Below are 288358 nucleotides of genomic sequence, written 5' to 3'. Positions count from 1 at the left end.
TGGGGTCAACTCACTATTCAACTCCAGTTGACATTTGGAGTCTAGACACCATATTTGCAGAATTAGTAACTAAGTAGCCACTTTGCCATGGGGATTCAGAAGTTGATCGACTCTTCAGGATTTTCAGAGCTTTGGACACCCTCAACAATGAAGCATGGCCGGAAGTGGGATCTTTATAAAATTATAAGAATATGTTTCCCAAGTGGAAAACAGGAAGTCCAGCATCTCATGTCAAAAACTTGGTTAAAATGGCTCGGATTTGCTTTCAAAAGTGTTAGTTTATGATCCTGCCAAACAAGTTGCTGGCAAAATAGCCCTGAACCATCCATGTTTTAATGATTCAGACAATCAGATTAAGAAGATGTAGCTTTCCGACAAAAAGTTTCCACGTGTTGTATCAAGAACAGATAGCTATACTTTTACTGTTAACTCTATTTCTGTCTCATATGTTTTTCTTTTCTTTGTTGTAAAGCTTCAGCTGTACATCATCTTCTAATTTCAAGCGTAACTTAAAATGTAAATATTGTTCTATAGGAATTTAAATGTAATTCTGTGTACATGTGTAGATCTCACTGTAACAACTATTTGTTACTCTAATAAAACTATAAATCTAGTATTGATGACAGGAATTGGTAAAAATTAAAAAAACCTCTCAGTAAATTAATAACAGAAGAAAACTTCCTCAATCTGATAAAGGGCATCTCTTGAAAACTACATCTAACATCATACTTATGGTGAACGACTGAATAACTTCCCTTAAGATCAAGAACAAAGCAAGACTATCTGTTTTCACCATTTTATTCTACATTATCCCAAAAGTCCTAGCCAGTTTAATAAAGCAGAATATATAAAAGGCATCCAGATTTGAAAAGAAATAAAACTATCTTTGTCACAGATGACATGATTGCCTATGTTGAAAATCCTAAGATATCTGCAAAAGGGCTGATTCTAGCAAGGACACAAGATACAAGGTCTATTAAAAAATAGAATTTCTCTATTCTAGAAACAAAGAATTGGAAATCAAAATAAAATAGATACCATTAATTATTTTTAAAAATATTGTATTAGTTTTCAATTGCTGTGTAACAAATCACTACATTAGCAGCTTAAAACAACATTTATTATCTCCCACAGTTTCTTAGAGTCAGGAATCTGGGAGTAGTTCCATTAGGTGGTTCAGCCCAGGGTCTCTCAGGAAGCTGCAGTCAAGATGTTAGCCAGGGCTGCTGTCATCTGAAGGCATGACTGGGGCCGGAGGATCCACTCATTCACATCCTGTTAGTGGAGGCCTCACGTCGTCACTTATGAAGGTCTCCATTTTTCACCACATTGGATCTCCCAACAGAGCTGTTCCCATGTCTTCCAGAGTAAGCAGTGCAGGAGAGAGCAAAGGAGAAGTCGGGATGCCTTTTATTACCAAGTCTCAGAAGTGGCATTCCATCACTTCTACCATATTCTATTGGTCACTAAGACCAACTCTGATACAATGTGTGTGTGTGTTGGGGGAGGGAGGGTGTACAAAGGCATTAATACCAGAAGGGAAGGATGACTGGGAGCCAGTCTGGAGGCTGGCTACCACAAAAATCATTTACCATAGCATCAAAAGACATAAAACATTGCAGATAAATTTAACAAAATATATGCTAAACCTCTACACCGAAAATGACAAAACAATCACTGAGAAAATTAAAGAAGACCTAACTAAATGAAGATAAAAACAATGTTTATGAATTGGAAGACTGAATATTGTTAAGATGTCAATACTTCACAGTGTATTGGTATTCAATGTACTCTCAATCACAATGCCACCAGGTTTTTCCTTAATAGAAATTGACAAACTGGTGATAAAATCTATATGTGAATGTTAAGGACGTTGAATAGCCAGCACAACTTCAAAAAAGAAGAACAAAGTTGGAGGACTTAGACTACCTCCTACGCTACATCCTAAAATAGTGTACGAACTATACTATATTAAGATTTACCATAAAGCTACAATAATAAAGACAGTGTGCTATTAACATAGGAGAGCCATACAGACCAATGGAACAGAATAGAGTCCAGAAATAGACCAACTCATATATGGTCAATTAATTTTTGACAAAAATGCCAAAGTAATCCAATGCGAAAGGATTTTCAACAAATGTTGCTAGGACAATTGAATACCCCAGGAAGACAACAAAAGCTTGATTATTGCCTTACACCATAAACAAAAATTAACTTAAAATTGATCATTGGCCTAAATGTAAATGCTAAACTAAAAATTTCCAGAAGAAAATACAGCAGAAAAATGTTATGACCTTAGTATAGGCAAAGATTCTTAGATAGTACACAAAATGCATGTACCCTAGAAGAAAAAAATTGATGAATTGGACCATATCAAAAGTAAAGCTTCCTACACTTTGAAAAAACAGCATTAAAAAAACGAAAGAAAAGGCAAGCCACAAAAAAAATATATGCAATACATATATCTGACAACAGGCTCATATCTAGAATATGCAAAGAAATCTTATAGCTAAATAATAAGATATTAACCTTATTAAAACTAGGCAAAATTTTGAACAGACTTCCCAAAAGAAGAAATATAAATGGCAAATATTCAAATGAAAATACGCTCAACATCATTGTCATTGGGGAAATGCAAACTGAAATTATGAAATACTACTACCACCCACTAGAATGGCTCAAATTAAAAAGAGGAACAACACCAGGTGTTGGCAAGGATGTGGAACAACTGGAAATCTCATACTTTACTGGTAGAAATGCAAAATAATACAGCAACTTGGAAAAATTTGGCAATTTATTATAAAGTGAAATATTCACCTACTATATGCCCCAGAAATCCCATGGGTATTTACACAAGAAAAATGAAAACATATGTCTGCACAAAGACATGTTGCAAATGTTCATGACTTTTTCATGATAACTTTTATTCACAATAACTCAAAACTAGACATAATCTACAAGTCCATCACAAAGTGAATGGGAAATAAATTGTATCATATCTCTATAACAGAATACTACCCATCAGTAAAAAGGAACAGACTATTGATATAAAAAATATAATGGATAGTTCTCAAAAACGTTATGCTGAGCAAAATAAGCCAGACACAAAAGTATACAGTGTATAATTCCCTTTACAGAAAATCTAGAAAAAACAAACAATCTAAGATGATATAAAGCAGAGCAGTGGTTGCCTCGAGAGGAGGGAGTTAACTGCAAAAGGGCAACAGAGAACTCGACGGAAATGTTCTACATCTTGACCGTGATGGTGGTTACATCAATGTATACACTCACTGAAACTCATTAAACTGTGCACTTAAAATAGGTGCATTTCATTATATGTCAGTTATACTTCAATAAAATTAATTAAAACATTACTAAGGAAATACATTCATATGGTTGAAAAAAACAGCAACTAGTACAAAAAGTTAGACATTGAAAAATTAGTCCTCTCCCACACCAAATGTCCAGACCTCCAAAAACCCCATCTTTCCTCTCAAAGGTAACCACTGTTCCTGGTGATTTTATGTATTATTTAAAAATTGCCTGTGTGTATACGTGTATACACCTCTCTATTGGTATTTGGATATGGATATGTATGTAGATATACATACACAAACACCAACATATACTTTCTTTACGTGCAAATCAACATCTTTTATCTTATAGTAGATGCTTTTGGTGCCTAGCATCCTCAGACCACCTCTGCTTTCTGCTACAACTCCCATGGACAGTCCCTTCCTTGCACACTGTCAGTCCCACCTTGAACACTAGGGCCTTCTCCAAAGGCACAGGAGCCTGCTCAGCCCACAGGGAAATGCAGACAGAAGTAGAAGGCAGGTAAGCCCCTGGAACAACCTGCACCAATGCAGGATGGGTTTTGTTAATAAATGCCCCAGCCTTCCTTCTTACCAACAGACAGACAACTCTGGGAGACCTGTGTTTTTCAAAGGTCTGGACTTATTTGGGCTTCCCTTACCTACAGCAACAACTCAATAATACACCTTTTATTTGCATTTTCTGTCTCACTCTCTTCACTTCCTCATTTATTTTTTCTGGGATCACTTCCCCAAAAAACTACCTGTAAACAAGTCCTTGCCTGAGGCTCTGCTTTCAAGGGAACCCAAACCAAGACAGGCACATACCTTATTTTTTCATTTAATCCATCTTCTAGGTTTCACCGATCATCCCATACGATCCGCCATGTTGCATCTCATGGCTCTACATACTTCACTGCGTGGAGGTACCATAGTTTTTATAACCATCCCCCCCATCGGTGGATATTAGCTTGTTTATAGTCTCTTGCTATTGCATACAATGTTTTAAAAAACATCCTTATGCACATATCTTTGTAAGATAAATTGCTAGAGATGGAATGGATAAGGCAACGGTTGGCCACGGTGGTCTTTAAATAGGAAGCACCCCTGATATGATTCAATATGATAAAATCTTACCTATATACATGCCTTTTCCACCACAAATCTAATGTGTAATGACACACGACTATCCCCATCAGAGCTGATGCAAGGCTATAACCCTATATCCCAAGGCTCCTTCTGCTTAACTCTCTAGTCCTTGTCCCCTTGTCCATGTGATCAACCTGCCATCTTGCTGTGAACTCAAATACAATCAGGAGGGGGTGCCTGAGACAGAGAGAGTAAAAACACAGCTAAAACACAGAGAAATGGAAACAGAGGGAGAATATATATAAAACCACCCATTGATTGCCAGGGAATGTGGAAAATAGTTCTCTTATTCGCAGAAGGAGGAAAGATGGCTGGACTAGGAATCAGGAGACGTAGGTGCTGGGTTCCAGCCCTCTCTCAGCCAAGCCAAGTGCTGGCCTTGGACAAGGTAATCTCCCTTTACCTCAGTTTCCTCATGTGTAAAATGAAGAGATAGGCCTAAATTACTGTTTCTGAAGCCCTCCTCACTCAATATTCCAAATTTCTATGACCCAGGCGTTTGTAGAAAGGGCTACTTCATACTCAGGTCAAGTAATAGATCAGCTCCCATGGAATGATTCCAAGGTGTCAACCCAGCTCCCATCTAAAAAAACTCCTCCCTCAACCCTAGGCAGTTGCTAGAGACTGTCTCCCACTTTAAATCACAACAGAAATGCAAATACCTTGAGACCCAAGGCAAATATCCCTGAGAACAGGGAGCCCTTTTCCCTGTAGCATTCCTAGGAGGAGAGTTCTGCGGAGCACACTTTGGGAACAATGCTTTAACCCCATGGGCAACTGGATCTCAGGCTTTAGGGTCAGAAGGACCTGAACCCAAATCTTAGTTCCTCTATACATCAGCTTTATGGCCTCGATTAGTTCTTCTGTAGAAATGAGGCAAATAAAGTCACTTTGTGGGGCTGCCACGAGAACTAGAAAAGATATTAAATAGTGAATTGATATCTCATGCTGGGTTAGCTTCCAAAGTTGTGATTAGGGAAAAAGTCAGCTAAAGACCAGACCAAGAGGTTGACTTGCATCTGGAGGTCATGTTAACCGATATCACACACACAAACACACACGTTTTTAAGAGCTATATACTTACTATAGACTGAATGTCCCCCCAAAATTCATAAACTAAATCCTAATGCCCAATGAGGTGGTATTAGGAGGTGAGAGCCTTTGAGAGGTGATTAGGTCATGAAAATGGAGCTCTCATGAAAGGGATTAGTGCCCTTAGGAAAGAGACCCCAGAGAGCTCCCTAGCCCAGCTGCCACATGAGAACACCATAAGAAGATGGCCATCTGTAAACCACGAAGGGGTTCTCACCAGACACCGAATCTGCCGGAGCCTTGATCTTGGACTTCCCAGACTCTAGAACTACAAGAAATAAATTTTTGTTTATAAGCCACCAATCTGTGGTATTTTCATTATAGCAGCCTGAACAGACTAAGACTATATACTAATTAACGCAACCAGACTAATACTAACCCTATATGCCAATCTTTCACCGTTTATTTAACTATTCTGTTGCTATGAACATTTAAGATATTTCCAATGCTTTACTTTGATAAATTATGAGTCAGTGAATATCCCTATATACTCATCTTTGACAGCATCACTTAATAGGTCCTAACTAGATGTTACATAACCAGGACTTTTAGAGTGGGAAAGGAGGCTAGTTAATAACTGCACAAGACACAAGTGAACCCCAAGTTCATCCAAAAAGTATTTTATGAGCTTCTAGATGCCAGGCTCTATCCAGGCACACTTCCATATCACCTTACGGTGCCTCCCCGATTGGATACCGGGGCCTCTTTTTATACAGTGGATGTGATTTTGTTGTGTAAATTGAATCCTTATGAAACAGGAGAGAAGAGACAAGAGCTGAGGTTTAAACATTACTACGTCTCAGCCTACCCAAGTCCAGGAGGCAAGAAGAATCTCTACAGAGAAGTGAAAGGAGAGGACAGAAGAGGTTGGAATACAAAAGACCCCAAACTGAATATGGAGCATCCTGTTTCCTCCAGTCATCAGAACATGAGAGTCCAGCCACCTGGGTGCAGTTTCACCATAATTTATTCAACTCGTCAACTATTTACCGAGCATCAATTATAGCTGATAATAACAGCTGTCATTCACTGAGGCAGAACAGAGGAGGGGTTAGGAGTGCAGGCTCTGCCTTTAAAAGAGTGAGGTCCATCTATATAGAACAATCTGGAGGATCATAAGTGACAAATGTAAGGAACAAAACTGTGCGGCAAAGGGCGTATCACAGGCATAAAGAAGAGGAGATATATGTGCTTGTTCATGCATAGCATGTCTCTGGAAGCATCCATAAAAAACTGGTGAAAGTGGCACCACTTCTGGCCGTGATGGAGTAATAGGTACCAGATTTACCCTCCTTCCTTAAACAGCATAAAAAAACCAAAAACACGCAGAGAAAATGAAACAACGGTTTAACACGCTGAGCAGCAGACGGTGCAGGAAGGGTGAGAGAAGGGAAAGGAAGGAGGTGAGCCCTACAACTGCCCCAGCTTACTGCCAAGAGGTCCCTTCCACACCGCCACCCATCAGGGAGGGGGACCCGAGGCAAAGCCCCATGGTCTCCCTGAGGGAAGGAGACAGATCGCATGCAGAGCCGCCAAAGGAGCTAGACTGGGGGGGCAGAGCATCCGAGGAGAGGTCCTCGCTAGCCTTGGCCTGAGTACCGATCGGCGCATGCGTGTGAAGCTCCCAGAGGCTGGGAACGAACCAGCGCAAAGCAGTTTAAGCCCCAAAATTTCCCGCCTTCACGCAGGACTAGAAATAGTTCGTATCCCCACCAACTCGAGTGGAAAGACCTCATATACACCAGGCATGGGGTAAAATCCGCAGAAGTGGGGACAAATTAGCCCTAAAGACCACTCTCGACCAGCATAATAAAGCTTAAAAGTGGGGTCTCTGGGCTGGACGACTGGGGACAGGAAGGGGGAGGTTGGGGCTCAGGGTCGGGGCGTGAAGTATAACTACCTGTTCACTGCACACCTTTGTGCACTGTTTGGAATTTTTACTGTCTATATATTCTTTTTAAAAAATATTTTTAAGGGGGAAGCCTCTGGAGGCAGGCTGTCAGAGCAAGAACTGGGCTCCTCCTCTTGTGAGCTGTGTAAACTCGGGCGGGTCACTCAACTACTCCAAGCCTCAGCTTCCCCATCCGTGGGACGGACTTCTTTGGATCGTTGTACAGATGAGTGGAAATGTTTATACGACAACTAGCAGTACCTGGCATCCCTGTGCGAATGTTGTTTGTTTCGCTCTAACCCATAAGCACCCCATTTTTCTTTTGAGGAAACATCCCTGCTGGACTGGATCCATGTATTTCAGGTGATCATGACTCCATCCTCCAGCCCCAAGGATGGACATTTTACTCAGGTCTGACCAGTCACCACGTTTCATGCCCCTGGCACAGTAAGTAAATTGATCTAATGAGCGTGGTGTGGAGACTTTCCCTGAAAATGTTGGAAAAGAGATGTCCTTTTCTCACTGAGGTTGCTAAGTGAGTAGATTGAAGCTGCTGATGGTCATTTTCAGGGAGCCAGCTTGAGGATGAAATCCAGACAGAGGAAAGCAAAGTCTAGAGATGGAGAGAGCAATGGTCCTGATGATGTCAATCGAGTACCAGGATCCAGCCATGCCTGAAGCCAGTTTCTGTCACTTATAACCCAAAAAGGACTGACAAATTCAGTGGGGATCATCATTATTCAATTCATTAGGGATTATCATTATTCAATTCATTCAGCAAGCACTGAGCTCAGATAAGGTGCCAGAAACTATGCCAAGATCTAGGCATTCAAATATGAGGTCCCTGCAAAACGACAACTGCTAGGATAGAGACATTCCCAGGGTGCTCTGGGTGAGGCATCTACAGCATCCTGGGAGGAGAGGGCTAGACATCCAAGAAGCCTTGTGAGGAGGTGATGCCTAAATTGAGGTTCCCTGGATGCAGAAAAAGTGGCCGCAAGAAAAGAGGAAATAAGAACATTCTAGACAAAGAGGTGAGAGAAAGCAGATGTGTTCAGGGAAGGATGGCAGACATGAGGGGGTGGCAGAAAGGGATGAGACCAAAGAAGCAGAGAAGGAAAAAACCATGAAGTTCTTCGTATGTCACACCTTAGAGTTTGAAGTTTGTCTATCCTGATCATTCTGGGGTGCCGCTCAAAGGCTTAAATCAGGGGAGACATATGACCAGATTTTTGTGTGGAGAATAGATTAGAAGGCAAGACAGGTAAGGAAGAGTAACTAGGAGGATGTGGGAGGAATCCATGCTTGAAATTATGCGGGACTGAATTAAGAAATTAGGAGTAGAAATGGAGAGAAATGAAAGCATGAATTTGAGAAGTTTTAAGGCAAAGGAATTGACTGGACCTGATGCTGAAGGATAACGTATCTCAGTTTGGAACATTAAAATAGGAATAATAGTTCCCATTTTTATAGCACGTACTCCCCCACCGAGTCCTGTTCTAAGTGCTTTATACAAATTAACTCATTCCATTCAGCCCCATGAGGCAGATACTATTGCGATTTCTCATTTTACAGATGAGGAACTGGGCTGCTGAGGGGTTAAATAACTTGCCCAAGGTTACACTCTCGCTAGTGGTATAATTGCAACCCAAATGGTGGCCACCTGGGACCGGGCCTATGCTGTTGACCACTATACTCTGCTGCCTTGCACATGCGCGTTGTTTAAAAGGTAGACAAAAAACATAAGAGGAACTAGCCAAGGAAAACAAAAACAAATGACTAAGGAGGCAGAGAGCAGCCTGGAGAGCGCAGTGTCACAGAAATAAGGAAGGCAAACGCTTGTTTCTCACCTCGGTTGTAATTAAAATACCCAATCGTGTAATTCAAGGACGACAGGCCAGGCTCAGCTGAGAAGAGAGTGGGAGGTACTTCCACACATAGTATCTCCTTTATCTTTCACGGTTCTGTAAAACAGGTGTTTTCATATCCCCTACTTCTACATGTGGAAACTGAGGCTCAGAATGGTCAGGGGAGTCCCTAAGGTCATACGGCTGTTAAGTGACCCATCCAGTTCTCAGACCTGGATATGATCTGTGTTCTGTGCTTGGCTCACTGTCCGGGTGCCCAGGGCTGTGTCAGGGTGGGAGGAGGACACACAAGGATGGTCACACTCTTGCTCTCAGTGGCTCTGTAATCTTGTTGCTCAAATGAGGCTCTAACAAATAAAAACATAAAAATCAGGATAAGGCAGCATAGAGGTGTGTGCCTGGGTAAGTGGCACAGACTCTGGGCACCTAGAGCAGGTGAGGAAGTGTCACAGAGCAGGTGGAAGTGGGTTGGATATTGAAGGACAGGTCGAGTATAAAACCGGAGGATATGCCGCATTTCCAGGGACTGGGCCCTCACCTGGGTGCTCTGAGCCAATGACTGCCTTCTGCTGTTTCCACCTTGTAGCATCTCTGCTGTGTTCTTCTATTTTTCTTCGAAGAACCACCCGTCCCCATTGGGAATCCATGTGGTTTGGATAGGCTGGCCCCACTCCTCCCTCAGATTCCAGGGGTGGGCACTTGATGCCAAGCTGATCAATCACTTTTTCATTTCCCCCAATGCAGTGATTGGCTCCAGAACCATCTGTCAAGCCCAGTGATCTCGCACACAATTTCAGGGGTGTGCTGAAACTTTGGGAAGGAGGAACTCTCTCCCTAGGATAGCTGGCTCTAGGAATGATGTTAGCTTGGAGATTCTGGGGGCCCCAGTGGAGAGGCCTGCCTGGGAGTGAAACCCACACTGAGGAAAGGAAACAGAGGAAGAGAGATCTGATGATAATGTTTGAGGCCCTGGATCCAGCCATGCCTGACTGCAAACATCTCTGGATTTTTCAGTTATTCCACCTACTAAATTCCCTTTCTTGTTTATGCCAGTTTGAGTACGGGGTTTCTCTCATTGTCAAGTGACAGGAGTCTGATTGGCACAGAGCCCCAAAGGTGGTAGTTAAGCTCCGGGAATCCAAAGTTGGGGTCTGTCTGCCTTCTCCAAAGGATAGGATTTGAGGAGGAGGTATAGTGGGTAACGTCCATAAAAGAGACAAGGGCTATGGGTTTCTGTGGAGGGTGAGATCAGTATAGACTTTGTGGGAGTGGCTTTAGTTTCAAACGTATCTCAAAAGGTAGATAACATTTCACCAACTGGCATGTGGGAAAGTGCAGCCCAGGAGGAAAGGGACCACCCACAGGTGAAGGCAGAGAAATAGAAGAATGTAGGGCATGGTCGGGGTGCAGCACACTGTCAGATTTGGCCAGAGGACGAGGCAACGAGGGGCAGTTGTGAAAGGTAAGGTTGCGGAGGTGCCCTGGAAGGCCTCAAGCGCCAGGTGGTGTATATATAATTGGGGATGCTTGAGGACACAGATATGACAGTTTCTTGGGATCAGACACATGTTCCTCTTCCAAGACCTCTAGAAATGTTTAGATCCAGGGGAAACCAGAGCAGATTCTCAGGAGGCCATAAAGCAGGTAAAGAGCTAAGTGGCCAGGTAAGAGATGAAAGAGAGGACTTTGTACTCTGGCTGCACTCTGCCAGGCAGGAGCCCATGTCGTGTCCTCTGAGCCTGGATCCCCTCCTACCTGCTCCCACAGAGCCCCAGACTGATGAGATGGATCCTCACACAGGCACCTGCTCCAGGAGGAGCTTCCCAGCCATGGCCCCGTGAGGACGCCCCAGCGCTGGGGCGGTGTGGGGGGAGCCGTCTGAGTTTCCTGGCGGCACCGGCTCCCCCTCGGCCTCCCCTGCAGCGCCTCGCAGCAGCCGCCGAGAGGGGATGTGTCCCTGCTGCTTGAGTTAATTACAGTAATTATACCTGCTCTCTCTTCGGCTCTGCTTCCCTTTGTTCCCAGTTTCCTGCACGCTCATTTGCAAATCTAATCGCTCTGTGGATTGATTTTTTTAAAAAAGAGAGAACGGGACAGAGAGACAAAGATAGGGAGCAGAAAATGTGGGAGAGAAGAAGTGGGGGTGAGAGTGGGCTTGAAAGAGGGGGTGGGGGGGAGACAGGCGGAGGAGAGTGATGGGAGAAGCGAGTGAGCGCATCAGCGGAGGGAAAGGACTGAGAGCAGACCAGGGCGCCTCTCCTCTGCCGGGGGACCCCCAGAGTCGCCAGCCACGCCTCTAAGGCAGAACTGTGGGGACCACCGTCTCCACAGCCCTCAGGCCTTTCGACAGAGTCCACAACTTCTCCCAGACCAGGCTGGTCTGGTACAAATGACAGGAAGCTGGAAGGGCTCCAAATTCAAACAATACCAGAAAATATCCCTGCTCCTTAAATACTGCTCTCCCCAGGGATCTATGGGACCTGGGCTCATCCAGAACAGCTGCCCCACACTTCAGCATCCGATGGAGAAATGGAGTAGGGGCTCACGTAGGAGCAAGAAGGAAGCAGAAAGTACTCTGAGGAGGGAAATTTGAGAGCTGGGTGGTGGGTCTCTCCTCTCTCACCCCAGTCCCATCCTGGAGACCCTCAGGGAACATCCTGGTCCAAGGATTTTCGCAACGTGCTCTGAGGAATGCTGAGGTTCCATGGAGAATCACCAGGGAGCGAGAAAGGACAAGTGGGTGTGTGTATCCCCCAAAACCCCTATCAGTGACCTTCATCCAGTTCATGTGTTGGGTTCCACCTAAACTTTTGTTTGAAAATAATACAAATTAAAAAGGAGAAGAATCCTCTGCTCTAAAGGATTAGAAAATAACTGATCTAGTGCACACTTCTCATCTGTCAGTCAGGGGAAACAAGCTCAGGTGCATCAAGTAGCCCGTCCTGTATCGCAGGACAATCAGATCATAGGCCTCTTGACTCCCAGTCGAGGGAGATTTCCACGACTCCATGCCACTTGTCAGGGTGCCAGGGGGATGCCAGGGATGTTGCCAAAGCTCCTCGTTCTTTTTGGGCCCCTCTGCAGTGAGGGGAATGTGGCTGATGGCATCATCCTGCCAGAAGTCCTCCGTGAATCTAGGCATCCTCGCTCCTCAGTCGTCTAGATGAGCCTGATGCGTGGAGTGTGTTTTCCAAAAGGGCTGCAACTGTATTTCCAATCCCGTGTGCACTTCCCAGGACCTTGCCGCCACCACCACCGCCACTCCATCAGGAGGTACAATTTATTTCTACTCCTCTCAATACTGTAAGGGCCTTTGTGATTTCCACAAAGAGCAAACTATGGTGGAAGTGATGCTGCGTGACTTCAAAAGTTAAGTTAGAACTAAGGCAATACAGCTTCCACCTGGTTCTCTCTTTGGGGAAGCTCACCATTGGAACCCAGCCACCATGCTGTGAGGAAGCCCAAGCTACAAGGAGAGACCACATGTAGCTGTTCAGCAATAGCCCCAGCGAGGTCCTAGCCGACAGCCAGCATCAATCATCAGACACGAGGGCGAGGAAACCTTCGGATAATTCCACCCCCTAGATGTTGAGTCACCCCCAGCCTCTGAGTCTTCTAGCTGAGGCCCTGACATTGTGGAACAGAAACACCATCCCCAATGTGCCCTGTACAAATTACTGACGCACCCAGTGTGTGAGCATAACAAACGGTTATTTCATGCTACTAAGTTTTGGGTAGTTTGACACATGGCAGTGGATAGCCAGAACAGGTGGTGCCCAGAAGCTGGAGTAGATATTCCCCATAACCCACAGCCAGGGATCTCAAGAATAAAGTTGATGCCGTGAATCCAAGTCCTCAGCTAGTATTTGGATTCACCCCAGTACTTCCAATTAATTCACAAGAGAAGGTCAGAGTCCAGGTCATTTTGGAGGCAGAAGTGGGAATGGGAGTGGACGTCAACTCCCCACACTGGATTCAGCCAAGTTTACTAAGTACTTACCATGGGTCAGACACAGAACAGAGTCCCTGCCCTAGAACAGGACAGTAGAAGGAGGCAGACACAGCCACATGCCAAAGTAATTATAATGCAATAGGTTAAGTTGCTATTAAAAATAAAAGTACTTTGGGAGTACTTTGGGAAAAGTCAGGAGTGTCAGTCTCAAATGTTTCATCTGCTGGGATGGTTCCTGTCCACTCGGAGGAATAAATGTTACTCACCTCGCGGCTCTCAGCTCTCGGAATGCAGATCCCTTAGTCCAGTCCTTGGAATAAAAGGCCTGTGGTGCACGCTTGCTCAGAGAAGGTCAAGGGCTTAATAAACATCTTTTCACATTTTGCATAACTGTGGAAACAGATGTTAGTTGTCCCCAAAACCTCACTCTCCCGTTCCCCAGGATAACAGGACCCTTTATTTTTGGCTGGGTTTCATGGCCACCTGGAATAAGGATTATGTTTCTCAGCCTCCCCCTCCCTGAAGTGCTGTGTGGCTGTGTGACCGATGAGATGTATTGAGGTGATGTATGAAACTTCTGCGTTGTGTCCTTAAAGGGAGGCAGTGTGCCCTGCTGGCACCATTTCTGCCTCCTCCTTAGGTGGAATGAGGACGTGGCATTGAGCTATTTGGGATGATGCAGACGAGAGAAACACCTTAGAAATGGCAGAAACTGGGTCCCTGGCACCTTAGAACCTCATTCCAGCTCTGGTCTGCCTAGCAGAACCTAGCGAGTAAGCCCTAGTCTTGTTTAAGGCACTATTATTTGAAGGGTGTCTATTACTAGATTAAATCCTACCCAAAAAAATGCATTAACTTAAACTCTTAGCTCTTTATTCCCGTGTGCATACCCACCCCCTTCCCCCACACACACACACACAACATACACACATGCACATGTACACACGCACCATGGCCTACCCCCAGTACATACTCAAGAACTAGTTGAGGAGTTTGTTGTTGGATGAGCTCAAGTGCACCTTCCTGGCATCGCTGCTCCCTGCTCCTGGGGTACCAGCTCCCAAGAGGGCAAGATCAAGCTTCCCCACAGGGTTCCGATGCCCCTGACATACCTCGTTCCTCGTGGTGAGTCAAGTGATATGCAAAGCAGCACTTTCCTAGAGACCATTTTGCCCAAAGATTTGGTAAAAAGCGTTTTGAATTGTTTATCTCTTAAAAGGTTTTGTCATATGCACAAGACAGAAGCGGCAATATTCCACTTTCCTGTGTCAGCCAATCTTGCACTTTTTGTAAACACCGGCAAAGCAGTAAATGTCTATGAGAAGCAAGTCATTGAAAAAGTTGTTCTTTTTGTGTTATCTGGGAAACCTCAGTGGTATCCAGGTGAACTGGGCAATTACTTTAGGGAGAGGGGATTCAGCCAGCCTGTCCCTGAGCATGCTCTGGTGATTGATGTCATATGGGGGAAAGAAAAAAAAGTTGCCTGATCAAATGAGTTTGGGAAAAGCTGGATTTTAAAAAAGATAAGCAAGTTTCTTTGCTGTGGAATTTCTAAGGGTTTTCAATATAGCGATGCGCATTATGAATCTCCAACAGAGAAGTATGGCATGCCGAGTTGCCCACAGAATGCCTTCGCAAGGGTGGTTTCATGGTGGAGCGTTCCCAACGAACTCATTTGCTGAGTTATGTCCACGTGACTGTTCTCACTGCTGGTCATGTCAGCCAGAGCGGAGGAGCGGGAACATGTTTCTAACCCACCAAATTCTGGAGGGAGGGAGCTATGTGCCAAATCGACCCCTCTGATATTTTGCCCTTTCTCTTTTGCACTCCGCCCTCCTCATTGGTGATGCTTAGTTTTACTAGGCTGTGGTACCCAGTCATCCAATTCAACGCTCATCTAGGCGTGCCGAAGGTGTTTTGTAGATGTGGCTAACATCTTCAATCAGGCGACTTTTAGTGAAGGAGAGGATCCTCAAAAATGTGAGGGAGGCTCATCCAATCAGTTGAAAAGCCTTGAAAGCAAAACTGAAGCTTCCCTGAGGAAGAAGAAATTCGTTTCGTAGATGGCAGTGGCAGCTCCTGCCCCAGAGTTTTCCAGTCTGTCAGCCTGCTCGGCGTGCTGGACTTGCCTGCAATCACAGAAGCCAGCTCCTTGGATGTGTGTGCGCATGCGTGAGTGCAGGGTGGCAGGCAGCAGGGAACAGTGATGGCCGGAGAGATAGCTCTATACATATATATATCCTATGGTTCTGATTCTCTGGTAGATCCCTGACTGATACGCCATTCAAACCGGCAGGAAGCAGCACACAGACGTGCCTGGCTAGTCTGTTCCCAAAGTGTGAGCCTCTGGCGCATGTAGCATTGTGGAGGAGGGAATTGGAAGGAAATCTTCATACAGAGACAAAGGGTATTGGCCAACACAAGGAGGGGGGATTTTTCATAAACCATAAAGAGATGCTCTGGGGCTGGGAGAAGGAAAACAAATTACCATGATTAGAGATGTCTGTGGGGCTTCAGAGAAAAGGGCACTAGTACCTGGCTTCCGAGGGCCCAGGGGAGATGGCAAGCCCACAGGGTGGGTGTGGCTACATGATTCTTCTAGGCCAACAGGACCAAGCAAGGATTCACACACGCCATCCCCAGCCCAGAAGCATGAGACCTGAAGGGGCCATGTGGATGGGATTCTTGAAGACCTTGACATAGCACTGGGAAATAGGAGAATGCTAAAAGGATTGGGGTTAGGGATAGGGGCTGAAAATGGAAATTAAATTTCTTCAAAGGAAAATAAAGATGTGCTTCAGATTCACAATAAGGGCCAGCCCAGTGGTGTCGTGGTTCAGTTCATGCACTCTGATTCTGCAGCCAGGCCCAGGATTCACAGGTTCGGATTCCAGGTGCGAACCTAGCACCACTCATCAAGCCACACTGTGGTGGTGTCCCACATAAAATAGAGGAAGATTGGCACAGGTGTTAGCTCAGCAAATATCTTCCTCAAGCATAAAGAGGAAGATTGGCAACAGATCTTAGCTCAGGGCCATTCTTCTTCACCAAATTAAAAAAGCATGCCTTTAAAAAAAAAAAGATTCACAATAAGGTGTTCATCACTTATGATCCAGTTGTGTATTGTTGTTGTTGTTTACTTCTGATCACTCAGAAAAAGTTCAGCTCTTCCAAATCATTTCAACTTCCCCTCTCAATGAGCCACCCCGACTATTTTTGTTTACCAAAGTAAGCCAAAGTTAGCCCCCACATTCTGTTGGAGTAAATTCCTCAATAATTTGAAGTTCCAAAATTTCTGGAATTTTGTATGTGTCTTTTCAAAGTTTAATATTATGAAATTTTATTTGAAACTCAGAACTTGGATAGACAAAATCCAAAAGTTTGAAACATTAACTTGAAAAGTAGATATTCAAAACATTCTAAAACTCGTCCAATGTGGTGACAGACTTGGTATTATCCTTTAGGCTGCCATTGATGACTTTGGCAGTGAGTTATAACCAGCAGGCAGTCTCAAAAGTGTAAAGATGTACTTAGGTTTATCATATGGATTCATTAAATAGGTCCATCATATGGGTCTTACTATTGAGGAAACACAAATGGGCCTAAACATCGATGTTACCTGTGTGAGAAAACCCTGAGCAATGATTGCCTGTAGGCTTCTATCTCACAGCAACATTCAGAAACAAAAAGCAAACTGACAGAAAATCTCCAAAGTTTCTGCACCAAAAGAAGAGAAATGTTAGCTGGGACCAATATGATGAAAAGCAAAATCAAATTAGCAAATCTACACATTGCTCGAAGCCCTTTGTGAAGCCAGTTTCAGAGCTGTCTGGGAAGAGGAAGCTCATGGAAGGAGAGAAAATGTGGTCCGACCTTGCCCGCTACATAATTGTCCCAATCTGTTTTCAAATAAGCAGCCATGCTACAAAGGGTGGTCTTATTAAACTCATTCATACAGGCCGATTTTAATGTACTCAGAAAGCATTCTTGAACAGTTGGTTGAGAAACCAGAGGTAACCAAGATCTTTTTGCCTTATTTTAGTAGCCTTCTAGCATTTTTTCTGAATATGAAAATAAAGCAGGGGCCGGCCCCGTGGCCGAGTGGTTAAGTTCGCGCGCTCCGCTGCAGGCGGCCCAGTGTTTCGTCAGTTCGAATCCTGGGCGCGGACATGGCACTGCTCATCAGACCACGCTGAGGCAGCGTCCCACATGCCACAACTAGAAGAACCCACAACGAAGAATACACAACTATGTACCGGGGGCTTTGGGGAGAAAAAGGAAAAAATAAAAAAAATCTAAAAAAAAATAAATAAATAAAAAAAATAAAGCAGACTTCTGGGTGGAATCACTGAGTAGAGTAAGAACACAGAATCCCTCTCTTCAAGTTCTCAATGAAATAAAGCAGAAAGAGTGAGACAAACCAGCGAAAAGTCATGAGCAGCAACCAAAGAAGGAAACGGATAGAACCTTATACCACAGAATTCCGAAATGGTAGCCAAGAAAAGAAATGGAATATTCTGTTGTGATCAGAATACCTCCATACACCCCTCTTAACAAAAGTAGAATGTAGGAAAGTAACTGAGTGCAAAGACTGCGGAGCATTCTCACAAATACCCTGCAATTGAGGAGGCATGGCCTGAGAGAGTAAGTAAGCAGATCTGTGAAAATCCACACGAAAACTCCGATGAGTGGAAGCCCGTCCATCCCACCATGGGGCCTCAGCAGAGGCAGGAAGGGCCACCAGGGTTTCCTATCTTTCCAGGGAGAGGGAGAACAGGAAAAAGAAAGATTACAAACCCAATCTGACAGTTGGGGAGAGGGGGAATAACCCAAGGAACAGAACTAGTTTCCCCATGAGAGTTTAATTCTATAGATGAACTTAATAAAAATATTAGCTCAATAAATAGGAGATGATAGAATAATAAAATGAAATTATAAGGAATTTCACGGAGCTAAGGAAACAAACTGTGAACCAAAATAAACTTATTACAAATCTACTAAATAAATTAGAAACTGCTGAATGAAATGGAACAGACCCAGCTGAAAAAATAGAATTAATAGGATTGGAGGAAAACCTGACATAATCACAGTGAATGAGGAGAAAATAAGAGAAAGAGATTAGAGCAATAAGACAGGGAATGATAGATGTAGAGGACAAAGATTGTCAAACGTAAGGATAATTGGTGCCACTAAGGTTTTAAAAAATAGAATCAAGGTCCAGCCCCAGTGGCCTAGTGGTTAAATTCAGTGCACTCCATTTTGGCAGCCTGGGTTCAGTTCCCAGGCATGGCCCTATACCACTTGGCAGCCGTGCTGTGGTGGCAGCTCACATACAAAAAGAAGAAGATTGGCAATAGATGTCAGCTCAGGGCAAATCTTCCTCAGCAAAAAAGAAAAAAAAAAAAGAATCAAGAAATATTCTGAAATATAATATAGGAAACTTCTACTGAAATTAAGGAAGAATCAGCAATTCAAAATGGTACATCATATATACCAAGAATAATTATTCCAGAATAATAGACATCAAGATATAGCCTAGTTATTGAACATCAAAGAAAAAGAATAATCAAAATAAATAAGTCATGACAGACATCAAGAAGACACATCCTAGTTAAAGTACTGGACTTCAGAGATAAAGAAAGAGTAAACAGAATAAGCCAGTGGGAAAACGTCAGGCTGGCTTCAGACTTCTCACAGCAACATTCAATGCCTGAAGACAGTAAGAAGATGTCTACAGGGGAGTGAGGGAAAGCAAGTTTGACATAACTACAAATTGGAACCGATTGCTGTTCAAATGTAAAGTCACAGTCAGATGTTCCCAAACATGACAGAACACAGGGAATAGAGCACTGTAGCACCTTCTTTTTAAAACTACTCAACGAAACAAGGAGAGAAGACCAGGGCAGTGAGTGTGTTAGAAGAAACCCTCAGGAATATCCCCTAAATGGGGTCGTAGATCTCCAGCCCAGGAGCCCACGTGGAGATTTCCCTTCTCTGGGGGAGAAATTCAACCAATGGACCTGAGCCTTGTTTTCAGGCCGTGGGAGCCAAGTGCATCTGTGTGGAAGCAAACTGAGGCCACCTGCACAGTCCTTCCTTGATGCCTCTTTGTCTAGGATCTTGCTCACCTGGTCACTTTCTGATATGAAACAAAACAAAGTGAAGTTGCCATTGGATTTCACTCTGGGTGCACAATTTCTGCCTTAAGGAAAATTACTGAAATCATGGTGTCCCCTTCGTTTTGTGAGAACAATTGTCCTGTAAACCCTACTGTCTGCTCCCTGCTGCTGCATATCCCAGCCCAGCACTGGAGTCCAGGGTCTTTCAGACAACTCCAGAAGCAAGGCTGGAAGCAGGGTGGCTGGCAGTGTCTAGACACTGTCTGGGTGCTGCGTTTGATCGGGAACAAAGGGCATGTGAAGGCCTTTCCCCATCTGTCTCTTGAAGTGCTGAAATTGCCACCTCACTGCAAGAAAAATTACAGCATGTCTGGCCCCAATAGAGAGGCAGTGGAGGCTGGGGCACACCCCCACACCCCAAGTCCAGGCACAGGCCCCCAGAGTTGCCCCTAGATGAGATGCAATGCCAGGTAAATTCCCCTCTGAGGCCATCTCCTGCTTCCTGCCAGATGAGAGAGTGAGGGACACGGACCTTACTGCAGAGACAGTGTAGCAGAGTGGTTAGGACGAGGACCCAGGCACCAGATGGCCTGGGTTTTCATCTCCTCTGCCACTTCCTGTGTGACTTCAAACAGTTTCCTTTACTCTCTCTGTGCTGCAGTTTCCACGCCTGTAGAATGAAGCTAAGAGTAGTGCCTACTTCAGAAGACGGTCATGAGGATAAAGTGTTCATCCATGTACTGCGCTTAGAGAAGCCCCTGGCACCTCGTAAACCCAATAACGTGTTGGTGATGAGTATTACTTCTGGGAGGGAGTAATCTAGAAGTGCCTCCACACACCCCAGTGCCACCCCGGGCAGCAGGGCTTCTCTGCCCAGGAGCTGGAAGCAAGCACACTTCCCCTCTTAGGAGATCCTCTGAGAAAATGGGATTGGGGTGCAGGGGACTCAGTTTCCTCCCTGGGCTGCTGAGAGCACGATGCCCCACCCCTAGGGTGCAGCATGGCCACCACATCCTCTCTCCTAGGCCTCACTGACATCAGGTAACATCCATTTTAACCAGAGCTTTTCCACCGACAAATGGACTCCTCCCTGCCTTTCCTTTGGCACCTCACTTGGTGTAGATGAAGTGTAATTATTCCCATTTTCAGACAGGAAGACTGAGGCCCAAAGCAGTCAGATGACTTTCCCAACTTCGCAGAGCTCCAAGTAGATGCGTTGGGGTGCAAATCCATTCTTCTGCCTCCAAATCAATGCCCGCCCTCCCCCGCCTTGTGTACGTGTCACTGTCTCTCAGTGTACCTTTCTGTCTTTCTCTGTGTGTGTTTCTCTCTGTGTCTTTCTCTCTGATGTCTGTTTGGCTGCCTCTTTTCCCCTGTTTTCTCTGATTTTCATTTCTCCTATCCTTTTCTTCTTTCTTCCCAGTTCAGACCTTAGATTCCCCACCATCCATTTAAACAAAAGAAAGGGCTCAGGGCAAATGCCAGCCCAGGTGACAAGCCTGCCTGGGGTTGAGTTCTATGTGCGGGAAGACAGGGCACCTTTGTTACTCCAGGAATAAGAGCACAAGAGAGAGAAGCAGCCACTGCAAAGGCGGCCCCTCCGCCATCCTGTCCTCTTTTCCACTTCCATTCCATCCTCATTCCAATCCTCTGTTCTGAACGTGCTCCCAGAACCAGCTGCTCATTCTAAGGGGAGAGAACCCCAAAGAAACAGAGGCGGTGGGGTCACCTCTAGAGGGACTAAGGAAGCAGGCCAATCCCCGGGCAGAGAAGTGGCTCTGGCAGCTGCAGAAGTGAAGCCCCACGCGGTTTCCTTCATCAGGGAATTGCATGTCTTTTTAGAAGAGGGAAGCACAGCCGCTGAGTCTCGGAGGCCCTGAAGTGGCAGTCCAAGCTACGCAAGCTCAGCCTTTTCCCTCCCCACAGTAATGACCAACCACCACCAACTGGGCAGAGAAAGGGCGCCACCTCCTGGCTAGACATGAATTTAGGATCAATACAGGTAGTTGATGACCCAAGTCACACCTTCCAAACTGCAGCCCAATCTTCAGTGCTTTACACTACAGCCACCCTTCTAGGCTTTGGAAATTAGCAGACTCTGTTGGGCCATGGTAAAATGACCCTGACACCACTCAACATTTAGTGTCAGCAAGATCACCACCCTTGTCTGTATGGCCACAGGTAGCTGGACAACTGTCTAAATGTTGTGTTGAATTTGCCTTTTTTTAATGACAGGGAAAGTGTTGATACTAGTGAGAAGGTAGAATTCTCATAAACTTAGGACAATGGAGGCAAAGTTGAATCATTAGCCTTGACTGGCCACCCAGCGTCCTCCAGCCAGCCAATTTTGTCTTCAACTGTGGAGGAAAAAAGTGAAATGAAAGACATTCTGAGGTGCTAGAAATAGAGTAACAAAGGTTATGTCTAAAAGACAAGATGTAATTAGGGGTTATATAATTTGATCAGAATACCGTTGATAACATGTAAGTCTATCGTTCAGCTTTTAGACATTCTGCTTCTATGTGTTTTCAAAAGTGTATTATGACAAAAGCAAAGGTGGCAGCAACCTCTTGGCCCAGTACAGGCCACGTGGTAAATGTTTAGCCTCTGTTCCTCCAGTGTTGGCACCAGGTGACACCATCAATACAGCATGATCAGAAAGGAGCTAGAAGCAGCAAGGAGTGAGGAGACAACATGGGGACCAAAGGCCTGAATTCAAATCCCAGCTCTCCCATTTGAAAGCCCTATAGCTTTAGGAAAGTTGGGATAAATCTCTCTGGTCTCAATTTTTCATCTGCAAAATGGGGTGATAACAATACCTGCCAAACCTACCTCCCGGAGTTGGTATAAGGCTCAGAGGAGATAAAGTTACAGAAATAGGACAGAAAACTAAGACTTATTCAATGTGTATGTGCTGGCAGCGGGCTAAGCTCATCACATGCCTTGTCTTATTCAATCCCGTGAGGAATATATTACTCCCTGCAGTTTAAAGAGGAGGACGTTTAGAGAGGTTAAGCAGATTTTCCAAAGGTCCCACAGGTCGTCAGTGGAATTCAAATTTAGGAGCACCTGACTTTTCAATGCAATATTTTATAAACTATGAAGTGCTATACAAATGTAAAGGCAGTTTTTACCCGGGAAATTGGTGGACAACAAGTTATAAGTAAGAAGTTAAGACAATTCAGTATGTGAAATTTCTGGGCCCATCTTCCTACTTTCCTTGCTTTTTGCCCCAGATCTCAGATTCTCTCTCCAACCAACCTCCAAAATCTAGCTTCTGGAAAGTTCCAGTATGAGTCATCTCTATGTCTCTGTAACTTGCAGTGTACCTGTCCTTCTTATGGGAGTGCTTGCCTTTCTGGCTTCTCTCTAGCGACCAAGTGAACAATTTTCCCATCTAAGGGAATTTCCAACATTAGGTAGCTGTCAGGGAAGCCTGTGGTTCTGGGGCAGACATATCCTCATGGTTCCTGAAGCCACATCACTTAAGGCTCTGTTTAGGATGGACCTAACTGTTGACATTACAGCCATCATGACCATTCATCCCTCAACACCCTCTTTGTCCCCATCAGAGATAGACTCCCAGGTTGGACAGACTGGTAGTCAGTTGCAGAGTAGAATTCTGTATGTTCTATGAAGCATTCCTGGCAATCGCTCAGAGGCCTTGAATTCCATACTAGGGCTACAACTGCATTTCTCCATCTACATCTCCTGTTAGTCCCAAGGTGTCGCAAACCCAACCCATCTAAACAACCTAACTGTCCCCAGGCCTCCCTCTCTCAGCACTTTGGATCAGTCAATAATCTTCTACATAGATGCCAAAAGCAAACCCACAGTGTCTGGCACATAGTAGGGACTCAATAAACATTTGCCTTGAGCAAATGTTCAATGCATTGAGCAAACATCGATTGAGCGTCATCAACGTGTCAGGCACTCTTCTTGGAGCTGGGAATGCTGTGGTAAACAAGTAGACAAAACACAGAGATATTCAAGGAATAAGAACGTAATGTAACCTTATGCAGTAATGAGCACTAATAAGAGAGCTAACAAGGAGGTAGCGAGTGAGGAGCGATGAAGTGGAGGGAGGGGTCTGTTTTAGACAGTAGGCTAGGCCTCTGAGGAACTGACGTTTGAGTCCAGATCATACTGAAGTGAGGACATGAGACTTGCAGATATCTGTAAGGAAAGTATCCCAGGCAGAGGGAATGGCAAATACAGAGGCAGTGAGGTGGTACCAAACTTGGGAATTTGAGTCCAAGCAAGAAGACCAACATCACCAGGGCGAAATGAGCTAGGAGAAAGGGAGTAAAAGACGAGCGTGGAAAGATAGACCAAGGAGGGTCCTGTGGAGCCTGAGGCCGTGGGAAGAGGGCTCATATGGGAAGTTTTTGAAGCCTTTTTGATCGGGGAGTGAAATTATATGACATTTATATTTTAAAATATAGTGCGTATTCTTATATAACTTACATATATAATCATCCATTATAAATATTCATGTGTTGTATGTGTAATGCATATATTTTACTGTACATGTCAAATATTAAATAATTTTAAAATTTTACTCTAAGTTTGATTGTGTTTAAAATATACAAAATGGGATAACTAATTAGGCATGAAGCACATTGTGTTGTCAGAAAATAATTTAGATGTAAGATGGGAGCTAGAGAGCTGTAGTGTATCCAGAATATAGAATATAGTCTGGATATAGAATAAGAGAGTCTGAAAAAAGGTATACTTCCTTATAGTAAGCCCTAAAAATGCCAATAATTTATTTCACTACACCTACATTTGTTTTCTTTTTTTTCCTTTTTTTTTTGTTTTGCTTTGTTTTTGGTATATTGTCAATTTGGTCAAAGGAAGATAATATTAAAATATATTTTAAATGTCTTAGAAATGTTTTTTCCATGCCATTTTTAAGAATCAGGGCTGAATATACATAATAGAGAATACGCCATCTTAACTATTTTTCAGTGTGTAATTCAGTGGCATTAAGTATATTTACATTGTTGTGCAACCATCACAACCATCCATCACCAGAGCTTTTTTATCTTCCGAAACTGAAACTCTGTACTCATTAAACAACAACTCCCCATTCTCCTCTCTCCCGGCCCCTGGCAACCAACATTCTACTTTCTTTCTCTATGAATTTAATGGCTCTAGGTACCTCACATAAGTGGGATCATATGGTATTTGATCTTTTGTGACTATCTTATTTCATTTGGCTTAATGTCTTCAAGGTTCATCCATGTTGGAGCATGTGTCAGAATTTCCCTCCTTTTCAAGGGTGAATAATATTCCATTGTGTGGATATACCACATTTTGTTTATCCATTTATCCATCGATAGACACTTGGGTTGCTTCCACCTTTTGGCTATTGTGAAAAATGCTGCTATGAATATGGGCGTACAAATACCTGTTCAAATTCCTTTCAATTATTTTGGGTATATACCCAGAAGTGGAATTGCTGGATCATATGGTAATTCTATTTTTAATTTTTCGAGAAACTACCATACTGTTTTCTATAGCAGCTGCACCATTTTACATTCCTACCAACAGGGCACAGGGGTTCTAATTTCTCTACATCCTTGCCACTGCTTGTTATTTTCTGGGTTTTTGATAGTAGCCATCCTAACGGGTATGAGATGATATCTCCTTGTGGATTTGATTTGCATTACCATAGTGATTAGCGATGTTGAACATCTTTTCATGTGCTCATTGGCCATTTGTATATCTTCTTTGGAGAAATATCTATGCAAGTTTCTTCACCCACTTTTTAATTGGGCTGTTTGGGCTTATTATTGTTGAGTTTTAGGAGTTCTTTATATATTCTGGATATCAACCCCGTATCAGATACATGATTTGTTAATATTTTCTTCTATTCTATAAGTTGCCTTTTCACTCTGTTGATAGTGCCCTTTGATGCACAAAAGTTTTCCATTTCAATATAGTTCAATTTATCTATTTTTCTTTTATTGTCTGTACTTCTGGTGTTATAGCTGAGGAATATTTTTAAAAAATCATTCTGACTGCCATCTGAGACTTGACTATAATAAGTCAAAGATTAAAACAGAGATACCAGGTAGGAGGTGCCTATAATGATACAGAACAGAGTTTATGGGGGCGTGGACTAAAGTGGTTGGTAGTGGGAATGGAGAAGAAAGGACGGATTTAGATATATTTTGAAGATAAAATAGAAACAACCTGATAACTTGGATGAGACATACCAAGAAAATTAAGGAATAAAGAATGATTCCTACTTTTTTGACCTGAGCTACTAGATGAATGATAGTGTCATCAAGAGATGGGAAAAATTATGGATGGAGCTGCCTTGTCAAAGGCTTTGTTCATGTTTTGTTGGAACTGTCAGTTATATATCCGATAGAGTTGTCTGACGGATAGTGTGATATACAATCTGAAGTTAAGAGGAAACATCCATGAGCAATTCACCAGTTATCTGTTACCACAATGCTGCATAACAAAAAAAACAACCACGAGGGGCTGGCCCGGTGGCCAAGTGGTTAAATTTGCGCACTCCGCTGCAGATGGCCCAGTGTTAAGTCAGTTCGAATCCTGGGCGCGGACATGGCACTGCTCATCAAACCACGCTGAGGCAGCGTCCCACATGTCACAACTAGAAGGACCCACAACTAAAATATACAACTATGTACCAGGGGGCTTTGGGGAGAAAAAAGGAAAAAAATAAAATCTTTATTAAAAAAACACACACACAACCACGAAATCCCAATTGCTCTTGCATCTGTGGTGGCTGGCTAAGTGGCTTTCTGACTTGACTCACTCATATGTCTGGGAGTCAGCTGGCTGTCCTTTTATCCAAGCCAGCCTTAGCTCTCTGCTTCACATATCTCCCATCCTCCGTCAGACTAACCCAAAGATATGCTCATAGTAGCAGGAGCGGTGCAAGAAAGGAAGACCAAGCCCACGTGCCCAAGCATTTTTCAAGCCTCTGCTTGCATCGTACTTTGCTGACATTCCATTAGTCAAGGCGAGTCACATGGCTAAGCCCAGAGTCAGTGGGAAGGCAATGCAAAGTCACATGGCAAAAGTCATAGATCCAGGGAGGGGTGAAGACTTGGGGCCATTTTGTTATCTACCACATCACAATTGTGTAGAGATTGTGTTTCATGCCTTGAGACTAGAGGGAAAGTATAGATAAAGCAAAGAAGAATGAGCACTGTTTGTCTTTGCCAAGAATTGAAGAGGAATAATAAAAGGCACCATCCTCTGAGCCTTAAATCTCCAGGTCTGCACCTCTTACCTGCACTACGGCAAGAGTGGAAACGGTGACATCTTAGGATGAGCTGAAAGATGACTTTCACCAAAGTCGCTGAGAATTGTTCAGGTTCAGATATGTTTTGAAAGTAGAGCTGACAGAACATGGTGGAAGTATGAGGGAAAGCTAAGAAACAAGGAGACTCTTAGCTTTTTGTTTGAACAAGTAGGAGTGCCATTATTAGGATGGGGAAGACTAGGGGAGAAGCAGGTTAGTGGGGACAAGGGTACAATTTTGGACATGGACATATAAGATCCAAGTGGTGATGTTCAGCAGCAATTGGATATGAGTGTGAGTTTCAGCATGAAAGTTTAAGGCCAGGGACACAACCTTGGAGTTATCAGCATATAAAAGTATTTAAAACCATAGGAATGGATGAGATGACCTAAGGTATGATGTATCTAAAGAAAGGAAGACAAATAGGCTAAGTGATTACTTGTGTTCTCCTCCTTTACTCCTGCATTCGTAGACACCCACTTCCTACTTAGTATCTCTCAAATGTGGGCCCTCCCGTCCTCCCTACTACCGTTATCTTAGTAAAGAATCTTCATCTTTCACCTAGACCACTGCGATTGCTTTCAACTGGTCTCACTCCCTCCAAGATCACTTCCTTCGCTCATGCTCCATTTGGTCACCAGGTAGATCTTTGTAAAACAAACCTGTTTTTGCCACTCCTGCTTAAAAACTGTAATATAAACTCTAGAATGAATGGATTAGTCTGACATCACCTGAACCCAGTGACTAAAGTTAGCCGCACTTACCACGGAACAACTAACGATTCAACAGGAAGCACACACCACCACATATGAAGTCTTCCCGCCAAAAGAAAGAGCACTTGAATCTGACCCAGCCTCCAGCTCTAACTGCCCGTTGATAGGAAATGTGGGGGTTGCAGGAGCTCATTAAAGAGCACTAAGAGAGCACAATCAGCCAAACCAAAACTTTGGGAGTTCTACAGGACAAACAGCCCAGCTTTCGAACAAACATTTTTAATTAAAAAAAAATGTTTTAAGTCAAGGGGCAGGTGGGTAGAGAACTAATAGAGATTAAAAGAGGCTTAAGAGATGAATCATCCATGTGCTGTATGTGGACTATGTTTGGATTCCGACTTAAAAAACAACTGTAAAAATACATTTTTCAGACAATCGGGGAAAATTGAAGATGGACTGGATTTGAGATGATATTAATGAGTTTTTGTTTATTTTGTTGAGTGCGCAAATGATGTAGTTATAGTTTTAAAAAGATATTATCTGGTATATATTTGTGGTTATATTTTTCTAAAAAAGAAATTATCCTGGAGAATCTATGGGTGCTGAATTTGCTTCAAGATACCGCAGCGATTAAAAAAGAAAGTAGAGGGAATCAGTGAAACAAAAATGGAAGAAAGTTGATGGTCATTAAAGCTGGGTGTGTAAGGCTTTATTATACTAGTCTCTCTACTTTTATATGTGTTTGAGATTTTTCTATTATAAAAAGTCAAAGAAAAAAAAAAGTAAAGAAAAAACCTTAACACATGTGGCAAGTCAAGCATCAAGTTGGCTCCATGCATCTTCATTTCATTCTTTTCTCTCTCGCCCTCTGACATGTGATCTTCCAGATACACCAAAACCCATGCTTAACTAATAAAATACATTCATGATTTATTAACACATATTTTGTCTTAACTAATACCGATTTTGGTTTCCTTGAAGTCACAGTCAAATGCCCAAAACCAAGACTAGTATATTACTGACAATGGTCTACAACAGAGCAGGATTTAGTTTGTGTTGCCAGTGCATACATTTTAGTGGAACACTGCATACCCCATTTCCTGAACACCTATCCAATTCTCTTTCTATCTCCAAATTTTTCCTTACATTGTTTCCTTTTTCTGGGAAACACTTCACCACCTGGCAAAATTCTCCAGTTTTCATCTCAAATGCCAGCTCCTTTATGAACCCCTCCCTGACCCTCCTGTATCCTCTCATCCTTGGCCCCCACCTCCCATTCTAAGCTTCCTCCTCTACTCCTCTGGCTCCTTGCACAGACCTTATCTTCACTCTGCGTTGTAACTGTCTGCTGCCTCCCCTGCTAAGTGGAGAACTCCTTGGTGTGTTTTCTCCACAAGTATATCACCCAACTCCAGCACATGGTAAGTGCTCAATAAATTCTTGAAGAAAAAATAAAGAAGGAAGGGAGGGAGAGAAGAAAGAAGGTAAAAGCAGCACCTCCCTTCCTCCCTTCTTCTAATTGCAGAGAGATTCGCAAGATATCGCCTCTGTCCTCAGAGGGCCCAGAGCCTTCTATCCCTCACTGCTCACACCACGCATCTCAAGGAACCACTGCTCACCCAGCTCATACCTCCCCAGGGTGGACAGTCTCTAAGCAGATATAAACTCCCTTCGTGGATCTCCCATTTCTCTGCCTCCTCCAATCCCCAAATCAACAGTGGCAAATAGACAGTATTCAACCTCCAAGTTTCTAAAGAACTTTACCTCCTCAGCCCAGACCCTGCAGACCACAAAGGAGGATGGACAAAGCCCCCATAGCTGTGTTTCTGGGCCTTTCCTGAGAGCTCCCACTTGAGAAGGCCTCCAGCATGATGCTTTGGTGTCTTGCAGAATCCAAGGGCCTGATAGAAGCAGGAAGCGTGATGATGCCCACTCTTTCCAGCCGATTACTGGCTCGGGCACTCCAAGAGCTCTTAGCAAAAATTACTTCTTCATCCTGATGAAGGCAGAAACAGCTGCCACAAATGAATGCCAACTCCTGCAGCACATGGCCTGCAGCGTTAACTCTTGGGAGCCCTCAGACGCTGACCCAGACCTCTAATAGCTGGAAAGCCCCACAGTCCCTAAAGGTGCCCATGTCTGCATCCCAGAGGATGTTCCTACAACCCTCACAGGAGACCTGTGCACCCTCCAGTTAGGTGACTGCCGCTGGTGTCTTGTCTAAAGCTACCCCTCCTCGGGCCAATGTGATTAGATCCCAGGGGTACATTTGAATCTACTTGGCATGCCCTACCACATTCCCCAGAACCAAAGCATGGCCCCTCTGCCCAGTGAAATTTTGTCCCAACAAAGAGACTCCCTTGCATTTTGGCTTATGGGACAAACATGAAATTAATCTGATACACACAGAGAGCGGGTCATGGATCAGGGAGGGTCACACTCAAACTGGAGGATTTTAGTTTGAGTAGTAAAGGAAGAGGATAAATCCCCAAATGTCCCAAACACGTGTTGAAATGCCCAGTGACCTCAGAAGTCATCCTGCCCCTCCAACACACAACCCAATCCCGAGGCATGTGTACCACTGGCGTTCTAGAAGCCCCACCTAAGAGAGGCAGTATGGAGGAGTGGTTAAGAGCAGGCCTCTGGAACCAGGCAAACCCAGGTCCAAATGCTGACTCCATCCCTTATTGACTGTGGGTCTTGGGAGAGGATCTCTCCAAGCTTGATTACTCACCTGTTAAGTCCCTCTTTTTAACATCCCTCACCAGGTTGTCAGGAGGGGTAAATAAGACGACGTATAGATCACACAGTACCTGGCACATAGTAGCCATCGTGGCTCTCATCCCTGAGGAACAATAAAAGCTGAGACTTACTGAGTTATTAGGTTAATGACGGCACTGGTCCATGCCACACACTGTTCAAGTGCTTTACATCCACGGTGTTAACTCGTGCAATCCTCATCAAATCTTAAGGAGCAGGTACTATTATGATTCCCATCTTATAGATGACAAAACCAAGCCACTGTGACATTAAATATTTCGCTCAATGTCACACAGCAAATAAGTGACAGGATCAGAGTTCAAGCTCAGGCCATCTGGCTCCAGAGTCCAGCTCTTAATCCCCACACTCCACTACCTCTGATAGAATATACAAACAGCTTGTGTTTTCAGAGTCATGTTGCTATACATCCCATGTGCCTATCCCATGGACCTGTTTGGTGGGAACAAGCTCACCAGCCAATGAATGGGCCTCCCTATGTTGTCTTGCTGCAAAGAAGTCAGGGCTAGTTGGCATTTTTCTTGGTTTTTTTTTTTTTTTTTTGAGGAAGATTAGCCCTGAGCTAACATCTGCCGCCAATCCTCCTCTTTTTGCTGAGGAAGACTGGCCCTGAGCTAACATCCGTGCCCATCTTCCCCTACTTCATATGTGGGACACCTGCCACAGCATGGCTTGACAAGCAGTGAGTAGGTCCATACCCAGGATCCGAACAGGCGAACCCTGGACCGCCGAAGTGGAACATAGAAACTTAACAGTTGCACCACTGGGCCAACCCCTTTTCTTGTTTTTTATTGTACGTTTCATTACGTGTGTTCATGGGTCTATAGGGCTCACCATGATGACAGAACCTTACCATAAGCTGTTCCCTTCCTGGCCGGCTCCTTCTGGACAATCATTTCTTGGCTCCAGGATTTAGCTCGAACATCAGTCCCTCCTGGAAGCCTTACCAATTACAACACCCTGGCTGTGTGCTTCCACAGCACCCTGAGCAGACACCCAACAGAACCATTTATTGCAATGCACTGTCATGGTAGGCTGACGTCCCTGTCATTCCTCTGAAAGGCAAGCTCTGTGAGGACGGGCTATTGTCTTATTTCACTCTGTGATCCAACCAACACGGTCTCCTACCTCTAGCAGCACATAGTGAGAGCTCAGTAAATGTCACTGCATGATCAATGAGGACCTTTGCCCTCCACAGTCACTAGTGAAGGGACTTCAAAAACACTGTTGACCATAATCTTGCTATATGATCTTGATTAAAAACAAATCTTGATCAAGGCCAACCATAAAATCTTTCTTGTTCCTCTCTAAGTTAAAAGGATCTCCCCATAGCCTCCTCAAGAAGAAGGAAAGGTTAAAGAAAGAAGAGGAGAAATGTGAGAGAGGTATATTACAATGTGTCAAACACAAGTACAGATACCTCATTTTAAAAGAAATCAGCCATGAAAAGGATGAAGTACCATTACATGCTACAAGGGGATGGAGCTCAAAAACTTGCTAAGTGAAAGAAGCCAGACACAAAAGGGCACATAGTGTATGATTCCTTTTATATGAAATGTCCAGAATAGGCAAATCTACAGAGGCAGAAAGCAGATTAGTGGTTTCCAGAGGCTGGAGGTGGGGGTGGGGAATAGAGACTGCTTACTTAAAGGGTACAGGATGTTCTTCTGGGGTGATGAAGAAGTTTTGAAACTAGAGAGATGGGCGTTGCACACCATTGTGAATGTGTACATGCCACTATACTGCACACTTTAAAATGGTTAATTGTATGTTATATGAATTTCACCTCAATTTTTAAAAAATAAAAGAAAGAGGGGCTGGCCCCGTGGCCAAGTGGTTAAGTTCGCGTGCTCCGCTACAGGCGGCCCAGTGTTTTGTTGGTTCGAATCCTGGGCGCGGACACGGCACTGCTCATCAAACCACGCTGAGGCGGCGTCCCACATGCCACAACTAGAAGGACCCACAACGAAGAATAGACAACTATGTACAGGGGGGCTTTGGGGAGAAAAAGGAAAAAAATAAAAATCTTTAAAAATAAATAAATAAATAAATAAAAGAAAGGATCCCCACATCTACCCTGAGGAGCCTGTCCACTCTGTGGTGAGCTGTCGAGTACAGGGAGCCCACCCTCAGCCCCATCGCAGCCTCTAAGCACCCAACACAGTGTCTGGGGCGAGAGACAACACGACTCAGCACTGGGGCAGGAGAGACAGGGCAAAGCCTGAAGTTTGCTAGCCCACAGTCTGACTATGCCCAAGAGAGAGGTCCAGGGACCCCCAGAAGGGCATTTTCTTTTTTTTTTAAAGATTGGCACCTGAGCTAACAACTGTTGCCAATCTTTCTTTTATTTTCTCTGCTTTTTCTCCCTGAATCCCCTAGTACATAGTTGTATATTTTACTTGTGGGTCCTTCTAGTTGTAGCATGTGGGACACCGCCTCAACGTGGCCTGACAAGAGGTGCCGTGTCCGCGCCCAGGACCCGAACCAGGGAAACCCTGGGCCACCGAAGCAGAGCGCACGAACTTAACCATTCGGCCACAGGGCCGGGCACCAGAAGGGCATTTTCAAAGACTGCTTTCTGGGATATGATCACCATGGCTGAGTGGAAACATTAGGCGCAAGAAGAACAGGGCCAGAGACAAAGCACTCTAACTGCCCCAGCTTAGTACAGACTCTGCTCAACGGTCTTCCAATCAAGGCAGCTGTCACTTAGCTTGTGAAAAATCATGCTCCTGGGACAAGACACCTGCCTAGGGGCCTGGCACACCAGAAGGGAGAAGAGACTCCACCCAAGACGTTTCAGAAGGATGCACTTCTCTGAATCTGCCTCTGCTTTCCTTTCTTCTCTACTCTGACCTAAGAGACTCCAGCCCAGTGGGGACATGCTAACTTCTCCAAAACCGGGAGCTTATACTGCAACTTAAAGGCAACAGTCTTGACTTCTCTTTCTGGGAAGCTTCCAGAATTATCTATGTCCCTGGGAGTCCAATATAAGTCAATGTCTTTTCCTCTTTAGATGCTGTTTAAGCTAGGGAGTCGGGAAAAGCAAGAAGAGTGATTATAGACCCTATAATAGGGCCAGGACATCTACAGTGGGTACCTGCTGGTTGTCCACAGCTGACAAACCACCAAACTCTTTTCTCCTCCACAATCAGTCCACATGACAGCATTGGACTCTAGTCGCCATTTTTGTTCAACTTAGCTACATTTGCCGCACTTGATTGGACCAAGAGTGAGCACATGATTTAAGCTAGCCAATCAGAGACCTCTCTCCCTGAGAAATCTAGAATTGCGACCTTGAGAAAGAACTGAATCTCCATGAAGCCGCACATGTAGTATAAATGCGAGAGCTGAGGAACAGCCACGTTTTCTGGCCTATGCTCTGCTCTGTGGTCAGCTGCTCCTAAAATGGTTCTTAGTGATCTACACCTCCTGGTATTCACGCCCATGTATAATCCCCTACCCCTGAGTGTAAGCTGGACCTAGTGACTTGCTTCTAACAAATACAATATAGAAAAAGTGATGTCACTTTTTTTATTTCTATCTTCCTCCCTCTCTCTCTCCGGCTCTTCGCACTTGCCTGCTCTGATGAAGCAAGCTGCCATATTGTGAGCTGCCCTATGGCACAGCACACACATGGGCAGGAACTGAGGATGGCTTCCAGCCAATAGGAATTTCAGGTCTCAATCCAACAAATGTCCAGGAACTGAATTTTGCCAACAATCACGTGCTGAGCTTGGAAACAGATCCTTCCCATGTTGAGTCGGGATGAGTACAGTTCCAGCTAATGCCTTTGATTGCAGCCTATGAGAAGCAGAAGGCCCAGCTAAGCTGTACCTGGATGCCTGAACTACAGAAACTGTAATATAATAAATGATGTTTTAAGTCGTTAAGTTTTGGAGTAATTTGTTACACGGCAACAGATAACTCATAAATTGTCTGCAGGGAAGGAGAAAGGAAAGCCAGGTTGAAAAGAGAAGAGAATGAAGCAGATACACATAGAGAAGGAAAAATGAAAGACAGAGGGAAACTTGGTTGTCAGAGTTCCCCATCGATTGGATCAGATGTGGGGAGACCAGTTAGAGGCAGTTGCTGTCATTCAGGCAAGAAATGATGGTAGATTAAAGTGGGGTGGATACGATGCCCTTTTCTGTGATGGAGAAGACTAAAGGAGGAAAATGTTCAGGGAGAAAATCAAGAGACTAGTTTTATTTTAACATATCGCCAATTAACATATGAGATCATGACATAATTCAACTCAGTAAATGCATGCTGAACTGTGTCAGTGCTCCTCCAATGCTACAAAGATGAAGAACAGGAGCTTCTTGTCCCTAAGGTGCTCACAGTTTGGGGGAGGAAAGACCAACATGATACAATGTATAAAGAGCCACATTTGGCCTGTGAGCAGAGTGCTATATGCTGAAGAGAAAAGGGAGTGATAAATTGTGTCTGGGAAGACAGAGAAGCTTCTCAGAGGGGATATGAATGTGTGCACTGATCACACCTATGGAAAGATGCATTTCTGTGCAGTGACAAGGATATAAAGGGAAATCAGGGTAATAAAATGAATACAGTTCTCTGTTCCTCATATTCTTTCTTGTCTTGAGGGCATAGTAAAACAGATCTTTCTTTAATTTAGGGGAATATAAAGAACTTAGACCAAGGAGTGAAGGGAGACTGTGTAAGGAAGTTTGGGGAGTTCCATGTAGCCTCTGCCAACTTTGAAGAAAGATCAAGGCATGAGCTTTTATGAAGAAAACAGAAGCCTTGACTGAGTCACAGTTATGAGTGGAGGCTCTGGAGACAGACAGGCTTGGCTGTTCTCTGTGTACCCCAATCCTGCCATTTATCAGCCATGAGAACTGGGCCAACTTACTTACCTCTCTAAGCCTCAGTTTCCTCATTGTAAAGTGGAGATAATTTTTGTTGAAAGGATTAAATTAAATAACATTGCAATGTTTCTCAAATGGGGATCCACAAATATATTTTCTGAGTCTTAAGAATTTTCTAAAACTGCATTTTTTAATGTAAGAGTCTTCAATTGGATAGCAGGCTTCAAATTCTAATAGTAACATATTCCAGACCATCTGGTTGACTACCTCATAACTAAGCCCTGCTGGGAAATTTCAGTATCAAAGTTCTTGATGCCACTGCACAAGTGTGGGCACCAATGACTGCTATTTTAATGACCTTAGGCTGGTAAAGAAAAAGAGAGAGAGAGAGAGACCTAATATGTAAATGCTGCTTTGAGTTAAAGATAGGCCCAATGATGTCACATCACACTGTACAAATGGAAACGTCAGGGTGGTGCAGTGGTTAAATAGAGAAATTAGGGGAAGAATTGAGTCATCACTCAGCACGAGGGAGCAGCGATGAGACAAAAGAACACCCACCACAGCCATCCACTACAGTTCACAGTATGAACAGCTATTTCGTTTCAGCAGACATCATCATCTGTCACATTAAGTAAACGATGCTGATTTGAATTGTTTTGTGTTGTACTTTTGTTTGCATTTAATTTACAAATTTCATTTTGTTTTATAGTTGTTTAAACACTGTAAGCACAAGAAGCTGAGACCTAGCTGTGTGTCAATACATATTTAAGAAACAAAATGATAAAAATAACTTAAATCAACTCTAGGGGTCCATGAAAGAGCACTTTTCCTTTAAAAGGAGGCCCTATATTAGTCAGTCTCGTGAAAACACAGGATAAGTCATGTAAAGTGTTTAGCGTGGTATGCAGAAATGGTAGTTATTATTAAATCTGAAAGAGAATACAAGGGTTCCAGTTACAGGTAAGATGGAGTAAGCACAATTTACCCTTTTTCTCCCAGTGAATGCAACTCTAAATTTTGGACAGAAGGCAGGGAGCAGCTATTTGAGTACTCTCAAACGTAAATTGTGTGCATACCACTTTTTTCCATCTGGTGTCCCTGAGTCTGAACTCAATGCAACCCAAAACCCAGAGAGGGCACTGAGGCACCGAGACTGAGCTCCAGGACAAACCTCTAGCTCTGACTTGGGGATCAAGAAAGGAAACTTCTAATGCTCAGAGAGAGCACAGAAATCCCCCAGATTTTTTCTTTTTTTCCCCGTTCTCTCACACTCCAGCTCCCAAACAATTGTCTGGTAGCAACAGAATCCCACAGGAACCAAAACTCAGACAGAGGGGACCTTCCTCTATGATTGGTGGAGTTATGGTCCCAAAAGAATGAAGTGAACCTCCATTGCTTTTTTTCTCCCTGTCTTTCCAGTCCTTGGCCCCAGACATGGGCACACTTGTAAAAGCAGGTGGCAAAATAGGGTAAATAAAGCCCTAGATTTCTGACAGAAAGGTCCCAGAGACCCAGAAAATAACAAGAAGATCATGGAGAGGGAGAAGCTTAGGAAAGTGACCTCATAAAACTTATTAGGAACTCCTGGGCTTGCCTCCAAGCTGTGCATGCACGGATCTGATCTCAACCAGCATAGCAAAGACTTTGAGTGCTGAACTAACATATAGACAACCACCCAGGTCCCAGACTAGCCACCGAGTGGCACACACTTGGCAGAGATTCAAGTAGCACACAAAGGATTTAGAAATCAAATTGGCATGGAACAACACCTCACAGAAATCAAGTTAGAACTTGCAGCCTGAACCTGACCAGATCAATTGCCGGCGAAAACAAAAATACCAACATTCTCCATAAAACTTAAAGAAGACCCAGAGTCTCATAACAAAATATTAAAAACAGTCAGGATATAATCCAAAATTACTTGACGTGTGAAGAACCAGAAAATTTTCAACTCATTAGAGAAAAGACGATCAACAGATGTCGACACCTAGATGACACAAATGTTGGAGTTATCTGATAAAAATTTTAAAGCAGCTGTTATAAAAATGCCCCAACGAATAATCACTAACGCTCTGAAAATTAATGTAAAAATAGAAAATCCGAGCAGAGAAATGAAACATTAAGAAGAACCAAATGGAAACTTTAGAACTAAAAAAATATAGTATAGGGTGTGGGCTCAATAGCAGAATAGAGACGACAGAGGAAAGAGTTAACCAGCTGGAAGACTGGTTATCCAAATTATCCAAAATGAACAACAAAGATAAATAAAATGAAAAAAAATGTGAACAGAGCCTTAGGAACCTGTGGGACACTACCTGAAGTCCTAATATTTGTGTTATTAGAGGCCCAAACAGAGAGGAGAAATAATATGCTGCTGAAAATTTTTTGAATAAATAATGGCTGAAAATTTTGCAAGCCTGGAAAAAGAAATAAACCTACAAATTCAAGAAGCTCAGCACACCCGAAACAGGATAAACCCAAAGAAACACATGCCCAAATGCATCATAGTCAAACTGCTGAAAACTAAATACAAACAGAAGTTTTGAAAGCAACCAGAGAAAAGCAACACATTATCTATAGGAGGATGATGGTTCAAGTGACGGCGGATTTGTCGTAAGAAACCATGGAGATCAGGAGAAAGTGCAACACCATTTTTAAGGTGCTGAAAATAAAGAACCGTCAATTAGAATTCCATACTCGTCAAAAATATCCTTCAGAAATTAAGGTGAAATAAAGACCTTCTTAAAAAGGCCTATATAAATGAATATCTCTATAAATAAAGATGAAAGAAAACTAAGATTGCCAGCAGACCTACTCTAAAAGAACTGCTAAACAAAGTTCTTCAGACAGAAGGGAAATAATACCAGAAGAAAATTTGGAACATCAGAATAAAGGAAGACAAAGGCAAAAGTCTGGTTAAGTATAATGAACTTTTCTTCATCTAATAAGTTCTTTAAAATATGTTTGATGATCAAAAACAGAATTATAAGATCATCTGGTGAAGTTTTCAATGTACATAGATGTACTGTGTAAGACAACTATAGCCTAAAACAGGGAGAACAGAAAGACTGATGTGGCAAGATTTCTACATTCCACTTGAAGTGGTAGAATATTGACTGTCAGTAGTTTGTGAAAAGTTAAGATGTATATTGTAATCCCCAGAGCAGCCACTAAAAAAAATGTACAAAGAGTTAAATACTCAAAAAATAAATGATAATAAAACCCTAAAAATTGTTTATATAGTCTAAATAAAGGCAAAATGAGGAATCAGAGGAAGAAAAAAGAGGGTACAAACAGAAAATAAATAATAAAATGATAGACCTAAATCAAAACTCATCAATAATAACATTAAGTGAAAATGGTCTAAACACGCCAATTAAAAGACAAACATTGTCAGAATAGAATTTTTAAAACCCATGACCCAACTATATGCTGTGTATAAGAAATTTGCTTCAAATATAATGATATAGATAGCTTAAAAAATAAAAAGAGGGGAAAAGGTAAACCATGAAAACACTAAACAATAGGAGGTCAGAGTGGCTATATTAAAATCAGACAAAACAGATTTCAGAAATGAGAAAATTACCAGAGGTCAATTCACCAAGAAGAAACAGCAATTCTAACTGTGTATCTAACAACAGAGCTTCAAAAACATGAAGCAAAAACTGATAAGAACTGAAAATCTATAATTATAGCTGGAGACTTCAACACTCTTAATGATAAATAGAACTAGTAAATGGAAAATCAGCAAGAACATAAAACTAAACAGCATCATCCACCAACTGGATTTAATTGACATTTATAGAGCACTTCACCCAACGACAGAAGAACACACACTCTTCTCAATGAAGCATTCCACTCAAGAACAGAAGAATACACATTCTTGGAACATTCACGAAGATAGACTATGTTGCGGGTCATAAAATAAACTTTAAGAAGTTTAAAAGAATTGAATCCATACACAGAAGTTTTTCTAACACTAATGGAATTAAACCAGATCAGTAAGAGGAAAATCTCCAAATACTTGAAATTAAACAACACACTTCCAAATAATCCATGGGCCAAAGAGGAGACTCAAGGGAAACTAGGAAATATTTTTAACTAAACAAAAATGAAACTACAACATATCAAAAGTTGTAAGAGTAGCTAAGGCCATACTTCTAGAAAAATTTATAGCATTAAATGATTATATTAGAATACAAGCAAAGTCTCAAGTCAATAATCTAAGTTGTCACAGTAAGAAAGAAAAACAAAATAAACAGAGAACAGGCAAAAGGAAGGAAATAATGATAGCAGAAATCAATGAAATTGAAAACAGAAAAAAAAAGGAAATCAATAAAACCAAAAGCTGGCTATATGAAAAGATCTATAAAATTGAAAAACTTCTAGAAAGACAAAGAAAAAAAAGAAGAGATACAAATTATTAATATCAGGATTGAACTAGGGGCCATCAGTATAAACCCCACAGACATTAAAAGGATAGTAAAGGAACAGTATGAACAATTCTGCACACATAAATTCAACAACTTAGGCAAAATGGACCAATTCTTCAAAAACCACAAACTACCCAAACTCTCCCAAGATGAAATAGATAACCCAAATAGTGCTATAACTATTAAAGAAGTTGAATTTATAGTTTAAAATCTTCCCCCAAAAAGTAATCCACAGGACTAGATGATTTTATTGGCAAATTCTAGCAAACATTTAAAGAAGAAATAATATAATTATAGACAATCTCTTCCAGAAAATAGAAGAGGGAGCATTTTGTCTCAATTTATGAAGCTAGCATTAGCTTGATACCAAAAACCAAAGCTGGTACTCGCCTCATAAAAAAATGAAGGAAAGGAGAAAAGAAAACTAGAGACCAATATCTCTCGTGAACATAGATACAAAATCTTCAAAACACATTAGCAAATTAAATCCAGGCAAATAAAAAGAAATAATATATCACATACAAGTGAAGTTTTTTCTGGAAATGCAAGGATGATTCAATATTCGAAAATCAATCCATGCAATCCACGATATCAACAATCTAAACAAGAAAAATTTGATGATCAGATCAATCGATGCAGAAAAGCATTTGACAAAATTCAACATCTAATCACATATTTTTTTAACCCCAGCAAACTGGAAATACAAGGGGACTCCCTCAGCCTGATAAAGGACATCGACAAAAACCCTACAGCTCACATCATACTTAATGGTGAGAGATTGAATTCTTCTCCCCTAAGATTAGGAAGAAGACCTACTCTCACCAGTCCAATTCAACATTATACTGGAAACCACAGTGAACGTGACAAGGCAAGAAAAAGAAATAAAATACATACAGATTAGAAAAGAAGAAATAAATCTTTATTCACAAGCAGTATAAAAAATCCTGAGGCAGGGCTGTCCCCACGGCCGAGTGGTTAAGTTCGCGAGCTCCGCCTCGGCGGCCCAGGGTTCCCCCAGTTCGGATCCTGGATCAGACATGGCACCACTCATTAGGCCATGCTGAGATGGCATCCCACATACCACAACTAGAAGGACCCACAACTAGAATATGCAACTATGTACTTGGAGGATTTGGGGACAAAAAGCAGGAAAAAAAAAAAAGAAAGAAAAAGAAAAAAGATTGGCAACAGTTGTTAGCTCAGGTGCCAATCTTAAAAAAAAAAATTCTGAGGAATCAACAACAACAACAACAAAACTCCTAGAAACAATGAGCGAGTTTAGCAAGGTCACAAGCTACCAGGTCAACACACAAAAATCAATCATAGTTTTAGATACTGGCAAAATTACATGCTATTTACAAGAGCTCAAAAAAAATGAAATACTTAGGTATAAACCTAATAAAATATGCATAGGATCTGTATGCAAAAAATAACCAAACGCTAATGATTTGGCCTAAAGAAATGGTGGGACATACCATGATCATGGACTGGAAAATTAAATAGAGTAAAGATACCTGTTTTTCCCAGATTCATCTATAGATTCAATATAATTTCAATCTAAGTCTGAGCAGCATTTTTTTAAATAGATTTGGGCAAGCTAACTGTAACATTAATATGGAAAAGCAAAGAAACTAGAACAGTGCTATGGACCGAATGTTTGTGTTCCCCTAAATTCATATGTTGAAACCCTAATCCTCAATGTGACGATATTTGGGAATGAGGCCTCCGGGAGGTAATTAGATCATGAGAGTGGAGCCCTCACGATGGGATGACTGCCCTTGTGAGAAGAAACAGGAGAGAGTTTGCTTCCTGTCTCTTTCTTCCGTGGGAAGATACAGCAAGAAGGCAGCCAACTATGAACCAAGATGGGGGCCCTCGTCGGAACCCAGCTGTGCTGACCCCCTGATCTCTAACTTCTGGCCTCCAGAACTGAGAAATAAATGTTTGTTGTTTAAGCCCACAGTCTATGGTGTTCTGTTACAGCAGCCCAAACTGTTGAAGACAAATAGCTAAACCAATTTTGGAAAATGAAGCATAAGATTGGAGAAATCACACTACCTGATTTTAGCACTCACCACAAAGCTGGAGCAGTCAAGACACGGAAAGAGCAAAGAAATAGACAGGATAGAGTCCAGAAACGGATCCACACAATTTGACCAATTGACTTTTTACAAAGGTGCAAAAGCTATTCAATGGAGAAAGGATAGTCTTTCAGCAAAAGATGTGGAAATAACTGAACCTAAAAAAAATAATAAAATGAACTTCAACTTAAATTTGATACCATATACAAAAAATACCTGGATCATAAATCTATATATAAAATATAAAACTACAAAACTTGTAGAAGACATAAGCAACATCTTTGAGATCTGAAGTTAGGCAAGACTTCTTAGCTGTGATGCCAAAAGTATAAGCCGTAAAAGAAAAACTTGAAAATTGGACTTCTTCAAAACTTTGGGTCTGCAAAATTTGCTGTTAAGAGAATGAAAAGACTCACTACAAAGTGGAAGAAGATATCTTCAAATCACATCTCCGAGAAAGGACTTGTATCCAGAATATATAAAGAATTCTCAGAACTCAACAATAAGAAAACAAACACCACAATTTAAAATTGGGCAAAGGACTAAAATAAACAATTCACCAGAGAGGATACATGGATGTCAAAAAAAACTACATTAGGAAAATGCAAATTAAAATCACAGTGAAATGCCACTATGAACCTATGAAATGGCTAAAACAAAATTTAAAAACATCAAAAATACCAAGTGTTGATGAAAATGTGGAGTAAATAGAACTCTCCCACCCTGCTGGGAGAGTATTTTTATGTTCTTTATGTTTTTTTACTTTGCATAATGACTTTGAGATTCATTCAAGTAGCTGTGTGTATTAAAATCTGTGTATTATCATCACTGAGTGATCGGTATTCCACCATGTGGCTGTACCACGGTTTGTTTACCCATTCACTTGTTGAAAGACATTTACGTTATTTCCAGTTTTTGGCAATTATGAATAAAGCCACCATAAATGTTTGTGTTCATGTTTTTGTGTGAGGTCACATACTATATGATTCCATTCATATGAAACTCTTGAAAACACAAAACTATAGTGATGGAAAACAAATAAGTTTACAGGTGGGGGAAGAATGTGACTAGAAGATGCTGGCCCGAGGGAGCACTGCTCTGATCGTGGTGGTGGTTACATAAATCCATATAAGCGTAAAATTAATAGAACTGTACACATGCAAAACATCAATTTCACTATATAATAATTTTAAAAATAAAATTTACAAAAGGAATATTAACCTATGAGACAGACAAGCTATATCAACTCAAAGCCATGAATGCATCACCTCGCAGCCCCTGCCTTTGTCCTCGAAAACAGCCTGCAAGTTTCCCTCAGGTTGTGAGCAGCCTGACACGTTGAGTCTCGGAGTTCAGAAGCCATTGTGGGGCAGAAATCTCCCTATCTGAGAACTCAACTATTGGGTTCCCAAAAATCTTAGCAAATAAGTCAATTGAAAGATGATTCTCAGCATTAGAAAATGATTCTTCGCTTAACTAAAGGTTCCTTTGCAAAGGGAAGTATCTAGTCCCCTTGAGTCTGTACACATTGCAGACCTAACGGCAAAGAAATAAAAAACCCAAACAATGGAACCACTGCTTCCTGAACTCAAACTAAAATGATTCACAGAGTTCTAAACTTAGTAGGTAAAGCAATGAGAAAATCGGTTGAAATTTACCAATATTTGAGATATACATAAATTTTAAAATCTAGCCATTGGCTGCAAGATGTATTTGATGGGTGCCTGACCCAGCAGAAAGCACATGCCCAGCGGATGGAGAATCACCCCGCTAAGACCTGAATTGCCTTCTCAAAACAGAAAGAGAAAGTGGAGTGACCACCACCCCACCCCTCACTCCTTTTCCCAGCCTCTCTCTTTCATCACTATTCCTAAGGAGTAAATCTCACAAATCTACTGTCAAGACTTTGCAGAGACTGGAAAAACTTTCACGTCTCTATCTAGAAGACCCTCTGAGTATCTCATTTAATTCTCTCATCAAATCATGAAATAGGTACTAGTATCATTTAGGAATGATTTTGGCTGCAAGGAACAGAATAACTATTCACAGCGGCACTAACAAACAAGGGTCCATTTTTCTCACATGCCACATGGGCAGTTAATGGCTTTGTTTCTCTGCCACATGATGGCAGGACCCTGGATACGTGTCTCCACATTCTCTTGGTCTCTCGGCAATAAAATGGGTGCCAAAGCTATATCATTACTGAACAAATTTCCATCATAGGAAGCAGGGGGCAGTATAGGCAGGAAGGTTCTTCCCACCCACCAACTTCATATCAAGAAGGAAGCGGGTGTCAAACAAAGCAGAGAGATACTCTTTGTCTGACTTCTCTTACTGGGGAGGAAAATCTTTCCCAGAACCACCCTAGAAAATTTCCCTTTTCATCTCATTGACCAGACTGAGCACATGTTCACGCCTGTTTCAAAAACTGGGCCCACCTCCCCAAAGACCATGGGAAGTGATACCAGAGAAAAATTGACGTTCTGTTGGCAAGGAAGAAAGGGAGGCAATAAACAGTGTCTGCCATGGCACTGTTATTATTTCCTCCTTTTCACAGATGAGAAAACTGTGACTTAGAAAAAATAAAAGACTGGCCCAAGCTCACCCAGCTGGAAAGGGCTGAAGCCAAGTTTCAAACCCAAAGCTGTGTGACTGCCAAGCCTGGGCTCTGAATCTCTGTGTTAGCACCTCTTTGGGATGTGTTTGTTGTTGTGATCAATTCCTTCCCTCCCTGGAGTGACAGGCCAGGAGGGCTAGCAAGGATGGCACTGCTAATGACAACCCAAGTCTTAGAAGAAAGAACAGAGCAAGAGTGCCACTGTGGATCAGCCTCTGGGTCACCTGCACCTGCTTACCTAAAGGCAGGGGAGAGAGCACGTCTGTGAAAGCTCCATCTTCCTGTTGTTCTGTCTTCCATGGCCTTTCCCCACTGGCCTCAGTTTTCCACATTGAACAGACCGTTAGAGACTATCAAGTGGAACAGAGCTGAGTAAGAAATCTGGGCTGGAAATTCTGCCCCTCTGGCTCACTCCATGACCCAGCCACTCCAGGCCACTTCCTTGGCCCTGTTCTGCCTGCTCATCTTCTCCTTGCTGGTTTTCTCAGGGACCCTGACACCAAAAATAACTCAAAAGTCATCATACACACTCTACTGCAAACACATCCTCCCCTAAAATGAGGGCTATAGACTGTATTTCAATGAGAAAATAAATTAGCAGGTAATAAATTTTCCCTTCTTTCTCTGTGTTCCTAGTGGGCCTTGAAATTAACAAGAACCAAATGTCACATTAATTTCACTGTCAAGGGCCAGCTCTAACGGGTGACATCATAGTGTCCCCTGGGACTGGGATTCATTAGCCTGTGTTGGAGGTAGCCAAGGCTGAGGACAGAGGGGAAAGGGAAGTAGACACTGTTCACGAGCAGGTGCCATGCTCGTGTGTTTTTTCTGGGCTTTTCCAAGAGGAGAGAGCTGGATCTCTAAAAAGTTAAAGGTCTTAGAGTGTCAGGTTTGGGCATGAGTAGATTTTACAACACTTTGGTCGTGTTCTCAACACACTGCTTGTACCTCCATTCCCATTTCAGGAGGCTTGTGGAGAAAGAGCATCTTATTGTGTCTAAGTGATGGTCTCTCCGCTCTAAAAGAATTTCTGCAACATTATTGAGTGGGACAAGGAAGGAATAGCAAGTCCTCGGATTACTTGAGCAATAAAGATATACTGCCATGGGCCTTTTCATTTAGAACTCAGTCTTGGTCAATATCAACATCTTCCGGCACGTCGATAAATCCCAGTATCAACTGCAGTGGAAGAAGTGTCAATGCCTGCTACCTGCAACTTGGTTTATGGTGAATCGAGACCTCAAACGAGGCTTTAAATTTGCTGATGCTTTTTTCTGTGGGGTTTGTCATGGTTCACCCAGCCAGATCGATTCGATGCGTCATGTTGGGGAAGAGGAAAAGGTTTGTGGCTCTTGGAGTATTAGCAAGTTCATTTCACGCTGATGCTGCGACAGAGGCCAGAGGAAGGTTTACAGAAGCGGCATTCATCAAGTCGGCTGGTCGCCCACGACATCCCTCAGGCTCAGAGCAGAGAGAAAGAGGAGGGAGGAGCTGGCGGCTGGTAACTCATATGGAGAATTACGGCTTTCTTATGGGGAGTGAGGGGGCAGGTAGTAAAGAGGAGAAAGGATCTGGAGGCTCTGATGGCTCCCACAGACGGAGAAGACCCAGTTGTGGGCAGTGGCCTTGATCGTTTCAGCCTTCAGGGGCTATTTGGGATCAAGGGCATTTTTCCCTTCTCAGAAAGTTTGTGGCAGATTGACGGCAAAAATGGCCCTAATTCTGCACCCTGCACATATCATTTGCAATGTGACTTGATAGTTCTTCTCATCAAGGGGTTGAGTCTATTTGTCTATTTCCCTGTTCTTTGACTCTAGGCTGCCTTGTAACTTACTTCAACCAATAGACTGTAGCAGCAGGAGTGACAGCATATGGGTTCCAAGCCTAGGCCTCAAGAGGCCGTGCCCACCTCCTCCTCTCTCTCTCTCTCTCCACCTCCATCACGAGAACAAGATCAGCTAGCCTTCTGGAAGATGAGAGAGCAGGTGGAGAAGGGCCAAGTCTTCCCAGCTGAGGTCATCCTAGACCAATCAGCCTCCAGCCAACCAGCCAACTAACCACAGATGCATAAGCAAGCCCTGCTGAGCCTGGCTGAGCCCAGCCTGGATCAGCAGAGCTGGCCAGCCGATCCATAAACCTGTGAGCAATGATAAATAGTTATTGTTTTAAGTCAGTGAGGTTTAGAGGGTGGTTTTTTATGTAGCATTACTATGTCAATAGATAATTGATACAGGGTTCATCCAATTGTTTTAGTAAGCAAAGCAATGCCCAGGGGAAATCACCCCAGGCCCTGAACTTTGGGCTTCCTAATTCTCTGAGGACCAGAGTTCTACCAGCTGGTGCTAAAACCCTGGAGTTTATACAAAAGCAACAGAAAAAAACACAAGGCCAGTCCATCCCTTCCCCAAACAGACTGCCAGCAAAAGGACATTCACATTTGCCCAATTTAACTTGTTCTTAGGGGCAAAGGTCATGATTTCCAAGACAACCAGCCCAGCTTTACCTCCAGGACTCTGGACAACACTGCTTTTTTTTCTGGAATGGATGGGCAAATGCCCATCTGGCCTCCACATCCCCACTCTGCTCTCTGAGTCACTGAACCATTTGGTGGCAGTGGCAGGGGTCAGCCATTCCAGGATTTTAAAAAAAGGAGGGTATGTGTACTAGTTCTCTACTGCTGCTTTAACAAATTAGCACAGACTTAGTGTCTGAAACAACACAAATTTATTATCTGACTGCTCTAGAGAAGAAGTCTGAGAAGAAGTCTGACATAGGTCTCGCTGAGTTAAAAATGAAGTGCTGTCAGGGCTGCCTTCCTTTCTGGAAGCTAGAGGGGAGAATCTGCTCCTTGCCCTTCCAGCTGCTGGAGGCTTCCCTTACTCCTTGGCTCATGGCCCCACCCTCCATCTTCAAAGCCAGCAACAAGGGATTGAGTCCTTCTCGTGTCACATCTCTCTGACCTACTCTCCTGCCTCCCTATTCTACTTTTAAGGACTCAGGTGATTAAATTGGATCCAATCAGATCCAAAATAATCTCCCCATCTCAAAGTCCTTAACCTTAATCATATCTTCAAACTCCCATTTGCATTTTAAAGCAATGTAGTCACAGTTTTCGGGAATTAGGACATTGACATCTTTGGGAGCCATTATTCTGCCTACCACAATTTCATTGTGATTTTGTATAACAAGGATTGAAAGACAAGAAGCTTTTCTTTTCCTTGGATATCTCCATAGAATTGACGGGCCTCATCCAGAATTCTATAAAATGGGCTCCTGTTAAAGAAGAAGGGAGGGATGGAAATGAACCAGGATCAATAGCATCCCATAACTCATCCACAAAATTGCAGGGCTTCCCTCCCTCCATGAAATGGTGGTCTCGCTGCTAAGGAAGGAGGATCTGTCTCCCAATTCAAGGGCAGGATCAGAAAGCCTTAGTCCAGGGAACACAGCTCTTCGTGATGTCATACCCCTGCACAGAACATCCAGAAGATGGTAACGTCCCTCATGGCAATTCCAGGGAGCCATTTAGGAGCCATGGCAGACTTTGCAACCAACAAGGTTCTTTCCCCACTTACTCAACCCTTGTGCTAAGAGCTGAAGGGACGCAGAGATGGATCTGAAGAGATTCTGCCCTCAAAGGGGTTACAGACTAGAGGACTGCACAAAATAGGCACTTAAATAAGTGACTATGGAAAATTTTAGAAAGAGAAAAGCATCACAAGAAACAAACAGGTAAAACGTGATGGAAGTTCAAAGCAGGAAAAGATGGGAAGGGTGCAGAGCAGATAGGGAGAGGAGGAAAAAAGAAGAATCTGAGAAAGCTTTTTAGGAAGAATTTAAAGAGGCATAATATAAATTTGTTATAAATTTTATAGCTTAAGCTGAGGTAGGCAAACTTTTTCTGCAGAGGGGCAGATAGTAAATATTTTAGGCTGTGAGGGTCATATGGTCTTTGTTGCAACTACTCAACTCTTCAGTTGCAGTGTAAAAGCAGCCGCAGAAAATAAATAGACATTGAGCATGGCTGTGTTCGCATGAAGCTTTATTTATAAACATAGGTGGTGGGCCAGATTTGGTCCACAAGCTGCAGTTGGCTGGTCCGTGTTTTAAGCCATGCTGTAGGCATCCAGGGAAAGTTAGCATAATCATGAAAGGATTTACAGAAGAAACATAGTGCTTTGGTTAAGATTTGATGAATGGATACAACTTGAATATCAAGGAAGAACAATCAAGAAGGTAGAATTAACAATTTTTATGAGATACCAAAGAGACCAGGCCCTCAAGAGTCTCAAATAGAGCATTTGGAGGGAGGAAATATTTGAAATACAGCTAGTTTAAGTAGAATTTGCGGAGAGCCTTGATAGAAAAGTAAAGAAGTTTAGATGTAAGACAAGGGGATTAAGGCAACCATTGATACGTTTCGAGCTCGAAAATTATGGCATGCAAATATTTTTTAGGTTGCTGAGTAAGTTCAAGCACTGGCCTCTGGGGCCATGAAAACATGCAAAGCAGAGGTCCTGAGGACTATACCCACAGGATTAAAAACGTGCCCTTGTCCCCAGCCAGCAAGTGGTCATGATGGCACCTGTTCCCATACAGAACTGGAGCTGGTCTGCATCTCACACACACAGCTGGGCCCAGATTCCCAGAAGGTTCTAGGTCCATGCGTATTAGGGTGTGGGCTTGACTTCCCCAAAGCATGGGGCATTTTTACCTTCCTGTCCTCTGCAAAGGGGACTCCCCCTCCATCTCATGCCGGGCTCTCTCCTCCGCCTCCTCCACCCCGGAGCCCTCCTGCTGCTGTGCATCTCGGGTTGTAACAAATGAGTTACCAAAGGCTCCAACAAGCTGCTCGTCGTTATCCCCGGCAGGAGAAAAGCAGCCACGACCTGGAGCTGGGACCTTGTTAGAGTTTGTAATGAGCTGAAGGGAAAATATTTCTGCCTGATTAGAATCCCTAATGAGCTGCTGACTATGGTGAGCAGGGGAAGGCCAGCTTCCAGCTCTCTCCCCAGCCCTTCTCACACCTCTTCCTGCTCCCAAGCAGAGCTCCAAGCAGGAGAGCATTCTTTGCCAGCAGTTAAAACCATAAAGAACAACACGAAGCAGCCCCTGCCTGTCTCTCTTCTCCCTCTCCCTAGAAGGATGCCTCGGTCTTATTCATTTCTCCATGCACATCAACCGCTGCCACCTGCTAACATCCTAATGATGCCACCTGGACCTATCCATAATTGGTCACAGGTGCCCCATGGGTCCTGGCAACGTCCTCAGGCAGAGAGAGATAGAAAGGTGGGAGAACACAGCATCTGACCAGCCACTGGAAACATGAGACCACAGGCCAGATTCCCACCGCAACGAGTCGGAGCAAAGTCTCCAATGCAAAGAATTTTGCTCAGGTTCAATTCAGAGAATATTTCGATATCCTCATTTTCTTCCAGTTGACTGGTTTTAGAAAGCATCTGGATTAGTTCCAGAGTGAATTGATTCACCACAACAATGATTTTTAGAAGGAAAATGAAAACCCATGACATATTTTGGGGGTAGTTCATGGTTCAATAAAAAAAATAATATTTGAGTTCAGTTTGGGATTCAGGTTGTGCTTATGTTCAAGTTCCTGTGTCAGATGGACTTGAATTTTTAAAAGCTTAAGAGATTTTCACATAGCCCTGGGTTATGAATTCAGGGGAAAAGAAGATATTTTGCTGTGGTAGGAAAATAAATTATTCCAGGAATTGGTAAAACACCTCTTGGGGGGCCTGTGGGATACAGCCCAGTCTGGCTCCTCTGCCCAGCAGGGGCAGCTCCCATTGCATTCCTAAGGGATCCCCACCATGACCAAGGATTTCTTTTGCTCTGCCCTCCACATAGCAGGCTTCTACTCTGAGCTAAATCAAAGCATTAGACTTTTCAGCTCCCACCAAGAAAATCACATGAGAGCAGTTGTTCTCAGCCTCGACTATACATTGTTATCACCTGAGGATCTTTGAAAACTGTAAATGCCAGGGCCCACCTCCAGAGATTCTGATTTAACTGCTCTGGAGCATGGCTTGGGTATTGGGACCTTAAGTGTGTAGCTAGAGCTGAGAATCACTGGTCTCGAGTAATACTTCTCAAACTTCAGTGTGTACGTGAACACGCTGGGATCTCATTAAAATGCAGGTTCTGATTCCACAGGTCTGGGAGGGGCCTGAGATTCTGCATTTCTAACAAGCTCCCAGGGGATGCCCATGCTGATCCTTGGACCAATTTGAGTAGAAGGGATCTAACATACCATCCTGAAGTGCTTCTACATTTATTGGACACTACATTTGCCAAGACTCTGTCAACTGCAATCAATAGAAATCCAACTCAAATTGGAAAAATCAAAAGAAGGAATTTGTGGGTACAAATAAATGGGAAATCCAAGGATGGGGCTAGCTTTAGGTATGGCTGCATCTAAGAGCTCACATTCTGTCACTATGACCTTCTGTTTCTATTTGCTTCCCCTCCAGTTTGCTCCATTTTCAGGCAGGCTCTCTCCACGTGGCAACAAAGATGATGTAAGCAGTTCCAGGCTTACCTCCCTCACACAGCCAGCGAAGCCAGAGAAAGGAGCCTGCCCCTCTCTCCCTCACCACCCATCCTGGTCCCTGAAAATGACTTATAATCCCCAGCTTGGGTCATATCCCCACTGCTGGGCAGGGACAGGCAGAGCTCCATGGATAACAGCCTCACCTGAAACACAGGTGTTGGAGGACAGTTTCCCAAAGGAAAGGACGCAGAGCAAACCCCAAGGAGCTGATGTCCCTCATGAGCACCTCAGCTATGTGCCCGAAGTTCATCACACTTCCTCTCCCACCTCCCCTTCTCTTGCCATGAGCTCTCACCTACCATTCCTCTTCTCTGCTCCTCACAAATGGGCGAAGGCTCTCCCTATCGCTCAGCAACATGTCCCTGATAGATTCGATCTCATCAGCTGCTAACATCCTAGGTGGGCAGAAACCAAAAAGGAGATCTGTACAACTCCAGCTTCCTCTATCTCTTCTGACCTCCAGGACCAGGAGAGGAAGAGGGCCAAAGAACAGACAGTACTTTAGAGATGGAAGAAGCATTCTGAGATCATATTGAATTCCTCCATTTTACGGATGAGAACACTGAGGCTCAGAGTGGCTGAGTAACTTGTCTAAGAGCGCTCAGGCAAAGACCCCAAATTCAGATTTTCTGACCCCAGTCCAGCCATTTGTCATGATATTTATGTTGCCTCCTCTGAGATCAGAACCAGTCCAGCAGAGGCCCCAGGCTTCCAGCACACCACCTCACAGCTAGCAAGAGCATGAAGAGGCTGGGCCTTCAACCCACGACTCTCTCACTCCTGCGCTTGTGATTTTAGCCGCTGTGCTGCCCTCAGTATCGCTCAGTATAACCAGTGCCAGACAAGCTCAGAAAGGAACAGTCTTCAAAGATGACAAACTGACCGCCTTCAGGCCAAATATGGCATCTGTTCTTGGCCTCTCTGTGCCCCCATTCCTTCCTCTGTAAGACGGGATTCATAACAACATCTACCTCACGAAGCTCTTAGAATAACACCTGCCACGTGGTAAGCACCGTGTGACTGTTAGCTTCCTTTATTTGTTCATTAGGGCTACACAGTGTTTAAAATGTTGTTTAAAGAAAAAGATGAATTAGTTGGCAATATATTTTAATCATATGTTTGCGTGAAAACCCAGATATCTAGATTGTTTTGGAAAATTGAAAGATTTGACCTCACTTTACCATGTGGCAATAATCAGCTGGAACCAGATCACAGCTGACCCCTACCTCCCTCCACAGATTATGCCCTTTGGTGGACTGCTCTCATTCCCCCCCGCCCCCACCCTCCACCAGCATCCATAGGCATCTGAGTTTGAGAATCCCACTCTCTGCTTTCTAAAATGCACAGACTGAACGTACTAGGATGGATGATGTGCCAGCCATACGTTCGCCTGGCGGGTTTTCCACCTGCTCTCACGCCCATTTCAAGATGAGGAAACTGATCTCAGAGAGGCTAACTGTGCCTAACTCCGTGTCAGAAGGGCAGGGACTCAGAGCTCAGGTCTTCCGGTTCCTAATTCGACACCCACCACCACCTCTGAGCAAGAGCCTGAACTCAGAAGCGGCTCAAGGAGCACTTAGGATGTTGGGAGTGGGGTGGGTTAGGATACAAAAGGCCTGAGGGCTCTGTCCTCCCTTGCTGGCTCCCTGGACATGATGGACCCCAGGAGAGGTAACTGTCAGGTAGGGCTGCCAGATAAAATCCAGGATGCCAGTTAAATAGGACTTTCAGGTAAATTTCAGATAAATGACCGACTTTTTAATATAAGTATGCCCCATATATTATTTGAGACATACTTATACTTAAAAATTTCATTGAATTTCAGATAATGAATTTTCAAATAATGCATGAGACATATTTATACTGAAAAATCGGTCACTTATCTGAAATTCAAATTTAACTGGGTGTCCTATACTTTTATTTGGAAAATGCAACAACACTAAAAAGTTCAGGGGCCCCTGCCAGCCCAGCCCCAAGGAAGCCAGAGAGGGATAGAGAGGAGGAGGGACCCACCCACCCCAGGGCTGTTTGGGAATCTGACTTGGGCAGCCACAAAGCAGCCACACCACCACTACCACCACCACCACCACCACCACCACCACCAGTTAGAACTTTCTTTGTCTTTTTTTCACTTATTGTCCAAGTGCCGGGGCCTCCAGAGGTCTACATCCACCCTGCTGCCGCTTCATTTCTGCAGTCATCAGGAAGCCGGCCCGACATGTCACAAACAGAGAGACTGGTGTCAATTGATTCACTGTTGTTGTTTTCGATGATAAATCCGAGCCTCAAGCCGAGGATCCGGAACGCCTCCCCCCCCACCCCCCCACCGCCCCACCGCCCCACCGCCCCACCGCCCCACCGCCCCACCGCCGGACGGTGCCCCCAGCTGCCGGGAGCAGGGAGACCGCGTGGGGGCGCTGCGCCGAACACTGCGGGCGCTCTGGGCTGCACCCCTCGCCCCCGACCCCCGGCCCTCGGCCCTCGGCCCTGGCCAGGCCCCGGCTGCGGCCGCCCTGCCGGCTGTGATGATCCGTGATCGCGCACACACCGGCGGTGGCCCGACTCCCCCCGCGGCTGGGATACTCGACCCTCCTTTGTTAACACAAGGGCTTGGGTTGGGGGAGGGCAGATGGAGCCTGGTCCTGGCTGAGGAGGCCTCCCCGATCCCTGGCCCCCTACAGGGGACGGCGCGATCGGGCCCCTGCAGGCACCTGCCCAGGGTGAGACCGACGGAGGAATGGGGTGGCAGGAGCGCGTGAGTGCGGACACACACACACACACACACACACACACACATACAGTGTCGGCGCTGGCTTGGGCCCAGCAGCCCATTCTTCCAATCCAGGCCCCTCCCTGGGTTAATGATCAGGCCCGAGGCTGTGCCAGCTGTTGCGGATGGAAGGTGGCAGCGCCAGCGGGAAGACGTGCCAACCTCCAGCTTCCTCCCCTCGCGCCATTCCCCAACTCCTAAAACCCCAGGCTGCCGCCAACAAGAAAGCAGAGAGTTCCAAGGCAGATTTCTCACGGGAGGGGGGCTGCTCTTACCCCCTGCAAAGAGGCCAGGAATCGTGGCCAAGAAAAGCGGTAGTTCGAAGCTCCCCGGGGCGGGCGAGGAGGGGAGGATGGCGCGGTACCAGCGCAGGGAGAGGCTGCCTCGCCGCCCATAAACTGTCCGGGTCAGGCTCCTTTCGTCTTTCAAGTTTCCCTCCCCTGCATCCCCACCTTCGTCCTCGCGGTCCAGACATCACTCAGCTAACCCCGTTGGCTTGTCTGCTCTGCGCTCCTCACTTGATGTTATAGATTTGTTCGATGTTGTCTCTCCCTCACCTCGTCCCATTCACTGCTGTAGTCCCCGCCCCTACAACAGTACCTGACGTCCAGAAGACTCGTTAGGGTTAGGAGGTTAGGGTTAGGGTTCCCCCCCCACCCCACCCCCCAGTAACTGACCCCACAGAGCTGGTTGCTTTCTCGTTACACCTGTCACGAGATTGGTCTCCTCCACCATCATGCTCACTCCACAAGGACAAGACTATGTGTGTTTCACTCTCACTGTATCCTCTGCCCTTATCCCTGCGCCTGGCACCAAGTGAACGAATGAATACAGGAATGAATGAATGACCTAAGGACACTATCGTCATGAGTGAAAATTAAAAGGAGAAATGAGAAGCTCATCCTTGTGGATGGACAGAGAGAGGCAGATAAGGAAAAAAAAATTCACAGTACTAGTGGCCGAGACAACCACACATTTTGGAGTCCTAGACTATCCGGTAGCAGCAAGGATGTCCCTGGGGCCCGGAGAGAGTGGAAAGGGGGAGAAACAGTGAGATGCAGAAAGGGCAGGCCACCAAAAGCAAACTATTTCTTCCTCCACCATCTCCCAGCCACAGAATGTCAGTGATGGAAGGTATCTAAGAGACCATCTATTCTCCCATTTCACAGGTGAGAAAAGCAAGACCCAGAGAGGCACCTTGGTCTAGTGAAGGTCCTAGGAATAGTGACAAGCTTCCAAACACTGAGCTCTTTGCTCATTGCTTGTTACAACCCAAGCCTCAGGCTGGCCCGTTCCAGGCTGCAGGCACAGCTTCCCACACCACTGCCCTCAACCGCTCACAGCTTATTGTTCTAGAAGAGATGGCTTCCAGGCTCTGTATCAGCAATCAGTGATTTGTAGGATGGTTATACCCCTCTCCTTGTAGCCTGACCTTCCCATGTTAATTCCACCCCCGCCCAGAAGGACTGCCCTGGGGAGACCACCCAGACTCCCACTTTCTAGAATTCAGGCTTTGGATTCCAACAACCCTTCTCAGAGTTCAACTCTTGCCTTATTCCTGCATGTTCAGTATTCCTCAAAGAGGCTTAGTGCCCCCAGGATGCTCTGTGCATCCAGATGTGACTCAGACAATAAAGGCAAGCTCCCCCAGTTGACACTGTGCTGGGCTACACTCACTCATTTTGGGTTTGGTCCCAGCAATAAACTTCATTCCAAACTGAATGGCAGACTATCAATGATGACTGGGTGGTGTCCCAAGCAATGTATTTTTATACCTGGTCTTCAGTGTTTCAGAAGAATGAGCAAACATATAGAAAAAATAATAGTTCATATTTATTGAAGGCTTATTATGTGCCAAGACCTATGCGAAACACTATATTGGTTTTAACACCACAATCCTATGAGATAGAAACTTTTATTGTCAACCCCATTTACTTATGAAGAAACTGAGGCTTAGTGAGGTCAAGTGACTTGCCCAAGGCCATGCAGCTAGTAAGTGTTAGAACTAGAAGTCAAGCCCAGGTGCCCAAGCTCTCAACTGCCTCCCACCACCAAACCAGTCACTCTTTCTTAGAGATCAACCAGGACCTGGACACCAAAAAGGAGGCCAAGTGTACATCAGGCATCAATGTTTCTTCAGAAGATGGTGCCCCAGTGCCAATCAGTCATCAAAGGACAATATGGCCTGATGATACACAGGTAAGGAGAAATGGTGACCACTGCCACATACAACACAGAATCACCCCATCACAGATGACCCCATGCCTGCTCCGAGTCTTGTCCTGGGGCCCAAAGCAAAATTGTAAAGCTATAGAGCACTGAGCCCCACTTCTATGCCCCATCCCTTTTCTAGAAGCCCTACCCCACATCCCTCTCTCTCTCTCTCTCACACACACACACACACACACACACACACAAGGAACTCTACATCACAACTGGCGCCACTCCATCGTTATGTAAAGAAGTGGCTAGGGAGTTTGTGATATGTTATTCTTTAAGAGTATCTACAGTTTTAAAGTGGATGTTGAAGGAGGCAACACCAAAACAAAGGAGTAGTTGGTTCTCTACCTTAGAGTGTCTCAATGAGTTATAAGATCACTGGTTACTATCAACACTAAAATTTGTGAATTAGCTGCTTTTTGGAAAACTAGGGTAAATTCAAGATCTTCCCTAAAACAACACCAGTCACTTGAATTTGATATGCATTCTTGAGTGGAAGAGAGAGGATGGCATGACAGCTAGTTCACTAGTAACTACGTAACTCACAACCTATTGTGAACACGGCACAATCCAAGAGCATAATTAGGACTGGTGTAGGATTAGTAATTGTGGCATTTAGGAATTATTATAGCACTTTACTTTCTCCCAGTTTTTTCAGACTTTATCAAAACCTGAGTATCCCCAGGGGAGTGTGTTCCCTGGTGTGGGAACGTGATCCATCAAAAATGCAACAGCTGGGATGAGATGCTCTAAAGAAACTGCAGGCACAGAAAAGCGCGTTACCAAGACACACAGGGAGCTCTGACAGCTTCATTCAAGAAGGTCTTCATTCAAGGTCTCCAAACCCCCCTCCTCCCTGAACCAGTGTGAGATAACTCTCCCGTCCTATGCTAGGGCCAGGTAGACCACCTGTCTTAGTCAGCTTGGCTGCCATACAAAATAGCATAGACTGCATGGCTTAAACAACAGAAATTTATTTCTCACAGTTCTAGAGGCTGAGAAGTCCAAGATCAAGGTGTCAGCAGATTGGGTCCCTAGTGAGGACTCTCTACCTGGCTTGCAGATGGCCACCTTCTTGCTATGCCCTCACATGGCCTTCCCTTGGTGTGAGCAAGTGGAGAGAGAGTGAGAGAATCTCTCTTCCTCTTCTTATAAGGCCACCAATCCCATCATGAGGGCCCTACCCTCATGACCTAATCTAACCCTAATTACCTCCTAAAGGCTCCATCTCCAAGGACCATCACACTGGGGACTAGGGCTACAACATATGAATTTGGGAGGGACACAGACGTTCAGTACATAACACCAGTGGTGGGAACGATCAGTATAAGAGATTGGTCCTCAGGTGGTTGAGACAAAAACTGAATCATTCATTCATTCATTCCTATATTCATCAAACTGATATTTGTTAGTACTCACTATATTCCAGGCATATACTGATAAACTTACTAACGCTAACTACATCCCAATGTGCTGTGTTGGAGTTCCAGTGTTGATTCAATTAAGTCTTGTTCCTACCTTCATAAAGATTACACTCTTCAAGATATGATAACCAGAATCCGTGGAGAAGAGAGTAGCAGATGTCAGCGTAGGTCTCCACAGAGTTCATTCATTCATGCAATAAACATTTAGTGAGTTTGACTGTGTGCCAAGACACCGGGAAAAATCAGACATAGTCCCTGCCTTCAAAGAGCTCACAGCTCAGGACGTAGAGGCAGATTGCAAATACAACGTGGTAAGTTCTACAGAGTTGAGTCATGACATATGTCATCCAAACCAAGACACTGTTGAGAGTGAAGTGACACGATATTGATAATTACACCAGAACACAAGGCATAAACTGAGGCGGTCCTGGGCGAGCCAGGCCTAGAGCATGTCTACTTACGGGTGACTTAAGAGGTTTTATTTTAATCTGAAAGGAGTTTAAAAAAAAAAAAACAAATAATACGTTTTGTTATACAAGTATTAAATGTAAGAATGTTTTCTAATTTTCACTTTAATTTTATATATTTTAAAACAGATTAAAAGTTCACATGATTATTCGAAAGGGACACAGTGAAAGGTTTCCCTCCCACTCCTGTCCTCGGCCACTTAGTTGCCCCCAGAGGCAACCAATGGCATGTAGACAGATAGATAGATAGATAGATAGATAGATAATAGATAGATAGATCATTTACACAAATAATAACACAGTATTCACACTGTTCTGCACTTATTTTTTTCTCTTAACAATATACCTTAGAGATAACTCCATATCAATATGGCAAGCTTCCTCCTAACGTACAATGCTTACTAGTCCCCTGTGTGGATGTACGTAATTTACTTAACCAGTCTCCACTGATAATCATATAGATTGTTTCCCATCTTTTGCTGCAATGAGTGACCCTAACCATACATCATTTTGTGTATGTGCTGGTATATCTCTAGGACAAATTCCTGGAAGTGGAACTGCTGAGTCAAAGGGCATATGAGTTAAGATTCTGTTTGGCTGCTCATAACAGAAAAGCCAAAATAACAGTCACTTAAACAAGATAGAGATTTATTTCTCCCTCAAATAAAAGGAGTCTGGAGGTGGGCCATCCAGAGCTGCCCTGGGCTTCCAAGTGTCATGAGGGATCAAGATTCTTTCTGCTCTGCCATCCTCTGTCGAAAGCTTATACAATTGTGAAGACCTTCTTTCAGTAAAAGAATACAAAATTACAAATACCTATTTAGAATAAGAAAAAAATCATAATATAATGTAAATTTTTAAAGGCTGAAATAGTATAAACATCACAACATCCGGGAAAATAATATTAGAACTATTCAACAGCCAACACATCTTTATAATAGGTTGTTTTCCCTACCTTTTTTTGGCTGTATGATCTCTGATCACTTTTCCATAGGACAAAATTTTGTGATATCTTTTGGAGAACAAATAAAAAGATAATTGAATTTTTCCTTCAGCATGGCTTGTAAAAATTTATTTTTATTGTTGATAGTTGATATGCATAAAACATATGAGACATGCTATTTGTAGTACTACTACAGGTTTGCCCTACAAATATGAGAATTCTGATAAAACTCTATGATTCATAATGCCCATCAAAAAAATATTTGCTGTGTTTATAAGTGTATAAGCTACATTATTGAGCATGTTCCTGATAGGAGAGAGCTTCCATTTTACTAGGCATCAGTGAGTACCAAATCCTCTACTTACAATTTTATACATCTCAAAAATAAATGGAAGAATATTACACAGACTAGCTTCTGGGTCTGTGCATTTTAACCTTTCTTCTATTCCACTACCAACGTACGTCTGACACTGGGCACAGGACACGTTCACATCATGATATGTTCACATCGTGATATGACCTCTGTCCCTGCCCCTTGGTCTCATAAAGCGGGGGGAGTTGGCCCAGTGAGCAGGAGGGGTATTCACGGAAGCCATTCCTACAACAGGACAACTAGCAAAGGACTGCAAGCCACATGAAGCATATCCCTCTAGACACCAACTAAATGCATCCCCAGCTCAACTTCTAAGCTGGATCCCAAAAATTCCCATGGCCATTACAATACCATCTAATACAAGGGAAAGTGTGACACAAGGAAAATCAGAGTAGAAATAGACGGGTAGTTTTAACTATCTGTAGTTGAAATGTCTTACTTTGACCACGTGGACACATTGCTGGGGCCCTCCCAGGGCCTTGGAAGATGGGTGTGCACGTGAGGGGCTCTGAAGCTTAAGCTCCATTACCTGCATGATCAAATGCCCTGGCCAGCAGGGTTCGGGATTCGGCTGGTCAATCACACACACGTGATTTAGAAGGTGGAAGGGAGGGAGAAGCCCTTCTTCCTCTGCCAGTGACAGTTGCTGAGGCGGCATTTCCAGCAGACATGAGTTTCTGCAGTGGCCATTAGGCTCCATATTCTTCAGCCCATCACCCACTTTGGGTCTCCAGCCTGTATAGGGCAGCTATGTGGGTCCACTAACAGCTTTCTCCTCGTGTTTGTTTGTTTGTTTCAATATAATTTCAATTCCAATCTCAAACCTGCAGGAAACAAAAGAATACAATGAACACCCATGTATCATCCATCTAGTTTCAACCATCATTAATATTTTGCCATTTTTTGCCTCATCACTGAATCATTTCATATTAAATTAAATACAGCATGACACTTCACCCCCAAATATTTCAGCATGTATCTCCAAAGAGGAGGGACATTTTTCCAATTAACAATAATACCAATATTATACCTACCAAAAAATAGCAAAAATTCCTTAATATCACCTAAAACTCACTTCATATTCAAATTTCTAAATTGTCCTAAAAACATATTTTATAGCTGTTTCTCTGAAAGCAGAATCCAATAAGTTTCATGCAATGCATTTGTTTATTATGCCTCTTAAATCTTTTCTTATCTAGGACAATCTCCCTTCATGACATTGACTCTGAAGAGATCAGGCCAGCTGTCATGTAGAATGTCCCATATTTTAAATATATCGATTTCCTTATGCTGTCATTCAATTATTCCTAGTATTTCCCGGAAAAGGAGATATATCCAAAGGCTTATTTTTTTTAAGCCAGGTTTACTGAGGTATAATTTGTATATAGAGAACATCAACCTTTTTACTTGACAGTTCTATGCGTTTTGACAAATGCAAGCAGTCATGTAATCTAAAAGATGGTTTGATTCCAATTTAACACGATTGGTCAAACTAGTTTAGAGTGACACTGTGAACTTCCTGTTGCAATTCTATCACAGCCACAGGCACACGACGTCTAGTTGTCCCACTATTAATAATACCAATTTTGAACATTGGGTTCATATAGCTTTCTGATCTCTGAATGTGCATTAGTTTTCTTTTGCTGTGCAACAAATTACTACAAACTTGGGGGCTTTAAGCAACATCTACTAATTAGCTCACCGTTCTGTAGGCCTGAAGTCTGGCATGGCGTTGCTAGGTTCTCTGGTCAGGATATCACGAGGCGAATGTCAAGGTGTCGGCAGCCTACATTCTCATCTGGAGCCCGAGATCCTCTTCAACCTCGTTAAAGTTCTTGGCAGAATTCAGTTCTGACTGTTCTTGATTGTCAAGGGAGAATAAGACAGATGCTAGTCCGTGGTGACCTGAGAGGAATATGTCTGGAACCCAGAGGGTTCATTCAGATGCCTACTAGTGCCTCTATGTCCATTAGTAAGTGTTAATGGAAGACAACAGTAACCCAACACAGGCAGGACCACCAAGAGCACATCCTTCAGGAAGGAAGGATTGGGTCATTCCACCAGAGAGAGAACCCTGAACAGCTGAATGCCGGTGGAGGGCAAGGAATGAGGGATAATGCAGAATAAGGAAGTTTAATAGCCAACAAAGGCTGGTTGCAAAAATGTAGTATATATGCATATATTCTTCCTTGCTTTGTTAGGTATTTTATTCCTCTATCTTTCTTGTATTATTTTATACAAAGAGTGTTAGTGGCAGCTAATCTTATAATTTAGTCTTCAGAATATTAAATGGAATTATGACTGAACCAGAAGGGAAAAGAACATCAGCCAGAGATGGACGCAATGACCAATGAGACTTTGGGTCCCTCCCTTTCAGGGAGAGAGTGGCTACCTTCTCATCTGCTTTATTTTATGTAACCATGCTTTTTTAGATGGAAGCATGTTGTTGTTCTTATTGTAGCTGCTGGAAATTTAAATATGGACAAGGGGTATGTATGGATGCTGAGAAGCCCAAGGGCTGGACAGAATTAGGTGCTATATACTGGCACTCAGCACTGCCATTAGTCCCCTTCTATACTCTCCCATAGGGAGATGATATGGATCATGGGGGCTAGAAGCTTGGGAGCTACATTTCCCAGGCTTCCTTCCCAACTGGGATATGAATACAGTTAGTTTCTGCCAATATGGGATGCAAAAGACTGAAGTGGGTAGAAGCCATTCTTAGTCTGATTCTGATGGCAGCTGACACCCAGACTTTGGCCACTGTGAGTTTTTGCAGTAGCCAGCTAATCACTGACTTCCCAGCTGCAAGGCAGCTGTGACTTCAGCTGTGATTTCCTAGTCTCTGGGCAGCAGCAACAGCTTTCCAGACCTCTTGATCAAAGCTTGGGGCAGTGTGATCAAAAAAGAAAAAAAAATAGCCATATAACCCTATAATCCTAACTTTAACTCTTCCCGTCCTGCCAGTGGTTTTTACCATCACCTAAGTCCCCATATTAAATCCCTTTCTGCTTGAAATACCTAAGATGGTTTCTGATTCCCTGAATTTAACTCTGATACACTCTTCCACAGAGTTTGTACCAATTTGCATTCCCATCGGCAAAGTTGGAAAGTGCCTGTTTCCCTCATGCCCCAAGCAACACAGTGTAGTATTAAATTTTTTGTCTTTTGACTAATCTGATAGGTGTAAAAGTATCTTAGTGTCATTTTAGTTTGCATTTCATCCTTTATCAGTGAGGGCAAACATCTTTTCATATGTTTAGAAGTCATGTGGATTTCTTTTTCTGTGCCTTGTGCCACTAGTTTGCTATGTCACACAGCTGCAACCACAAGGCTTCAACCCCAGGCCCCTAATCAGGCTAGGTCACCAAAGACCTCTACATTGCCGAATCCAATGATCAATCTTTCTTTTATTTATACTATTAGCAATGTTTAACAAAGATGGTCATGCCTCTTCTTTGAGATTCTTGCTGTACTTGGCTTCCAGGGTCTAGTTTTCTTCCTAGCTCACCGTTCCTTACGTATGTTCCATCTCATCTCCCCAACTCTACAGCATTGGGCCTCAGGCATCAGTCCTCAGACCTTCTCTATTGGCACTCATTCACACAAGATCTTGTCCAGTCTCATGGCTTTCAAGCATTTCTACACTGAGCGTCCCAAAATGATATCTCCAGGTTCAACCTCTCCCCTACTCAAAATCCCCACTTGGATGTTTAAAAGTCATCTCAAACTAACCATGTCCAAATCAAACTCGACTCCTCCCTTCCAAAAAAATGAAACCTTCTCCTCCCTCATCTTCTCTACCTCGGTTAATAACACAACACCGTCTTTCCAGTTGCCCAGGCCACAACCCGGCAGTCGTCCTTGACTCCTCTCTCTATCTCAACACCCCCTCATCCTATCCTCAGCAACCTATCAGCTCTACTTTAAAACTTCATCCAGGGGCTGGCCCCATGGCTGAGTGGTTAAGTTCACGAGCTCTGCTTCAGCAGCCCAGGGTTTCACCGGTTCAGATCCTGGGCAAGGACATGGCACCGCTCATCAGGCTATGTTGAGGCAGCATCCCACATGCCACAACTAGAATGACCCACAACTAAAAAATATATATATAAACAACTGTATACTGGGGGGATATGGGGAAAAAAAGCAGAAAAAAAAAATTCATCCAGAACATGATGTCCCCAGTCCCATCATGGTCCTGGCTTATTGTAGTGGCCTCCAAATGGTCTCCCTGTGTCCACTCTTGCTCCCTACAATCTCCTCGTAGCATGCCTGCCAGAAAGATTCCATTAAAACATAAGTCATATCAAGTCACTCTAATCAAAACGCTCCATTGGGTTCCCATATTACTCTAAGTAATACCCAGCCCTTACAATAGTCTACAAAGCCCTTCTTGATCTGCCCTCCTGGCCAACACTTCTCCGACCTCAACTCTACTATTTTCCCTTTCACACACTCTACTCCAGCCAGAGAGGCCTCCTTGGGCCTCAAACATACGAAGCACATCCCAGCCTTAGGCTTTTCATTGCTGTTGTCTCTGCCTGGAATGATTTCCTAGATAGCCAAGCTGCTGGCTCCCTACTCTCCTTGGTGTTCAAATGCCATCCTATCGAGGAGGCATTTCTTACTTAAAATAGTAACTTCTACCTTCCCTCCAGAACTCCCTATGCCCTTTTCCTGCTTTCTTGTCACAGCACTGATCACAATTTGAGATTCTGTCCACCCCCAACCCCACTAGGATTGTAAGCTCTGTGAGGACAAGGATTTGAGGCAGTTGTAGTCATTGCTAAATCCCAGCACCTAGAACAGAGCTTGGCACATAATAGACACTCATATTGAGTGCACTCGTAATAGGCACTCATATAATGCCATGATAGGCACTATATGAATAAATGACTGAATGTAAATTCACGTAAATGGGGTAAGGAGCTGTAAATTTGGGGAGCCATGGGAGTGAATGAAATTACCTTGAAGGGAGGAGGTAAAGCTATAGATGGGAAATAATAAGTCACAAGCCATATTAAGAGTTCAGTGTCTAGCGGCTGGCCCGGTGGCATAGTGATTAAATTTGCGTGCTCTGCTTTGTCGGCCCAGGGTTCGTGGGTTCGGATCCTGGGCACCAACCTGTACACCACTTGTCAAGCCATGCTGTGGTGACATCCCACATAGAAAATGGAGGAAGATGGGTACAGATGCTAGCTCAGGGCCAATCTTCCTTGGCAAAAAAAAAAAGAGTTCAATGTCTAAAATGGAGATGAAGAGTTTAGTGGGGACAAGATGAAAATGCTGTAGGGCAGATGAGGGTTAACGGTAATAGTCAACACATCAAATACATCAGGCACCTTATATGTATTAATTTACTGCAACCCTATAAGCTCAACACTATTACTATTCCTAATTTACAGACAACTACATGAGTACAGAGGGCTTAAGAACTTGTCCAGGGCTATTTGGCAAAGCTGGGGTCAGAAGCTGGGCTTTCATCTTCATGTTTTCACCCCTGCCCTATAACTGCTTTGACAAGAGCTGGTCAGGCCTGGAGCAAGGTTATAGAGAATCTCGTCCCCAATCCCCATCTCTGTGCTCACCAAGATATACAGGCAGAGCATACTTGGAGTGAGGCGAAGTGGCCTTCTGTGGAGGCTGAACCACGTTACCAGAAAGAGCTCTGGGTGGAGGACCAGGAGGCACAGGTTCGCGTCCTGGCTTTGCCACTAACACTCAGGAGCCTCGGACTAGTTACTGCCCACTCTGACCATCCCCTTCCCCATTGTGCAAAGAGGGAGCCAGCTCACAGAATCTCACGACTTTCTCCCGGCTTGGAAATTCCAGTCTACAGTTAAGGCACCAACTCCATTAACGAGGGAGATTAGCACATACCATAGACGCACCTTTCCTGTAACACAGGTCCAAGGCGTTAGGGAAAAATTGGCGAATAATTGGTGCCTGCCAGATAGACTTCTTCAGATGAAATCAAAGGTCTGAGAAAGTTATTAGGAACTAGGGACTTGGAAAAGGGGAGCTACAGAGAGGACTGGGCCACTGAGACGCCCTCCTTGTACGCTGGCTCCGCACGCCATGGAGGTGTAGTACGAGCAGTGTTCTTCCCTTGAGTATTACAATGGCGAGCAACAAGGGAGACTCCTCTCCATGTCGAGGGAGAGGGCAGGAGTCAAATTTAATTCCTGAAAACCTGGATTGTAGAAGCCACAATCCTTTAAAAAAGGAGTTTTTATTCCTGCGCATAGAGCTATAAATATGTTAAAGCTTGTGTTGATTTCTACAAGCACCTACCCACACCCTGTGCTTATGTGTACACGCCTGTATATCCGTTCACACGTGCACATCTAAGAGTACATGTGTGAGTCTAGATACCCACAGGAGTGGCCAGATATATATTTATACATTGGAGCCTGGCTCTTTACAATGGGGGATAATGACACTGAAAATTATTCTAAGTTTTTCAAAGACACAAATGACCACACTGCCTCCTGACTCCTGAATTACATTACCCAGAAAGAACTTAATAACGTGTTATTATCGCTTCTGCTCACTGACAGGATTTCGGGGCTGAAAAGACGAACAAGAAGCGTGTTCATAATCACCAGCACCGTGCCCTCCGCCGAGCTGCGACCACTGCTAATTCCAGGTAAGTGTTGTAGGTGGGGAGAAAGCCTGGGGCTGGTAATGGGACTTGGTGCTTGGTAATTGTCACCAGTTCAGCTGGGCTGTCATCATCTGAGAAGGGGCTACAGGGAGCTCATGGAGCCAACAGAGAACCCCACAGGGTGAAGAGCAGAAGAGAGAGACTGCATTATGAGAAGCAAAATAGAATTTCTCAGTTGAACTGATGTAACGTAGGTGAAATTCCCTGTAAATGGTAAAGTGCTCCACAGACGTGACTGTGAATGGAAAGGGGTATCATTAATGGGTCCTGTTTGGGTTATAAGGGTGCCACGTACAGCTGTACAGATTGCACACTGCTCAACTTCTGAGAATGTCATTAGTCTGTGTGAATGATGCCTCCTGGAGTTATGCACTGTGGCAGCCCTGTTGGTTGAAGTGGGGCCAGTTTGGCTGAGGAAGCGAAGTATGGGCTGATGTCCACCTCCTGGACAATACTTGAGCTGCAATGATGAACCATCCAGAAAGGTGCTCAACAACTCTAACAGCAACTTGCCCATGCTTTGGGAAATTTGCTTCAGGGTGATTAAAAGGCAATTACAAATAAGATCCTTGAGGACAGGAGCCAAGTCTTGTTCACTTAGTATCCTGAGGCTTACAGTATGTTCGGTATATGATAAATGTTCAGAGAGTGTTTGTTGACTATAAGAATGGATGGATAGTGAATGGATGGATGATGCATGGGGTCAGCTCCCGGGGAGAACTGGTTGTCGTAATCGCAAAGAGCATGTTCAGCTCAGCAGGTGCAACTGTGCCCTCTGCCCCACGTCTCTCTTCCATGACTCGGGTTATGACGAGCCTGTTGTGAAGGGCCATGGGCACGTCATGAGTTCGGCAAGGGTCTGTTCAGGATTTATGATGTGCCTCACCCGATGCGAGGTGCTGGGGGCCTGTGTGGTGGTCACGATCGCTGCCATGGAGGACCTTACAGTTTAGATGGTTAGTCAGATACAAGTTCATGGAGAAATGAAATAATGCTATCAGCTGGGTATGGTATGTGTTATAGGAGTTCAGGGCAGAAAGTGCAGGATTTCTGCTCTGCCACTTGCTGTGTGCTCCTGAGAAATTTACTAACTGCTCTGAGTCTCTTTCCCAGTTGGTAAGACTGAAGGAATCATGCCTACCATGCAAGGTCCTTAAACAAAAGACTAAAACAGATCATGAATTTAAAGTGCATAGCACAGTGGCTGATACATGGTAGAACTTTCCAGAATGTTGGTTCTTGGATAAGGACTTTTAAGTCACAAGTGACAGAATCCCAGCTGATCCCCACTTAAGCAAAAAAACGGGGGAGGGGATTTATTGGTATATACAACCCCAAAGTGCAGCAGTAGTAGGTTTCAGGCCTGGTGGGATCCAGGAGCTCAACTGATATCGGTAGGGCTCTGCCTGTATTTCTATTTCTCACACAAACTTTCGCAAGCATGAGAAGAGCTGCCAGCAGCCAGACCCCAGCTTAGCCCACACAAGGAAGAGCTCCTCTTTCCCAAAATTGGGAGGAAAGTCTCAGGGAGCACTCTGATTGGTACAGCACAGCTCACACAACCATCCCTTAGCTAATGGCTGTGGCCAGAGGAATGAGTGATCTGACTGGTGAGGCCTGAGTCGTGCTCAGAGGCACCGGGAGGAAATAAGGGTTAGCTCTATCCAAACCACGTGGAATGAGTTTCTGAGTGGAAAAGGACTGCCTGTTTTTTAAGTATACTCAGAGAAATAAAAGACAGAGCGGCATGTTTCTAGAAAAAAAAAAAACAGCAGAGCTCGTATTTCTTTGCGGAAGCAAAAAAAAATACATTTCTACTGGCTTTATATGCAAGCACTATGTGTATGCGTGTAAATTCTCCCCGTGGCTGGACTCAGAAATGGTGCCCCCCTGCCCCGGAGGCGCGCGGGGACTTCGCGACCCCTGGTGAGCAGGCACAGCGCTACAAAGGGGAAAGTCTCCACAAAGGGGAAAGCGGGAAAGCCCGTTCCGGTGGGGTCTCGAGAGGCTGCGGGGAGGAGAAGCTGAGCTTTGGTTTGAGGGCAGACAGCGGCATGAAAGAGGAGGGAGGCAGTGACGAGCCCTGTCTGGCTGACCTCCCGGTCCTTTGTGCCCCAGAGTCCGTTTCTGCGGGGACCAGGGAGAGACCCCAGGATTGGCGTTGTTCGGACGCCTATTCCGGACACGCACTGGGGCGGGGACATCCTGACGCCCAGGGAGGAGTTTGGGGCGGACTCTGAGCCGCTGGCCGTCAGAGCAGCCGGCAGCGTCCCCTGGGCGAGAGCAGCCTGGGCGGCCGGAGGTGACGGCGTGGGGTGGCGGGGAGGCCACCCCAGCATCCGCGCAGCCACCGCCTCTGCCGGCCAGCTGCTCCGAGACGCCGCGAAGTCCTTCCCTGCTGTTCTGTTCCATTTTCTCATCTTGAAATCAAAGGGGGAAAGGGGACTGTTGACTTAACATCCTGTAACTATGGCCTTGAGTAACCAAGCGTTTAATATCAGAGAGCAGGAGACAGAGAGAAATCAAGTGTGGGCATAAAATTTACCATCGGATCGTCATTTTCAATCGTTTATCATGCATTTGTTTGTCTGGTGCATAATATTGTCCTCAATTCTATTCAGGACACAGGAGCTAAGAGAGCAGACCTCAGAGTCTGTCTGCACAGGTCATATCCCAGCTTTGTCAACTCAGCCAGCAAAGCGCTCATCCTCTCTGTGCCTCAGTTTCCTCCTCTGTAAAAGGCCGTGGCTGTGAGAATTAGGTAACCTAATGGATGTTAAAGGACTGAGCAGCGCCTGGCAGGTCGAAACTATGATTGTCACTGACTTGACGGTGCTGTAATCGGGGACTGCCCTCACCTGGTCTCCACCTTCTTGGAGTTTATACCAACTCAGATATAGAAACACATTGTGGAGTTTCTATTTGTAAAAATATCTTCTGGGTTGACATAGACACGTGGAAAACACATTCTGTGATAGACTGAATTCTAAGATGGCCCCCAAGATTCTCACCCCCTCACCCCCCACATACAACTCAACATACCTTATATAATCTCCTCCCTTTAAATGTGGCTGAGACTGAGAATATGATGGGATGTCACTCCATGCTTTGGTTACGTTACTCAGCAAAGGTGGAAGGATTTTCCAGCACCATTGGAGTTACCCAAAATGGAGATTTTCCTGGGTGGGCCTGGCTTAATCAGGTGAAAGCCCTTAAAAGAGGGACTGGGTCCTTTCTGGGGTCAGAGAGACACTCTCTTGCTGGCCTAGAAGAAGCAGACAGCCATATCATGAACTGCCTGTGGAGACAGACAGCCTTGGGAGCTGAGGGCCTCAGTCCTACAACCGCAAGGAACTGAATTCTGCCAAGAACCTGAATGAACTTGGGAGAGGATTCTGAGCCTCAGAAAAGAACACAGCCAGGCTGACACCATGTTCAGCCTTGATTGCAGCCTTGTGAGACCCAAGCCGAGGACCCAGCTAAGCTGTGGGACTCCTGACCACAGAAAGTGTGAGGTGAATGTGTGTCGTTTTGAGTCACTAAGTTTGCAGCCATTTGTTACACAGCAATAGAAAACCAAAATACATCCTATGTCTGCTTAAAGCCTTGTTGAATTCTGTTTAACAATGGAGCGTGCCTGCGTGTGTGTTTGTGTGCGTGTGTGTGTGTGTGAGAGAGAGAGAGAATGATTTAAAACATGGCCCCATTATTTTTGGATTGTAATTGAAAATATGGACTATCATTCATCCAACAAGTATTTACTGAGCGCCTACTTACTGTATGCAAGGCAACAGACTAGGAATTTAATCAGGATCAGAAGCCAAAACTGGAAACTTGTTACAGCTACTACCTAAGAGCCTTAAAGGGGAAACGTTTAATGTAAAAATCTAAGGTCTCCTTAAACCGTTCTTATCAGAGCTTATGCTTGTCAAGGGTAGGAGTTTCTCTGAGATAGTGAATGGCTAACAATAATAGTAGTAATGATAACAATAATAACAGCTAATGTTATTAAGGGCTTAGTTTGTGCCAGGCAATGTGCTAAGCTCTCCCTGTGCCTCTTCCATTCAACTCTCACAACAACACTAAGAGGTAGGCAGTCGATATCTTTATTACTTTTATGTTATAGAGGAAGAGACAGAGGAATAAAAAGGTAAACAACGCGCCCAAGGACTCACAGGTGGTAGAAGGCACAGCCAGAATTTTAATCCAGCTCTGTCTGGCAAAGTCCATGCAGATAAATTTCTGGTGAACACCTGCTACCTCGTGGGATAGTAAATGGTCCCTTTTGCTTCTTAGCCCCTTCATCCCCCACCTCCAGAGGACGCCTCTCCCTTCTGTTTTACTGAGCCAGTGGTGGCTGCCCAGGCCTGCGTCTCCCCAGATTTCCTCCAGAAACAATAGAGAACAAGAAAAATTAAAGCCACGTAAAAACCACACCCTCAGCATAACTGGAAGACAGAGAATGCCTAAACTTCAAAATCCCTGTAAGTACAAAAAGAAAACAAAATTCCCAGCGAGCAACCGTGCACATTCCTGCCTGACCACCACAAGGCTCCGCTGTGAGCGAGGCCAGCCTGCGGGCATGTCTTCTGGGGGAGAAAAAGGGCCAAAAGGAAGGGAGAGTTCCCCTTTGGCAGCTGGGTGGTCCTGCCAGCCAAAAGAAAACTAAAAAATCAGAAGTAACCCATTATTGATTCGTTAGCAAATGGAAGATTCGGTGTATTTGCAGCAGATGAAGATTTTTGTGCTCTTCAGGGATGAGATGCCCACTCCCCCATCCCCTGCTCAACTCCCTCTCCACCACCCCACCATCCAGCAGCAAGCAGGCTTCTCTCTGCTCCTTGCCTGGGAAGAGATGAGACTGCAGAAGGGGCCATGGGGGAGTCCCTCATTGGCTTTTGATTTCAAAAAGCTAGCTCTTTGGATCTTCTTTCAGGAAATGGAATAGACTCAAAACTTAAGCAAAGGATTTGGGAAGAAACATTAGGAGTAAGAGCAAGATTGCCTCCGTCCCCTGTGCCCTCCGCCACTTCCCCCAACCCAGCCGCAACTAAAAAAAAAAAAATTTCCAGGCTGGTAGAAGAGGGGACAGTCAGGGGGAAACTACAAAAGCTTAGCCATCACTAGGTCCTAGCGAAGGAACCCTACACCCTCCTCCTGGCTCCTATTTTAAGTCTCAGGAGTCCAGAGGGGTGTGAGGTCAGAGTACGCCTGTGACCATTTCCCAGGGAGCATTGCCTCTGGACTGGAGGCAAGACTCCAGAAAAGAAATGGTCACATGACATCTCTAGGTTTACAATCTCAGAGCTTCCTCATGCCCCAGTGTGATTTAGGAACAGCACTTCTGTGACTGCTGCGCACAGCAGTCATGACAGAGCTGCCCTCACTGACGGGGTGAAGCAGGGAGGAAGGAGGGTCATCACCCAGGGAAACACAATGTTAGAGGTTTGCAAGTTCCGGGAAGTACGCAGTGGCTCAGACTGATCAGGACCAGCCCAGCCCAGTGGATGCCTGCGTGGCTGGACAACATCAAGGGCAAGATGGCCCCTCTGAATACCTTGGCCCCACGGAAACCCTGAGAAGCCTCTCAGGGGAGAAGGGACTATGATGCAACCACTCCCTCATGGCTGAATGGGCTCGAGTCTGAAGTGGGGAGAGCCAATGGCCCCGCTGACCGCAGCCTCCATGTGAGAGTCAGAACATGGCTCTGGATAACAGTTTAGGGAGCCCAGGCAGGGAGGGGACCAGGCCGGGAGGGGCAGGCGGAGGCTGAGATGCACTTCTAGGGCAAAGCACTTCCGGTTGTGCTGCAGAGTCTGAGCAGGAAGGGAGCTGCAGGGAGGAGAAGGGGTCCCCCAGCTCCGGGATGCCCAGCCTGATGAGCCGCATCAGACCTCCTGAGATGACAGTAGACAGGTCTTCCTCTTTCCTCTTTGAGAAACAGCCCAATTGCCTACACCCCTTTCCTTTTCGATTGCCCAGCAGCTATAGTCCTTGGTGTTGCTGGAAGCTGAGGGGGGCAGTGGACAAGAAGGAAAACAGAGGGTGGTTCCAGAGCGCCCTCCGACTCACACTCCCAAGTGGAGCAGCCTGCCTGCATCGCTGGTAGAGTGGACGTACAACCACCACGGCGCCAGGGCCCTGCTGGTCGCTCCACACAGGGTGCTGACCACGTGGTAGTACCATAACTTTGCATGCCTGCCTTTCCCACTCCAGGCATATCTTTGTTTTCCTTTGTCTCGCCTTCTTTGGTGGGACCCAGTGCTTCTAGGTGGAGAGGAAGTCTTCCATGCATAAATCACTTAACAAACGCCGTGGAACCAACCTCTGGGCCATGTCACCTTTGTTACCACCTCTGAACTCACGTGGTGGGCTACTTCATACAATCACTTCCAGCAGACGTAAAAAAAATGGGCCCTGTTCCACAAAAAGAACACAGAGGATAGAGAGGAAGTAACCTCCCCCACTGCAATTCGGCAGTAATTGTCCCACTCTAGGAGAACCGTGACTGCCCACTCTCCTGAAGCAGCTGTTTAATCACTTTGCTTTGGCTTCTCCCTCAATGAATGACAGCACCTGAACGAAGAGTAATCTAATGGCCTTCCTGCCTTGCTACTCAAAGTATGGTCCCTGGACCAGCAGCATCAGCGTCACCTGGGGTCTTGTTGGAGATGCAGAATCTCAGACCCCACCCAGCCCTGCTGAATCAGAGTCAGCATTCAACAAGAATGCATATTCAGGTTTTGGTAGGAAGGCCTTCGATTACAGAGAGAAAGGGAAGGACGCCAAGAGAGGGTTAGGAGGGAAGACGGGTGAGGTGATTAAGAGTATCTTGGGTGGCAGCTGTTCATTGTACCTATTAATTTCTTAACTAATTATTATTTGACAGTCAAAGGAAGAGAAAACCAGAGAGACCTAGAGTACAACGTGTGACATCTGGTGCCAAAACCAGCCTGCCTGATCCCAGAGTGTGGCCCACATGAGATTTTTAGCGGACATATGTTCCTGGGTGAACTAGAAGGCCAGCGGGACTTACCTGCCTGCTGCTTCCCCACCAAAGCCTGACTACTACCCCTTGTCCCCAAGACGCCTTTCCTAACCACCCTCACCCTCCTCTCTCCTCCCTCCTCAGGAGAAATTGACATTTCCTACTTTATTCCCAGTACAAAGTAGGCGCTCAATAATTGTGTGCCAAATAATGAAAGTGTTGTGTTAGCAAGCTTGGATCAATTAGGGATGGTAATTGAAGCTGAATGTAATTAATTATATAATTTTGGGCTGTTCAAGTTTAATTCTCCTAAAATTACATCTTGAAAACAGGGCATGAGGAAGGATTACAGATAGAAGGAAAAGAGTTGTGAGTAAAGCTTCCATAGCTAGTAGGCTCACACTGAGTTGGATCCCTTGCCAACGATAAAAGATTCACTCAGCTACATAACTTAGGAGGTTCTGATCCTGAATCTCATTTGGACATAGACCCCAAAATCAAGGACTTCCCTATGGTACAGGGGCTCTGCAGCAGTGGCACTCTCAGCAGTGAAGTCTACTCAATTTGTTGACTTTCATTTGCTTTCCTTTGCTTCCATTGCTGTATGTTTTCCATTCTTCATGCCATATGAGTGTCGTCTAGACTCTCATAGACTCAGAGGATGTTAGGGCTAAAAAAAGGATCTTTGGGGATATTTAGACCCCTGGGTTTTAGCCCTTTGAGACCTAACACACATTTTTTACAACAAATGTTTTGTGTTGCCCCCTTACTGTCCTGAAATGAAATCCATATAAACTATAAACTACCTGCATAATTTTATATATATAAATTTATATAATTTTATATTATATATATCATTTTATGTCATATATATATAATCTACCTACATCATTTTTAAAAGTCACATTGATACAGGTGGTTTGCACAGACTCTGCAATGCCAGTGTTTATGTGCTTTTCCACAATGGAACGATAATTTCTAAAGAAACAAACCAACCCTCAACTTTCACGGTAATTGCATTCCTGGAAAATTCAACAGGTATTAAAACCATACAGAAAAACGCTTTGCCTTGACCTGTAAAACAGTTAGGTTGTAGATTTGGTTCATAATAAACAGGATTTTCACCAGACAAATATCCTGTGGGACACCTGGAAATCACACAGGCCACAGGAAAATTCTTTGAGTGAAGCTGTCCTGCCCATAGGAAGGCAGCTGGCGTCACTGACCCCTTACCCACTCAATGCCCGTAGCCATCCCCCAGTCACTTTAACCAAAATGTCCCCATACATTTCTAGAAAGCACCTGGACATAGTAGCACTACTGACTTAGAGAACCACTGATGGAACCCAATCTCCTTAATTTTCAAGAAATCATAGAGTAGGGGAGGAGGAGATTTGTCCTAGGTGACCAGCTTATCAGCACACGCAGGTCTCTGGACTCCCATCAAGGACCCCTCCCAGCTCCATGCTGCAGCTTCCCCCGCTGAACACGGGGGAGGAGAGTGGCTCTTACTCAGAACTCCTTTGGGTTCCAATGCACAGACTCAGGATGGCTCCCCACGCCCCAGAAGATCAAGCTCCCTGCAAAAGGAAACACGGTCCTACAGTATCCATGAAGTCCTCTAAGCTAGGGAATGACATCTCAAGGCCTTTAATCTGCCCAAATGAGCCTTGCCAAGATGTCTCCTCCCCATCAGCAGAAAGCTAGGAATGCTCTGTCATTGTGGAGAAGTTAGCTTACTCATCCTCCTCCCTTCATTTATGAGTCCAGAAACTATTCCAGGTAAAGAAAGGATCCTATTTTGAGAGCAAAAACAGCAACTGGGCATCACATGCCAACACTGCTCCATCAATAGCAGTTGACTGGTGTGCTATGTTAGGGAGGATTCTGGAGTCATATCCCAGCTCAACCCAAAAAGATGCAGTGATGGGTTTGTAGAGTTGCTTTCGTCCACAGTAGAACGTGGCAGCACCATGTCAGGTATTTGCCATATCTGTTTTGGAACCCCAGACAAATCCAATCCACTTTCCTAGGTTAAAAGCCCATTAGTTTTGCCAATGACAGCCTATTTCATTCCAATGGATTCTTTGTTTAAAATTTGAGGCAAATGTCTCCTTCCTGTTGGTTGACACAGTTCAATAGTGAGATAAATTGCTTTGCTACAAGTGTTAGTCCTAGGACCTCATTTCAGAATCTCACCCATTCGCTGAGTACACATGAGCCGAGCACGTGCTATATACCAGTCACTGGCAGCGGGGAGATTTAGCAACCCTGTCGCATCACATATAATAATCATCCTTTTTCAAGGTCCCTAATTTATAAAATAATATGCATCACACAAAACTCAACATTAAAACCCACGACTTTCCATCTGAAATTGATGTACCCTTAGTTAAGGGATCAAGATGACACAGTGCATAAGAATTGATTGTAATTAATGCCTTGAATATTTCTTCCTAGGACAATATTTTATCTTCAGACAAAATGGCTAAATATTGGTTATCTTTAAAGTTAATGAAAGTAGGTAATCTAGAAAAAGACATTTATAAGAATATAAAATAATCATTCAAAAAAGCTGCCTGTTTAATAAGTACTTATTAGAAATACAAAATTAAGTCAAATGCTCTTGCATGCATTGGTTGTAAAAATCTTTAAGATGAAAAAAAGGCAAGAAATAATAGGAAGGTCAAATGGATCTGAAAACATTCCAGAATACTTAATTTGAGGTCAACTGGTCTTTGGGAGAATTGATCCTCAGGCAAACAGGTTTTTGGCAATGTGACTGCGGGCAAGTGGGCTTTAGGTGAACCCAACAAGAGGCAGTATGGTGAGACACGGTGGGCGGCAGGGAGACCAGTGAGGGACCAGATGTGACCCAGGATGGCGGTGGTAGAAGGGTAGAGGAGAATTGGTGGATATAAGACACACAAGGAGGTAGTGTCCATGGGGGGCTGCTATGAAGGTCAAGGATGGGTAAAGACTGACTCCCAGCTTTTGGACCTGGGTGACTGCTGGTGGTGCCATTCACTGAGACAATGAATGCAAGTCCCTTGGTCAAAATGAAATTTAGGGAGACACTGGCCCAAAAGAGACACATAGAGATGGTCTCATGAAATGTCGCTTCCAGGTGGAGCTGCTGACTGGCATCACTGGTCCCCAAGAGTTGTTTAAATCTGTTTTCCTCCTCCCACACCACAGACTCTCAGATCACCGCTGCTCTCACCAGCGGCAGTCTCCCTCCTTACCCAAAGCCAGCTCCTTTTGTCAGAGAGACTACAGGTCCTTAAAGGTAGGTATCATGTCTGATTCATCTTGTCTCTCCACTCCCCTCCCCAATAAATGGGCATTGAAGGAATGCACGCTACATGTATGAATCGATGCATGTGTAAGTGGCCACACAATGACCGCTGAAAGGCCTACTATGACCTCCACTGTCCTGGTGTCAAGAGCATGCAAGAGACAAATAAGTGTTCCTTGCCTTCCAAGGACTGCGCAGGGCAGGTAGACAATTGAGTGTGGACGGCGGGAGTGGAGAGAAGGGTCAGGAGAACTGAAGGAGGAGGAGGCAGATCAACGAGGGCAGTGGTCTTGGAAGGCTCCGTACAGAAGACAGGACTTAGAGCTGTCACGCGTGTACAGAGCAGAGGGCTTGGATGCAAGGAAAAGCAGAGAGAGGCACAGCGAAGCGGGAGAGACGGCCATGGAGACGGGTGAGCCTGGTGTCTGTAAAACGTCAAGATCAGCCCGTCTAGGAGTCTCACAACCCAGACAGGGAGAGAGGTGACAACCCTCAGAGGAGCTCTCATCTCACTCAACCAGACGTGTGAAATCGAGGAGAGCAGAGGCGAGAGAGAAGCTTCCGCACGCACAGTCCGGTCCCCAAACTTGTCCTTGGTCAAACATGGGTTCTGTGAACTGCCAGCCCAGCTCTCAGGCTCTTGGGGAACTCCTGTGTGAGACTGTCTCTACCTTAGATGCTCCCAGGGATGTCTCTATCAAACTAACATGGTGATTAAAGAGCGAGCTCCTGCCAGCTCTCTGGGGGTGACCTGTGTGGACAGCAACTGGCAGAATCGATAAGAGAAATTAAGCCTATTTCAGGCAAACAGCCAGTTTCTAAGAACCCCATGGGTCATTAGAAAACAGGCTTGACTGTTACAAAAAGCACATCCAGGGGCTGGCCCAGAGGCATAGTGATTAAGTTGGCACACTCCACTTCAGTGTCCCAGGGTTCGCCAGTTCGGATCCCAGGCGCGGACTTACACACTGCTTATCAAGCCATGCTGTGGCAGGCGTCCCACATGTAAAACAGAGGAAGATGGGCACAGATGTTAGATCAGGGCCAATCTTCCTCAGCTAAAAAAGGAGAATTGGTGGCAGATGTTAGCTCAGGACTAATCTTCCTCAAAAAAATAAAAGCATATCCATACAACTGGCATCCGGCCAGATGGCACTTGCCTTTGTGTTGATTTTGACCAGAAAATGGCATATAATGTAGCCAACCCAATAGCCTTTACTCTCCTTGTCTCAACAATAGCAATAACAGTAAGAACTTATTATAATTTAGCCCTGCTTGCTCTCGTTCAGCTCTCTGGAGAGTGTCCAGTCTATACTTGTCTCTTTATTTTCCATCCCTGTAGACATCTCTATCATTCTCCTCTAGATTTCCTCTAGGCCCTGCACATCCTCCAAACATGGGTCCAGGGGTCTTAAAGTTAATAGCTGCAATGATAATGACTCTCCTGATTAAAAATCAGATACTCGATTTAAAGTAACTTACACAGAAAACGGGGAGGCAGATTAACTGGCTCATGCTGAAAAATGAAAGATGGATCTGGCCTGCAGGAATGACTGCAGAGTGACTTTGAATCCAGGGGTTCAAAGGATGAGGCAGGCAAGATAGCCACTGGAGCTTAGCAACTAGTGGAAAGGCCGTCATTCTCCATAGCTCTAGCTGAAAGTCACAGGAAGGTCCTTGGGTCATGAGCCCATACCAGAACAAGGCTCTGTGACCAGAGAGACGGCCTTCTGTCTACTCCCAAAGCCTGTAGGAGATGCTGAATCTGCACACTTCCAAGAACGGGCATCCCTGCAGGAAAAGGCAATTCTGTTAAAGCTGCAAGGGATGCTGGGTAGATAAACTGTCCACTCGCACACTGTGTATCTGTCAGTTCTTAGCGCTGCCTTTCCCTGTCACTTTCCCTGGCACTGTCTACTCACATTCACCACAGCCCTCTGAGTAGAGCAACCCATGGACAACCACCCCGTTTCACAGCAGGGGAAGCCGAGGCTCAGAGGCTAAAGCAACTTGCCCAGGGACAGCAGAACTAGAGCAACGGGCCTGACCTCCAGCTGCCTGGCCCAGTGTGAGTGGCACTGGCCCCTGGTCGGAGAACCCGGTCCAGGCCAAAGGTAGGAAAAAGCTCAGAGCCTACTCCGGACACATCCTGCCATCAGATTACTATGGACATAAACTGCTACAAGTCAGAACTCACTTCTCGTCAGCTCCTTAAAATGTCCTGAGTGTTTACGGTTTCTCTGCTCAATCTCCTCACAGTCTTGTCATTTCTCCCTGCAGCCTTGGGAAAGAGAGAAGGAAAAACGGCAGAACCTCTTGTATAGTCCTATTTACTAAGGGGCAAAATGGAGTCTCTGCCAATGTTAACTCCACTACAAGGATTTCCCTAGAAGGGGATGTACCCCAGCATCCTCAATGCCCCAAGGGGCTGGATGTCCGAGGCCCCACTGGCCGGGTGAGCTCTGGCCATACAGGCCCACTCTCTGCAGAGAAATGACTGTTCATGGGTGCTCCTGCCCAGCTGCACGCACTGTAGGAGGCACAGAAGCCACCACTGCAGAAGCCCCCCAGCTCCAGGCTGAGGAGGCCACAGGGAGGCAGGGAGGGTGCAACCTCCAGAGGGCAGGGTGGCAGCAGTCCATTCTCAGAGGGAAATAAGAAGTCAGGGGTTGAGAGCCCAAGCTCTAGCTGCAGACCACTTTGGTGCAAAGCCTGGCTCCACCATTTACTCCCTCTCTGCCTCCAGCAAGCAACCTAAGCCCTCTGTGCCTCAGTTTACTCACCCATACAAAGGGGATCATAGTGGCCCCTAGACCTCATCAGGTTGTCACATGAATTAAGTGAAATTGAGTCCATGCAAAGAAGTTAGCACTTGGTCAGTGCTCAGTAAGTATTAGCTGTTCTTCTTTTTGCTATTGTTTTATCATTTATTGACAGCTAATTCTTCTCCCTAGAACAAAGCCTAGCTCAGCATTTCCAAGGCTACCACAGGATTCAGCGGTGTGGTAGATAGACTAGTGCCGCCCCCCCCCGCAAAGATGGCCTCTTCCTACTCCCTGGGACCCGCACAGGTTCCCTTACATGGTGGTCAGAAGATTTGTAGGAGGGATAAGTTCAGGCTCTTGAGATGAGGAGAGCTTCCTGGATTATCCAGGCAGGCCCAAAGTAATCGCAGGCGCTCAGGAGAGGTGGGCAGGAGGGTCAGAGTCGGAGAAGGAGCTGCGACGAAGGAAGCGGAGGTAGAAGTGACAGAGCCACGAGCCGAGGAAGGTAGGCAGGCTCTAGAACCTGGACAATGATCCTCCTCTAGGGCTTCCAGAAAGAACGCAGCCTGTCTGATACCTTGACATTTGGACTTCTGACCTAAAATAGCAAATTTGTGTTGTAACCCGACATGGGGCTCCTGACCAGCCCCTTCGGGCCATGGGCACAGGGAGCATTTGATTAAAGAGCACTCAGAGACAGCCTCGGCATGCTCTAAAGGCACCCCGTCCGCAGTCATTTCTTCAACACATGTTTATCATACGTCTAGTTTTGCAAATAGCCCATGGCTATACTCACCACTCAGCAGGGGGCTCGGCTGAGACACAGGCTCCTTCCATCTTTCTGGTGAGCTATCCCCAGCCTCTTAGATTTTCATGGGTGATAGAGAGTCTGACTGCATTTTTTACGTTGACCGCAGACAGCTTTAAAGCCCCGCCCCTCCCCTTTCCCTTTTGCCCCTAGTCTGGGCAAGCTTACAAGAAAGCCCAAGGGCTCCCTCCCTTGGTGCTGGCAGAGAAGTTCAAACCATGCAAACCCTGGCCCCCACAGGGGAGCCCTCATCTTTGTCCCTACCCCCTAACAGCAATAAAAACCAGAGCCACCCCACAATGCCTTGTTCGTGTTTCACTTCAGACCAAACCTGAGCCCTTCTCCTCGGGGAATCCTTTTGCTAGTTACTATGTAGGCAATAAACTTTATTTCACAGTCATTGCTGCCAGTGTGTCATTCATTCCAACACCCATAAATGCCTAGGAGGGGGGCTACCCAGGATCCAGAAGGGGATGCTACATGCCCAAATAAAACATCATGTTGTACTTATTGCCTCAAAGTCACAAACAGACTGCTATAGTTCCAGACATCCAAAACCACATGCCAGCACCCCCTGCAAGAAGGAAGAAGGAAAGGCAACGCTAACAACCTATACTCTTATCAATTTCCAAAGAAAAACTTGCTAGGGGCCGGCCCGGTGACGCAGCGGTTTAGTGCACACGTTCCACTTTGGCGGCCCGGGGTTCACCAGTTCGGATCCTGGGTGCGGACATAGCACCGCTCAGCAAGCGATGCTGTGGCAGGCGTCCCACATATAAAAAGTAGAGGAAGATGGGCACGGATGTTAGCTTAGGGCCAGTCTTCTTCAGCAAAAAGAGAAGGATTGGCAGCAGATGTTAGCTCAGGGCTGATCTTCCTCAAAAAAAAAAGAAAAGAAAAGAAAAGAAGAAAAACTTGCCAGAATCCCTCCATAAGCTTCCCCTTCCCCTTTAATGTCATGTGCCACTTCTAGCTGCAAGGAAGGCAGGGAAAGCAAGACCTCACTTTTTCAGCCTTTCAAGTAGAGGGCAGGCAAGAGCTAAGGGGGTTGGGAAGAGTCTGCCATGGGGGCTAATAATAAAAATAAACACCATTTATTGAACACTTACTGTGGTTTCTCTTCTCCAAGCACTTCTATAAGTACACTGCGTATATTATCTAATTTGATCCTCTCAATGACCCTATGAGCTAGGTACTATTATCCCCACTTGTCAAACTGAGGAATTGAGGCCCAGAGAGATTGCATTACTTGTCCAAGATCACACAGAACCCTGAGGGCAACAGGATTTGAACTCAGGCCAACTCTCGAGGCCAGGCCCTTAAATACTCCCCTGCATGGCCTGCCTCAGCAATGGGGGCAGCCACTGTCCACGGACATTTGTGGACACTCTGATGCACACATGCTTACACTGGGCCCAAAAAAGGGCCAGGGAAGGAGACCCCCCCCCCCCAACACCAACTACACACAGCCCTGGCAGCTCCAAGAGGACAGGGAACAGCCAGAGCCCTTGACCTTTGTCCCTAATTCACCAGCCTGGAAGGACTTTATGTCCCCACCAGCATCAGCCTCGGAAAGAGGATAGTCCATGCTGCTGACACTCCATCCTTCAATCCGCCCTCTCCGTTATTACCCACCTAGAGAAAGGGCCACCCCCTCTTCCATCACTCAGGGCTAGGGGTCACGTTTGAAACGGTCAACCACCAGCCTAAGCGAGACTCTGACTTCACCCCTCCGGGCCCTGAGAAGTGGCTGCCCGGTCAGGCTGGTGCAGAGGGCACCAGGTCCACCACTCAGGGGTGACTGACCAGAGGGGTCCCTGCCAACCCTCCAAGGATGATGTCTGTTTCTAGAGTTTCAGATACACCTGGAAAACACAATCCGTAGTGCCAGGCCCATCTTGGAGGATGGAGCTTGATGTCCATGCTTCTGAAGTTACATCCATTTGTCATGACATTTGTGTGTACACTTAAAACGTTAATTTGTGTTAAATGTAAACATTAAAACTACACTACACTACCACCTTTATTACCTTGTGTGGGAATATCTGCATTTTTCAGTTTCCTGGGAGCCTTTTAATTTAGAAACAGCCAGGCCTCCTTAATCTCAAAGAGGCTGTGCCTCATGCCCACATGCGGAACAGTCCCTCAGCTGCACTTCTTCCGTCTCCACAAGACACTGGGAAGCTGTGTGAGCCTAAAGCAGGGATCCCAACCCTGCCTGGGGAACTTGAAAGGACAAAAACAAGTCAGTCATGTTGACATCAGGTTTCCCCGGATACGATGCGATGAGAGGGGCACTTCACCTCTGTGGTAGACTTCCCCAAACCCATAACCCCGGTCGAATCACAAGAAAACCAAACTGAGAGTTGTTCTTGTTAGTGCCATCAAAGTGGTTCTGACCCCTAGCGACCCTGCGGACAGCAGAGCGGAACCCTGCCCGGTCTTTCTGCGCCATCCGCTCACCCTCCAGTCTCCAGCAGACAGTGCTCTGCTGCTGTTTATAGGGTTTTCATGGCCAGTTTTTTCAGAAGTGGGTGGTCAGGTCCTTCTTCCTAGTCTGTCTCAGTCTAGAAGCTCCACTGAAACCTGTCCACTGTGGGTGACCCTGCTGGTATTTGTAATACCGACGGCACAGCTTTCAGCATCAAAGCAACACGCAGCCACCACAGTACGACAACTGACAGACAGATAGTGTGGTTCCCTGACAGGGAAATGAACCTGGACCGCAAGGGTGAGAGCACTGAGTCTGAACCACTAGACCACCAAAAACTGAGAGACATTCTACAAAACACCTGACCAGTACTCTTCCAAAGTGTCAAGGTCATAAAAAACAAGGGAAGTCTGAGGACCTGTCACAGAGCAGAGGAGACAAGAAGACAGGACAACTGGGTGCAATGTGGTGTCCTGGATTGGATGCTGGAACACAGAGAGGACAGTGGTGGGGAAACTGGTGAAATCTAAATAGTATTGTACTAACGTTAACTCCTTAGTATTAATAAAGGTACCACGGTTATATAAGATGTTAACCCAAGGGAAAGCTAGGTGACAGGTATATGCAATTGCAATCTTTGCAATTCTACTGTAAATCTAAGGTTGCTTCAAAATAAAAAGTTCAAAATAAAACAAGAAAAGTTTTTTAAATGCCTGGCCCACACTCAAACCAATTAAATCAGAATCATGCCTTTCAAAGTTCTCCTGGTGATCACAATGTGCACGTAGGGCCCAGAACCACCCAGCAGAGATTTCAACTGTGAGCATATACATCAGAATTTCCCGGAGGGCTTATTAAAACAGATTGCTAGGCCGCACCCAGAGTTTCTGATTCAGCAGGTGTGGAGCTGGGTCCGAGACTTTGCTTTTCTAACAAGCTCCCAGCTTATGCTGAGGCTGCTGGTCCCAGGACCACACCCTCAGAACCACCGATCTAGATCCTTGCAGCTCAAAGTGTGGTCCACGGACCAGCAGCAGCAGCATCCCCTGGGAACTTGTCAGAAATGCAGAGACTCCGGTCCCACCCAGACCCACAGAATCAGAATCTGTGCTTTAACAAGAGCCCAGGTTATTCGCTTATACATGAAAGTTTGAGAAGCACTGCTCTAGAACAAAGTGCAGGCAGAGGGGATGAGGAAATGGAGCCAACCTGGCAGAGGTCAGGGGCTTGACATCCATCACTTCACCAGCCCAGCCTGCCCTCTCACACATGGGAAAGGGAAAAATAGAAAGAAACATCAGAGGAACTATGCAACTAATAAACGAAAGGCAAAACCAAGCAGAAAGAGCGTTTTCTGCCCCGGGCGTGCTGTCCAGGGGCACAGTGACCTGGCTGGGAGGGGAGCTAGCTGCTGGTGGGGGTTAAGGCAGCCTCCAGAGAAACCAGGCCAGGAGGCACTCACCACAGGAAGATGGACATTGCAGCTACCACCCAAGGTTTCATATTTACTCTGCTGAGGGCTGACCTCATCCTTCCTTTAGAAAAGGAGAGAGTCCAGCCAGTCTGTGCAGCTTCATAATAGGCATTACTTCACGGAAAGGAAGCAGGGAGAAAAGGAGGGAGGAAAGGAGGTGAGAGCAGAGCCTTTTTGAACAAACCGGCTTTTACCAAAATGTTTGCAGACTTAAGGCTGGGCCTCCCACAGTCCCCCTTGGCCAGTTACCAGTAGCAGTGGCAGCAGGTCACTTGACATTCGAGGCCTCTCGTTAAGCAAAAGCCCTCCCAATCCAGCCCGACAAACATCATCGCTCCAACAGCCCAGGCTGCAAGGAACACACCACACTCTGTGGCTTTATCAGTCCTGTCCATTAAGAACTGCCCAGGGGCCAGCCCGGTGGTGCAGCAGTTAAGTGCGCACATTCCGCTTCAGTGGCCCTGGGTTCGCCGATTCAGATCCCAGGTGAGGACATGGCACCACTTGTCCAGCCATGCCGTAGTAGGCATCCCACATGTAAAGTAGAGAAAGACGGGCACGGATGTAAGCTCAGGGCCAGCCTTCCTCAGCAAAAACAGGAGATTGGCAGCAGTTAGCTCAGGGCTAATCAGCCTCAAAAAAAAAAAAAAAAAGAACTGCCCAATCACCAGTTCCCAGCTGAGACCCCAGCTCCTCATGGCTACACCTTGAGACCACTGAAGCCCCAAGCATCACCCTGAGTGGCTCCATTGAACTCTTCTCGCATTTGCTTACACTGAGGGTAATTCTAAACTTCCCAAGTCCTGCCCCTGAGGACTTGCTTGGGTGCCTCTTGGAGCCACTTTGGTTTTCTGAGATGTCATTAGATGCTCGCATCCTCAAAGCCCTGCAGCTGTGGCAGGAGAGAGCTGGGCAGCCTGTGATGCTGAAAGTGACATCTCTGAGCCTGGGAGTGGGCTCGGAGCTGTGCAGAAATTAACCTAACCATCAAACAAGGCAGCATCCCTCACGGAGGCTGAGCGGCACGTGCAGCTTTTTAAATACACAGATGTCAACATCCCTGAAAATAACAAAGTATTCTGAGATTCTAAATATTTGCTTGTTTATTGAGTATTGACTACAAGCCAGGACATTTGCTCCTACTATGAGCTGGGCATATATCTGAGAGTCTCCCGACCAAATGGAATGTAGAGTTAGAATTCCTCTCTCCTCCGCCTGAGAAGAGGAAGAGGAAGGGAGGAAAAATAGCCACGTTCCCCAAATCAAAGAAGCCAACACCTGAAATGACTAAGTATCCTGTGTTAAAAGAGAAAACACTCTTCAAAGTAAGCTGGTGGTGCCTTCCTGACACATTGTCACTGTAGGAGAAAAAGTTGCAGGATTTTATTGGGAAGCACCACACCCAAACGAGTTCATGGCAAGTTCCCCAGGACAAAGAAGGGAGCAGGGCAAAGGTCCCACATGGAAGCTCACGCGAGCTATCTCTGAAGCACAGAATAGACACCAGGAGAGAACCTCCTGCTATGGCTCTGGGCTCCAGAGATAGCTCCACCCAGGCTGAGCAGAAGGCACAGGCCAGGGGTCAGTGGATAAAGATGCAGATCAGGCCAAGTGCACAGGATGAGAAGACACAAGAGTGACTGTTACATAATAATTTGTCTTGGTGCCTGGTTCCTGGGAAAGAACCTCTAACTCTTTGCACTTTCTCAGTGATAGGAGCATCTCTGATATCTATGGTATGCCCCTTGGACCACACCTGAGTTTACACTAGGTGACTCAGGATGGAGGTGATAGCAGCCCCATCTCTCTGGGGAGAGGCGAGGGGCTGGAGATTGAGTTCAAGCATGTGGTCAATGGTTCACTCAACAGTGTCTCTGTCATGAAACCCTGATAAAAACTCTGAACACTGAAGCTCAGTGAACACACTGATACGCCGAGAGGGTGCTGCGTCCTGATTCTGTGGGAGAGGACATGGAAGCTCTGCATCCAAGACCCTCCTGGACCTCACCTTATGTGTCTCTTCATTTGGCTGGTCCTGATTTGTATCCTTTATAATAAAACTGTAATCACAAATATAGTGATTTCCTGGGTTCTGTGAGTCATTCTCACAAATTATTGAACCTGAAGGGGTTAGGGGAACCTCTGAATTTGTAGTCAGTTTCTCAGAATTGCAAGTGTTCTTGGGACCCCCAAACCTGCAGCTTGTGTCTGAAGTGAGGGCAGTCTTACGGGGAATGATGCCCTTAAGCCTGTGGAGTCTGCACTAACTCTGGGTGGTCAGTGTCAGAATTGCATTACAGATCATAGTGGTCCAGGTCCATCCTGTCTTGGGCCCCAGAGAAAATGCTGGACTGTCTGAATTTTCCAGGACTTTTTGTCTCCTTTACCCATCCACTCCTCCACCTCCAGTGAAAATCCAATTTCCTCTGAAATCAGGATGTTTGGGACCCAAATTAAGGCACATATGACAGCCCAAAGAGCAAGTATAATCTATATCTACAGCACTATGGAATAAAAAACAAAGCGTGGACCACTACTTAGCAGCTGTGTGACTTCAGGCAAATTGCTAAACCCGTCTGAGCCTTGGGTCCCATCTCTGTAAGATAAGGCTAATGACCCTTCCCCTCATAGAGTTAATAGGACAATTCAATGGTATACCTTACTTACACAGAGCGTAGCGTGTTCTCTTCCACGTGGAAGGCACTCAATAATCATCAGCCTACTCTCTTCCTATTTTCAAACTGCCCTGTACCAAACTCTCCCAGCCTCTCTGTTCTCCCTGGATATCTGTTCTGGGTGCTGGGCCCACTGGCAACATGCTGATGTTTTAGATCCCAGGCCAGCAGGAAGCCAACCATTAAACCAAAAGCGAAAAGCAAGTAACAATTACCTTGAACAAAAAGGACATTTATATTTACTTCAGTGCCTATAAAAGACACCATAAAATATAATATGCAGCATGCATCCCCGTGATTAACAACAGATCTTGCAAATTATTCTCTCAGGTCCCTGGGTGCATCCAACTGGTCACTAAGAACAATTAATTCTTTCAGGAAATAAAGGGATTGCAATCATCTCTGGTCAGTGGAAAATCTGCTTGTTGTATCATGAATAAAGAGAACAGAAAATGAGACTCAAATTCGAGGTTTTTGTGTCCCACGAGTGGGGTGAAGTAAGGTCAGAGAGACTCAAATACAATTACTGTCTGTGAGCATGGGTGCTCAGTGGGAGCGAGGACCAGCCAAATCTGAGGTCTTGGGGACCTGAGACCACAGATCAGGAGTTAGAGCAGGAGTCTGGGGCTCCCAGGAACAGGAGCAGATGATCGAGCTGGGCAAGGGGCAGGCTGACAGCAGGCAATAAGGTGGGAGAACAGAGTCCAGGCAGGGGACAAGCAGGTTTCAGAGTGACTGAGTCACAGTGACGGGTTTAGACTAGTCTTCAGGACTGGGTGCTTCGAATGACGAACCAAAGGGTCAAGTCAGGAAGCAATTAGTAGAACAAGACGGGTGCCCAGGTCACAGAGAATGAGGTGAGAACCCACGGGAACGAAAGTCCATGGTTTCAGCTGAGCCTCCGAGTTCCTGGCCTCGGTCTCCTCAACTCTTCCGACCAAGCGCTCAGTCCCGGAAAGGGACAGAACCTACAAGGAGCAGGAAGTGGCCCCACAGTGGAAGGCTGAAGGATACAGGGGCAAGAAGCCAAGCAGATCACAATGGCATGTGGCGTCCAGGTCAACTCTTACCTAATGGCCACAGAGGATTCACTCACAACCTAGAATAAAAATCCCACTGACCAAGCCCTGCCCTGCAACCTGAAGGGTTTTTATTGAAATTCAGCACACAAAACACCAAAGGGGTCACCACGACTCAACAGAGCCTGCCTCAGGTGCCAAGCACCTTGCGAAGGGGTGATCCCTACGGGGAGTGAAGGGCAAGGAGAGGGAACCTGTTCTCTAGCGAGCTCAGAGACCATGCACCCCTCCAACAAAGTCAAACTTCCTACAAGTTAAATATGCTCTCAGTGGGAATCATGGTCCCTCCTGACAATAGGAACGGTTAACGGAAGTGGGAGGCATCCAACCCAATGGCACATACCAGGAGTGGGAAAGTAGACAGCGGTACCTTCTCCCTGGATAAGCAGAGAAACCTATTGCATGGTACAGCATGTGGGCCCAGAGACAAGGGCTACAGTGGGGGAGAGGAATTCCAGAGGTGGAATATACGGGGCCACGGACAGTGACCGTGGGGCTCCAGGCCACCATGTGGCAGAAACGGCGCAACTGAGACATGAGGAAAGAGAGGAGTGAGGAAGACCTCTTGCCCACCATAGGGTCACACTGTAAAGGGGAAGAGGGCAGTAAGTCCACTCAGTGTGGAGCAGGCAACAGCCAGCAAAGCAGGGCCAAGACCCAGCTGGCCAGCCTGAGCCCCTTCACACGCAGAACGAGTTCATGAAGGTTGATCTGCCATAAGCTGAGGGTCTCGCTGAAAGAGATCTGGGTCCTTCTGAAGAACGAACAGGTATTCCTCTTCTTGTGCCTACAGGAGGAAGAAGACAACAAGAGAGAAAGAGGCAAGAAACACTCAGTATCCTTTAGAAAAATGGAAGATGGTGGCTTTGCCAACTCGCCAGCTCCCTGTTCCAGTGGACGACTCCTGGTTACGTGATCATACCACCGTCCAATCAGGGACCAGCGGAACGCAACTGTACCAAAGGCGTTTTCCAGATAAGCCAGGTAAGCAAATGCTGTAGTTTCACAGGGTATCAAGGGCCTAGTGGACCCACTGAGTAGAACAATCCAATGTTTCTCTTCTTCCAAAAGTATAGTGAATATATGCCAATCCAGAAGCCCCCAGACTCAAATATAAAAGCTTTCCCAAACTTTCTATGGGTAAGAGTCACCTGGAAACTTGGTCAGGTGGTCCTGGGAGGCTGGTCCTGAGACTCAGCCCAGCTCAAGCCCTTCTGCACCAACAAAAGGCCACGATGAGATTGGTGTTACGGTGATAACCTATTCAGGACTTTGCTTCCTGAACCCTCAGAGGAAGAATAAATCACGTTCCGCCCTTTCCTCATACCGTCTATTTTGCTGTAATCTAATTCCATACTTGATAGTGGGTACATGATATATGTGGTCCACTCTCCTTCACCAGTTTCCCAGAATGACCCATTCCTCGCCTAGGATGGATAGGCTCGGAGTTGACCACAGTCCAGGCCTCCCCTCTCGGGTGAGAACATGCAGCCACAGCATGGGCCTTCCCATGTATTCACCACCCTCAGGTGGAAAGGCCTAGAACCCTTATTCCTCTGCCACTACCTTCCTGAGGAAGCACCATTCCCTTCCTCATCAACACCCCAAGGGTGATGAGGCATCCAAAAAGATCTGAGATCCCAAGAAAGCCTGCTGGTGACACTTTCCTGGAGTCACAGTCACACTGACAGGGAAAAGGATACTGGCCTTGCTGCCTGGCCAATCCTGGGGAGACGGGTCCCAGGACCAGTTAGAGGTGGGATGTGCATCAGGGCTTCCTGAATTCAAGCCCAGGGGACACTCGGATGGGACTGAAACTCTCAGAAAACATTTCAAACTTTACTAAGGGTAAAGCTTGACAGGTAGGGTGGGATCCTAGAATCCATTATTTTAACAAGTACAGGTGGCTCTCTGGAGCATCCAAAAGCATCACTCAGTTCACTAACTCCCTGTAGGGAGATGGGGAGATTGGGAAGCTCAGGCAGGGCCCTGGGGACTACGGGAGGAAGTGGAGGTAAGTGGGACCTCTGGGACAGGCCAGGGAGCCAGAAGGAGAGGAGAAGCTGGAGCCCACACTCACGCGGCCAGCGCTCTGATGCAGCAACGTGACATGTTGAGGAAGGAGCTGGCGCTGGCACGGGTGCCCAGAGCGGCCTCAATGCCACGCAGCAGGTCGTTGGTCTTGAAGATGAGCAGCATCTGGCGTGGCACGTGACTGAGGAGCTGGCTGATCTGGGGCAGGTAGTTGGCCGCATTGTTGCGGATCTCTGAGTCCTGAAGCAGCAACAGGGAGACAGAAATGGATGGTGGGTGTGGCAAGTGAGGCCCAGGGTGGCAGGTGTCCAGGCAGCCTGTGCCCTGAGGGGATGCAAGGAAGCTCCAGGAGGGAGCTTCAGGAGGGCTGCCTTGGCACCACTAGGAGCCCTCGCCAAAGGGCAGCTTAGCACAGGGGGCTTTGTAGCCTGAAAAACCTAGATGGGATGTCTCACCCCAACTTCTGGCCAATCACAGGACACAGTACAGGAGAACATTGACAGGGGCTGGGCCGCATTTCTGCCGCCTCTGCCATCCCTGGCTCCCCACAGCCACAGTCACCAGTACCCATTGCCCAAGCCCCCAAGCCAGGAGTGACTGAGGCAGGAAGTCTAGCTCCCCATCACCCATTGGATGAGGCTGGAAGTAACCAGCCTCTCAGCCCAGGGGTCCACCCTGGCCTTACTCTCCAAGGCTTCTTCCCCGACCGCCAATTTCAGACCAGGCCTGGAAAGAGCCCTGGAAGCTGTTACTGGCTGTCTTGTCCCCCACCCCCTCAGCCAAGCCCAGGCTGGTGCAGTTCATAGGTCTGAGCTCCTGACCCCAACCCAGCTCAGAGTCCTGCCCCAGACCCTGCCCGAGCCCCTGCCCCACCAGACCCACCCAGAGCCCCTGCTGCCCACACAACCACCGCCCATCACTGTCTCAGCCCACCCAGTGCCCGAGGTCCTCATACCCTGGAGCAGGATCCAGGGCTAGCCTTCGCGCCATCCTGTGTGTAAGTTTGGGGTCTGCCTTCCCACCCTTCCCCATCCTTGAGCTCTGCATGGCTCTGGGCAGATAAGTGCCCCTAGCCAGAGTCCTGAGTATGACACTGAGGCTCCGATTCCTTCTCAGTCTCCAGAGAGACAATGATGATGACAACAACGACAATAGCCCACACATACCGAGCATTCACGGAGTACAATGTTTGCACGGATTAACTCATTTAATCTTCACAACAACCCTATCAGGTGAGTGTACTACCCCTATATGAGAGGGGGAAACTGAGGCACTGAGAAGTTAAATAACCTGCCCAAGGGGCACAGCTAATAAGTGGTGAGTCAGGGTTCAAACGCAGGCAGTCCAGCTCCCAAGCCTGCGCCCTCACCACCAGAGTATACTGCCTCTCACCTCACAGTGGATGGTGTGACCCTGGGTAAGTCCTTCCATCTTTTCCAACCCAGTGTCCTCACCTAAAAACAGGAAGGCTAATGCCCTCTGTGCCCATCACCTAGTGGTACAGGGAGGGTCATCAGAAATAAAGTATGGGGAGGTGCAAGGCGCCAACTGAAGTCACAGTGAGGGGCCCAGCGGTGCTGCCAAAGGCTTCCCCACCGGCCACCTCCTCTCAGCCCTGTCAGGCACACCTGTGCACGGCTGATAACTGCGTCACTGTGCAACTTGAAAGTCCCTCAGGCAGGAGCTATCAGACTGGAACATCTCAACACGGAGCCAGACACCAAGAGGCTGTCTGGCTCCCTGCTGCCTCCCACCACAGTGCAGGTCACCCTGCCCGAGGGTAAAGGCCAGATCAAGGCCCTGCTCACCACAGGGACCCCCCTCTAGCAAGGTCAGGACTGGCCTGTTGACAGCCCCTCTCAGCCCAAATATAAAGCACCTGTGCCCAGCCAGGCTGCCTCACAGGGGCATCTGTGAGAGCGGCACCACCTTCAAGCTTGGACGTCTCCTGATGGTGGGTGTCTGCAGTATACCCCACTGGGTGGCTACCCAACAGCCATCCCCCCAGTCTCCTTTGTTAAATGGACCCCATGTTGGTTCACTTGAGTCCTTGGGGCTGTGCTCTCCAGGGAGCCGGAGCCTCTCCCGAGCCCCATGGGGGAGTCCCGATGATCTCAGCCAACGTCGGCTCTGAGTTCAACAACTCCGCCGAGCGATCAGTTTCAGCACAGACATGTGACATGATTCTGGCTAACAGGACATGAGGCGGAGTCTGTTGGAGGACTTCTGGGAAAAGTTTTCTTGCTCTTAAGAAATGATACATGAGAAGAAACAGCCCCTTATTCCCACCTCAGGACAGCACAGAATAAAGATGTACGGCTTGGAGCTGCCACAGTCATCTTGAACTCACGAGAGGAACGCCAAGAGAATCACAGAGGGGTCAGCCCAGAGCCCTGAGATCTCGAGCTGCTCAATTAACCAACCTGGACACACCCACCTCCAGGTGTCTTGTAACGGAGAGAACAAATCCCTAATTGTTTAAGCCCCACTTAGTTGGGAAAACATCCCCTCTGATACAATGTTGGAGGTTCCCCTAATTTTTAATAAGACTAGGACTCAGAAAAACTGAGGCCTCACAGCTTGGAGGATGGCCTGGAGTGGCTAAGTTCATTCTCTGTCTGGGTTTTTGTACAAAGTGAGGAAATGGGGTCCATGTCCCCAGAACCTACACAAATGCCTCTCTCTAGTGGATCTGGTCCCAGGGCTGCAGGGACATTATAAAAAGATGGACAAGACAGGACTGATGCCCTCCAGGAACTCAGCAACTAGTTAGAGAGCTCACATAAGCATACAAATAACTACCGTGCAAGGGAGAGTGAGGGGCCCGCACATGAGTGATGCAAGTATTAAGGGATCACTTTTGGCAAAGCGATGAGGAGACGCTTCCCGGACTCATTTATGGACTGAATTGTGTCCCCTACAAATCCCTGTGTTGAAGTCCTAACCCCAGTGTGACAGTATTTGGAGACAGGGTGGTTAAAGAGGTAATGAAAGATAAGTGCATTCATGGGGTAGGGGGTGCTAATCCAACAGGACTGACATCCTTAGAAGAAGAGGAAGAGACGCCAGGAGTGTGTCCACGCAGAGGAAAGGCCATGTGAGGACACGGGGAGAAGGCGGCCGTCTGCAAGAAGGAAGAGAGGCTTCACCAGAAACCAACCCTGCTGATACCGTGATCTTGGACTTCCAGCCCCTAGAACTGTGAGAAAATAGGTTTCCGCTGTTTAAGCCACCCACTCGATGGTATTCTATATGGCAACCCAAGCAAACTAATACAGTAGGATTTATGCTGAGTCTTTATGAATGAATAAGAATGCAAATACAAAATCCTAACAATAAAAACGAATAGCATTTACTCAGTCCCTATTGTGTGCCACGTGATCTTCTCCATCTTGTGGCTTTACTACCATCTATACGCTGAGGATCCCCAAATTGATATCTCGAGCCTGGATCTCTTACTTTGAGTTCCAGGCTTAACTGCCCTGACACCTCTACCTGAATGCTCAAGAGAACTACTGACGACCCCCACCCAAAATATGTCCTTCCCACAATCTTCCCTATGTCAGGAAGTGGCACCACGCCCACCCTATAACTCACCCCCAAAAGCTATGATGGAACTTTGACTCCTCTGCACACCCAAGCCAACCGAAAGGCCTCTCAATCTCATATCCAAAACACGCCTCAGCTCCATCTGCTTCTCTGCAGCTCCATTGCCATGAGCATAGTCTGAGCCTCCATCATCTCTCCACCCGGAGTCCTGCCCCAGCCTCCTAATTGCCCTCCTGCTCATCTTGCCCCATTCCAGAGAGATACTTAAAATAGCAAGGCTGAGCACGTCCTTCTCCCACTGAAAGCCTTCGCTTTGTACTGAGAATTAATCGGAACTTCTTCCCATGACTTATGAAGGATGCTTTCCCTGCCCAGCACTCCAAATTCTTCTCATTCCACCATCCACCTCTCCACATTCCAGACTGTACTAAACTCTTTCTGTCCCTGGCCTTAGCACATCGTGTACCCTCTGCCTGGAATGCTTTCTCCAAGCTCTTCCTGTGACTGGTGCCTTTCTTGTCCTTCGGGCCTCAGCTTAAATGTCAACTCCTCAGCGAGATGCTCTCAGAGCATCTAATCTACAGCACCCCCCATTACTCACCACCACGGCACCCTGCTTGTTTCCTCCTGGTACCTACAACCTGCAATTATTCCATCTACCTGCTTGTTCACTTGCTTACTGTCTGTCTCCCTCAACCACAGTGCAAATTACATGGAAGGCCTGTCTGTCTGTTCATCATTGGATCTTCAGCACCTAGCCCAGGGTCCAGCAAAAACAAATGTATGCTCAATGAACAAACTTCAGGAACTATAGGGAAGCACTTCACATGCATTATCAATAAAGCCGAAATTATCACCTCCATTCAATAAAGGAAGGAGATTGTCGCTCTTCTTCTGAGACGACAGGCTTTAAACTGTAAGCCTGGAGCAACTGCTGGTCATCTTTGCCCCCAACCTTGCTGGGGAATGACATCAACTTGGAGGAAAGCAGAGCCAAGAGATGGCGAGAGGTGATCCCTTTGGTGACATCATTTGAGATTCTGGATCCAGTCATTCCTCAAGCCCCCTATCATAAGGCAGCCTACAGGGGAGGACGCTGAAGCTCAAAGAGGTGACAAGAACTATCCAAGGTCATGCCACCAGGAAGAGCAGGTGCTGGAACTAGAACCCAGGGCTTTCTGACTGCATAAGCAGGACCGCGACCCTTGTGGTGAGCAGGGACCTCGGTTGAGCCCAAGCCCGTCCCCACGTGGATACAGGTAAGTCTGCATGGGTCTTGCAACCTGACAGCCTGGGAAGACAGAAGTCAAGTCCACGAGGGATTGAGAAGCCCGGGAGGGAGCTCATGCGGAGCCAGGAAGAATGAGATACCCCATAAATCCCTGTTGTGGGGGCAGAGGTTAGGATGAGTACGAGGAGGAGGTGCCGCTAGGACCAGTCTCAGCTCAGCCTCCATGGGACTCTTGTCTAGATCCAGTAGAAAAATGAGCTACAAAGGAAGACCAAAAAAGCTATTTCACTAAAAACCCCACAGGACAATGGGACAAGCAGCACTGCTTGAGTACGACATGAAGAATTGAAGCTCTCCCCCAGGCAGGGTGCCCTAGAGGGACCACAAGGGGGGAGACAATGCCCACCAGGAGATGGCGGAAGTGGTGCCAGACTTATTTACGAGACAGTCCCCGGGGACTCCCAGAAGTCCTGGGTGCGAACTTGGAGGAAGCCTGAAATCTTATGGGAGCAGGTTGGAGCAAAAACCACAGAAGTCTGGATTACACGGTTAACATGACCTTTTTATACCCCAGGTTGATAAGGCCAGGAGGGATACAGTGGGATAAGGTTCCCTTTCCCTCCTTCCATCCAGGGACACTGTTTCTCGCTGTTTCTCATCCAGTATAACTCCAATTCTGCCCACCACACATCTCCACAGCCCACCAGTCTAGAACCTTAGACTCTGGGTTGGAAGGGGTCCAAAGGCCATCTCCGACCCTACCCCTTAAATTCAGGAGAGGGTAGGGCCAGGAGGGGACCATTACCTCAGTGGCAGTCACTGGAGCTTGGCCGATGCCCCTGTTGACGGCATCCCACGACCGGGCGGTCAGCATGCAGGCGAACAAGGGGTAGAGATCGCCGGCTCCCAGGCGCTGGCTGTATTTCTTCACCCTCTTCATGTCCGTCCAGATCAGCGACTGCCAGAGGTGGCAGTAGTCCAGGCGGAACTCTTCCGTGAGCACCTACAGTGGGGGCAGCCGTGGCAGGACCTGAGCCTCCTCACCCCAGGAGAGACCTAGTCCCTGGCTGGTGTGGCCACTGTGAAGGGGGGAGGATGAAGATGGCAGCTCCTGAACAATGCCTGCTTCTCCCCCAAAGTGCAGCCCCCCGAAGGTCCAAGTTCAAAGCTACTATTCGGCCTGCCTTGGTCCTGAGTAGCAGAGACTGCCAACCACCCACCAAAACCACATTCCCGCCTCCCTCCTAGTTAGATGTGGCCCTGCCTCAGCTTTGACCGATGGAATGTGGCAGAAGCTCCACTTTCAGGCCCGGCCCATGAAAACTTTCCCATGCATGCTCTCTGAACCCTCACCCCTGCTCCTGGCGGATGGTGGGACCAGCCCCAGGGAGGCTGGGAGGCAGGGCCTCGGTCAGCCCCTGCCTTCAGACTCCTCCACGCACCCAGCACTGGTCTGTGAGCAAGCAATTAGACGTCTGTTGTGTCTGGGCCAGGGTTCGCTTGGGGGCTGTGTGTGACAGTAGCTAGCCTACCTTCCACTAACAATCCCAACATCACTGAGCCTTTCAAAAGAGGCCAAGATTGTAGGGTATGGGATCAGGGCCCTGAGGGGAGGAGCAGGAGACCATCCAGGAAAACTCCCTGGGACCGTCTGCCTCATGGAATCAAGCCAGGCCCCAGGTACCAGGATTGGCAGTGAACTTCCCAACTTCCAGGCAGGAACTCGTGGCTCACTGGAACCAGCTCTGCACCCCAAGTTCCAGAGGACAGAGTGTGGGGCCATCCAGCCCATCTCAGTTCCAGGCTCCCTTTGCCACTACATTTGACATCCTCACCGGGGCTGAGTTACCCCTTCCCCTGAAGTGCCAGCTCACCTTCAGGCGGCTCCCTTCCCGGGATCTGGGCTAGCCTGGGCTTCCCTGGGAAGCAGGGCTTTTTATAGCTGTAAAGCATTTTCACACATCCAGGCACATTCCCATGCCCTCCTCACAGCGCCTGTAAAGGAGGCATCATCAACCCATTTTACTGGGGAGGAAGCTGAGGCTGGACTCGTAGGACTGTGACTTGCACGGAATGCCATCTCCAAGGGTATGGCAGGGCCCTCTCCGACCACCTTGTCTATCTGCCTCCCGTTTCTGTAGTCGATAGAGGAGCTCAGCAGGCTCTGAGCCCAGAAAACAGCAGGCCCTGGGGCTGGCTGGGTGGGAAAGGCGTCTCCTACCTGGTAGAGCCCGTGGTCCAACAGGATAATCTCTGCCTCTCCCGTGCCCGGGCGCTTCCGCACCAGCACGTTGCCCGGGTGGGGGTCGCAGTGCACGAAGCCATTGACAAAGATCATCTCGCTGTACATCTTGCCCAGGTTGCGCGAGATCTGAAAGAGAAGGGAGGCGGGTGGGAGTTGTGTCGCATTAATACCCGTCTCAGAGACTTCTACTCAGGCCCTTCAACCTGGTCACTCTCAAAAGGAAGGCCAGAGGGACCAAGGGGGCCTGAGCAGTCGTGGTGGAAGTGATGGCTTGAGAGTCTGCGTTCTTGAGTTTAAGGTAGAAGCTAAGCTCCAACCCAGTTCTTAACTTTAGGCGCACATTAGGATCACCTGGAGCTCAGAAATGTTGGGGGTGGTACCCAGGCATCAGTATTTTTCTTTAAAGTTCCCACATGATGTTAATGCATAGCAAGGTAGAAGACCCTCTGCTTCTGGTTTTTCCAATGGCTGTAACTCCCACCTCGCACACCCGCCCCTCCACTCTTGCCCCACTTTTCTCTCCTCTAGTCTCTTACGAGACCCTCTTCATTTTTCCCCCAAAGCCGAATGGAGAGCTGGGACAGGGAGGCAGGGAGCAGTCGCTCCACGTGCCCCTTCCCCAAAGAGCAAGACTAGGGGACTGAGCACCAGGAAGAGGTGAGCCCACCGCCCTCTGGGGCTGCTCCCCTCCCCCCAGCTCCAGGCCAGTCCCAGGCAAACGGGAGTCACAAGCCCTTCTCCCCTTGCCCTGCAGGCCCCTTTCCCTCCTCCCCTCCCCGCCAGAGCCCAATGTTAATCTGATTTATGATGTCTGCCCAGAAGAAATGACACTGGAGAGGCCGTTTAAATCATCCTGTCACTGCTGCTCTCTCTGCCGAGGCGGTCTTCTTATCTCTACTCCCTTTTTATTAGAGCTAAAAGCCGCTTCCCAGCTAGGGAACAGCTGCTGAAAAGAGCCAGACCTGGGCCCACAGATGGTCTGCCGATGGGTTTCCACAGGACAAAGAGATGTTCAACCCAGAAAGATGACACCCCAGGACACACGCTGCCCTTGGCATTCTTCTTAGCCTCAGCTGCATCCCATGGTCACTAACAAACATATCCCAGCCAGAGGAGAGGAGCTGGGGTGGGGAACACAGGGTGGGGTATTAGGATAAAGACTCAACTCCTTTCCTTGGCCTACAAAGTCCTGCACGACCAGGCCCAGCCTCCCTCCCTGGTCTCATCTTGTACCACAATGACATTCCAGCCAAATCTGCTCTCTCTCCTCCAATGATCCCTGTGCCTTCCTACCTCAGGGCCTTTGCACATGATACTCCCTCTGCTAAGAGCATTCCTCCCCTCTCCCCTTCACCTGGCTCACTCACTCCTCTCTTCCTTCCCACCCCAGTTCAGCATCACCTCCCTGGGGAAGCCTTCCCTGACCTCCAAGACCAGATGAGGTTCTCCTGCCATAAACTCTCATAGTACACGGTACTTTCCTTTCATGGCCCTAGTACTCTATCTGTGTCATTATTTGATAATGGCCACCTAGCCCGCAATCATAGGCTCCCAAGATGGCAGGGACTGGCTCTATTTTATTAAACAGCTTTATTGAGGTGTAATTTACATACCATAAAATGGCTCTATTATGCACCCACTCGCCTGTAACAGGCCAAACGTGTGAACAAAGGACTCTGCCTTCAACATGAGACCTTGTCTCTCCGTGTTCTTCTGAGATGTCATGGTTCCTACCTCTGACGCTCATCCTAGCCCCATTAATCTCCTCTGAATCCCAACTGATTATAATTGGCCCCAAAATGCATCATCAAGAATAACCCTATGTTAGCAACAATAACTGACATCCTTATTAACAGCCCTAAAAGTTGGTACAATTATGATCCCCATTTTGCAGATGAGGGACTGAAACCTGTCAATATTTAACTTACCTGGAGCTACATGACAATAAAGAGGTAGAGACAGGATTCAAACTAGGTGTGACAAGCCCCCCCGCCCCCAGCCTTCTAGTAACTATGATGTTACACTGGCTCACACCGACTGCGGCACTTCTCAAGTGAACCTAGTGACCTTAAACAAGTTGCTTATACCCACAGCTTCAGCAAAAAGGAAATCATCATAGTGCCGCTCTCAAGGGCCACTGCAGGTAAATGAGAATATCACGGGGCTTGGAGCCTAGTGACCTCTCACAGGTGCCCCTGTTCTTACTGATTCCACATAATGTTCCTGCGAGGGCGGCAGAGTAGGTTTCATTGTACCTTTTTAAGATGTGCCTCTGGGGTTAAAGAGGCATCTAAAGTCCTGAGACTTCTCCGATGTCACACTGTGCCCTGCCATGACACCAGCTCTCAGATCCTGACTGGGTTTTCCCCGGGGGAAGATGAATGTCAGCATTCGGAGCAAGACTTTGCCCTGGGTCAAGTTTTCAGACTCAGGCTGAGACGTCAAGTGTCCCAGAGCCACCATTCTCTGTTTCCTCAGAGAGGGGCCCCAGCCAGAGCTGGTCCTGGGTGGGCCAGGTCCCCATGCTGGGCCACTGAGAACCCCTTTTGTCAGGCTCTTTGGAGCTCCAAGGAGCCACGCTCTGAAAGGCGGTATCTGCCAAACCAATTGCATTTATTAAGTAATAATTCATTTTTATTTGTCAAGGACGCATAAAAGGTCCAATCAGGGCTCCTGATCGGCCCAAGATAAGCTGTGCAGCCAGACTGAGCTGATGGAATTCCAGCCAAAAGCGGAGAAATGACATTTCATTTAGTCTGGGCAAAGCTGTCATAGGGAGATGTATGATCTCCCTTACGCCTTCTGAAATATTGCTAATCGTTCTGGGCTCCCTATTACTACATTGAAAGATGGCCCCCAGGGGTCTGGGGACTCGGGATGGGGGAGCCGATGCCCACGAGGAGTGAGCTGCTGCTGCCAGAGGAGGGGAAGGACATGGTGGCACTGCCAACTGCAGCTCAGATACCCATGAACGGAGCCACCAGAGCGGCCCCCCATTTCAGCACCACAGCCGGCCGCCCCTCCCTGGGTGTCTTCCCATGTGGGGGCTCTTCCTGATGCTCGTTTTAACCAGATTTAACCAGGATAGGCAGCTATGCAAGGCAGAGACAGAAGGGGGAACCAGCCTATGCCACTGGCTTCCCACTGGAGCCTCCTGGTACCGCCACTTAGGGCGTGGGTGGCCTGGGGGCCAAGTCACCTCCCTTCTCAGTCTGGGTCCAAACTCCCTTAGTTGTTAAGTGGGACTAACCCCATCTGCTCTACTTCCTCACAGAGCAACCTCAAGACTCAAGGTCAAAATGTGATCAAAATGCATATGGGAAAGCACTTTATACCTACACCATAAGACACACAAATGTGAGGGTTTTTGTAATGTGGTAGCTTATTATTTTACACTTGGAAAAAAATATACCCATTATCACCGTCAAAGTGTAATTTTCTAAAAGTTAAAAACACTACTCTCTTACAGATATGGAATGAACACACGTCAAAGATTGTTTAACTCATCAATAAAGGAGCAAGGGAGATGGTAGAGCTGGTTCAAAGAGAATTTTAAAGGACGGGGTATTTATGGGCATTTAAACAGGAACAAGAGACCCAAGATTCCTGGATTAGATACAAAACTGGTTATTGTCCTACAGGGCAATAAGGAAATCATAACCTTTGGGGTTATCTTTCCTACTGCATAGAAATTATTTGCATCTCTACTGGATAAGATCTACAGGCTGACATATGACTTCAGTCTGAGCCCTTAATTAATTGTCAATAGCAAAGTCAAACAAAAGTACATTCCCCTAGATATTAAAAATCCTCGGGTGGGCTGGTTGAACAATACTCAAAAATGACTTTGAAAGGACACACTGCGTATTCTTGGCCTTATTGCGGAATTTTGGGTAATTTTTCTTAACGTCTACCAGAGTTGCACTAAATAGTCCTGGGAACCAATCTGCCCAGAGAAAAGAAGCCAGCCCCTCCTACTTAAAGATGCAGCAAGGGTCCCAGGAGAAACCTAAAGGCATCATTGGGCCCACAACCCTCTCTCCCTCCCGTTCCATAGTACTTTAGCTATGTCCCGTGATTAAGAACAAACAATTGTAAATAACGCTGCAATGAACATGGAGGCAGATACCTCTTCCAGAGAATTGATTTTATTTCCTTCAGATATATACCCAGAAGGGGAATTGCTGGATCATATGGTAGTTCTATTTTTAATTTGTTGAGGAACCTCCATGCTGTTTTCCATAGTGGTTGCACCAGTTTACATTCCCACCCACAGTGCACAAGGGCTCCTTTTCTCCACATCCTCACCAGCACGGTTATCTCTTGTCTTCCTGATGATAGCCAGTCTGCCAGGTGTCGGGTAGGTAATCTCTCATTGTGCGTTTCATTTGCATTTCCCTGATGATTAGTGATGCTGAACACCTTTTCATGTACCTGTTGGCCATTTGTATGACTTCTTTGGAAAAATGAGTTGAGTTGCTCTCAGGCTGTCCCTTGCCCTGTCAACGGTGGCATCCACATAAAGACAAAGGAGCACCACCCTTTTAGAAAGGTAACAGCTAACACTCTGTGCCAGGCACCATTCCTGCACTTTACATGGACTCCCAGCCATCCTCTGCGGTAGACAGGTGAAGGACGCGAGACACAAGAAGGGGAAGAAGCTTGGTCACCTGACCAGCAGCTGGGGAAACCAGCTCCGAACCCAGGTGTCCTGGGTCCAGGGGACAACCTCTCATCGCCAGGCCATCCTGCCTCTCCACTCACAGGGAAGCTCCCCGCTGGAGGCAGGGGCTGCAGCAAAACTCTCTGAAGGTCCCCACAGCATCCAAGAAGGCATGCCATGTGGAGAAGTCAGTGGGAAACCCAGGACTGTCTGTCTAACCAAAAACTCTCTGTGAACTAAAGCCATAGTATAGCTCTTTTCAGGAAAAAAGTCAGTGATGAGTCCTTTACTCCCGCCGTATAAAAAGAATGTGCCACTCATGTAAGTGATTTCAATAATTATGCAATGCCTTTATTCTCTAACCGTAGGGAGGGGGGAAGAAACAGGAATCTATAAAAAGGCTAAGTAAAGAATTAACTTAGTAAGTAATACTGAAATCAAGGAGTTATTTTTGTATTTTTCTCAAATCTTGAATTGGCTGAAAGTACTTTAATTATTCTATAATTGCATGGATTAACTTATTCCCACCCCCAAGGGAAAGTCTACTTATGTTCTTGGGGGCTGTCATGGAAGCAAGGCCAAGAGCTCTGAAAGAAAACAGGGGGTGGGTGTTGCAGGATGTTAGCAATCACATAAGTAGCCCAATATTAAGTATAAATAGGTTAATAATTCAAACTCTCTTTGCTCTTCCCCCACTTTCTGCCCAGGCTTCTTGAGGCAGAACAAGAGGCAGAAAGACTAGACCAGACCACTGCCCTGAGCATTTACCCTCCACCCCACCCCACCCCTGGGATATATAAACCTGAGATTACTTACACTGCCCAGCACAAGGCCAAATCTATTCACGGGGTGAGTGGGTCAATCTTGGACCAGAAACGCTGAGATGAAATCCCTGAACACGAAGACACAGAGAACCTCTTCAGCCACACATGGTGCCAGGAGAGGTGGCGAGGAAGAAAGAAGAGGTGCCGGGTTAATTACAGGAAACTGGGGGAGTTACTCTAATTTTGGAGCTTCTGGGCAGCTTGGAGAAAGCTTCTCTAGGTTAGGCTTGAACTGGGACATCACCTGAGAGCCAGGGCATGGGGCATCCACAAGGCCAACAGGGCTCCGCAGGTCTCCTGGCCAGACAGACTCAGAGGGTCATGGCTACCAGAGGGATGGGGTCCTAGGGCCATGGCCATTGGAAGACATAGCAAAGGGAGGAAGAGCTGTTGACAGCTGACATCCCTTGCCTCAGGCAAGAACTGACTCCAAAGAAATATTTCCACATCCTTCCATCTTACCTGGGTCAATATAAAAAATGGGGAAAGGGTTTCTTCCCTACATGTTTCCCCTTCTTCTGGCAAATATTTTGCTGCTAGCACCACAGAGAGGGCCAAGGGTTGGAATTCCAACGTTGAACATGTACTGTGTTGAGATTATACCGTGGGCACTGTGCCAAACACTTCATGTTTCAACCATCAAACAATCCTAGGGCTACTACCCCACTTTACAATAGGAAGTTGGGCTTCCAAAGGTGACAAAGCCAAGGTAGCATGGCTTGTAAGTAGCACAGCCAGCAGCAGAATGCAGGAAGGCTGATCCTAGAGCAACACTGTTCCCCACTCCTGACACCCTAGCTGTTGGGGAAACAAATATCCAGGAACCCATCCTGTGATGGGACCTCTCTAACATCGCGAGCTTCTCAAAACTCGGCCTGAGAAGCCATGGAGGGTGGACGGTAAAAGGAGGTTTTCTTTCTAGTGACTTCACTAGCTAGCGTCTGTATGGCTCTCCAGCTTCTCTTCCCTGGTCTTCTGAGCACCTTCTCTCACCAAGCCAGAGAGCCCCAGTAAGTGGGAGAGGATGCAGAGCAGAAAGTAAACATCCTATTCAACCCAAGGTGGTGTCGGGGGACACGGGAAACTTGGCCTAACTGCAGCATGGCTTTTAGAGAGGCCGAAGGGGAGTCCCCATATGCTCAGCCGATGACCACTGCTTGCCCTCCAGTCTAGACATTCACGGACAACAGAGGTAGGTGGACAGGAGGGGAGCAAAGAAGATTCTCAGAGATCTGAAGAGGAAGACATGCCTCTGTGAATAATCACCTCGTGAATTATAAACGACTTTTTTTTTTTTTTTTTTACAGAACTTCACAGCCTGCAAAGTCTGCACCACGACCCTGCGAAGTGTTGTTATTTCCTGTACAGATGAGGAAACTCAGACTCTGAGTTTAAGTAACATACCCAAGGCACTTGGCCAATATATGGCAGAGCCAGACACAACCCCAGAGGTCCCAGCTCTGAAGCCCTCTGCCCCGCCCGGCACAGTGCCAGCCTCGGGGAAGCCTCCCCCAGCCCCACTTCCCACATCCGTGCACACCTCTATTGTAGCGCTTGCATGCAGCACAGTACATCGTGGGTGCCCGACAGACATCTGCTGAAAGATGCTTTTGAGACCCTTCCATGGCTCCTACAGCCACACGGAATGGATTTTAAAACGAATGGAAAGAAGCGTGGCAAGTGGTTCTTGCCGAATGTGGCCAACTGAACCCAGGCGTTGATTCCACTCCCTCCGCACCCCCACTAAAATCATTCTAATAGAAACAAAAAGACAAAGACCCCCCCCCCCCCAACAAGGGAGGAGAAGGGCCCACGACAGCCACAGTGACAAAAAGAGATTAGCAAGATTCCATGGCGGGGGGGGGGGGGGGGGGTCCAGGCAGAGAGCCACTGAGAAATGACTTAACAGGCTAGACAATAGGGAACCCTAAGCCGGCAGTGGGGGACCTTGACCTCTGAGCCCAGAGAGGCTCAGCCTCTGAGGGCTCCGGCACCTTGGAAAACAGGAGTCGGGGTCTTGAAAAAGGAGGAGCAAAGGAAAGACTTTCAAAGCAAGAGCTGAACCCCCAGATGCCCTCCTGACCCTGACAAGAGACGAGATTTACTCTCTGGGGAGGTAAAAAGGCTCTGAAGGCCACAACACATACCAGGAGGGCCATCCCAAGGACAGAGGACTGAACCAAAGTCCTCATGATGACCCCTGGGAGACCCCAGCCCTCTTTCCTCAGGGGCTCCCAGGCCTCTGGGATGGACAGGCTGGTGTCCCTTGCAAGCCCCCCATCCCTGCACCCACCCCCACTCTTCACAGACAGCCGATGTCTGCCCACCAGCCCTCCAGTCCCCGTCACCACCAACCCCAAACTTCCAACTTTGTCACTTTTCTCTCGGCTAATTTCACACAAATTCAATTGGGCCTCAGCCCAGGCAGGGTCTTAAACACACACTCACTGAAATCCAATTAACCTCCGATATGGTTCTGCAATCAATAATTGTCCTGTGGCTTCAGGAGGCTCCATCCAGCCCGGGGAGGTGTGCTCCCACGCGACCTTTACTTTTAATGAAATCAGTGACAGTCACTGTCGCCAGCTCTTAAAGTGACTGGCAAATATGATCACCGGGTCAGGCCCTCGGTAATATGCTGCTTCTGGGATCAGAGGCAAACAAACGAGGGCCCCTGCAGGCTGCTGGCTCCCTGAGGCACCTGGGCAGGGCTGCCTCGTGCCTGGATGTGCGCAGCCCAGGCCGTGCGGCCTTGTGGCAGGTGGTTCCTGATCTTTCGTGAATGTCTGAACCACCTGGAGAGTTTGTTAAAATGCAGATTCTTGCAAACCGCCTCCCCTCCCCCGCCACCCAGCAACCCTTCCCACCCTAGATTCTGATTAGTAAATTTGGGTTGGGGGCCAGGAATTTGCATTGTTAAATAAGCTCCTCCAGTGATTCTGAAATAGATGGTTCAAGTCTTAGCTCCCTGCAAGCTGAGAATCACGGTTCTGTAAAATATCCAAGAAGGGCAGACCCTTAGAGTCCAGCCAGTCCAATGCCTTCAATAAGAAAACTGAGGCCCAGAGAGGGGGAGTGATTAGTCCAAGGTCACACAGCAAGTCATTGGCAGAGCTTGAGCTTGAACCCAGGGCTCTTGCCTTTTACCCTGGTATTTCCCTACCCAAGTCTGTTGGGAATTGGCCACTTAAACTGGTCTTCAAGTCCTCACATGCTAGGCCCAGCTGGGCTGGGATGCTACAGGGTGAGGGGCCCTCTTCAAAGTGGAGTGGGGATGACTCAACAAGTGGTTGGAGGGGTCTGGAGCCATCCCCACCCACCTCAGGAGTGATTCCTGCTAGAGCCACTTCCTGCTGAGCCCCACCTTCCAGCTGGGTCGCCAGCTTGTTGCAGCCAAGATGCCACTAACCACCCTGCCCCTGGGATTTGGGGTGAGATCTTAGCTCCTTGTCACTTCTGTCTGTCTCTTGTACTTCCCTCCCCAGGGAACACTCAGAGTCAGGCTGTCCTGAGGAGGGAGAGCCGCTCCAGGGGCTGGCCACTGAGGCCCACAGTCCTCGGGAGACTTTAGAGCCTCAGAAGTCTGTTAGAAACTTTCAGTAATGTGGTGTCTTTCATACTCCACACATGCACACACGTGCACGTGCACACACACTCACCACTAGTCTTCCACGAGGCCTGTGGCTTTGGTGCTGGTTGGTAAGAGGCATAATAGATTAATTTCTGTAAAGGAGGGCCCACCCTTAGTGGCCTAGTGGGTGATCTACTCCCAACATCACCCATGGTTGGTGACAGCACAGGAGAGCACACGGCCCACCGCCCACGGCCCAGCCTCAGGCTCCTGTGGAAGTATTTAATGACATCATCTCAGAATACCAAAGAGCTTCCGGTCATGCAAACCCTAGAAGCCAGGGACCGGGATTAAGGGCTTAAGTAATTAAGACAGTGTGGCATTACTGCAAGGATAGACCAGTGGAAGAAAACAGACCTTCCAGAAAAGACCCACAGCCAACTGATGACAAAGATGTCAGACCCAAAAGATTCTACAGTATGATTCCATTTATATGAAGTTCCATAATAAGCCAAAGTGATCTATGGTGACAGAAGTCAGAATAGCAGTAGCTCTGGTGGGGGTGGGGTATCGACTGGGAGGGGGTGTGAGGAAGCTGCAAGAGTGCTAGAAATGATTTCTTTACCTGGCTGGTGACTACACGCTACAGCCATATGAAAACTCACTGGGAGTACCATTAAGACATGGGACCTTACAGAAGTTACCTTCCCTCTCTGAGTCTCTCATTCTTCATCTGCAAAATGGAGACGATAAGACCTCTCTCCTGAGTTTATATCGCAGAAATGGCCTGGCACGGGGAGTTGGGCAGTCGGTTAACCTTAACGGTAAGAGGAGGTAAAGGAGGAAAGGACAGGGCCCAACGATGATGATAATAATGAAAACAACAACAATAATCATTTGGCTACCATTTTGGAGAGCTAAGCATCCCCAGGCACTGTGCTAAGCACTGTTTGAGCACTAACTCGTGTGGTCCTTACAACCCTCTCGGAAGTAGGTGCTACCATTGTCCCCACTAACAAAGGCCACACAGGCACCCAGAGGCCTGGGCTCCTGATCTGCACACTCTCCTGCCTTCCACCTGGCTCATCTGCTGAGCCAAGGTACGGCTTTCTCCTCTGGGCCATCCCACCACTGGGACCACATACTCATCTTCATGTGTTGTCTGGGAGGCATAGGAAAGAGCATTGACCTCCATTGGGTCTGGTCCCTTCCATTCCTTCTTCCCACCCAGCCAGAGTGGTGGATCACGTCACTGTACTCCTCATCACCCTTCAGTGACTCCCCTGTCCTCCAGGGTCACACCCAAGGCCTTCACCATCTGGCTCCCACCCTAGTTTTCCACACTGACCTAGAAATTTGCCCCTAGCCCTGCCAAACCTCACTACTCCTTTCCCTTTCCTTGCAGCGCCATCTCCATGCCCCAAATCCTCTACCCAACACACACACACACACACACACCCCTGGCAAATTCCTCCTCATCCTGCTTGGGAAGCCACCTGTGGCAGAGGTGAACGCTTCTTCCTTGTGGCTCCCTGGGGTCTGGCTCATACCACCTGCTGCCTAAGAGATGGTTACAAGGATGTAGTTGTGTGTCTAACTCCAACGCTTGGCTGTGAACTCCCCAAAGACGGGAATTGGGTCTGGCTCCCCTCTAAATCCCCACACTCAGTACAGAGTAGGGACTATAAAAATGATGAATGTTGTTGCAAAAGTACAACTCCACTCTTACCTGGGGGACCTGTGGCGACCAAGAAGAAGAAAATGGGGTACAGCCCCTAACCACTGGCCCATTCTCCCTGACACCAGTGGGGTGGGAGGTGGGAGACAGAAGCCTCCCCTTTTTTCCTAGGTCTGTGAAGCAGATACAGTTGGCTACTGCTGTCCCCTTTTGGCCTGATCCCTTGAGATGTGGGGAGGAGCAGGGAGAGGAAGGAAGTTGTATCCAGGCCCCACTGGGCAGAAGGATTACGTTCTGTGGATTTTGCACCATTGTCTTCTGCAGCCACTCAGCTCTGTGGGGCTCCCACGGTACAGAAGACAGATGGAAATTGCATGTCCAGGCAGGAGCCGCGGGGAGGGCCTCGCCCATGCCTGCATCACTGCATGCTGCCACCCCCAGCTTCAGGAAGCAGGGCAGAGGCTGCACTGGATGACCTGGAAGGATGCTTCGTGGTCAGAGACTTTATAATTCTTCAGACAACAGGCCCCATTTCAAGGTGGTGAGACCTCATCTGGACACATCTCCCTGGCCGGGCAGCCCCAACAAGCCCGTGTCCCTCACAGGCAGCCATGCACTCCCGACCTCACCTCATTGACATCGATCTTGTTCCTCTCCATGTAGTCTCTGTCATTGACTTGCCCGCCATCCACAAACTCCATCAGAAGGACCCGCTTGGTGGACAGATCCCAGTAGATTCGAGGGACCTGGAATAGGAAAGGACAGGTCAGAAGGGCCCAGGGGCTGGGAGCTGGGGTGAGGACCACAGAGAGGCACGGTGAGCCAGACATCAGCAGATGCTCCTCCCAGGAACAAGAGGGAAGGCCCGAGAGGAAGCTCGGCAGTGACAGTAAGGAGGCAGGAGGCAGGCCAAGAGAGAAAGGCAGGCTGCCCGCCTCCACCAGCTAGGCCCCCGGCCCCTCCTTCAGTGGCCCCTCGGCTTGGGGACCAGAGAACGGCTTCCCCACCCTCCTCAGTGCCTTCAGACACAATGAAGAGCCCAAACTAAAATTGGGACTGAGGGGAAAATGTGTGGAACCCCTCATACCTGAGACAGAGTTGGCATTAAAAGCTATTTTTCTCTCTCATCAGGCTTATTTCAGGCTCCTCATGTGACTCTAAACTCTCTGCCTCAGTTTCTACACCTGAGCAATGGGTGTATTGTATGTACGTATGTATGCATGAATGATTGAATGAATGAATTTTTACTGGACACTAAGTTTTTCCATTGGGAAATCATTAGTTTTCTCACGTCCGTTTTCTGCAAGTCTCCTGTGGCAGACAATGCTGAAGCCTAACCCAACACTATCCCCAATCCTCCTCTTCCCCAGACACAGAAAAAACTAAATACTTTCCCTGCCTGCCTTGCAGTAGGTATGGCCATATGACACAGTTCTGGCTTATGAGACATAAGTGGTCTGCTAGGGGATCTCAGAAGGTTTTTATTTTCTTGATAAACAGGGATGTTTACAGATGGAGCCACTCTTCTTACCCTTCTCTTCCTGCCTTGAAAGTGAATGTGATACCTGGAGCTGCAGCAGCTATCTTGCAACTATGAGGAAAAGTCCAAGAAAATCTCAGAGATGCCAGCCCTGATATTGTCAAACCCTTAAGACAATATCAGCAGGTAACTGCTGTAAGCCTTTGTGCTATGTGAGGAAAACAAATCCCTTTTGTTTAAGACACTCTAAATTGGACTTTCAGTTACCTGCAGTCAAAGGGATTCCTAACTGACATCGTCTCCAAACCCCTCTGACTCTGAGAACACTCAAGAGCCAAAAAGAGAACAGATTTCCCCAGGAGAAGACAAGAGACTGGACTGCACCAAGGTGAGTGAGAGATGGCCACCAGTCCCAGCACAGCCAGGAAGGAGGAGTTATCGCACAGCAGCATGCCACGTTTCCCCAGCAACTTAACGGGCTTAGCCCCACTGATGAATAAAGAAATGAGGGCAGCTAATTCCAGGGTTTGAGGAATAAGGACTTCCCTTTATCCCAACCCCCAAAACTCATCTAACAGTAAGACAGTGCCCTCAAGTCAAGGAACCCATTTCCTGTTCCTAGTTCTGCTCATAACTGCTGTGTCTTAATCAAGCCACTCAACTCCTTACGCCTCAGTTCCCTCATTGGAAAGGAGGTGGCTCCTGCCCGTCTCAGTGAGGAGCTCTGAGGATAAACGGGGCCACGCCTCCAGGTGAAACACTGGGCTCCTGGAAACAAAGGTTCCAGCAGAAATCAAGGTGCTATTTTGGTTTGCGACTTTCCTGTGGTTTTTGCCATTTGAAAATCTGGGACAATAGAGAAACCTGTGACTCTCTGCTACTTTGAACTTAAAATTCAGTCTTGCTTGGCATTTTTCAAAAAGCACCTTTAAAAATATGAGTGCAAGCCTGCCGCTGTTGTCTGTAGCTTCCAAACGAAAGGGACATGTTTGGGGGTTAAGTTCTTCCCTTGTGTTTGTTTGGAAACCAAAGCTTGGCTGTGGGTCCCTAGGGCGGTGAGACCCTCATCTGGACCTGCCTGTGGCAACGTGGAAAACAGCCATGAAGGAGGCAGAGAGGGAGAGAGAAAACCCAAAAGCTGGAGAGTCTCCGGGCTTGCTCGTCAGCATCGCGGGTGAGCTGAGTTTGCCCCTCCTCCAGCTCTCCCCCCAGTCTCCCTCCACGCGCAGCCAGCCCAGTGTGACAACAGAACGTGCCTTTGCTCCAACTGCGCAGATCTGAAATGACAGGCATCAAACCAGGGGACAGAGAGTCTGTCACGGGAGCTCAGGGAGGACCACGGCCACGACAAAGAAATGACTGCCAAATGCAAAACTGCTCCCTGCCCGGTTAGGAGAAACTTGGCTTGACAGGGGGACACGAGGTCAAGTGACTCGCCCCTAATCACCATGTGGGCAGGAGGGTCTGGGGGTATAAGCTGAAACGCACCTCACCCCAACACCCACGTTTCACCACCATTGCTTGCCCTGCTTCTTCCATCAAGGAAAGGAAAGATGGAAGAGAAACATTTCAAACAGGCCATAAGAAGAACCACCCCACCCCCAAACAAAACTAAACCCTGGGAGGCTCATGGCCAGAGCGCCCACTGACCCCAGAGGCAGGGTCACATCCTGGCCATCAAGACCTCAGAGCCCAGGGTCTACCTTCTTGCCACAGAGCAGGGGCCCCCCCTCCTGTGGGCTCCTCCTGCCCCCTACACTGGGACCAATCCTGACCCCAAGAAGGAGGGCACAGGTTAGGGAAAGTTCCAACCCAAGACTCTGGGCCTCAGCCTCACAGTCCGGCCCTGACCTTGTGCTTCTGCCTTGCGCCTGTGCTTTGGTCAACGCACCTGTGAAGCAAGCCTTGGCTTGTACGGGCCAGTGCCCATCACCCAGGGCCACACGCCTCCCATCACCTGAGCCCAGCGGAGCCGAGCAGAGACCCAGAGTCAGACTGTTGGGCTGGAGTCCTGGCTCTGCCGCCTCCACCTCCTGTGACTATGGGTGAGTTTTATAACTTCTCTGAGTGCCAATTTCCCCACCTGTAAGACGGAGATGACTATTAAAATGGAAACAACACTCCTCACCTCCTATCAGCATGTGTGGAGTCCTGGTGCTCGACACAAGAGCACACATTCAGTGCCTGCTGGACCAACATCAGCTGCCAGGTGACAATCATGTCGAGTGTCACAGGTGGCTCGGATACACAACCAGGGCTGAGAGCTAGTGCTACATGCAGCCCAGCGCAGTTCAGATCTTCCCCACCAATTATTACAGAGGCAGACTAGCACCGTGGTTTAACATGTAGGCTCCGGAGCCAGACGACCTCATCCAGAGCCTGCCTCTGCCCCTTCCTGGGAAGCTGTGACCTTGGGCAAATGCTTCATCCCTCTGGGGCCCCACTTCCCCACTGGTGACAGGCAGCTAATAATGGCCTCTCCTTTGTGGGGCTGTTATAAGAATTAAAGAGTAAATTTAATGCCCTTTAATGCCCTTTAAAAAGTGTCTAACAGCCTAAGCATGTAAAAAATGTTAACTAATATTAATTATTATACATCAGTGGTTCTTCATCTTTGAGGTTCTTAGGAAGCTATGGCACTTCTCCAAAAGCATCCACATCCCTTCAGGTTTGCCCACAATTTCTGGAGGGTCCCAGCCTCCTTACCTTGCACTAAGAAACCCTGGAGTGGCCTTACTCAAGAGATGACCCCCCACCCATCCCCACCTCCACATATAGAGATAAACTCACATCCTTCCAGTCCCAAACTCTGTGGTTATAAGGCTTCTCGCTCCTACCTTGTCCCAATTGTCCCTCAGGTCAGTCACAACCTCACTGCTTGTCCTGTCCCCTCCCCCCAGCACACACGCTCTCTGATGCCAAGTCCACCAATGCCCTGATCTTGACCGTTCGGCCTGGCTGCCCCCTCTCCCTCTCCCAGCCTCCCCAACACCTCATTTGCATGCAGGCCTTGTCTGAGGCTCAGAGATTCATAGCATAGGGCTGAGGTTATTAAACCCACTGGAAGATGCCTCACACTCTGAGAGGTAAACTCTTTGCTGAGGCTTAATTACGCACAGATGTTGTGATGGGGTGCCAGTATGCAAAAGCAATCCATCTCCAGTTTTAAGAGCTGAACTGGGTTCGCCGTGCAAAATTCGCTTTCCATTTGTTATGTGTTTAGGCAAAATTAATTACTCAGGAGCCTTAATTCCACCATTGTCTTAGGAATGGTGTGCAGGTTTTAGAAGCAGCAGGTCAAATCGTTACATTAATTATTTACCCATTTGGCATCCTCGTTTGAAAAATTTGTGTTATTATTATTATTACATGTCTTGGTCTGGCAGATGCTAGTTGGCCCCAGCCAGGGGAGGATTTGCTGTTTCCATGGGAACGGCAGAGGAGATGGTTCTATACGTCTGGCTCACAGTTCTAGCTCTGAGGAGCACCTCTGCCAGGTAAGGTGCAGCAGAACGTCCTTAGACAAGCACCAGAGGTGAAGTCAGAGAATCTGGCTCATAGCCCTAGCTCCTCTACCCTCTGACGCCATCTGCAAAATGGGATGATGACTGTTAGAAGGATTCAATGTTACAGTATCTGCATAGTGCTCAGTGCAGCAGAAGAAACATCCAGTAAATATTGGCTATCCCTTTGCACAATCAATACTTCTTGGAAGTCCCCTCTGAGCTCCAAATCCTGGGTGGAATTAAGTACCTCCTCTTGGGCATCCACAGAAACACAGGTGAGTCCCGGTCACAGCATGACCATCCTCTACTGTCACAATACGTGTGTGTGTCGCCTACGAGATGGGAAGTCTTCCTGGGCGGGAGCCAACTATCTCTTACTTACCCAGGCACTCCCCCAGCCCCCAGCACAGCAAGAGGCTCCAGGAAAGGTTCAATAAATGTGGAATAAAGGAATGAAGGAAATGGGATACGCAAATGGAAGCATAGTTTAGACTCCACAGCATTATGCTAATTAGTTAATATTATTATTTGCCTGAGAGAGCCAAGTTGTCATTGAATTGGTGGTTTGAGCTGGGGCTGGGGCAGTGTTACCAGATCTAGTCCGCACGTGTGGATTTACCCACACGAGAGGGTCTGTATATCCATGTCTACAATGGCTGCCGAGGAAAAGCCAGTCAAGCCCCCTAGGGGCATCTTGACAGACCTGACTCCCAACTCACTCAAAGAGCTAAACTTCACCAATGGCTACCAAAATCAGTGTATCAGGACAACACGCTGATCACCACAGTTGTGGCTTTTTCTCCCATGATTCTCAGGTAGCTAGTGTAGACACACTTCAGTGCCCCCATCTCTGTTAAGGAATCCAGATAGCAGAAGTACAAACACTACCCCTGTTTCTGACTATGTCTTCAGAAGCCACATGAACACTTTAGTCCAGAGCAAGAGACCTGCCCATTCAATGCACTGAGACGCTCTCTCCAAGGATGCTACATGACTGTTTGCTCTGCAACTAGTGCCCAAGCTCTGTGACTCCCGCTCCCGCATTCTCCAGTCCTGAGTGAAGAGAGAAGGGCTGATCTCTTCTGAGAGGTGAAAGCCAAGCTCTCTGTGTAGACTACCAGAGGGGCCCAACCCCTGCACCATGAAGAGGTTGCCCTGGGTAGATGGGTCCAAACCCCTCTAAGGAGAAAATGTGGTGGAAGAACAGCGGTGTTGGCACGCATCTCTCTCACTCCAACCTCCATGTGCCCCACAGGGACCATGAGGACAGTCCTCAAAGGTCAGCTCCAGGGCCAACTCCTCAGCAGAGCCTTCCCTGCCCCCATCCACCATGCAGTCCCTTCTTCTGAATCCTTAGAGTACGGACCAGCAGGACCGCTCACAAAGCTGTGACTCTACCATTTGATATCGTTTCCCACAGTGAATGTCTTCCATCACACAGGTAGTTCTGCTATAACACTTGAAAACACAAATCTGTTCCAATGTGATTGATATGTCATGGAACAGTTTGATCATAACCCAAATTTTGCATTCACTTACGTGCATTATCACCTCCAAGATACTTCATGTGAAGGCAGAAAACCGCATTCAGCTGAACCACACCACATGGGAATACACAAAATGTACACCCCACACACATCACCATGTGTGTTATGGGTCCCTCCCACCCACAACTCATTACAACTTTCTGTCCAATTTCAGGTGACCCCCTTCCACCACCTCACAATAACTCACAAGTGGCAACCCTTCTGACGCCCACTTCTGCAAGCAGACGGCAAGATCAAGAGCCAAGTGCACTGAGGTCTTGTGTGTTTCTCAGCCATTTAATGTGTGTAAGGCTACACTACCATTTTATTAGGTTCCTATCCTCTTTATTTTCCGCGTCACTGGTGCCCTATTGGAGTGTTGTAAGCTTAACCCCATTTTCCCCATAAGCCCTGTGGTTTCTGTTGTGCAATTTTGCACAGTGGGGAGATTTGTAGGAACACATATGTTGTGTTACAGCAGAACTGACTATGTATTAAACGAGCTAATATACTATACATAAAGCGTCAGGAACAGTGTCAGAGAACAGTAGCGTTTATCATCATCATCATCTTCATCCAAGTCATCGTCCCATGCCTCATGGAAGCAGAGACCACGGCTTACAGGCCCCTGGGCAGCGCTCAGTGTCTTGCAATTGTAGGTCACTCAATAAACATCTGTTTGATTGACAGGCCAACAGTCACACTTGGTATTTCTTTGTAACGCTGCCTTCAAGGGCTTCAACATGCATCACCAGGGACAAATCATTCATCCTCAGAAAGAAGACTCAAGATGGAGATGTCCCAACTCATGCCCTGCAAGGGGGACGCTCGGGACCGGGACCAATCCTCCCCTGTGCTCTTCTGCCAGACCACCATGCCTCCATTGTCCTGCCCCTCCTACCTTTAAGAAGTCAAAGTGCTTGAGCATCTGGGCCACTTTCTCGGCGTTCCTCCCTTCGTTGAGGAAATCCAGCTCCAAAGGCAGGTTCTTCTTGGCTTCGTCCACCAACCACATGAACTCGAACTCTGGAAACAGCTGCTTCACGGCCAGGACGAGCACCTGAAATCACCAAGCACCCATCAGTCAGCCCAGGGTGCCCATCAAGGGGAGCATGTTCCGTGCCCACCTGCCTGGGTCTGGGCATTGGCAACTCCTGGGTCTCCCCTGGAGTAAGGGAGGGTGGGAAACTATTCTGTTGGGTCCAAATCCAAGATGATAAAAGCCCAACAGTGGCCAATAGTAACAACGACCATCTGCTGAACACTTCCCATGTGCCCAGCACCGGACTAAGCCCTTTACTTACATTATTACTCCATTTAGTCTTCACGACGACTCTGGGTGGTACATGGTACCCGTTCTTATCCTACCCATTTCACAGATGAGGAAGTTGAGGCTTTGAGAGATTATACAATTTTCCTGAATTTGCCCAGGAAGGAAGCACTGAGGTGGAATTTCTCTCGGGCCTACCCAGCCCCAAACCCCTTGCTTACAAGCTTGTCACTGAACTGCTGTCTCTGCCGCTCCCACATTTGTTCTTCATGGTCCTGTTTACAAAGAGCTCGGAGGGTGCTGCAACGGTAACTGTCATTTTGTTTATTTCTTAAGCTGAGTGGTTGATACCTGAGTGTTTATAATATTATTTTGTATGCTTTTCGTATGTCTAAACTATTTCATGATAAAAAAAATTAAATCGGAATGAGAAAACAAGACAAGAGGAGCAAGAGACAGGGATTTGACCACTTGGATGAAAAGCTTGGATTTTTGGCGATTTGGCCCCATTGTGGATTCTCGAGTGATGACATGATGAAAAGGGGGTTTTTATAGGACTTATCTGGCCTTTCAGCTGTCTGCTTAATGATGTGAAATTAAATGTCACTGGCAGAGAACAAGAGCCCAGTGACATCTGCAGAGCGTGCCAAGATCCCTCTGTGGGCAGGGACTCAGTTCTGAGGCCACCCCATCACGGGGGCTCTGAATTTGAGACAGTCACACAAGCTCACAAACAATGGCTCTGTAATGGGTGAGCAAGGGTGATGCCAGGGAGGTGGGAGATGTTCCAGCATTCCAGGAGGGACACAGAGAAGGCAAATCTCCCATAAGCCCTCCAGTCAGTGTTCAAAGTGACTGATCCTCCCAGAAATTCTTGGTATAGATTACAGTCCAAGTTCTCTGAGAACACCCAGCTCATCCCTGGCTATAGCAAACATCAGTGAGCAAGAACTAAAGAATGATGGGCCTACTGGTACCAAAAGACCTTTCCATCTGTTATAACTGAAAGTTTAAATGCCTCCCAAATTCCTGTGCTGAAGCCCTAATCCCCAATATGACACTGTTTGGAGGTGAGGCCTTTGGGAGATAATTAGGTTTAGATGAGGTCACGAAGGTGGGGCCCCTACGATGGGATTAGTGTCCTTATAAGAAGAGAAAGAGAGACAAAGCTCACCCTCCTCCACCATGTGAGGACACCGGGAGAAGGCAGCTGTCTACAAGCCAGGAAGAGAGTCCTCACCAGGAACCAAACCAGTCAGCACCTTGATCTCGGACTTCCAGCCTCCAGAACTGTGAGAAATAAATGTCTACTGTTTAGGCCACCCCATCTGTGGTATTCTGCTCTAGCAGCCCAAGCAGACTGAGACACCCTCCAGTCTATCCAGAAGGACTGACTGAGCCCAGCTATGAGCCTTGTCTTATGCTTCTTTTTGCCCTGGTCTATGACATCATGCCCAACACTGTGTCAGGCACGTGTGATATAAAAGAAATAAATCTAAAGCAGGGCCATTAATGACAAGGCATTTACGGCTTTGTTTTTAAACCCCATGTCCTGGGTGATGTACCAGACACTACTGTAAGAGAATCATCACAGAGGGTTATTATATTCAATTTCTCTCAAAACCCTTTTTAATTACATTCGGCTGCAGTCTAATTTCTTTTAAGTCTCGTCTAGTCTTTCATGGGCTAGACGTGTGACCTTATGATAATCAATTTAGTTTATGTTTCGTTTCTGTTTGTGTCACACAAAACTAGAAGGGAGAGGTGGCAACAGTGAGGCCCAGACACGTGGGTACTGCAGCCTCCAGGCGCCACATCTCAACACCGTGACCTCAGACGGCCCTCAGCTGCCACCAAAGGGGAGGCAGAGCTGGTGCCCAAGACACAGAAGCATCTGCCTGGGCCCACGCTGAGGGCACACCCATCATCTAAGACACCTGATTTCCATTCTCTGGGCCCCGAATTCAGGCAAGAAATCTCTTGGGTGTTTCGCTCCAGCCTAAACCCCAGAGGTTCTCACCGAGGAGAGACAAGGGAAGGAGCTCACTCATTTGTTCAACCAAGATTTACTGATTACCTCCTAGGTAATGACCCCAGGGAGTAGTGGATATACACAGGGAGCTACCCATAGCCGAGTGGGGTCTATACCTGGAGATGAGGCTTCTGGCCAAACAATAAATCCTTATCATTTATTGCATGGTCACTATTATATGTGAAATTTTTAATTATTATTAATATCCAAAGAGCACTGAAAGGCACTTTAAAGATTTTTCTGTTACTAATCAATTATATAATTAGTCATTACTAGTTCTATTGGTTATTATTAATATCTAATATCATTAATCATAAAAGCAGTCATAGATTTTATTGACTGATATTAATTGCTAATAAGTAATTAGTAAATTCTAATTCATGACCCAAAAAACTTTACAGAACCCATAAAACTGGTTTCTGAAGCATTCTGAGTGTAGTGGCTCACGCATTCCCGTAGTTACTTTAAAATGAGAAAGTCTGTTTGAATGGTGCCCAGTGATTCTTTGGTTTATAGGAGGTCACCAACTTGAAAATTCAATGCCAGCTAAGAAGCCAGAGAATGCACATACTCCCATCATTTTGTACATCATTTAGGGAGTTTACCAACCCCTTGAACTTCAAAGGGCGTGGGGAGAGGGGCCAGAGTCGTCTGGTCCAAGTCTAAAACAGTTTGGGCTGCTGCCACTTGAGATTTTTCTTGGCTCAGGAAAATAAAAGAAAACTCTGTTTTCGTTCAATTCCCTTCTTAAGAGCCTGCCCTAAGTAGATTCATTTAAGTTTTTCTTTTTTGACAACAGATGCAATTGACTAAAATAAAACAGATGTTGTTATCAATTTGACTTTTTGATTTTTCTCCCAAAATGCATCTTCTCCATAAAATTCTTCCAACAGCCAATGTTTTCACCAGTGCCTAGCACATACTCAACACTCGGCAGATGTTTATTGAATACGCACACAAATGAGTGAGTGAACGAATAAATGAATGAAGAGATGCACATTTCAGAGGGTTTGTCTTCTCCCCAGAGATAATTATATGTTCACCTGTATGTTATCCAAATGGATTAAGTTTTTCTGTTTCTGAGGTTTTGGTGGGAAAAGGGATTACCTCTGAATTTTCGGGAACCACAGTTTTGGAATGCCTGAGAATTTTCTACTTGATTTGGAACTTGATGATTCAATCAAGGCATACTCAACAATTAATACTTCCTTCAAGGTAGAATAATGAAATTATTTTTCTATAGCGTCATTGGATCATAGGAGGAAAAGTCAATTGTGGGCCACACAGAAATATAATGGAAAAATTGAGAGTCACATAAAAGTTTGAAAATTAGTGATGGCTATTTATCATAACCAAAAAAAAGAGAATTATCATTATTTAGTACCTATTACATGTCAGGCACTGTGCTACAAGGCACTTCACATACATGCTCTCATTTAATCCTCTTCTTGCCCATTTTACAGAGGAGATGGGTTCCAGGAGGTCATAGCACTTCTCAAGGTCACAGAGCTTGTAATTTCAAATGCAGGACTTGGACCCAGGGCTTTTTGCTTCTCCCTCCATGCAGCCTTGCCTCATGCAATACAATACAGGACAATACAACAGGAAGCTTGAGATAAGGCATAAAAAGAGCTTTGTAAACTGTAAAATGCAACTGAAATGCAAGTTACTGTTATCAAGGTATTATATATTATAAAAGAAATAATGTTCTACGGGAAAACAGCACACTAAATAGAACGCCTGCACAGATCCGAACTGGTAAAATGGATGTTCTACAAGGATCGAAAATCAATTCAGAGTGACGTCAACAGCTTGCCATTCATGGGGTTTATCTTTGTTCTGCTAAGTTATTAAAGTGCACACTTTTTAGAAAACAAAATTATAGGGTGGAGAGAAGTTTCCATGGGATAGTCTACATCTCCGGGTTTTTTTTTTTAATATATTTTAAAAAATAAAATCAGCTGTTGGATTCTGTGCCAACACAAACATTACCTAGCCACCCACTGTTCAATCAACACATTCAGAAAGGAAACAGGATGACAGACAGCACGCACTAAAACTGCTGTTCAAAAAAAGTCAAAAACATGGCTGTCTCGGGGCTTTATTTTTAGAGACCCTGGGGATGGGCCGGATGACATCAAACAGCAGATCAGATTCTGGGGCTTAGGCCAGACTCCCACCCCAGTGTTGCAGAGCACCCTGGAGACAGGTGGGACGTGGAGGGCAGGGTACCTGGCCACGAGTTAGACTCTTTAAGGGGGGTAATAGAGCAAGGGGGTGTTCATCATCAACTTCAGAGGCTCGAGAGATAACAGGGGGTGATACAGGGTGGTGCTATTGGGACCTGGGGTCACAGGTCACCCGGGTTCTGCCTCCTCTCAAACAGTGAGAAGGGCAGTGAGATCCGGCCCCCTGAGCTCCCTGCTACTATGGGCAGAAAAGAGCTGCTGCAAAGTCAGGCCACCAGCAGACAGACGGACTCTGCCTTGTCAGTTCACCCCTTCTTGCTGAATCATTGTTCCAATCTCTGGGCCCAATTAGTCTGGCTCTGGACAGCCACTCAAATCAATAAGAGTCGCTGGCCTTGCATCTAGAAGTAGAGTTGCCCCAACTATTAGAGGGACCATATCAGGTGATAATGACAAAGCTGGAAAGCACCCTTGGCTGTGCCTTTCTCTTTTGTGCAAAGTCACAACATCATCAGGTTCATCCAATACCATTTGCTGAGAGCCATTCTCCATTTCTCTGCCACCATTCAACGGTCTATCCCAGAGACTGTCCCCTTCCCCAAGAGGAGTCCCAGCTTCACAGGAGATACAGAACACTAGCGTGGTACGTGCTATTGGGTGCCAATCCAAAAGCCATTTCTCTCACCTTCCTGGCTAACAGAACCTCAATGCTGCGCATCCTTCATGTCCTTCAAGGAAGGAAGGCCCTAGCCTGAGAAGGCAAATCATGACTGGTCTAAGCCAATCAAAGTGGTCTCGTTTCTCTTGCCAACAGTGATTTCGGCTTTGGGCCTGTGGCGTACTTCTGGCCAATAAGAAATGAAGGGGACTCTACTGGGGGCCTCCTTTTTGATAAAGAATATGAGAGAAGAAACAGGCCTTCTCTGGCATCTGGATGTCATCTACTTATAACAGCAGGAACTGCTGCAGCTGTTTTGGGGCCATGAGGGACATTACCTTAGGACATGCCAGAAACCTGAGATGGCAGAATGGAAGACAAAAAGAACCCAGGCGTTTAAAAACCTTAACAATAAGTGCTAGATTAGTCAACTTTGGAACAGCCGACCTACTTCCAGATATCTGAAATGTGAGATAATACAGGTTACTATTATTTATACCACTTTTAGTTGAATTTTCTGATACTGCAACCAAAAGCATCCTAACTGATACAACCAGTAGTCCCCACCTCCTCACTCTCAAAAGTCTTACTCCTACATACCTCTATCCGTACAGTCATTAAGTGTTCGGATTTACAGGCTCACCTCTTAAACTGCAAATATTAAAGTTTAAGCCTATTAGTCACTCTCTCCTTAGTATGAATTACTTTAACCAGATTGTCTTCCTCTCAAGACCAGGTTGGGATCAATCACAAGGTTGGGGAGGAGAGAGGGATAACAGTGGGCAGTGAGAGAGAAGCATGAGGGCTCATAATACCTGGAACTGGCATGAAAGAAAGTGCCAGAAGGCTATGCAGAAAAGTAGCTTTGTCTCCCCTCTATCTCCAGGTTTCTGATGGATTCGGTAGCCCTAAGTCCTCCTAGAAATCATTCTTCTCCTGCCAAGCATGCCTGAGCACCTTTTTAGGGCTGTCATTCCTAAAATCAAGGCACCATTGGGTCTGGACTTAGAAAAAAATAATACTATTTCACATATAAAATCAAACGAGCTTTCCAGTTGGGCACTTCTTAGTTTTATAGCAGAGAAGAGTGACCATGTGAAACTTCTTCCCACCAGAGACCAAGCCCAGCGAGCAGGCAGTGCCACTCTGTGCTGCCGCTCATGCTGATGATCCGTGGGGCTGGGACCTCGGGCCTCCCTCTAGCGTCTCTCCTGAGGCTGTGAGTGAAGGTCTCGGGGCTGCCTGGCCATCCCAGCACTTCCTCAGCCACTGGTGAGGAGCCACCTTGTACTCTGCACACAGCCACTAGGCTGTACTTCCCAGAAAAAGCATCTGATGCTCATCTCAGGGAGGAAGATGCCAAATCGTTATTACTGTTATTATTGCTACTGACCTCACAGCCACTGTTATTTAGGGAGCAGGAAGCCTCTGAGCAAAGACAAGGTATCAGCTGTCCTCGCAGCCCGAGTGGCTCCTGATGGCACCAAGTGATGGGAAGAGGCAGGTGCCCGCCTGATGCAGGAGTGGCTGCCGGGGCTCAGAACACCCAGGGATCCTCTGAGACTCCCAGTTCTCTCTGTTGAGTGGCTATTCTATAGCCATTGACGGGTGCTCCAGAAAACTCAGGTGCACGGCCACTGCCACTCGGCACCCCTGCTCCCTAGTCCCTTTTCCACTGCACCCAGCCACTGTTCCAAACCTTCACCCCTTCAAGCCTCCAATGCCACCTCCTACCCCCTCATTCTCAGCAGATGGTTCTGCCTCCTACTGCAGAGAAAAAATAGAGGCTATCAGGCTGGTACGACTCAGCTGCCCACTTTCCCTCCGCCTCCCTTCTCTGCCCCACACACTCATCTGCACCCAGACTTACCACCTTCCTCTCGCCTCAAAGCAAAGGCTGACCAAAGGCTAACGTTTCCCCCTACAATCCCGGAGCGCAGTCCCTCCAGTCTCCCCGTGGCCTGCATCTATCAGCTACCTCTCTCTCCTGAATCTCCAACGCCCCCGCTCTGCTGCCACACTCCCCACCACCTACAGCCTGTCGAGTCCCCGCCGTCCATCCTGCGCTCTGCTCTAACCACTACCCTCCCTCTCCCCGACCATCCATGGTAAACATGAAAAGAGTATTCCACCTGAACTGTCTCTGCTCCCCGGGGCCTCCATTCTCTTTCACCCCACTCTCCCCGCTCTTCCCAAGAAACTTCAATCGCCATATCCAAAATCCTCTCTTCAGAGCTTTATTGATTTTATATCCCATTGGCAACGTCGAGTAATTCTGGCAGACTATAGTTTCTAAAATGGCTCCAACATCTCCCGTTCTAATACTCTTCTAGAACTGTGCCACCTCCCATCAAGAGGTGGTCTATTCCCCCCCAAACCCCAACTTAAATTAGGGGGCCTTCATGACTCTTGCTCTCACCAATAGAGTGAGAAAGCAGTCATGCCATACGCTTGCCAAGGCCAGGACATAAAACTGTGATGTATTTTCAGCCTTATCCTCTTGGGACACTCGTGCTTGGGACCCGGCCGCCATGCTGTGAGGAAGCCCAAAGGGCCATGGAGAGGATCTAAGGCCCTGGCCCACCATCCTGGTTGAGCTCCCAGCCAACAGCCTGCACCAACGTGCCAGCCATGTGAGTGAGCCATCCTGAAGTGGGTCCTCCAGCTCCAGTCAGGCCACCCCAGCTGGCACTGCATAAACCAGTGATGAGTCTCTCTGCCAAGCCCTGCCCTGACTGCAGATTCATGAGCAAAACACACGACTGCCGGTTTAAGCCACTCCATTTTGAGGTAGCTCATTATGCAGTGCTGGGTAAGTGACAGTGCTCACTTCTTGAAATTTTTTTCATGGGATGTGGCAGCATTGCTCCCCTCCGACCACACCTTCTCAGTTCTTCTCAGGAATGTATCCTCCTGACACACTCCTCTGCTCAAATCAGGATGTTCCTCACAGTTCTTTCCACCCCCTCGTTTTTTTTTTATTCTACACAGTTTTTCTAACTGATGTCAGGGACTCTCCCAGACTCAGCTCCTGTGAGTGTCCTCGCTGAGAAGTCCTGAAGCTGTCTGTCCAGCCTGAACTCCACACCAACAGAGAGATGCCATCAAAACTCCTCAGAGCAATATCTTAGCCCACTTGGTGGTTCCATCACCCATTTCACTTTGCTCTGAGATCCATCCCAACCCCCTTTCTCTCATAAGAAACTACATTTCCCAGGGTTCTTTGCTAACTGACTTCTAGCTAGTTTTGGTGGAATACTGGGGAACAGGATGAGGTGAAAACCCACTGCCTCAATAGCATCCATGGCTCCAACGCCCAGGTGACAGGCCCCGCATCTGTGATGTGCCTCCCATCGGGCCAGGTCACCAAGGTCCCAGCTTCCACCAGGTGGCCCCAGCTCCTGGGCTCCAGAGAACCACCCCTTCTCTTTGACCCTCCACCCCGAGGGCAGCAGTGGTTTCCTGCTGCTGGGAACTGTCTCGCCATCCCATTTGACTTCTCAACTCCATCCCCTTTGAGCCCCATTTGCTGTTTTAAATTCCCTCTGCATGAAATATCTAGAGCAATTTCTTTTTCCCCACCCGGACCCTGACCGATACACAGGGTGAAAGGTACCCAAACTTAATCATTTACGCCAGAAACCTGTGATTTGTTTTAGAGTCCTCCGTCTCATTCATACCACTATTGGCCCCCACCCCATGTAAAGCTGGTCACAGAATCCTGATGATTCCAGCCCTGGAACCCTCCCCTCTCCTCCAGCCCATTACACTGCCCTGGTTCACATCATTACTTCTCTCTCAGACCAGGGCAGCAGCCTCTCAATTAGTCTCCCCGGCTACAGTCTTTCTGCCTTCCAATACATCCTCCAGACCGCCAGCAGATTTTTATTTCTAATGCACATCTGATCATGACATTCCCCTGATTAAAATTCTTAAATGGTTCCCCACTGTCTACAAGAGAAAGTCAGATCTGCTCAGCTCCATAGTAAATACGTATTTCCTGTGTAGACCATTCTGTGCCTTAGTCTGGACTACAAGGTCCTCCGTGTTCGGGCCTGCCTACCTTCCCAGCCTCATCTGCAACCACTCCCAGCTCATACCATCCGAACCAGTGGAAGTCCTCCACGCACATCCCGGTCCTCTAAGACTCAGGGCCTTCACACAACCTGGCCTGGCCTTGCCCTGCCCGGCCGTCTCATGGGCTCCTCGGTGAAGCCCCTGCAATGCCCCCGTCAGTCCAGGCACAGTGCTCCACAGCACTTTGCAAACACCCCTTTGACAGAACTCACGTGCCCGCACTGTGGCTGTCTGTGCAGAGACCTGTCTGCTCCACTAAACAGGGAGCTCCTGAGGATGAGCATGGAGCTCACTCACTCTCGTGTCCCCAGGGCCCGCCCAGCACATGGTGCAGAAGAGACCCTCAATGTGCGTGTTAAGTTTAGTCAAAGTGGGTTGAAAGAATGAGTCCAGAGCAAGGAAAGGGGAGGAAGGGACATCTGGCAGGGTAAATGGATTGCTGACCTCCCACAGGGGTGCTGGCTACCCCCCCGAGCAGTGGCCAGCTCACCCTTTCTCCCTCTCTCCAGGTACAAAGCACCGTCTCCACCAGAGCTTTCCCAGGGCCATTTCTAAGCGTGTAAGTTTGTTCATTCAAAACACACATCAGATAAGTAAACCAGCAAGCTGCATAAATATTTCTATGTGCTCTGCTGTCATTTTTACATTCCTTGGTCGACCACATGCTCCCTTTTGTTGTAATTTAACAAATTAAGATGCAACTTTTTCTACCCTAAGGAAAACACATTTGGTTCCTCTCATTTCTACAACGTGCCCCTGAGGCCTCTTCGGCCCCAGCAGCCGCTCAGCAGGTTCTGGGACCACCCACAGATGGTCCCCAAGAACCATCAAGAAGAACTGACCCACCCAGCCACGGGTGCCAGGGTCACAGCGTTGTCATGATGCCTCCTTTGTCATGGTCTCAAGCTCTCCTCGCCTCTGCTGCTCAAAGGGCCACCCTCCACCCACCAGGCTCACACCAGTTTCACTGGGGCTGCCTGGATCCAGGGAAATATAGAGTGAGCAAGGAGGAAGGAGAAAGGGGTCGGCTCTCACCTCCATCAGGAGAATGTCCTTCGAGCTCTGAGCCTGCACCTTTGGGTGCTGCACCTTCACGGCCACCGTCCGCCCATCACGCAGCACTGCCTTGTGGACCTGGGCCAGGGAGGCAGCCCCCAGGGGGGTGTCGTCGAAGCTCACAAACAAATCATGGATCTGTCAAGAGTGGAGAGAGGACAGAGCAGTGAAGAGGATTCAGTCCAGTGAGAGGGCCCAGGAGGATGGGTCAGAGCAGTGCTGCCCGATGCCCCCACGACAGATTTTTCTGCTCCATCAGTCGTAGGCCAACCCAGCATCTTGCCTGGGCCCTTTGCCGCCATGGAGATTCACGCCAGGCATATGGAGAGAGTGAGACAGAAAACACATGTGGAGGGTGTGTCCTCATACGTGTGCTTGTGCCCTCAGCACTTCCACTTAAGGCCAAAGAAGTGCTGTCTAGAACATTCAGAACTGTGCATTATCCACCTATTTAATTATCTACACTACGCCTCTGAGGCTCTCATATATGGATATAATCAAAACTTGACAGAGCCAGCCCTGTGGTCTAGTGGTTAAGTTCGGCATGCTCTGCTTCAGCAGCCCAGGGTTCAGTTCCCTGGTGTGGACATACACCACTCATCAGTGGCCATGCTGTGGCAGTGACCCATATACAAAATAGAGGAAGACTGGCACAGATGTTAGCTCAGGGACAATCTTCCTCAAGCAAAAAGAGGAAGCTTGATAACAGATGTTAACTTAGGGCCAATCTTCCTCAGCAAAAAAAAAAAATGTTAAGAGAAGCTGGGCCCAGGGCAGCCGAAGACATGGATCAGATGGAAGACATTCCAATCCCACCAACCTGGAGAGCTCAAGGAACCCCAGGCTGGGGGCTCCAAACGCAATAGGCACCTTTTGTTCCTGTCCGAGTAGCAGCCTCAACATGGGTCCCTGAGCCCACTCTCAGCCTGGCCACCTGGCAGAGATCCCAGGGCTGCAAGCCCAGCCATGCTTTTGGTCCTCACCTGCAATGCCATGCAAAGGTAGCCTTGGACAGATCCCTGCCCTTTCTGTGCCTCACCTTCTCGCTCTAGGAAAAGGGATGTATAGTGCTTACTCTTCCATCTTCTCTTCCCTCCTTCCTTCCCTCCTTCCCTCCTTGAAAGGTTACACCAATTTTCCTGAAGGAAAAAGTCTTTCTGACTTGAGTGGTCACACCTACATGGTCCAGATGTGAATATTCTACCAGACGGGAAGAAGGCCCCCAAAAGTCTTCTGCAAGATTGTCCAAGGATGAAATTCTCATTCCCCCGCCCCCTATTTCCTGAGTCCCTATATAGCCTCACAATTCTGCAAAGTCCAGACATCCACGTATGCACAAATCTGTAGATGTATAGTCAGATGCCTCCCCGCTTCTCACATCCCCCCAGACCCTCAGGCCGAGGCCTATTCAGTCTGTGCCCCCTGCCTCCCTATGTCCCCACTTCTGCAGTAGCCACTCTGCCCTGCCCCCCAGCCCCTGTCCTCTCCTTGGACTTCAGAAGTCACCTGACCCATAGCCACCATCCCATCCCCCGGTTTGTTAGGCTGCACCATCGCTTTGCTAATCTCTTCTCATAAATCACTCCCTCCAGCCCTGTCATCATTTTTGTAGCTTTCACTAAACTCCATCCCATTTATCAACATCCTGCGGAGGCCAAAGGTCCAGGCAACATGGGGGGGGCCTACACTTCTCTGTCACGGGATATGGGTACGGATTGGCTTCCCTGTCCCCCTCCCTCCTCACTGGGTTTTTACTTGTACCCCTCCCAGTGCCCACTTCTCCCCTTCTTCCCCAACCACACACTTGTCTTTCTTCCCACCTTCGTGAGTTCTAGGCTCCCTAAGGGCCAGATTCTTCCCAGGATATCTACCCCGAATCACCCTGGGTCCCTCTGCACAGAACCCTTTGTCCTGGACCTGGGCTTGGATTAGAAGACAAGGACCACCAACCCTATAAACCCCATCAGACCTCAGCTCCAAGTGGGCAGGGATTTCTGTCTGTTTTGTTCACCGAATTCCCTGTATGTAGAACAGGACTGAAGCTAGTCAGTGCCAAACAAATATTTATTGAAAGATTGAATCCACTATTCTCCCCATCGGAGAATTGAGTCAACTCTCTCTTCCCTTTGAACAGCTGGACCTTCCTGCTCTCACACACTTAATAATCCAAAGACCGCAAATGTAAGAGCACATGTCACGTGTGGGACTTACCTAGGTGGACTCCACTTGTAACTCCAGGATGGGTGTGAGACCCCAGCCTGGCCAATCAGAACCCTGAATACCCCAGGCCACACTGACTGGTTCAGAGATGGACACGGGACCCAACAGGCCCAATCTGACTCAACTGTGTCACTTTTGTTTGAACTGTAGGAGAAGGAATTCTTTCTTTCTACTGAACTTGAAGCTAAAAATTGAACTTGAAGGGTGGAGCTACCAGGGTTCACACAGTAACAACAAAGAAGAAAGCAGAGCCAAGAGACAGAGTCATTCCTGGTCACAATGGTTGAGCCCCTTGATCTAGCCATGCCTGAATGCCCACCCTATTAATTCCTTTTTTTGCTTAAGTGAAGTTTGAGTTGTTTTCTTTCACACACAACTGAAGGGGCTCTGACTAACACACTTGTGTTCTCAGGTCCCAGCTAGGACAGATAAAAGAAACGTGGGAATGGTGCCGGCACCCACAAGACACTCAGTAAGTATGAGTTCCATCCCTTCCCCACCTCTTCCTGAGACAGGGACCCAGGAATAGAAGGGAAGTAGAGCTTCAGCAACAATTCCAGCCTTCACATAGCAAGATCAACACCAACTTCCTTTGGAAACCCTCTGGTAGTTCCTGAAGGAGCAGCAAGAAGAATGTCATCTGGAGCAGAGCTGTGAACCCTCACCTCCCAGGCAGCTAGAATGGCCCAGTGCCCCCCACAAAGGGACTGGGAAGTCAGCTGACCTAACTCCACACCCCAAGCTTCCGCCTGGCTCCCTGGGAACATTTGCTCATTCTCTGAGAAGGACAACCCGTCTTCAAGTCAGTGTCATTGCAGGGACATTGCAGACTCACTGCAACCAAGGAGTGATGTGGCATCGTTAGGGCTGTGTGGTGAGAACAGCTGCCAGGAGTGCTCCAGGGGGAGGTGGAGGAAGGAAAGGACCCGAGGCGACAATATTCCAATCTGCGGGGTAAGAGGAAGCCTGGTCCGCCATATCACCAGGGGATGGGAAGGGGGCTTCCCATGATTCCCTGCTCCCACCAGGGCATGGAGGAGGTCCCGAGATACCACCCAAGCCCAGCTGCCAACTCACACCCTGAACAAGGCCCAGCTGCAAGGATTTGCCCAAATCCCCAATTTGGAAGCAAAGAGAGGCATGGGAAATGAGGATGCACCATTCACTCCGCACAAGGAACCTGTCCAGCAGATACACCCCCACCCCACCCCTGCGGGCCCACCCCCGACCCAGTGCCTCCGCAGCATCCTTTCCATCTCTATGAGGCAGCAAGTCAAACGCCCACACCCTCCTGTGCTTATACACACATGCACACACACAATAATTGATTACTAGTGAATGTTCCTAGCTGGATTATAAAAAAGGTAATTAAAGATTAGTGCTGCGGCCTGTAATTAAATATGAATAAAGTATCTCTAAATGGAACCTTGATTCAAAGTGTTCAGTGCAAGTACTTTATGCTGATAGATAGTAAGGAAAAATAGACCCTGTCCCAAAAGCAGAATTACACCCCCCACGCAGCTGAAACAAATGCCTACCAGCCCCACCCCCAACCCCCCAGTCAGGCCTCATTCCCCAGCCTTTCAGCAGAAAACCATTAGCAGAAACAAACTGGAGCATTTGCAGCAATTAGATTCAAGCAGAGCCCTCCGCCGCCTCCAGTCGCTCACAGAAACCTTCTCCCCTTCGAAGGCTTTCGTTCCTCCGTTCCTCTTTTTTCTCTGGGTCTGGCGGCAAAATCAATTAAGTAAAACAATGGCAATTTAAAATGACTAGTTATGTGCTTTTTAATTACTGTAGGCCCATGATTCAAATCTATCGATGTCCCTGTCTGAAAGGGAAAAATAATCAGGAAAAAAGTTTCTCTAGCTTTGCGTGGTCTGGTTTTCTTAGGGGGGTGTGTATGTGTATAAAGAGGAGGGGGCGTGTTTGCTTTTCATGAGCAGAAAAACACAAGAAGCGCAAGAAGAAATGTGCCTTCCCAGAGGGGCTTGGCAGACCAGGGGCTCAGGGAAGACTTCAGCAGGTCTACGTGGGATGATGGATGCTAACTATACTTATTCTGGTAATCATTTCACAACGCATGGAAGTCAAATCATGATGCTGTACACCTTAAACGTATACAGTGATGTATGTCAATTAGATCTCAATAAAACTGGAGAAAAAAGACTTCGGCAGGCTGGCTTTAGCTGGAATCTGGAGACCACGTGACATTATACCCCAGCACAGGGCAGAGTGAGAGATGCTCCAGGAAGTCAGCCATGAGGATCCCCACAAAGCCAGCCAGGTTACTGGTCAATGTTTCCAAAATGCCACATTGAGCAGCCACTCACTTGCCCTGGCCAGGGTTCTCATTCAGCCCAAAATAAGGTGACAGGAAGTCAGGATCTTCTGGAGAAGCCATGCTATGACTCCTGGGGGAGTTTCACTCGAGTCTCTTAGCCAGCCCCATCAGAGCCTGCAGCCCAGCCAGCCTCAGGGGGAGTGGCTCACCAGTCACAGGATGGGAAATGCCCCAGATTTTCCAAGAAGGCCCAGTTTCAAATATTCCATCCTGTTGTCCTCATGCTCACTCACATCAGACCTATTCTGGGTTCAGAAACTACATCCCCGTAAGATAACACTAACAAACCGAACCAACCCTGAACTGGCCGGCTCCAGATGAAGGCAGGAGCCTGCTTCAAAGCAGGCAAGTCCAGCCTTGAGGCCAAGTCCACGCAGTTCCCACTTGGGAGCTGGGAAGACTGCCCAGGGCACCTGGGGCAGGTTACCATGGCATCGACAGCAAACAGCATCTGGCAATGGCTCTCAAGGTCTCAAGATGGCCCACCCCATGCCTGGCTGGGTGCCAGCTGCCATCCACTGCAGCCTGATGGGGAAAGGGACAAGGTCCGCGCTAATAGAGTGGCTGGACTGAAGCTGCCCCACCCCCAGCCTGACGCAGACAAGACAGCGCTAGCCAGCTAGGACCCCACAAAACAGTGATGTCTGCCTTAGGCACAAAACCCACCATCACCTCTTCTGTGCCTCTACCTAAAAGCCATCCCCTCCTCTCGACACCTTTTCCCAGGGACCCCTACATCTCAGCCGCCCTACCAGCTGATACCGCATTTTGCTGCAATTCCTGCTTCTCCCTCTTAAACATGCCTGGTTTATATCCCACCTCTTCAGGGTCATTCCTGTGCTTTCCACGGTGACACCTGACAGTGACAGCAAATAGGCGGCATGTGTACTCTCGTTCCCCTGGGGTGGTTTTAAAATATGCTCACAAGTTTTAAATATTCCTCCCTTTGAAAAGTGGAACCTATTCCCCACCTCTTGAGTGGGAGCTGGACTTAATGACCCATTCCTAACAGCACACGGAGGAAGTGACAGTGTTTGATTTCCAAGATGTCACCATGATGTCCTCCTTGCTTTCTCTCTTGGATTGCCTGCTCCAGGGGAGGCAAGCTATGATGAAAGGAGGACTCTCAAGACACCTGTGGAGAGGTCCACGTGGTAGGAACTGAGGCCTCTTGCCAACAGTGAGCCATCTTGGAAGCAGATCCCCCTTTCCATTCAGGCCTTCAGGTGACTGCAGCCCCAGCTGACAGCTTGGCTACAACCTCATGGGAGACTCTGAGCCAGAACCACCCTGTAACCACTCCCAAGTTCCCAACCCATGGACGCTGTAAGAGATCAAATATTTGTTGTTTTAAGGCACTGAGTTTTAGAGTTATTTGTTACACGGCAATAGCTAACTGATGCACCCCAAGCACACCCTGTCAGACATCACTAATCAATCACAGCATTCATTCCTGTTGGGCCCAGATAGTGCCTCAGAATCTCTCTCAACCTAGTACTCCAAGAAGTCACTACCAATCGACTAGAGTTAACATATGAAATGAAACCAATCTGCCATTCCTTAGTCTAAGCCAATCAGTCAACAAACATTTACTGTAGACCCATCACATGACAGAAGCCATGCTAAACACATGGGCCAACAACACAGACACAGGCTTTAGCCAGGAGGAGACCTTAGTCCAGCAGAATGTCCTAAGGGAGGAAGGCCCAGTCTCTGAAAAACACACTTGCATTTTAGTAGGGCCTGCTGGAGACAGTGCCCCCACCCAGTGCTGCTTCACCCACTGAAGGGACTTTCTGGCAAGGTAAGAAGAGGAGACCTCCCATATCACCACATGGCCCCTAGGGGTGATGGTCAGGGGACAGGAAGAGACATCCAAGTGTTTCTCCCTCTCCTCCGTCAATACTGCTCAGCCTCAGGGTGGGAGGACCCTCACCTCCAGCTTCCCACTGAGAGCAATTTATTATAATAAAAATAATAACGATAATAGCAGCTCGAGGATGCATAGATCCTATCTTCTGTGGGATCTGTGTTCTTTCTGGGGTTCAGAAAGATCAGACTGTCGGTTCCGCAGAGCCATTCGCTATCGTTACTGTCAAGCACAGAAGAAAGAACCAAGGGCCGGTGGCAGAGCTGGAGGCCCTTCTTGACAAGGGTCAACCCCAGAAACCACAAAACGGTGCTTCTGCCTAAATTTCTGCAAGGAGGCTGACGCAACACTCAATTCTTACCAATTTGCTGAAGAGCCTCCAGGCACCGGATAATCGTACACCTGGCTCTGCCAAGGGCATCACAGGTCACACCAAGCTTCTTTCCTCCTGCAGGGTGGCGACTAGCAGCTGACAGAAAGAGAAGCGAGAAGCCAGGAGCAGCCACACGCTAGGACGGCCATGGGTGTGCTTCCTGGGAATGCCCACCAGCTGGCCAGGACAGTCGGACCCGAGAGCAATAAGGCATAGTGTTTCTGATGAAGCTATAGGTCCAACTGCCCAGGCTCCAATTCTGGCTCCGTGGTGCACCAGCTTGGGCAGTTACATAACCCCCTCATACCTCAGTTTCCTCATCTGTAAAATAGGAATTTTGGTACCTACTTCACAGAGTTCTTGTATGAAACAACATACATAAAGGGTTGAGAATAGAGCCTATAGAAGACCCCCAATAGTTGTAGCCGGAGTAGTGGGTGCCCCATCTAATGCCTCCATGAAGAGGACGGGGCAGGTGATAATGAAAAGAGCACTGGACAAAGAGTCAGCAATTCTAGGCTCTCGGTTCTGTTCTGTCAGTGAGTAAAAGCCACCATCCTTTTCACCCAAAGACTGTAATGGCCTCCTAACCAGCCCACCCACTTGCATTCCCTTCTCCACCAAGCCAACTTCTGCACACAGCTAAGGGGAGTTTTCCAAATATAAGCTGATCATGTCACTTCTCTCTGCTTAAACCACCACACCAGCTTCCCAGAGTCAAAATCCTTAACATGACCCACAGGGTCTGACCCTGCCTACCTCTCCTGCCCCATCCCCTCCCTCTGCCCCTCAGTTCTCTCTACCTGGACCAGATGGCCTCTTTCAACCACCAGCACACTCCTTCCCTGCCCACTGCAGGGCCTTTGCACATGCCATCCCCTTGGCCCGGAAGGCTCCCCTTCCCACTCCTCATCAAGGGGACTCCTACTCATCCTTCAAATCACAGCTCAACTGTCACCTCCTCAGGGAAGCCTCCCTATGCACATTCTAGAGTTCACGCACCCTCCTTAAGATCAACCACATGGCTGAACTTTGGCCTCAATTTATATCCACTTAATCTCTCTCTTCCCTTCTAGACAATAGACTTCTGGTTTTGCTCAGCATTGCATCCCATAATTGGTGCTCAGTAAGTATTTCCTAATGAAAGAATGGAGGTGAGGTTCCCTATCCTCTTCTTGGTGAGGGGACTCTGGGCCCCCAGGCTGTTCCAGGTAGCTAAAACACCTCCCAGAATTGGTTACAGTTCCTTCAAGTGGCCAAAGGGGCCTCCTTGGTGCTGGACACTTCGAGAGCCATGGATGGAGGGACATTATGGAAATGTTGTGATAATAATGATTAATAAAAAGTAGATAAACACCCCATGTGGCTGGCCAGCCTGGGAAGCCATCCATTAGATCTGTCATTCATTAGAGGTGGGGGAGGGCGCAGTCCGATCAGATCTCCTCAGCTTAAGCAAACCTTCTGCAAATTGTAGGCTGCAGGCACTGACATTTGATAAATTATTCTTCATAATCCACCGTTGGCTGTCATAAATCTAATCTTTCAATGTTCCCCATCTTAATAACTTCTACAGCCTCACAGGGTGACATGTCTACATCTCTGCCTGGGACAGAGATCTCTGAGGTAGAGGAAACTAGAGATCCTAGATAGTACAGTATGAAGCCAAGGACCCCAGACCAGGACCCGCCTGGGCAGGTACCCCCACCCCCGGGGTGATCAGAGTACAGAGGTGATGAGCCGTCCTTGGAGCTGCAGGATGCCTGGGGGCCAAGGGCTCACACCCCATCACAGGGCCAACAGACAGGTGGTACCAGGAGCTCAAACCCAAGAATTGGGGAGGTTGAGCTCTGCACCCTCCACAGCAAGTCTGCCCACATCAGGACTGACCACCTCGTCCTTGAACTTGAGCATTGGTGTGAGAGATGTCAGGGTATCTTGGCTCTGCAGGGAGTGAATGCTCAACCATGGTACTTCCTTATATTTGCAAATGGTTGTTGCTCTCAAAGTGCTCTTAGGTAAGTCTCAACCTTCTCTGAGGTTAGGAAGAAGGGATATAACTGCCCCCATTTTATAGAGAGGAATATTTCACTAAAGGTCATTCATTTATTCATCCAACAAATGTTTATTGAGTGACTAATATATGCAGGGCACTGTGCTAGTCACTGGGGACTCAAGGGGGAGGAAGTCCAAAATGGGTACAGCCACCACCCTTCAGTCACTACTCGAACCTGAAGTCCAGTGGGGAGACAGGCATTAACCAAGTAATCACAAATACAGTAGCGGTAAACGGCCAGCTCTAATAAGTGTCATGAAGGGAGAGGTAGCTAGTACCATAAAAGCGTGTGTTCAGAGAACTAAACCTGGTCAGGGACAACTTCTTGGAGGAGGTGACAAAGAACTGATAGCTGAAGGATAAGGAACCAGTTAACTAGTTAACTGGCTGAAGAAAGAAAAGAGGAGCCTTCCAGGCAGAGAGAACAGCTTGTGTGAATCATAAATAAGAGGAATAAGTTATGGCGACAGGAGAGAGCCGGAAAGAAGATGGTCAGCAACTCCCAACCTGGAACCAAGGCTGAGTTGGGCTCCCCAGGTCTCCCCCTGGGGAGGGTCCTCACCCACAGCTCATGCCCACGGGGGAGAAAGCCTGGCCACAGTGACTCATATTCATTTCTGGTGAGGCCCAGCGATTCTACAACCTGATGGGCTCACCCTCACAAGACCCTAAAGGCCTTTTCCAACAACCTTCAGATGTTTCTACACCCAAAAATACAGGCAGGGAAAAAATAAAGCAGCTGCATCCTTTGCTTACGGCAGCACCATTTGCTGTCACAACAGACTCCAGTTTGCTGTCACTTAGCCTCTGGGAAGTGGCACAACGCCACCCAGCAAATGAGCCTAAGCTATGTCCCCATGCCTCAGAGGCCCAAACAAGAGAGTTCAGGTACCAAAGCCCGTGTGATCTTTCTAGAACACCTGAGCACATTTCACCCAGTAAGAAGTTTTCCAGATTCACTCTGCATGTGATGGCAGCAGTGCCCAGGGATTTTAAAGGGAGGTAAACCCAGACTTTCTGGACCTATAGAGAAGACAAAGCCTACATTTGGGGGAAACCACACACACTCCTGGCCAACCCCAGCAAAGTGGAGCAGTGTTTAAGAACACCGGCTCTGGCGTCAGCTGCCTTATCTGCCAAGGTGCAGCCGGGTGGCCTTGGGCAAACTGCTCAGCTTCACCAACATTCTGCAAAAGGGGCATGATAATAACAACACCCACTTGGTAGGGGAATTCTAAATGTTAAAGGATATTATGCATCTAGAGTGGGGTCGGTGGGGCAATCTATAGCCTGTGGGCCAAATTCAGGCCACTGCCTGTTTTTGTACAGCCCACTTGCTAAGAATGCTTTTTTGTTGTTGTTAATTATTTTATTGAGATCATATTGGCTTACAACATTGTGTAATTTCAGGTGTACATTGTTATATATTAGTTTCCATATAGACTGCATCGTGTTCACCACCAGTAGTCTAATTTTTATCCGTCATCATACATATTATGCCCCTTTACCCCTTTACCCCTTCCACAAGCCCCTTCCTCTCTGGTAACCACTAATCTGTTCTCCTTATTCCTGTGTTTATCTTCCACATATGAGTAAAATCATACAGTATTTGTCTTTCTCAATCTGGCTTATTTCGCTTAGCATAATACCCTCAAGATCCATCTATGTGGTTGCAAATGGCACAATTTTGTCTTTTTTATGTCTGAGTAGTATTCCACAGTGTATATACACCACATCTTCCTTATCCATTCATCCATTGATATGCACCTGGGTTGCTTCCACATCTTGGCTATTGTGAATAATGCTGCAGTGAACATAGGGGGTGCATAAGTCTCTTTGAATTGTTGAATTCAAGTTCTTTGGATAAATACCTAGCAGTGGAATAGGTGGATCAGATAGTATTTCTATTTTTAATTTTTTGAGAAATCCCCATACTGTTTTCCATAGTGGCTGCACCAGCTTGCGTTCCCACCAGCAGTGTATGAGGGTTCCCTGTTCTCCACATCCTCTCCAACACTTGTTATTTCTTCTCTTGTTAACTATTGCCATTCTGATGGGTGTAAGGTAATATCTCACTATAGTTTTGATTTACACTTCCCTAATAATTAGTGATGTTGAACATCTTTTCATGTACAAGAATGCTTTTTTACATTTTTAAGTATTTGAAAAAAAATCAAAAGAATAATATTTTGTGTCATGTGAAAATTATATGAAATTCCATTTCCATGCCCATGAATGATGTTTTATTGGGACCCAGCATGCCCGTTCATTACATATCATCCATGGCTGCTCTCATCTTGCAACGGCAGAGTTAAGCAGTTGCAACAGAGTGTGTGGCCTGCAAAACCTAAAATATTTACTATCTGGCCCTGTGGTAGGCAGAAAAATGGCCCCTCAAAGAAGTCCCTGTCCTAATCCTCAAAGGTGGGATTCAGTTAGGACTCTTGAGATGGGGAGAGAATCCTGAATTACCACGTGGGCCCAACGTAATCACAAGGGTCCTTGTAAAAGGGAGGCAGGAGGGTCAGAGTCAGAGCAGAGATACTACAAAAGAAGCAGAGATGAAAGGATGAGAGAGAGAGATTTAAAGATGCTACTATGCTGGCTTTAAAAATGGAGGAAGGGGCCACAAGCCAAGGAATGCAAGCAGCTTCTAGCAGCCAGAAAAGACAAGGAAAGACATTCTCCCTAGAGCCTCCAGAAGGAACGCAGCCAAGCCAACACCTGAATTTTAGAGCTTGAGACTCGCAGAACAATAAGATAATAAATGTGTATTGTTTCAAGACACTCAATTTGTAGTAATTTGTTACAGTAGCAATAGGGACCTCATACAGGCCCTTCACAGAAAAAGGTTGCTGACCTGTCATGGAAAGCATTCACGTAACACTCTCAGAACATGTCGGTTTTTATTCTTTGACCTATTTCCCAGAGTAATGGTGGGGCTGGAAAGCTGGGAAATGAGACAAGGGGCTACAGTGGCAGTGTGAGGAGCACAGGACGAGTGTGAACCCCAAGATGTGGCACCAGGAAGGGCACATCACGGCTCCGGTTCCACAGTGCCTGGTGACGACACCTAGAACCAGTCCTGTTTCCCCTCCTAGGCAAGGGGTCCTCTGCTCCCCTAGCTAAACCTCACACAGAGGCACCAGCCATCAGCTCACACATCAAAGATGGGAAGAGCAATGCGGGCCCGTGAGAGACTTCTCATGACAGTTACAACGACATAGGTGATTTGCAGGAGCAGCTCCAGCAGTTGAAGTAACAGTCTCTCCTTCTATAAACCCAGTTACAGGGAAACACACACATACACATGCACACACATACGCATGCACACATGCACACACACACAGCCCCAGACCTCTCGTTAGATCAGGGTGCTGATGATTTTTTTTAATATCTGGAAACCAGAAGCCCAGTGCTGGGTCCCAGCCTCTCCAGGCTGAATCCCAAGTTGATCAGTCCCACGTGGACCCTCCAGCCCTCTCTGACCACCAACTCTAAGGAGAGAGGGGGCCACTGTGCAAATCCCAGCCCTGTAGAAAACTCCTTCTGCAACCTGCCAGCAGGATGACCTGCTAACACACTCCTGGCCACAGCCCCTCCAGTGCTGTGGTCAGTTCTGAGCTGGTCCCCCACTGTTCATGCCAGAAGCCTGGGACTCGATCGTTGGTAGCTCCCTCCCTCAGCCCCTCCCCATTTAATTCATCCTTGAGGCCTGTTGATTCAGTGTCCAAGATACATCCATCCACAACTTGTCCAAGCTACCACCACCTCTTGCCAGGATGACCACAATAGCCTCGTAACTGGTCTCCCAGCTCCACCCCATGCCCCAAGCAAGCCCTGCAGACTGAACTGCACCGTTCTCTGCATGGAGCCCGTCAGGTGCTACAGCCTCAGATCCCCTGAACATGCCCAGCACATCCCTCCAGCCTCGCCTTTCAGAGTGTCTCTCTGCCCTGCCACCATCACCCCAGTCTGCCCCAGACAGATCCACGCTCTTTCCCACCCGAGGCCTCTGCACTCTCTGTTCTCCCAGTCCTGCCCTCTCTTCCTCTAACCATCCTCTGGCCTCAGCTCAATCACTTCCTCAGAAAGGTCACCCGGGTCCCCCAAACGCAGAGCACCCTACACTTTTCCCTCATGGCATTTATCACAAGTGTCATTCGACTCTTATTTTTCTCATCACTGGTTCAACATCTGCCATTCCCAGCAGGTGGGTCACCCACAGAACCCCTGGGGCCTGTACCACAGAAGCTCAATAAACACCTGCTGAGTCAAGAAATGAATAAACAAATGATTGGTGAGGACCCAGAAGGGAGAAAGCCCAACAGAGGGCTGTGCCATCCAAGCCATCCAGGCCAAGCAGCTGCCCCACCGGCCCAGGCGGTACAGGGCCCCCTGGTCTGGCTCAAGGTTCAGACACCTCCCTGAGGTGATGCCCACCAGACACGACATCCTCAGCCCTGCCTCCACTCGCCAGCTCCGGCTGCTCCACCTGCCCAAAACGCCCTCTCCAGGCCTTTCTGCTCCTTCTCCTTTTTACAGCACTCAAGCCCTGCTCAGGTTCCACCTCCTCCAGGAAGCCCTAATTCACCTCTCTCTGTGACCCCATTTGTGGATTCCAAGAACACCTGAAAGCTGTAGCCCGAACCTCGGATGACTTTCTCTCATTGGTCTTGACCTCTTATTAAGTTATGTCCCCAGTTCACTCTGTACCTAAAACCTAAGCTCCTCAGAGATGCCAGAGGCGTGGGATGAGTCAGTAACTGAAGCAGAGCCACCTACACGCACCTTCCCTGACTCTCTCACCCCATTCGTACTACTATGGAAAGAGTTCTGTCCTCTGAGTAAGGGGACTGGAGGTCTAGTCCCACCTCTGCCAACAACCAGCCATGCGACCTTAGGGAGGTTGCTTCATCTTTTCAGGGTCCTCACCTGTGAAAAGAGGGTGTTGGAGTACACGACCCTTGATGGCCTTCCTAATTCTGGGATCCTCTAATTCTACCTTCCCTCTTCCACTCCCCTAACTGTGCCCCAGCCCCATACCAGCCCCCTCTACACACATGTGTGCACACATCCACACTCAAATCTGCTTCTCCACCTGGAGTCACCTTACCCTCCCTGGTGACAAACACAGGCACACACACACGCACACAGGTGCACACACACCAGGAATCACTCCAAAGTGGCACAGGCAAGGCCACGGAGGGGCTCTCCTCGAAACAGGGCCCCCCACAGCAGAGATCACCAAGGGAGCCTGGCCTGGGACATGGGCTTGTTCCTGAAGCTTTTATGAATTAAGCAGCAGGCACAGCTGGCCTATCCATAATCAGCATAAAAAATTGATTAGCCCTTTCCAGATTAAACATTATTGTTTCAATGATGAACATAAATCGGCCAGACGTGGAGGGTACTTGCCTCCCTCTGCTGCCAAGGAGCAGCATCAGGTGGACAGCAGTGGGGAGAGGCGACCGGGGCAGCGGAAGGAGGACGCCTCTTACCTGGAGTAGGGCCCAGCGCCAGGAAGGGACGGAGCGCAGATCACGCCTCACCGCTGTCACCGGCCCTGGCCTGCGAGCACAGAGGAACAGCACCTTTTCCACGTGAGATGGAGGAGAGGAGACTAAAACCTCATGGCAGCTTCTTAGAGCAGCTCCTCAGCCATTGTCTGACTGGCTCCTGAGGCAACACAGGGCCAGCCCAGGGCTGAAGGCAAAATGGCGGACTGGTGCCACATCAGAGGAAAGAGGAAGGCCCTCCCCCTGGTGAAGCAGCCCATGCAATTGACTCTAGAGTCAGACAACACCCAGGTTCAGCTCCCAGCGGAGCTTCTATCCTGCTGTGGGATCCTGAGTAAGTTACTTAGCATCTCTGAACCTCAGTTTCCACCTCTGGAAAAAAACGGGAAAGGGGATGCCTACCTCGCTGAGCTGCTGTGAGGACTAAAATGAGACCTCATGTTTCAAAACATCTAACACATGCTGGGGAAGGAGAAAATACGTAATAAATATGCAGAGTCTTGTCCTGCTAGGGTTCCCCATTGGCCTGTCCCGCCTCCCACTCTGGAATGCTGGGAGAAGCCATAAACTGTGAGGATGTGAAACTTTGGGAAAAGCACAGAGCTCCTGGCAGAGAGCAACGGAATGCAGGGGTTAGCAGCTTGGGGCCCGGAGTCAGCCCTGGCTTTCGCCCCTGACTCAGCCTCGTACTCTCTGAGTGACCTCAGGCATGTGACCCAACCTCTCTGGCCTTGGTTTGCACCTCTGTAAAATGGGAATAATAGCATTTCCCCTCATAAGGCAGCTGTGAGGATTACAGGACACGATGCCCACAAAGCACCTCCTTCAGATCTTTCCTCCTGCTCCCAATTTTCAGTGTTTGCCTCTGTGCCCGAGGGCTCGGCCATTACTCCTGAAGTTACGATGTTGCTGTATAAACACCCTGCCTCCCGCCTTGGCCCTTGGGTGGGATGATTCTAAGGTGAGAGTTTGGCACTGTAGCAGCTGGTTTGAGAGACACAGTCACCACTGCCTGCTCTTCCCTGAACCACGTCCCCACACCCCTACTGGCAGCACCTGAGCTTCCCACAAAACCCTCACTGGATCCTTGTCTTGGAGTCATCTTCTGGGAACACCCAACTAGAATGAGCACCTCTCACACAGTGGGCACTCAGTCAAGGTTGGCAGTTACGTTCATTGTAAGACAGGGCATGACCTGGGACTCCTCCAAATCATCACCTCTACTCCAGCCATCACCAGTAAACACAACCCTCTGGCTCACGCAGAGACAGGGAAATGGCATCAGGAACCACAGCAATCACACCCATCCTGCCCACGATGCCTACCCTAGCCTGAGCAGCCTGCAAGGGGAGACCCACCCCCTCTCCCTGAGGATGGGAAGGAAGGCCATGAGTTCCATTCAAGGAGACGAGAAGGACCCTGCAGCCCCTCTGGCAGTCTCAGAGGGCAAGGGGTCAGCTGTCGGGGCAGTTCCTTCAAGAGCAGTGGCTGTGGCATTCATCCGCTGGCTTGTGGCCTCCCAACTCACTGCCCGGCCTGGGGCAGGCACTCTGAGCCCCAGGGGGATGGCGAGGGGAGAAAAACTGGCCCTGCCCCAACTCTGGGAGACAACTGAAAAAGACCCCATAGGGAGAGCTCACCTTTGCCAGATGCGGACGATGGAAAGAGCTCCTGCCTTGGGCCCCCGCTCCATCCTGCACTGCTGGCTGACTCTGCCCGAAATGTCTCTTTTCATCAGTTGTGGGGGCTTGCACACACATGCACACACACTAATAGCTGACGTGACCTAACATTTTTTCTAAGACCAGGGGCCTGCAGCAACTCCCTGAAGCCTGCACACGAAGACACAACGCCTGTGCCCACTCTCCTGCCCTCAGGAAACCAGCCCCTCCTCAGGGCCAGCAGTGGCACAGCGGGAGGTGGGGGGACTTAGGAACAGAGCTCAGAGCCAGTTCCGCTTCTTTTAGCTCTGTGACTATGGCCGTGACTTAACCTCTCAGGGCGTCTGCTTCCTCAGATGGAAAACTGGGAATGGCAAAATCTACCTAGCCTGCAGAATTATGGCAAGGGTTAGAAGCAATATCTATAAAACGCCCAGCCAACGCATGCTACGTAACAAGCACCAAATAAACAGGAACTGCAACATTATTAGCCACCGAGATGATCTACAGTTTGGTCTGCCTTACCCATCTTTACGCCTTCTTCTGTTCCACCCCACCCAACTCTAACCTTGGGGTTTCCATGAGAGGGGTGACATCTTACAGACCCCACCGCCCGCTCCTCTGACCACAGTGATTGGTCTGAGAATGGACATCTGTCTGTTTCCCAGGGCTGCTGGAAGAACTGAGTGGCTTGGAACAGAAATTTACAGCTCTAGGGACCAGAAGTCTGGAATCAAGGTGCTGGCAGGCCTGCAGTCCCTCTGAAGGCTCCGGGGGCCTCCTTCCCTGCCTCTTCTCATTCCTGATGCCTGCCGACCATCTTCGTAGTGCCTTGTTTGTAGCTGCGTCACTCCGATCTCTTGCTTCTATCGTCACATGGCCTTGTTCTAAGGACACCAGCCATTGGATTTAGGGCCCACCCCAATCCAGTACAAACTCATCGTAAGTTATCTTGTTATCCACAAAAACCTTACTTCATGTTCTCAGGTTCCAGGCAGACCTGAACATGGTGGAGGAGCACGGGGGACACTGTTCAACCCAGTACAACGTCTGACTTAGGTTAAGTCGGTCAGAGTCGTGACCTGGAATTTTATAAAATGAAACCGGTGTCGGGGTGGCCTCCTGGGGGCAAAGGTGGGAAGAGACGAGGCTGAGAGATGCCGATGGCAGCTGGTCATGGAGGGAGCCAACTGTGACTGAGGCTGACCTGCAGGGAGAAGCTGAAAGACAGGAATCCTGGAAGAGGCCCCCAAAAGCCCAATTCTACCCCAGCGCTTCCTAAACTGTGGTTACATGACACAGTACATCCTTTCTGCCTCAGCTCGTTCAACTTGGGGTTCTGATCCTCACAACCACAAAACACCTAAGGCACCCACCTGTTACAGCTTGAACTGTGTCCTCCAAATATTTGTATGTGGAAGTCCTGACCCCCAGTCCTTCAGAATGTGACCTTATTTGGAAGTAGGGTCACTGCAGATATAATTAGTTATGACGAGGTCATACTGGCATAGGGTGGACCCCTAATCCGATATGACTACACCCTTATGAAAAAAAGAAATTTGGATACAGAGACATCAAAACAGGGAGAACGCCAGGTGAGCACAAAGTCAGAGATCAGGTGATGCTTCTAGAAGCCAAGGAATGCCAAGGACTGCCAGCAAACCAGCAGGAGCTTGGGAGATGCTGGAACTGATTCTCCCTCACAGCCCTCTGATGAACCCACCCTGCTGACGCCTGGATCTAGGACTTCCAGCCACCAGAACTGTGAGACAAGAAATTTCTGTTGTATAAAGCCCCTGGTTGGTGGTACTTCGTTACAAGAACCCTAGCAAACGAAGACACCCCCAGGAAGGCTCCCTCCATCCCAGTCTGCTCTCGGGCACTGAACGAGCTGTGTTCAGCACTCGCCACCACACTGCCCAGCCTCGTGTGCCCTCAAATGTTCGCTCCTTAAATCTTACTCATCCTTCGAGGGCCAGCTCAAGACCCACCTCCTCCAAGAACCCTCTTCTGCACTTCCCGTGAACGTCCCTGCATCAGCCCCACAGCTGAGCCTTAATTGTTCTCTAATTACTCCCTCTATGTATTGTTCTGTCTGCCTGACTTTGGGAGGGAGGGAGGGACGCCGCCTTGACATTTTCTAGATCCCCCACAGCATTGGCACAGAGGCAACAACATATCAGCTGCTCAACAAATCTGTATTTTCTGAGTGAGCAAAGAAAGCAAGTGGTGGGCCAGTCTTCCCAAGTCAGGGAATGGGGCCACCATGAGCCAAGGCCATTTCTCCACGGAACAGCCCAGACCCAGCAGCCGAGCAGAGGGTTTAGGTACCATGCTCAGGTTAGACCCCAAAGAGGGGGCGTACCCCAAGCATGGTCTGTGGAAGGTGAACTGGTCAGCACATGGGTATAATCGCCCCAGACCACTGGCAAGTGGGAGGGCTGGCAGAACGATACAAAGGACACCCCAGAATCCTATCACCATGAGGGATAGACCTATGAAAATACAGCTTCCTCAAAATCCACAGGAAACTACAAGGTTCTAGGTGGAGTGGAAGCTACTTGAGGCTCCATGGGTTTCTTTGACAGCAAGACCAGCCTCATTCTCGAGTGCTGACCCTCTCATTCCAGGCACTAAGCTTCCACCCCTGAACGGAAGGGTCCACGTGGATGAGTGCTGGGTCGAGAGTCAGGGAAAGCCGGGTTCTAGTCCTGCTTCTACCGCCATGCAGCTGTGCCACCCTGGCGAGTTACTTCCCTATCTGAGCCTCAGTTTCCTCACCTAGAAACACAGGGGTTGGACAAGATGATTTCTAAACCCTTACAACCCATCAGTCAGTGATTCTCTTGGATAGCTTTGTCTAAAGCACTTGCCACTGAACAGCAACAGCTGAACAAGAAGAGCCAGTGCTTGTCAAACCCCAGGAAGATGCAGGCACCAGGCCAGGTGCCGGATATAGTCTGAAGGTCCTGGACTTATGCTTCATTTCATCCTCACAACTCTGCCCATGACGACCATGGCTAACGGTTCCTGGGATTTACTGAATGCCAGGCTCTGCACTTTAGATGGGTTATATCATTCAGTCCACATCAGGGCCCTGTTAATGTGATGGCTTGTTATCATCCCTGTTTACAGACGAGGAAGCTAAGGCTCAAAGAACTAATGACACAGTTAGGATATGGTGGCATTTGGGCTTCATGCAAGGTTCTCTGACTCCAAAGGCTGTTTTATTACTCTATACCATACTGCCTCAGAAGTGATCCTTTTGCTCCTTCTAGAAGCCAGACCCTGCCCTTGCCCTCAGCCTGCAGTTTATACAGCCCCAGACACACCGTCGCGCAGCCCTCCACAGGCTCCTACGGGAATGTCCCAGCGGACAATGGAAATAAGATGGAGGCAGGGGCAGAGCTGGCCACCTGAGGACTCCAGGCCCCATAACACCAGGCCACGATGTCCTGTGTCAGACAGAGTGTCTCGGCGCAAGTGACAATCCATCACTGAGCCCCTTTTATGTGCCAGGCACTGGGCAGTGCACTGAGGGAACCCCAAAGTGAGTGGGAGGAGACCTGCCATCCCGAGAACATAAACCTAGCACTGAGTTGACCAGATGACCAGGCTGAAGCAAGAGGACCACCTACAGGCCAAAACCAAGTGCTCCACATTCACAGCAGGGGGTCAGTCCAACGTGGCCAAGGAGGTCAGTGATGGCTTGCAGGGGACAGGAGCATTCAAAGTAATTCTGTGATTCCACTCAACCACATTTGCTAACACCTACTACCTGCAAAGCACACATTAGGCCCCGTGAGGGATTCAAGATGGGGAAGCAACCAACCTCAACATAACAAATAGCTGCGTAAGAGCTGAAACAGGGGACGGACGGACGGGGGGGGGGGGGGGGAAGGGCGGGGGGGGGGAATGCAAGAGAGCCATTAATCCTGATTGGGGGTGCAAGAGGAGCTGGAGGGATATGATTCCACCAGAACTGTACTTCAGTTTCCCATCCGTAAAAAAAGTAGTAACAGTACCCACCTCTGAGGGTTTTAACGAGAAGTGAGTTGATCCATGGGAAGCCTTTAAATCAAGGCCTGACACCTGGCAAGCATTCAGAGTGAGCATGTGAATGTGTCTGGTTGTCATTGTTGTTGTTGTTAGACCTGGAGCTTAAAGGATGAGAAAGAGCCCCAGGAGTAAAGAAAGGAAATGAGAGAGCATCGTGAAGGGAGGACAGGCCTGGGGTGCAACCACAGGTTAATGGAGTGAACCCCTGTGCGGCCAGGACAGCGCTGTGGAAGAGTGGAGAAGGCGATGAGGCTGCACTGAAATCGAGCAGCTGCTCCTGAGGAGCTCTCCGGGGGTCTCCATTCCCCAGGCCTGAGAGGGACGTGGCCCAAGCTATGGAAGACTCATCTGGAAGCTACAGAATAATGGGACTGAAGGGGCCTCAGAGGCTGGAGCAGGAGCCCCCGAGGAGCAGGCCTCGCAGGCCGGGAGAGGGGCGCAGGCCAGGCCAGGCGGGCCGGGGAAGAAGAGCCAGCACCACCACGGCCGCCCAGTCTGTCCCCCAGTGACTAATGGCACACCATCCGTCCCAGCTGATGTTAATGCTTCCCGCCATCCATCTCCCGCTCGTTAAATTACCATTTTATGGCCCAAATCTCTCTCATAATTGATAAAAATCTCCTTTTGATGTTCGGCATTATTGGGAGGAAAATGTTTTTTTATTCTTCATTATGTTTTTAATATAAATGTATTTTTTATTGAGAGCTGCTGGGAAGGCTGGATGAGGCCATGTCAGGAGGGGGAGTCATTGCTCTCCCTTGCTCCCCAGTCTTCCGTGCACACGGCTTCATGGTCACCAGCTCCTTCGGTTCCCTCCCCAGAACACTCACACAGTAGCCTTCTCGGGGACTGTCTGAGAGACAAAGAAACCAGACGCCAGCACAAACCACGGTGGGACTCAGGACCAAGAGAAGCAAATCTAAAGACAAGGGAAGCCCTCAAGGTGGTCCTTGGCTCCACACCGGTGGAGCAGCCTGGGGGGTGGTAGAGGGGAAGCCGTCAGACCTCAGCCAGGCCCCTGCCAGTGTGCGAGAACAGGGACAAGAGCTCCAGAGGGCAGGGACCCCCAGGGGCTGGCACAGTACCCGGTGCAGAGGAGTGTCAATAAATATTTAAGAGTTAATAAGAGAAGGACAGGAGAAGCTGGATCAACCCTGGAGAGAAGGCAGTAAGGGATGCAAGAGCATGGAGGCATGTGACACCAGGGGAGGGAAAGCTTTCTGCCAGCCGGGGACCTCCAGGTAGAGCTGGCCCTGGGGGCCGGAGGGGCTCCTCTGCCCTAACACTTCCCCAGCCCAGGGTGTGTCTGTCCTGCATACGCCCTGCATCCAGCTCCTTCAGGACAAGGTAAGCTGAGTCCGGCTACCATCCTGCAAGTGAGGAGGGCTGGGTGGACACAGCCACCAACTTGTGACCCTGGGCACCTGGCTCCACCTCCACCCCCTCATCCACAGAGTCAGCCCTGGGGACCAAGAGCACAAAGCAGGCGCTGCTGATGGTCCTCAGGGCACTGCAGCAGTAAACATGCCCAGATGAGCTACCAGCAGCCCCCCAAGATGGGGGTCATGGAGGGAGGGGCGCTCAAGAAGCCCAGGGGACAGGCTCCCAAGGCAGCGTGTGGGAGAGTCTAACAGTGGGAAGGAAGGGGCCGGCCACTAGATGGAATGAGGGGTACTGGTCAGGGAGGGGAAGAGAAAGGAGGATTCTTCCAGCAAAATAGCGTCTGGGCCAGAGAACTGTACCAGGTATCAGAAAACCTGGTGGAAGACCCAACCCGACTATTTCGAGTCTCTCAGAACCTCAGTTCCTCGCAATATAAAACATCTGACAAACACAGAAATAACCGCTGATGTTCACTGGCCGCTTGCTCTGTGCCAGGCATGCTCTACATGCTCCACATTCGTGAATTCGTTTAACACACGCAGCAAGCCGACGCAGCTGGTACTGTTACTGTCCCAGTTTTACAGATGAGGAAACTGAGGGACAGAGAAGGTAAGTCACATGCCCAAGGTCACAAAGCTAATAAACCACAGGCAGTTTGGCTCTGGCCCACCTCAGAGGCTTGATATGAGGCTCAAGTGTCATGTCAAAGTAGGACTGAGGGTACAAATGTGCAGACCCCACCACGGGCCATGTGGGGAACCATGAGGGTTAATTTTATGTGTCAACTTGGCGAGGTCACAGTGCCCAGATATTTGGTCAAACATTATTCTATGTTTCTGTAAGGATGCTTTGGGATGAGATTTACATTTAAATCAGCAGACTTTGAATAAAGCAGATTGCCCTCCATAACATGGGTGGGCCTCATCCAATCAGTTGAAGGCCTGAATGGAACAAGACTGACCTCCTCATCAAAAGGGAATTCTGCCAGCGGAAGGCCTTCAGATCTGAACTGCAAGATCAGCTCTTCCTGGGTCTCTGGCCTGATGGCCTACCCTGAAGCTTTTGGACGTCTCAGCCTCCATAATCACACAAACCAATTCCTTAAAATCAATCAATCCATCTTTATTTATTTTATATATATACACACATCCTATTGGTTCTACTTCTCTGGAGAACCCTAAAATAATTAAATCCAGCCCTAGTAGAGCTGCCACCACCTGGAAGAAGGGATACCCTGAGAGGGTACCTTTTCCTAGTTCTCACAGAGTTCTCCACATGCCAGCAGAGGTCCTATGTGCAGCCATGCAGAAATGATAAGGGTCATCCCAGAGTCGGCCGTCACTATCCATGCCCACCGCCCCCTCCCCAGGGCCCCAAGGCCTCCACAAAAGCTCCCCCTCCAGTCTCTGCACTGCATCTATTCAGTGCTCCCATCACCAGGAAGCCCTCGCACAGGCCAGGTCTCCTGTCTCTCCTCCACCTGCTGCTTCTGCTCCTCCTGGTCCTTGCGCTTAGAGTGCCTTCTCTCTGCCACCCCAGCCGAGCTGGATACACGACTGATGTGCTTGGCGGAAGAGCTTCTTTACCTCTTTTCTGAACTCTTGCTTACACCTTGAGTGAACCGAGACAAAAACGTCGCCCTCCACCTGTACCTGTAGGTTCATATGAAACAATGGATGCGCATCCTCCCACCTGATGCATAATGGTTCTCTTCCGCATTCTCACAGCCACTCCAGTCAGATGGTCCATCAAGAACACTGAGCACCTGTGACACACAGCACCCGGCCCCGGGGACTATGGGAAGTTACAAAATAAGGTCAAGTCTAGAGCCTCACCCCACTGTGGGAGCTGAGGGGTAAAAGACTGAAGAAACATGTTTCAGAGTACACAAGCCAAACCCCAACACCCCAACACCAGTATGTGCATTGTCCCTAACAAAGGTGTTTCTGTGCTCTATTCCAACAGACCTCACTTCCTTCAGTGTTTCTCAGAATTTCAGGGCTAGAAAGGACCTATCTGATACAACTATATTCCAGAACAACAAACAAAGCTGGATCATTTCTTGAAATAAATTGTAATAAGATCTGACTTGTCTGTATGTGTTGGGGCGGGGGGTGAGATGTGTGTGTGTCCATGACCAAAGACAACTCTACTGGTGCAGCTGACATCTCCATCATCTCTTCCTAAGTCCCACTGTAACTCCTATCCCCAAGCTCTCCACGCATCTCAAAACTCCCTCCTCCACCTTCCCCCACCTGTAAAAGAGGACTTCATCTCCCACATTCCTATAAACGGAACTCTTAGGTGAGTTCTTTCAACTGCCCCCTCCACCACCAACCCCACCCCATTCCATTCTTCCTTGCTCAGGTCCCTCTCCAGTTGTCCTCTCCCTCAGGCTCACATTATGGAAAGAACATCCAAGGCCCTTCATAATGTGACCTCAGCCCCAACTTTGCAACCTCAGCTCCACTATTCACTGACCTGAACCCCATATTCTAATCAACAAGACTGTTCACCATGTACTCTCCATACTTTTGTGCTTTCCAGGGCCTGCAACTTTGCCACACCCATCTCATTCATCAGTTACATCCTCCCCTCCAACCTCCGCCCCCTCCAGCCTCAGGCATCTTTGAAAGCCTGGGTCAGATGTCAGCTGCTTCACAAAGCCCCCATGCACCCAAATGTAACCTCTCTCCCCCTCTCTCTCCATTTTCTCTCTTGCAAACCCCAAGACATTTACGTGGCCAGGTATTATGGTGATAAGGGGACCTCCCAATGACCCCAGACTACAGGGGCCAGAATGAGGTCTTGACCATTGTTGGCTGCACCCACAACTTCCAGCACTGTGCCTTTTTTCACTAAATACCAGCTGCTTGGACAAGCAAAAGAGAGAAGGAATGGAAGCATGAAGGAAAAGGTGTTAAACCACAGAACTGCAGGCTGTTGGAGCTGCAGGGGGCCTCTGAGGACTCCTAAGCTAGATGAGAAAGCTGTAAGGATGGGCAGGTGGTCAGTGGGAAGAACCCTGCCAGCTCCTCCAGCACGGAGCCAAGAGCTCCTGGGGACCAGGGTAGTCAGTAGCCTCATGGCTTAGGCCTGTGTCTGCCCCAGTAAGGGTCCAGAAGTGTCAGCCCGGGCTCCTCCCACAGCATGGACCATGCCCAGGTGTAGACAGGACCTGAGTCTCATCCACCTGTGAGGCTCTCCTCTGCCGGAAGGGAAGGGACGTAGATCTTCAACACCCCTCCCTGACTCTCAGGCTCAAGCGCCATCTGCTGGCCAAGGTCAGCACTGCACCTGGACCCACAGCCCCAAGGGCAGTCAGGAGACCAAAGCTGAGACCATCCCTAACCCACTCCAGACACTGGTCACATTCGGGGCAGCAGAAATGACCCTATCTCCTAGAGCTCAGGCTTCTAATTGCTTCTCAGAACCTGTCCTTCAGGACTTAAGCCTAACATTCAAAATAAAAGGGAAAAGTAAGTTTCTTTCTGGTAATACTAGCTGAGAAAACTTCAAGACACAGACACATAGAAAAGTGATTACCTAAAGAATTTCTTCCCAACAGAAGCTCTGTTCCATGGGGGACAAAGCACAGGCCTTGGAATCAGAAGGTGTGAGGTCTCGTCCTCTCGCTCCCATGCCCCTCCCTCAACTATGTGGCCCCCCAACCCCCAGGCCACATACACCCTGCCTAAGCCAACTCCTACGCCAGGATGGTGCCCCTTCCCTTGCCCTCACCTCCACACTGATGGCACTGGCTGCTGCCCAGGGATCTGGACTAACCCAGAATCAAATGTAAGTCATGGGATCCAGAGGAGCTACAACCTCACTCTCAGCCCCACCTCTGTGCTGGGGACGCCCCTCAGGGCCAGCCCTAGACATGGGACCAGGATTGGTCTGAGGACACTAGTGACCTTCCAAGGCTTCTACTGATGGGCAGGGTCCCCAAGAGGCCTAGATGGAACCAACCAGCAGGGGCTGGAACACACCAGCCTCGAGCTCCTCCCCAGCCACCACTCCGCTCTCTTCAGTTTGAGACTGAGGGCAGCTGTGCAGACTTGGAGCTCCGGGTAGCTTCACAGCCCGCCCAAGGACTTGGACCTGGAAAGAAGATGGGGAGGCGTGACAGACTCAGCTTCCTTTAACCACACTCCTGAAACCAGGAATGAAACAGAACTTTCCACTGAGGGTCTCAGGGCAGGTGTGGAGAACAGGACTAGCGGGCCTGCTCAAACATCTTCCTGGGAGAAGGGTTGCTCCCTGAGAAGCATCACGGGAGGGGCTGGAGGAGGAGGGAAGTGCAAAGTGAGTGACTTTGCCCCGCCCTCCCACCCCCACACCCACCTACCCTGCTTCCCACACAGCCCCGTTCCCCTCCCTCCACCCACAGCCTGAGAAAGCGTGTCACAGGGAACAAACGCCATCTTCGCGGGAGGGAGGAGGAGGAGGAAGAAAGGGGGAAGGAAGACTTTGATCCTGTGCCTGCAGGGGCCTTGGTAAGAAACTAGAGGTTTCTGAGCCTCTCAGCTGTGAGGGACGCCCCCTCAGAACTGCGACCTTGACATTAGCCTCCCTTTCTCAGAGGGCTCGGGACAACCTGAGGGGCAGGAGCGACAGGCCCCCACACTCAGGGCTACTTGGCCAGGGGTGCCTAGAGACGAGGCCTTGAAGACGCAGATGAGATCTTCCAACCTCAAACATGCTTTGGGCAGCTGGGTGGGCCCACCATGACTGCTGACACCCTGAACTTCCCATCTTGCTTCACTGGCTTGGAGGAAGCCACTGAGCGGCTCTTGCCTCCCCCTCCAGCTCTCCTCAAACAAATCGGCCTCCAAGGGTTAATCTGCTGCCTTCCCTCCCCTGCATCCGCCCCCGCTGAGCTGCCACATGCCAGCAATGATGCACCTCACACTGTTATTACAGTGATTTATTTAGTTTTAATTTGGGGGTGAATCTCGTGCTGTAGGAAGCAGGAGGCCAATAGTCTTGGCAAGAGGCAAAGCCACGCATGTGCCAATCCTGTCCCCTCTGCCTGGGGTCCGTGCATCCTAACCCTGCTCCTCCCACCCAGCCTGTGGTCTGCTCCTGACTCCAGCCTGAAATCAGGTTTACCCTTCACTCAATCTCCCCCACTTTGAAGATGCTCCTCAGTGGGAAGAGAGTCCACTTAGGTGTCTATGCTCACCTTCTGTGTGATTCAGGCCCCTCAGAGAGTCACTTAATAAGGCCCCCTCCAGGCCAGGCTGTCACTGAGGAGAGGGACATCTTTGGCTGGATGCTGGGCACCTGACACCAGCTCTGCACTAAGGGACCAACGGCCAGGGCCAGCTCCTTGCAGATCAGCAAAAACAGAACAACTGATCTTTATGAAACCTCTGCCCCTACTCTCTGCCCTGCCCTGAGTAGCCCAAGGAAGCTGCCACTTGTTCATCCATTGGTTCATTAAACAAACACTGGCACCCAGTGTATACCAGCTACCGTGCTGGTGCTGTAGCTATAGGGTAAAAGGACCATCACAGTCTTCATTCCCAAAGACTTTATTACTTGCAGTGGAACCACCTAGACACAACTAACCAAGCCACAAGACGCACAAGCGGCGGGAGCAAAGCTGTGCAGAGGATCAGAGTAGACTTCACAGAAGAGCTGGGATTTGGCCAGGACACCTCGCTCCCAGCACAGTGCCTGGCCTTTGCTGGATGGATGGGTAGATGGACAAACGGCCTAGAAACACAAAGAATTACTTAACAGGGAGAGAATGGAGTAAAGATGCTCCAGACAGACAGAGGAGCACGGCATAGGCACTGAGGGCTAAGGGGACACAGTGAACCTGCAATAAGCAGTGCAGTGTGACCAGGGCACAGGGAAGTAATCACAATAACAGCAGTAGCTAAGATTTGTTGAGCACTTGCTCCAGGTCAGGTATTGCCCTAAGTGCTTTACTATATTCATTATCTCTTCTAATCTTCACGACTCTGCCCCATTTTACAGATACAGAAAGTGAGGATCCAAGAGGATAAATAATGTGTGCAAGGTCCAAGCTCCTGGCTCCAGAGCCCAAATTCTGATGCCACTCTGCCCCACCAGGTTATGGACATGAAACACAAGGCAGGTGGAAGGCGGATGGGGGGCACCTGGAAAGCCCTGCTAAGCATTTCATTTTAGGGTAATCAGGAGGCATCAAAGGTTCTAAACTAATCTCAGGAAAGGCAGCAGCTGATCAAGGCTTGACTTTAAGATTATTTTGCTCAGAAAAAGTCTAGAAGACCCAAAGGATTCTCTCTCAAAGAGGAGAATTTCAAATACAGTAATAGGTGAGTGGGGAGAGGAAGTTTGTTTAGTAGAGATCTCTGAGGTCTCCTCAAATTACAGCACACAACTTCTAGGGCTGGGCCTGACCCTGCAGCTCAGCAACCCGCCGATGGCTGCTCAGTCCCCTCGCTATCCCCAGAAGCAAGATGACCAGAAGAGGCCAGCGAGGGTCCACACCACTGGGCCCAGTGTGGGTTCCACACGTCCTGCAGACAACGGCACAAGTCCAAAGGAGTGTGACCAGGGCTGTGTACAGAAGGGCCCGTAGCCCCTTTCTCTGTTGCTCCGGGGGCAAAATGAAGACTGGAAAAGTAAGGTTTGAGGAGGCAGGGCTTAGCCCTCAGGAGAAAACACTTTTACAATTAGATACAACTGACCAAACAAGGGACCATGTTGGGCAGCAGATGACAGAACAAGCTTCCTGTCACTAGAGGTAATCAAGTAGTGGCTGGATGACTGCCTGCCAGAGACATTCCAGAAAAGCCAATGCACTGAATGGTTTGGGCAGCTTACTGATGGCATCATAGAGCAGTGCGCTGGAATCACTTATGGAAGAGCCCTTGGACATTTTACCTTACCAGCTAAGCCTCCATCTCTCACGTGCAAAATGGGGTTAATGATAGAACCTACCTCATGTCTGCATGAGGATTAAGTGAGAGACTGCACAGAACACAGCACAGCCATCGGCACGCAGTAAACCCTCAATAGTTGATAGATACTATTAGGTTGAACCATACAAATCCTATTAGGTTGCATGTCAAAAACAGTTGAGTATCAACTATTTCATGTGGTTCACTGAGGGCCACTGACGTTCCTTCCCACCTCTGATTTCAGCACTGAACATTGCCGTGAAGTGTGGTTCTGCACCAGCGGTGGATCCCAGCACCCGGCAGCCAGAGCTCTGCCTGGGCTTTTTCAAAGCACATGGCCTGGGGCCCCTCCCGCCTGGCAGAGGCAGGTACCTCTTTGCCCAGGTCCTCGCGGATGACCTGGCGGACATCCTGCATGCTGCTCTGCGGGGCCTGGCTGTGAAGCACCTTCAGCGTGCTGGTGTACTCCTCGGGCAGCAGGTAGTCCAGGGCCCCCAGGTGCTGGCCCACCTTGATGAAGGTGCCCCGGTTGGCACAGCAGAGCTCACAGAGACGCCTGGCAGAACGGAGGTGCACCTGCAGGGAGAGAGGCCGGGGCCCGAAAGGTGTGAGTGCACACTGTCCACTGAACCTTGTTCCCTTTTCCCGTCCCCTCTGCTTGAAAATCCTGATTTACTCCCCTGCGTACACACACACACACACACACACACACACACACCCCTTCATTCACCTTCTCCCTCAATGTTCTCCTTCAGTGTCGGTACCCAGAGCAGTCAATTCCAACCTCACACTGAGGCCGGCCTTCTCACACGGCACAAAGCTTCTGATCTCCTTTCCATCAAAACTTACCTGATCCGGGTCCCATTCTCTCAGAAAAGAGCATTCATTCAAAGCTTTTAACCAAATCTAACCTACTCATGATTCATTCAAGTGTACGTTGAGTTAATGTATTTGCCACTCAACTCACAGACTGTCTGCTTGGAGGTCTACAATTTATAAAACATGGTCATATACATTATTTCTTTTCATCCTTACAGCAGCTCAGGGAGGCAGGTATCGGCATCATTAAAGATAAGAAACTCAGAGGTTTTGCTTATAAAGAAATAGCTAATCAATGTCAAGGGAAAGTCTAGAAAATACTCCAAACAGAGGGCTCTTTTAACTCAGCAAACTTTAGCAGGAGTCTCCTATTAACTGGGTGGTATCAGGCACATGGGGTAGGCAGCTGGGCAGGCTGCCTAAGACAGGGCAGCCTTAACTTGCAGCCCAATGCCTGTCTGTCCTTCCAGAGCTGGGAGATATCCCCCCAGGCATCACCCCAGCTCAGCTGAGGATCTTGGAACTACCAAGCAACAGCATCTCAGGCAGGATGGGGCCATGGACACACACACAAGACAAGGGAGCCCAGCGCCCTGTGGAAACCTGGTACCCTCTTTGACCCGTGGAGTCAACCAAGAGAAGGTGAACATCTCTAACGGACTCACCCTCTCGTAAGTGCTGTGAAAGATGCTGACGTAATTACACACATATTGGAGGCAATCATGTGAAGAGTTAAATAACAGTTGGGAACAAAGATGGAGGAAACGTTCAAAGAGCCCACATAATTAGTTGCCAAGTGAACCATACAGAAAACTGTTACTTTAGAAATTAAGAGAACACTATAGCCCTGAGCACCCTTGTCCCAGCAGCCAGGGAGCCCATCTGCCCCCTCCCACCACAGCAGAGAGGACGCCCAGATTCCAGACACCAGCAGGCTATCCTTAGGCCCTCGAGGCCCTGCCCACTTCCGGCTCTGCTGGATACCTCTGCATCCCACCCCAACACACTCTTGGGGAACCCTATGTACACATGACTCCATCCCCCTAGGCAGAGCCCTCCAGCCTTGATGTGAATACCTGGTCCAAGCTGGGCCAAGAAGAGTCTTTTTCGCCTGAAAGGAGGGTATAGGGAGAAGAAAGTTAATTCTAAGAATTAAGAGAGAGAGCAAGCCCCTAGATGAATCAAAGGATGTTGGGGGAAGGAGTGGATCTTCTTTCTTAAGAATTTGGAACGGGGGATGGAGCTGGCCAGTGTCAGATGGTGGAAGGTCAGTGCTGTGGCTGGCCAAGGCCACACTCAAGCCCTAGTTCTGAGGATGTGAGAAAGAAGGCAAACATGGCCAAACATGGTACCAGGCATTTCCTCATGGTACCAGGGTCCAGACTGCTATGAACAAATGACTTTTTGCAGCACAAATAATTGTCCCTCAATTCCAACTCAGCTGAGAGATCACAGTCACCAGAATAAGAAGCAGCCAGAAAGGCATCCACAATCCTTTAGTCCTAAGGTATGGTGGGACCAGAGCCCAAATCAAGCCAGATGCTCCCAGTGCGGGCTGCCCTGGCACCCAGAGGCCTGCTCCCCCAAGAAGACTCAATCAACCCCACGCCAAAGCTGTTCTGGGGTCAATGCCAAATGGAAGTGAGGACTAGAAGACAGGGTGAAGACACACCCCACTTCTCCTCCCCTCCCAGCAAAGACATCAACCACCAGGTATTTACGTGGGACTTACTGAGTCTATCACACGGGGAGAAGCAACAGAGCCACTCGTGCACAGAGAATGACACACGGCAGCAGGATCACACTGAGTCCTGCAGGATCTTACAGATGGAAGAAACAAGAGGGCTGGATAGAGAGGCTTGACTCCCGGGAGGGGCAGCAGTGTGTGGGCCACTCGTGAATTTATGGCCTCTCAGATACAAATGCACCCTTCTTTGCCCTGCTTTGTGATGTGGCAGCTGGACCCTGTATTATTTCTTCTTTGTCAGATGGCTTGCTAATAGGCTTTGTCAACAGGCAGCTCTGGAGGGACACTGTGAGGCCACAGCAGGAGCAAGAAGTCTCCCTTACTGGTGCCCGTGTGCCGTTTTCAGCTCAGCAGCCAGCGGGTCAGTGGCTTGGGGTCAGTGGCCCTCACAGACCAGTGGACACTCACTGAATTTCTTCACTACCTGGTAAGCCCCACCAGGACAGCCCTGACTCTCCGCCTTGTGGGTGGGAGGCCCTCAGCTGAGCCCTTAGTTCTGTCCTTGTTCACTACCCCTCCGCCCTGGAGAGAGAGTTGCTATATGCATGTATTACTTCTGTACCCTCGGAATCTTCTTTTACTCCTTGTAGGAGTTAACTACCTTTTACTAGTTAATAGGTCTTTATATTAAAGTTTCCCCCATCAAATTACTGGCATGACTGGCCCCTGGCTGATACACAGGATTAGCCCCTGAAATTAAATCTGAAAAGATTGGGATTAAAAGGGAGGACATTTCAGGTCAAGAGAACAACATAACAACATGCACGTGTACACGTGTGTTGCTGAAAACCTGCCCCACCATTTCCTTTGGTCTGGATTCACATCTGCATTTGTCTCTGTCGCTGGCAGCCCTCAAAAAGGAGCAGCCTCACCCTGCCAAGCCCTCTCACTAGGGATCAGAGCTCTGCTGGCCCTCACCTGTGGCTTGAGCCAGTCCCAAGCAGGGTGTCTCTAGGCACAAAGTGCTGGTCTCCTTCAGGATACTGTCTGGGCAATGCAAGGAGCCTTCTCCAGTCACACAAGCCGAGTAAGGCAGGTCTACCTCCCACTCACTGGTTCCTTGGCACATCAGCCAGCGGGGACAGACACCATGTGTGTCTGTATGCTCTGTGTACCTCAGGGCAAGCCGCGCATGAGCCAGAAATGTAGATTGATGACGACTACGGGTCATACTCTCACCAAACCATTCTCCGTGAAACTGAGTCAGCATCTACTGTAAATGGCACCCACATTTCAACTAAAGAAGCCCCAAGGTCACCTTCAACCATCTTCCAAATAAATGCACACACACACTCTCTCTCTCTTTCTCTCTGTCATATGGAGGTGAGAGACATTGCCACTCACCAAAAAATTTAAATGTTCCTTTAAGGCCAAAAGATACAAATGCTGAATAACAGAGCAGGCACTCTGATCTCCGGGATCCCCTTCCAGCTCCAGCTCTGACAGCTCCACTTGGGATCAGAAGGCAGGTCCCACTCAAAATTTCAAGAAACTGCTGGCTTAGTGCAAACTCCCTCTTCCGGCATCACTTAATTTGGTGCCGTAAGGAGCTAAGCCTGCTGGCAGCAAGGATCCTATACAGGAATCTCACAATTCTCTCCTACCCCTGTTCAGGCAAGTGTGCTCAATGAAAAGGCCAAGCTTCCAGAATCTCCTGACCCTCTGCATTCTCTTGAATCTACTCCTCCTTACTACACACATCTTTGAGCACCTACACAGGCATAAGCAGCAGAAGGGATACGCAGGTAAGTGGGAGTCAGTCATAACAGTGCTGTCCAGTAGAACTTCCTGCAGTGATGGAAATGTTCTGCACTGTCCAATATGTGGCCACTGGCTACATGGCTACACGTAGCTACTGAGCACTTGAAATGTGGCAAATGTGGCTGAGGAACTGAATTATTCATTTTATTTCATTTCAAATAATTTACATTTAAATCACCCCTTATAGCTAGTGGCTACCATATGGGACAGCTCAGGTTTATAAGTTAGTAACAACCATAATAAATTAATTCTAAGTACTATTCCTGGCCTACAGTGAACACTCAAATATGGTGGTGGGAGTAGTTATTGTTTTTAAATCTGTCCAATATCTCTGTAAAATAGATCTTCCTGTGGGGCTTTTAAGATGAAGAAATAATCTCAAAGAGGTTCCATGACATTCCTAAGGTCCCGGAGCCATTAAACAGTGAAACTTTGGTGTTCAACCATGTACTAGGAAGCAGGCATCAACTGAATTGCTCTATGTCCAAGGCATTGTGGGGATGCAAGGAAGTACAGCCACGGTCCTCACGGGCAAGGAGCTCACAGTATAGACCTAGAGGTGGACATGCATCCATGAAACGAGAAGCTCAAGTGGCAGGCAACAAAGGTAGGTACCCTGTCACTCCCAGCTATGACATGTGCTGGAGAGGTCACGCCCACTAGCCTGGACCCCAGGGTGGCCACGGAAGTTGAATCAAGTATATACAGTTGAAAAGGCCAATGCAAGCTGTAGTTGGTCTTGAATATAATAAGAAGGGATCATATAACATAATGGTTAATAGCACTGGCTTTGAAATCAAAAAGACCTGGGTTCAAATCCTACTTTGCCACTTCTTTGGCCTATAACCTTGGGCAAGTGAATTAACTTTGGAGCCTCAGTTTCTTCATCAGTAAAAGGAGGATAAAAATAACTGTCACTGTAATGATTAAACAAAGCAATGCATAAAAAAGAGCTTAGCACAGGGCCCAGCATATAATCAGTGCTCAATAAATGATGGTAAGAGACAGAGAGGGAAAAAAAATCAATCTTCCTAGAAAAATGAAATTTAGGAAAAAAAAATAAAACACTCCAGACCCAGACACTCCCTGTACTTTGTTCAGTCCAAGAAGTCTGGACCACAATCGAACAGAAACAATAGCTAATTTCATGCTCTTGCCATCTAAATTGCAAAGCATCCGTGCATAAGAAATGCAAATAGCTATAGAGCATTATTCTAAATACACCAACTTTAGGTTCTCTTCATACTTTCCCTACCACCTCAACATTGACCACCCATTTGCTCACTAGACCCAAGTCCTGTCTTTACCCGGCACCTGGTTTCATTGGCTGGGTAGATATGTCCCTGCAGCATGTCCTCACTGCAGAGCCCCCACACTCCCACTTCCATCCCTGCCAAAATGTGGCAGGAACAGCTGGCGCAGTCTCCCTGCCCCTCCTCCAACTTCGTTTTCACTCCCAGCTCAATAACTTGCCTTATGATTATCTCATTACCAATAACCTTGCTGTAATGAGTTTTAATCTGCCTCATATTAATTAAGAGCATTGTCATTAGCCAGCTTGGTTTGGGGTTTGGGAGAGGGACAGTGAATAGCTAATAAGAACAACTCAGTGCTGATTAATTATTGATTGGGAGGGATGGAGCAAAAGCCCAAGGAGGGCAATTCTTTACTCTTGTCTAACCCCCAAGAGCAGTGGCCTCGGCCCCCAAACTTGGCAGAAAGGTGCCAAAGTCAGACAGAATCAATGGGGCTCCCCATCAGAACGGGGCAATATCTCCAGTGGGGTTTAGGGGTGTGTGTAGGACAGAAGGAAAGAGGCAGTTAGACAGACACACATACATACCCCACACAACTCAGGAAAAAAGAAAGAGACAGTGAAAGAGGTGACAGACCCCCAAAGAGAGAAAGACCTTTGATTAATTCTTCTAGTCAAAAGCTCAAAACTCAAAGGAAATGCACTGAAATGTTAACAGTGGTATCTCTGGGCTGTGAGATTACAAGAGTATTTTTTCTTCTTTAGAGGTTTTTCTGTATTTTTCAAATTTATTAAAACTAAAATATGTCCATAATGAGGGAGAATTTTTTTTTTAAATCATCCTTCTTCAAGATCTTCTGGGAATAGAAAAGTGCATCTGACTTTTTTTTTCAACTTTCATTGTACAAGACTCTGCCATGCAGGCTGAACCAGCTTTGGTGCAGAGAGAGGAGTCCAGCATCTCTTCCCCAATTTGGCAGGGTGCTGTGATCCATGTGTGTCTTCTTCATCGTGAGAATGGAATTGTAACCCTTCCCTCATCCCCAAGAAATGAGACCAGCACTGTCTCCAGGGTCTCTTTTCCAGATGTCACCCTTTGCTTTGTCGTTTAGGGAACAAAGTAAAATTAATCATGTCTTGGGGAAAAAAACAAGTTGCACTTTATAAAAGTTCTGAAGGAGCTTGACAACAAATTTAATCCCAATCCTTAGGAGTGTTCTCTGTCTCTCCTCTGACCACACGTGGGGTAGATCCTGGTCAAGAGCAGAGTCTGTGTCCCAACGTCACCACTCAGAAGCTGGTGACCTTGGCCAAGATACGTAACCTCTGTGTACTTCAGTCTTCTCATCTATAAAAGGAAGATAATAACAGTACCTACCTCAGGGGGCTGCTGTGAAGGTTAAAAGAGGTGAGGTAATGCATGTTCTCCACTTAGACAGAGCTGGCATTTCTGTGCTTGTTGCAAGGGCACCTAGGATTTGGTTTAATCAAGTATGGAAAGACACATAGACACAGAAATGACTGTCATAAAGGAAGAAGTTTTTACTCACAGTTCCCTGACGCAGGAGGCTTGGCATGCCATGCAGGGCCACACGGAGAAGCACCAGGGTTGGCCACGAGACACAGGGAGCAAGGGGAAAATGTGGGTGAGAGCTTTTATTGTGGATTCCATGGGAAAGAATGGGTGAGGCAGGGTAAGCAGGCTTAAGATTGGCTATTTTGAATAATTTTAGTGGGCTTTGGGGCATAGGGGCTGTCCCTAGTTGTTTGGTTCATGGCCCTGGGGTGATAAGGGCAGACAGATAGTGGTCCAGAGTCTAAGAGCCGACAGAGGAGGTGGTTAGTGGGTGTAGGCCCTAGATTGGTTGGTTTGCATATGCAAGGCATGCTCCCAGGAGAGTTGTTTGCTATCTCCAGGAATTAGTTAACCCTAAGAGGGGCAGTTCTTCCAGTGTCAGCAAGGCCCCACCATGTCAAAGGATCAGAAAGTACAAGAAAAAGAAACATGATTAATACAATACTCTAGCTATACTCCCTTGGGGATCTCACCCAGTATCACGGTTGTAAATACCATCTACATACTAATAAGACACAAACGCACATCCCCTGCCTAACTCTCTCCCCTGACTCCAGACTCACATATCCAACTGCCTCTCTGATATCACTCCAATGTCCAATGAGCTCCTCAAATTTATCATGACTTTCCCACCATTCCCACCACCACCAAACCTGCTCCTCCCACAGTCTTCCCCATCATAGGACACTGAAACTCTAAACTTCAGGCTGCTGAGCTATCAGTCTTCTGTCATCCTGACATCTCTTCCAAAACAAGGACTAAAATTACCTTTCTGTCTGAAATAAAAAACTGGCTTTTAAGGCACTGGATATCAGGCAATGAAGGACGGTGATTCCTGAGAGATGGGAAACAAGGTGAACCCTACGATTGCCCCAGTTTGCTGCACTGAGAGTTTCCAAGCCACCATGCAGGGAGGGGGGATCGGGGCAGTGCCCAGAGGATTCCCTGAATTGAGGAGAAGGAGCTAAGAGTCCAGGAAGACCAAAGCAGCTGGAGTTCACAGGACAGAGAACTGGAGAGGCGAGAGCTATACAAAGAAAGAACACCAAAGATCTGAGGAGGGTCCATCTCACATTTTCAGCTGAGTACCAGTCAAACACATGCACATGAGAAAACTACCTGAGTCCAGAGAAAAAAAAAAACAAAAAGACTAGGGTTCACAGTACCCAGAGCTCACACAGGGCCTATTTCCACCAGCCAAACTAGAAAATCTCATAATTCATGGGGCATTTGTTATAATACCCAGAAGGGGCTTGCCTCAGAAATAGGGAATATCCCAAACTAAACACTGCTCCATTCCCATCTAACAAATATTAAAAGAAAAACTTGAAAGAAAGTCAGACTGTTTCCAAGTAACTTAACTGTGTCCCAGAAGAAAGCTCAACAACATTTATAGGAATACAAAAATATCTAGCACCCGAAAAGATAAAATTGCAATATCTGGCACCTAGTTAAAAACTTATCAAGCGTGCAAAGAAGCAGGAAAATACAACAGGTAAAAAGAAGAAAAACTAATCAATCAAAACCAATATAGTACTAAAACCTATAGTAGAATTAGTAGAGAAGAACATAAAATCAGTTATTATACTTGTATTTTGTATGTTCAAAAGTTAAGCAGAGACACAGGCAATAAAAAGAGAGAGAGTGAGCGAGATCCAAACAAAAGTTCCAGAGATGAAAACCATACATGTGACATGAAAAATACACTGGATGGGATTAACGGTCGATTCAACACTGTAGAAGAAAAGATTAGTGAACTTGAAGAGCTAGCAATAGAAACTATTCAAAATGAAACACGCAGAGAAAAAATAATTTTTAAAAATGAAAAGAGCATCAGTGAGCTGTGGGACAAATCCAAGCAACCCAGTAAATATGTAGGTGGAGTCCCCAAAGGAGAGGAGATGGGAGGAATGGAGAAAACAATATTTCAAGAAATAATAGCTGAAAATTTTTCAAATTTGATTTCTTTAAAAAAAGAAAACTATAAACCAACAAATGCAAGAATCTCAACAAGCCCCAAGCACAAGAAACATGAAGAAAACTACATAATGAAATTGTCCAAAATCAGTGATAAAGAGAAAACCTTAAAAGCATCCAGAGAAAAAAGATACACTATGGACAGAGGAACAGAGATAAGAATGACAGATTTCTAACTGACAATAATACAAGCAGAAGTTAATGGAGCAAAACCTTTGACAGCACTGAAAGCAAACCCAGAATTCTATTCCCAGCAAAAACATCATCAAAAACAAAAGTAAAACAAAAAGTCCTTCAAATATATAAAAGCTGACAGAATTAATCTCTCTGTACTATAAGAAATGTTAAAGGACAGCCTTCAGGCAGAAGGAAAATGACACCAGGTGGAAATACTGATCTACATAAATATAAAAACACAAATAGGTTAAATGTAAAAGGATACAAAAAGATATACCAACACTAATCAAAATAAAGCTGGAATTGCTATGTTTATATCAGACAAAACTGATTTTAGAGAAAAGAATATGACCCAGGATAAAGATCATTTCATAAGGATAAAGAAGTCAATCCCTCAAGAGGACATAACAATCCTAAAGATTTGCACCCAACAACAGAGCTTCAAAATACAGGAAGTAAAAACTAACGGAACTGCAATGAGAAATAGACAAATCCACAATAACAGACAGAAATTTCAATACCTGTCTCTCAATAAGTGATAGAACAAATACATAGAAAATGAGTCAGGATATAGAAGACCCAAACACCACTATCAACCAACTTGACCTAATTGGCATTTATCGAATACTCTGCCCAACAAGAGCAGAATATACATTCTTTCCAAGTGCAAAAGGAACATTTACCAAGGGAGACCATATTCTGGGTCATAAAACAAGTCTCAATAAATTTAAAAGGATCAAAGCACACAAAATATGTTCTCTGACCATAAGGGAACTGAATTAAAATCAATAACAAAAAAACTCTTGAAAATCCCCAAATATTTGAAAACTAAATAACACAGTTTAAATAACCTACAGGTCAAAGAAGAAGTCAAAAAGGAAATCAGAAAGTATTTTAAATTGAGTTTAAATGAAAATGCAACATATAAAAATTTGTGAGATGGCATAAAGCAGTACTTAGGGGAAAATGTATAGTATTATACACCTATATTAGAAAAAGAAGAAAGGTCTCAGATCAATGACCTCAGCTTCTACCTTAAGAAACTAGAAAAAGAAGAGCAAATAAAACTCAAAGTAAGCAGGAAAAAAGGAAATAATACAGATAAGAACAGAAATCAATGAAACAGAAAACAGAAAAAAGAGAGGAAGAGAAATCAATGAAACCAAGAATTGATTCTATGAGAAGATCAAAATTGATAAGCCTCTGACCAAGCTGATCATGAAAAAAAAGAGAAGACATAAATTAACACTTTTAGGAATGAGAGAAGTTACATCACTACAACTATTAAAAGGACAACAAGGTACTATTAACCACAACTTTATGCCAATAAATTTGACAGCTTAGATGAAATGGACAATTCCATGAAAGACACAAACTGTCAAAGTTCACGCAAGACATACATAATGTGAAAAGCCCTCTATGTATTAAAGGAATTGAATATGTAGTTAAAAACCTTCCCACAAGAAAAACTCCGGGCCCAGATGGTGTCATGGGTGAATTCTACTAAACTTTTAAGAAAGAAATATACCAATTCCACATAAACTCTTCCAGAAAGTTGAAGACAAAATACTTCCCAACTCGTCCTAAAAGACCAGCATTACCCTGATAACAAAACCAGACAGAAAATACATGAAAAAAAACAGGACAGACCAATATTCATTGTGAACATAGATGCAAAAATCCTAAAAAAAAAAAAATTAGTAAATCAAATCCAACAATTTATAAAAAGGCTCCATTCTTCTCATTACACCCTATCAAGTGGTATAAAATTTTGATTTGTCTCCTACTGGTGGTCAATTTTGATCACTTCATTAAGATGGTTATCCACCTGGCTTCCTCACTTAAAGTTACTTGTTTTCACTTTGTAGTTAAGTATTTTGTGGGAAGGTACTTCCAAATTTTGTCAATAACCAGTTCTTTATCAAACTTTGAATTTATTCATTTATTTATATCAGTTTGGACTCAAAGATTTCTACTTTTTTTAATGGATCATAATCCGTTACTATAATTTACTTGTTCATTTTAACAGCCTCATTGAGGTATTTTGACAAACAATAAACTACGCATATTTAAAAGTAGAATCTGATACTTTTTGACATATTTATACACCTATGAAACCATTACCGTCATCAAGATAGTAAACATATCCATCATCCCAAAAGTTCTGTGTTCCTTGTTAATTCCAGCCCCATCTCTCCACATACTTCCCACCTCCAGACAACCACTGACCTGCTTTCTGTCAGTAGAGACTAGAATTTTCTAGAGATTTATATACATGGAATCATACAGCCCATATTCTTTTTTGGTCTGGCTTTTCACTCAACATAATTTTTATGAGATCCATCTGTGTTGTTGCAAGTATACTATTCTTTTTTATTATATATATATATTTTTTACAATATTCTTTATTATTACAGTTTATTCTTTTTTCTTACTGAGTAATATTCCATTACATGCATATACCACAATTCATTCATTCATTCATCTGTTGATGTACATTTGGGTTGTTTCCAGTTTTTGAGTACAAATAAAGCTGTTATAAACATTCATGTCCAAGTCTTTGTATGGACAAATGCTTTCATTTCTCATGAGTAAATACTTAGGAATGTAATGGTCAAATTGTATAGCAGCTATGTTGAACTTTCTAAGAAATTAAACTGTTTTCTAAAGTGGTTGTACCATTTTACATTCCCACCAACAGCGTATGAGAGTTCCTCCACATCCACCCAGTGCTTGGTATAATGTCTTTTTCGTTTTAGTCAATCTAAGATGTATAACGGTATTTCATTATGGTTTAAATTTGCATTGCCCTAAGACTAATGATGTTGAGCACCTTTTTATGTGCTTACTTACCATCTCTATATATTCTTTGGTGAAATGTCCATTCAAATCTTTTGTCAATTTTTACTGGTTTGTTTTCATATTATTGAGTTACAGGAGTTCTTTACATATTCTATATACAAGTACTTTACCAGATATTTGATTCACAAATATTTTCTCCCAGTCTGTGGCTTATCTTTCCTCTTTCTTAACAACATCTTTCAAAAACAAGGAGCTTTTGATTTCAATGAAGTAAAATTTACCACTTTTTCTTTTATGGGTCATGCTTTTGGTGTTATATCTAAGAAATCTTTACCTAACCCAAATCATAACTACTTTCTCTCCTGTTTTCTCCCAGAAGTTTTATAGTCTTAGGCTTTACACTTGGGTGTGGGATCCACTTGGAATCAATTTTTATATATGGTGTGAGGCATGGATCAAAGTTCAATTTTGCATATGAATACCTAATTGTTCTAGCACTGTTTGTTGAAAAGATAAACCTTTCCACACTGACTTGCCTTCACACCACTGTTAAAAATTAATTGTCCATATATGTCGGGATCTATTTCTGGACTCTCTAATCTGTTCCATCGATCACTTTGTCTATCTTTACATTAATACCACACTGTCTGGATTACTATAGTTCTATAATAATTCTTAAAATCAGGTACTATTAGTCCTTCAAGTTGCTGTTCCTTTTCAGTATTATTTTCCAGGGCCTCTGCATTTCCACATGAATTTTCGAATCACCTTGTCAATCTATATAAAAAAGCCTGCTGGGATTTTGATTGGGATTGCCATGAACCCATAGGTTTATTTGGGGGGAACAGACATCTTAACAATATTGAGTCTTCCAGCCCATGAACATGATGTCTCTCTCCATTTCTTAGGTCTTCAATTTCTCTCAGCCATGTTTTGATTCATACACATAACTTTAGAAATTTCTCTTAGGGAAATAATCCAAGACATGGGAAAAAATCTTATGTATAAAGATGTTCAGCACAGAGTTGATTATAATAGAAAATAATATATGTAGATGCATCCTAAAAGTAGAGAAAGGAAATAGTTAAGTAAATTATAGAACGGTCATACAATGGAGTATTAAATAGCCATTTTAAGTGAAGACTATGTAACAGCATGGAAAAATGCTAAGAATAATGAGAAAAATAGTTCATTATATTGATAGAACACTATGGACATAATAGTAAGGCATTAGAAGAAAGTATAGCAAAATCATAATGAGTTTGAATTGGTGAAATTAAAATTTTTTCTTGAATCTCTAAATTTTTTATAATACAGTTACTGCTTTAATAAATTGCTTTTGATTTTTAATTGAGATACAATTCACATACCATATAATTCACCATTTTAAAGTGTACAATTCAGTAGTTTTTACTCTAGTCACATCACTATCTAATTCTAGAACATGCAAATTATGTGGTGTTTTTTGTTTGTTTTTTAAAGATTGGCACCTGAGCTAACAAATGTTGCCAATCTTTTTTTTTTTTTCTGCTTTATCTCCCCAAATCCCCCCATACATAGTTGTATATCTTAGTTGTGGGTCCTTCGAGTTGTGGGATGTGGGACGCCGCCTCAACGTGGCCTGACGAGCAGTGCCATGTCCGCGCCCAGGATCCGAACCCTGGGCCGCCGCAGCGGAGCACACAAACTTAACCACTCGGCCATGGAGCCGGCCCCCAAATTATGTTTTATTTTTCAAAATCAATTCAATTATTTTAGTCACACTTTACATATAATCCACCTGGAGTCTTTGAAATAAAAGACTCCTGTCTTCATTCAATTTATCAGTACTCACTAATAGATGATAAAGATTGCGACTGCCCAAGTATGTATGACTTCGCTATCGTCTTATGTTTTACTAACACTCAAGCTCAGTTAATAATCTCATATTAAAATGAGGATGAAACTTAAGTTTCCAAATGACATGTCAGCACAATGCAAGTACAAATAGGTCCCTGATTTATAATTTTCACATTCTCTTCTCCATAATCATTAGTTTCTATTTGAATTGTTGATTGACTGGACCAGCATACGATATAAGCTGCTGAGAAACAAAACCTTGTTCATCACACACTCTGTAACCATGGTCCTCATAGCAAATGCATGGTCCTTTATAGTACACGAAACCTTTCACATACATTATCTCACCTTATCCAGGTAAGAGTTGAAGGGGTACTATCATTCTCCTCATTGCACAGATGCAAGAATTGAGGCTTAAAACATTTAGGGGTCTTGCCAGGGTTACTCAGCCAGTAAGCAGTAGATCCAGGGTTTGAGTCATTGTCTTCTGATTCCAAAATCCATCTCTTTCTACCTGACTCTGCTGCCTCTCCAACTACACTGTTAAACATGCCTCATGAATTAGAAGGAAACAAGCCAGGTGGCCGTGCCCGCTATGGGCCCTCAGTGTCGCCTTCTCCACGTGCTCACAACTCCCCACTCCTGCCCCCAGCTGAGCCCCAGCTATTTCCCACAGCTGGGCCACACGGCCGCCATGGCGCCTGGCCACATATGGGCTCCCAGGAGTTGTTCCAGTAAGCCAGCTAATGATACCAAGATTAGGAACAAATTCATGAACACATGGGCCTGGAAAGCACCAGTCACCCAAACAAACTGACATCGGGGAGCCATTGGGAGAAGGAAGCGAGAGAGGCCCAGGAGGCTTAAGGTTTCTCACTGCAGACATTGGACAAAGCCATGGGACTATGCAGCCCAAGGAGGCAGGTCCAGGAAAGGGCAGGACACTGGCCATGGTGGGAAAAGAGGAACAGCCGTCAATGATAACCCTCCAAAAGTCCCCACTGCCCTCGGTATGAAATTCAAACTCCAAACCGGGCCTACCAGGCCCGCCATGATGCAGCCCCGGTGCCCTCTGGCCTCGTCTCTTACCCTCCCACCTCACTCTCTATCCCCCAACCACAGCGACCAGTCCTGTGCCATCCCCTGCCCCAAGCCTTTGCACAGGTGGCTCCAAAATCTCGCCACTCCTCTCTCCTTCTCACCTGTCAAAATCTTCTGCAGCCTGGACCCAGGCCTCCCTCCCCTCACCTCTTCCTAGTCCCAGTCTGGCCCATCTCCTCTCCTCCCTCCACTCCCCCTCACAAAGGATGCTACTGCCTCCCACCATCCCAGAAGCAACAGCGGAGCCAGAAGTTCCATCCCCAGCATGGCTCTCAATCCTCCTCTTGTCTGAGCCTCCCCTGGAAAAATCTGGGCTCCTGCCCATGCTGCAGCTTCGCGACTCTGAACATCTGCTCTGCTCTGGGCTCAGACAATGAAAAGCAGGGAAGCAACCCCAGACACAGCCAGGTTGCAACCAAACTAGGCCATGACCCTGGGTGAGAGGCCCAGAGCAAAAGAGCTTCCAAATGTTGGGGACAATGGCATGACCGCCCTCCAGTGAGGATGGCCTCCTTCCCACAGCCCCCTCTCCTCCCTTTCTCTGGAACAGATGGACAGACCCCAAGAAGGCCTCTATTTGAGGATCTGGAACAGAGGCTGTTCCCCCACAACCAGTCAGAACTGGAATCACGAATGATTCACTCAACAAGAGCCTCACACCCATCGCCACATGGCACCTGGAGAGCCCTCCCCACCACCGCTGCTCCCTTTTCCTACGCTCTCCAAGGGGGGCCACGGGGCACTGCTTCCAGGAGGAAATGAGCATGCCACCAAGAGGCGAAGCCGAATAGTGCAGGGGGCAGACCACTTATCCAGCAGGAGTCAACTCAAAGTCCATCACCCAGGCCAGACACCCGGGACTGTCAAGGACTCCTCCTGGCTGTCAAGTCCCCCTCAAGGTCACCCAAAGGGAACCACTGTTGAAGGCCTACATGACTAGACTAAGACATGGAGAGGACCACAGAACAGCTTTCAGGTCTGGGCTCTGACGGTACCCTGCTTTCTAAGCCCACGGGAGAGGCGGGTGTGAGGGGAGGGGGCTGGCACCAGCTGGACATCAATGTCAAGTCTGCAGACTAGGTCGGGGTAGGGGTCTCAGTGCCTGAGGGGAGCAGGGATGGTCTGGCGGGAGATGCTACAGCATTGTTCCAGTCAGAGGAGAGACCAGGCAAAACGTACACGGAGGCCCATTTGGCAGCTGGTCCTTGGAGAACCACACCAGGCCTCCAGGGTCCCATGCCCCAAACCAGAACAAACTTGCATGGAGTGTGAAGTACAGCAGCCAAAGCTGCCCTGGAATGGCAGGCAGTGACAGATCCAGCCACGTCTCACACATGGTTATTAGCACTACAGGACTTTTCATCACCAGATTACAAATTCCAGGAGCCCTTCAAACCCAGAAGATCCCAGAGCATTCAACAGGGAAGGAAAAGAAGCAGACGCCTGCGGGGTAACACAGAGGGACACTGCAGAGGGGGTGACCCGGGAGGGCTTCATGTCCAGACCCAGCAAGAATCTAGAAGGACAAGGCAATAAAAAGTAACATTTTAATTAAGTTACCAACATTTATTAAGTACTCACTATCTGTTAGGCTCTACTGTAAACACTTTTTATGTGTATTATCTCATTTAATTCCATTATACTCTATACAGCTGGCACAATCATTATCCTCTATTTTACAGATGAAGAAGCTATGGCTCAAAAGGGTTGACCTGACCAAGGGCACACAGCTAACTAGTGGCAGAGCAATCTGACTCCAAGACCACAGCACTCTTTAACCACAGTGAAATGCTTCTTAGAATACCTGGGGGGCCGGCGGGTGGCGCAGTAGTTAAGTGCGCACATTCCGCTTCGGTGACCCGGAGTTCACCGGTTCAGATCCCAGGTGCAGACATGGCATTGCTTGGCAAGCCATGCTGTAGCAGGCGTCCCACATATAAAGTGGAGGAAGACGGGCACAGATGTTAGCTCAGGGCCAGTCTTCCTTAGCAAAAAGAGGAGGATTGGCGGCAGTTAGCTCAAGGCTAATCTTCCTCAAAAAAAAAAAGTAAGAAAGAAAGAAAAAAGAATACCTGGACGCTTCAGAAGAAAAGGTTTTGAACCAGGACTCAAGAGACCTGGATCCTGAGGCAACTGTGCCCCTACTACTGCTCCTACTTCTGTAATCCTGAACAAATCGTCCCAGCTTTCAGGACCTCAACTGGCCCATTTATAAAATGAGAGATTGCACAGAATCAGGAATAGCAGGTGTGGCATACGCACCTCCCCTATATTACCACACCCAGGGCACACATCAGACATCACTAATCAACCACAACGTGCACTCACTGAGCCCCAGTGAAGACCCACTTATTCTTCACCCTGCACTCAGACAACCACTGCTTATCGACTGGAGTTTGCAAATGAAATGCGTTTGCTTTCCCAGAGCTAGATGGTTTCCCAGGTGTCTTCTGAGCCTAACAATCTACAGCTGTGTGACTGGGGTTCTAAAGACAAAATTCTAATTCTAGCCCCTCTCCAACTAGGTTGGTGTCATTATGCATCAATCTTAATTCTGTGAAATGGACATTATGTCCCACGTGGTCAGCTCCACTCTCTCCCCTGCTGTGATGAAGGACACGCCAAGCTAATGCCCAATCTGAGTTACACAGACTCGAGCTGCTCTCAGCGTGGTCCTGCCAGGCCCCCTCTCCTCTGTGTCTCTCAGGGAGCCCAATAAAGGGGAGAGCTAAGGCCAGAGCCACTGCCATGGTAGGAGGAAGGGGTACACGTTCCTTTGCATAACGCACTGTGTTTCCAGAAAGTTCCAGTTAAAACGCAAATACGCCCTAGAGGTGGTAACATAGGAAATTATCTGTCATCGTCACCTCGCAGGAGTTTCCATACCTGTCTGTTTTTCCAGCCGCAGCAACTAACTGAGAGCAGAGTTCTATGGAACAGGCTAGGTTCCAAATATAGGTTCTGTTTCAGAGAAGGCCATCATAAAAGAAAGTTGTAGGAGGGGGCAGAAGGGGAGGGCAGCTGCCAGTGGCTGAGAAAGCTGAATGAATAAAACATGCTACGCAGCTGCCAAGGATACTTGCATTTTAATAGGGAACAGAGTTTAGGCCAAAGGAATTAATCTCTAATGGTGGAATTACAACCATCGGCAATGATTTAGGGAGGTATTAAGCAAAAAAAGTTGTTCCCGCATTCCTGAAATCCCAGCAAATGAGCTGATGTGAGTATCTGAGCCCTCAGCAAACAGCGAATATGCTGCAAATTTAAGGGATTAATAATATTATTACTGGCAACTTGTGACTCTGCCTGCCCGTAAGCAAGCCTGCCACTACACAGACAAACCCAGATGCCCACAGGAGCCCAGGACACGCACTCTTTGGTCTGGAAAGCATCCATTTGGGAACCTCGTTGCCAGAAAAACTGAAGAGAACCCTTCCCTCCATCTGGCCCTTAATCACACACACTGAGAAGATGCATAATTAATTTGTTCTCAACAGTCGCTCTGTGGCTAGAAGAGCGAGGGCATTTCTGGAATGACAATTACAGGCAAGAAAAACGAATGTTAGGCCACAAGCAGAATAACGTATCCAGCCAGCCTGCTCCCAGTCCCCTCCCCTTCATCCCCGTTCAGGCCATGGGTGTGGGACAGCAGTCTTTTCATTTCCTCCCAGCCTTGAGATCTTGGGGGCTGGTGGGAAGGAACAGCAAACAAGATCCTGAAAGACAGAGGGAAAACCCCAGACAGAGGGAACAGGGACAAAGTTGAAGCGCAACATGAAGATAAACAGGCAGGGGACTCGGGGACAGAGAAACACATGGGAATCGGATGAAGTTAAAAGACTCATTCACTTCATTCAGTGGGACAATGACGTGAATACTTAGAACAACGTCAGCTGTTAGAGATGCACGCGGACACCACAGAGGAAATGTCATGATTTCTATATCTTAAAATTCTTCAGCAAAAAAATAAACAAACGAAAGAATTACGGCAACATAGTTTAGATCTAGGTGCCAGGTACAGGGGTTCATCATATTATTCTCTCTACTTTTTTATTCCATTGGAAATTTTTTATTTCATTTAAAAAATTAGAGATTTTTTTTAAAGATTTAAAGGCATATCCCAGTCTGCTGTTCCTAACCCTTCACTGTGGCCTAGGAGGCCCCGTGTTCTTGACCTGAGCCAGCCTCTCCCGTCGCATCTTGTACCACACGCCCTGTCATTCACTCTAGTCCGTCGTGCTGGCCTCCTTTCAGATCCTTGAACAAACCCAGCTGGTTCCCATCTCAGGGCTTTTAGGCTCGCAGTTTCCTCTTCCCAGGGCCAGCTTCATGGGCATGTGAGCAGTACGGTCACACTGGGCCCCACACTTGCTGTTTAACGTGGAAGACGGAATAATGCCCCCCCCCCATTCACAACAAAGATGCCCACGAGCTAATTCCTGGAACCCCTGAACATGCTACCTTACATGGCAAAGGAGAATTAAGACTGCAGAAGAAACTAGGTGTGCTGACCAGCTCACCCTGAGACAGATTATCTCAGATTATCCAGGTGGGCCCAGTGTCATCACAACGGTCCTTCTAAGTGGAAGAGGGAGGCACAGGAAGAGAACCAAAGAAATGGCCCCATGAGAAGGACTTGGCCAGACGCTGCTGGCTTTGAAGATGGAGAAAGAGGGCCATGAGCCAAGGAACACAGGGGGCCTCCAAAGCAGGAAAAGACAAGGCAATGGATTCTCCCCTGCAGCCTCCGGAAGGAATGCGGCCCCGCTGACACACTCATTTTAGTCCAGGGAGAACCATTTCAGACTTCTGACCTCCACAACTGGGAGAGAATAAACTCGTATTGTTTTAAGCCACTAAGTTTGTGTTAGTTTGTTGCAGCAGCGATAGGAAACTAATACAGTAGCTGTCTTGAAATTCTTAATTTTATCTTTGAATTTGTGTTTTGCAAGAGGAGGCTGATGGGACAACGGAGCATGTGCTGGGGGACTCAGCCCACGCACAGTCCCACCTCCCCTCTGAGTTCCCAGCCACCCGCTCCTCACCGGCATCCCCTACCCTGGCTCCACCCGGCCTCCTCACCTCCACCCGACAATCAAGGCTGCTCTCCACCCAGGGTGGCAACCAGGTCGCGTTGGTCAGGGAGGCCTGCATTCCACCATTGCCCTTCGTCCCTGCTGGGGCCCTGGGTGCAGGCACAGGAAGGGTTGGGGTCATACACATGTCCTGCAGCATCCATCCCCATCCCAGACTAGCATCACCACGGCAAGTTCAACAGGTGACAACACAGGGACCTCTCCCCGACCCGCAACCCAGAGCCTGAACACTTCCCAGCACGGAGGCTGCAGTCTCTTGAGAGCAGCCCATCCACTTCGCGTCGGGGTGCAGGGCCACGGGAAGGGGAGACTGACATCTCCGCCCCGAGCCAGAGCCCTGCATTTTCCTTTGCACTGGGCCCTGTAAATTACGTAGCCTGCCCTGCCTCCTCCCCTAGCAATGTCCTCCCAGCTCTTCACTTGCTGGTTCCTTCATCACTTTTCAGTTTCAACTGAAAATCCCATGTCTGAGAGCCTGTCGGTCACTTTCTACCCCATGACCACGTTTTACCTCTTTTAGGGCACTCGGCAAGGGCTGACATTACCTTGTTTACTTAGCTCACTGATTCATGAAAAAGTATTTACTGAACCCGTTGTGCGCCAGGCACTGTTCTAAGTGCTGAGGATACAGCAGCAAGCAAAACAGACCGAGTCCCTGCCCTCCTGGAGCAGACGTTCTTGAAAGTTCCATCCACTGGTAACTATCTCTCATCTCCTCGAGAACAGACCATTGTACACCCAGCACCTTGCACAGTGTCTGGCACATAGTAGGTGCTCAAAAAATATTTGCCACACAACTGACTGTATGAATAGTGAGTGTCTTAGGTATTAGGTACTCTGTGCTGTGACCCAGCACATCCCTCTCCATCCTATAGAGTGTGGGGCATGAAGATCGGTCCCATAAGCAAGAAATCGAAGGGAAGGAGACAGACCGGGGGTGGGGAGGGGGCAGCGCCCCAGTTCCCGAACCACGTTGCCTTAAATTAGCCTCACATATGTCCCACTATTATCAGTCAACAGTTTATTTGTATATTTAAGGGAAGTTATTCTGCTAATTGGACATATGTCTCGCAGTTCTACGAGGAGAAGTCGATTAAAAAGTCTTGCTGTAACAAGCGAGAGCTTTGAGGGTAGTTTTATTCAGGGACAGAGAGGGAGCTGAGTGGATTTTAATTTGGTAGAAAATAGCTGCTGGGGGCCACGACAGGGAGAAGCAGGAAATCCAGAGCAGGCTCTTAGATTATTAGCGTTGTTAACAAGCGTCTCCATCACCCTCATAGCTACAGAGCGCCTTCCATCAACTTTATTAGTTCTCTGAGGGCCTTCCCTCCACCCCTGCTCCTCCAGCGACTCCCACTTTGGAGACGTGGCCACTGAGGCAAGAGAAGTGCATCTCGCCCAAAGCCAGAACGCGTTTGGTCTCATGGGCCCTGCGGCCTAACCTCCTGAGCACATTAGTGGTGGAATTTCAGAGTCTGAGATGAACAGCCCAAAGGGTTTCAGGAGCAATGGCAGGGGGCTGAGGGGATGGGAGAGGGGTGGAGGAAGACACTGGTTTGCCAAGGCTTGACACAGGCTCAAACTCCCCAATATAGCAAGGATATCCAGACCTCGACTGCTGGCCTAGAGGAACCCAGGAAGCTTGTCTGGTCCAGAGGAGAGAGCTGGGAAGTCGAGTGGTTCCAGGCACAGGCTTGGGAACCACACTATTTGGGATTTAAATCCAAGACCCTGTAGTGGGTTGAATGGTGGGCATCCCAAAAGATACGCCCATGTCCGAACCCCCAGAACCGGTGACTCTGACCTTATTTGGAAAAAAGTGCCTTTGCAGATGTAATTAAGAGTCTTGAGGTGAGATCATCCTGGATTGCCCAGGGAGACCCTAAGTCCAATGACAAGCGTCCTTATAAGAAAGAAAAGAGAAGATGGAGGCAGAGATCGGAGTGATGCAGCCACACAGAATGCCTGGAGCCGCCAGAAGCTAGAAGCAGAAAGAATTCTTCTCTAGAGCCTCCAGAAGGAGCATGGCCCAGCCAGCACCTTGATTTCGGACTTCTGGCCTCCAGAACCATAAGAGAATAAATTTCAGTTGTTGTTAGCCATCCAACTTGTGGTAATTTGTTACGGCAATCACAGGAAACTTAAGCATCTGCCTACTAGCTGTGGACCTTAGACAAGTCAGTTAATCTGTCTGTGCCTCAGTTTCTTCATCTGTAAAGTGGGGATGATAACAATAGTATCTATCTCACAGGATCATTGTAAAGTTAAAGGAGATAATAGAGCGCTCTTAGCACAGAACCTGTCCCATAGCGTTCCGTCAATGTAAACACTTGTTTTTAACATCAGAAGTCCCCCTGGTGGGGCCAGGCCCATGGCCGAGTGGTTAAGTACACACACTCCACTTCGGCGGCCCAGGGTCTCACCAGTTCGAATACTGGGCACAGACATGGCACTGCTCAGCAAGCCATGTTGAGGTGGCGTCCCACACAGCACAACCAGAAGGACCTACAACTAGAATATACAACTATGTACCAGGGGGATTTGGGGAGAAAAAGCAAAAAAAAAAAAAAGTCCATCTGGAGAACTCATTAAAAATACAGTTTTCCAGGCCTCTCCCCAGAATCACTGGAAACAAATCTTTGGGAGAAAAGGGTCTAGGAATCTGCATTTATAAGGCTCCCCAGGTTACTCTGCTCATCTGACACGTTGGAAACCACCAGTGAGCTGTCACATTCCCACCTCCATGCCAGACACAGAATCTCTCCTGTTTCTGGAAAGCCACCCTTCCAGATACAGATTTCACAACTGTCTGTGGTAACCCACTCCAGGATTAAAGTCCCTTGGCTGTGAGGAAGTCCTACGTTATAGCTACCCTGAATCATTCATCATGCAGCTTCATCTCACTTCCCTTCACTACCCTCAAGAGAGGCAGAAACAGCCTGGATGTGAGGGAGTCACCGAGTCCAGGGCAGGAATGAAACTGGGGGCAGTCTTCAGTGGGAAAAGCAACCAGCAATGAGAAGCACAGCCATGGTTAGTCTGCGATGGAGTCTGAAATGGGCAAGGACAGGCTGAAGCTGGGGTCTTTCCAGCTCCTGCCCCATTAGGTGCAAGTTAATGCAGTACCTGCACACAATACTATCTCTGGGGAGTAGGGCGCTCTGCCCTCCACACATCCCACAAGAACCAGGGGGCAGGGCAGTTGGAGAACAGCTCTGCAGCAGCAGGAAGCCAGCCCTGTGTGTCCAGGCAGCCCATGTAGGCAAGCGAGCCACAGACATGCGCAAATGAGGAATTAGCTAATGCTGATCATCGCACTGATCAGGATGGAGAGATGCCCAGCACACAGCAATGGCCTCCCATCACCAGAAACCCAGGGGCTCGTTTTGTTTCATTTCAGCTGCGGCCTTTGGAAAAGGATCACCGCTTCTGAGCAACAGCAGCAAATACCATCCCATCAGGCAGCTTCAAGCCCGAAGCAGCCCCAGGAGATAAACAGAGTGAGCTAGGAGGAGAGCTGGAAAGAGAGTGGCCAAACCCAGCAGGGGAAAGACAGAGGCAATGGTGGCTGCAAGCCAGAGTTTGGCTCAGCATCTGCCACAGATGGTGCAGCCTGTGCTTCTCAAAGTGTGACAGTACCAGTGATGGTGTGCAGAAAAGTCGTACAGGAGGCAATTTCGGGTGGTACCCACGACACTTTTTATTTGTATGTGCATTAGCTCTCCCAAAAAAGAAATAGCTAGCCTATCAAACCTGTAATTTCAGATATGTTTGCTTAGGATAAAACCAAGTAAAGGAAAAAAGAGTCAATAGAATGAAAAATATCATACAAATACATGAAGAGTTGGTGACAAAGAAGTGCATGGGAATGATAAACAATGAATTTGAGATAGTGCCTGCTTCTGGTTATGCAAGAGGAAGGCTGGAATTAGGGAAGAAATCCCAGGGGCTACACCTGTAGGTGAGGTATCATTTCTGAAATGTGGCAATGGGTACAAGGGTCATTGCTAAATTATTTTTTATACCTTTTCTTAGGTCTTATATATTTCACATGTTTTTAAACAGACAAGGGGTATGCAGACATAGCCAGATGGGATCCTGTTATTGGCCCTGGTCCACAGGTCACTGACAAGTCTACAGCAATCAAGAGGGTAACTTGGCTTTGCATGGCCTGCCTGGGCACTACAGAGAAGCCAGCACACAGGGAGCCCACTCTCCAGGGACAAGCTCAAGTCATGCCACATTTTCCCCCAGGGTCCCCAATGATGGGACTGGACCCCACGAAGTCTCTCCCCAGACCACACCAAGGCCCAAGGGCCCACTCATATGGAACTCTTCCCAAATCAGAAAGGCCTTGGGGTCAGGGCCACTGCAGAAAGTTGTGGAAGCTTGCAATGCGGTACTCAGAAAAGTTTGGGTACAAAGAAAGCTAAAAAGGAGGCGCTGGTTCAATCGCAGGCTCTGACTCCCTATTCCACAGGCCTGGTCCTTAGATGACCCAACCAGAGCAAATTAAATGCAGCTCATGCTCCTGCAGAAATTATCACAAACTCTGAGAAAGCCAGTCACCAAGACAGCAGGATTCAATTTTCCTCCTCCTCTATGCAGAACATTCTCAGGCAAATATTCCATGGTGACAAGCAAAAGCAGCAAAAGGGGGTCTGAGGGACAGAGTGCACGAAAACTCACTGAAAAGCTTCCACACCAGATTGACAGATACTGCACGTGCAAAGGAACTGGGGCACAATTCAACACCACTACTCCAGAGGACACTTTGCCTGGGCATGTACCCCTCGCCCTCACCCCACGTCCCAGTCTGGGTTAGGGGACCCTCTCGTGCAGGGCTCCTGTCTCCTGCTCCTCTTAGCTGGGAGTTAGTTGCTGTCAGGAGCCAGAGCTGGAATGATGACAAATCGATCCTTCTGCAACTGGTGATTTCACGCCTGCTTCCCCCGCTGGACTGTGAGCAACTGGAAGACAGAGGGCAAGTCTTAGTTCCCTTTATATCCTCTGAGCCTGTGCCTCACGAGGACCTGGCGCATAGCAAGCTCAGTCAATGTTGGTCAGAATAAGAGATGGATGTAAGAATAGTGATGTCATGCCCCGGTTTGGCCAGGACAGTCCCAGGTTTCAGAGAATATTCCTAAAGAGCCAGACACTGCTACAGTTCCCCTTGCAGAGCAACAAGATCTTTAAAATGCTTATTGAATTCTCATATCATCACTAAGGTGGTACCATGGTTACCCTCCAAACTGGCAGCTATTCAATAGCTTAAGAGTTGAAACCCTTTCCCAAAGCAAAGAGCTAGCATCTACTGATTCCTTTGGAGGGTCTACACTCCCCTCCACTGGGGAATGGAGATTCCAATTATTGGTTGAATTAATATTTGTTAATTAACTGAATAAATGAGTGAAAGAATTCCAGAGAGGAGACTCTGTTGCCCTTCTTCCTCCTCCCCAGTGTTGCCCAAACCCACCTAGGCAGCACGAGAGCCTCACACAGCGGGGATGGGCCAGTGAGAGAAGCAAGCCCAGCAGGAGGAGCTAGTTGGCATCTTGGGTTCCACTTTCCATCCAACTTGGTGCTTTCCCCCAAGCTAGAAGTGGATCAACAGAGACAACCGATTATAAAATGCAAAGAACATGAGATTGGCAAGATCCAGATGACCAAGACCAAGTCCGTGATCTGCCACAAACCGGCGGGGGACCCTGAAGAAATCACATCATGCCTCTGGACCCCCAGTTCCACATCTGAACATTAGGGACTTGAGCTTGCTGATGCCAAAGATGTCTTTCTCAAGTTCAACGGAATAATTATAAATAGAGTCATCACCCTACCTTAGCCCCTTCCTCTACTCCTCTGACCAATATCCACTGGTCAGAAATGGAGTCCCTCTTCCCCAAAAACACCCTACCATATGCCATGGTTCTAAAGGGTGACAGCATATGACCCCTCCCTCTAAATGCAGATTTCAGTAATGCTGAAAGTGTTATCCCATACCCAAGCCCCTGAACAAGGTCAGGTGTAAAGGTTTGCAGAATTTAATGGGCACACAAGGTTCTTACAGCAAACTTACAGCTACTTCCGCTTGGGAAAGTAAACACTGCAGGCGAATCTCCTATCGCTAAGTTTCAAGCGAGCACCTGGAGGGGTGCCCATCAGAGATGTCATGCTCCTGACCTCTCCCTCACTTCCTGCGGGAAGAGGAATCTCCAATGGGATTGGCGGGCTTGGAGAAGAAACAGAGCACACTCAGCTCATCCTCTACCCTCTCCTCCCCTGGAGCATTGGTATTCGGCTCCTCCCTACCCTAAGAGGCAGACCCCATCTGACAGGCTTGTCCAGCCACATCTGTGCCTAGGTAGGTAAGTCTATCAAATTCAAGGGTGAAGTACAACAAGCCCGTTTGCTCACAGACCCAAGCCACATGCTCCAGCCCAGCATTTATCAGAAATAAAGCTGACATTTTGATCTTTACCTGGCAGAGTCCTGCATCACCTTGGTTCTGCTTCTCAGGCAAGGAGGAAAAGAGCATTAATCGCTACCTCCTCAAGCCCAAATATTAAGTACTATAGTAACTAATATGACACTCACATACTGTCGACCTGACGCATCTGATCCCACGGGAGCCCTGTGACCTACCCAGTAACAGGAAAGTGAACTCAGCCAAAAAGCTGCCCAGTCACAGCAGCAATCAAGGTCCCCTCCCTATATTAGCACTTTGATTAAGGAAGGAAAAGGCGTATGTAATCTAACTCACTCTCTCTCTCACACACACTCACACTCACACTTCTTCTCATGATCTGACACAAAGCTGAGGCTCAAAAAATATTCAGGGGCCAGCCCGGTGGTGTAGTGGTTAAGTTCGTGTGCTCCACTTTGGCAGCCTGGGGTTCGCCAGTTCAGATCCTGGGCACAGACCTAAACGCCGCTCATCAAGCCATGCTGCGGCAGCATCCCACATACAAAACAGAGGAAGACTGACACAGGCATTAGCTCAGGGAAATGCTCCTCAAGCAAAAAGAGGAAGATTGGCAATGGATGTTAGCTCAGGGTTAATCTTCCTCACCAAAAAAATCACTAACTGATAACTTTATGCATTCTCATTCATTGAAGGCTTAATAAAAGTTTACTATAGAACTTTCCATGGCTCCCTACTGTCTATGGTATAAAACTTGGCCTTCAGTCACTCTGTAACCTAGCTCTAATTCTGTTTGCCTTTATGCCCCATCACTCACCCATACCTTAGTCTCCAGTAACACTGAAGTAATCTCTGGTTCTTATAGATAATCCCCAAAATTTTACCATCCACCTCAGCCAAAATCAGCTTGTCCCCAAAGCTACATGTTCCAATCTTACCTACCTTTCCAAACTCAGCTCAAATGACCCTCAATTCATTTAGTCTTACCCATTTTAGGTCACTCTCTCTGTTTCTCCTATGCCTCGGGGGTCTAAACTACGTTGGGGTATACTAGGGTTGAACAAATAAATAAATATATTGTAGATAATAAGAGACAGATTTCTCACTGCCAGAGAAATATGTTCATGTAAGGAAAAGGAGAAGACTAAAATGAACTCTGCAATGTTAGGTTGGAATTGGAGATATCGGTCTGAACTCATGGTTTTTTAATAGATAGAAGTGTGTATGCATGAGCAAATGTACACAAAGATATTTCCTAGGTCTGTCTCCTGGGGGGACCTGGAAACAATGGCACCCCAGTAGCACTATGCATCTCTAGCATCCACAGATTGGTTTCTAAATATCACTGTCCCATAGTAGGACCAGGACTGCTTGGAGAAGTAGCTGATTCCAGGGCTGGGGCAAGGACAACACAAGATGAGCCTGGGGCATCTTATGGTATCAGAAAGTTAAGACAGTGCTCAAAAAATGATGGCCGCATATCAAAAGAACACAGGAGCCAACCTGAAGGGGCTCCCAACAGGCAAAGTTGGAACAATTTGAGCAATAAAAATAATGATTATTTTGGATTGTAACCCATAGAATAAAATAAACACCCACGAGTTCACACAGATAAAAATAATTAAACAACTGAGGGAGACGGGACAGCTCTTTGTAACAGAAGAATTCCAATTAATAAATGTAGAAATAAGGAATACGGAAAATCATTAACTTGTTCATTAAAACGATTAGGAGCCATCGAGGCAAACTGTGCTTCTGGATCTCCTGTCTGGCTGGATTAAATAATCCAATGTTTAATTTGGTAAAGCTTCTCGTCTCTGTTCTTACAAACTCTTCTGGGGCAAAGCCCACTGCCACCACTTGACGAACAGGGAAGCAGAGGTCCTTGGTGAGGGACCAGCAGCCAAAGGATCTTGCTCCAGGCGCTAAATGGCTGGAATTCTAGCCAGCACCAACCCAACCTCTCCTCACTCTCTCTAGGCTTTGGAATTTCTGAATTTCACTTCTACCCATAAGTTACTGGTCCCTCTGTGAACTATCAAAACACTAATTATGCTTTAAGATCCAGCAGGCTTCTCCAAGAGTCTCCAGGGTATCAGGACTCATTTGGTTGCAGGTAACAGAAAACTGAACTCAAACTATCTCAAGCAAAAAGATAACTTCCTGGCACACATAAGTAAAAAGTCCATTAGTCGGCTCAGCTTGACCTAGGGATTCAAATGATACATCTCTCCACAACACTAGCTCCATTCACAGATGAGCTTTCCTCTCATGGTGGCAAGATGGCTGCCAGCAGCTCTAAGCCAACATCCTATACTGTCAGTGAACCCAGCAGAAAGGACAGAGTTATTATTCCTTAAAAAGTCCTGGACCGCATGCTTACTGGCCAGCACTGGCTCAGATGCCCATCCCTGAATCAATCTCTAGGGCCAGAAGAATGGACTCCACTGATCGCCTAAGTCACATAGAGCTGAGGATGGAGTGAGCCCCACTCACACCTCATGGTGAGGACCTGAGATATGGGCAGTTCCCCAAAGAAAAGTTCGGACGTTGCTCCCCAAAACAAGAATGGCTCCTGAGCTGCAAAATTAACATATGTCCACTACTTCCCAACCCCTTGGTCAGAATCAACTCAGTCCTGCCTCCCCCAGCCCACTGCCTGGATGTCTGTACCAGCCACCACTTCTTTCTGCTTTATGAACAGACCAGTTCACACCTGTCGTCTCTGTTTATAAGCATCCTGAGCACCAGGTGTCTGATTCTCCAAAGCATCTCAGGTGCCTAGCAAAGTGCCACTGGACCCCTAGAAAACACTCCTTCACGTTAGCTCCCACCCGCTCCTGAGGAGCTGAGTCACCAAGAGCCCAGCCAGCTGCGCACCAACCTTGAAAGTGCTCCTCTAAGTCACTGCCTGCCGAGCTCATCTCCCAGCTCTCGCATACTCTGGGACCTGGAGACACTGGCTTGACAAGTGAGATAATTATGTCTTACCCTTCACTCACTCCTTTATCAGTCACGCGGATGAGAATGGATAAGCATTCCGATGGAGGAAAACACTCCTACGGTATTTACTCGTGCTCTTTAGTGCCAGCCGGCTCCCACTTCCCAAGCATGATCCAGGGAGCAGCCTTCACCCTGTTATCGGGTGCCAGCCACCTCGTGCTGCCCTCTTCTCAAATGCCAGGCTGCACTTTCCTTACTGCATCCCCCAAAGCTGTCGACTTTTCCAGGAGCCGCTGCACCATCGCCTTTCAGCTGACTTACATACGAAGGGCAATTGTCTGCAAAACGCCCATCTCCCTGCCTCCTCTGCAGGGGCCTTGCCCCCCTGCCCTGGCCTGGGCCTCTCTGCAGAATGTCACTGTGGTGAGTTCCAAAGCCCACAGCACTAGTTAGACGGAGAAAGGGGGAAGGGAAAAGTTTTTGTTGTTGTTGTTAATGCCATCCGATCAATTTCAACTCCTAGCGACCCTGTGGACAGCAGAGCGGAACCCTGCCCGGTCTTTCTGCACCATCCTCTCACCTTCTGGCACTCTATCAGACGACGCTCTGCTGTTACTCATAGGGTTTTCAGGGCCAATTTTTCAGCAGTGGGTGGCCATGTCCTTCTTCCCAGTCTATCTAGTATAGAAGCTCTGCTGAAACCTGTCCACCATGGGTGACCCTGATGCTACTTGAAAGACCAGTGGCATAGCTTTCAGCATCACAACAACACACAGCCGCCACAGTATGACAAGGGAAAAGCAGGGGGGCATTAAGTCTCATAGGCAGAGGCTTTGAGATCTTCCAATAAATACTAACATTTCATTCATTCATTCACTCAACAAGCCTTTATTCAGGACCTACTGGGTCCTGGGCACTGCTGTAGGTGCTGCAGACATGGAAATATACAACACAGACCAAGTCTCTGTCCTCATGGAGCACACCTTCTAGCAGACATCTGACTTATTTTTGATCCCTGCCTTACATTTACATTTCACAAGGCACTAACTCAGATATTAGCTATATCATCCTCAGTAGGTGGTATCACCATCTCTAGTCTACAGATAAGGAAAACGGCAGCTCCAAAAGATTAAATGACCTTCCCAAAGTCAAGGCACAAATTCAGGTCTTCTAACTACAAACCCTGCACTCGTTCTGGGGCCTCTCCCAAGGCAAGGAGCTAGCAGGGCGCAGCCTGGCACTGAAACAGACATTAAATCAGCTCAGTCCTAGGCATCATCGCTAGAGGTAGAAAATACGACAAAGAAGACCCAATTCGTGATCTAAAGGAATCTATAGTCTAGAGAGAGAAAGACATGTAACCAACTATCATCAGGTGCAGAACAGAGAAGATGGAGTGATTAAATTCAAACAGGAAGATACCTCTGGAAGGATACACGGGACATAAGGATTGCCTCCAGGCAGGGAAAGGGGGTACCTGAGGAACAGGGACAGAAGGATCATTTTGTACAATCAAATGTTATCTATTTTGAATTGTATACCACGCAAATCTATTTCCCATTAAATGACACTTTGAGGATGCAATCAGCCAAATCCTGAATGTGGAAAACTCTACAGGATAAATGATCAACAAGCAAACAGCTAAAAAAAAAAAAGGAGGGGAGGGAGGGGAAACATTAGAGATTTTAAAAGATTTAGGAAATGTCAACCAAACATAACACATGTACCTTGTTTGGATCCAGAGTTGAACAAACTAACTTTAAAAAGACATTTTGGGGGCCGGCCCGGTGGTGCAGTGGTTAAGTGCGCACGTTCCGCTTTGGCAGCCCAGGATTCGCCGGTTCGAATCCAAGGTGCAGACATGGCACCGCAAGGCAAGCCATGCTGTAGTAGGCATCCCACATATAAAGTAGAGGAAGGTGGGCTCGGATGTTAGCTCAGGGCCAGTCTTCCTCAGCAAAAAGAGGAGGATTGGCAGATGTTAGCTCAGGGCTAGTCTTCCTCAAAAAAAAAAAAAGACATTTTGGGGACAACAAGGGAAATTTGAATATGGACTAGTTATTAGAGGTTATTAAGGAATTATTTTTAATTTTGTTAGGTTGGATCGTGGTATCATAGTTCAGTTTTTGTTAACGTCCTTATCTATGAGAGATACATACTAAAGCACTTATAGATGAAATAAGACAATGCCTGAGATCTGCTTTTAAATATTTCAGCAAAAAATAGTGAATAAATAAATGAATAAACAGATAAATAAAGGAGAGAGTAGATGAAACAAGATTGGCAAACGTCATCATTTCTGAAGCTGGATGATAGTTACACAGGGGTTCATGATACTATTCTCTCTACTCTTTTTAATGGTTGAAATGTCTATAATGAAAAGTTTAAATAAAAATTTAAAAATTAATTATTCCATCTACCTAGAAGATGGAGAAGGAAGGTGTCACAGAAGGGAAATGTTTGAGCTGAGTCCAGAAGGATGACTAGAAATTTTCTAAGAGGCAAAGGGCATTCCAGGCTGAGCAAAGACACACAGATCTATCACAAGCTTCTCTCTAGAAGACCCAAAGGTATCTACATTTGACCCCAAACTCAACTTACATCCACAAAAATGCCCTCTTGCCTGATCCCCCAATTCTCTGGGACATTGAGACATAGCATCAAGATCAACTGGCCTGTTCCAAGTGAGGACAGAACGTGTGGGGTCAACAGCTCCACTCAGAGGCCTACAAGAGGCCCTCATGCAGCCTTCAGAGGACAGGACAGCAATGAACCTCTTTCAGTCGGGTTTTGCCTGACAAAGCAGTTTGGGAGCCAGCTGAGTTATCTCAGGGACAGAGCCTACATCGTTCCTGAGTCATCCCAGACACTCGTGCTCCCCAGAAACACACACTAGCCTCCCCAGCAGCCCCTGGTAGATTCATAACTTCAGTACCACAGGATCCAGCTTGATGTCGGCTTGGCAGCCCAGCTGATCAGCACTAAAACACCCCTAACTGAAGGAGGAGATGGTCCCCTTCCTTCTGTCCAAGCCCCCAGCCTCAATCCCCACATTGCCCCCTGCCCACCTCCAGCTGTACACAGGGAGCTTGCTGGCTTTGCAGCCACTTAGGACTTATCCAGTCCTGGCCCGGCTCAGATGGGTCCCACAGGTCCCTTACCTTGGATCGAAGCTGCAAGTACTCCTCTGAGCCATAGGGGACACTCCTCAGGGAGGTGAGATAGTCATAACTGATGACAGCTGTCTGTTAACCAAGGAAGACAAACGCTTAGCACCCAGATATCAAATATTATTCCCCTGCCCACGCCCTGCAGCTGCAGGCCCCTGACACAGGTGGGTACGGCTTGGGGAGTGGACAGTCCCACTCCTAAGGTAATCTGCCCCCAGATCTTAGCCAGGCTGGCATCTTCCTGGCATTCAGGGCTCTGCACAAAAGCCTCCTCTGCAGAGATCCCCAATCTAAAGTTGATCCCCCCCACCAAGAACACTGAATTATTATCATAACAAACCACCGTCCAAAATTACCTGCCCATTTGTTTCCTTGTATATGGACTGTCTCTACTTTGCTAGAAGGTCAGCTCCATAAGCACAGGGGCTTGTCCCTCCTGTTCATCATCGTACCCTCTGCACCTTTTACAGTGCCAGGCACACAGGTAAATGCTCAGGAAATACTCATTGAATGAATGCTGTTGGATAAACTTATCCTACTTCTCTGTATCACAAATAAACATCTTTTCATATTTATGTTTGCTCTGATAGCACTAAGTTTTCATTCTGGGTCCCTCAGCCAAAACTCCAGGAGAGGGCCCCTCATCCTTAGTGAATCAGAAAATTACAGGCTGTCAGACATCTCAGGCATGGAGGAGCTTGGAGGTTACCCAGCCTAAACCTTCATTTTTAGAATTGAGCAGCTGAGGCCCCTAGAAGTCAAGGGGCTTAGAAGGTTAATGTGGAGAGGAGTTCATTCCTTTGCCTGCACCCCTCAAAGCTTCATTCCATTTGACATGTACTTGTTGAACACAACCACCAGCAAGCCCATCACTGAGCCGTGCACAAAGGCTGATCAAGACCAGAGCCCTTGACCTTTAAAGAAAGCACAGCCTAGTGGATGGTTTGTAAAGCATTGGTTAATACCTTCCTCCTCCCTTGCCAACTATTCAAATCTCTAAGGTTCTCAAACTCTGCATCCCCTAGGGCACTCATCCTGACTCCCAAGCCACAGGGCTCGCTCCTGTGTCTGAGGTCCCGTAGCAGTGGTCACCTGAGTCACTCATTTTGACCCATACACAGCTTTAGGGTTTTTTTGACTCATTCACGTGTACACTTCTCAACTGAAAGCTCCTTCAAAGCTGAGTCTACATGGAAGAATTTGTTTCTACCCCTAAAAGCAGATAAGACAATGCTGGGCAAGGCACTCGGTAAACACCCAGGAATCATTTCATATTCCATGGCCTGTTACCTATTTGTCTGTCTTGATGCTATGACTCAGCTGACCACAGGGGACAGGCACCACATCAATGGCCTCCCTCTGAGCCAGGCCAGGGAGAAGACTTGACAATGCTGACTACTAAGGAAATGGTTAGACAACCACTCAAACAGGCTGTGCATCAGAGAATATCTACATCCGGGGGAGGAAAGGACGAGCTCATCCTGCAGCACACCAAGGAGGAAAGAAAGCATGCAGCATGGGGCAATCTACCCACCAACGTGGCAACTATATGGGCATGTCTGGGGGAGCCTCCTTTCGCAGAGTTAAGAGGACACGATCACACCAGAAGGTTCTTCCTGAGCCACTGGAGAAAACCTCCAATGGTCACGAGTCAACTCAGACTCCCAGTTTGGGGATTAGAGGGGATGCCCAAAGTTTTCCGAGACCTAAAGGCTCCGAGTATGAGCCCTGTATCAGAAACTATTCACCGACTGGGGAGAGACCAAGTTTTCCGGTAGAAAAGTCCTGCAATGTCCTCCCTCCACGTGCATTTGCTGAGGAGCACAGTCCTGAATCTGTCACAAAAATAAGATACGGAACCTAAAATGTAAGGTTTCAGAACAGAGACCCCAAGCAATCCTGCTCCATTTAACTTCATGGCAGAGGTTGTGCATACAGAAATAGAGGTGCATGAAGGTGCACACCCATGCCTGTGCAACTCTGGAGAGGGAGCTTTGCACATGCAAGGGTACACATGGACCTCCACACACGTGTGCCCAGCGTGTCCATCTGCCACGTGTATGAACACCTGCAAGTAATAATGTAGTTCCTTTGCCATCCCTAAAATGAGAAAAACCTACCGTAGCGACTGCTCTGCCCACCCTGACAGCGCCAAAGTCATTTGGGTCCAAGTACTTGTTGCTGTAGAGGTAGAAGCCCGAGGCGGCAAGAGCCATGCTGGTCCATGAAGCAAGCCTGAGAGCCCTTCTGGCCATGTCCCCGGACCCTGCGGAAGGAAAGCAGGGAAAGAAGAACAGTTGAGTTTCATACTTAGTCAGACGAGGATCCAAACCCAGGCTCTGGCACTTAAGAGACTGTATGACCTTGGGTCATCTCTTTAATCGCCTTGTGCCTCAGTTTCCTCATCTGTAACACAGGATGATACCTACCTCAAAAGTTGTTGGGATAACATGAGATCAAGTATATAAAACACTGAGCATAGTACCTGGCACAAGTCAACTCTCAAAGCCCTTCTTCCTTCAACAGTGCTGGGCACTGCTCAAGGCACTGGGGAGAGTGAACGAGACAAAGCTCTTGCTCATGTGGTGCTTACACTCTAGAGCGGGTGACAGATCATAAGCACATGGACATGTAATATATTAGAATGGCAGCTGCTATTAAGTGCCAAGAAGAAAATCAAAAAGGGAAAGAGGAAGGATGAGGAATATGTGACGAAGGATGCTACTTCAGATTAGTAAAGCAGGAGAATGCAAACCATCGTCACTTGAAACTATTATGATACCACGATGCAGACACAGGCGTCCTTAGGCCTCTCTGCCCAGGTCAGAAGTGGTCAGGCCACAGCAAAAATGGCAGCTGGTCAGAAGCAGCCAGGGAAGCCCTCCATATCTGGCTGGTTTTCAAAATATTTATTTCGGTTAGAGTAGACTGCCCTTGTCTAGGCAGAGCTCCTTGAGAGAGTGACAAAGACTCTGACTTCTTTGTCCACTCACAGTCCTGCAGGGGGCTTTAAGGTTAGGAATTCAGTGTTCACCTGCTGATCTGATCTGTTTAGCCAAACTCATGCCCCTGGTCAGTGGGATCAAGTGGGATCCTGGCTCCCTGATACCTAAAGGCATTCCCCACCCTCCACCAGGTGGCTGCTCATTCATTCTTTTGGGCCTTTGCACCCAATGGACTGCTTCCCCTTCAATTCCTGGGGATTCTGAATCCGACGAAAATCCTTGGCTACAGCTGCAGCTGCCAGGGGAGAAGTCCCACCCAGGAGAAGTGCACCACCAGGCCACCCACAGGTGCAAACCCTGCACAGACAGGGCAGGAAAATTCAGGTCATCACTCCGTTGGCTTGTGCTCTAGGACTCAGTTTGTGGCCATCACCTCCCTTTTCTGTGCCTCTGTTTCCCCTTTGTATGGAAGCTATTGCTACAAACAGCCTTGTCTTCATTTTCTTTAAAGTCTATTTTGACTCAAGCTGCATAATATAGCCACGGATTTTTCTAAGTATCCACAGATAGATTGTTCCGTTATTTTACTTTCAACTTACATTTTATACTGTTTCTCTAAACAGCATATAGTTGTTTTTTTCCTGTTTGCATTTAATATAATAACGTATGTACTTGAATTTAATTTTGCCATCCTCCATGCTTTCTATGTCTCCTACCTGTTCTGTTTCTTTTTCTCTCCTTTCCTGACTCTTTCTGGACTTAACACTTTCTATAATTCGTGTTTTTCTCTTTGTGGTCTTCTTTTCCTAATCCAGCATTTCTAAAGTATGGTCAGAGGAACACCTGCAAAAAATATCAGCCTGGGTGCCATTTCAAAAATGCAGTTTTCTGAAGTCCACCCCCTGACCCACCGAATCACGAACTCTGGGGGTGGGCTCAGGAATCCGCATTCTAATAAGATACTGGGTGATTTTTATGCAAGCTGAACTTTGACAACTACTCTTCTAAATATTTTCTTTTTAATAAGGAGAGGCTTCATGTGTTCAAATTCATCAGTGAAATCATGCCCAAAAAACAAGCCTTCTAAGTTTATCCTACCCACCCCCAACCCCAGGTGACTGCATTCATCCCACAAGGGTGACTGCAAACAATTATTTTTAAATAAATAATTTAAGAAACTCATTTCTTTCCCTAAACACAAATGCTCTGGCCCAACTCCTGGGATTAGTTCCTAACTCTGCCAGAAAGGGGTTTATAAATAAAAAGAATAAATTAAAACCTTGCTTTGTAGCATGCTGTTTACCGTCTTTATATCTTCTTTATTTTATGAAAACCTTCCTTTCACTATCCCTCATTCCTTTCCAACAAGAGAGCACAGTGGTTGAGAACGTGCATTCCAGAGTCCAACGGGCCTGGGTTTGAGTCCCGACACAGTCACTTACACACTGGGCAAGCAGGCTAGCTGCTGACTCTCTCTGAATCTCGTGACTGTGACCTCTCCTATAAAACGGGGATGACGACAGCAGTGCCTACTTGGCGGGGTGGTAAGGAATGAGGAAATCATGCAACATGTTTAGCAAGGTGCCACCTACACAGTAAGAACACAATAGCAACTACTATTATCACCAACACTGTTGTTGTTTTTATTATGATTATTTCTTCACCCAATGCCAGGTTTTGGTAAAGGATCTTATTAGTCCCCTGCCTGTCAGCTCCCAGAGGACTTCTGCATGCCCCACTTCTAAAATCCTGGCAGGCCCCCTAACTCCACCTTTCACCTTGCTCTCTCCACCCTCGACCTTTAGTATTTTCTATCGAGAGGGGTGGCATGCTCAGTTCACCCTCTACCTTGTTTCTGCCAAGACATAGGTTCCCGATCAGACCCAGAAGCAGGCCTTAAATGAGGCTGAGAGCCCTCAGCTCATTCCACACCTTCCTTCTTCAAGATCATCAGTGCAAGAAGGTCCACGAGGGGGGATCCAGGGACCTTCCTGTGGGGCCTGCAGAGAAGCCATGTTAAGAAGGTAGTACGGAGCGACTGGTGGTTAAGAACTCAGCCTCTGGAGACAGGAAGAATCCTGGCTCTATTGCTCACCAGCTGCGTAACCTTGAGCAAGTCACAACCTCTTGGAGCCTCTGGGTAATATCAACAAAAGGGAGCGCCTGATAGTACCTACCTCATAGGGTCGTTGTGAGAACTAAATGAAATGCTGCTTTAACATAGTGCCTAACCTGCTCACCAAACCAGACTTCTTTATTGTTATTTTAAACATCATTTCTTCTCCTCTGAAAAGTTGAAGAGCTTATGGAAAAGAACTCCTAGCACCCAGAGGATCAGGATTTCGCATAACCTTATACAATTAATAAAGGAGGGGAGGGAGGCCATCATACCTTGCCTGAATGACTCAACCATTCCCCATTCCAAACACTTTTCCACATCCCATCCAACCCTCACTCTGCCACTGGAGCTAACAACATCCTAACCCACAAGAGCACTCATATCACTCCTACCTCCCCCCCACCCATCAAAAAGCCCAAATTCTCCACCAAGGCATTCAAGGCCCACCACATTCTCATCTCAACCCACCTGTCTAACTTCATCTCCCAAAAGATTCCTCCCCACTAAACCCATTATTATTTCTCTATGAAGCCGATCACTCAGAATGTGTTGCTCTTTCCTCTTTGGTCTTATTATGCACTGCCTTTATCTCTAATGATCTGGTCCTACATTTGCCTCTTCCACTAAAGGCAAAGGGTCGAGTTTGCTAATAAATAAATGAGTAAATAAGTCTGCTAATAAATAGATGATTGAATGAATGCATGAGTGAATTTTCCCCAGTCTATTCTCAACATGGAAACTTAAGTCCAACTACGCAGCCCTCAGCTCTAAACTCTCCAGGCTCCCACCTCACTCAGATGAAGAGCCAAGGCTTTGGCATGGCCTATGGGGCTCTACCTGATCTGACTCCCAATTCCCTCCAGGCTCTCAGGCCTTTCCACTTTCTCCAGTGGCACTGGCCTCCTTGCTATTCCTCAAACATGCCAGGCACGGTCCAGCCTCTAGCTTTTGCACTTGCTGTTCTCCCTACTTATAACATGGGTCAGCAAACTATTTCTGTAAAGGGCCATACAGTAGATATTTTTGGCTTCAAAGGCCAAACGTCTCTGTCGCAACAACTCAACTGTATTGTTGCGCAAAGCAAATAGCAGCCACAGACAAGATATAAAGTCTTCGGTGTGGCCTGGCCTGTCTGGCCCTCAAGCCATAGTTTACCCAACCCTGGCTTAGCACACAGTAGGTGCTCCAAAAGTATTTATGGAATGAATGAATCAATGAATGGATAAACTGTACCCCATGAGGCCTGTGCAGAGCCAGTAACAGCACAGGTCTCCAGGGGAGAATCACATACCCAGGGCTGACAATTCAACAGCCATCCTGCCCAGTCACCCCCAGCACCACCTCCCAGCCCTTGCCTCCTCTAAACCCCATCCTCCTGGTGCACCATCGCTAGTCTTGAGACCACCTCTGAGTCGGGAAGCAGCAGCGAAGCGGACATAACTCCCAAGACCCAGTTTTCATGCAAATGTCCTCAATAATAAAAGAGGTGGAAATTGAAAAACACCAAATAGTTGATATAGGAGCCAAACTGTATCTAAATAGACTGGAGGCCGGAGTTTTCCATAAGGTGTCACCGAGTCTTTAACATGCAAATGAGTTGCTTCCCTCCGGGTATTTTAAAAGACCCTGCCAGCCGTGAAATATGTCTGTCGATGAAAAACACCTTTCGTTATTAAATCCTTTGCTAATGAATCACCTGCCCTGTTCTGTTTACTTGTCTTTTTGACTTTCACCTGAGTTACCTCTCATAAGAGCACATTTGGGGGGGGGGGGGGGAGGTAGTGTCTGAGGCCACCAAGATCCTAAAACCTAATAATTAGGTAATAATATTAGCAATAACTAACCTTTACAAAGCCCTTTGCACTCATCATCTCATTAGATGGTCCACACAACCCAGAGAAGTAAACAAATATTGTTACCATCCCCAGGTATAAAGGAGGAACCAAGGATCAGAGAGGGTGAGTGGTTTGCCCCAGGTGACCAGATAATAAATGGCAGAATAAGAGCTAGGACCCTTCTCTTTACGGTACACGTTCTCCTTGACAGGGACTCAAAGACCTCCGATCACCAAAATTCTTACCTCCATTTACAAGTAACCAGATCAATCACTGTGGGCAGGGACCAGATTTCTGACCCTTTCCCCACTCCACCTCAAAGAGTGCCAGGCATGTAGAAGATGCTGCTTGGAGTCCTGGAAATCAACAGCGTGTCACAAGATCAACCAGTGCACCTCACCAGAAACAACCGATTCCAGTCTGTGAAACATTCAGGAGAGCTGTGTTATTGTCAGGTCAATTGAAATCCATCTCCCTGGACCTCAGGAAACACCCCAGCAGGTCATGAAACAAGGCAACAGGAGAGTCTGGAAAGTTCTACAAATGTGAAGTTGATGGTAAAACAAAAGTTCCATCCCCTGGATACAACTAAATGGGGAACCAAGCACATACCCTTCACAGAGGGTTTCGCCTTCTCAGTTACCACCCATTGGCAGCCTCCTCCCCATGCCACATTCCAGGACAATAAGCCTAGAAGCAGCTCTCCCAGCTTGGCACACAGATGAGAATGGCCACAGAGGAAAGTGTGGGGGATCAAAATTGGCCACCCCAAAATGTGTCTCTTTGCCTTGATAGAACAAAAGACTGAAAGAAACTTTGATCTTCCTCCTAACTGCCTAAAAGAATTTAAGATAGAAAGTCTGTCCCCAGGACAGGCCATCACCATAGATAACTCTGGGTATCCGTAGACTGTGATGGTCCTCACTAAGCCCATTCTTATCAAAGTTCTGTTCACCAAACATTTGTTTTTCCATCTCCATGTGAATTGCCTTCCTCCCCTTTGAAGTTCCAAACCACTACCACAACATCCTCCTTTGTCTTTAGCTGAAGATGATATTTAAGCTGGCAGCTCGGCCATTCTGAGAAGTTACCCAGTTTTCCTGGGTTTCTCCCACGTACACACATTACAAAGCTTTGTTTGATTTTCTCCTGTTATTCTGTCTCATGTCAATTTAATCTATAGCCCAGCCAAAAGGACCTAGAGTGGATAGAGGAATTTTCTTCCTCCCCTACAAAAGGAACTTAGGGCTCTAATTCCACTAATCTCATAAAGTGACCACAGCCTCCTCCCATTTCCTAGAGAGACTATTAGACAAATGAGCATTATTTCATCTGGTCTGCTCCCAAGGCTGGAAAAGATCCAATAATGCCCTTGGAGACAGTGATCAGGTGTTCAAGGAAACCCGGCTACTGATGTGGATAAAAAGCAAACACAATGAATGATACCATCATGTCTGAAGTCTGGAAAGATGCTGAGTCAATGCCTAGGGACCACCCAGTTGGCCTGAGCAGTCTTAGGACCTGCCCTGCCCTACAGAGAACCATGTAGTCCAAATGTAATCACACTCCTTTTCCTAGTATTTGATGCACAGAAGGTGCTTGAATCAATATTGATTAAATAAAGGAAGCTGACTGATGCCAAGATCCCAAAGTAGACGGGGAAAATAAATCTCACTCAGGCAAGGAAGAGAAATTCTCCACGCAGCGTCCTGGGAGAGGGGGACGCGGGGAGAACATGGAAAGCCAAGTGCAAAGAGCGAGCCGCAGTAAGAGAAGAAAAGTAAGTGAGCTTCCAGTAGGAGAGGTACAGTGCCAAGTGCGGAAACATCTCATGTAACTGGCACAGCGACATTCTGAGGTGCATACTCTTAGAGCTTCATTCTACAGATAAGGAAGTCGAGTTTCAGAAAAGGTAAGAAACTTGGCCAGGAAGCTAGTAAGTGATGGAGCCAGAACTTGAATACAAGTGTGTCTGCTCCAACCAAGAGAGCACAGAGCGGGCGAGAAGAGGCTTGCTGGGCCCTGAGGTGGGTCACTAGAGTCCCTCTGACATGGAAATCTAAACCCAGGAGGTTTATTCAGTGAGCTGGGGGGGAGGGAAGCAGGAGGGAATGGATGTCTGAACCAAGCACTGTTCTTATTTTACAGGCCCTTTGTCTGACAAGAAAATAAGTGTGTATCAGAAGGGAATAAAAAGTAAACTCTCCCAGTAGAGGTCAAGTATTACATCTGTGAGGACTGAGGGCTGTTGAGAAATGGCCAAGCAAATAGTGACACAATAAGACAGAATATGATGTAATCCAGGAAAAGTGACACAAGTGCAGACGACATGAAAATCTGTATATAAAGTAATGTGGGGGGAATTAACAGTGTACAAAGTAAGATGCACATGTTTACAATAACACCAAAAGTTAAAATGGCAAACAAGGACAGAAAGGCCCATAAGCAGGAGTAAAGAGTTGGTGCTTTAATTCACAGGATTTTTTCCTATAAAACAGTAGTTCTCAAAAGTATGGCCCCAGACCAGTAGCATCCTCACCTCCTGGGAACATGCTAGGAATGCAAATTCTTGCTGCGCACCACAGACCTACTGAGTCAGGCACTTTGGTGATGGGGTCCAGCATTGTGTATTGTAACAAGCCCTCCAGATGATTCTGATGCACGCTAAAGTTTGAGAACTACCGCAGTAAGAGAATGCTTAAAGAAAATGTATGAAGACACAAAGTCTAATTCACTTTCAAATATTTCTTGAGTGCCCACTAAGCGCCAAGCATCATGGAGGTGATCAATAAATACTTGTTGACTTGCATGACCTCCTAGTTAATGGAAAGTAAATGCCACTGAACCTGGGGATAGCGGTGTACTAGGTGTCTTCTAAAGGCTGCTCCCCATACACGGGCTGTCATCAGCACTAAGGGCCCTACAAGGCGCTGGAGTTAAGGGCCGCTCTGGGGCACGCCGCACGTCCAGGCCGAGGGCCGGGATATCTGTGTCGCCCCCAGCTCTTGCCCAGACCATGCTCCAGCCCCAGCCGCCTGCGTCTGGAGCCCACAGACCACCTAGGGGGTGAGGACATCTGGGTGAACCCTCCTCCAGCTCCGCGCCACCGAAGTAGCCAGTCCACGCTTCCGCCCACAAGCCAGGCTGGAGAGTCACCGCCGGGGGGCGGGGCACTGCCAGTCACCCAAACCACGTGACCGCGCGCTGGGCCCCGGGTGACAAGGTCACTGGCGGGGGGGGTTCTCTCCTAGCGGCCCGAGCAGAGGCGGGCGCCCAGAGTGTCCACACTGGCTCCCCTGCGCTCCACAAGCCGTGCGGCCCTGGGTGCCCGGGCTCTGCGCCGGCCTCCGAGGGGCTGCCCCTACTCACCCCGAGGGAAGCAGAGCCGCGGCGCCGGGCTTCCTGCCGCAGCCGGGCGGCCTGGGTTCGCAGGGAACCTGGCTCTCCTCCACCCTCTGATTGCGCTCAGTTGAGCCGAGGCGCCGCGCGGCCTGCCGGGACTTGTAGTCCTTCCTGGTTCCCTAAGCTGAGACGACTCGGGCCAAAGAACCACCGCGGTCCCCCTGGGCAGCTCCACTGGCAGGAGACAGAGGGATCACAGACGCTTTACCTGTCAGATGGCCCGGGCTGCGGACACAGAATCCTCCTGAAAACTTGTTTTCAAAAGGCTTTCCAAGAGGTCATAGCTTTCGCTTTCAGTGGAGTATGGAGTTGCGGGTTTGTGTATTTTAAATAAGGTATTAGGACAAGTAGACAAGGAAGAAATTTACTGACAGTTGCTGAATGGTAAGAACGTGCTGATTAATCTTAGTTATCTTTGGCCCCGTTTCACTCATGCATTGACCTCTGTTTATCGACTGTTTGTTTATACCATATTCTTCGGAGACATTCATCAGATGTTCATTCATTCTACAAACATCTCTTGACCTACTTCCCGGGGAACAGACATGGAGTGGGGGATTCATCTACAATTCAATACAATTCCAATCAAATTTCCAACAGGATTTTTTCTGGACCTTCACGTGCTAATCTAAAATTAATATGCAAAAACGAAAGACAAAGCAGAGCCAAAACACTCTTGAAAAAGAGTAACATGTTTCAAGGACTTGCCCTTCCATATATCGACATTTATTATAAAGCTATAAAAATTAAGACCATGTGGTATTAGTATAGGGATAGGCAGAAGGGGAAAATGAAACAGCCTAGAAAGCCCAGAAACAGATCCAGGTGTTAGTGCAATCTTGATATATGACAGAGCTGGCACTATAGACCAATCAGGAAAGACAGATTATTCAGTAGATAAGTTAGCACAATAGTTATCTGTTGGAACCCTAAGCACTCCACACACAAAAACTAATTCCAGGTAGATTAAAGATATTAAAAGGAAAAAGCAAAATCAGAACTTTCGAAAAAAATAAAGGAAAACATCCCAGGAACTCAGGGTAGGGTTTATTAAATGACATAAGCACGAACAAAACTTTGATAAATTTGGACTACATTAAATTTAAGAGCATCTCATCCAAAGGCATAAAGAAAGAGAAAAGACAAGCCACAAACTGGGAGTAGACCATTGTAGGATAGCGAGAGCAGTAGTATAGAGTTGCATAATGCATCCCCCACCATCTCAAGTTTGCAACGTATAAGTGTTAAGGTAAGAAAATGTATAATTTCCAAGTGATGTGAGAAGTGTTAGGTTAGAGGTATGAACAAAGAGGTATAGGATCCCAAAGAAGGGAGCATTCGTTTTGCCCGGGAGATTTTGAAATGCTCGGTAAACCAAGAACTGACTCGTAGGCTGGCAATTAAAGGTGGAATAGGGGCTCCTCAGGAGAATGGTGTTGGGGAGCAGCCTGGGCACAGGAAAAGTAAAATAAGAAAGCATAAAGATGCGATGGAATACAGTAAAACATATAAAGATATTTAAGTTAAAAATGGAAAATGTAGCACGAGAGAGAGTAAATATATTAAAAACTTAATATGGTTACTCTAATTGAACCTCAAGTTTAACTATGAAATTGTTACTAGCAGGCTGGCAGTTAACCCTGGGGAATGGGAATGGGGGAGGTGGGGCTAAAGTACTTTCAGTTTACACTCTATGCCCTTTTGTAATACTTGAAGTTTTTAATAATGAATGCTTGTGTAACTTTTATAATTTAAAAAAAAATTTTTTTTGAGGAAGATTAGCCCTGAGCTAACTGCTGCCAATCCTCCTCTTTTTCTGAGGAAGACTGGCCCTGAGCTAACATCCATGCCCATCTTCCTCTACTTTATATGTGGGACGCCTACCACAGCATGACCTGACAAGCGGTGCCATGTCTGCACCCGGGATCTGAACTGGTGAACCCCGGGCCACCAAAGTGGAACATGTGAACTTAACCACTGCACCATGGGGCTGGCCCCACTAAAATATAATTATTTTAAAATTTTTTGAATTTTAATTTAGCAAGACTTCCAATTCAATATGGTATGTTGAGTATACTCACTTAAATCTACTCCTTCCTGAAATCCCACAAAAATGACAGGAAAGGAATCAAAAAGGCATAAAACCCAAAACAAGCAAGTAAATGGCAGATAGGTGAAATCAAAAAATAAATGTGGGAAGCTCCAAAGCAGACAGGGAAATGAGGTCAGCCCCAGAAATTCTGATGTTAGAGTCTAGTCTGGGGTCTGGATCGCCATAATTCTTAGAAAGCTCCCCCGGTGATTTTCATGGGCAGCTTCGAGGCAAGGCTGTCAAGGAAGCAGCTGGTGTAGTAAAAAGTGGGTGGATTGAGAGCAGCGGTTCTCAGCCGCGTTAGAATCACCTGGAGAGCTTTAACAATCCTCCCCAGCTGCACCCTGGACTTCTTCAATCCATTTTCTGGGGCGGGACCCAGATGTAAGTATTTTTCTAGAGCTCCCCAGAGGATTTCAACGCACAGCCAAGGTTAAACACCACTTGAACTCTGTGACTTAAAGCAAGTTTTCCAGGCCAGCCCCCGTGGCCTAGTGGTTAAGTTCAGCGCACTCTAATTCAGCGGCCTGAGTTCAGTTCCTGGGTGTAGACTTACACCATCTGTCTGTCAGTGGCCCTGCTATGGCAGCAGCCCATATACAAAAAGAGGAAGATTGGCAACAGATGTTAGCTTCAAGGGAAATCTTTCTCAGCCAAAAAAAAACGCGAGTTTTCTAATTTGGCAAAGATTTAATTTCCTTCTTGGTAAGATGGTAGGTTCCTTCTTGATGGAAGGTATTAACTATTATCTGTCCTACATTCCTCAGAGGACCTTGTGAGGATCGAGTGAGATGGTGTGTGTGCTTTGGAAACTGAATATTGCTGTACAGATGTGTCCCATCACACTGAGAAGAAAATCCAAACTCTTTACCCAACCCCCCCAGCTTCCCATGGCCTGTTCCCACTCTTTCTGTCTCCAGCCTAATTTCCCACCCCTCTCTCACTCCACTCCAGCCATACCAGCTTCCTTTCTGTTCTTCAACCTGCCAAGCTGGCCACTGCTTTAAGGCCCTTACACTTGCTGTTCTCCCATAACTTCAAAGGTCTGCTCTGTCCTGGCAATCTGTTCCAATGTCACCCCTCCAAAGAGGCCACCCCTGGTCACCCTTATCTAACCACCACCACCTCCCTGAGACACCCTCTATTCCCTTACACTGCTTTGTTACAATACTCTTTAATACTTGAAATTGTATCCTTCACTTGTTTAGATGGCTTTAATCTGTCTCCTCCACTAGAATATAAGCTCTGTGAGAGCAGGAGTTTAGATCCACAGTACCTGGCACACAGTGGGTATTAGGTGCTGGGGATATAATGGTGAACAAAACAGGTGAGGTCCCCGGCCTTGCAGAGTGTCATTTGGCTGGGATGGGGGGAAGAGAGAGGCAAGAGACAAGCAAAGAAATAACAGCAGAGTTGCATGATGTAATGAACCCTGTGAAGGGAAGAAGCAGTGGGGTGTGGTAAAGAGTAACTGGATAGAGGTAGGAGATATCATCTTTGGATGGAGTGATCAGACAAGGTTTCTTTGAGGTAGCTGCAACCTGATGCGTGAGGAAGTGAGCCAAGGGGAAGATGAGGAAGTATGTTCCAAGCAGAGGGAACAGCAAGTGCAAAGCCCAGGGGTAGGAAAGAACTTAGTGTGTTTGAGGAATAGAAAGGAACCCAGTGTAAGTGAAGCAGAGAGAACGGTGTGGAAGGAGGTAGGAGAAGCTAGTCGGGACTGAGCCGTTGGAGGGCTCAGCGGTTTAGATTTTAGTCCGAGTGCACCAGGAAGCCATTGAAGAGTTTTAAATTGAAGTGGGATATGACTGGAGAAGCTAAATAGAAAAGGCACTGAGCAACCAAAGCCACAAAGGGAAGCAACTAAATTATTTCAGAATCTGCCAGTGTCCCAGTTGCATTTCTGGGGCAGCAAGGCCTGGGGTTGATAAGTTGAGTATTTAAAATGCTGTCCAAAAAGGGGTTCCATGCCGGATGCTGTGTGCCTTGTGCCATAAGTGGACCATCTGGGGGGATCATCACACAGCAGCCAACCAGAGGAAAAGCAAGAGAAGCCAAAGCTCGAGCTTCTTCCTTAAGCCAATGAGAAAAGATCACTGCAAAGGGAGTAATAAGGGGACTGTGTTCTGTGCAGGAGCAAGAAGCCTTAGGGCCTGTAGTAGTAGAAGCAGGAAAGCCACATTTGGATCCAAGCAGCATCCTAAAGGTGAGCAACACCCTGCAGGGATCCCATCCACACAAGCAGCCCCAGAAGTAAGCAGCAGCTAGAGGGCTGAAGCCTGTGTTAGCACTCGCCCAGGACAGATTATTCCAGCAGGATGAAGGCATCAATCCAGATCCAGGGCCAGAAGGTCAGGGTCCAGCTACCCCAGAGGGCAGTTTAGCATTTGCCTGAGGGTCTGCAGGCGAGTCCACACACCATATACATTTGCGGGCTGTTGGGGCACTTCTCCCTAGCCCCAGCTCTCACTGGGCTGCAGGAACACCATTCCCACACTGGGCCCCTTTAGACCTGGGGCGGTAATGGCTTCCTGCTATGCTAGAGCCCAGCTCCTTCCCCACTGCTTGTTGGTTCCCTTAACTGCCCACGCCTCCTCTAAACAGTCCACTCATTCAACACTCTGCATTTAAACCCTTGAACGTGACATCTGTTCCCCGCAGGACCCTGACTGCTGCAGCCACCTTGGTGGTTAGGTGGCTTTCCTCGTTGTCACTGCTACCATGACATTGGAAATCTCTCCACGTATTATGAACCAACACAGGAATCCCAGACCTCCTTTCAAAGTCCTGCAGTCCTCCCCACCAAGCCCTACAACTAGCAGGGGACCTAGAAATAGACACTTTGCAGCGGAGGGAGCCAGATTCTCCAGTTTTCCCTTAATGGTAGGAGCATCAACATCAACGTTCTATTAGTCAAAATCTCTAAAAACTCTCAGCCTCTTCTGAAAGAGGCAACATGGAGTCTGACAGACCTGGGTTTGAATCCTGGCTCCGCTACTTACTGACTGTGAGACCTTCCAGTTCCTCAGATTCCTCATGTATAAATAATAATAATAATGTGGAATAGTAATATCTGCCTCTCACACTTGCCGTAAGGATTGAATAAGACAACCTATGCGAGGGCTTAGTACATGCCTGGCACATCCTAAATAGATGCTCAGTAAATGTTAATTCCCTTCTCTATCAGGCAACTGGCAGGAGGAGAGGAGAAGCTATGAGAACAGTTAGAAGAGGTAAAGAGGCTTCTCCAGAAATGCCATACCACCTCCTTCAGTTCTCCAGTGGAGTAGCCACCGGCTGGTATAACAATGGACCAAGGCAGAAAAAAAAGAAAAGAACAACTCATCAGAAACCAGGCTTTTGTCAGAAAGAAAAAAGAAAAAACAATGCTCAAACCCAACTGCAGCAAGCAATTAGGGAACAATAGCTAAATACTTTCTATAATTAGAGAGAGAAACTGTCGCAAGTGATCAGAGTGCCTTTGTCTGCACTGACCCTCAACACCCAGAGAAGATCTTGGCTCATGTGAGATGGAGACTGGGGAATCTTTGTGTCTTTTTTAGTTTTCTTGAGAAATTAAATTTCACACCACCCTTCTGTTGCCAAGAAAGAAGAGCAGAGGAGGCAGCGAGGACCCTCTCACCAGAAAAGAAAGGCAATTGGAAATGTGACTCATGTCGAGGGCTAATTCAATCCTGAAAGAGGAAAGGGTCTTACAGCTTCCCCGCAGAGCTCCTGACACCCTGGTCCTACTCTGCTGATGGCGCAGGTGGGTGGGTTGGCATTTTTGGAGGAACAGGGGTTTGAAATCCACTTATCACATCCCTTTTGCCAAAATGTGAGGAGGAGCAAATTCTTATCTTTAACAATGGATATTCTGGACAAAAGCAAAGGAGAGGATATGCCCACAAACTTTAGTGCTACAGAATTGCTCTCTTGGTCTTGACACAAGGACCAAGCTAGATTCCTTGCCCCACATCTCTATGCCTGCCCAGGTCCTGCTCTTCTCCCAAGCCCCCAGCTTCCAAACTCTGGTCACCTTTTTCTCTTCATTCTCCTCAGTTCCTCATCGCTAACTCAGCCTATTGATACTTCCTTCTACATACACTCCCATCTTTTCCTTCCTCCCCATTCCTACCACACAAGCACTGTCAAGCTCCCCACGCATCCCATATCTAGACTTTTCTGCAGACTTCCATCTGGTCCCCTTCCTCCAGAAGCCTACGCTTCAAAGACATTCCTCAAAACACCACCTCAAACGCTCCATTCACTATGCCATTCTCTATGCTGAGACTGAGACTACACTGAAACTATGGTACAAGTGCCCATGAAGGTACAGTGGATAATTTTAGGTGACGTAGTACACCAAGTTATTGTCCTGCTGAGGCCCCCGTACCAGGCCAGTACCCCCATCACTCTGCTACTATGAGTGTTGGCTGCTAACAGCTCGAAACTGCCCCATTCTCTGGAAAATTGACAGAGCTGAAGGGAGCTGCCTCATTAGGAAATGTCTGGAAGGTTACACCCTCACACAGTCCCATATCATGCTTTCAGGAAGGTATTCTGTTCTTGTTTTTTTGTTTTATTTATTTATTTATTGGAGGAAGATTATCCCTGAGCTAACATCTGCTGCCAATCCTCCTCTTTTTCCTGAGGAAGACTGGCCCTGAGCTAACATCTGTGCCCATCATCCTCCACTTCATATGTGGGACGCCTACCACAGCATGGCTTGCTAAGTGGTGCCATGTCCGCACCTGGGATCCAAACCGGCGAACCCCGGACCGCCAAAGCAGAACATGTGCACTTAACCACTGGGCCACAAGCCGGTCCCAAGGTATTCTGTTCCTAAATGCTGGGTTGCTACAAACTGTTTCTTTGGGAGAAACCCAGGTCAGTCTTGGAAAGTCTCGAACACCTGCAGTTCAGTTCTGTGAGAAGGCCACAGAGACCTAGGTGTCTCCCACTGCCTTCCTGGAAGGAACAGCTATAGTGTCTGCTATGCTCCAGGTACTGAGCCACTATTAAGCACCAGGCCTTGTTTTGAGGATACTGACATAAATAAGATGATGTTCTTACCCTGCTGAGAAGCCCATAGCCTGGTGGGAGACAGATTATTATTTTTTTAATTTTACAATCAGTTTTAAAAGTGCTCTATGGACGTGTGTAAAGCAATACTGGGGGGAGGGGAGAGCTCCTCTGTTCCTGTTGCAGTGGAACATAATGGAGTTCAGGATTCAGCAGCTGGTTTCCAGTGTGGACCCTCCCACTTATTAGCTGAGAGACCCCAGGCGTGTCATCGATGGTGTGTGCTGGCAAAAAAGAGCGACTGAAATGCCCTTTAGAATACATCAACTTAATGGACATTGTCTCTGGGTAATAGGATTGCAGGTAGTTTTTATTTTCTTCTGTTTGCTTTTCTATTTTTAAAATTTTCCACAGAGAATGAGATCCTTTTGAAATCAGAAAAAGAGAATAAGTAAATTTTTTTAATGTGGTTTAATTCTCAGAAGCATGCTCCAAGGTGCTCTCTTTTAAGGCATATCTCCTCCCCCCACCTCCGCACTTTATCTACCTATTTATCTGTCTGTCTATGTATCTATCTGGCAGTCTATGTATCTACGTCAAAGGGTAGTTTTTAGGACTACCTGCTTCAAAATCATTTGGAAGTTTTATTAAAATGCACATTCCGGAGGCCGGCCCCGTGGCCAAGTGGTTAAGTTTGCGCCCTCTGCTTTGGCGGCCCAGGGTTTCACCAGTTTGGATCCTGGGCGCAGACATGGCACCACTCATCAGGCCATGCTGAGGCGGCATCCCACATGCCACAACTAGAAGGACCCACAACTGAAATATGCAACTATGTACTGGGGGGATTTGGGGAGAAAAAGCAGGGAAAAAAAAAAAAGATTGGCAACAGTTGTCAGCTCAGGTGCCAATCTTTTAAACAAATAAAATACACGTTCCAAGCCCTACTCCCTGGATTCACACAGTTCGGAGGGGGCCTAGAAATTTGTATTTTGACAAGCTCCCTAGATGATTCCTTTTTGCACCATAAGCATGAGAACTACTATTAAGGTAAATGAAGCATTCTATTTGCACTAATTTTCCAGATAACTAAGGCTCATCCACATATATAACTTTTTAAAAAGTTTTACACATTCTTACAAAATAAGTTTGCTGAAGAGAGTTATAAAAAAATCATTTATTTACCACCTCCTAGTACACAGATTGTGCCACTTAAAGAAACCAGGGCTCCTTAGAGAAATGACTCATTCCAGATCTGGAGATGGAAATGTATAAGATGATCCTGGAACATCTTATCATACCAGAAAGCATGGACGTTATCAAAGACTACTGCGGTTGGGTCAAAAGGGCTCAGAAGTCTATATGAAGACTCTCCCACTTGCTAAAGGTGGGACAATTTGACCATCAATCAGCTGAAAACATCAATGGATTGAAGCACATCAAGTATCTTTACCTCTAAGAGTTTATAATGATAATCAAAAAAAAAAAAATTGTCACCTCTGAAGAATGCTAGGAAACTAGTTATTTTTAAAACTGGTCTCTGAAGAGAAAGACTCGGGCAGTCATTCCCTCTTTCCTTTGTGATCTGTTCCAAAGAGTAAGCAAATAGCTGATGAAGGGACAATCCTCTTTTATGGAATTATTGCAGCTGAGAAATGGAAAAGGAATGATGGAATTAGAACATCACCAATTTGCAATTCCTAATGATTTATGGGTGTAGCAATGATCATAAATGGCTCCTAGCATCACAAGAAAGACCACAAGAACTTGGATCTTCCTGACGGAAGTAAACACCACCACCTGCGAAGTTACTTTGCCCCTCCCCCACCCCACTGCAAAAACCAAGCAAAACAAAACCTTGCATCTGATCAAGCCTCTAGAGCTAATGAAGAATTCCTAGGAAACAGGAGGAACAAGCTTACAAAGACACAAAGTTGAGGCGGTAGGAAACTCTACCAGGCAAATGACCTGGTTTCTTCAACAAAACATTGCATTTAAAAAAGCAAAGAGATGGAAAGGGAACCTCTAAGTAAAAGAGATACGAGATATATCAACCAATCACAATGGATCAACCTTATTTGGATCTTGATTCAAATGAGCAAACTCTCTCTCTCTCTCTATTGTATATATATATTCAAAAAGCAAAACTAAGAACACATTAAAAACATATAAAACACAAAAAATTTTAAGACAATCAGGGAAATGCCAACTCTGACAGCATATTTGATGATATTAAAGAATTATTTTTTTAAACTTAAGTATGATAACAGTACTGTGGTTGTGGTTTTTAAAAAGGAGTCCTATTTTTAGAGGAACATGCTGAAGTTTTCACAAATGAGATAGGATGTTTGAGATTTGCTTCACAATAATCCAGGGGAGGGAGTGGGAAAGGTTATGATGGACAAGATTGGCCCTGTGTTGAAAATTGTTAAAGCCAGTGGTGCATTCATCAGGTTCATTTTTCTATTTTCTCTACTTTTGAAAATGTTTGAAATTTTCATAAATAAAATGTTCTGTAGGTTCACGGTTGAAACTTGAAAATTTCAGAAAAGTAAAAGAAGAAAGTTTAAGTTATCCATAATCCCACCCTACAGAGATAATCATTACTGTCACTTTACAGTACATCCTTCTAGCCTTTTAAATAATATATAATAGAAATCCTGCTGTGAATATTGTTTTGTAATCTGCTTCTTTCACTTAAGATAGTATATTTTCCTTGTCATTAAAAATTCTAAAACATTGTTCTTAATTGTTGCAGTAGTATTTTAGTTCCTAACATTTATTTAATCAAAACTCTATTTTTGCTACTAAAAATTTTGCTGCAGGGGCCAGTCAGGTGGCACAGCAGTTAAGTTCGCATGTTCCGCTACTCAGCGGCCGGGGGTTCGCTGGTTCAGATCCCCGGGGCAGACACGGCACCGTTTGGCAAAAGCCATGCTGTGGTAGGCGTCCCACATATAAAGTAGAGGGAGATGGGCATGGATGTTAGCTCAGGGCCTGTCTTCCTCAGCAAAACAAAAGAGGAGGATTGGCAGTAGTTAGCTCAGGGCTAATCTTCCTCAAAAACAAAAAATTTGCTGCAATGAATATCCTTGAAAATCTTTATTTGGGGGCACTACTCATTTTTAAAAAGTAGAATTCGTAGTTGAAAGAATATAAACATTTTTAGATATTTAATACATACTGTTAAACTGCTCCCTAGAAAGGTTATATCCATTTGTGTTCCTGCCAGTAGGAAGGAGAATTCCCCTTTTTCGAAAACGTTATTCTTCCGGAAGCTTTTAATTTTCCCTATTTAATAAAGAATTCCAGGTCAAAAGAAGAGTTGATAAGTGTGGGAGCCAGACGGGTCTATCTTTGAATCCTATTAGCTCTGTGACCTTGTGAGAGTTACTCAACATGTCTGGATGTGGGAAAAGAATAACACTGGCGGGTCATGGCCATTAAATAAAATCATAAACCTAATGACATAATGTATTATCTGTACATTTCTTAGCACGGTGCCTGCCTTGGTAACTGTTAGCTGTAACTATCATCATTATCATTATTATTATTACACATTGCCTTCCTATAGAATAAAATTCATAGTTTTTGTGACAGCTGTTTTCTTTTTCATGAAGAGGCCTTTTTACTTGCTTCTGCATTCAAGTTTGTATTTAAGAGAGTTTATGGATAAGTTTGATGGTCTAGTGGTTAAGATTTGGCATTCTCACTGCCACGGTCTGGGCTTCTTTCCCCATCTGGGAACCACACCACCTGTCTGTTGGTTGTCATACTGTGGCGGCTGCATGTTGCTGTGACGCTGAAAGCTATGCCACCACTATTTCAAATACCAGCAGGGTCCCTCATGGTGGACAGGTTTCAGTGGAGCTTCAGACAGACTAGGAAGAAGGACCTGGCCACCCACTTCTGAAAAAATTGGCCATGAAAACCCGATGAATAGCAGAGAAGCATTGTCTGATAGAGTGCCAGAAGGTGAGAGGATGGAGCAAAAAGACGGGGCAGGGTTCTGCTGTGCTGTACTCGGGGCCAACAGAAGTCAGAATCAACTGGATGGCACAAACAACAAATGGAGAGGGTAGGGTGGTTTTGGTTGCATCCTAAAGAAACCCCAAGTCAGATGGATAAGGCTGCAGCACCTCTTCAGAAGACATGGTCTGACTGTCTCCTTAGCAATTCCCTTGGCTCTGCCCTTCTCTGACTATTGTTTTCAACCCCATACCGATGTCCCCAGAATAAGGCAGTTAATTAAAAGAGATGCAACTAAAGCAACATGCTTATTTGTTCACTTCCAGGTGGAAAAAGAAAGAGTCCCTGCGTTCTACCCTCCAAGTGGACCATTCAATGTATACTGATTTGGAAAACTATTTAATTTTTTTTCATTTTTTGTCTTTTTTGGTGGAACTTAATAAGCCGATTCTCAAGGTAACCAGCCAAGATGAAACACACTGTTGACTAAGGAGAACAAGGTGAGAGAACTTGCTGTAAGAGGAACAGAATAAAAAGCCCCAAACAGATCTATGCATGTGGACACTTACCACATGACGGATGTGGCCTGCAGATCGGTGAGGAAAGAACAGACTTTAATAAATCCTCCTGATAAAATCGAGTATCCATGTGGAAACAATTGAAATCGCACTCCTATCCCACGTCATACACAGTAGTCGATTCCAGGTGGAATTGACCTATGTGTAAAAGGAAAAACTATAAAATTTTAAAAGATAATACAGGAAAGCATGTTCAAGACCTTGGGACAGGGGAGAATTCTTAAACAAGGCCCAAAGAGCACTCACCATAATAGAAAAGATTCATAAATTGCCTTACCTAAGAATTAAAATTTTCTGTTCATCAAAAGATAGCATTGTTGGATCAAAAAGAGAAGCAGAGCAGTAGAAGGTACTTGCAATAGACAAAGGACTAGTTTCCAAACCATAGGAAGAATTCTCACAAATTGACAAGAAAAAGACATATGACCCAGTAAGAAATGGACGAGAGACTTGAACAGGAACTTCACAAAGACAAAATCAAAGACATTATTAGTCGTCAGGGAAATGCAAATTAAAATTAATGCCATTCTTACATCCCAGATGTAAAATTTTACAGGAAGAGCATATGAAGTGTTGGAGATAGGAATATAAACTAAATCAACCACTTCGGAAACAGTTTGGCCCTATCTGGAGATAGGAAGATTCACATAGCCTACAACTCAGCAATCCATCCCTGAGCGTATACCCCAGAGAAACTGATGCTCAATTATTCACAGCTGCATTATTCATTAATAACCCCAAATTGGAAACAGATCAAATGGTCATCAACGGCAGAACAGATAAAGTCTTAGAAAGTTCGCCATTACTCTCTCTAATAAAACTAAGTTAATAATAATAATAATGGCTAATACTTTTAGGGCACTTACCATGTGCTAAATACTGTTTTAGGGTTTTAATATATAAATAATCATTACAAATACTAATCAGAATCTGCCATGCACCAGGTACTGTTCTAAACAGGCTTCATATGTAGTCATTTTATCTTCACCCTTAACCTGTGAAGAAAGTACAATTATTATCCCCATTTTTCAAATGAGAAAAGTGAGGTCAAACAGTTAACTAACCTGCTCAAGATCACACTAGTTAGTGGGAAAGCTGGGATTCTGCCTTCATGGAGCACGACCACTAGAAAAGGGTCTAAGGATGAACCTTAAGAAAAACCATCAGATAAGGAGTTCAGAAGTAAAGGGAGGCTCAGGAATATTTTTTTAAGTGGGGCTGGGGAGGGCGACAGGCAAAAGTCCATTGTGGCTTCCAGTTATCTCGGAGTCAGAGGAAACGTGGAGCAGAGATTTTTTTTTTAATAACAGCTTTATTGAGATATAATTCACATACCATAAAATTCACCCTTTCAAAGTGTACAACTCGGTGGCTTTGATTACATTCACAGAGTTGTACAACCATCACCACCAACTAATTTTAGAACTTTTTCAACACTCCAGAAAGAAATCCATACCAATTAGCAGTTGCCTCGCTTTCCCAGTCCCCCTTTCTCTCCTCTCATCCTAGCCCTAGCCCCAGGCAACCACTAATCTACATTCTGTATAGATATGCCTATTCTGGACACTTCACATAAATGGAATCATATAATATCTGGTCTTTTGTGACTGGCTTCTTTCACTTAGCATATTTCAAGGTTCATACATCTTGATACATATATTGGTGCTTCATTTCTTCTTACTGCCAAATAATATTCTACTGTATGGATGTACCACATTTTGTTTATCTATTTATCACTTGATGGACATTTGGGTTGCTTCTACATTTTGCCTACTATGAATGATGCTGCTATGAACATTGTATACAAGCTTCTGTGTGAACGTATGTTTTCATTTCTCTTGGGTATATACCTAGGAGTGGAATTTCTGGGTCATATGGAAACTCTATGTTTAATATTTAGAGGAACTGCCAAACTATTTTCCAAAGTGACTGCACCATTTTACATTTCCACTGACAATGTTTGAGTGTTCCAATTTTTCTACATCTTCACCAGTATTTGTTATTGTCTTTTTTATTACAGCCATCTTAGTGGTATGGAGTGGCATCTTAATATGGTTTAGAGCAGAGTTCTTGACTGGAGGTTGAACTTGACCTTGAACTCCACAAGGGAAGTCTGTTCCATCGTCATCTTTCACCCAGCCTCTGCCAGGTCTCTCAGACCCCTGGTAGAAATAGGCTCCCACCTGTGAATGAGGATAGGCTCAAGTCCTTCACTTTCAGTTGGCCTTTCCATCAGTCGCAGCTAGGCCTGTTAGTTCCCTTCCTGGATGGAAACCCTCAATTGAAAGAAAAAGTTCTCAGATAATAATCCTGGCTTTTAAACAAAAACAAACACTTTGTTCATTCTTCTTCAATCACTCAGTTCCCTTGATCTATCTTTTCTTTTCTTCCGAGAGCACCATACATATATGAACCATTTCACTTCTCTCTATCATAAGGAAAACAGTGCAACAGCAACGATGAATGGCCACTGACCCCCTCAGATGCAACAGGGAGTGGTGGGGACCATAGCCCAGATTCCCACATTGGCAAACTGCAGTCTAGATGCTTGCTGTCGTGTGAGAACGTAGGCCCAATATTGCCAGCTCTCCTGGTTTTCAAAAGAAGCTGGAAATCCAGATTTTTATTAAAATCTCCCAATTTTTAAATGTCTGCAACTAACTCACAAGTTTTAAAGCATGTGTGGACAAACAGAACACTTCTGAAGGCCAGTTTCAGCCCACAAGCCCCAGATCTACCAGCCTCCTGGTCTTCAGGACGTGGGTTGTGCAGTATTTACCTCTGAGTCCCCAGAATTAGCGAGGGTCTGGTATGGACAGAGCACTTGATACATTTTTGATACATTTCTGAAGAAAACCACCTGATATTCATTTAATACTGTGAGCCAAGCACTTAAGCTCTTTGCATTCATTATCTCACGTCATCCTTACAGCCTTATGAGGTAGGGAAACTTGCTGAAGGTCACAGAGCCAGGAAGCAAGGAAGGCAGGACTCAAAGTTAGGTCTGACTCCAAATTTCTTAGAGAGAGAGAATCTTCCACTTGGGAGCCAGTACAGAATAGTGGGTGAGACGATATTCTTTAGGTTTAAGTCACTGTCCAGATTAGTCACTTTCCATTTGTAGTCTTGGGCAATTCACAAAACATCTCTAAGCCTCCATTTTCCAATCTGTAAAATGGGGATAATAAGAGTTAATTACTCATAGGCTGTTGTAAGGGTTAAATGAGATAGATTGGCACAGAGGAGCTCATCAACAAACAATAACTATTCTTATTGTCCCAGTATTTTCCCCTTAGAGCAGCCACACACCGCTGCAACTCCTCAATGCACAAACAGGCATCTTCTGGTGGATTATCTTGTTACTAGACAAATGATGAGGAAATAAGGTAAGGAGTCACTTCAAATATCAGATGGCTGCCTTCTGAGGCGGCAGCACGCGTGATAGGAATGAAAATGATCAAAACAAATGACAGTGCTCAGGGCAAGGGGCAAACTGTTCCCTTCCCAGACTGTTCGATAGAAAAAGGAATAGTTATCTTGGGTCTACAGCTTCGTCCCCACTGCAGCCTCATGTTTCAAATCCCCTTAAGGTTAGAGCCAACTTTCAAAAAGAATAATTAAATCTGGAAAGAATTGGGGTCAGCAGGTCTCGCAGTGCTTTTAAACAGGAAGTCTCAGGACTCGAGGAGGGAAGAAGCTGACAGCAAAGCGGCTTTCCCAGGCGTCAATCCGAAGAGCTGCGCAGGCCCGGGAAGAAGACACAGGCGCACCTCTCCCCAAAAACAAGCTGACCCTAAATTCAAGACATCTACAGTCAAAATATTGATTCTACTCATAAAGCGACACATTTCAGAACATTTTTGGCTCATTTAATAAAAATTACTGTTATAATAGTCCTCCTTTATCTGCAGGAGATTCGTTCCAAGATTCCCAGTGGATGCCTGGAACCGCGGATAGCACCGAACTTTATATATAGTATGTTTTTTCCTGTACACATACATATCTATGATAAAGTTTAATTTATAAATTAGGCACAGTAAGACATTAATAACAACTAATAATAAAATAGAACAATTATAACAATATACTGTAATTAAAGTTATTTGAATGTGATCTCTCTCAAAATGTCTTGTTGTACTGTATTCATCCTTCTTCTTGTGATGATGTGAGATGACACAATGCCCACGTGATGAGATGAAGTGAGATGCATGACGTAGGCATTATGACTGACATAGCATTAGGCTACTATCGACCTTCCAACATGTCAGGAGAAGGATCATCAGCTTCTGGACCTAGGTTGACCACAGGTAACTGAAACCATGGAAAGCGGAACCGCGGATATGGGGGGACTACTGTATATTCAGTAATCATATAAAAACAAAGATTGTATTTATGATAACAAAGAAAGGAAATACCTAAGAATCAATATCCTGAGAGATGTGTGCAATCTATGTAAAGAAAACTTCAAAATGTTATTAGAAGATATAAAAGAAGATTTTAATAAGGCGAAACCTATACAGTATTCCTGAGACATTAAATTGGAAAGATATGAGTTCTCTCTAAGTTAATTTATGGCCAACTCAGTGGCAATCGATATTCCTTACAGGCTTCTTTAAAAGAATTCAACAAAATAATTCTAAATTTCATTTGGAAAACAAGTAAATGAAGGGATATTACACCATACTTTTTATTCACTTATTTATTCATTTTATTAATTTTGCACTTTACTTGAATTTGCTTTCACTGCGTTATTGAGATATATTTCACATTCCATAAAATTCACCTTTTTGAAGTGTACAGATCAGTGCTTTTTAGTATATTCACAGAGTTGTGCCACCATCAGCACTATATAATTTTTCAACAGTCCAAAAAGAAATCCAGTACCCATTAGCAGACACTCATCTTTCCCATCCCCCATCCCCACCCAACCCAGCCCCAGGTACCTATTAATCTACTTTTTGTCTCTGTGTATTTTTCTATTCTGGAAATTTTATATAAACGGAATTATACGACATCTGGCCTTTTGTGACTAGCTTCTTTCACTTAGCATAATGTTTTCAAGGTTTCTGTAACAAAGAATTTAACCTTGCCCAAACAGAGATCTGGCCTTTGGCCTCAGCTTCTGGGAGGTAATCTCTAAGCTCTTGAAATGTCATGTCTAATAGGAGTGTCTGTCTGCCTCGGAGACTTGGGTCACCAGATGGTTGAAAATATGCTTCAGGGTGGGGGCTGGCCAGAAAGGCCAGCAATGAGATTTAGTGTGGGGGCTTCACGTCACGCAGTTAGCGGATGTCTGCAGGGGCTGGAGACTGAGGTCAGCCACATGGGCAATCAGTCATGCCCACGTGGTGGAGGCCCAGTGAAAACCCTGGACACTGAGGCTCAGGTGAATTTCCATGGCTGGCGGTACTCCTTGCGAATTGTCACACATCAATGCTGGGAGAGTGATGCTGTCCTGGCTACACAGAGAGAGGACAACCGGATGCTCTACGTTTGTAATCCTCCTGGACTCTGCCCTGTGCACTTCTTCCTTTGGCTGATTTTAATCTATATCCTTTTCCTGTAGTAAATCACGAGTATAATACCTTTCAGGAGTTCTGTGTGTCCTTCTAATGAATTATCAAACCTAAGAGTAGCTTTAGGAACTCCCAAACTTGCAATTGGTGTTAGAAGTGAAAATAATCTCTTGTGGACTGCTCCCTCCAACTTTAAAAGTTGCCCAAACTCATACAAGGGTCATTCATATTTTAGCATATAAAAGTACTACACTCCTTTTTATTGCCAAATAATATTCCCTTATATGCATATATCACATTTTTGTTCATCTATTGATCAAGTGATGGACATCTGGGTTGTTTCTACTTTTGGGTTATTATGAATAAGGCTGCTCTGAACATTTGTGTACAAGTTTTTATGTGGAATATGTTTTCAATTCTCTTAGGTTTATACCTAGGTGTGGAATTGCTGGCTCATATAGTAATGCCATGTTTAATTTTTGAGGAGCTGCCAAACTGTTTTCCAAAGTGGCTACACCATTTTACAATCCCACCAGCAATACATGAGGGTTCCAATTTCTCCACATCCTTATCAATACTTGTTATTGTCATCTTAACTTTTATTTTAGTCACCCTAGTAAATATGAATTGGTATCACATCACAATTTTGATTTGCATTTCCTGAATTGCTAATGATGTTAAGCAACTTTTCATGTGTGATTATTGGCCATTCATATATCTTCTTTGAAGAAACATCTAGTCAAATCCTTTGCCCATTCTTTTAATGGATTATTTACCTTTTGTTGTTGATTTGTAAGAGTTCTTTATATATTCTGGTTACAAGTTTCTTATAAGATATGTGATTTGCAAATATTGTCTCCCATTCTGTGGATTGTCTTTTCATTTTCTTGATACTGTCCTTTGAAGCATAAAAGTTTTTAATTTTTGTGAAGTCCAATTTATCTATTTTTTCTTTGGTTAACGGATCATGCTTTTGGTGTCATATCTAAGAATCCCTTGCCAAATCCAAGATCATGAAGATTTACCCCTATATTTTCTTCTAAGAGTTTTATAGTTTTAGCTCTTATATTTTAGTCTTTAATCTATTTTTAGTTAATTTTATATATGGTGTAGAGTAAGGATCTAACTTCATTCTTTTGCAAGTGGATATTGTTTCCCAGCACCACTTCTTGAAAGGATTATTCTTTCCCCATTGAGTGGTCTTGGCACCTGTCTTAGTCCATTCAGGGTGCTACAACAAAATAGCATAAACTAGGTAGTTTATAAACAACAGAAATTTATTTCTCACAGCTTTGGAGGCCAAGAAGTCCAAGATCAAGGCACCTGCAGATTTGGTGTCCAGTGAGGGTCCACCTTTGGCTCATAGATGGTGCCTTCTTGCTGTGTCCTCACATGGTGGAAGGGACAAGAGAGCTCTCTAGAGTCCCTTTTATAAGGGCGCTAATCCCATTTATTAGGGCTTCTTCCTCATGACCTAATCACCTCCCAAAGGTCCCCCTCTCCTAATACCATCACACTGGGGGTCAGGTTTCAACATATGAATTTGGGGGAGACACATTCATACCATAGCAGCGCCTTTGTCCAAAATCAGTCGACCACAGACATGTAGGTTTATTTCTGGACTCTCCATTTTATTCCATTGATCTACATGTCTATCCCTATGCCAGTACTACACTTCCAGATTACTATAGCTTTGTAGTAAGTTTTGAAGTTGGGAAATGTTAGTCTTCTAACTTTGCTCTTCTTACGTAATTTTTATTACATAAATTTTGATACATGTATAGAAAAGCTGAAATAATAGTTCAATAAACACCTATACAGCCCTCCATCTAGGTTCACTAGACACCAATTGTTAACATCTTGTTATATTTGCTTTTCTCTCTCTCCCTCCCTTTCCCTCTCTCCCTCCTTCACTGTAAACACATACGCGCGCACACACACACACTTTTTGCTGTTGTTGAGTTGAATTGTTTGAAAGCAAGTTGCACACATTTCATCCCCAAACCCTTTGGCATGCATCTCCTAAGAATAAGGAGATTCTCCTACTTAACCACAATATCATTAATACTGCGAAGAAAATTAGCAAAAATTCCATCATGTAGTCTACTATGAGTCTGTATTCAAATTTGTCCAAATGTCCCAAGAATATCTTTTATAGTTTTCCCCAACTGAACCAGAATCCAATGAGGCTTTTACTCATTGCATTTGGTAAGTCTCTTTAGTCTCTTTTCATCTATTCTATAACTTTTTTTCTTTATAACATTGACATTTTGAGGCGTCTAGGCCAGTTGTCCTGTAGAATGTCTCACATTCTGGGCTTTTCTGGTCGTTTCCTCATGCTGTTTAACTTGTTCCTCTATCTCCTGAATTTTTTATGAAATGGAAGTTAGGTCTGACTTGATCAGTCAATTGGGGAAGCACCTAATGTCAGACTGTCCATCTGTTAGTGATGCTAAAGTTATGATGGCCAGATCTCGCCATTATAAAGGTACACTTTTTCTTTTCCAGGTACTAAATAACGCATAAGTCTCGCCTTTTTAACTATAATACAAACTAATGCTTTGATTTAAAACAATTTTTAGGGGCCAGCCCTGTGGCTGAGTGGTTAAGTTCGTGCACTCCACTTCTGGGGCCCAGGGTTTTGCCAGTTCGGATCCTGGGTGCAGACCTAGCACCGCTCATCAAGCCATGCTGTGGTGGCATCCCACATAGCAGAACCAGAAGGACCTGTAACTAGAATATACAACTATTTACTTGGGGGGCAGGTTGGGGAGAAGAAGAAGAAGAAGAAAAGAGGAACATTGACAACAGCTGTTAGCTCAGGGCCAATCTTTAAGAAAAAAAAATTTTAAAGATTGGGAAGGCATATGAAAGTGAGGTGAGGTAATGCTACTTTTCACCAGAGAATGAATATAAATAAAGCAGCGATAACTAAAGTATAATGGCATCAGAGCATAAAATACTGGCATTGCAGTAAATAAAAACATTCATCATATAGAAGAATAGAATATTAATTGGAAGCTACCCTAGAAATAAAATTGAGTTCAATTGTCTCACTTTACAGATGCAAAATCTGAAGTTCAAGCTTAATAAATGTTATTAAGGCCAGAAAAAATACTATTTTTTGAGTGCTCACTCTATGCTGGACAGAGTTCTAAGCTCTTTACATGGTTAACTCATTTACTCATCCCGAAAACTTTATGAAAATAGGTTATATTTACTTTCCTCATTTTTTTGGCCAGTAAGAAAACGGAGACAGAGAAGGTAAGTGACTTGCCCAGGATGCACAGCTAGTAAATAAAGGAGCTTGGCATGGGAACCCAGGAAAGCTGACTCCAGAACGTGTGTTCAACAGCTCCACCCCACCACCTCACATGTTATGTCACTTGTGGCTCTGGAGCCACCGCTGGTTAGGAATCACGTTAGGCCCTAGGTCTCTGAGGATGAATCCCACCCTCCATCTGGAATAGCACCAGCGGAGTGAGTCCATTGTTCCTTGCAACCTGTAGCAGCATCACTTCTGGCCCGCACTGGGCTCTCTGCTATGAGCAGGCAGCTGCTAATTGCCTGTGATAATGAGGGATAGATGCTGCAAGGAAGATCCAGCACAGCTGAACACAAACCCCCTCCCCCACGAAACTGAATAAAGTACTTGGCCTTGGGGTATAATAGCGTATTACTTTTGCAGTAGATTTGCCTTCTTAATTAAGTTTTGCTAAGACTGCTATTAAAGTCAGTTGCTATTCTCTATACACCCCAAGGACAGCAAGGGACCATGACTGGTAGAAATGCTTCACACGCATATGCCTCTCTGAAAAATGAGAGGATTGTAAAGACTCTTCTCCATCCCCTTCTTTCACCCCAGGTCTTGGTCTATATCTTACTGATTTCCCATGTTAATTATTTTAACCTTGCCCTCAGCGGCCTCCTTTCTCTCTCATCACCATAGAAACCCATTCTGCCTTAAGAATCATCTTTCTTGCCAGTTTTTGACCCAGACCCCCTATTTAAATCCTCCTTCAGTTCCCATTCACCTGCTGAATTAAATCTAAGCTCCTTGATCTTGGCTTCTGGGACCTTCTCTAATTTGCTCCTCTTTTATTCCCTTTTTAGAAATAATACTTTCCTGAAGCAGAGGTGAAAGCAGATCACTGTCAACCAAAATGTTAACTCTAATAACCAATATATTTACACAGTACCTTAGAGTTGAATAAAATATATTCACCTGCATTACCTCAATTAAGTCTCACAATCACTCTAAGATACATACACATAAAGCAAGTAACATGATCAGCATTCTAAAATTAATAAAATTGGGGCCCAAAGAAGTTAAGTGCCTTACTATGATAACATAGCTTGTTGGGAAGCCCAGCTCAAATTTATATCTTTACACTCCCAGACCGTGCTTGTTACACTACACAATGTCATCAATAATCCTGCATTTACCAAAATAGCTTTTTTTCCTTTGGCTTACATCCTGTGGCAGGCAGGATTCTAAGATCTCCCTCAAGATTTCCTCCTCCCCTCTCCCCAACTCCGGGTACCTGCCCTGCATAATCTGTGGGACTGTGAACGTGCTGAGATATCAGTCCCCTGATTGTGTTATGTTATATGGCACGGCTGAGTTGACGATAAGGAGATTCTCTGGGTGGGCCTGACCTAATCAACAAGCCCTTTAAAAGCAGAGAGTTCTTTTGGCTGGTGGCAGAAGAGAAAGTCAGAGAGAAGTGCTTCTGCTGGCCTGGGAGAATGCAAACATCCATGGTGTGAAATACCTACAGGAGTCATGTGGGAAGGACCTGAGAATGGCCTTTAGGAGGTGAGGGTGGCCCCACTGACAGCATCCAACAAAACAGGAACCTCAATCCTACTACTGCAAGGAACTAAATTCTGACAACAAGAATGAGCTTGGACGGGCCAGCCCCAGTGACCTAGTGGTTAAGTTCGGCAAGCTCCACTTCAGCGGCCAGGGTTCAGTTCCCAGGTGGGGTCCTACACCATTTGTCTATTAGTGGCCATGCTGTGACAGCAGCTCACATACAGAAAATAGAGGAAGACTGCCAACAGATGTTAGCTCAGGGCCAATCTTCCTCAGCAAAAATAAATAAATAAAAAAGAATGAGCTTGGAGATGGATTTTTCTCAGACTGTCAGCCTGAAGAGAATTCAGTCTGGCCAACACTGTAATTTCAGCCTTCTGATACCCTAAGCAGAGAACCCAGTCACGCTGTGCCAGCCTTCCAACCTACAAAAATGTGAGCTAATAAATGGGTGTTGTTTTAAGTCACTAAGTTTGTGATAATTTGTTACACAGCAATAGAAATGAATACATCTCCTATTCCCTTACTCTTCTGAAAAATACACATTTTATGAAACACTTCTCTGGCTCTAGGAACCCAAGGAGTGCTCTGAATCACAGCAAGTGTAGAGTAAACGTTGCTGATGCTGAATGAGGCTAAGGAGACCTCTCTAACAACAGCAGTGTAATAAGAGCTAGACCAGGCATTTCGTAAATTTTACTTATTTATTTATTTATTTTGAGGAAGATTAGCCCTGAGCTAACATCTGCTATCAATCCTCCTCTTTTTGCTGAGGAAGAGCGGCCCTGAGCGAACATCCATGTCCATCTTCCTCTACTTTATATGTGGGACGCCTGCCACAGCATGGCTTGACAAGCGGTGTGTAGGTCCATGTTCGGCATCCAAACCAGCGAACCCTGAGCCGCAGAAGCAGAATGTGCGAACTTAACTGCTGTGCGACCAGGCTGGCCCCTAAATTTTGTTTTTTTAATTGCCATACAGTAAAAGTGACTTTTTTGGTGTACAGCTCTATGCATTTTAACACATGTATAGCTGCACGTAACCAGCATCACAATCAGGATACAGACCAATTCCATCACCCCAAAAAACTTCTTTGTGGCAGTCATATCTTTCCCCCATCCCAATCCCTGGCAACCCCTGATCTGTTCTCTGTCACTTTAGTTTTATCTTTTCAAGAACGTCATAGGCCCGGCCCAGTGGCGCAGCGGTTGAGTTTGCACGTTCCGCTTTGGTGGCCTGAGGTTCGCCAGTTCGGATCCCAGCTGTGAACATGGCACCGCTTGTCAAGCCATGCTGTGGCAGGTGTCCCACGTATAAAGTAGAGGAAGATGGGCATGGATGTTAGCTCAGGGCCAGGCTTCCTCAGCAAAAAGAGGAGGATTGGCAGCATTTATCTCACGGCTAACCTTCCTCAAAAAAAAAAAAAAGAATGTCATAAATGAAAGCACATGTAATCCTTTGAGCCTGGCTTCTTTCACTCAGCATGATGCCCTTGAGATTCATCTAAGTTGTTGTGTGTATCACTAGTGTGTGCAAAAGCAAATTTTTAAGTTTATTAAGTTAATTTTAGAAGTTTAAAAATAGAAGAAAGTACCGAGAATCAAAGGATGTTGATACTAGAAGGGATGTTTGATATTATCTGGGCCCACTCTGTCCTTTTACACATGAGGAATCTGAAATCCAGTGAGGGTTGAGGACTTGCCCAAAACTGTGCAGGCACAGATGATATGGATACAAGGATGAGAGAGAGTCAGTATTCCTTGCAGTCATGTAAACCATCAAAACCTATAAAGTGTGATAAATATTAAGACTTGGGGAAGAACAAATCTCATGGAAGCACAGAAAACAAACATTGTATACATTCCTTTTCATTACAAATCATAAAGAATCAACTCAAACCAGCTTAACCCACCAAAATCATTTACTGGCTCAATTAATTAAAAAATATTCAGATGGTGTGGTCTTCAGGCACTGCTGGATCCAGGAACTTGCATGATGTTGTCAGAGGTCTCAACATCTATCAATCTCTTACTCTCCTTCTATTTACCTTTCTGGTCTCTCCTTTTTGCATAGTGGCTTCATTCTTCCCTGTTATAGGTTCCTGCTATAATGCCAGGAAAGAGAGATACTGGTAACTCAAGCCTACAAACTTACAGCTTCTGATCCAAAAGAAAGACTAATGCTTTCTCTCCTAGTTCTATTGATCAAACCTCCAGGAATTCCTTTCAGTCTCCTTTGCTGGTTCCTCCTCATCTTCCCAACCTCAAACACTGGATTTCACTCCAGAAGTCTGTCCTCGGACCACTTCTCTTGTGTACCTACACTCACTCTCTAGGTAATCTCACCTGGTATCATGAATTTACACACCATCTGCCACCAAAGGTCTCCAGCCCAAGCCTTTCCCCCACACTTCAAATTTGCATATAAACTGCCTACTTGGCATTTTTACTTGGCCACGTAACAGGTATTTCAAATGTAATGTGTTCAAAACCAAATTGCTGATCTTTCCTCACAAAAATGACCTTCTTGGGGCTGGCCTCGTGGCCGAGTGGTTAAAGTTCGCGAGCTCCACTGCAGGAGGCCCAGTGTTTCGTCGGTTCAAATACTGGGGGCGGACATGGCACTGCTCATCAAACCACGCTGAGGCAGCATCCCACATGCCACAACTAGAAGGACCCACAATGAAGAATATACAACTATGTACTGGGGGGCTTTGGGGAGAAAAAGGAAAAAAATAAAATCTTTAAAAAAAAAATGACCTTCTTGCAATTTTCTCATCTCAGTAAATGGCAACTCTATCCTTCTAATTGCTCGGGCAAAAACGCATGGAGTCATCCTTGATTACTCGCCTTTATACCTCACATCAATTCCATCATCAAAATCGGTTGGTTATACCTTCAAAATAGATCCAGATTCCAACCTCTTCTTACCATCTCTAGCACTAACTCCCTGCCTAAGCCATCGGCATCTCTCCCCTAAAAGCCACGCAAGGGTCTCCCTGTTGCCTTCCTTCCTTATTGGAGTCCATTTTCAACACAGCACTCATAATGATCTCTTTAAAACATAAGTCAGATCATGTGTCTTCTCTGTTCAAAATCTCCAATGTAATCTCTGTATACTGCAAAAGAGTGATCTCCAAGATATATTTATAAACAGAAAAAAGCAAGGTGTAGAAAAGTGTGTGTGGTATCCACCACCAGTCTAAGAAAGAGAAGTATACAAATATATATAGATATATATATATATATGTATTTGTTTATATTTTTAAATGGAAGGATAAACCATAAAAAATACCTTTTAAAGTTTATCTATAGGGAGAGGAAGAGAAAAGGATGGAAGGGACAGGGAAAGAATCTAGACTTCTCTAAATGTACTACCTGTTTGGTAAATTTTGTCTTGGAAACCATGTAACTGTTTCACAAAACTATTTTTTTTAAAAAAAGCAGCTACTAAAAATCCAAAACAGAGTGACATAAGTAAGCCTAATAGGGTATCAAGTTAGCCCCATAATCACACAGAGGACTTATTCTAAGTCACTTTAAAGCAATGTAATTTGACTATACATGCCTAGAGAGATATACTCAAGGACAAAAAGAATTGAAAAAATCAGAAACTATTAAAATTAAGCATATGTTTAGTAATCATACGAGTAATGTTGTTCTGAAACTAGTTTATACATAATAGGATAAAGCAAACGTGTAATTATGTTAATGCCATTAGACCAAGAGTCTCAGAAGAGATATGCATTTAAATCAAAGTTAAGAAAAACTGTGTAATCCTAAATTTGCATTGAAAATATTAGTATGAATGCATGATGCATTTTCTCAAAAAATATGTGTATGTGAATTTTTTAGCTCTATCCACCAAAAAGGCAAACAATAATCAACCCAGTAACAGTGAACATTTGCAGCATCCAGATTGTTTTCTCAAAATATCACTTTCCCACTTAAAGGAGGGCTGCTTGGAGAAATGACTGATTCCAGGTCTGGGGCGGAGAAAGTACTAGATGAACCTAGAACATCTTGTCACACCAGAAACTGAGTTATCCTGTGTTGGAGGTGCTTCTGCTGCTCAACCTAGTGTGTTTGGTTTGGGAAAATTCAAAGAGCTTTACACTTAGAGTGTATGCACCTTTCTGCACGTGTGCTATATTGCAATTAAAAGTGTGTTTCTACTCTTTATCACGGAAAATTTCAAACCCATACAAAAGTAGAGAGAACAGTATAATGAACATCCATTTTTCCATTATCCAGCTTCAACAAAGATCAAAACTGATGGCTACTCTCCTTTCACCTATACTCCACCCACTTCTCTCCAATGTTTTGAACCAGATTTAACTTATCCTATCACTTCATCAAAGATTATGTTTAATACATAATCTATGTAAAACGCATAATCTATCTAAAACACATACATACATAAAAACGCACATACATAATACACATAAGGAGCGTTCTAAAGGTTACTTGCTAAGGATCACACAATACCTCCCCAGGAGAGTGTTTTGGGAGTGGGGTAGGAGGGTAGGGGACAGCGCTTAAAGAAAAGTTTTGAGTGAGAATGTTTTCAGAGCGTCCAAGAACTCTCCATTCGCCAGTCTCACGATTTCCTATTGTTTTAAAACCCTATCACCCTTTCACACAACGTTGCCGTCCCCGGAAAGCTCTCGTGTTTGGGACTCCTACAAGGAGAATGAAACTGAGTGGGGAATAAAATAAAGCGGCTTAAAAGGCATCTCAACTTCTTTATTTTGCCCAGAGAATGCCCCATCATGTCATAGGGTACAAGCGACGCCTTCGCTTTTCTTAACTGAAGCGCTGACCCCGTTGTAACCGTTCCGTCCGGTTAGAACAGAACCGGATTGTACGCCTGTTCAAGGAACTACAAATCCCAGAAGGCCCTTCGGCCAGGCGCCTGCGCGTTGCGTGCTCCTTCCTTTCCCCTCCTTGTCGCGGGGAAAGACCCGCCCCGCGGCGCTGTCGCTCGCGCTGGAAGAAGCGGAAGAAGATGGCGCTCACCAGGTGGGTTGTTGATTCGGGTCCTCGATACGGAAGGGTCTAGGAGTACCCACCTTTTCTTTTCTCTGCCCACACTCTCCGCGCAGTGACCCGGCCCGGGGCGCAGAGCAGCGTGGGCCGAGATCACGGCTAGGCCCTCCCGCCGGCCGCCGGGGCGACTAGGCCTCGCCCAAGCTGGGGTCTTTCCTGAGCGGCTTCCCGGGTTGAGTTCGCTCCTCGGTGGGGCCGAAAGCAGAGGCGTGGCGGAAGAGTTCTCTGGCCTCACATGCCGAGGAGTCGCACGTGTTTTGGGCTTAAGCATCTTGGGGGTGTGGAGAGCGCTCTCTCGGGTCCGCGGCTCGGGTGGGCGCGATGGGGCAGGGAGAGCAGTGGCTTATTTGGCCGGAGTGAAAGCGGGCTTACGGCCGTTTGTCTGCCGAAGTCTTCTGTCTCTGTCCCGAAATAAGGACTCCTGAGAAAAAGGGGCCCGGCGCGGAACAGAGATTTCAAAGTAGCCACAGTAGTGGCCGCTGTCTACTAATTCGCGCCGCCGCTCCGCACTTTAACTTTGGACCTTCGAATTTCTTCCGTAGATGAAACCACGTCAGTTTTTTGCTGTTCGCGGTTGCCTTGGTAACTGCACGTAAAGTGGTCCCCGCCTTTGAGAAAAAGATGCTTAAGTGGGAGATTCCAAGGAGTTACGTAACTCCTACTAGTCCGCGACCCGGCTGCTCTAAGTGGAAAAACTTTCCACGCGAACGCGGCAGGAAAAGTTGAGCGTCGAAGCGGGTTGTAAAGAAAGTGATCATTTTAGGACATCCGCTTGAGCTCCCTAAACACATTTCATTCTCCTCTCGTGTACTTTTCCTGGTTGACGATAGTTAGGAATCCTAAAAATGTTTTAATGAGACATTTCTTTTGGGAATTACTTTTGAGTGCCTGGCTTTATCCCACGGGTTGTGTGTATACAAAAGAAAATCTGACGGTCCTTGGCTGCAGGGAAGATGTGGTACGAGGCATACAGATATGGAACAAAGAACAGTACAAAGTGCTTATTTGCATTTATTTGTGTAGTGCTAACTTAAGTGCAAAAAGAAATAGATGAAGTGAGCTGAATGAACTGGAGAGTTTCCTTTAGTAAATGTTACAGGCAGCAGACATTTGAGTGCCCTCCAGGTGGGAGGCACAGTGACAAAGATGAGTAGAGTTAGGAGGAAAGGTTTTGTGGAAAAGGTAGAATTCGAAAAGGACACACAGGAGAGATACCAGAGATGTTGCGGTTACTGTGTGCTTAAAATTGCTGTGGCAGAGTGCAATCTTTAAATGGCTAGTCTTCGTGACATCCTAGCTTTCTGATTTTGTTGCGTGAGTTCTAGCCAGTTTGATTTTTAGACTTGATCTCAAGTTTCCAGGTGAAGCATTATTATCTCCAAGATCTATCAGGGATTCTGAACAGCAGGGACTTGACATATTGATGTGTTACAGTCTTGGTGTCACCAGTGATTCTTGTTAAAGATTTAAAGTCATACGGATTTAATTTTCTAAATTCAAGTATTTTTAAGGTTATGTATCTAATAATATCACTTGCGTTTAATATGTTTACTTTAGTAAAGGGGAATGGGTAGACTAAGATGTCCTCGTGTCACTATTAACATTTTGGACTGGATAATTCATTGTGTGGAGCTGTCTTGTGCACAGTAAGATGGTTGGCAGCATCTGTGGTCTCTTCCCACTAAATACCAGTGGCACCACCTCCCCTTCTCCTCCCTTCCTCCAAGTCCTGACAAAATGTCTCCAGACCTTGTCAAATAGCTGCATTGTAGATATTTTGCCCCCAGTTGAGAACCTCTGAGGTCGACTTTACCCTTGCGTTTGCCTCTTACGTACCCCCTACCCCCAGGAGTGTGCCTCTTTGTGGGAATGTCATCCTTTACAGGCAACAACAAAGTTATGCCCCTCTGGAAGTCTGAAGTATGTTCTGACCTTAATCCAGGCCAGGTTACCTATTTACTGGATTGTCCAAACTCTTTGCTTTGGCAGGCTGCCTGTCTTTTGATCATTTTAGTGACTGGTTCTTCCAACAGAAGGTAAAGGAAAGAAAAGAGAAATGAAATATAAGTAAATATTTTAGCTTCTTTGTAACTGACTTTGTGTCGCTTCTTTGTATTGGGTATGTATGGTTTACTGAAAACAACTGTGGTAGAAGCCCAAAACTTTTGACTCCATTCATCCATCCATTCATTCATTCCATTAGAAAATATTGGTTGGAGGTCTGCCGTGTGCCTGGCACTATTCTAGTGATGGTTTTACAGTATTGAATCAGTCAAGCAAACTCCTTATCCTCACAGAGCTTATGTTCTAGGAGAGACAGACTGTATATGAGTGAACAAATCAGTAATGCAATTTTAGGTGGTGAGTAGGAGGAATAAAATAAAGAGGAAGGGATAGAGAGTTACTGAAAGTGTCAGTAGAGTGCTCTTTTGGACAAGGTGGTCAGAAAACTGCTCTAGGGCGATATAATTGAGCAGAGGCATGAATGCTAAGAAGCAAGCACTAAAAGATCTGGGCAAGAGTTTTCTATAAAAGCACTATAAGGAAAAAAATATTCTTTTGGTGGGGGGTGAGGAAGATTGTCCCTGAGCTAACATCTCTTGCCAGTCTTCCTCTTTTTGCTTGAGGGAGATTGTCCTTGCGCTAACATCTGTGCCTGTCTTCCTCTGTTTTGTACGTGAGACACCACCACAGTATGGCTTGATGAGCGGTGTGTAGGTCCACACTCGGGATCCGAACCCATGAACCTCAGGCTGCCAAAGTAGGGTGCGCAAACTTAACCATTACACCACTGGGCCGGCCCCTGGAAAAAATATTCTTAATGAGTAAATAGAATATTTTATGGCAAAGGGAATAGTAAATGTAAAGATCCTGAGATGGCTTGTTTAAGGAAAGACAAAAAAGCTATAGTGACATAAAGATGGTGAGCGCGAAGGGTAGAGTGAATTTATTTCTCCTGCAAACATTTAAGTAGCCCCTGCTGTGAGCTAGATAATGCCTGAAGAGTTAGGGATGGAAGCAGCAGAAGGCGGGGTTCCTGCCATCAGGTTGCTCACAGTCTAGGGACAGAAAGAAAGGTAAATGAATAGATGATTGCAATACAGTAAAATAGGTGTTATAGTAGAGGTCCACAGAGGGTCTTGTGGGAGCATGGAGGAGAGGCAGCTAACCCAAACTGGGGGAATCGTGGAACAGCTCCAAATACTCAAATATTTATGGAACATATATTGAATGGTATTTAGACACTGTGCCAAGTGGCTTATGGATTTTCTCATTTAATATTTATAACATCCCTACGTGGTTGGTAATCTTCTGATCCATCATTACAGATGAGAAAACTGAGCTTCAGGGAGGTAAGTAACTTACCCAGGTTAGTAAGTGGCAGAGGTAGGATTTGAACTTTGAGCTCTTAGCCATCATAGTACCTGACCCGCCCCCACCACCACCAGACTAATCAGATCCCTCTGGTGTGTGCTGTCAGAGCACTCTATTCTTTTCCTTCATCAGTTAATATAATTTGTAATTATAGGTTTGTGTGATTATTTGATTGTTGCTCTGCCTCACAAGATTGTAAGCTGCCTTTCTCAGTTTATAGTCTCATTGCCTACCTAGCACGGCGCCTGCACCCAAGTGATCAATAAATATTTTTAATAAATAAGCTCTACTGCTTACTCAAATATGCTTACGAGCCAGAAATCACAAAGGAATCCTGACTTTCCCGTTAAACTTATTACTCATCTACTGGAATCCTTTTGTGGTACTTTGGAGTGTCTGTGTCTATAACAACATTTATCATACTTAAAAGTTGGTAAGAAAACCGTATGCTGGACACTTGGTCCCTGGATAATTGAGAATGTTTACTTGCTTGTTACAAGAAAGGAAGTGTGGAAGCATAAAAACTCAGTTGTTGTCTATTATGTGAAATATCTGTTAATTTTTTATTCTGGACACCATTTGCGTACATCCTAGTCAAATGTTTTTACTGTATGTCTCTGGGTACTTATTTCTTTCCAGGCATGACAAAATGACTGATATTGAGTACTACTATAAATCATTGAAAAGTTTGCTCTTTTGCTAAAGGGAAAAGGTATTATAGGAAAATAGTGTCTGATGGCCACGTTGCAATAATCAAATTAAATGTAAGAATTGTAAAAAATTCTGACTTTTATTGTCTTTGCCTTTAGCTTTTTACCTGCACCTACTCAGCTATCTCAAGACCAGCTTGAGGCTGAAGAAAAGGCAAGATCCCAGAGATCACGACAGACTTCACTGGTCTCCTCCCGAAGAGAACCTCCCCCGTACGGGTACCGGAAAGGCTGGATACCCCGGTTACTAGAGGTAAATAGGGACCTTCAGTCTGGATTTATTAAATTGTGCTGAAATGTGTGATAGCACCCTTATGAAATTAATTTAGGCCCTAGAACATCCGCACGTGAATGTCAATATGATAGAAATTCTGATTGTGAGCTCTCAAGACATATACTTCCCCTTAGAAGATTAATCTTTTCCTTCTTGCTTATTGTCACTGCTTTGTGATCACTGGAGAATTGTACCTGTTTACACCTCTTCTTATGTCAAACTATTAAACAAGTACAAAAGAAACTAACATACCCTTTATAAATCCAGGGATTACAGTATATGGAAAATAATGGGAAGTAAGAGGGAAAAAAGGAAAGAATGATTTCACGTTTGAGTGCCTTTCCTTCCCTCCTCCTCCCTACATGCACAGTACCACATAAACCTAAAGAGACAACCTCTAGGAAAAACTTCAGCAGCATTTCCTTTCCTGATTTTTTTTCCCATTAGGTATAGTAGAAAGAGCACTGACAAGGAGTTAAAAAAATATAACTGGTTTTGCATTATAGCTGTGCTACTTACTATTTGTGTGACCCTGGGCCAATCCTGATCTCTCTTGATCTGTTTTCTTGTCTTCAGTTTGAGAATGTTAATGCGTGTCTAATATACAGACGAGGTAAATTTTTTTTTTTAGAAGGCACGTGAGCTAACATCTGTTGCCAGTCGTTTTTTTTTTTTTTTTCCTTTCTCCCCAAAGTCCCCCAGTACGTAGTTGTATATTCTAGTTGTAGGTCCTTCTGGTTGTGCTACATGGGATGCCGCCTCAGCATGGCTTAAGGAGCAGTGCCATGTCTGTGCCCAGCGTCTGAACCAGCAAAACCCTGGGTTATCGAAGCAGAGCATGCAAACTTAACTGCTCAGCCACGGGGCCAGCCCCAGATTAGATAAATTTTTAAGAGGTATAAGAGACAGAATTTGATGGTTGATTTGGAGGCAGTGAGGGAGAAGGAAGAATCTGGAATGATGGGGTTTTTTTTTTTTAATCTCTGGCTTGTTCCCAAAGAACAAACTTCTTGGCAGCACCTATCCTCCTAATTACTCAGGATTCCATACATCAGTTCAACACATATTCCTTTCCCTCATTCTAGGGCAGACTTTCCCGTGCTTGGCCACCTTTTTTATCTAGGGAGAAAAGCAAACGTTTGAGACTTAATTATTTTGCCTCCCCAAGACCTCCTCCTGTTTAATCAAGCCTTTTTCTTTTACTCCCAGTATTCATTCTGACTCCTGCAAATTTTCCTCCTCCACATCCCAAGGAATGTACCTGCCCTATTAAAAATCTTTAAATGCCTATACCATTCATTTTTGTGCGCAGTTATTTTCATTTTGTCATTTTGTTGTATTCTCTTTATATGGTGATGATTTTTACTTTACAAATGTGAAGGGCTTGTGCCCTTAGCTTTTTTCATGTATCTCCAAGTGATGATCCTAGTGAACTGAGTACTTATTGGATTGCGACTTGTTGCTTAGCACCCTACAAGAATTCCCCCTGCCTGCCAGAACTCTTTATAGAGTCTAGAAGACAGACACCCAACTAGATCATGTCTTCTCCTAATGTAGTCCCGGTTTTTTCCCTTCAGCTATCCTCTGATCTTTGTGAATTCTCTCTGTCCTCTATAAGCTGCAGCCCTATTGGACTCTCGTTTCCTGGAACATGCCAAGTTCATTCTTGCAGCAGGGCCTTCACACTTGCTGGTTGATCTGCCTAGAAAATGCTTCCCTCAGATCTTCCCATGAGTGATTTCTCATCATCTGGGCTTTAGCTCACGTGTTATCCGTTCACAGAGGCCATCCCAAGCACACTATTGAAAAATGCTCCTCTTCCAGTCCCTTTAGTACTTTCCAGGCATTTATCACAAGGCAGAGATTAAGCTTTTTATATCTTTGCCAACTAGAATATACTCTGCACAAGATCAGGGACCTCTGTTTTGTTTGCTGCCTTATCTCTAGCATCTGGCATAATAAGGGCTCCATAATTATTTGTTGAATAAATGAATATATCTTGAATCTCAAATTACTATTAAATGTTCTTTTTATTTCTTATCTTTTTAATATATAGGATTTCGGAGATGGAGGTGCTTTTCCAGAGATCCATGTGGCCCAGTATCCACTGGATATGGGACGAAAGAAAAAAATGTCGAATGCGTTGGCCATTCAGGTGGATGCTGAAGGAAAAATTAAATATGATGCAATTGCCCGACAGGGACAGTCAAAAGACAAGGTAATCCTCTCATGGATTTGTTTTTTCTCATTGATAAATGTTTTGTGAAGAGTTTTTTGTAATTGTGTGGAAATGATAAATCTCTGGCCAGTTTATGTTAAAAATAGCAGTAAAGTATACTTCGGCTAAATGAAGATGTGACTTCATAACAATATGAACAATATGTTATGGCTTCATGACCATGATAACTTTTCCTTTAAAATTCTCCAAATTGATGATAGCGTATATATACTTAGGGTTTTTACTTATTTGTTTTACTTTTAAAAACAGTTCTTTTATAGTACTAACATTTTTTTAAAAGCTAGTAGATTTTTAAAAATCTCCAATCCTAGCACCTTAAAAAAATCAAAATTTAGTTTTATCTATAAAATAGATAAAAACTTTTCTCACTCTCATCCATGTACTTGAAACTACTTACATATATACTTAATAGTTGATTTAAATATAACAAATTACACAGACTTCTTTCTGCCTTGATTAAGTACGAAACTGGCACTTGCTCAATTTAGGATAATCTTAAAAGTAATCCAAAAACCTGCTTAAAAGTAATCCAAAACCAAAAATAAAATTTACTTAAAATAATCTCATCTCAGAGCAGCTACACTCAGAGCCAAGGAACTGTTTTTAAGACTTAGTTTCTTTCTTATAAATAAATACTCCAAATAGTTAAAAGATCTCTTTAGAATTGAAAAATACTTGTGAGCCTTCAGTACCTGTGCTTTGCCCTTCTCTCTCCCAAATATTTTTATTTTACTTTCTAAAAGAGCACTAATGGTAACCCGTCCCTTGCTCCTACATCTTGGCTGCGGAGTTTTGGGGAAAGCAATTATGCAGTCAGGCAACTTCCTATCTCAGGTTTTAATTGGGCTCCTTTGGTGTTCCTCCAGGCCTTAGCTCCTCCTCTCTGGCCCCTCTCAGCTAACAGGTGACTCCCCATATATTTGCATAAAGAATACTGGAAGAAAATTGTTGGCTTTCTTTTTTTTTCTTTTCTTTTCTTTTTTGAGGAAGATTAGCCCTGAGCTAACTGCTGCCAATCCTCCTCTTTTTTCTGAGGAAGACTCTGTTAGCCCTGAGCTAACATCCGTCCCCATCTTCCTCTACTTTATATGTGGGACGCCTACCACAGCATGGCTTTACCAGGTGGTGCCATGTCTGCACCCGGGATCTGAACCGGCGAACCCCTGGCCGCCTGAGAATCAAAACGTGTGAACTTAACCGCTGCGCCACCGGGCCAGCCCCTGTCGGCTTTCTTTATCCCATGCTTGTCTTTTTGTCTTGATTTTTCCTTTTTTCTCTATAAGAAATCTCTTCTCCTGTCTACACCTATTCTTGCCATTGTATTCTAGGGTATCCCAGACCTCATCCCTCCCGTTTCCTTTATAACCTATGTTTTTGTTATTCTTCTCAACAGCATCTTTCACCTCCTCTATTTTGTTGGCTTCTTCTGGTAGCATTTGAACATGCGTGCTTTTCTCATCTTTTAAAAGTTTTCCCTGACTACTCTCAAGGCTCCCTCTAGCTACGTCCAGATTTCCACCTAATTTTCTCCACTTTCCTGCAGGCTTCTTGCAAGAGTTGTTTTCTGCTTTCTCTATTTCTTCACTTCCCTTTCCCTCATTTCACTGTCAGGTGGCCTCACCTCAACCAGTCTGCTGAAGTAGCTCTCTGGTGAAGGTCTCTAAGACTGTTTTCTCAGAACACATTCTCTCTGACTAATCTAATTTATTTCCTTGGCTTAAACTGCCACTCATATGCCGATGACTGTCATATTTGTGTCTCCAGCCCAATTTGTCTCCTGGGCTCTAGCTCCTTATATCTTACTGTCTACAAGGGTACATCTATCTAGATTTCCCCAAAGTACTGCTCAATCAAATCCAAACCTAAACGCATAATTTTCCACTTAATCTCCCTCTTATGTTCTCTAACTCAGTGATTGGTAATGATATCTTCCTAAATGACTGCTAAAAGCCTGAGAGTCCTCCTTTTTTCCCCTTATTTTATTGATTTCTTTAAAAAAATTGCATTAATAATATATTCATATGGTCAAAGATATCAACAGTACAAAAGTATATGCAGTCCTGCCTACTTCTCCCACTTTACTTCCCAGAGGTAACTACTGTTGCTACATTGATATATATCTTTCCAGACTTTTGTTCTGGATTTAGGTATTTATGTATATGTATTCCTACTTTACATACAGTAAACACACCCCACACACACGTGCAAATGTATACATCTTTTTTTAGATGAATGAAATTTTAATATTCATAACTTCCATAGACTTGCTTTTTTTACTTAATATGTTTTGAAGGTTTTTGTTAATACATACAGGTCTACTTCATTTAAAAAAAATCTACACAGAATTCCATGATGTGCTTGTGCCCTAATTTTTTTTAAGCATTGATGGTTTCCAGTTTTTTAGTTTTGTAAACAGTACTTTATTCAAGATCCATGTACAAACATTTTTGCACATCAGTATTCGTGCAAAATGAATTCTTGATGGACTTCTTGGGTCAAAGGATATTCCGATTTCAGCTGTGACACGTACTGCCAGCGTGTTCTCTAAAAAGCCTTTGCTTAGCAGTCTTTCCGTTCTTTGGTGCTTCCCTCAGACCCTGCATCTGTTTATTCACCGTGATCTCTTACTTAACACTGCTCAAGTATATTCCCTTCTCTGATACTTAGTTCAGGACCGCATCATTTCTTGCTTGATTGACTATAGCAGCGTCTGAACACATCTCCTTGGCGTTTGTCTTGTCTGCCTAAAAAAACAAATTCATCATGTTTGTCTGTTTATCTTTCTGTCTCTCTCCCTCTCATATATGCACAAGTGTGCACATTTAAAATCATGGCTTTTAGGATAAGAACCAACCAAGCTCCTTATGGCATACTTGACCCCTTGCTTACCTTTCTAGCTTAGCCTCAGCTCTCATGACCAGAATACTGAAATCCACAAAAGTCTAGTTTTAGCTATTCTGTTTATTTTCAATACAAAATAATCACCATTGTAGGTGGTCGTTGGAGAAGAAGAACTTTCAGACACTCCCTATATATGTCTTCAGTGAGGAATTACTTGCTGGTCCCTTAGTGTAGCACATTCTCTAACCTTAGGAACTTCCCATGGGTGTCCTCCTATGCCTGGGGAAGCCCTCCCCCTATTCTTTGTCTGACTATGTTCTATTGCTTTCAAATCGCAACTTGCTCTTCGCTATTCTAAGATACCCTCCCTGATCTTCTGGCTAGGTTGGGCATCCTCCTCCCTGTTTCCTATGTTTACTTTCTCGTAGCAGTCATCACCTTTGTTGTAGTTATTCTCTCACCAATGATCTATGTTATTTGCCCGTAAGTTCTTTGAGGACAGAGATTATATCTTTGTATTTTCTTTCCTCTTTGACATCTAACTTAGTGCCTGACAGCATGACATACAGCCATTTTCACCAGCGTTTATTGGAGGAATGATAGCAATTTTCATTGAATAACAGAAAACCACTTCTCCTGAAGCCAGCAAGGAAGCATAGTCCACTCCTGCAAAAGGAAAGGTGGCCCCTGTGGATGCAGGACATATACTGAAATTTCCCGTGCCATGGAGGCCTTCACTTGGCTCCAGCTCTCTTTGATTTGGTGCATCTCTCCTTCTTTGGAATAATCATAATTCTTTGTTGGGATGTGCTGCCTCTCCTCTCATTTGTGAGGAAAAAGCAACATTTTAGGACAATAATTTGGCATTGGCAGGTTTTATAATTTTGGATGAAATACAGTTTTAGCCCATTTTACATTATATTTCAAGATTGGAAACAATGAATTTTATCTGATTTCTAGTGAATGTCTGAATTTTTGTGTGTGTGTATGTCTAATAACCATGTGTATTAGTGATTATTTTGTATTGAAAGTAGATTTCAGTATTCTGGCCAAATAAAGATTCTAAAGTATTGTTCCTTTGTACAGTAAAAGCCTTACATGTTTATCTATAATGTAACCTCTAGAAATAAACCCAACTAGTTGTTTACAGAGGTACCGCACTCAGGTTCATACTAACCCTAACCCCAGTGGGGGAAGCTATGTATGTGTAGGGACAGGAGGTGTGTGAGAAATCTTTCTACCTTCCTCTTCATCTAAAAACACAATCTTAAAACAAAAGTAAGCACAATGAAGATTTTTAAAAAGTGTACAGGGTACTCTCTGAATTGAAAAGGAGGATAGTGGTAGAGTGACTACTTGAACTGTTCTAACATTGTTCCTAGTAGATATATTTTCTTTTCTTTCTTTTCTTTATTTTATTGAGGTCATAATAGTTTATAACATTATGAAATTTCAGTTGTAGAGTATTATTTGTCAGTCACCGTATAAATGTGCCCCTTTACCACTTATGCCCACCCCTCAACCCCCTTCCCCTCTGGTAACGACTAATCTGTTCTCTTTATCCATGTATTATTAGTTTATCTTCCACACATGAGTGAAATCATGCTGTGTTGATCTTTCTCTGTCTGGCTTATTTCACTTAACATAATTTCCTCAGGGTCCATCCGCATTGTTGCAAATGAGACAATTTTGTCTTTTTTTGTGATTGAGTAGTATTCCATTTTATATATATATACACCACATCTTCTTTTTCTAGTGGATATATTTTCTTGCTGGACTTTATACCCTGGAATATCCATTTGAATTCCTTACACAAATGTAATAAATGTGCACTTTAATTTTTTTTAAGTGGTTGGATTAATGCATGAAGTTTTTGAATGCATTGGATAATTCAGCATTAACTGAGTGCCTGCTATGCATTGGCATTTGGAAGGGGGGACACTGCTTGATTGTTTGGGACTGTTTTGAGCATTGTATAGTGTTTAACATAAGTGGCGTTATCTGTTAAGTGTCAGTAGTGCCCCCTCCAGTGTCTTAGCCCAAAACACCTCACATATTACAAAGGCCCCAGGAGGGGAGTTGGAAGTGGCAGCCATGCCCTCTTTTAAAACCACTGATTTTCCTGTTTTAAAAGTAGGAATCGGCTACTAAATGTACAAAATGGGATTTAAAAAATTCATTATCATTCAGGAGGCTGATATGCAGAGTCCTTGACATAGAATGAAAATAGTTTACTGGATTATTGAATTTGCACTATAGTGCAAAGATTTCTGATTTAAATCAGAGGTATCTGGTATTCAGGAAGTGGGGAGATCTCACTGAAATATCAGTAATAAAAGAGCAGGAATAGAAAGTGCTAGCCCTAGATATAAGAGGTGAAGACAAAGCAAGATTCCAAGGGATAATATTCTAGGATAAATCTAAGGCCACTGATCTCTCTACATGTAAATACTGTGTACAAGACTTAGCAGTAATACAAAATTGGGAGGAAAAGAATTTCTTGAAGTAAACCTTAACAGAACTAAATGGTTTTTTTTTTTTCCAATTGTCGCTTGAGTGATAAATCTTGAAATAAAAAGCCTTGGTGTTTACATTTTTCCGTCTGACATCTTTACATAGGAAATGTAACATACGTACTATTACCTAAAAGAATGCCTTCAAACACACCCCACCCAAAAAACTCCTACAGCTTTAAACTGACCACAAGATAAGTTGTATAAATGTTATCACCTTTTTCATATGATTCCAAAACTAGCTAAGCCTGAAGATCGTGTTTTCTTTCTACCTCTAAAATGGTGAACATGTTGACAGGTTATCCTTTTAGTCAGTCCAGTTCTTTGCCAGTTTTTAGTAATAAAAAAATCTGTTTCACAGATGAGTTATTGCTTTATCTTGTTCACAGAGCTCATTTGTGCTCCCGATACCTTCGAGAGTATATTATATTTTTCAGATAACCCTCCCCAGCCTTTTTGCCTCCTGGGATATACTGAGTTTCTTCAGCACATTTGGTTCTCAGGCAATAAAAAATTGGAGTTTTATAGTTAATTACCATGGAGGAATCTTGCTCTTCAGATGTCCTTCACTCAGCTTTGTGAGCTGCTAGAATCTTATTGATGCTCATTTAAAGGATTATTAACTTTGGAATACCCAAATACGAAACAGCAAATGGCTCTTGTATGCTAAATTAGTATTGAGAGTTTATGTTGAGCATGTATGACTACCAGGAGCCATTTACTTAGAATCCCTTCCTGTAATGATTGCTGTGTGAAAGTAATTAACTCTTCATAGTCTTGGTATTATTTTCTAGAGTAATGTTCTAGAAATTTAAATTCTCGTGGTGTGGATTTTTCCATCCTGAAAAGGCTTCAGAGGTCTGTTACAAGCTGTGTGATCTTAACTCACAGAGCCTCACTTTTCACTAGAGTCAGTTTTAGGGACCTTCAAAACGAATCCTCTGAGAGCTTAGGGACACTGGTAGCTCAGGTAGCAGTAAGACATGTTTTGTGGTAAATCATCTACACTTTCTTACCTGATCCTTTTACTCATTCCTAAGAAAAACATGCTAGAGATTTCAGTCTATAGACATGAGATGGTTTTTTCTGGAAAATCAACAGCTTATGTAGCACCTTCTGCAGGCCTAAAATATAATCATATTTAGCATGGAACAGAGCATTTCTAAAATTCATACATTCACTCATGTGTGCAAAAAATTCTGACTGAATGCCTCCTGTGGACCAGGCATTGTTGCAGGCACTGGAGACGCTTTAATGAATGAGAGATTCCTCATCAGTAATGTGGGGACAGTCACTGTGCATGCCTCACAAGGTTGATCGGAAGCTAAACTAGTTAATATGTATAAAGCAAAAGAACCGTGGCACAAAATAAGTGCTTAATAAATGTTAGCTGTTATAATTATTGTAACTTTACCAGAGGACACAGGTAAGTAAAACAGATAAATAATTTCATAACGTGAGGAGTCCTTTGACTCAGTAAACAGAGTGTCGTGACACTTATTGTGTTCAAATAACAGAAGAGCCCATGTGACTGAAGTATAATGAATGAGGGAGCAAGAGGTACAGGGGGAGACTGAAGCTGTAGGCAAAGCCACGTCAAGTTTTACAGGCCTTAAAGTGTTTTTTGCTCTGTTGTTCGGAGTAAGAAATTAAGAATAGCATGCGTTTCCTTTAAGCTATTTTGAGGAATGTTGTGGTAGAATGCAATTCTTGATATAAGACTTTGGCTTATAGTAGCAAATAGTTTCCTTCTCAGAAAACTTGAAAATCTCAAATATCTAAGTATTTGGTTTTCTTTCATATTCATAAATTGTCCTTTCTTTGTATTTGTGTCAAAGAATTCCTGACTCAGGCAGCAAAATCTAGAATGTTGTTTATTTGTTAAATCTCTAGTACCTCTTTTTTTCTGTAAAATCTGCTATGTAAATTTTTATGAAAGTATTCGAGAAATATAGATGGACATTAAAGTAAGTAATATTCTGTTTGTCAGGGGCCTACCACATTGGTGTGAGCCTAATAGAAATTGTGTTGAGCCTAGCAGACATCAAATAGCAGTCCTAAGTTTGGATAATGAATGTAAAAATTAAGTTGTGTATGTAGAATATATTTTGTTTTTTCTTCTTTTTTTTTCACAGAAGAAACTGTTCTGGGTTTTTGACCATGGCACGTGTTCATTTTCTTAGTCTATGAGTAGAGTTGATGCCAGAAAAGACAAACATTATAAGTAGGGTAAGGTCAGTGAAGTTTTCCAGACCCAGTGAATTTGGAAATTGTTTGGTAACCTGACTTAAATTCTAATGAGCTTGTAATCCAAGATAATGGTGCTATAGGCAATTTATATCATCATTAATTTCAAGTCCTAGTGAGCCTCAAAAATAGGGGTCACTGATGCATAAGATTTTGTTGGCACAATTTATTTGGATACCGACTTGATTAAAAGATCTCAAATAATTTAAATGCATGAGGTCAAAGGAAAATTATTAACTTATATAGCCAGGGCAGTGATTTGTGTATATATTTTAAGCTTCCTTGGTTTTAAGATCTAAAAGACAAAATCTGTGTCCTAAATTTATAAGTGTGCTGAGAGGACATGTTGACTTCTGAAATGACTTAATGAGGTTGCTTCTTTTCCTTCTCTGTTTTTCTTAAGCCTGCTTGTGTTTGAACATTTTAGGTCATTTATAGCAAGTACACTGACCTGGTTCCCAAGGAAGTCATGAATGCAGATGACCCAGACCTGCAAAGACCTGATGAAGAAGCCATTAAAGAGGTAACTGGGCGTTGACATATAAATAATTGTTTTAGATGACTTTATATATCTTTATTAACTTCCAAACCACTCAATGCGGTGTTTCTTATTTCAGATAACAGAAAAGACAAGGGTAGCCTTAGAGAAATCTGTATCGCAGAAGGTTGCTGCAGCCATGCCAGTTCGAGCAGCTGATAAACTGGCTCCTGCTCAGTATATCCGGTACGAGTTATAGCTGGAAGTCTTAGCTTCATGTCGAACTTGGTTAGGGTTGGGGGTCCTGGTATTCTTTCACTATCCTACTTAGTCACAATTGTAAATGCAGTTTTTGAATAATAACTTGAAACCTATTGACAGTTGTGCAGACAATTGAAAGCAGAAGAATTTCTTAAGGTATCCACTTTTAAGGTATTAGCTGTTATGCTATTTTCAAAATACGTATTTTTTTTAGAAATTAGCAATTACTTATAGTATATAATCCAAACCACAGTTATTTATTTAAATTATTTATTATTTATTTATAGTTTTTCATTTATATATAGTAGACATTATGTAATACATATTTATATAATATAAAGTTAATATATTAGCAATGTATACTACTATAATAATTATATAATAATATAGAATGTTAATGATTAATAATATATTGATATTATTTATATAATAATAGTCATCCTTATAATACTAAATTTTGAGGGTTTTCACTCAGCCACATCTTTGTGCGGACAGATGACTCACATTTAGATATAAAATTAGAGCTGGTAGGGCTGCTACCATTATTCTTTCTCTATTTTACAACCTATGATTAGTCAGAAACTGACTATAAGTTACCTGCTGAGAATATTTTGGGGTGGTTTTTTTCCTCAAACGCAGAGTTACAAAATAGGTACAGAGGCTGGCCCAGAGGTGTAGTGGTTAAGTTCACATGCTCTACTTTGGCAGCCCAGGGTTCACTGGTTCGGATCCCAGGTGTGGACCTACGTACCACTCATCAAGCCATACTGTGGTGGCATCCCACGTAGAAGAACCAGAAGGACTTGCAACTAGGATATACAACTATGTACTGGGGCTTTGGGGAGGAAAAAAAAGGAGGAAGATTGGCAACAGATGTTAGCTCAGGGTCAGTCTTCCTCCAAAAAAAAAAAGAATAGGTACTACTATTTTCTAGATCTCTTATCTGTGAAATTGAACACTATGCCTTCCATGACGGAAATGTACAGGGATGAATTATTTGCAAACTAATACAACTCAAATTTACATTTTGCTTGTAACTCATAATTGCTCTTAGTTCTTTTATCTCCGTGACTATCTGCTCTGCCTAAATATTTTGCAGTTTTCTATTAACACTTTGTGAAAGGAATTGACAACATTGTCTCACTTAGAGTTATAATAGAAGAAAAATACCTATTGAAAGCTTGAACTAGTTACACCTTTAGTTTCATCTGCTTTCTTCAGATACACACCGTCTCAACAAGGAGTGGCTTTCAACTCTGGAGCTAAACAGAGAGTTATTCGGATGGTGGAAATGCAGAAAGATCCAATGGAGCCTCCAAGGTTCAAGTAAGTAGGTGGCTTCATGAGAATGAACCATGGTTCTTTAAAAAATATCTAAGGAGAAAACTGTCCCAAGTGTCCATCACCAGGTAAATGGATAAACAGATTGTGGGGCATTTATACATGGAATACTATTGAGCAACAAAAAAGAATGAACTTTTATTATACACAATAACGTGGATGAATCTCAGAATGATTATGCTGAGTGAAAGAAGCCAGACAAAAAAAAATACATACTGTATGAGTCCATTTGTATAAAACTAGAAAATGCAAACTAATCCGTGGTGACAGGAAGTAAATCAGCAATTGCCTGTGGAGAAAGAGGGGAGGACAGAGAGGAGATGAGAGGAACGAGAGGGATGGGCAAGGGGCATGCAGAAGCTTTTGGAGGTGATGGCTGTGTTCACTATCTTGATTGTGACGATGGGTTCTTGGGTATATGCTTGTGTCAAAACTTAATCAAATTGTATACTTTATAAATATATAGTTAATTTTGTCAGTTGTACCTCAATAAAACTTTTTTAAAAAGGAAAAGAGTATATTACTGTATGAAATGATAATGATACTGTGGAGGAGAGGTGGGTAGTGATGATGACAAGGTTGGTCGTGTTTTCATAATGGTTGAAGCTGAATGATTGGTGTATGATAGATGGGCATTCATTATACACTCTCTGTTTTTGTGTATGTTTGAAGCTTTACATAATAAAAAATGAGGAGGGGAGACTTGAGACATATTAACTAAAAGAGAAAAATGTCTATCACTCTCTGGTCATGCTTTGATTTATCCTTCAGGATTAATAAGAAAATTCCCCGGGGACCACCTTCTCCTCCTGCGCCTGTTATGCATTCTCCTAGCCGAAAGGTAATCTTTGCTATAGTCTAAAATCCTTTTTTGTGCTCATGATTTCTCATTTTATAAATAACCTCCCATAGAATAAAGTCTAGATGCCTATACAGCTACATTTCACCACAGTTACTGTTTTTTTAATTATTTTTGAAGATCAAATAGGGACCTACCCAAGATTATAATGTGTGCTTCCAGAGTGCTTATGAGAATGTATGTAAAATGTTAGCTGTTCATTTTATTATTATTAACCTAACCCCTACTTTTAATGGAATGAACAGGGTCTGCTGTTTGATAAGAAGGATGTTATCATAGTTAAAGGAACTGAGTACCTGGGACCATTAGGTCTTTGACTGATAGTCGGATAATTGGAGTGGTTTTTTTTTTTTAGGTATGTTTTATTACCCAGTTAAAAGAGTAAGTTACATCTGAAAGAAGTCACATCACTTTAAAAATGGAAAAGTGTTAACCAGCATTCATAACTGTCAAAGATAATTTATAGATTATTTTCCATTTTTTATATTAAAGTTATGGCTAGAAACCATGATATGGAAACATAGTATACAGTGCTGCCAAACAAGTGGAATTTTAGCCTTTGACTAAATCCGTCCTTATGTCAGAGTATATTGCGCTGTCTTTGAAGAGAAAGATTGCACTTGGGTTTTTAGCTAGACTATAAATCTAAAAATGTCTCTTCTGCCGCTCTTTCTGCACTCAGATGACCGTGAAGGAACAACAAGAGTGGAAGATTCCTCCTTGTATTTCAAACTGGAAAAATGCAAAGGTAACTAAGCCGCCATAAAGTCAGTCTCCTAGTGTTAGAACCTACTGGAAAACACGCAGGAAGGAGCTTCACCTGGGTAACTGTGGTTGAAACCTCACGTCTCACTCAAATTTATATCTAAAATTATTTCTGAAAGAAATTAGACTAACTTAAATGTTTCTCTGACAAAACAGAGTCAATGTTTGGATATAGTCAGTGCTTTAATTTTTAAACTATTTTGTTCTGTTTGAAACAATGCATACACAAGCTATCTAAATCCTGTTTATCTGTACTGATCACCAAAGCTTCCAAGAGTCCTAAAGAATCTAAAATAACGTGGACTAAATTTCCCAGTCACTGTTTGCTCTTTTCCGCTTAATCATTTCTCGTGATTCAATTTTTGATGGGTGAGGAAGGCCACTTTCACCCATGGAGTAAATAGAAGTTATTCCTTAAAGGGAGTCATGTATTCATTCTAAAACAAGATTGTTGGGTGGTCTGATTTGGGTTAATTAATGTGTGTGTAACTTTGCGGTATCTTGAGCTGATTTTGTAACATTCCCTTGTATCAGGAATCAACACTGTGGACTAGAGGTCAGCATTTGGGAGTCTAGTCAGAAATCTGGAAAAATAAAGCTAAGCCTGAAAGTTACATGGATGTTTAAGTATATTCCTTGAGTTGTTGAAATGGGATGCATAATTTCAGAACGTAGAATCTCAGTCGTCTAGCCAACTTTATCTTTTTACCATTTACTAAAACTTAGAGGGTTCCAAGAATCTGACAAGTCATGAAAACAGTACAGCATATAAAACTACCTATAGATATTAGGATTTTGGTGATCGGTTCCATCTTTGTATGACTGTTATATTTACTTGAGAAACAACTATTTAGCCATGTTAGTGATGTCCTTTTATTATAATCCACAATTATTAACATGAGAATCTGTTTTCCCAGAGCTTCGGCTCTAAAGTTGTACTACCCAAGTTTAAATCCTGGCTCGTCCACTTATTAACTGTATGACCTTGAGGACACTACCTAAGCTCTCTGCTTCAGTATCCCCATCCATGAAATGGAAACAATAATGCACCAGCCTTACAGAGTTATTGTGAAGGTTAAATGAGACCATAGATATAAAGTGCTTAAAACAATGCCCTACACAAAACACTCAGTGTTAGTTGCTGCTGCTGTTGCATAATTGTGAAGAAAGATGTAAGAAAAAGAACTTCAACTAACTGGTCGTCAAAATGGACATATTTAAATCTAATGTTAAAGGATCTGTTATCGCTCTTCTATGACTCGTCTGTGTGCTTTCACACTAGGGTTACACAATTCCATTGGACAAGCGTCTGGCTGCTGATGGAAGAGGCCTGCAGACAGTTCACATCAACGAAAATTTTGCCAAATTGGCTGAAGCCCTCTACATTGCTGATCGGAGGGTTGGTCTGTTATAATCAAATTGTCTGATGCTGTTGGTAGTTTGTAAATCCATTCCTCGTCACCTCAGATACTGTTATTTTAGTACAGCGCTAAGGACCTAGGGAGGCTCTTGCCTGTGCTGTCTGTGCCAGCGACGGCAGGTGCTAGTTGCAGCTCCGTAGCCGATCTCAGCCTTTGTAGATTCGTACACACACCCCTCCACTGGTGACCCACCTTCCTCACAACATTCCAGGATAATGGTTCAGTAGGCTGATCCCATTTTGTGAAGATTGCCAGCTGCTGTTTTTAGGTTTCATAATTTTCCTCTATTTTAAATGTAGATGTCTCCCAAAAGGTCAGTAGCAGGGAAGGACAACTAAATATTCTGATGAATTGAATGCTACAGAAAAGTGGCGTTTGTAGTATTGGCTGTCTATTATGATATTGATATGTGATTTTGAAGTTCACATACATCGTGATGGGTCTTTGGAACATAGAAAAGTATATTTCCTGTATCACAGTGAGCATCCTCACAAAAATTATTTCTTGGAGATGTAGTCTAAGGCTTTATCTTGTGTCAGCTTGATTGATTTTGAAAATATAACAAGTTCCTGTTACGTTATTGATATAGAAAATTGTTTTATTGGAATCTTGTTTAATTTTATTTTTTAGATTGTTTCTGAGAAAGCATTAGTGAAACCCTGACTTACAAGATTGATTGAAGTCACTGTAGTTTCAACCACTAAAACATTTCTCAGGTGAAAAGGCTAAGTTTGTGATGTCTTCCAGGCAAGCTGTCTTTTAGTGGACAAGAATCTTTGTTTTACTCAGCAGTGGCAAATCTGAATGCTATTCAACTGCTCTTTCAAGTCAGACTTTAGTCAAGGAGTTAGATGATAGCTGTAATTATTTATCTCCTGATAGTGTCTTATTTAACATCTGACTTTACTAACAGGCTCGTGAAGCTGTGGAAATGCGTGCTCAAGTAGAAAGAAAGATGGCTCAAAAAGAAAAGGAGAAACATGAAGAGAAACTTAGAGAAATGGCCCAGAAAGCCCGAGAGAGAAGGGCTGGGATCAAAACCCATGTGGAAAAAGGTATGACTTTCTCATTACTGAATTGAATTTACTTTGTGGACACTATAAATTTTATTTTAGAAAATAAAATTCTGTTGTTTTTTCTGCATGCAAAAGTAGTACACACATATAAAGAAAATGTAGATATATCAGAAATAATGTAGAAATGAAAGAGTAACTTCTGCCTTATTAAGCTGAAATAGTAGAAAATAAAGAGTATATTAAATGTGGGTCTTCAGTTTGGGACTACACTGGCAATTTTTAAAGTTCTGAGCAATGTACTTTTAAAAATTATGTATCACTCAAGTGACAGACTTTTCTCTTACTTTAATTTTCTTGAAACTTAGAAAGAGAAATGAGATCTCCAGCTGAAAAATTCAGCTCCCCACATGGTAAAATAATCCAGAGTTCCTCTAAGCTATTACGCCTCCCATCATTAGAGCTGTCAGTGTTTCTCCTCTGGCTTTATTTAGTGATTTACATTGGTGTATTAATTCAATTAGAGTGAGAAGACTAATTCTCATTCATGAAAATTGTGAGGGTGGTTTTTGTTTCAATCGTAAATCGTAGACTAGCACAGTTCTTGGTTCATTCAGTTCGCACTGAGCACCTACTATGCCAAGTTCTCTTCTAGATACAAGGTTTTCTCCTAGACAGGTGGGGGGTATAGTAGTGAACATTCTAATGAATATAGACAGACCCCAAAAAAATTAATCATGTAGTCTATTAGAAGGTAATAATCACTATGGAGAAAAATAAAATAGGAAAGGGAGATAAAAGTGCCAGAAGGACAGGGTGGTCAGAAGAGGCCTCACTTCTGAGATGGTAATATTAGCACAAAGCCTTGAAGGAAGTGAGGAAGAGAGCTGTGTGGCTGTCTAGAAGAGCATCCCAGATAGCGGGAACAGGAAGTACAAAGGCCCTGAGGTGGGTGTATACCTGTTGTGTTCAAGAAAAAGCAGGAAGGCCAGTATGGCTGAGTTAGAGTGCAAAAGCTGGGGAGTAGATGAGGAGTCAGAATTTGCTTATGGGTTAGGTAGAGGTATGAAAGAACTGGAGTCAAGGATGACTCCAGAACTTTTGCCCTGAGCAGTTGGGAAGGATTAGTTGCCATTTACCAGTATTGGGAAGACTGCAGGAGGAACAAGTTTAGAAGGTAAAGATTGGCATTTATCAGTGGACGTGTTAAGTGTAAGATGGAGGTGTCGAGCAGGCAATTGGTTGTAGGAGTCTAGAGTTCAGCTGTAGGGAAGTAAGCAGGGCCATAAGTAATGGTCCACTTCGTCGAATCATATATCAGTGACTTAATGAGAAAAGATAAAAACCTGCCTGTTGTACACTCTGAAGGTAATTAAAAGTAAAACTTCCCTGTATGTAAACCCTCTAAACTGATAGGAAAAAAACAACAGAAGGTTCTTGAGAAATTAATTAAAATTTTGAAAAATGTGTTGCCAGATATTAATAAAAACTAAGATTTATTGAGTGTTTCTTATGGCAGGCACCACTCTGAGCACTTTACATGTGTTACCTCATATAATCCCTACAGCAGCCCCCTGCAGTGGTTCTCTTATTGTCGCTGTTTTACAGAGCAGGAGACCAAGGCTTAGAGACCCTCACAAGGTCACATTGCTAATCTGTCATAGAAACGGGATTCGAGTCTAGACAGGCTGGGTCCAGAGCGCATACTCTTAACTACAGTATATCCCTTCAGACTGGAGAAGGTAGACGAAATGAAGGTGGACATAAGCATAATGGGTAGAGATCAAGATGCCGCCAGCCCCTGTGGACCACAAGCAAAAGGTTCTTTATTCAGAGTCAGTCTTTGAAAACGTAAGAGTACACTTATGCATAATTCTTTTTTCCTGACATTTTATTATGATGATTTTAAAACAGAAAAGTTGAAAGAATTGTACAATGAACACCTGTATCTCCACCACCTAGATTCTACAGCTAACATTTTTTTTTAACAAGTAACATTGCTAAATTTGCTTTATCACATATCTACCCATCTCTCTATCCATCTGTCAATCCACCTTACTATTTTGATGCATTTCAAAGTAAGTTAAAGACATCAGTACACTTTACCCCTAAACACTTCAGCTGCATGCATGGTTCTGGATTCACATTCAAAAATTAACACAGTACTGTTGGATCTAAAGTCATTGCAAGAGAGGTTAAAAGCGCTGAATGTGACTACAAAGAAGTTCATGGAATTTTCTGTCTAAGGCTAAAGAATATTCTCTTGTTCAAAATAGTAATGAGTAATATAGTGATGAAGTAATTTTCAACTCTGTCCACACAGAGGATGGGGAGGCACGTGAGAGGGATGAAATCCGGCATGACAGACGAAAAGAGAGACAGCATGACCGGAATCTTTCCAGGGCAGCTCCTGATAAGAGGTAGGTGCTGTTTGAGAGAGATGCGAATCGTGAGGAGTGGCCTTTGTGAACCTGTTAGAGAGGAGGGTTAGTTCACTATGACCAGTCTTGCTTCTCTGCCTTTCCTTTTTAGCTTGATAACTTAAATCAGCACTTACTTTCTTACACTTAGTTATGTGCTGTGTCTTAGTAGAAGAATTGACTATCCCTGGAAGTAATCTTTTCTTCCATCATCTAGTAGAGTCAGCCAGAATTGAGAATGATGGGGAGATAGAAAAGGGAATTAAGATTATGTTTGCGAAAAGAAAGCAATGGATAGGAATGTTCTGGTCTGTTCTTTTTCTATTTCAAACGGTGAGACAAATTTATTATGTGCCTATTCCTCTAGACAGGAAATAAGCTGCTGTACCTTTATAGGGGTCCTTTTATATGCAGAGTACTGTACTGAGTACAGTGGGGGAGAAGAGCAGGTTTTGTAAGAAGTGAAAATTGGCCTCTTCCCGTACGCAGCTTCACTTAAAATTCAGAAAGACAAGGCTATCATATAAAATGACTTGGGAAACTTGACAGAGCACTCTTAATACACACAGACTTGTATAGGACAAACCAGATAGATGTGTGGGGACTTGGGATAAAGTGGAGATTGGTGAAATTTGTGGTTCACCAAAGGCTGAGGCCTGAAATTACTGAAAAGTTGAGAACATGCTATAATATGGAAGTGGCATTCTGAGTGAGGGTTACATGCAAATATAAAACATTTTCTTTCAAATGAGCAGTTTTCCATGCCCTCATCATCCGATGAGCTGATGCAATCCATTTTTTTTCAAATCATATCTTAAACATGAAAAAGAAGCTTCCTGCTGGTGGTGGTCTTTGTGGTTTAATGGCATATTTCATCTCCCTAGGTAAGTGAAGTCATGGAGAAGCAGAAAATCTGAATTTAGAGTTGTGGGTAAATGCAGGGTAGAAGAGAGAGGAATGAGGTGTGAAATGTGCAGTTAATGACACTCTTGGTCTGAAATTCCTAAGCTGTAAAAATCAAAATGGCTCTGTAGGTAAATTGGGCCCTTAAAACCAGTAAAGTGGCTCTGGGAATTGATAACAGAAAAGCTGTAAACTTGTGATAGGATAAAAATCAGATTGTCTATAAAAATCATTTTAATACCTGAGCTTCTGGCAAAATAAATGATGACAGTTACTGTGGTTTCATTGCAATATAGATTGCATACGTACAGAAACAGTGGGGGAATTAAGTTTATCTGAATATTGAAAATCATACTGAGTAATCCAGTCATTGGCATGTTTTCCTCAAAATTCTAGTAAGATAAAATTACTAAATGTGAGGGCCGGCCCAGTGGCGCAGTGGTTAAGTGCGCACGTTCCACTTTGGTGGCCCGGGGCTCGCCAGTTCAGATCCCAGGTGTGGACATAGCACCGCTCAGCAAGCCATGCAGTGGTAGGCGTCCTACATATAAAGTAGGGGTAGATGGGCACGGATGTTAGCTCAGGACCAGTCTTCCTCAGCAAAAAGAGGAGGATTGGCAGCAGATGTTAGCTCAGGGCTAATCTTCCTCAAAAAAAAAAAAAATTACTAAATGTGGTTAAGTAAAGGAACTGATTCTAGCTTAGTGAAAATAATTAATGTGGCACATCTAATTTACATCCAGTCCCCTCCAACCCTCATATAATAGCAAACATAGACCATAGCAATTTCATATCTCAGGATGCGTTGTAAGGTGCTTGCTCATATTAAAGACTTTGGTATCAAGAATGACACGAAAGTCTCTTGGCAGTTCTTTTCAGCTAACAGGAAGGCCTAATTGTAAAACCCTGCCTCTTCTAATGATCATGTATCTGAAATGCTGTAAGGGCTGCCAACCCGATTATGCGTTATCAGGGAATATATGTTCACAAGATGTGACCAGGACATATTCATTTCCTTTCCTTCATGAGATTGGTTCTATTTAAATTGAAATTCAAGTTGTCTGTAAAGAGTGTTCAGTTTAGTAACGCTGTATTTCAAAATAGGTCGAAACTGCAGAGAAATGAAAATCGGGATATCAGTGAAGTCATTGCTCTTGGTGTGCCCAATCCTCGGACTTCCAACGAAGTTCAGTATGACCAAAGGCTCTTCAACCAATCCAAGGTACAAGGAGTAAAGAAATAGTGTCTTTGTTGTTGTTGTTGTTGTTGCTGAGTTATTGATAGGTTACAATCTTCTGAAATTTCAGTTGTACATTAATGTTTGTCAGTCATGTTGTAGGTGCACTACTTCACCCTTTGTGCCCACCCCCCACCCCCCACCCCACCTTTCCCCTGGTATCCACTAAACTGTTCTTAGTCCATAATTTTAAATTCCTCATATGAGTGAAGTCATACACAGATTATCCTTCTCTCGCTGGCTTATTTCACTTAACATAATTCTCTCAAGGTCCATCCATGTTATTGCAAATGGAATGATTTTGTTCTGTTTTGCAGCTGAGTAGTATTCCATTGTATATATGTACCACATCTTCTTTATCCATTCGTCTGTTGCTGGACACTTAGGTTGCTTCCACGTCTTGGCGATTATAAACAGTGCTGCAATAAACATTGGGGTGCATAGGACTTTTGGGATTGCTGACTTCAAGCTCTTTGGATAAATACCCAGTAGTGGGATGGCTGGATCGTATGGTAGTTCTATTTTTAATTTTTTGAGGAATCTCCATACTGTTTTCCATAGTGGCTGCACCAGTTTGCATTCCCACAAGCAGTGTATGAGGGTTCCTTTTTCTCCGCAACCTCTCCAACATTTGTTGCTATTAGTTTTAGATATTTTTGTCATTCTAACGGGTGTAAGGTGATATCTTAGTGTAGTTTTGATTTGCATTTCCCTGATGATCAGCGATGATGAGCATGTTTTCATGTGCCTATTGGCCATCCGTATATCTTCTTTGGAGAAATGTCTGTTCATGTATCCTGCCCATTTTTGGATCGGGTTGTTTAATTTTTTGTTGTTGAGTTGTGTGAGTTCTTTATATATTATGGATATTAAGCCTTTGTTGGATGTATTACTTGCAAATATTTTTTCCCAGTTAGTGGGTTGTTTTTTTGTTTCAATCCTGTTTTCCCTTGCCTTGAAGAAGCTCTTTAGTCTGATGAAGTCCCATTTGTTTATTCTTTGTATTGTTTCCCTTCTCTGAGAAGGCATGGTGTCCGAAAAGATCCTTTTAATACTGATGTCAAAGAGTGTACTGCCTACATTTTCTTCTAGAAGCCTTATGGTTTCAGGTCTCAGCTTTAGGTCTTTGATCCATTTTGAGTTTATTTTGGTGAATGGTGAAAAAGAATGGTCAATTTTCATTCTTTTACATGTGGCTTTCCAGTTTTCCCAGCACCATTTGTTGAAAAGACTTTCTTTTCTCCATTGTATGCCCTCAGCTCCTTTGTCAAAGATAAGCTGTCCATAGATGTGTGATTTTATTTCTGGGCTTTCAATTCTGTTCCATTGATCTGTGCACCTGTTTTTGTACCAGTACCATGCTGTTTTGATTACTGTAGCTTTGTAGTATGTTTTGAAGTCAGGGATTGTGATGCCTCCCGTTTTGTTCTTTTTTCTCAGGATTGCTTTAGAAATTCGGGGTCTTTCGTTGCCCCATATGAATTTTAGGATTCTTTGTTCTAATTCTGTAAAGAATGTCATTGGGATTCTGATTGGGATGGCGTTGAATCTGTAGATTGCTTTAGGTAGAACGGACATTTTAACTATGTTTATTCTTCCAATCCATGTACATGGAATGTCTTTCCATCTCCTTATGTTGTCATCCAATTCTCTCAGAAAGGCCTTGTAATTTTCATTATATAGGTCCTTCACTTCCTTAGTTAAATTTACCCCAAGGTATTTTATTCTTTTTGTTGCGATTGTGAATGGTATTGTATTCTTGAGTTCTTTTTCTGTTGGTTCATTACTGGCGTATAGAAATGCTACTGATTTATGCAAATTGATTTTATACCCTGCAACTTTGCTGTAGTTGTTGATTACTTCTAACAGTTTTCCAATGGATTCTTTGGGGTTTTCTATATATAAGATCATGTCGTCTGCAAACAGCGAGAGTTTCAAGGAAATAGTGTGTCTTAAGTGTTAATACGAATACCAGTCCTGAGGGAAAAGAAAATAAAGATATCATAGATTTGGATCAGCCTAAGGTATGCTGGCACAGTGACAGAAAAAAATTGGAGGTTGTGTTGTAGCTTTAGAGACAAGATGAAACAGTTCTGATGTTGACCTCTTACGGTTGGCTAAGATTTGCGACACTAGTAGAAAATGAAAATTAGGTGCTAAAACTTGGTTCCGGTATGTCAATCTTTTATTTCTAAAATAGAGCTACTGGCCTACAAATGTATTTCTTGGGCTATTTTTTGTTGATCTTTGAAAAAATTTTAATGCCATAGGACACATAAACTGGGATCTTTTAAAAAACAAAGCTGTAAAACTTGATTAAAGTACTAGACTAGTTGTCAGGAAATCTGATTTCTAGTACCAGTTCTCATTAACTATTTATAGCATGTTAAGCTTGAGGAAAGTGCCTTTATGTTTTAATTCACCCAGCATTGATTATTTACTGTGCGTAAGTCCGTGGATCAAAGGTAGACAACCCTTTGCCCTCAAGTTCACTGGAAAAGACGATTATGTACATAAATAAAGACAAGGCAAACTGTGGTAAGAATATAGAAGTATAAAGTTCTACTGGGATATAGGGGGAAAGTTAATTATGACTTAGAGGTTTTTTAGGAAGATTTGAAGGTAGCATGTGAGTAAGTTCTAGTTAATAAGTTATTGGGTGCTTTTTATATTCCTGGCATTGTTCTAAATCTTTTACTTGTACTATCTCACTTAATCCTTATGAAAACCCTGTGAAGTCATACTGTTATTACCTCTGTTTACAAATGGGGAAATTGAGACACACAGAGGTTTAGCTAATAACTGGTGGAACTAAGATTCAGATGTAAGCTGTCTTGATTCCAAAGCTTGTGTTCTTAAACACTGAGCAAAGGGGGTTAGGGATGAAATTTACACCTAAGTAAATATTTATAACACAATCACCTCTTTCAAGCTTAAGTTTAAATCATCTAAAAGTTGTGGTGAAAATTTTTCTAAAAAGGCACATCCCTGTATTAGTGAACCATCCAAATAAATGAAACAAGTTTGTTTGTTACTGACTTTAGGTTTTCGTTGAGAGCCTTATTATCTCATGCTGTAAGTGTTCTCAGGCAGCAGGTATAACATTATTACTCTAAATGGCATCAGGTAAATCCTTTACAATTCTTTCATCTTTTTGCCACTATACAAATTGAAATTGTCGAGTGCCTGCTTATACTAGTAACCAATTTTAATGAATACTTCACAGTAGTAAAACTTATTAATGAATACCTTATTTAATCTAAAAAGATGGTATGAACAAGTTGATGGGCTTTGTGAGTTTTTCTTAATGATTTTTAATTTGCAGTTCAGATTGTTGAAAATGTGAGCTATAAATGAGCGGTTTATTCTTCACATGAATATAATCAGGTTCAATTTTTAATGATAATATACATTTTTATTTAATGTCATTTATTTTTTCATAGGGTATGGACAGTGGTTTTGCAGGTGGAGAAGATGAAATTTACAATGTTTATGATCAAGCCTGGAGAGGTGGTAAAGATATGGCCCAGAATATTTACAGGCCCAGTAAAAATCTGGACAAAGACATGTACGGTGATGACCTAGAAGCCAGAATAAAGACCAACAGGTACCAAGACAAACAGCTCAGTTTCAATGTTTGCATCAGTGAAAACAAAGTAGTTCATAGTCCTTTCTCTTTTTCTCTAGATTTGTTCCCGATAAGGAGTTTTCTGGTTCAGACCGTAGGCAGAGAGGCCGAGAAGGACCAGTTCAGTTTGAGGAAGATCCTTTTGGTTTGGACAAGTTTTTGGAAGAAGCCAAACAGCATGGTGGCTCTAAAAGACCCTCAGATAGCAGCCGCCCCAAGGAACATGAGCATGAAGGCAAGAAGAGGAGGAAGGAATAGACACACCTCTCTTCCAAGGGAATGGACTGTTATCCGTAACCCTAATGATGCAAGTCATCTGGGGGAACATTTTGTAAATGGCCAGGATAAAAACCAAATCTGGGTGTCAGACCCCAGCATTACTTTTTATTACGGGAGAAAGGGGGGATGGAAAATTCTACTTTAAACTATTTAGTTTTTTTAAAGAGTGGGCTGTGTTTGTGCTTCTCCCACCTTTTGGCATTTATAGAACTACTGCCCCACACGTGAAACTAAGACCACTTCCTTTTGTGTGACATTAGTACTTTGGGGTGAATATTTTGTGTAAGAACAACTTACCCCAGCACACTTACCCCAGCCACAGTGAGTAGAAGGATGGTCGCATACTGGAACTGTTCAGCCAAATGATGTTTGCCCCTGTTGTGCTCTGTTTTAATCTGGAGTGGGGAAAGTAAGCTCTTGCTTGGTGCAACTATTTGTTTCAAATAAAAACATTTAGACAAAATTTTCAGTTTTGTTTACTTTATTTAAATAGCAGTAATAGTCTCAAAAATCTTTCTCTTCATCAGATGTTTGATCCCCTTGCAAAACTTTTGGTCTTTGAGCTTGAACATGGAGCTGAAAAAAATAAGATTAAGCACTATAAGGAAAGACGATATCTCTAAAAACATTAAAACTGAAAATTGCCACTTTAAGACTACCTTTTTATTACGGATAAGTCAGTAAGTAAAGAGGATGTTATTTGTTCCCGGTTCTTAAGACTCCCTGAACTTCAATGAAAAATTGTAGATCAGTTTGACCCAAGGTCACATAGTAAGTAGAAAAGCCAGGATTTCAACCCTAGTCTGCCTGACTTGTAACTGAACTGCTGTTTCCACTGCTCCGTGTTGCACATACCTTGCTAACCATCAAAGGGTCTTCCTATACTTCCCTCCCCAGACCTTTTAGAACTGGGCACTCTACCACCACCACCACCACCCACCGTTCTTTAACAAACAGTAAGGCTGCTTAAGTTACAAATCTCATAAAGTCCCTATCATTCCACAGTTCTGACTTATTTAATTGATATTCAGAAAGCTCATATGATATAGAAAAAAATTTACCTTTACTCCATCAATAACGTGATTTTCCTGTTGTAGTGCATTCTGAAGTTCTTCTTCTGAAGAAAACTGAATCCAACCCATACCTCTGTGAAAGCCAGTGTCTTTGTCCTAAAAATTCAAAATTTAGGAAAAGATTAATCATGAACTTGAGAAAGTTTCCATGAGCTCCAAATCAAACTACCAACTTTTTCATCTGCCAAAATGGTATAACAAGCATCTTAATGTCAAAAACCTTGCTTTAATACATATTCACGCTCCTAGTTACCCAAGTCTTAATCCCTGTGTTAACATTCTCTGCTTTTCTGCTGCCATTGGACAAGCAAAACATGGGTAATGATACAAAGCACACTAACAGCAATAGTCGAGGAGATTTTGATCACATAAAGAAGTGTCTTCATGTTTCTAACTTCCTCACTTCTAGAATCTAGAAAATTAAGCCTCAAAACGTAATTGCATTTCTGGTGATTTCTGAACCCAGTCACCCTCAATACCACCACTACCATTATCATCAAGCTTCTAATGAAAAATAGGGAAAAATTACCCTTATCTACCTAGTTCCAGACTTCTGGTTAATGTAAACAATTTTGCTACTTCCCCTGTGCAAAAGGCAGAGTGCTTATCACTCAGCCTCTACATCAGTGCACAAGCAAAATGATTCTAGTGTGCTTGGACACACTCTGCCCCCTCCCCCACCAGCCCTATGTAAAGGACAGATACCAAGACATCTAGTCATTCAATATACATCATCAATCTCGTTAGAAAGTTATGTTGTGCTCTGCCCAAAAACCAAATTCCTAGAAATTGCCCCCATACTTCACAGGTAACTTTGTAAATATTAACCTAGAAGATAGGAAGTTTCTGGTCATGTCCCAGAGATTCACTCCCTACCTCAAATAGGGCAATTTCTAAAGCACTCTGCTCTACCTCAAGACTACTATTTCCATGAGTAAAGGCCTTAAAAATGTTATGTTTATTAAACTTACATAATATGTATCTAAGAAACCTGAATTTCTAACTTGAGTACAATTTGTTAATAAGAAACTAATTTTTTCCTGCTACATTTTATTTAGTTTTACCAAGAATCAAAGCTGCCTTTTGTTTGAATCTAAGATCTGTTAACTCCAGGTCCTAAATTATTTTGTTTATATTTTTTAAGAGGGAAACAGCAACCAAGAAATATGTTACATTCTTTTGGAAAACTTTATTTTTAAATGCTCTTCAATAAATACAAATTTCATACTCCTTGTAAAATCGTAGTTTTTAAGCTTATAGAAAGATTTTCACGTCTGTAACACATGTGCCTCATTCTTTTAACTAACTGTACAAATTCCACTGTAACCATGAGTTAATATGTAATCAATCCCACTGATGAATACTTAGGTTCTTCTCAGCTATATTAAGCAATGCTGCTTTGAACATTCTTGACCACACATTTCTGTATAATAAACTCCTAGAAATGGAATTGCTAGATGAAAGCAAATGCAAATTCTTAATTTTGATAGATTTTGCCAAACTACCCTTCACAAATGAAGACAGCAGTTAAACTTCTCAACAATTTCAGTGCCAGTTTCCCTATACCTTCACTAGCACTAGATAGAAGTAATCTTTGATTTCTAGAAGGCAAGTAATGTTAAATCAAGAGTTAAGAGTTTAAGTTGCTTTAAGCTGCTATTTTACCACAGCCTTTCAGTGCCATGAGGAACAAAGGGCTGGTTTTAGTGAAGCATGTGTAAACTCTACATGTGCTCACATTCATACCCCCAAAAAACCAGTAATTCTAGAAAGCCCACAGAAAAATACACCCCATGAAAAAGTAAAACAAATTTATAGATTGAGCCTAAACCTTCATGAGAAAGCAAAGGGAATGTATTAAATATAAAAACAAAAAAAAATGGCATTCAATTTAATGAGGATAAAAGTTAAAGTATTCTCTGCCCCTCAGTTTTATGAGAAAATTATCCTCTACTATGTCAAGTCCTTATAATACTGTAGTAGGCACTAGAATTACGAGATGGCCCATGATCTTGTGTCCCACCCTGTTACCCCTTGTATAATCCCCTCCCCTTGAGTGAATGGGACCTATGACATGCTTTTAACCAAAAGAACGGGACAAAAGTGATGGGATGCTGCTCCTGTGATCACGTTACATGGCAAGGGTAATGGGGTGTCACTCCCAAGACCAAGTTATAAGACTGTCTTAGCAGGCTGGAAAACGAAACTCCTTGCTGATTCTGAAGAACTAAGCTGCCACGTTGGGAAAGAGCCTACAGAGAAGCCAGGTAACAACAAACTGCAGGCAGTTCCTAGGAGCTGGGAGCAGCCTCCAGCAAAAAGCCACCAAGAAAGCAGATGCCTCAGTCCTGCAGTTGAAAAACAAATTCTCCAACAACCTGAGGCAGCTGGGAAATGAGTCTTTCCCAGCTGAGCCTCTCATGAGACCACAGCCTCAGCTGACACCTAGATTGCAACTATCAGGAGACCCTGAGCAGAGGACCCAGCAAGGCTGTGCCCAGACTTCTGATTTGCAGAAACTGATAATACAAGTGCATTGTCTGAGCTATTAAGTTTGCAGTAATTTGTTATGCAACAATAAAAAACTAACACAAATACCTAGGATAAAATTTTTTACTGTTTAATCGTATCACCCATAATTTTATCAATAAAGACGCTGAACAGCTTCAGTCCATTAGAAATTCATGAGTTGATATGTTTTGACAAAAAAATCAAGAACTAGAGGATAACATTAATACTTTTTTTAAAAGATAATACTCACAAAAGGTACGATGCACTTTCGAACATGGCCAAATTGTGCAAAGTGTTCTCTCAGCTCACCTGTATAGAAGAAGAAAATATATTAAAAGTAATTAATGTATTTTATATCCTCCATCCTAGACTGTAGATAGAAACCAAAAGGGGTCCTAGAGTCCCCAAACTTTTTGTGAACAGGAGCTACTTTGCATTTCCTCAAATCCTTAAGATTTAGGAAGCACTACAGTACTGACTACAAAGCTGTAATGTACCAGATGTGGGGAGGTGATGGGGTGGAGAATGGAGAGATACATTGCTGAGTTGACTGTAGTCTTCACGCCCAGCAAATATTGAGTGTCTTTATCATACCAGATACTGTGCTAGGTGCATGGATTATAATCCCAGTGAGAAGATCATAGAAGACAAACAATTGCAGTACAGTGTGTTGCTAGCAATATTAGAGATATCCAAATAAATTCTCAATTTACTGGGCTTTTATAATTTAAAGTTTACTAGATTAAATGGGACTCTTAAAATTTGTTCAATTGATCCTACCTACCATTCCTGCTGTATTTCCCATTGCTGGCTTATGGTTTCTCTCTAGTACAGCAAATAAAATGCTTTGTGTCTGTCCTGTGGATTCCCATCTTTGCATGTCGTTCTTTCCCTGTGATATGTCAGTAATCTTGTCTCCTCCTGCCTAAGTTGTAACTATCCTTCAAGACCCAGGCCAAAGACATCCACTGAAAATTATTTTACTGGGCTCCTACTGCAACACAAAACAACATACTAGCCCTGTGAGGCCTCAAAGATGAATAGTGGATAACCTTAAAGGTCAAAAACTACTTGATCTTTTTTCTTCTGAACTACAGTGCTTGTACTTTTGCTGATTTACATTTCAAATAAATATTCTTATTTATCTTAGTTCATCTAAACTGCATTGGTTCAACAACTGCCTATGTTTGTTGTAAGTCTCCTCACCCCAACCAATACACTCTAAGCTCCTTGAATGTTGAGTCCACAATGTCCACAGTGATTGATACACAGTAGGGCAATAGTTGCTGACTGAATAAATGTCTGGTAATCCTTCAACAACCATAGGGACTAAATTTCTGAAGAGCTCTAATAGTTGGTCAGAAGAGTCAGCAAGATCAGGATCTCACAGAACATGTTACTCGAGGATAAATAACATAGTGTTAAATATTCTAGCTCTGGAAGGTAACCCTTTTCCCAAATTACCTACAATTGTTGGGGAAAAACAGCTGCAAGCACCAAGAACAACTGCCTACCACGTAATAGATAACTCCTTAAATATTTGCTGAATGAATGAATGAACTGAGAGACTGTCTCAAAATTGTATGTTATAAAGACTCTTTTCAAGGGTTATACACTAGCCCATTATAGTCTGGAAACTTGCATCTGCAAGATGCTGGCAAAACCTTGCTTTTCCACAAAGTTCACAGAGCCCAAGAAAGACATTTTACAGGGCTTGGTCTTCAGCCACCACGTACCGAGAAGGTGGGGCACAAACCGATCTATTTCCCATTCTACTACTCACATAGAAGCCACAAAAAAGAGGACAGTCATCCCTGTTCCATGCTTTTGTTTAAGGGAGCTGACCTGATACATGCATATCTACAAAGGTGACTGGGGATTTTTAAGTTTTGGTGAGCAAATGTAAAAACCTTCTCTCAAACCTGCAGCTGACAAAAATCCATGTTCGGTACTGATTACTCTCTACCCTCTATGTCCAGCACAGGCCTCTCCCATGAGCTTCAACTTCAGTAATCATGAAAACAATCTCATTTATTGAGTACTTAGTCTGTATCGAGCACGAGTCTAAGCAATTTACATATAAACTCATTCAATCCAATCAACAAGCCTACGGCGAAGGTATCATTGACTCCATTTTATAGATGATGAAACTGACGCACAGTGGTGAGAATTTTTCCAAAATTATCTTCTGTTAGTCAGGTTACACAAGGATTGAATGGTCGAGTCAGAATTCTAACCCAAGCAGTATGGCTTCAGAGCGCACTTCTCAATCAACGACACACAAGCTCCTCTGTCCAAGTGCCTGGGGAGACCTCACAGGTTTCTCAAACTCAACACATCTAAACTTTACTCTTCATATTCTCTCGGCCCGCTTCTCCTACATTCTAACCACGAAATTCACCAACGCTAAAAACCTGGAAGTCATTCCTCCCCTTCCTTCATTCTTTATTCTTTCCCCATTCAAGCCATCACGAAATGCGGCCCATTTTGTCGTTAACATTAAGTCGACCTGACCCCTCTTCATACCATGACCCTAGTTCAGGTCCTCCTCTATGACCTAAATTACGGAAACTGCCTTTTAGTTCGTCTCCTCGTCTCCCATCTGGCCCCTTTGAATCCATTCTCCAACACGGCAGTCAAAATAATTCCTTCTACATCGTAAATCTTAAAGTTCCCAAGTCATAGACTTTTCCACCAAATCATTCCACAAGGCAGGAGACCGTGAAGACGTGCCCCAAAAGCTCGAAGGGCATCCCAAAATTGTCAACTGTGAACAAAATTTCTGCTGCCCGGCTTGCTCAGGAGCAAACTCAGTCTAAAGACAGCCGCCACGTTGATTTAAGCGCTCCGCAGAGAGCAGAGCTTGTGAGGACCGCCCGGACCTAAAAATTTCGCCCCTACTACATCTCCATCACTCACTCGAGGCCGCGGTCCAGGGAATTTTCCTCACAAAAGCAACGGGCCGGCCAACACTCGTACGCAGAGCCACAGCGCCCCTCACCGCCGAAGCCGCCATCTTTAGATTGAGGGATGTCCGTGACCTGTTTCGCGACCCCGGAAGAACCTATCGGATCCGGAGCACGGGAATCTGCTTCCAGGTCAGAGGAGGCCGGGCGGCGAGATGGGGAAGATGTCGGCGGCCGTGGGTTCAGTGGCGACGCTGGCGGCGGAGCCGGGGGAGGATGCCTTTCGGAAGCTTTTCCGCTTCTACCGACAGAGCCGCCCCGGGACCGCAGACCTGGGAGCGGTTATCGACTTCTCGGCGGCCCACGCAGCCCGCGGCCCGGGCCCCGAGGCCCACAAGGTACGGAGACAAGAGCGGCGCGCGCCTCCCCGTCGCCTCGCCTGGCTTGTTGGAGGGGCTTCAATTCAACTTCACCTCTTTCGCTTCCAGACTGACTGTTATTGAGCGATCCCCCCCCCTCCATGGGCTGGCGTTGAACTGCCACGATGGCGGTGAAGATTCCGCTGCCCGTTTCTCCACGCGGCCATTCCCAGCTGCGGCCTCAGTCAAAAAATGCCTGGGAATTGGGGTTCATTCCTTCAATTAACTGTCTACATTTCTACTTCAAACCGTGTAAAAACCCCTAAACCGTATTCGTAGACGTCAGGGTAGCGGCTCTGCAGCTGGAGAAAACCAACCGCCCGAGTAATCCCAGAATTGAGGGGGATGGATGTTGTTAAGCCTTTGTCCGAAAAACCGGTGCTTGTCTTCTCTCGGCCTTTTCGACAGAGGGCGTTGAAAGGTTTTGAGATAATCTCTTCAAGTGGAAAGTAAAGGGCAAACGAATCCATCCAGCATCGTTATTTCTTCCTTTCCCCATGGAAATTAAGAAAAGTAACATAAGAGGGGACCGGGAAAACAGGAAGAATCACAAGTATAGCGTAATGTATATTTTTTTTACAATCGCTTTAACTCGGGATGCCTGATCCCTTAATTTGCCTTTGGTGCTGTTCACAGGTGGCTGTTTGAGGCATTCTTTCCAAGCTTAGTAACAGCTCTCAATAAAAGTGGAATGCTGTATTTGTCCAGAATTCAGCTTCTTAGAAACTTCATTCGTTAGCAGAAATGGTCTTAGAATTGTCAAAATAACAGAGAAAGTCTGCACCCCAAGAATAATATACTTGACTCATGGGACAGCCCCTCAGACCCTCATTCAGCCCTTTTCGCCTGTATTTTATCCTAATACTTAAACACTGTTAGAATGTAAACCACCTGAGGAGGAGATGTTGTGTCTAGCACAGTACCTAAAACAGTAAGCACTTAATAAATATGAGTACATAAAAACTGGAGTATTTAGTTCCCCTGCTCAAAACAGATTGAAAGTAGCAAATTAGAAAGAAAGTTGCTATTACAAGACACCTGATGCAAGCAGTGGAGACAGTGATGGCTAATGGTCTGGTGAAGGAGGAAGCAGAAAAACTTTTTTAAAAAAACTCAAGAGATTGGGGCTGGCCAGTGGCATAGTGGTTAAGTTCATGCACTCCGCTTCAGAGGTCTGGGGTTCGCCAGTTTGGATCCTGGGCACAGACCACTCATCGAGCCATGCTGTGGTGGCATCCCACATAGAACTAGAAGGACTTACAACTAGGATATACAACTAGGTACTGGGGCTTTGGGGAGGAAAAAAAAAAGAGGAGGATTGGCAACAGATGTTAGCTCACGGCCAATCTTCCTCACAAAAAACAAAACAAAACAGGTTTTGTTCAGCTTAGTATATGGTAGAATAGGTCCATAAACTTCAGGTCTGAGGATGTTGCTGAATTACAGTGTGGTATTAAGTATGATCTATTTAAGAAATCATTACAAAATGTTTAAAATAAAAACATTTTCTCAGCCCCCACGTACCCAGAAAAGTTAGCTGGTCAGGACTCTAGAGAGTTCCAAATAGCCATTTTATGATAGAGACTGTTTATACACCAGCCACTTGGTATTTTCTGGAAGTCTTCACATTGGGGAAGTTAACAGAATAAGGGGTCATATCCCTTTGGAAGAAAACTTTTGATTTATTCTCAGGCAAGCCAGACTCTAAGTTTATTATTCATGGAAGAATAAGGTTTTTTTCCCTAAATGTCCCTACTTTAGTGACTGCATATTGGTTTCTTAACCAATTTAATGAACCATCCATAAGATGCTCTTAGATGCCAAGAAAACTTAATGAGCCCCTGAAAAACTTAATTTCAAATTAAGTAATCAACAAAGACAAAAAGTTCTGAGTTTTAGTTTGAAGTTTCATCTAAAAGAAAGCAAATATTGTACTTTTGGCAGACAGGATTCCCAGTGTTTTATTGAAACGTTTTTTCTGTCTGGTCAGAGCACTCTTTTTCCATACTCTCACCCTCCGCACCCTGGTATTCTTCATACCTCTGTTAAAACACTTAACTGTACACAAGTGCCTCAGAAGCGTTATTGTTAGCCCTAACCAAAGCAAGCGGTATTGTGACTCAGGGTATTTCAGTACACCAAACACCTTTCATGATTCAGAGTCCTATGATAAGTCACAAAGATGTGGAATCACAGGAAAAGGTAGTCTTGAAGGCCAAAATCAGCCTGCTTCTCATTATTTCTTATCTCAACTTTCTGTAGCTCTCTAGTGTTTGTTAGGATATAGATGAGGAAGCTGAGGCTCTAAGAAGTTAAGTGACTTAGATCTAAGTCTTACATCACCTAAGTAATAGAACTAAGTTTAGGACTCTAGACTTATGACTCCTAACTTTGCCCCATACCAGAAATGTCTTTAGAGGTTTGAGGTTCTCAGAGTTGACCTATAAAATAGCTTTAGCCCTCTGACTTCTGTTTCTTTCCTACCAGGTGGTCAGATCTCAGCTAAGTTTGTCCTCAGTGAGTGACCATGATGCACACAGAGCAGGACTTCAGCCGGTCAGCAAGTGGCGAGCCTATGGACTCGAAGGCTATCCTGGTGAGTGCAGCTGACCTCAGAAGGTGAAATCACCAAATCATTTGTCTAATTTCAGAGGAGGAGCAGTAAGCAAGTGAATAGACAAAGGAGAAAACTAAACAGAAATGTTCCACTCCCATACCCCTCCTAAGGGGTCTAAGATTTCCGTTTATTTAACATTCCCAAAGGATAGAGCAGGAGTCAGGAGTGCCTGCCTTATATTGCAGAAAGTGACACACCAAGTACAAATCAAAAAGTAGGACATTGAGGGGCTGGCCCCATGGCCAAGTGGTTAAGTTTGCACGCTCCACTTCGGCGGCCCAGGGTTTTGCCGGTTTGGATCCCCAGCATGGACATGGCACCGCTCTTCAAGCCATACTGAGGTGGCATCCTACATAGCACAACAGAAGGACCTACAACTAGAAGATACAACTATGTACTGGGGGCTTTGGGGAGAAGGAGGAAAACAAAACAAAGAAAGATTACAAGAGATGTTAGCACAGGTGCCAATCTTTAAGAAAAAAATAAACTAGGACATTGACTCTGGGCTCCCTGCCACAGCTCTGAACCCCTATTCTGGCAGGAGAGCCGCTTTGAATGACAGAATAATTCATAACGGTCACTCCATTCACAAAATCCCTGCATTCTCAAATGGCATGACAATAGCTTAAAAATTGTTGCTATCAGCAAGGCTGAACATTTGAAAAGAGAACAATTAATATGATCAAAAGTCCTAATAAACTATATAATCTAGAACTTTGAACTTTGGTGATGTTGGATAACTCACTTTACAGATAAAGAAATTTAGATAATACTGCGAAGTGGGTAATGTTATTAACCTTTTTTCTAGGATAATGGGGTCATTGTAGATTAATTATTATCAACCATTTAGAAAATACGGAAATGCTTTATTTGGCCAAATAATCTTATATCTGCCATCCTGTTTCTTTCTAGAGGATGTAAAGTTAGCACTGCACTTGTGATTTCAAATATAGATTAAAAAAACATAGGATTCCCTAAAAAGAAATATTCGTTTTCATTGTGCAAAGGGCCAGATCTATGTTATAGCTTTTAATACATCTTGACCACTGATGTATTTGTTAATAACATGGGAAGGTGTAACAGCTTTAATACTTCCTATAAAAGGCCTCTTGAACTTTAGTTCTGTTTTGAAGAACTAGAGACTTCAATCTTGGGGCTGAAGTCACAAAGGAGACAGTTGAATGGTGGAATTTGTGTATGAAAGCATTGCTCTCCATGAGTTTGGGTAAATGAGGAGCATGCATCACCAGCAGTCTTTCATGCACTTTTTGTTTTTGAAGGCTGCTCTTTACCTTTCAGACCTAGCTCCTGTTTTCAAGGCTGTGTTTCTCTGTTGCCAGGCCTTCTTCCCTTAACAGATTGTTCAGACTACAGTTGTCAGCCCCACTTTGGTTTTCTATTGTCCAAGTTGATGTACATTTTGAGGTTTTCTAGTATTTCACACTTAAGCCACGTCATTTGAGTTGGTACCTCATTATGTCCTTAGAGACTTTATTCTGTCTTCTCTGCCATTGTAAGCTGCATTTAATAGAATCATCATGTCCTAAACATGGGAGATGACAGTCTCACCTTACTCTGGCTGGATCAGTCGAATTGTGTTTACTTCTGGATCCTGTTTATTCTAAAGGAACCTGAGTATACCACAACCCGTCCTTATGAGAGTGAGTGGGAAGATGATGGGTCTGAAGACCAGAAATTCAGTTTAGGGAAGAGTATAGTTGAGGGGGAACGTGATAGCATGAAACATCTGAAATGTTGTCGTACACTAGAAGGGATGGGAAACAGTGCATACTAGTTAAGACCTAGGTTCTGACGCCAGGATACCTGGGTTCACATCCTGGCTCTACCATCTACTACTATATGACCTTGGACAGGTTTTTTAATCTCCCTTGGCCTCAGTTTCCCCATATGTAAGATGCGTATAAAAATAGTATTGACTTCATAAGGTTGTTATGAGGATTAAATCTAAGTGTACATGTAAAGTGCTTAGGTCAGAGCCTGGCACATAGAAAATGCTCAGTAAATGTTAACTGTAAAGCTGGAGGTATTTATCAGGAAGAATTAAGAACTGATTTGGGGTTGCTCTGTGTGTTGGAACCTAAGACCAATGCATGAAAATTAAAAGGAGGAAACTTTTAACTCAACAAAAGGAAGACAACAGTTGTCTGGAATGGACTGCCTAAAAGGGTATTAAATTTCCTGTTACTGTTCAATCTTGGACTAGATCAGAGGTATTCTTCCTTTAATCTGATATTTAGTGGGTATTATAATCTTGATAAGATTTTGTAAAATAATGATGATAGCAGATGGTAAGTTGTTGGGGGTTTCTTCGTATCTTTTTTTTTCTTTCATAATACTGGCAGTCCTGTCACTCTCCTAAATTATTTGGAGAATTTTACTGATACATGAAATGCATAAGTGGCCTCCACACTTATAAGCAAATGTTCTCATTCCTGTCCTCCAATTTTAGAGGAGAAGAGTTCCTTTAGTTCAAAGCCAGTCCCTTCACTTTTTTGATCCCACCGTCTTTCACCTCCTCCAGCTTTCAGGCAATGCTCTCTTTTTTTCCTCTCACCTGTTTTCAGCCAGTTCCTTTCTGCTGGCTCTTTTCTCATAATCTATAAGCGTGGTTAGGTCTTTCCAAACCCTAAAAACCATAAAGTCTCTGTAATTCTTTGTTCTTCTGCAACTACTCCTCAGCCTTTGTTTCCTTCCATAGCCAGGGCTTCTAAAAGGCGTTATCTGTATAGCTGTCTCTACTGTCCTGTCTCCAGGTACTTCACAAGGACAAAGGTTTTCATCTCTCTAATTCTTAAGAAAGTACATAGTGGGGCTGGCCCAATGGTGTAGTTATTAAGTTTGCACGCTCTGCTTTGGTGGCCTGGGGTTTGTGGGTTTGGGGCCTGGGCACGTTCCTAGCACTGCTGGTCAAGCCACATTGTGGTGGCATCCCACATAAAATAGAGGAAGATTGGCACAGATGTTAGCTCAGGGCCCATCTTACCAAAAAAAAAAAAAAGAGAGAACATGACATAGTGTGTGTTTCTTGAGTGTTTGATGAATGAATCCTTACCGTGCATAGGATTCCAGTTAAATATTCTTATTCTTTTTTTACAGAGGAGAAAAATCAGGTTAGATTACTTTTCAAACCAGAAAGATCTTTTCAACACACATGCTGCAGCTATTTACTTCGTGCCATACTCAACAGATGTACAGACCGTCTTTCTTCCCTGTTAGTCAGGAGGCAGAAATCACACCAATTATTTTAATGGGATAACTTAATATAAAGAATTGTTAGCCAGATTGTAGAAAACAGAAAAGGCAAAAAGGGAGCACTGAGATGTCACAAAGGTAGTCACTGCAGGAAGCAGCTGCCACCTCGTGAAGGGATGATATCTGGTGAAAATTTGAGGGATGACTTTGGTACTCTCAATCCTAAAGTTTGCTTTGGGGTAACACAATTGATAATTGTGGAATATTTCTCTTCGGAATAACCCACAAAGCCAGATATTTGCCTAGTGATAGATGTCTAATATTCATCATCAGAACTTAGCTTTTCATTGACTTAAAGATACTCCTCTTCCTCTAAAATTCGAGGATAGGAATGAGAACATTTGCTTTTAAGTGAACATTGCTTTAAGAAGCTGCTGGAAGCAAGAGCAAAGGGAGATGGGGAGTAAATAATAAAGTAGTGGGCATAAGAGTGTCAACAAAAATAAATTATCTGAATAACTGATGGAGAATTTCCTCCTCTCCTTTTTTCCCCACCCATCTTTTGTATAGGATTTATTTTTATCCCAAACCCCTTCCTCCCAGGTTACCAGTGGCACTGGGTAAAGCAGTGCCTTAAGTTATATTCCCAGAAACCCAACGTTTGTAACCTGGACAAACACATGACTGAAGAACAGACCCAAGATCTGTGGGAACAGAGCAAAGAGTTTCTGAGGTAAGTCTTCTCAGTCACAATAAAGTGGTAGTTTTCAGTGCAGGCCATCCCAGATCTTTAAAGGAACTACTCTGTAACAGTGCGGTGAGAGTGACTGACCTGTTTATTTTTCCCTCCTTTCCACATCAATATGGCACAGTTACGTTCTTTCCCCCAGGAACATTTGGACAGATGCTTTGACAGTTACATTAAATTGAGATCCATTTTAAAGATTTGCTTATTGTAGCTTAGATGTTGAGTTCATCCTCATTAATCATCAGATGATCCGTTTTCATTCAGTTTCAGCCCTTTTTTCTACTTCAAGTGAGTTCCTTTAAAGACTTGTGATATTCTGGAAAAAAGTAACACTGAAAGCTCTTTACTTCTGCTCTACTAGATGAAGTTAGTGCTACCAGCTGTTTTATGGTAGGTCACTTGTTCTTCATCATAAGAACTAATGTTTGTACCTTAATGTTTCAACATTCATTCATTCCATAAGTATTTATTGAGGGTCAGTTGTGTACCAGGCATGATGCTAAGCATTGGAGAAAAAAAGATAAATAGGACACTGTCCCTGTACTCAGGAGTGCAAAGTCTGTTGGGAACTCAGTATCAACAGGAATAATTGTAATAGAGTTCAGAAAGTATTACAATAGGTGTTTAGAAAAGTGCCATAGGGGCCGGAGGAAGAAATAATTCTTCCAGGCAGGAAGGAGGTGTCAAAGAAGAAAAAATGATTTTTTAATTGGGTTCATTTTCCTGTTATTTTCTCTGTCCATTTGAACTGGGTCTTCAAAAATGATGAGCAGTTTGCTGGTCAGAAAAGTAAGAAGGCTGTTTTGAGTAGAGAAAGCAGAGAGGTGATATTTAAGACAGTAAGTTGTTGCATGAGATGGGAGCACAGGGTGTGCTCTCGAGTTTCTGCTATGTCTCAGCCACTGTGCTTGGCTATTAGAGAGTCAAAGGCAGAGAAGAGACAGTTTCTGCCTTCAAGGAATTTGTGGATTAGTCGAGGACAGAGACATATAAACATAGAATTAAATACAATTTGGCAAGTGGAGGGATACAGTTTATAAGATACTGTGGGAATGGTTTCTTAGGTGGCTGGATTGGAGGTAGATTGTGGAAAATGCTTCCTGAAAGTCATGGATAGAATTGGCAGAGATGAAGCAGGAAAGGTAGTTTGGGGCCAGATTGTGAAGGGTTTGGTGATGCAGAGCACTAGTTTAGAGTCAGATTGCCTAGATTCGGATCCCAGCCCTGCCTCTTACCAGCTCTGTCAACTTGAGCAAGTTGCTTAACCTTTCTATGCCTCATAATAGTCCTTTCCTCATTTAGTAGTGTGAGGATTAAACAAGATATTCTGTGAGAAATCCTTAGAACAGCCTGTTGAAAGCATTGTACCAGCTTTGTGTGTTCTATTTGGACTTAAGTGGATCCAGTGGTGCAGTTTTCAGAAACTGTCATGCTAATTCTAACAGGAGAAATAGAAGATTTTCTTAAGTTGAAAAGGGAAAGGAAAGCTAAAATTCCTTGTTTTTCTTTTAAAGCCTTCTTGGTCTTTGGGTTATGGTATAGGCGGGGGCAGTCATGCACCACTTAATGATGGGGATACATTCTGAGAACGTGTCCTGAGGCGATTTTGTCGCCGTGCTAGCATCATAGAGTACACTCACACAAACCTAGATGGTATAGCCTACCACCCTCCCAGGCTGTATGCTACTAATCTTATGAGACCACCATCGGATATGCAGTCCGTTGTTGACTGAAACTTCATTATATAGTACATGACTGTAGTGTCTTCTTAGAATTGAGGGCAGAGTAAAAGAAGATCATAGTTGAGTGAAATTAGTCAAAGAGAGCTTAGGGTTTGTTATTAAAGCAGCCTGCATTTTCAAGTAATTGAATTTTTTCCTTCTGACAAATAACTGCAGAAATCCCAGTTGTCATCTTCTAAGATAGCTCAGATGGATCTCTTTGATAAATCATCCTGTAAACAATGGTGAGATACATTTTTTTTTTTTGGTCTAATAAATTAGCAAAAATAAAAAATGTGATGGTCAAGGATTGGAAGAAACTGATGTGCTCAGACATTGCTGGTGACATTGAACATGTCTTAGGGCCCTAGTTCTCCTTCTGTCACTATGTAATAAGTGTTTCAGTTCCCTCATCTGGGAAACAGAGGGATTGGACTGAATAAGATATTCAAGGTGGTTGAATCATGGTCAGTTAGAGCCACCTGGACAGTACACGCAGCTCTTGCCACTTTCCCAGAGTGTAAGAGAAAGGGAGAGGGTCTGTGGTTCACAAAGATTCCCTGGAGATTCTGATTATCTACCATAACCTCCACATTGAGAACTGCTGAACTAGAGGGCTTCTGAGATCTTTTCAATTTTAGCTTTCTAGGTTTCTATTATCAGGGAAGAAGAAACTCTAAGTAGGAAATGAAGAAAAAATACTTATAAGCAAAAATAGGTCTGTTCACAAAACTAGGGCAGCTCAATTCTCTGCTGTGTTCAAAGTTTATTGTCAGTGAAAAGCATAGCTAGAGATTCTTGCACAAGAGTACGATAGTTAGGTACAAGCATCTTCATTGCAGCATTGTTTGTAACGGGAAAAAATGAGAAACAACCTAAGTGTCTGTAAGCCGGAGTTCAGATAAATCAAGCATGACATACCCCACAATAGAATATAGACACTATGCTGCCATTATAAAATCTGAAATCTGGGGCCGGCCTGGTGGTATAGTGCTTAAGTTTGTACATTCCACTTCGGCAGCTCTCAGGTTTGCAGGTTCAGATCCCAGGCATTTGTCAACCCATGCTGAGGCGGCATCCCACGTAAAATGGAGGAGGACTGGCACAGGTGTTAGTTCAGTGACAATCTTCCTCAAGCAAAAAGAGGAGGATTGGCAACAGATATTAGCTCAGGGCCAATCTTAAATCTTAAATCTACCCCTCTAGCAAATATGGTAATAAATAAATAAATAAAATCATTTCTCAGCAACTCCATCACAACCATCTTAGTCTAAGCCACCATCATTTACTGCAGTAGCCTCCTGACCAGTCTTCCTGTGTCTGTTCTTGTGCCTCTTCAGTCTGTTTTCTGCATACAGTATAGAAATCATGTCACTTCTCTTGGAGTTTTTCATCTGCATACTGCAATTCAATTCTAATGCAAACCATCCAGAGTTAGCACAGACATCACAAGTTAAGGGCATGGTCCCCAAACAAACTGCCCTCACTTCAGACATCAGCCACAAGTTTGGGAGATCCCCAGGCTACCTATACTTCTGACCCACTGGTTACAAATTCAGGTGAGTTCCCATGACCCCCCTTAGTAAATCACTAGAATGTCTCACAGAATTCAAGATAGCATTATACTTATGATTACAATTTTATTATAAAGGATACATATCATGACCATTCAATGAAGAGACATATAGGGCCGTGTCTTAGAGGGTCCAAAGTGCAGAACTTCCGTGTCCTCTTCTTATGGAATCAGGACGTGTCATCCTCCCAAGAAGCTCTCCCAAGCCTTAGTGTTTAGAGTTTTTATTGGCGTTCACTCCTTAGCCATAATTGATTGAATCATTAGCCACATAATTGAATTCAATCTCTAGCCCCCCCCCCCACCTGTCCCCTGAAGTCCAGCTAATATCAGTTGCCGGAAAGCCTCAAGACTCTAATCACATGTTTGGTCTTTCTAGCTTGACAAACCTACATCCAGAGTCATCTGCTTAGCATAAACTCAGGTGTGGTCCTAAGGTCCACTGTGAATAACAAAGACACGCCTATCCCTCCCAGAAATTCCAAGAGTTTAGCTCTCTTCCAAGAACCAGGGACAAAGGCCAGTGAAATTCTTTGTTATACAACCTCATCAGACTTAGAATAAGATCAGAAGTCTTTACTATGGCCCAGATGATCTGGCCCCCAGCTGCCTTTCCAGCCTCATCTACCATTCCTTTTCATTCATTCTTCTCCAGCCGTCCTGGTCTCCATGCTATTCCTTATACACATCAGTCATGCTCAGATTCTTTGTATGAGCTGTTCTTTCTACCTGGAAATCTCTTCCCTCAGATAATGATGGCTTGCTTCCTTTAGGTCTTTATTCTAGTATCATCTTATAAAAGATGATTCCCTTATCTTTCAATTAAAAATAGTCCCCTGTTTCCCCTCACTCTTTATCTTCTTGCCCTGTGTTTTTATTCTTCAATGCGTGGTAGTCACCAAATATATATTTGTGTAATTAATTAGTTAATGGATACTTTCGTTTTTGCCTTTTGAATTTTGTGAATGTATTATCTATTAAAAAATAACTTTGTAAAGAATAAGACAAGGGGCAATATAAATTTAAATAAAGTAGCTTAGCTTTATTTATTCCATAAATTAGCTCATGAAATGCTTTGTATCCATTTTTGTATATGTGGAAAGTTTTTTCCATTGATATCCTTAGTGGGGAAGCAGAATTAATCCCCTCAACTTTCTACTTTAAGGCTTTGTTTATGATGCTATTTTAGCACTTATAATAGTGAATCCAGTCATCTGGCCCTTCTCCCTCCCACTGCCTGACATGCCCCTGCCCCCACCCCCAGATCTTGAAATTTTTACAGCCTTGATGCCAAGCGCAATTCTTTGTATATATGAGAAAGGTGCTTAGTAAGTATTATTTTCATTAAATTGATATGCTAAATTTGAGAAGGATCAATTAAAGACTATATAGTACCTTTCTGTCTTATTTTCATTAGTTTATTAAATAATGCACATTGGTATTTTAGGAAACGTTTGATGCTAGGACAAATATGGAGATTAAAACTCAGTCCCTGCCTTTGAGGAAGGGACTGTTGGAGGAGGAATTCAGGTTACGTAAAGCATGTACAAGACCAAAGCCTTATTTTTGGATAGAGGAAGTTGCAAAGTGCTATGGGGACACAATAGAGGGAGAGGTTGTTACCAAACTAAGTTCGTTTTGCCCACCACACGATGTGCCAATCACCAAGATGACGAGTTTGCAGAGAGAAAGGGTTTAATCAGAAGGCAGCCAAGTAAGGAGACAGGAGAATCAATCTCAAAGCCACCTCCCCAAAAACTGAGATTAGAGATATTTATGGGATAAAGAGGCAGGGTGGTCTGAAGTGGGAATAGATGATTGGAGGTAAAGATAAGTGAAGTAATTGATGATCAGCAAGCATAGTAAAGCTTCATGGACACATGTTCACAAAATGGCAGCATTACTGTGATCTGAGGGTGGAGTTTTCAGCTCCTTGATGTCAAAAGGTCACCTATTGGACCCAGGCGCAGCTGATGAGTCAGTGGTCTTAACCAGCCTGAACTGGACAAGGAGTCAACTCTCAGCTCCTGAAAAACTCAAGCACCTGTTACCATGGTAACCCAGGGGTCAGAGATACTATCTATAGGGTGGCTTTTAGTAATGCGTTATCTAACTACTTTTGCAAACAGACGACTAACTGAGTATAGTTAAAGCAAGTTAGCCCCTGGTTTCAAGACTGAGGCTAGGAAAAAGATTCCCCGCCAGCAGTGAGTTTGAGAGGGCCAGCCAGTGATGCGGGAGTTGAGTTCGCGTGCTTCTCTTTGGCCCGAAGAGATTATGAGAAGTGAGAGAAAGAAGTTAGAATTATCCCCAGATTTCTACGTGGCAGTTAGGGTAATACTGAGGTCTTGTTGTTGTTTTTTCCAGTTTTATTGAGATGTAATTGACATATAACATTGTATTAGTCCAAGGTGTACAACATAGCGATTTGATATATGCATATATTACGAAAGGATTATCACAGTAGGTTTAGTTTGCATCAAGCACCTCACATAGTTACAAATTTTCTCCTTTTGATGAGAACTTTTAAGATCTGCTCTCTTAGCAGCTTTCAAATATACAGTACAGTATTGTTAACCATGTCACCATGCTGTACATTACATCCCCAGAACTTATTTATCTTATAACTGGAAGATTTTACCATTTGACCACATTTACCTATTTCACCCACCCCCACCTGCCTCTGGCAACCACCAGTCTATTCTGTTTCTACAAGTTCAGATTTTTTGGATTCTAAATATAAGTGAGAGCAATACAGTATTTGTCTTTCTCTGTCTGACTTATTTCACCTAGCGTAATGCCCTCAAGGTTCATCCATGTTGTCACAAATGGCAGGATTTCCTTTTTATAGCTCAATAATATTCTACTATGTGTGTGTATATACACGCCACATTTGTTTATCCGTTCATTAGTGGACACTTAGGTTGTTTCCATGTCTTGGCTGTTGTAAATAATGCTACAATATTTATTTATGCAAAACAGTATATGTTTCCTCAAAAAATTAAAACTAGAACTACCATGTGATCCAGGAGTTCCACTTTTGGGTACATATCCAAGTGAAACAAAATCACTATCTCAGAAGGTTATCTGCATCTTCATGTTCGTTGCAACATTATATACTGATATTTTTAATGGAAATGAGTATTGGAGGAAGATCAGAATGAGCAGAGACAATCCTAAGTGTAATTTGGGGCTTACTGTTTTTGAAATGCTTGTGGAGTATCCAGGTGGAAATGTTTAGTATGCCTTTCGAAATATGGAACTGAGCTTAGGAGCAAAATCAGAGTGAGAGAGATATAGGAGTTACACATAAAGGCCATAGTGAAGTAGTGGGAAGGGATGTGATTTTTTTTTTTAATAGAATACATACAGAGAAAAGAAGGCCATTGGCCCTGGGGAGCATCAGCTCTGGGTTAAAAAAAATACGTTGTTAGAAACCAAGACAGGAACATGTTTGCAGAATAAGAGAAGGGCCAGCCATGTCGATAGACCTAAAATTTGACAATTAAGTGATATAATTAAAACTAAGAAACTAGTTTTGGTAGAGTGGTATAAGCAAAAGTCAAATTGCAGTGAGGGGAGAGAGTAAAGGCAACAAATATTGAGTCCTTTTAGGAAAGTTTAATTGTGAAGGGACGGGAGACATGGGGCACATCTAGGCGGGACATAGACAGGGTACTTCAGAGAGAGGTCAGCTTAGGGAGATGTTTTTTCTTAAGTATGTGGAAGTGTTACACATTTTTGCAGATCAAGAGGAAGAAACAAGTGCAGAGGAAGACTTGAAAATATGAGAAGAACGATAGTCAATGGAGAAAGGCCTCACAGGCTGTGTCGGGGAAGTGGGAGACGGTATCGGTGGAGAATTGGCCCTCGTAGAAAGAAGTAGGACCACTGCTGAAACCCAGAGGGCAGGATCGGGTGAAGATTTTGAAAGGTTTAGGAGGTGGAGGGGAGGGAAGTTGAAATGGTTGTGGGTCATTTGATGAGGCCTCTGTATTCTCATTGTCCTCGAAGGAAATAAGAGCAGGACTGAGAACTTGAGATGAACGGTTAAGGTGTAGAACAGGCGGTAGAGGATTAGAGAAGGCTTTAAATACTTGCAGACAGCAAAAGGATGTTAGCGATTAAGGTGGAATTGGATGCCCATTTGCAGTGATTGACTTGGGGGTTCAGGTTGAGAAGGAAGACAAACCTGGAATCACTCAAACTCTGAAAAATTGGAGTTCTGAGGTCAGGAGATGGAACTTTAGCATTAAAGGAAATGAGAGATGGGGAAAGAAGAAGGACTTGCTGTGGTCATGGAGGGAAGTATTCAGAGTTGTGAAAGATACAATTCCCAAGCCTTTAAAAATGATTAAAAAACAAATACCTGCAATAGGATTTTTAAGGTTTTTTTATCATAAACAATCTTCAGAATTTTTCTGTCCTGAGTATTTTTGCTTTCACGATAATTTGCCAATGTCCCTTAAGGCAAAAAAGAAAAGGAGATACCCCTGCTTAGTTATGTCACCGTAACTACCCACTGCACAGAGTGCGGACAAGCAGGACAGGAGTTCATTTGCACCTGGTTAGGGTTCAGTTGAAAAGTGCTACAGAACATGATTGCTGAGAGAAGTGCCGGCACTCACATAAAGCACTTACTGTGACAGAAAGTGAGCAAACTGCTGTGTGGGCACATTTACCAGGGGAGAAGGTGCCAGCACACCCATCTGTCATCCTCCTGCCAGTGCCTGGAGGAGCAGCAGGGGCAGGGAGCAGAGCGTGTTTCTGTGTGCAGTGAGAACCAATAATCAGGGTCGTACTTGCTTGAAAACATTCTTTTGGATAATTGGATAAAATTTCAAGTTAGGTAAGGTGCCAGCATACTCCCTGCATTCCTTAGGGTGGATATCGCAGCTCCGTTGGCACTAGTCAGTGCCTTCTTTTTGCACAAGTCAGGTTTAAAAAGAGGACAGCCTACCCCCTGCATTAATCCCTCAGTATTTTCTGCTTGAAAGTGTTCTGGGAAAGTGTTAAACTTGGTTTTGGCCTTGCAGTATTCACAATGTTCAAGAGTGAATATTTTGGAGTTTTTATTACCCGAGAGGCCTGTGGGTATTTGGGGACCAAAAGGGTCCCTGAGTAGTACTGAGACAAGAAATGTCTTAGTGTTGGCCAGTCCTGTTCTCACATTTTGAGGCAAGTGTTATAAAAATTGTTGCTGCTCTCCTTCCAGAAATTCTATACAAAGGCAGGAATTGAAATCGAGTTCTCAGAAGAGGATATGAAATGAGGGGTGTGATCTTATACCTATGTGAGTCTAACACATTACACAAATGTATATATAAAAATTCTCCTCAAATTGGCACAAACACTCAATGATCACAACTCTTTCACTAAGCAAATCTTAAGCCTTTTTCTTTTCTTTTTGTTATTAAGACTGGGCTTACTGCTTTTGAAAGTAAGACTCTGCTGGCTTTTTACATCCTTGGACCAATCCCCCTCCATAATATAAGGCAAAGCCCAAAGCCTTTCTTGCAGTGATATAGTTAAACTAGAAAAGAGATGTTCTTTCGGATTCCGAAAGAAGGAACTAAATTTTAAAAGGTGTATTATAGGGGCCGGCCCCATGGCCGAGTGGTTAAGTTTGCGCACTCCACTTTGGCACCCCAGGGTTTTACAGGTTCAGATCCTGGGCGCGGACCTAGCACCGCTCATCAGGTCATGCTGAGGCAGCATCCCACATGCCACAACTAGAAGAACCCACAACTAAAATATACAACTATGTACTGGGGGGCTTTGGAGAGAAGATGGAAAAATAAAAATCTTTTTAAATAAATAAAGGTGTATTATAGGGTGGTTCTGTTCATGCTTGATTGTTACTGTCATTTTGATGATTTTATTTAATAATACCATAAACCTCTGTTACTTGTAATACTGTATGCCCTGTTCTTAAAGAACATTAGACTGAATCTTTTGATGGAAAAGCGCCTTGGTTTTTTTGTGTTTTGTTTGTTTGTTTGAAGATTTTATTTTTCCTTGTTCTCCCCAAAGGCCCCCAGTACATAGTTGTCTATTTTTAGTTGTGGGTCCTTCCAGTTGTGGCATCTGAGACGCCGCCTCAGCATGGCCCAGTGAGCAGTGCCATGTCCACGCCCAGGATCCAAACCAGCGAAATCCTGGGCCGCCGAAGTGGAGCACGCAAACTTAACCACTCAGCCACAGGGCCAGCCCCTGAAAAGCACCGTGTTGATGCCATATCAAGTGTCTGAAATACCATCACCTTCTGAATTATTTTCAGAGCTGCATTGTTATTATCTGCATTTGTTCAGATTGGTCTGGGTTTGATATAATAGTATGAGTTCTTCATCAACAATAAATTGATCTCTTATTGCACTAGAAAGAGATGGAGGTGTTTTGTTTTGTTTTTAAATTTTGCCTACAATGCTGTTTCTCAAACTGTAGTCCCCAGACAAGCAGCATCAGCATCACTTGGGAACTTATTCAAAATGCAGGTTCTTAGGCCCCACCCTAGACTTACTGGATCAGAATTTATAGGCCTAGGCCCAGCCATGTGAGTTTTAACAAGCCCTCTAGGTGATTCTGATGAGCATTAATGTTTGAAAACCACTTGGCAAAAACTACGTGGGGTACACTGGTTCTGTAAAAGCTTTCTGCTCGGCTCTTTGCCTTCTCTTAAATACTCAGGACACCATCTGTTTTGAGTTCTTGATTCCATTTATACACTACTGACTTCAGCATCTTCCTTTTTTCCCTCCTTGAAAATACATAGCTCCATTATACATGAAATTATCATCCTTTTCAGCAACATTTTCTCCTGTCTTTGAGATTGTCTTTAAATAAGGACTTGGGTCCCAAATACTCTCTTAGAAAGAGAAATAAATAGAATGGATCACTCTGTAGGGTAGTTTTGTAACTCTGGAACTACATTTATGTTACTGTTAACCACAAGATTCATATGAGTCCAGAAATAAGAGGTCATACTTACTTTTCTGTCTGAAGGCTACTGAAATAGAATATGTTCTCCAGAGGAATATCAGGGAGTTCTTTTATTTGTACCTTTAGCTGAAGAAACAGTTGGTAGAACTCAGATTATCTTAATAACTAGATTGCATTTTTTTTTTAGTTTTTACGCACAGAAAATTTAAATAGTGATAATTATACATAGTAACTGTTCACATCAGCTATTTGCAGTCACTGGCCATTCCTACATATTTTTTCTCCTAAATTGTTGATAGTTGTCTGTGGCCTTTTGTGCCTAAGACCACACCCAAGTTCAGTGATTCACCAGGAGGACTCCCAGGGTGCAGCAGAGAGTTGTACTCACGGGTCAGAGTTACTACAGTGAAAGAATACAAAGCAAAATCAGCGAAGGGAAAGGGCATGGAACAAAGCCTAGGGAAAAGCAGGCTCAAGCTTCCAGAGTGCTCTTCCAGTGAAGTCACACAAGATGTGCTTAATTTTCCCAGCAACAAGTTGTGACAGCATGTGAGAAATGTTATCTGCCAGGGAAGCTCAATGCCCAGGTTTTTACTAGCGGCTAGTCACATAAGCAGTCTCTGCCTGACACGTACCAAAATCCCAGACTCCCAGAAGGAAGGCAGGTGTTCAGCATAACCATGTTGTTTGCACAGTGAGCTACAGTGTGGGAGTGGGGTGAACCTCCCCCAAATCCAAGTTTCAGCTGCCTGCCAAGGGCCAGCCTTGTAGGCGGGCCTTTCAAAGGATAGCAGTCAGATCTGCTGTGCCTCTTTTCTGCACAGCCGCCCTGAATAAAGCAGGGTTTGTTCCATTCCTTTTAGCTACAGGTCTTGATGTATGTCTGTGTCATGATATCCTTAGAATGTAAACTCTGTGAGGACAGATAAGCATCTATTCTGTAAACTCAGTCAGACATCAAGATGAGTGCCACTTACAGTGTGAGCCTTTAATAAATCCTTTGCTTCTGCTCATGCCGTTTTCCTGTACTGCCTACTGCGTCACTCTCTGTTTAAATGCTGGCCATTCTTCAGTGCCATGCTCAACTCTCAACTCCACCATGAAGGCTGCGCTGATTAAACAGCTGACTTTGAGTTCTCCTTTTTATTTCTGGTGGCCCTCAAAGTGTTGTGCTGTTCATTTCAGTACTAGATTTTACTGCCTTGAATTTCCCCCTCATTTCTTCTTATACTTATCCCCCATCAGAATGTAAACTCCTTAAAGCAGTCTAGTCTTTTCTTTTTGAAACAGCAGTGGTTCTTGGACCAAAAAAAATTTGATTAGTGATGTAAATTACATGGAAAAAAATGATTAGGCCTAGCATTCTTGTATTTCTAGGTATTTAGAGGTAAATCAAAAAAGCATTCTGTTTAGAAACAGAGTAGTTAATCCCATAGATTTATTCAGACAACACATAATTGCAGAAAGGGCACCTCTCTATTTTACAGAAACTGCCTATGGTTTGAACAAGGGGATGTCAGTAACCACATCAATTACAGAGGTCCTTAATTGTTAGCTAAACCTCACTTATCTAAACTATGTTATACAGGATTAAAAAAGTTGTGTTCAACCATTTATTTTTGATTGTATACTGTATTTTTCCAAACTTTTCCCCAACCTGTAATTCTGGGAGGCCACCATCGTTATAGACATAGTGATAACTGTGATTGATACCCTACTTTTAGGAAACCAAATCGAACATGTTCTGTTAGCCAAATTTTCCATTACCCATAGTGCTCTTGGTCCCATTTTCCATGAATGGGTTAAGATATTTCTGTTGTCATTCTTGTTTTACCATTATTGAGATGCTGAAAACTTGCCATTTAAAATTGATCACATTTAGGGGCCAGCCCGGTGGCACAGTGGTTGAGTGCGCACATTCCCCTTCAGCAGCCCGGGGTTCACCGGTTTGGATCCCGGGTGCGGACATGGCACCGCTTGGCACGCCATGCTGCAGTAGACATCCCATGTATAAAGTAGAGGAAGATGAGCGTGGATGTTAGCTGAGGGCCAGTCTTCCTCAGCAAAAAAAAGGAGGACTGGCAGCAGTTAGCTCAGGGCTAATCTTCCTCAAAAAAATAAATAAATAAATAAAATTGATCACATTTAGCAAAGGATTTAGAACCAAGGACTAGAAATTAGAAATGCTAAAATATTTTTTAGTATTATTATATTCTTGGTCAACTCATTTATCTGTTCTAATTTCCCTTATCAAGATCTTGGCTAACAGTTTATACGATGGAATACCAAATTTAGATGCCAAGGTCCTTCAAAAGGCCATGGCTTCCATTTGAGATGAATAAGTCCTCTTTGTCTCCAATCTTTGCAGGTGTAAAGAAGTGAATAAACGGAGACCCCGAAGTTTACTAGAGAAACTGCGCTGGGTGACCCTAGGCTACCACTATAACTGGGACAGTAAGGTATTCAGATTTTCTTGCTAATTCCATTATTTTCCATTTTTATGCTTCTTGGGCCCCACATAGTTGGATTTCTTCCTGGCCAAACTTAAAGTATCAGATTATGCATTTGTGGAAGGCTCTCGTTCATTTACTCCCTCCTAAAATCCTCGTGATACAGTCTCTCAAGAGGAGTGAATAATTTAGCAAGAGAAAAGTAGTTCTTCGTGTGCCCCCAGGTCGTATGTCATCGGAAGTCATCAGTGCTTTCTCCAAGTAGCTTTCAGGGATATAGATTTTTCTTAACTGCATTTGAGAGCAGTTCTCAATTATAATCTTTATTTCCATTATTGTTTGGTGTTTGTTGAGCATTTGTTTTCTACTTAACGTCTGCCTGGAGTAAAAGAACCTCCGTATACTTCTGATGTTCTGTTTCATCAACTCAAAAAAGAACTTTCAAGATCTAGATCCCTTTGCCTGCTCTCTAAGATCTGAGCAGGAGAGAGCTGGGAAAGAATGTCCTACAGTTAACAAAGTTCCATGTTTTCCTACAGTTAACAAAGTTCCATGTTTTCCTACAGTTTCTTCTTTCCTGAGCTCTAAGCTTCAGGAAATGCCTCTTTTGTCACTGGCAGCACAGTGCCTCTTGTCTCAGTGAGGTGTTTGCTGCCAAGCGGAAGGACTAATCCTAAGAGAAAATGGAATTTAACAGATTGGTAGAGACCATCCTCCTCCTAAGCAGTTTACTTTCTAAAAGCTCTATCGGGGCCAGTCGCTTGGCCGAGCGGTTAAGTTCGTGCGCTCTGCTTCAGTGGCCCAGGGTTTCGCCGGTTCAAATCCTGGGCGCAGACATGGCATTGCTCATCAAGCCATGCTGAGGCGTTGTCCCACATGCCACAACTAGAAGGACCCACAACTAAAAACTACACAACTGTGTACCGGGGGCTTGGGGAGAAAAAGGAGAAACAATAAAATCTTTAAAAGCTCTATCGTTTCAGTCAACTCAGCTATTAACAAACATATTAACTGCTCAAAGTAATGATAAATAGTGCTCAAAAGTAGTCATGATGTGATTCTTCTTTTCAGCAGTACAGACTTAATGGAAATCTGGATACCTGTATTTGGGGAAATGGCCGTGTGATTTTCTTTGGGTTAGGCAGCCTGGGTTTGAATCCTCCTTCAATAAGGATCATGCCTACCTCATAAAGTGATTGTGACACTTTAATGATTAATGCCTACAAAGTGATTACAACAGTACCTGGCTGTCCTAAGTAGTTAAGTACACTAACACAGTAAATGTTAGCTTACCGTTTTTTATGATACTATTTTCAATGTTGATATTGTTCCTCAAGGACCTCAAAGTTAGAGCCTCTTTTACTAAGAAAAACCTGGAGTGGAAATTATCAAAAACTCTGAATGAGTAATCAGAGAAAAGTGAAAGAAGAGTAGTGCATGGACAGTTTAAATAGGATCGAAAGCCCGCAAAGGGAATTAATTCATCCCAGCGAGGCCATCTAGTGCTGGAACAGCGGCCCCGAGTGGTCGATCTTCTGAAAGACTAAGTGTAAAATGGTAGAGAAAACTGCAAAGTTCTCCAACTGCACCCTTAGTTTTGAGAAATCAAATAAGCTCTTGTTATTTGCAGTTCAAGAAAAGGAGAAGAAAAAAATAAAGATTCCAACTGAAAAGGCTTGACCATGCCTTCAAGACTTCTCACTTTTCCTTTCACAGACACCTGAAGTGAAAGTTCACTTCAGCCAAAGTAAACGCGTTCTCTCCACAGCTGTGGCTGTTGCTCCAGCTGGAGTACATCAGGACAGGAGTAGAGACAGGAGACAAAAGTGGATTTTCCAGTCACATTGGAGGCTGACTGAGCAAAGGGAGCAGTGAGAGAGGAGCCTCCAGACAGGGGAGGATGTCCGGTGCTGCAGGCCTCCACAGCCAGCGAGCCCTCGGACTCCTCTGCAGAGAAGGCTGCGCCTTGTTCTTCTCAGGAATTGTATACATTTTGAAGAGTAGGTGTTCTGGCCTTTGGGCATTTTTGTTTGTTTGTTTAGAGAAAAAGGAGATTTGTGATTCTCAGGTGCTAAAAATAGAGGCAGTTCAGGGAGGTAAGTGCTGAAAATTACTTCCATTTTAAGGTCCTACCTTGACCATGGTATAAGTTTCAATTCAGATATTTTGAGCGTCATCCCATCAGATTGACCAGTGAAATAGGCACGAGGCCATGTTGCAGGCTGAGGGGTTGAAAACCAAAGTGGCTATAGTATTTGAGTTGCCTTTCTTTTAAAAAATAAACTTTGTATTTTAGAATAGTTTTAGGTTTACAGAAAAGTTTAAAAAACAGTGCAGAGAGTTCCCATATACCCCACACCCAGTTCTCCCTGTTGTTACCATCTTGCATTGGTATGGTACCTTTGTCTCAATTAGTGAACTGGTAGTAATACATTATCGTAGGAGTGGAGTCCATACTTGATTCAGATCTCCTTAGGTTTTAACTACTGTCCTTTTCCAGGGCACCACGTTACATTTAGGTGTCGTGTTTCCTTAGGCAGTTTTTTTTTCTGCTTTTTCTCCCCAAATTCCCCCAGTACATAGTTGTATATTTTAGTTGTGGGTCCTTCTAGTTGTGGCATGTGGGGCGCTGCCTCAGCATGGCCTGATGAGCAGTACCATGTCCACGCCCAGGATCCGAAACAGTGAAACCCTGGGCCGCCAAAGCAGAGCGCACAAACTTAACCACTCAGCCACGGGGCTGGTCCTCCTTAGACAGTTTTGAGTTGCCTTTTTACCTAGGAGAACTATGCTGTTTGGGATTAAAGTACACTGGAGAGAGGTGTAGTAATTGCTTCGGGTGTAGGCTCCTTGCAGGGTGAGTCTGTCTAATTCATCGCTGCATAGCCCAGTGCTGCCGTATAACAGGTGCCGGGATTTTGAATGGCTCATGATTAGATTACTGGATGCCTCGAAAACGGGTGGATAAATCATGTTATGTTAATATGACATGTAAATTAGATGATTTAAAGTGGTAATTAATCTTATGCCACAGTTTCCTGTTTTCCTGAGATCATTGTTTATTTTTCTTATTTTCCCTACTTTTATCAAAGAAATACTCAGCAGATCACTATACACCTTTCCCTTCTGACCTGGCTTTCCTCTCAGAGCAAGTGGCTGCTGCCTGTGGGTTTCAGGGTTTCCGAGCCGAAGCAGGGATCCTTAATTACTACCGATTAGACTCCACGCTGGGGATCCACGTCGACAGATCTGAGCTGGATCACTCCAGACCGCTGCTGTCGTTCAGGTAAGTTCTAGGGGTTTGGGATTACTGTTTATCGCTTCATTCCTGTTTCTAAATCATTTTCAAGCTAAAATGAGAAAGTAAAAACATTAAACTTTCAAAAATGTTGGACTTCTAGGCATCTTAACAATGTATTGTAAGTAAAAGTATCCAAGTCTTTTAAGAGTAATGGCCAAATTATAGTTAATATTTCTGTTTAAATTGCATGGAGTCTGCCTTTTGTGATGAGAGGTCTTGTCAGTGTCTGTGGAAGAGACAAGTGGGAGGCCACAGGCAAAGTGAGCAGGCTTTTTGGGATAGAGAAGAACACAGCACAGAAGCCTGAATAGTTTACTGTCCTCGCCTCCCTACCCATAACTTTAAATTTGTGCAAAGTACTGCACCTGTATCTCACAAAGAAAGCGCGTGGCAGAATCTTTTATTAATTGCTTTATCTTTAAAGTGAACAAGAATGATAAATATAGTAAAGGACTCAAATAATTTTATTGGAAGACTTTGTCTTAAAGATGCATCAGTAAAACTTAAATAGGTAATGTTGAAACTGAGTTTTTAATTGGTTTATTTTAACTGCTTCAGATTTTATTTTTCAGCAATCCCGTGGGCTCTGATAAGTTGAAGTAGCTGATTGTGGGTTGGTCACTCATAGACACAAGCCACAAGAGAAAGATCTTAGCATAGTTTAAAAAGGAGGATTTGAGGGGCCGGCCCGGTGGAATAGTGGTTGAGTTTGCACATTCCACTTCAGCAGCCGAGGTTTCACAACTTCGGATCCCAGGCACAGACCTAGCACCACTCATCAAGCCACACTGTGGTGGTGTCCCACATACAAAATAGAGGAAGATTGGCATAGATGTTAGCTCAGGGACAGTCTTCCTCAGAAAATAATAGTAATTTTTAAATAATAATAAAATTTAAAAGGAGGATTTGGGAGCAATGAGTGTTAAGCTGAAATTAGAAAATAATGCAGTTGGCAATACTTTCCCAACCATGGTTAGTAACAGAAACTTACAATTGTATATTGTTTTACTTATTTTTTGTAGCTTTGGACAGTCTGCCATCTTTCTCCTGGGTGGCCTCAAAAGAGATGAAGCCCCCACAGCCATGTTTATGCACAGTGGTGACATCATGGTAATGTCAGGTTTCAGCCGCCTGTTGAACCATGCAGTCCCAAGGGTCCTTCCAAGTCCAACGGGGGAAAGCCTGCCTTGCTGCCTAGAGACACCTCTCCCGGCTGACCTCCCTGGAGATTCAGTGGTAGAGCCCTGTTCTGTGGAAGACTGGCAGGTGTGCGCCAGCTACTTGAAAACCGCTCGTGTTAACATGACTGTCCGACAGGTGCTGGCCACAGACCAGGACTTCCCTTTGGAACCCATGGAGGAGAATAAAAGAGACATCACCTCAGAAGGTGTCTGCCGTTTGGATGACGAGAATAGCCAAGTAAAACGAGCTAGGTTAAACCCTGACAGCTGAGACTCGGAGAACCCATTCTTTGACTCAAGCGGGTCTTGTAAGTAAATGACCTTGCTGTTTTGTATTGCCATAGACTTTGGCACCAATACAAGCCAAAAACAGAGACGGGGAAAAACTCATCATTGATCACACTGTTGCCTTGGAACCCATTCTGGAGAATAAACTGATTAGCCAGCTTGCTCAAAGAAGTGTTTGACATGGTCCAGTCATGGCACTAATGTATGTGAGAAGTCCAAGGAGATGTGACCGTCCACAACAGCCTTCTCAGCCTCTGCCATTTTCTCTGAGGCAGGCAGAAGTGTTTTCATGTCCATGGAGTCTTTAAATACCTCAGATCTTATTAATGGGAAACAGAATACCCTTCCCTCCACCCCATCTGGTGATTTGTGGTAAAATTTTGGTTCCAGGAGCCAACCATTTGCCTCACCTTCTTAATTCTTCCAGTCAACGTCAAATTCCTTGATCTTCTCTTCCATCTTTTCTGGCCTTCACAGAAGAATCCTATACGTATTACAACAATGGAACTGGAAATCTCATCCCCTAGAAAAGAAATTAATCCAGCTCTCTCTCTTGCCTAAAAGGTAAATGTATATAAAAACCCAAGGAAAGGGAAAGAGGAGTTTCTCCAGATGTTTTTTAGATCTCTAAACTCTTCCTTTGACTTTTTAATGCAGTTTTAATTGTTGGAGTAAAAAAGCCCCAAGGGTGTTTTGTAACTGTTTTCTCCCTGAATAAACTTACTTGATTTTAAATTAAAGATCTGTATCTGTCTGAGGGTCAGTGTATCTGAGATTAGTTTTTTTCCTATTTTTGCTTGCTGTATTGTTCATGCTATTGGAGCCCTCTAAGCTGTCTCTGCCCTGCAGACTCCTGCTCTGCCCTAAGTATTTGTGGCTATCTCCCAGGAGAGAATATTCCTTGATATTCCAGTCACTGCTGTCTTCTTTGATGGTAGACAGCTTGGAAATTGCATGAAGCACTGACAACCCACTATCCCCGGGGCTAAGTTACATTACATTTCTCTGGACCTCGGTTTCCTCATTCATAAAATGAAGATAATATTTACTACCATCTTCCTAGAGGAATAGTGATATTTCAAATGATAAAAGAGAATTGAGTGCTCCTTTCTAGAAACATGTGCCAATATTTTCTTACGTGTACTCTTAGAGGCGTCCCAGCTTTATGTGTGGATGATTGGCTGGAAGCCACTTTGATACCTGCTCCTTGGGACGTAACTTGCTGAATTTGAATTTCTCTTCTGTCCTGCCTTTTTTTTGTTATGAGGATTGAAAATTGAGTTCATATTGTAATCCTTGGTAAGTGCTTTTTTTTTAAGGAATACAAATTAATGGATTCATCCCTTATGTGTAACTAGGCTGTAAAATTAGTGCATGATAGGAAAGTTTTATATAATTAAAATTACCACTGGAAAAATTCCATAATGTACCTTATATTTGACCCATTGGAAACCGACATCCTGTTATTTAGGAAATCAAACAGTCAGCTTATCCTTCAGCATTAGAACAGATTGCTCTTTGTTTAGTTGAGTATCGAATAAAAGTGTTGGCTTGTGTTTAGGGGCAGTGTTGTACAAAAAAATGCAGATTCAAACTGTAAACTCACACACCATGAAGCAAGATCTGTATCCTGTGAGAAGCATGTGGAAACTGAGGCCAGCCAGGAGAACAGCGGATTCCTCTCCCAGCCCAGGCTTCCTTAGGGATGTGCTCATTGAGTGGGTTGGTGAGCAGTGTTTACAGTTAAATTCTCTCTCTCTCATTTTTATTTATAGTTGTGTGTGTGAGGCACATGTAGTTGAAGATGTATATAGTGCAGCTCTACTTTGACAGTAAGCAGAAAATCATGCAATTCAGGAAAAAGGAAAAATGGGCAATTTTTCTACATTTACATGAGGATCATCCCCCTGGGTTTATTTTAATTGTCTACCAGCCATTTTCTAAGTCAGAGGTCAGCAAACTATGACTCGCCTCCTGTTTTTATACTGCCCACTGACTGATAATAGTTTTTACATTTCTAGATGGTTGCAAAAATATATAAAGAAGGATATTTTGTGTCGTGAAAATTATATGAAGTCCAAATTTGTGTCAAATGAAGTTTTATTGGAACACAGCCACACTAATTCATTTACAGATTATCTGTGGTTGCTGTCATGCCAGAATGACGGAGTTGAATAATTGCAACAGAGACCATATAGGCTACAAAGCCTAAAAGATACGATCTGGCCTTTTACACACACTTAGCCGACGCCTAGGAGGAAACCTGGAAGCAAGAGAAGGGACCAAGGGGAAGATTTTCTTTATTATTTTATACCAGAAATGCCAGAGTGGATGTTCAGTGTGATCTAGGATGTATGTGGATCAAGAGTAGAGTCACAGAAGTTAGGCCTGGGGAAATTTGGCGCTCTAATACTCTGCTCGTGGGAAGGTAAATTGCTGTAACCTCTTCAACACAGTTTGGCATCATATGACATCCCAGCTTGACCAGGGCAGTCCTGCATTAGGTCCCCTTATCCTCTCAGAAGTGATCTCGTTAGTGATAAATTATATGGTCATCCTAATTTTGTTTTAAAATGTATACCATTTGACCCAATAAATTTCACTTGTAGGAGTTGAGTCTAAAGAAGTAATTAGAGCTGTCCTCAAGATTTTTTGTAACAATGTTTGGAATAGCAAAAGTTTGAAATATCAATAGTTAGCAACAAGGAATTGGTTGATTAAATTCATGTATTCGGGGGCTGGCCTGGTGGCGCAGCGGTTAAGTTCGCACGCTCCACTTCAGCGACCCAGAGTTTTCCAGTTTGGATCCCGGGCACAGATCTACATATCACTTATCAAGCCGTGCTGTGGCAGGCATCCCACATATAAAGTAGAGGAAGACGGGCACGAATGTTAGCTCAGGGCCAGTCTTCCTCAGCAAAAAGAGGAGGATTGGCACCAGATGATAGCTCAGGGCTAATCTTCCTGAAAAAACAAATTATATATTTGTGCAATAAATGGTTATTGAGCACTGGTGTATGTAAGAGGCACTGTTCTTTGCACACTGCCCACCTTTGTGGTGCTTACATCCTAGTGGGTATGACATAACCATACAGTGGAAAACTGTTACCATTGAAAGTCATGTTTTGGAAAAACAGATGAGCAGATACTTATACTGTATTTATACAGTATTTAATGAGAAAATCTCATGAAACCATGCATGGTAACTAATATTGTATAAATGTTTACATATATTTTTTAAAAACTAGAAAGATAAATGTACAACATGTGAATAATAGGATTATAGTTGATGTTTATTTTACTTGTGCTTTTCTGTATTTCTGATTTTTTTGCATTGAAAATCCTTTTAAGTCATATTATAAAAAAGAACGAATGCTTGAATTTTTTTTTCTTTTTAAAGAAATAGTCTTTGATCTGGTAATTCTACCTCTACCTGAAATTTATTAGAATGTAAATCTAGGAACATCAACATTGTTAACAAAAGGGGCTTGTTTGACAAAAATATTTCATGTAATAAAATACTGTATAGCACTATCAATCATGTTTTAGAGATATATTTAAGAATTGGAAGAAATGCTCAACACGTTAACTAAGAAAAACAGCTTAGAAACAGTATGCATAGCATTTTACCAATATTTTTTGTATGCACAGTATGTACATGCACAGAAAAGGCTGGAGGGTTATAATATTCTTATATCTTCCAAATTTTCCACAGCCGGCCTAAATTGCTCTTTTGAAGAAGGCCTTTGTGATGCTTTTGAAAGGGGGAAGGTAGGCGCACACTGAGCCCAGCAGGAGCAGCAGTCAGCCTCTCTAAATATGTGCCCTCATCACTTCCCTTCCCGTCTCTCTGATCTTCCTCTTGCTTTAAAATAGACTGGCCAAGGTGGATCCTCTTACTACTCTTTGCTTGTTATTTCAGTAGAACCTCTTGCCTGTTTGCTGGACCCACATTGGGTTTTTCCGAGAAGGATCCCAGGCCCTGGGTGAGACAGACGTATTGCTGTGCAGGACACACTCGGCAAGACTTGGCTTGCCATGATCTAATTCTCCCAGTTGCTTCTTCACTAAGATAAGCTGGTCTTAGCCCTTTTCTCTTGTCCCTTAAGCTAAAAGGTTGGTTTATTAGAGTAAGAAAAATAGAAAACCCTAATACCCCATGTGGATTGACTAAAGCAAGTTAGAACAGTAATGACCCAGAAAGGAGCACCCCCCCCGCCCCACCCCCGGGGAGTTATTATTGATCTTGGCAGGACTGAGGGACTGGAGGAGCCGGGCAAGGAAGATACCTTGCCTGTTGTCTCCTGTTCCAAAGGTTACAGTGGAAGAAAGCAATGCAAGTCTAGCTACTTAGCCTCGGTAGTAAATTTGTATTGACATTCCTTTTGATTAACTCTCCTGTCCAAATTTGAGCCCTCGTGGGGATGCGTGTGTTGGCTCTCAGTTAGTTTTATTGGTAAAACAGCTTTCTTAATAAGGTGGTGTAGCAGATGGAAAATGAAATAGAGTGGTTATCAGGAAAGCTAAATTTTAATAACAGCTCCAACACTTAGCTGGGTGACCTTGAATAAGTCACTCAACTGAGCTTCAGCTAACCTTTTTGTGCTCCAGTTAACATTTTTGAGCCCCAATTTTCTCATTTATGAGAAAGTAATCCTGTGTAACCTACCAGCTCTGCAATGCTATATTTCTAAAATGAGAAATTAATCTCAGAGTTTGGATAAATAGTTAGCAGAGCTACCCCAGGGGCAAAATTTTTGGTAAGGAAATCAAGCATTAACCAAAGGAAAGGAACAGAAAACAAAACTGGAACTTCTCAAGAAAACTATACAAATAGCCAAAACATGAAAAGATGCTAACCTCACTAGTAGTTAGGGAAATGCAAATTAAAGCAATAAGATGTAAATTTGTACTCATCCATTTGGCAAAATTAAGGAGATTATACTCTCCACTCCTGTCACTCATATCCTACATCTAATCCTACAGTAAATGTTGACTCTACAGAGTATCCAGGATCTAACCACTTCTATTCACCTCACTGTTATTGCCCTGGCCCAATCCATTATCATCTTCCAACTGGATTGTTTTTTCTTTTGGTGAGGAAGATTTGCCCTGAGCTAACTAACATCTGTGCCAATCTTTTTGTAGTTTGTATGTGGGTCGCTGCCACAGCATGGCTGAGGAGTGGTGTTGGTCCAAACCCGCAAACCCAGGCCACTGAAGCATAGCGCACTGAACTGAACCACTATGCCACAGGGCCCCGCCCTGCTTCTTCATTTTCAATAGGTGTTCAACACAAAGGCTCCAGTCTCAACAGCTGGAAAAGAGTGAACACGCCACCTCTCCTGGGTTTCTGGCTGTGGAAGATTTTCCTCTTATCTCTGAACACGGTCATGCCATGTCTGTGTCATTAGCCAACTCCCTGCTTTTGGGGGCTCACATGGTGGAAACATTGCCTACAGGGCTGAAAGAAACATCAGTGTTATGCTGCTGGGCAGGCAACAGCCCTTGTTATTTACTCAGCCA

At 45.0% G+C, this 288358-nt stretch overlaps 4 protein-coding genes, 2 long non-coding RNA genes and 1 pseudogene across 12 annotated transcripts; 3 read left to right on the top strand and 4 right to left on the bottom strand.

The window, feature by feature from the left end:
- LOC103561875 (cyclin-dependent kinase 1-like) overlaps positions 1 to 367 on the top strand; it is a 9130-nt pseudogene extending 8763 nt beyond the window's left edge.
- A 57211-nt stretch (positions 368 to 57578) lies between these two features.
- ADCK1 (aarF domain containing kinase 1) lies at positions 57579 to 196140 on the bottom strand. Of its 6 annotated transcripts, none has more exons than XR_011532806.1 (12): positions 196012 to 196140; positions 187864 to 188009; positions 185735 to 185818; positions 153432 to 153635; positions 124655 to 124813; positions 114295 to 114453; positions 107511 to 107627; positions 96122 to 96271; positions 94706 to 94903; positions 93927 to 94158; positions 60604 to 60756; positions 57579 to 59725 (listed from the first exon to the last, which is right to left on the bottom strand). XR_011532806.1 is itself a non-coding variant. In XM_008536595.2 (12 exons), exons 3-12 carry the CDS (start codon positions 187996 to 187998, stop codon positions 87702 to 87704), a joined length of 1572 nt encoding a protein of 523 aa, XP_008534817.1. In that variant the 5' UTR covers positions 187999 to 188009; positions 192888 to 193062; positions 196012 to 196127; the 3' UTR covers positions 84413 to 87701. The 6 variants fall into 6 exon arrangements, 5 of the variants coding, with proteins under 5 accessions (XP_008534817.1, XP_008534824.1, XP_070449392.1 ...); XM_008536595.2 differs by lacking the exons at positions 57579 to 59725; positions 60604 to 60756; positions 93927 to 94158 and adding exons at positions 84413 to 87873; positions 89167 to 89360; positions 192888 to 193062 and having other exon boundaries at positions 196012 to 196127; XM_008536602.2 differs by lacking the exons at positions 57579 to 59725; positions 60604 to 60756; positions 93927 to 94158 and adding exons at positions 84413 to 87873; positions 89167 to 89360 and having other exon boundaries at positions 196012 to 196130.
- Positions 101278 to 101730, bottom strand: LOC139079298 (uncharacterized). The gene is made up of 2 exons (XR_011532807.1): positions 101625 to 101730; positions 101278 to 101395 (listed from the first exon to the last, which is right to left on the bottom strand). It is a non-coding gene; the product is annotated as an uncharacterized lncRNA (long non-coding RNA).
- A 12857-nt stretch (positions 196141 to 208997) lies between the features above and the next one.
- Positions 208998 to 223729, bottom strand: LOC139079297 (uncharacterized). Its single transcript, XR_011532805.1, has 2 exons — positions 223112 to 223729; positions 208998 to 210873 (listed from the first exon to the last, which is right to left on the bottom strand). It is a non-coding gene; the product is annotated as an uncharacterized lncRNA (long non-coding RNA).
- SNW1 (SNW domain containing 1) lies at positions 222534 to 252355 on the top strand. The gene is made up of 14 exons (XM_008536582.2): positions 222534 to 223061; positions 227273 to 227426; positions 229504 to 229665; positions 237715 to 237810; positions 237905 to 238011; positions 239248 to 239352; positions 240139 to 240208; positions 240909 to 240974; positions 242274 to 242390; positions 243326 to 243467; positions 245749 to 245845; positions 247853 to 247970; positions 251429 to 251592; positions 251673 to 252355. The coding sequence occupies exons 1-14, from the start codon at positions 223048 to 223050 to the stop codon at positions 251869 to 251871; spliced, it is 1611 nt and encodes a 536-aa protein (XP_008534804.1). The 5' UTR covers positions 222534 to 223047; the 3' UTR covers positions 251872 to 252355.
- Positions 252356 to 258525, bottom strand: SLIRP (SRA stem-loop interacting RNA binding protein). Its single transcript, XM_008536557.2, has 4 exons — positions 258396 to 258525; positions 255727 to 255785; positions 252954 to 253061; positions 252356 to 252468 (listed from the first exon to the last, which is right to left on the bottom strand). Exons 1-4 carry the CDS (start codon positions 258490 to 258492, stop codon positions 252397 to 252399), a joined length of 336 nt encoding a protein of 111 aa, XP_008534779.1. The 5' UTR covers positions 258493 to 258525; the 3' UTR covers positions 252356 to 252396.
- A 39-nt stretch (positions 258526 to 258564) lies between these two features.
- ALKBH1 (alkB homolog 1, histone H2A dioxygenase) lies at positions 258565 to 283572 on the top strand. Of its 2 annotated transcripts, none has more exons than XM_008536570.2 (6): positions 258565 to 258780; positions 261289 to 261397; positions 265202 to 265364; positions 277981 to 278071; positions 281155 to 281348; positions 282386 to 283572. In XM_008536570.2, exons 1-6 carry the CDS (start codon positions 258598 to 258600, stop codon positions 282813 to 282815), a joined length of 1170 nt encoding a protein of 389 aa, XP_008534792.2. In that variant the 5' UTR covers positions 258565 to 258597; the 3' UTR covers positions 282816 to 283572. The 2 variants fall into 2 exon arrangements, with proteins under 2 accessions (XP_008534792.2, XP_070449389.1); XM_070593288.1 differs by having other exon boundaries at positions 258578 to 259361.
- Positions 283573 to 288358: the final 4786 nt, after the last annotated feature.

This window comes from Equus przewalskii, chromosome 25 (assembly GCF_037783145.1).
Source record: "Equus przewalskii isolate Varuska chromosome 25, EquPr2, whole genome shotgun sequence".
Taxonomy (NCBI): Eukaryota; Metazoa; Chordata; class Mammalia; order Perissodactyla; family Equidae; genus Equus; species Equus przewalskii.
This window is presented reverse-complemented; position numbering and strand designations above follow the sequence as displayed.

What these genes read in the sequence shown, in the direction of transcription:
- SNW1 (XM_008536582.2), top strand. An exon ending in GGATACCCCGGTTACTAGAG is followed by an intron (nt 227,427 to 229,503) that starts GTAAATAGGGAC and finishes TTTAATATATAG; the next exon opens with GATTTCGGAGATGGAGGTGC. An exon ending in GCTCCTGCTCAGTATATCCG is followed by an intron (nt 238,012 to 239,247) that starts GTACGAGTTATA and finishes TGCTTTCTTCAG; the next exon opens with ATACACACCGTCTCAACAAG.
- ALKBH1 (XM_008536570.2), top strand. Translation starts at nt 258,598, where the DNA reads ATGGGGAAGATGTCGGCGGCCGTGGGTTCAGTGGCGACGCTGGCGGCG. An exon ending in CAGAGCAAAGAGTTTCTGAG is followed by an intron (nt 265,365 to 277,980) that starts GTAAGTCTTCTC and finishes CAATCTTTGCAG; the next exon opens with GTGTAAAGAAGTGAATAAAC. An exon ending in ACTATAACTGGGACAGTAAG is followed by an intron (nt 278,072 to 281,154) that starts GTATTCAGATTT and finishes CTTTTATCAAAG; the next exon opens with AAATACTCAGCAGATCACTA.
- ADCK1 (XM_008536602.2), bottom strand. Translation starts at nt 187,998, where the DNA reads ATGGCCAGAAGGGCTCTCAGGCTTGCTTCATGGACCAGCATGGCTCTT. An exon ending in TGGACCACGGGCTCTACCAG is followed by an intron (nt 94,904 to 96,121) that starts GTAGGAGACGCC and finishes CCCCCACTGTAG; the next exon opens with GTGCTCACGGAAGAGTTCCG. An exon ending in TGCATCAGAGCGCTGGCCGC is followed by an intron (nt 87,874 to 89,166) that starts GTGAGTGTGGGC and finishes TTCCTCCTGTAG; the next exon opens with GCACAAGAAGAGGAATACCT.
- SLIRP (XM_008536557.2), bottom strand. Translation starts at nt 258,492, where the DNA reads ATGGCGGCTTCGGCGGTGAGGGGCGCTGTGGCTCTGCGTACGAGTGTT. An exon ending in TCCCTGGACCGCGGCCTCGA is followed by an intron (nt 255,786 to 258,395) that starts GTGAGTGATGGA and finishes TCTTCTATACAG; the next exon opens with GTGAGCTGAGAGAACACTTT. An exon ending in ACGTTATTGATGGAGTAAAG is followed by an intron (nt 252,469 to 252,953) that starts GTAAATTTTTTT and finishes TATTTTTTTCAG; the next exon opens with CTCCATGTTCAAGCTCAAAG.